The 244,074-nt window shown below is 30.8% G+C and overlaps 3 protein-coding genes across 3 annotated transcripts in view; all 3 read left to right on the forward strand.

The window, feature by feature from the left end:
* The window catches only part of LOC143240263 (protein O-mannosyl-transferase TMTC1-like), a 103,843-nt gene extending 100,397 nt beyond the window's left edge, over positions 1 to 3,446 (forward strand). Inside the window, exon 9 of the mRNA XM_076482427.1 lies at positions 3,251 to 3,446. Coding sequence (XP_076338542.1) covers positions 3,251 to 3,446 — 196 coding nt within the window. The remainder of the gene's footprint in view (positions 1 to 3,250) is intronic.
* Positions 3,447 to 56,950: 53,504 nt separating this feature from the next.
* Positions 56,951 to 127,985, forward strand: LOC143240271 (protein O-mannosyl-transferase TMTC1-like). The gene is made up of 11 exons (XM_076482449.1): positions 56,951 to 57,141; positions 75,758 to 75,916; positions 79,054 to 79,123; positions 81,832 to 81,935; positions 86,484 to 86,673; positions 89,076 to 89,197; positions 118,481 to 118,645; positions 124,043 to 124,156; positions 126,068 to 126,211; positions 127,010 to 127,220; positions 127,896 to 127,985. The coding sequence occupies exons 1-11, from the start codon at positions 56,951 to 56,953 to the stop codon at positions 127,902 to 127,904; spliced, it is 1,479 nt and encodes a 492-aa protein (XP_076338564.1). The 3' UTR covers positions 127,905 to 127,985.
* An 8-nt stretch (positions 127,986 to 127,993) lies between these two features.
* Positions 127,994 to 154,624, forward strand: LOC143237742 (protein O-mannosyl-transferase TMTC1-like). Its single transcript, XM_076477295.1, has 6 exons — positions 127,994 to 128,030; positions 133,142 to 133,286; positions 133,757 to 133,894; positions 140,794 to 140,916; positions 147,661 to 147,738; positions 154,028 to 154,624. Exons 2-6 carry the CDS (start codon positions 133,173 to 133,175, stop codon positions 154,184 to 154,186), a joined length of 612 nt encoding a protein of 203 aa, XP_076333410.1. The 5' UTR covers positions 127,994 to 128,030; positions 133,142 to 133,172; the 3' UTR covers positions 154,187 to 154,624.
* The last annotated feature ends 89,450 nt before the right edge of the window (positions 154,625 to 244,074 follow it).

The following is a 244,074-nucleotide window of genomic DNA, read 5'->3' on the forward strand; positions in this document are numbered from 1 at the left end:
CCACAATGCATATCGTGAGATCACAGAATATTTTCAATGTTCTGATATCTTGAAAAAAATATATATTTCTCGATGCTATATACTTGTTTTATTATTTTAATATGAAACCTTTGCACATTTTACGTGATAGATCAAATTCATAACTTCCCTCGGTTGGACAGAGATATATGTTTACAGACTTAAAACACTAAATTCATATGTTTGATTCCGCTTGGTTGGCACGGAAAACAGTCAGATGTGACTTGCTATTAAAACAAAAAAAAAAAACAACAAACAGAAACGAAAAATAAACAAATCCATAGTAAGATAACAAATGTAGGTTGATTTAATAAATTTCAATTTGACATAGTGTATTTCACTCATTAAACTTTGATTGAATTTTGCAATGGATTGTTGTTAACGTTGTTTGAAGTTTGGCACAAAACTACACAAATGGCTATCTTTGATTTGCCCACCAAAGATATCGAAACCCGATTTCTAGTGTTGTGAGTCCGCATACATACCGTTGTGTAATTAGAAATATTAAAGTGGACGTTGTGGGTAAACAAGTATCAGGTTAATCAGGAAACAAATCACACATGTGTTGCTGAAACAAACCAATGTTTACTAGACATCCTGTCTTTGTAGTTACTATTTCATAACTTTTTTACTTTGTTTAAATGAAAAGTTTTATGTCTCACATTATCAAAAGACAGTTTTCGACACATTTTATAGACTTAAACAGCCGTATGGATTCATCCGATTCCATCCGTTCTATTTTAAAATGAAAGATTCGCTTTCTTTGTTTTAAAAGACTAAAACAAAAGAATATTCAATCAAAGTCTACTAACATATTCAAATTTATTTTTCTCTAGCTTATTTCTAACTAATTTCCAAATATATTTTTTTTTATTTATATTATACTTACCGTTTATTAATACTAGGAAAACTGACAATATACTATTGTATTTGTGTTGTACGAATGCATTTTTTGTGATTCACAATGAACTAAACTTTAGATAAATACATACAAACACGTCTTTGAACATTTGTGTTATTTTTCCTCTTGACATTTAGTAAATACAAGATACCATAAATCTAACTTACTGAATAATGTTTCCAAAACTTGATATTAATACTAAGAATCCTGGTAAGTTTTACATTGTATTACAATTTTTGAAATGTTTAAAGTTTAGAACTATATCATATGTTGTGACTAAATTAGCAACCACTTCTCGAGAAATTTATGCATCTGTTTGTTGTTAAGCTCAAAGGTATCAAAATCCGATTTTAGCAGCAAGTACCCCTCAGTCTTACCGCTGAACCCCCCTAGGAGCAGAAATTTAAGTAAAACTTCCATTTTTACATATGCATTTTGAAAAAGATACATTTTATTAAAGGATGGATTAGATCTTATGAATATCGTATTTATAATCTGCTACTTGAACAGTTCCTCTGAGCCTTAGATTAAAACATTTCATCAAAACAATTTCTTTGTTTTGAAGTTAAGCACACAGCTACACAACGGTTTATTGGTGCTCTGCCCATTACGGGTATCTAAACCCGGTTTTTAACTTTGTAAGTTCGTAGAGAAGCCATCGAAACAGTTAACGAATAATAGAATTTGTAAGTTATTTATTTGAAGTGGCCTTTGAATCGATGTAAAATAGAGTAAATTTCTAAATTAAGTAAAAAGCACTTGACACGAACTTATAAGTATTAATACTCGTAATAGAAATGTAGTGTTTACTAAATTAATATAGTACTGTTAATCATAACGTATGCTCTACGTTTGTCACTAGATTTAGATATTTACAAGTTTATTAATATAACATTTATTAAATTATTTAATTATTAATTTGTTTTGGTTAACATGCTAAGCTCTTCAATTATAATTGTCTTGTTTATTGGATTGCTAAGTCTATTAATTACGATTTAAAATTCTAAGCTTTAGTTTTGAGACGTCATGTTTTGAATTTTTGAATATATGTTAAATTTGAACTCGATATTTGATACATTGATTTAAGTAATTTCAATCTACAAAATATTATTTGGTCACCTCCTTTAGACAGACGCTCATCCTTGATATATATATGTTTCCCCACCTTGAAGATATGACCAGGTGGTTAAGGCACTCGACTCGTAATCTGAGGGTCGTGGGTTCAAATCCTGTTACCAAATATGCTTGCAATTTCAGAAATGAGGCGTTATAATGTTACAGTCAATCCCACTATTCGTCAGTAAAAGAATAGCCCAAGAGTTGGCGGTGGGTGGTGATGACTACCTGCCTTTACTCTAGTCTTACACTGCTAAATTACGGACGGCTAGCACAGATGGCCCTCGTGTAGCTTTGTGCGAAATTCAAACCACTTCAAAGACCTCTTAATTGTATATACTTCAATTATACTGTTGTATTTTTTACAGACGATAAGATGCAGTCATAGCTGTCAAGATTATTGAAAAAATAAGAAAAATTCTCTTTGTCGGTCACTGCGAAATTTGTTTTATAATTAATAATCTCATGCTATGTTTTTAAATGCCCCCAACAATTCAGTCTAGATCGGGGATTACGTTCAATTAATAACAGCTTTTGCGATACCAGCCAATATTTTGTTTAATAAGCGTCCCACAATTTTGTTAAAACACTTGTATATAATATAGTTTGTTTTTAACACGTTGCTATAGAAGAAAATACGATTGATTGACTGTATAAGTTATACAATTTTCTATCATGTATCTCTCTTTCGCGTACTCTTGATCTGAGCCTTAGAAAAGAAACGTGCTTGAACATATTTTCATATTAAATGACATTTCGCTTAACTTTGTTGAAAAGAATTTTCAAGCACTTCATAACAAAATGAAAAACCGGAATGAGAAGTCCATACTTGAAGATTTACGTAAATTTGTGAAAGAAAAAAATATTCTTATCGGTTTTATACGCGTGTTTTAGGTATAGCAATTTAAACATATGTTTAAATATTTCTTAAATTAATCAACCAGTCCATTAGAATTAGAACTGGTATCACGTTTCGCACTTCGCGTCCCCTGTTGGAGATATAGAACATTAAGAATAAAAGTCTTTAGTGATAGATGAGACCTGTCAGTTGAGATGAACATCTTAGTTGTAAGATAACGTATTCTCGACTTTTTTTTTTTTCAAAACAGTAGGGAATCAAGAATTTCGACCTTTGAAGGCTGTTCGAACATGGGGCCTATCCTTGGCTTATTACCTTTTGGTGATTGTTTCACGTCAAATTCATGCGTTGAGCAGGCCCTACTCGCAGCTTGTACTGGAAGGGTTTTGGCAGGCAAACTTGATTAGCATTCTTGCTACAGGGCTCGAGCCTGCCCGTAACCTAGAGCATTTTTGCTCTTTTGACACTTCATACCCATTTTGGTCGCCAAGAACTCGACTTCCTGGCGCCGAGCACGTCAGACTCGACGTGAACATACCACATGAATTATGAGGCATTTATCATTAGCTCATTTGCTCAGGACTTGTGAAGTTCTCATTTTTGTGCGCTTACGTTACGTCTTAGAAAGGTCAATAGTTGCAAACAAAGAAAACAGCGACTGAAGTAGATAGTGGACGGACAGAATGATAAATTGATGAAGAAGGGAACTAGTTTCTTGATTTCTTACTTTTGACTAGATACTGAAGTTCAATAGCTTTCCTTCTAACATTCTAGAAATTTTAATAAGATAATTTATAATCAACAAAAAGACAAATGTGATTTTCTGAAGTTAGACAAATATGATATAATTCTAAAAAGCATGACCCCTGAAAATTGTTTTAAAAATAGCACAAAAGTGCAGGAGATTGTTAATAGCTTTTCCATGTCCCTCATATACTGCGTTTTAAAATGAATATAAATGAATGTATAATTTCTCAAGGGTAATTTTTATATTAATATAATAAAATATGTGGGTTTTACAGAGAGTCGGGGTAATGATTACAGGCTAGTGAGTATAAAAATGTTCTTTTTTTAAAGTATCGATCTAACAATATTTCTAAGCCTGAATACGTTTAGTTTGGAAATTTGACTTATGTTTTTTTCATTATTACTTTTAGATTGATTTTACTTTGCTAAATCTACATTATTATTAATTATGAATCTTCACTAGGTTCATTTTCTTCTTCTAAAGTTATAAAGCAATAAGTCATCAGTTTTTTTCTACCATGATTTTAATTCTATAAATAGATATTTTAATACTTTATTGACTGTTGTCAGGTTAAATTTATTTGTCTAAAGTTGACTCTTTAAACGTTATGAAACGTTGTTAATTTTCTACAAGTTTTTACACATTAATGATAATTATTCACTTTGTGCGTGTTTATTTTACTCTGCTAAAGTCCCCTTTTAACATGCTGTTAATGTTTATGTGTGACGATCCATTTTATTTAACTGAAGCACACTTTCTATACACTTTTGATTATAAATGATTTTTGTACAGATTGATTACATTCTGCCAAAATGACCATTTTATATATCATTGATTATTATAGATGTTTACAGATCCACTGTATTCTGCTAAGTCCTCTTTTTTAAACGTTGTTCATTAACACTCATTTGATTTTAAAACTAATGTCAACTTTTTATATATTAATATTGTTCCAAACATTTATTTTATTGTGCTAAAGGTATATTTTTGAACACTATTTATTATTAGGTAAAACTTTCATGGTGTGAGCTTGTCTTACTTGTAAACCAGGAAACAGCTTTTTCTAGTTAAATATGAAATGAAGTTGCTAATGAGTATGGCAGGTTACTTGTAATCCTGTTCCAAATAGTTATTTTTATCTGTATATAGCAGTTTGGGTCACTCCCTGATAATGCATGCTCTACAAGGTATATTGGATGTCAAGCTGATTTCCTGGTTTGGCTGTTCTTAAGCTCAAGTCTACACAAGTTCTTGTTTGTTACTGAGTACAAGTCTACACAATGAATTATCTCATCTGTTCACCACGAGTATCGAATACCGATTTTTACCTTTACCTATGAGCAACTGGGGACTAGATGACTAGATAACTTTGATCTTCAAAATATCGAGTATCTTTGCCAAATTGAAATTGCAAAAAGATAATAGTCTGAATTAATTACCGTATGAAACTACTATGATACTGCAAAATCTATAGTATGACTCAACTAATTAAATGTTGCCAGTTATTGTATTTTAATGTGATTAGTGGCCACGCGACGCCTAGCCTAATGGTCAGTGTACGGAATTGCGTATCACATTATCAAAGATTTAAAGATAGTTGTCGATAAATATTATTCGCACCTTAACTTCTCTATGTGTTAAAAAAGTGCCAAACAATCCCAAGAATAGAGTATTTTGGTTTTCTGGTATTTCTGTGGAAAAAAAAAATGTGTTGGATTCGGTTTTCATGTATTTTCTAAGTCGATACATGTGTAACTTTGAACAAAAATTTACGGTATAAAATAATAGTAAGATATATTTATAAAATATAAAACTCTAATCCTGTATCTATAGTGCAAATGAACATTTAAACAAAAATGTAAGTGATATATTTTTATTAGTTTTGTTTTCTTCTTTCTCTTATGTCTATAAAAATTAACTGAAATAAAGACCGTTATTTTACATTTGTTTAGCTACATAGATTTATCATTCTTTTTGTTATTTGTAGATGGCGCCATAAACCTAAACAAAATAATCGTTGTCAAGATTTCTATCTTTTCGTTCTATTTCTCTCCGGTTTTTTTTTAGGTGTTTAAAACATAAATCAATCAGAGTTCTTGGTTAATAATTATACGAAAGTACTTTGCAATCAGCAAAAAGCAAATAATCATTAGGACTTTTAATTTCGCACTTACTTTAATAATACGACTGTTCACTTTGAAGCTCTTATACAACGACAACCTCTTTCATTGGTAACGATTTTCGATGAGAAGTGCACAATGCTTAAGTTGCCTCAAACACAAAGAAGAAAAGAAATACGTAAATCGATTGAAATAATTAATTCACACACAAAACAACGACTACTCATTAATAATTGATTACATTCTATATACGTGTACATTAGTGAAAGTATAGCAGTAAAACCTTTAAGGTGGTTAATTTTAAAGAGTCGGTACATTTAGTATAGATTTGGAAAGTTTTATTATTTTAGTACGCATTGGTGATCATGTCTTGAAAGTGAGAAAATGGATATTTTTATGAACTTAAGATGCAAATAATCATACATTGTGAAAGTAACAGTTTTGTAAAAAAACATAGTGAAAGATATGTTGTGACTTCTATTTAGTAAATGACTAATTAGAATCGATGTTATTGTTTCAATGTACTGAATTTGTATAAGAGGTGGTTGTGTGATATTATTGGGCTCGTCTCTTTTAACTATGTCCTCATTTTGTTGGTCTGGATCTGACCTAACGTTTAGTGTTTAGGGATCCAAAAAATCGCTTCGAGACATGGCGTTAACAATCACGTTTCGCACTTTCAGATGTGGGTGCATTACAAGAGTAACCTTCAATCCCACTATTGTTTTCATATTTTGCTTTTTTTGGTGAATTCCGCACAAAGCTAGTCGAGGGTCGTCTGCGCCAGCCGTTCATAGTTTTAAAGTAATAGAAAACAGAGGTCAACACCACCCACAGTCACCACTTGTCCACTCTTTGACAAAACTAATGGGATTGATAACTACATCATAATGGCCCCATGGCTGATAAGGCAAGCATATTCGGCGACGTATTTTGATCCCGTGTTATGTATTATAATTTATCCTAGACTCGTCTCGATTTATTATGTTAGGTACGCCACGTATTAAGATTTCATATAACCGGAAATTTGAATTTAGAAATTAATTGAATGTCGATATGTATTCAATTTATGATATTTGCCAAAAAGATTTATACATCCAGTTTTCTTTCTTAAAACAAATATATTTTCATATACAAACAACAATACAATTCATAATAACTTTTACTAGAAATAATGATTTATACACAAAATTTTACAAATTCAGAAACAATATCCAGTCTTGTTTCTGGTCTGAAACTGAAAATTTTAACGACAGTCCAGACCCACGAGGAGTTAATTACTTGGTATTTTTACACTTTTTTTGAGCTAGCCAGCTAGCTATTCTTGGCTGGCTTCATGCCGCTTACAAGCTAACTTTCTATCCACGAAGATATTTAATATCCTGGTAGAAATGCTAACGTCCGAAGCTAATTCATTGAAGTTAAAGGGCTTGTAATGTTTGTAAATTACAAACGTTCCTGGTCAAATATCTGCTGTTTTTCGATTAATAAGTGTTTATCACAATTGTAGATTCCAAGATTTATAGTATACTGAATGTTGTGACCCAACAATATAAACTGTTTCCCCGCATGTTGCAATGGCTACTTTTATACTCATTAAGTGAGATTCCAGAAAGTTCAGTTGGCCCAACAATACTGGTATATACATACGTATATACATTGTTGATTCTTACGCTCGACGTTTTTCTACTAATTTAGAAAAAAAGCGGGACTTTCGCAGTACACATATAGCAGTATACGTTACATGCATTAAACTGGAACAAACATAGATATTAAAACAAATCTATAATAGTAAATTTGTTGCACCTGCGGTGCACAACTTGGAAATCAAATATCGTAACCGCCAACCTATTCCAGACCAACTTCAGCGTAACCCTTGCAAGTAGTGATTGCTGGCAATTGTTTTTCATCGCTTGGTATGCAGGTTCTGTGTTGTTATATTGCTTGTGTAACTTAATCCTATCTTCAACTTGTCAGACAGTTGGGTGATACCAAGGAAGGTTAGGAAAATCCCTTTTTTAATGATAACTTTACTGAGTCATTTTTACTCTTGTTTTTATCTTACAGAAAACACCCTTGTCTCTGCACTTTTACATCTTTGCAATAATATAACTCATTTATTATATATATATATCTTATGACTCTTCGATACAGAAATGGACACCACCACAAACCCATTATTTTGTCATTCTGTTGTAGATTTCATGGTCATGGGTTGAAAAGGCCGTGAAAAAAATTGTATTTTTCAAAATATATGCCAATTTTTCTTTACTTGCGCCTTTTGTACACATCAAATGCTGCTAAGGCCAACAGATCAGATATTTTAATAACTCAGTTCAATTTCTTTTGACCAAATACTCAATGCCTAATTGCCTAGAAAACTTTCTTAACGCCTGAAGATACAGTCGCTCGTTTAGTATTACCTAGTAGTCTTTTTTGTTTTGTTTTTGAATTTCGCACAAAGCTACGCGAGGGCTATCTGTGCTAGCCATCCCTAATTTAGTAGTGTAAGACTAGATGGAAAGCAGCTAGTCATCACCACCCACCGCCAACTCTTGGGCTACTCTTTTACCAACGAATAGTGGGATTGATCGTCACATTATAACGCCCCCACGGCTGGGAGGGCGAGCATGTTTGGCGCGACGGCGATGCGAACCCGCGAACCTCGGATTACGAGTCGCACACCTTAACGCGCTAGGCCATGCCAGGCATTATTAAATAGAAGGCGACTTGTTTTTGAACACTGAATACATATTTTCAGGGTGTGTGTTTATGTGATCACTTTAATGATTAAATGAATAAAATAATAAATATATCAGTTAATAGGAAGCATACCTACAGAGCCTGGGGCGTAGATCCTGGGGAGATAGGGGGTATACATCCGCCCTTCATTTTAGGTGGGGAGTATGGCGCACACAATCATCCCCCCATACAGCTGAAAGAGCGAGCATGTTTGGCGCGACGGGATGCGAACCCGCGACCCTCAGATTACAAGTCGCACGCCTTAACACGCTTGGCCATGCCGGGCCGACCAGTAGTCAGTGAACACGATTCACCACAATTTCTGGTTTGAAGTGACTTATTTGTACGGTCCATTAACATAAAAGGTGGTAACTCTTACTTCAAGAAATAGTAAGACTTTGTCTACCCCTCCCCTACAGTTATCGCTGTGATTGTTTTAAAAACCTCTCTTCTGGTTATACCTCTTGCATAAGTTGAGTTATCAGCGATTTTAAAATTTTGTGTTCTAAGATTACTTTAAGTTCTCCACTGACTAACAAACCACAACACGTGGTAAGTACACGTGCACTTCAACTTTAGCAAGTGGAAACATGGATGGTACCAGAGTCATACCATGGAGCACCAGACAGAACACTGCTTCTTTTGTACAACTACTTTTTCTAACATATCTAAAATCATAATTCATTTCATCAGTTATGGTCTAATAGAGCCAACTGATGTTTAACACATTACCTTGAAAATATTCCTATGTATGTTTCTACTTATGGAATATCATAAAATGAATTAACAGCTACATTATCAACGTCAACAAACTATCTTGGGCCTTAAAACGTCAAATTAACTCTAAAATATTTGATGTCATGACTCAAATTCTTGGTCACCTAGAAAGTTGACAATCCTTCATTTACAACACAGTCAAACAGTGCTCGATTAAATCTCAAAACGGCTGGTATGGATATTGACACTTTTACTGATAAGGAGAGAACAACGTTTCGACCTTCCTAGGTCATTTTCAGGTTAAGAAAGATTTCTCGTCACCAAGAAGTACTCTCTTAGCATGTTTCACTCCTCACTTCTGTAGCTGACATGACAAATCACACTTGATCTTCAGATTCCTTTGAGGTATGGTAATAATTTATAACAATAATATCCTTGTCTATTCGACATTTTAAGAACCTAGTTACTGTTATAACATATATTGTTTCACCAGGTAGTACAGCAGTTCATCAACATTTCAATAATGTCTACCAGATCTGTTTTGAAAATACGTCATCCATTTGCTACATGGTGGTCTATAAGAACACTAAAAGTTAACATTGGATTTTCTGTCATAATTCTGAGTTCCTCATGAGAAGATATTGCGCATTCGAAATCAAGACATCGATAGAGAGACTTAACATTGTACAGATTACTTGAGCTTTATGGTAAAGTGTATAAACTGTAGTTTCATTCAACCTTTTCCTCACCTCCATTTATTGATTTTTATTTGTGAGAATTAAAACTTACACGGGAGGAAGTTATTTGAATAGAGCATGGTAAGTATCCAGGCCAACTGAGGTCCTAGTGACTCCAATGTTAGAACATGATCTTTTTCACACAGATCCTTAGCAAGGCATATCAGCTTTTAAGGACATGGTAACGAACTTCTTACTGGCATATTTTCCTCTTGGTGGCATTATTCTACACAAGTGTTGTGTTTAAAGCTAAGTGGTTCATGGTTAAACTCCTTAATCATTTAAATGTGATCATGTAATTTATCATGCAAGATCGGTGAGTGAATTCACCAGTTAAAAGAACAGATCTATCCCTTAGTCAAAGCTTGAGCAGTACCAGTAATCCATATGTGTTTGCACCTTATTGATTCAAAAGAAAAGTTGATAAAGTCTAAAGAGTTTTTTTTTTTCTAGTTCATCCTTCAACTTTAACATATAGTAAATTGTTGCATAAGTAACTTGATTGAGCAAGTGCCATTGTAGCTGGTGCTTTCTTACACTTCATCTTACCACGAGTTTCAATTCCATAAAGGTAAATTAAGACAGTGCATTGACCAAGGACAAAAATCCCTAATGTTCATGAGATGCTCAAAACCCTTACTTGTTAGTCCTTCCAGGAACATCTTAATTAGGATGTTTTTCTCGTCATTAAAAGAACTCTTAGGTAAGTTTTTGGCATGAAAGTGTCAAGATAAACCATGTAAATTGTCAAGTTGTCATCGTTACCCCCTCTCCTAAGTGTGTTTTGTTGGCATCTATGACTATCTGCTGAATGTCTGACCTACTGCCAACAATTTATTTAAGCAAAAGAAGATTATTCAAATATTCGTATGTTTATTTAGGCATGATTCCTTCGATCTGTTCAAAACTATAATAGAACTATTTGCTAATTCCAGTCAGTGGTAGGCTTGAGCACCTACAGCAGCCAGTGCAGGTGCAGGTATCCAAAACTGTTCCGTAGCCTCGTGCCATCCACATACTATGAGGAAGACTGTACTTGCACATCAACTTGGTGTTATCACCTAAAAATGGGCTTTATACTTTAAATACTACAAGATAGTATTTTTGGACATAGTAGGCTTCAATTCTGACTACTAGGAAAACTGTTTTCAGTCAAGGATGTTGGTAGCACAGTCTTAGCATCTGGAGCGAATAACATGTACTCATGGTAACTGTTTTAATAATTGTGATATGAATGCTCAAGTCCACATCTATTACTGGAATTTGAGTTTTATTTTGAGGAGGATACTGCATAATCCTCTCTTACTCTCTGTCTTCTCTTGGAATCCTATCCTTATAAAGAATGTGTGTCCTGGCTTGAATATACAGCAGTGCATGAGCCTATCAAATGGTTATTATACGCTCCGTAAATAATTTATTCACAATTATTTCTTTCAGGTTACTTTCATCAATGTTATTGGTTAGAATGTTTAATATATATACATATTAGTTTTTTATTTTATTGTAGACATACTTTTATATTTTTAGCTAACTATGTGGAATTAATTCTAACTCAAATCTCCTAAACAGTATCATAAAATATTATTGGCTTTACGGCCGAAAATATCGTTAACAATAAGAGTACTTAAATGATGAAGCGATGCATTTTTACCTTTATAAACATATCTAATTAGGTGTACTCACTGCCAGGTTGGTTTTTAGTTTTGATCTAAGCAGATAAGTTGCTCTGCTTTATAATACAGGGGAGACCTTCCCCCTGTTGGCTGGCAATATCTTTTTTATTTAGTTGTAAGTTAGATGGTTACTGGAAGCAGCGATAGCCTTTTCTTTGGAATTTCGCACAAAGCTACTCGAGGGCTATCTGTGCTAGCCGTCCCTAATTTAGCTAACTCTTGGGCTACTCTTTTACCAACGAAAAGTGGGATTGACCGTCACATTATAACGCCCCCACGGCTGGGAGGGCGAGCATGTTTGGCGCGACTCGGGCGCGAACCCGCGACCCTCAGATTACGAAGCGCACGCCTTAACGCGCTAGGCCATGCCAGGCCCTAGCGATAGCCAATCTCATTCAATTTGCTTGGTTGATTATATGTTTGTATAACTATATCATGCTTTTTTTCCTTACTTCTCTTTATGTTTGTATCTTTGTTTTCTGTAAAAGGTATTCTCAGGAGAACCTACGAAATCCGAAGTAAAAAGAGCAACAACACCAAAACACCAAATATTTATCACAACAAAAACTATCTTCAACGAAACGTGAACCAAGGGAAACTGTATTCTCAAGATGGCTGGTGTGGGTATTAGACCTTTAATTAAAATAAAATACAGAACAACGTTTCGAATTTCTTAGATCAAAACGTTGTTCTTTATTTTAATTAAACTGCTAACACCCCCAGTGAGAATACATTTTTACTTTAAGCGGGTTTCTCGTCATCACGAGTAAACCACGGGAATTTGGCCTGATCTAATAGACAAAATAAACCTAATATATTTATATTTCTATATTTGTAAGTGATAACAAAAGCGATGGAAGTGAAGTTATTTAATCAGTTTATGTTGTATTAAGTAATACACAGAATCAACCGTCTATGTGCTTAAGCAACAATAATAATACCATTTACAAACTAATGTGACTAACACTAAAACTGAAAATAAAAAGCCCCCTTGAATAACTAATTACAAAATCATCTTCGGGACAAATAATTATATTAAAATATATAATTTAAAACCATTTATCAATACGTTTTTAACTCTTACAACCTTTCTGGCATAAAGAAATACATTTTTCATTATGCTAATAGTAACCCAGATCTGGCTAGAATTTTTATCCTCAACCTAAGGTTGCCAAAGATCATCACCTACTAACAAGCTCTGAAATAAACTTAACGGAACGTTTTACCACCAAGGGCTAGCCTATGGGCAAAGTAAAACTATTAATCACTATGGAAATAACAATATTAAAAGACCCAAAACTTTGAAATACATATATATATATATATTTGGGTGAATAAAAACATTCTGGCTCTTAGCATGTAGAAAATAACAGAAGACCAGTAACATAAGATTCCGCTTTTAAATTCTTTTCCTCATATATGTTCTTAGGTAACTGACTTTGTCATATAAATACAACTCACTCAAGACATACTGTTATTGGATACAGTATTTAATACTTTTTAATAGACGTAAATCTAAGTGATGGTTATCTAATGAAATTCGCTTGAGGCTTTGCTGCTTGAGAAAAGCTAAAGTTAATTGCTTAATGCAATGTTTTTTCACTCTTGCATGAATCAGACACACTAGTGACTATTAAAATAAATCAATTAAATATATATCCATATCACTTTTGAGCTAACTGAAATAAATATTTTTATCTATATGATGATTTCTTTGTTAAGTGATTAAATTCGTTTGGTCATTGGTAAATGCAGCCACCAATGTCCTATTTGATATGAAAAAAACTTAAGTTGGGGATATAGTATGAGTGTTGTATGCTGAGAGTCTTAAGAAAATACTACAGACGATAAATAAAATAACGCATTATACAGTTAATATAAGATGTGCTAGTCACTTTATGGCGTTTTAAAATGTTTAACAAGTCTTCTTTACCTTAAGGTAGAATCACACTGTATTTTTGTGTTTTTTTAATTTTGCGCAAAGCTACACAGGGGCTATCTTCGCTAGCCGTCTCTAATTTAGCAGTGTAAGACTAGAGGGACGGAAACTAGTCATCACCACCCACCGCCATCTCTTGGGCTACTCTTTTACCAACGAATGGTGGGATTGACCATCGCATTATAACGTTCTCACGGCTGAAAGAACGAGCATGTTTTATGTGTTGGAAATGCGAACCCGCGACCCTCTGATTACGAGTCCAGTGCCTTAACCACTGGATGTGCCAGGCAAATCGCACTGTAACGAAAAACGTGTGTTTCAAGAGGGAAAACAAAATCGTTTCCTTCATTAGTTTTAGTCGTTAATATAATAGAATTGTAAACTTAGCTTGTATTAAAATAAATCAATTTGTTGGTTAAGTTTCCTTGAAGGCCCAGCATGGCCAGGTGGTTAAGGCACTCGACTCGTAATTCGCAGGTTTGAATCTCCGTCACACCAAACATGCTCGTCCTTTCAGCCGTGAGGACCTTATAATGTGACGGTAAATCCCACTATTAGTTGGTAAAAGAGTAGCCCAAGAGTTGGCGGTGGGTAGTGATCACTAGCTGCCTTCTCTCTAGTCTTACACTGCTAAATTAGGAATAGCTAGCACAGATAGCCCTCGTGTAGCTTTGCACGAAATTAAAACAAACAAACAAACAAACAAGTTTCATTGAAAATACTGTAAATACTGTTTAAAACGTTTTTATTAGATGGGTTTATAAAATAAAAAGTAAAAGTAAAAACTTATATTTTTGTAAAAATCAGTTACGTCAGCTTTTGTTTCGTGACAATAATTACTCCAAATGTCTCTGTAAAAGCAGGATATTCAAGATAATTTTTAGTTATTTTGTGTAATAAAGATTGCAAAAGGTCGTTAATGTAGCAAAATACAATATGAGTTCGTGTAATTATAAAAAATATATACTTTACTTTCGATGGTTGTATTTAAGGTCACTCAACTTACCTTCGTGGTTTATTTGCTATTTTTACTTCCCACTTACTGACATTGCGCAGAACTATTCAACCAATGAGCAAAGAGTAGCGAAAATTAGATTTCAGGAATGCACACTATTTGTTTTGCTTAATATAAGTTTCACAGTTAGTGTAGCTATCAGATAATTTATCCTGAACTTAACTGAAACTGTGATGATGAAATAACAACTAAAGAGAATTTTTATCTCAACTACTTTCTCACTTAATACTTGTTCAACTCAGTAAGTTATGTTGTCTTAGAAAGCATGACAAATTAGATAAGCACAATATAATTTGATTATAAAGAAAAACTGAAATACAGTACTGTGCAAAAATGTTAGGACAAAGTCAAAGATTAGATTTCATAATACTTTTAAAGAACAGTGGAAGGTAAATCACAGGTGAAACATTAAAATTAGTTATCTTCATATTTAGTAAAACAAAAACTCAGTGGAAGTATTCGAGTTCAGTAAACAATTAATATTTTCTGTATGTCCGTTTTGTTTTGGTAACTGCAGACGGTCTTTCAGTCATTGTTGCAACATATTTAATCAAAATATACTTTGGTATTTTACTCCAAATGTCATTTACCCTACCATAAAGTTTCTTTGGAAGTAACGTTTTATTTGTCAAGTTTTTGATTTGTCAGATCTCAGATCTGCTCAATAGGGTTGAGATCGGGGCTCTGTGGGGGTCATTGCATCCTTTGAATGACGCAGTATCTTCTTTATTAGTTAAGTAATTTCTGTATTGGTTAGATGAACGGTTGGGGTCATTATCTTTTCGGCAGTAGAATTGTTTATAAATAATACGGAAACTACTGGATATACAATGATGGATCAGTATCTAATGGTACTTTCGCTGGTCCATTATTCCATCTATTTGCAAATATCTCCTGTCGTCTCAACAGAAAACATCCCCACACCATCACACTTCCTCCCCATACTTCAAGGTAGGTGCAACGTATTGAATTATCTTTCAGCTTTCATCCACTGAACGTACAACCTATGCTTTGAATCATATATTTCAAACTTGGATTCATCCATCCATAACACCTTTTTCCAATCGTCAACAGTCCAGGTTTTGTGCTTTTTAGCAAATGTCAATCTTTCGACAATACTTGGAGATCGAAGTAAAGCTTTTCGACAGGTAAATGACCAAATATTCCATTCTTGTTAATAATGTAGATCTGGACACTTTTTTTTCATTAGGTACGTGGTTGTTTATCTCATGCTTCAGATAAGTGGCAGACTTCCTTCTGTCCCAAAAGCTGCATAAAACAAGATATTAATATCAGTATCATTGAGTTTAGGTGTTCTGCCTCTTCCTTTCCTACCTTCAAATTTACTTGTCTCGGTCTCACGATCTAGGGTGTACTATATATTGTTTAGGGAGCATTTCAAGTCTGCAGCAGTTTGTCGGAGAGTCAAACCACCATCACGTACAGTTTTATGTGAACCCTTTGTTGTACTGACAATTCTCTACGCTTATGAGGCCGTGGCATGAAACTGAAGCTTAATATATAGTATTAAGCACTGTTTTTATCAAAGTTTATTTGTAGAGTACCATTAAATTGATTTATTCTACCGTATACCGATACCATATGCTAGCTCCTTGCTAACTTCTTTCTATTTAGCTAAGGCACTGCATGGAGTGCCATGGTAGGTATTTCAGACCCTAAGTTTTACCAGTATGTTTATTCAACAGAAACCTTATGGCATACCCTTGGTGCATATATTTGGGAATTCTAAAGAATAATAAGTATTTTTGCCTTGGTGAACCCGGCATAGGCAGGTGGTTAGGGGGCTCAGTTTGTAATTTGAAGGTCACGAGCTCGAATCCCCGTCACACCATACATGCTCGCTATTTCAGCCGTGGGGGCGTATCAGGTGATTATCAATCCTACTTTTTGTTGGTAAAAAAATAGCCCAAGAATTGGTGGTGGGCGGTGCTGAGTAGCTGCCTTCCCTCTAGTCTCACGCTGTTAAATTAGGAACGCTTATCACAGATGGCTATTATGTAGCTTTGCGCGAAATTCAAAACAAACAAACTCACCCTAAATCATTAAACTGTCAACAGAGATCAATGAAGCATTACCATGGTGTTAAAATTTACATTCTGTAATAGTATGGAAGAATTAACCCCAGAAAATGGGAAGAATGGCAAAATATTCTCTTGTCCCAATATTTTTGCACAATACTTTCAGCAACTTAATTTACTTGATAACGGTGACAACACAGTGCACCTGGGAAAAGCTATTTCGTAGATCACGACAGTTTAAAGGATAAGTCTGTTTTACAGGGGTAGTGAGAATACGGTTGTTTTTTATTGATTGTTTATTTGGTTCGTTTTTTTTTACTACCACATTTACACTGCGTTTATTACATCAAGGGCGTTTGTATTTTTTTAGCTGTAACGTACACTATAATTATGTTGGTAATAAAAATACAGTTATATTTGTGATTATTTTTGCCAATACATCAGTATTTGCGGTGTTGGAATTCAATTGCTGATATACCAATTAACGCTACGTTTCATAGTAATTAATAAAAGAAACACTGGTTACCTTCGAGTGTATTGAATGCACATAGCTGTATTTCATAACACAAATAAAGGAAAGTGACATGATTTATTCCATGAATTTCCCAATTTTCCTGTTGGTTTTAATTAAGCATAAAGCTATACAATCTGTGCTTTGCCCACCACAGTTATCGAGAGCCGGTTTATAGCGTTGTAAGTCTACAGACATATCGCTGTACCACTGGGGGGTACTCTGATTTAAAAACAACAGCTATAGCTCTATAATAGCAGCAGTGATTTAAAGGTACTTGTAACAGAGAGAATTTGATTATTATTTACTATATGTTTTCGAATACTCTTTTTTTTTCAGAAAAATGTTAAAGAACAAACATGCTAACACAAAGAATATGTTACAGGTTGAATTAACTTTATATAACATTGACAACATTACTTCGTCAGAGTTTTTAGCGCACCAGCGACCAGAAAACCAGACCAATTACTGTTAATGAACTGCACTAAAACACGTGAAACAAAGGTAAGAAGTTTTGAAAGAACTTAGTTAAACTATTGTGTTTTATACCACTTAGCTATATCTAGCAATACCAAAGCTACTACTTATACAAACAGCTGGTTTTAAACAAACATTTATAGATATGATTACTTTTGTTTATAAATAATAATGTATAATATTTGTAGCTTATACTTTTAAAATATATTTTTTATATATTTTGTTCCTCCTATATCGACATCAAAACTTGGCACCTGAAGTTTTAAATATTCTAAACAGTGAATAACAATTTACAAGGATATGTATAATCTAATAATGAAATAACTTGTATAATACTATTTAATAACTGTAAACAGTAGGTCTGTAGTATCCTTTGATAATCAATGGACTAAATACTGAAGAAAACTAACAAATAAAAACAATAAAAGGAATGCCCTTAATCCATTAGTGAAACGTGATTTTTTTTTCATTTTTTAAACAGTTGGCAAAGCGACATGAACGTTAAGTAAATTGTTGTGGCACTTAGAAATCTCTGATATAAACTCTGTTAAAACGTTAATTTTAGCACTTGTATGTTCCAAAAGTCTAAGGGAGCTCGTCCATTCTCTATCACTTAAAGGCAGATGACTGTGTGTAAATCATTCTCCTTCACTCTGTCTCTCTTATCTCGTTTTCGCTACTTGGGGAATTTGTTATTTTAGGCTGAACTAGCCAGGAGATGTTAAAACATAAATACCAACAGCCTTGAAGTTTAAATCAAAACGACATACTTTGAATTACAGAAAAGTGTAGATGTCACATAGGTAGGTCGAAAATGTAGCAAGTCCAGAAAATAAAAAACGTGCCAAGAAATTCAAATGTTTTGGGTTTGACGTCTTGACATTGTACTAAATGATGGCACTGAAAAACTCATTATAGAAGGAAATAAGATGTATGTTTTAAGATAAGCACCCTGGTGGTAAACAGTGATAGAGTATTTTTATATGCAAAAACGGCTCGTTTGGGTTGAGAAAATATTTTACATAGAAGAGCCGTTTTTGCATATAAATTTCTCAACAAGTGGGTTTCTCGACATCACTGAGTGATAGAGTATTGTCTTTTCTTTCGTCGTTAAGTTTTGGCTAAAGTGTAAAAAGTTTCTTTAAAAAATAAAATGCTTTCTTAGTAAATAAAGAGTAGACACTTGGGTTCAAGAACATTTAATTCTATCCTAATTCTAGGAACTAAACTGAGTAAGTAGAGAGGAATGTATATCAATCTATCACATACACTATATCCGCTGTATTTGGTACCCGGTGGTACAGCAGTAAGTCTACGGACTTACACTTTCAAAATCTGGGGTTTGATTCCCCACTTTGAACACAGTAGATAGCAAAATGTGACAAAACAAACAAATGAAAGCCGCTGTATTTAGTGCCGAAACGCTCAGTACCAGGTCACTAGGCTGGCTGCGACTTAGCAGACACATTATTTATTAAGATATTAGTTATATCATCAAAGCTTGCATGAACAACAACTGTAATGGTGTGAACTAGATTATTCTGGTAAAGTATAAGTATTGTTAATTTGATACGTATAATTTACAAACCATAATGGTGGTAAGGAGTTGTAATGTAATATTTTTCATTTCATTTTAATAGTTATTATTTATTTATTATTATTCATTAATTTTAGTTATTATTTATTTATTATTATTCATTAATTTTAGTTATTATTTATTTATTATTATTATTCATTAATTTTAGTTATTATTTATTTATTATTATTCATTAATTAATTTATTATTTATTTATTATTATTCATTAATTTTAGTTATTATTTATTTATTATTATTCATTAATTTTAGTTATTATTTATTTATTATTATTCATTAATTTTAGTTATTTTTATTATTTATTTATTATTATTCATTAATTTTAGTTATTATTTATTTATTATTATTATTAATTTTAGTTTTATTATTTTTATTTATTATTATTCATTAATTTTAGTTATTTTTATTATTCATTAATTTTAGTTATTTTTATTATTCATTAATTTTAGTTATTTTTATTATTCATTAATTTTAGTTATTTTTATTATTCATTAATTTTAGTTATTTATTATTATTAATTTGTTTTATTTATTTTTATTTGAATTAATTTAATATAGCGGGTGAGGCTACCACAGCGTCAACGGTGCAATACCACATTAGCAATTCAAAGAAGTTGAGTGGTGTGCAGAGCACAGATAGCCCGTTGTGTAACTTTGTGATTACTTCTAAACACAAACAAAGAGGTTGAGATATGTAGTAAAGAAGAATACACAGCAATATCTCAAATACGCTATATCTAGCACATTCAGTACCAACGAAGCCTTTCGCCTAGTACCAGAGCTCATTAGATCGGTTGGGATACGACAGGCAAAGAAGTGGTTAAGACGTTATTTATGTTATGAAGAAGTGTATAATCATTAACTTTAATGGTTTGAAATACATTGAGTTGGTAAATTTTAATTATTATCAAATTTATAAAAGTCATTTAGAACTCAAAATTAGAGTAATAGTTAATATTTCCAAATTTTTCCTCTAAAATCTTAATTAAGACCCCAGGTCATGAAAAACCAATCACTTTAGGCGTCGCACCAAATTTTATAATATTACGTCACATACGACGCTGATTGGTAGAAATAAACTACTTGACTCTACTACTCAGAACCTTTATATTTTCAGGTATAAAATCCTTGAAGTACAAGAAAAGATACAGCTGTATATAGCAGTAATGGTTTTAGAGGTTTCAGCGTTTTCATATTCTCAGTATCAATATCCTTGTTTTCTTCTAATCTGATTCCACTTTGACCTCTCAGGTCACTTGTTCTTCTCATTACTCATCACTTTCAACATCACTTCATAGCTTCCACTTAATATCATTTATTTTATTCGAGCATGAATCCAAAGGTATAGCAGCATCTACAAACGCCACAGGTGTTCCAGTCTCCTTTCTTTTTATGTCTATGTTACTGACAAAGCATTTTACAGATTTCACTTATGAATGTATGTTTTCATCAGAAGAAGCTTTGGCAGAATGTGTTATGGGATTACGGTTACATAGTCTGACGCCCCCAATCTGTTTTACGGCTCTGAGGTTTTTTTCCCTAAATTTGGGTGGGTTTTTTGCGACCAAGGTTCTTGAATATATGTATATGTGCATACATAAAATACTGAATCGTAAGACCTTCGTGGATACTGCTACACAAAATTCACGTTTCAATTTCAGAACTGTTTGCATCTTTTCAGTGGCTAAATAATTAAACATTCATAATTATGTTTTATACTTTGTTTTCACAAATGATTAACAGGACAGGGCGATACAACTCATAGCTCATTCAACAGGTTTTACAAACTAAAAATAGCAATTGTGAATACTTAAAAATATGTATTTTTATATACTTGTGTATCATAGGTACTATTTCCCCTGACGATGAACTAATGGCAAAGTTACACATATGTATGTCCCCTGTTGGGACTGCGGTAAGTTTTCGGATTTGCAACGCTAAAATCAGGGGTCGATTCCCTCGGTGGACATAGCAGGTAGCCCAATGTGCTTCTGCTATAAGTAAAGCACATACACACATATATATTTTCTCGTTGATTTAAAGTAAAAGTTCATTTTCATAAGTTAGTCGCCAAGGTGGTTTTTAGAAAGTGTCATATGAGTGTGGAAAACGCACTTAAAAATTATTGGAATACATTTCTTACAATACATTATCATTGTAAAAAATTCTACTATTCCACAGGTATTATTTATTAAACTAAATGTTCGAGGTAGGCTTAATCAGATAAAATCGATGTCACGAGATTGCAACTTGATGCATCGTCTGAAGCAAACTTTGTCACAAGAGTCTGTTTTAAGAGAAATTCAATAAAACTCTAAACAAAATATTATGTTACCGTAATTCTTATTCAGGGGCAAACTGGGAACATTGATACAAAATCATAAAACCCTATAACTTCAGCACTTTATTCTTTTTTAGGGGCAAACTGAAAATCTTGACACAATATGATAAAAACTCTATAACCCGAGCGCTTAGGAAAGGAGGACCTTTCTCCTTCATGGGCAAACTGGGAACCTGATACAGAGTGACAAAGAATAAGTCCTTTAACTCGAGCACATTCGAAAGGTGGATAGTTTATCTTTTTCTCCAGGGGCAAACTAAGAATGTTGACATAAAAAAACCTATAACTTCAACACTTTTAAAAGGTGGATCTTTCTTATTTAGGGGCAAACTGACAACATGAATGTAATTACTATTGGATTCTCAACCGCATCCAAAGCAGGAAGAAAAGTGTGAAATAACTGATAATGATCATAGGATACTAACGTGGCGGTTTGAGAAAACAGGTTCTGCTCAGATGTCAAAGGTTAAGATAATTACTCTGTTACTTTGTATATTGTATTTATTATCTACTGTTTTTTACTGATATTTGTAACATAGTGAAGTATATTTTCGACTTGTAAAAAGTAATTTTGTTGCTGAAATGTAATTAAAGGCGGAATGATGTAGTACAACAATAAGAGATCAGTAACAAGTATTAACTTGAGCTTTAAATACTTATAATGGTGTCATTTTTATATGATACTTTAGACAATAAAAAAGTACATAGGGAGGTGTGTGTGTATATATTCTAAGAACTGCATTTTTATTGACTCTTTGGTAATAAGTATGTGCCATCCGTTCTAAGAGGTGTGTTTTTATTGACTTTTTGGCAACGATTAATATTTTATGTCAATGATATAAGCAGAGGCACTCTAATCTATGGAGTGCGATTTTGAGGTTATGTTTTCACTTCTGAGCATGTGTTTACGTTTGTGTATACGAGTGTGTGTGTGTATTCGTCAGCAAGGTTTTTTGAAAACTCCTGAATAATTTTGGAAGAAAGTTGATATACATTTAGATTATGAGCCAACTTAGAAGTGATTAGTTTTTGAAAGGTCAAGGTCACAAAAATCTTTATATATTACCATGGGGACCAATTTTTCGCATTAATTTTGTTCCATAACTCAGTCAAAAATAGTCAGGTATTGTTGAAACTCGGTGGACATACGTAGAATGTTATTCCTCATTGGTTTCCAGAAAATGATTCGTATTCGTTGATACATGGACTTACGAAGTGATTTCTGTAGTTTCTGAGAACGAATATTATCAATGCTGTGTGACGGAGGTATATTCTCCACTGAGTTGCCATTCTAGTTTTAACTGTTATCTTAACAATTATAAATATGGTGACGAAAACATATATGACTGCAATTGCCTTGTCATTTCATTCATACGTTACAAAAGAAACTATTAATAACATAAAATCCATTGTAATAAAACAATGACATGATGGTTAGAGTATAAATATCCTGTTAATTATTTCGTAATACTGTTTGCGAGTTGGTGGAACTCTTTGAAGCTTTAAGTAAACATTTTAAAACATAATTATGATGCCAACAGTTACTGACAAGATGTGTATGTTAATAACAAAATCAATGTAATATAAATTGCTTTTCTAAACAAGCTAAGATCCATTATTTTTTATTGTTATAAGACCTCAGAATCACTGCTAAATCACCAATAAATTAATACAATAGTGTGAAAGAATATAAACACTTCTAATTGTCTGAGGAATTATTATATATGTGTGTGTGTGTTTTGTAAACGCCTAACCAACTAAAGTGTACAAGTATAAACATCTAAGTTATAATATCTGAGAAAATGTTAGTTTTGCATGTAGTGACAGAAATGTACACATTAAAACATTTAACTATTCATTTTATAAATCTGAAGGGAAAAGGCGCTGGTTAAGTGTCACGCCATACCAGTTTAATAGGCTGGAGAGCACGTGAGTTTATATTACCATAAGCTGTTGTTTTTTTTTCCTCTTATGCGACGTCTTGGAAGAGAAAGTAAATTGGCAATTAACAGCGCCGAACCTCGTTATGTAGTCATTTATTCGTTAAGAAATGATAAGAGAAATCAGAAAGAAACATCCTTTTATAAGATATCTCAATTAGGGTGAGATTACATGACGACGCTTCTGATGAATTCCACACTCTTGACCCGAGAAATTCTTCGCTTGTTTTCTAGAAGTCTGTTAGATTTGTGCGACTGTTCTTTTCCATCAGGCTTTCAACACAAAGGTTGTTTTAAACTCCACAGGTGGCCATCAACCACATCTAATTCTGTAGATAGAACTTGGCTTACTCAGTCATTCTTTAAATTCCTGAGTTATGTGTCAGCCTTAGCTTAGCTTTCTCCTTTTTATGCCAAATTTAGGTTGCGACTTTATTTAGAAATACATTAATTCTATCAGCACTTATCAATGCATATATATAGATAGACACATGCGTGTGAGTTACCATAGTAACTAGTAGTTTCCATTGACGAAGGGCAGTGACCTTTCATCAATTTGAACTAAATGCATACGTTTCAAGGTAATTTAAAGTTTTCGAACAGTTACAATTTCCTGACTTGAAATATGCCTAAAGTATAATGGTGTATTAAAATTTTATAAAATATTGAAAAAAATGTGAACTTTCTTGCTAGAACCTAATGGGAAATTAACGACGTGAAACGTTGAATATCATATATGTAATATGAGTTAAAATCACGTTGTACACGCAAATAAACCTCATAAGTCATACAGCTTTTGCTTCAAAGACAGATAATAAAGACCAGGTATCGACAAATCTGCAGTTAGTGTTTCAATAAGTCGTATTTCTGTTATTAAACTTATCATTTTCTATAGTGTAAGGTTATATGATGCAATTATATTTAAAGATAAACACAGATATAACAGAAGTTGTAAGGCACAAAAATATTAGATAACAAGTCAGTATTTATTGGTGTAATAGTTAATAAAAATGTTTCATACACTGTAGACCTTAGTTTACAGTATTATGACTTGAAGACTTTTAATCAGTTTTATGTATTTCTTGTAAATTTTCTCCAAGATAAACTGAAACATACAGATAGCGCGAAGCAGAGAAATACCATTTCTTTGGAGGCAAATAACAGGGTTAAGTGTGTCAACGTTATTAAGAGTAAGGAAATAGATACAATATATAAAATTTGATGTTCCAATATTATGAATACCTTCTTGTGTAGTATATCTTAAATCTAGTTCTACTGAATAGTTTAAAATAACTTTGATAAATATTATCAAAACAAAGAAGGAGGTAGTTCTGTCCAAGAATAAATAGTGGTAAGTAAGTTTATTCGAGTTTAAAATAACTAAAGAAGAAGTTTTTAAATTAATTATAAATTTTAAAATATTCGGATGATTAAAGTCGAAAAGGTGTTTGTTACCTATAGAATCTATAAACATTCCACTTTAGTTTCTCGAGTATAATTGGGCTGGCATCGACAGATAATTAAGGTGCTCCCCTCGTACTCTGAAGTTCGTGGGTTCATCTACCAGTTACACCACTTTACCACTGTTTGTAGAATTACCAGAAACTACTTTTAGAATAATATATAGTTTTAATTGTCATCATCAAGATGTGCTTGTGGCTTAAAAGAATGTAACACTTATTTTTTTTACTTAAGACTAATGTGGCATAAAAGTATTTGGTATTTTCAACTTTATTGGAACATTATACGAGCCTTGGGCTAACCTTCTCACGATGCAAGCAAAGGACAACTATGCCAGTAGTATTCGCCGCCTACGCACTATTCTTAACGGAATGGAGGGATTGATTGCTACTTCTATAACACGTCCAGTTATAAGTGTAGATCGAATGCAGCAATATACAGTAACCTCGAACCTTGGACTTTTCCGACCCTCCACCCATTATGGTAACCACTAATGTGGTTTCGATCTCATAAATAATTGCACTTAACACTGAATGTTCAATAATCAGTAATATAAGAGCTGAACAAACATTCACAAAAATACATAAAATTCGTGTTACTTGTGTAACAGTTCTGTGCAGTTTTTGAAACATGTTAATAATCTCTTATGAAAATCCCTAGAAAGCCAACGTGTATCCAAAAATGCCTGTAAGGTTGATTTGCAAAGGTACATTCTCCTGTTTCAGGATTAGAGGATGACGAACTCTTTAAACAAATTAATACCATATCCTAAAAAGATATTGGGCCCATGGTATCTAACCGTTTTTCCTAACTTCTTTTGATAACCTTCCTATTTTTATGCAGTCTGAACAAAAGTCAGTAGATCTTTTAGGAGAATAGGTGTCCTATTCAGCATCGGCTCCTTCGAATTCTGTTCATGTTAAGAGGGTGATAACTTCCTACAATTTTTCTGACAGCTATTCGTTTCTTTCGTTATTTACATGTACGTAATGTATATATAAAAGTATTTGATTTTATTTAGTGGGCGGTGGGTGGTGATGACTAGCTGCTTTCCCTCTAGGCTTACACTGCTAAATTAGGGACGGTTAGAAACTCGTCTAGTGAGTGTAAAGTAAGGCATCGCAACACGCGGGAAGACAAATTAATATTGTTGGTTTACTACAGTCAGTATACTACAAACTTCGAAAGCTGTAATTGTGATAAACGCTCCTTGATCGGAAAATTGCAGATTTTGACCAGGAACATTTATATATTTTGAAAATCACAAACCGTTTAACTTCAAAGAATTAACTTCGGTCGTTAGTTTTTCTAGGAAGATATTAGACATCTTCGTCAGAGAAAAATCAGCTTGTAAACGGCATGAGGCTTGCCATTAAACAAAGTGTAACAATATCAACATAGAAGTCGCTTATCGTGAACCGTCGATAAAATATTCTGTTCCGGACCAAATAGAAGACTCAATATTGTTTGTAACTTTGTAAACATCTTGTATATGAATTATTATTTGTAATAACCGTTATTATAAATTGTATTGTTGTTTTTACATTAAAATATATTTATATTAAGAAGGATAATTGTTGGTGTCAATCTTGTTGGCAAATATAATAAATTTGATATATATCGATATTAAATTAACTTCTAAATTTAAACTCAGATTTCTAGCTATTTGTAATCGTAATACTTAATATAATTGTGTGTGTGTGTCTTTCTTATAGCAAAGCCACAAAGGGCTATCTGCTCAGCCCACCGAGGGGAATCGAACCCCTGATTTTAGCGTTGTAAATCTGGAGACATACCGGTGTACTAGCGGGGGGCTCTTAATATAATAAATCGGAGTCTCGTCCGAAATTAATTGTAATACGTTACACTATGTTTAAAGCCTTCACCATGAGTCATGACAGCGACATTAACTACATACTCTGGAACCTCGGGACTTATAGAGCGTGAATATCAAAAGCATTATCTCATCCTAATTTGATTATCCTTGTCACATGTGAACCACAATATTTGTTTTTCTCTCTTCAAGTTTTTCATTCCACGAGAACTATATACTTCAACCTTGATGGATATTTTTCAGTCCTTGTAACTGAAATGCAATCACTTCCTTGATCCGAGGATTCCCGTATGATTCACAGACTTTTTTTCTTTCTAGTCTTTGATCGCATGTAATTACTTTGTAAAATCACATCTGAATCGTGAGCTCATTGCAGTCCTTACGACTTTTACACCTGTTTATATCTTTATTCAAGATAACAATTTCCCTTCCCTTATTTGTCACCTCCGTAACAAAGTGTTCTGAGCATTCCTTATTTTGAAACCTTCATTATGGTTTAAACGCTTTTTGTAAATATTTCTGCTTTTGTCAAAAATATTCAAGATCATAGAAAACGTTGTCTCTACAAATAATACTGAAAACCAAAATACTTCTAATATTCAAGATCATAGAAAACGTTGTCTCTACAAATAATACTGAAAGCCAAAATACTTCTAATTTTCGAAGTCAAACAAAGTACTCTGGCTCTACGTAATGAGTGAATAATTTAATATGGTTCACCAATCTATATTACCAATGTTTTACTTTTGAGACAAGTTAATAAAACTTATCATTTACCAAACCATTAAAGGTATACGAATAAAAACGAAGTCTTATGTTTCATTTAAACGCTACATGGAATTTTAAAATGACATTCAACAGTCTTAAAGAATTTTGTCGAATATCGAAGATATGCTCGTAACGACTACAAACTTTTGTTTTGTAAATATAAGTCAGTAATCAGAATTAGCGAGAAAGAAAAAACATTGCGTAATATAAACAAATTCCTTTTTTCTTTTCGTTAACTTATCTATCTACCTATCACGCAATGAAAAATAAAGTGACAAATACAAGAACGAAAAAAGAAATGTAAGCAGATTTAAGCGCAAAAATATAAAAAAATAAAACGCATATATATGCATTTAAATTGAAAAAAAGAAATACATAAGTATATATATCAACACAATAAACTGTGTGCTAGCACTCGTTCAACACAAACTGCGTATACACGGAAAAATAATTTATAATGACACTGAAGAATTTTCAATACAAGGCCACGTTTTGGCTGCGTGCCACATTCCACAGCACAAGGTCTTCATCTTGCCATACCAAGTTTTGAATCACTGTAGAAAATCACACAACGTCTTAACCTAGCCATACCAAGTCTTGAATCACTGTCGAAATTCACACAAGGTCTTGATCTAGTCATACCAAGTCTTGAATCACTGTCGAAATTCACACAAGGTCTTGATCTAGTCATACCAAGACTTGAATCACTGTCGAAACTCACACAAGGTCTTGATCTAGTCATACCAAGACTTGAATCACTGTCGAAACTCACACAAGGTCTTGATCTAGTCATACCAAGTCTTGAATCACTGTCGAAACTCACACAAGGTCTCGATCTAGTCATACCAAGTCTTGAATCACTGTCGAAAATCAACTTGACTTAAGCCTTAAATTGCCAGTGGTTTTGTAGATTTTACGTTTGTTTGTTTGTTTGTTTTGAATTTCGCGCGAAGTTACACGAGGGTTATCTGCGCTATCCGTTCCTAATTTAGCAGTGTAAAACTAGAATCCCCGTCATACAAAACATGCTTGCCCTTCCAGCCGTGGGGGAGTTATAATGAGACGATCAATTCCACTATTCGTTGGTGAAGAGTAGCCCAAGAGTTAGCGGTGGGGTGGTGATGATTAGCTGCCTTCCCTCTAGTCTTACTATGCTACATTAGAGACGGTTAGCGTAGATAGCTCTCGTGTAGCTTTGCGCGAAATTCAAAACAAACCAAAAAAATCAGTGCTCGATACTTTTAATAACATTGCAGTAATCCCAACAGGAACTTGTAATCTACGTTAGTCTAAAACCTTGAGAAGTTGATTATTTCTTTGAAAAATCTCAGAATTGAAAATTAGAAACCTTCGTACAATGAAAAAGTTAAAACAAATTCAAAGTGTTTATTCGCAATTGACGATGAATTTAAAATTTTTCAAAAACTTTGTCAGGTTTCTTTCTGTGAATTATGATCACGTTTTTTTTCTTCTTTTTCTCTCGAATATTTTACATCCATCAAAAACATTTTCATATTTGAAAAATTGCTGATAAATCTTGATTTGGAGAAGCTGCAGACCTCAGCACTGAGTCCGACAAATCAAATAATGTGTTAGGCCTTTTAGTCACGAATATTTTTAATTTTACCTTTGACGGAAAAAGTTTGTAATATAATCATTATACAGTTGGTCCACTGTATAATACCGAATAATAAATCAAGCGCAATGCCATAATATATTCACACATCTAAATTAACTGGAAAATTAAAAAGGACTCATGAACTCCGTAATATATACTGCTGACAGTTGCTTACAGTTATGTGTCCGTACACGGTTTGTACCAGGATTACAATTATTATATATTTTAATAATAACACGCATTGGTTAATATCTATAAACGTAAACATAGATGTGACGGTCCGTGAGCAATTACCATTAAACTTTATAAACATTTCTAATACTGCCTGTTATGTTAAATAATGTATATATTAAAATGATATATTACTGATTGAAAGAGCCTTGAAGCTAAAGTATATTAAAATATTGTATGTCGTGACATTTAACAGATCACCATGTAAGATATCTTATCAGAAAACAGATCCCTTATTTGGCAGATTATCCCGCATTCATAAACACGACTTTTATGCTTCATGTTTTACCTGTAAAAAATTACAAAAACCTTGGACATTATTTTCAAGTAATAATAACCAATGATACCATATATATATATATATACATAATTAATATAATGAATTATTCAACTTGAAAAATGTTTTTCAATTAGCACTCCCTGCACATTTTGATGTGACACGTATTCTCTTTCTCTATTACACATTGAAGTTCCTTACAAATATTCAATTATAATAAAGATAGATGTGTCTGTTCATGTGCAATAAAAATGCTCAACGTTAATAAACTTATACGGATGCGACTAAACCAATATTAAACTAATTGTATATGTAAATAGTAGCGTGTTTCCAAATGTTTATTTTTACTATCATTATCATATCTTCGGAATATAACCCACTATATACGTGGGTTACGTATATAGTTTACGTTGTATAAGTTTACAATATAAGTATAAAGTTTACGTTGAGCATAGCAAATGCAAAAATTCATGGCTGTTAGTTGATATACTGTATGTATGATTTTTAGCTGAGATCGTGCCAGAGTCTTGACATTTGCGTCCCGGGAGTCGCGTGGCAGGCGCCCGAAATCTGTTTGTTATACAAAACCGTGCGGTCAGCACGGACGGAAGAAGCCCCCTGGTGGTCAGGGTGACAGGTCATCAATCGGTTGTGAGTGGGTAAGAAGCCAGGCCTAATTCCTGGCTTAATCTTACCTATACGCTTAAAGATACGGAGGTGCTTTAAATCACGTGCTGCTTCGAAACTAGTGACATCCAGTGATAGCTATGCACTAAGAAATAAGTAATAACTTGTTTTCCATCGTAAAAAAAAGAGAGAGAGGAAAGAAAAAAGAAAGATATGATGATGCACTACCAGCGAACGCCCTCTGTTAATAGTTAGTTAGGCCTCTTGTTTATTTTTCGCTTTAGTACCGAATTCCACGCCCCGCGTTTAGTTTAATATTTACTAATCAAAGAAAACATAAAGAAACTGAAGACCACGCACAAGAATGGCACGCTAGAGGCTGCATTTTTATTTACTGGGTGCAGGAATTACGACAACACAAAGTCTGTACAAGCTCAATGCATGGATTTGGATAATAAAAGCAAATAGCTTTGATTAACGACAGCTTCGTGCATCGTCAAGCAAAGAATTAAACCGAAGTTCTTTTTCCATCTACTTTTATGTAGCCTCTGATATGCATAACACATTTTTATGATTACATCGACTCTGCTAGCGTGCGATTCGAGACTAACGACAGTCGCCTTTCAAGGTTGGCAATAAATCGTTTATGATCGTTTTGATATCAGGTGGAAAGGTAAAAAGACGATTTCTGGAGCAGTTACCTGGTGAGAGAGGGTCACATTGTGAGTGGAATGACACATCGATCTTGTTACCTTCTGAGAACTTAAACAAAAATAAATCAATGCATCTAAAGTTATTCAAAATAAAATTTCAAGTAGGAAATGTTAAACTCTTAGACATAGGTCGATGATCTTATGAGTTCATTTAAAAAAAAAAAACTTCCGGAAAAAACGGAAAAAGTGAAAAAAAAGAACAAAATTGCCAAAGATCTTTAAGTGTAATAGACGCAAAAAACGAAAAACAATAAAAAGGGACATAACACTTCTAACAAACTGTTCAAAACCGAAATATTAAATCTTTTAATTAGCTTCTTTTACCAAACACCTTTTGTTTGTTTGGTTTGACGCAGAACTACACATTGGGCTATCTGCGCTTTGTCAGTGGCCAGGAGTGTGTGTGTGTGTCTCTCATAGCAAAGGCACATCAGCTCTCTACTGCATCCACCGAAAGAAATCGAACCTCTGATTTCAACAGTGTAAACCTGCAGCCTTATCTTTGACCCCTTGGGGCGCCAAAACAATGAACGAGAGTAGAAGACTTGTATAAAATGACGTAGACTGACAAAAAGAGACCAGTTTTGATGCTAAAAATCAAATGTTATTCTTACGAAAGTTTTAAGTGTGGTGCAATTTCAATAATTTCTGAACAACCATGTATTTTTTGGTATTGCTTTTAACAAAACTGCCTCTATGATACGACTGAATGCTGGCTAGATAACTATTCAAATTTAGGTCTTGCGATTTTCATCAATTTTCACTGTTTGTGTGTGTAACTAACTCTTTCTTTTTTGTATGTAGCTAATACTCTTCAGTAGGATCGCCACAGCAAGATGATTAGGGCGTTTGACTCCACCAACCCACTATTCTTTGGTAAAAGGTAGTTAAGGATTACAGATGGGTAGTGGTGATCTTCCTCTGATCTTTTACTGAAAATTATGGACTGCTAGCATAGATAACCCACGTGCAGCTTTGCACAAAATTCAAATCAAACTTTTTTGTTTGTAAGTAAATTCTGTTTTTTCTATTTTATCAAATAATAGTATATAACAAGTTTTTCGAATATTATTTCATATATTATTACTATAGCCATCGAAACCTAGTCATCTGTACTTCTTTTCGCAGTTTCTAGTGAATGGCTAAATTTAACCGTGAAGGAAACAAAACCAAAAAACAGGTTTTTACATGAACGACCTCTTCGGAGTCATTTCGCCAATTATTATTTGAAAGTCCAATAAGATCAAAGACCGAAGTTATTTACGAGTATCTGTTTAACTGCTTTAGTTTGGCAATGACATCAAATTTATCCATGCATCTATGATGTTGTTCGGCCTCATATTTCGTGAACGTATGTTTCACTTCCTCTTTTTTTATTGCAACATAAACACAGATTTTGTGTAAAATGTGAAGCTTAACAAGTCTGATATAATCATTCAGTCAATACTGCGTGTTCAATATTAACTTACAGCTTGTTCTGTTGTTATTGTTTCAGATGAAAGTGTGACCTAAAAATAAAAAATAGTATTTATAATCACACGGTATAACTTTAGCAGCTTACCATCAATTCCCATATTCACTAACCTTAAGGTTTCATTTATAGCTCACAAACGATCAATTGTCTCTTATGATTATGATTATGGAAAGCAAACAAAACTGTTTTCTCAGCAAAGCGGCTTACAATTTTTGCCACATAGTGGTATTCTTGGAGGATTTCATACTCTTATATTCTATTAAAATTGTGTTATTTTACAGACAGTTCATTGAAAATGAATCTTATGCTTTTTACATTTTATTTTCTCTACCAAATATTAACTTGTTTTAATTACTCTCGGTAGGTGGCAGTAATCAGATATCAGTCATTGTCATATTTATTAGACTGCAATTATCCAGCCAAAGTTTACTACTCACTTATATTGTTGTTGTTTTTATTAAGTGCTGATTAGCAACTAATTTATAAGCGAAGTTTCAACTGCTAACCTACTACAGTCTTCAGAAAAACATTGAGAAGGCAAGAGATGAATTTGGGATCTTGGTCTTCACCTAATTCCAAAGACAACAGTGGATTCCACACCAAATGTGAGAAATAAGCTAACTACTAATTAATGAAATAGATATAGCAGTTTCTTAAACTGAAGTGATGGAATATCAACCAGGTCGACTTACTGGTTTCCACCGATAATCTTATTTTATATATTCAAATGTTAATCAAACATCCCGTCATTTTCAGTAAAATATCCTTGTTACCTGAATATATATTATATATTTGTATACAAACAAAACAAATATTGCTGTTAAGAACTTGAGAAGCACACTAAGATACTAAGATATTTAGTTGTATAATTTTTCAGTGCTAAAAAATGAAATAAATAATCAAAACACAAAGGTAACCTATACATAATTAAATACATTTATTGAAGCCATAAATGGCCTTCATCAAAAAAAACAAACAAAAAACAAATTGCACAACCTATTCCGACGTTATTTCGTCGTCTTTGAGCCAACCGTGGCCTGATGGTTAGTGAGTTAGACTGTGGACCAAAGATTTCGTGTTACCGTTCAAATAAGAAACACTAATAAAATAATTATCCTTACTTTGGGACTATGGATGCGTTATAAGAGTTACATTCATATCCACAGTTGAATTATGGCAGCTTACGAGCTAGTGGTGGTGATTATTTGCTTTCTTTCTAATCGCTCCAAAATTAGAACGGCTAGTGCAGGTAGTACTCGAGCAGCTTTGCGTGAAGTTCAAGAAATCCGCAACAGCAGTCAGTGCACTATACATTTGTTACAGGTCATGTGGTATAATGCTTTCTTCTCTCTATATAACTTGACAACTACCAATTCAATGACTATAAGGAACTTCGTCTCTGTTTGACTCAATTGTTTCCTTTTCTACTATATTTTATTATTCATAACAATTCACAAATGATTTTAGCAGTCAAAGTGTTAGGATTATGGTTTCGTCCCAAAACATTGCGAGTTGCATTGTTATTACGTGTCCTTCAACTTTATCATTTCTTACATATACTTTCTGATTGTACTCCGCTGGTAGATTTACAACCCTAGAATCAGGGAGTTCGAATCCCTCGGTGAATTCAGCTGATGTGGCTTTACCATGAGACAATACACCAACCTTATGATTTTGTAATCTGTATTTTCAGTTAATTTTTGTTTATCCCTATAAATACTGCTACCTTTACATTCTATTTTGCGAGTCCCAATTTTTATCCAATGGAATCGATTTTGTCTTTGATATCGCCTAATTTTGATTAATCTTATTTATAGGTTGAGATATATTAATTTTTTCGTTCTTGTTTCTTAAAACATAAAATATGTATGTTGTACTAAACAGCAATGAATCCCCCCCCCTCACCGTTGCTCAACAGCAAATGTAGCGGCATATAACGCTAAGCACCAGATTTCGATACCCATTGTGTATCTTTGTACTCAACAAGAAACAAACAGGCACAGATTAAGGTCCAATTAGTCATTACGGCATGACCTTCGAAGGGTCAGTCAGCAAGTTACGTAATACCACATGGACTTAACAAATGTATATACAAAGTTTTGGACTTGCAATTTTTTTCCGAACATTAAAGGTTTGTTTGTTTTGAATTTCGCGCAAAGCTACTCGAGAGCTGTCTGCACAGGCCGTTCCTAATTTAGCAGTGTAAGACTAAAGGGAATGCAGCTAATCGTAACCACCCACCGCCAATTCTTGGGCTACTGTTTTACTAACAAATAGTGGGATTGATCCTAACATTATAACACCCCCAAGGCTGCAAAAAGTAATCATGTTTCGTGTGATGGGGATTCGAACCTACGACCCTCAGATTACGAGTCGAATGTCTTAACCACCTGGCTATACCAGGGTCGACATTAGAAGTAACGTTCGCTTTGAATGTTGGTTGTTGACAGTTTTTATTTATATATTTTATTTTGGCTTTCACACAATTTTCACAACATTACGAGTCTTTTATTTCCTGAGATAATTTGTGGAATAGTATAAGAACATGTAACTAGATAATTTATTCACAACAATGTTATGTATACCTCATTTTAAGATTGTTTTTTGATTAGTTGATTGAACAATTTGACTGATGTTAGACAAAAAATACCCGAGGTTCTAAAGTTAGCTGTAATGACTTCTGATCACGTGTGTTTCCAACAGGTGTAATGAGTCGTTGTTATAAATGCGAAGTTGTTATTTATTCAAATAAAGTTTTAAGTAAATGTAAATACAATGCTATGTGCTTGGATTCAACACGTTTGCCTTAAAAGCATAAGGCTGCACCACTGTCACTTTCATGCATTTCTAAAAACTATTATCATAAGAATAGTATGTTTTTCTAACGTTGTTTACTTTACGGAAGAGTATAGGATGAATGATTCATACTGTTAAGAACACCTTTTGTTCTCAGATGAGAATAACCAAGGTTTCCCGGAACATGCGTGATCGATAACGAGTTATCAGATATCTGTAAATGTATTGTCGTATGTACAAAACTGCATTGTCTTCCTGTGTATTCTAACATTCGTGGACAGCTTTTCACTATGAATATTACATTAGGTTTAATAAATAGGTGGAAAAGTTGAATGTCTCTTAGTTGCCTTCATGTATTTTCCAATGTTTGTGCAGAACTTCTCATTATAAATATTAGATTACTTTTAACAAACTGGTGGAAAGATTGAATCTCTCTCAGCTATATTCATGTATTTCTAATGTCCATAAACAATTTTGCGTTATAGATATTACATTGGGTCTAATAAGTTGATGGAAAGATTGAATGTCTCTCATTTATGTTTATATATATATATTTTAATGTTTGTGAATACCTATTCTGTTAATATTACATTAGTTTTAATAAACTAATGGGAAGTTTTGAATGTTTCACAATTATTTTTGCTTTGCGCCATAAAACACCACCATCACAATTATTTTTATGTATTTTCCAATGTTTGTGGACAGATTTTTCACTATACTGTATTTAATAACTTAAGCGTTTGCAAAAGTCTGGCTGGAATGTTATTCCAAGTGGTGAAGATGGTTTCACGAAGATCATGCACTGTTTAAAATGGACGTCCATTTCTATAGACTTCCCATGTCATCCAGCCCCAAACATTTTCAATGGGTTTCAGTTCGGGCGAACACACTTGATGGTCCAAAAGAATCACGCTATTCGCCATGAAAAAGTCCCTTGTCCTGCGGGCATCGTAGATTTCAGCGTTGTCCTGCTGAAAGATCCAGTCATTTTCACACAAGCGAGGTCCTTCAGCCAATAAGGATGCTCTCTCCAACATGCCAATGTACCCAGCTGCTGTTTGACACCCCTGTATAACCTGATTATCCATTGTTCCACGGAAGGAGAAAGCACCCCAGATCATGATGGAACCTCCTCCACTGTATCGTGTAGAAAATGTCTCTGATGGGATGTCTTTATCGTGCCAGTAACGTTGGAAGCCATCTGGACCATCTAGGTTACATTTTTCTAATCAGAGAACAAAACCTTCTTCCACTTTTCTACGTCTCATGTTTGATGCTTCTCAGCAAAGTGTAACCGAGCTGTTTCGTGGTGTGGAAGGAGGCGTGGCCTTTGAAGACGTTTACGATTTTTAAAGCCTTTCTCTCGTAGATGCCGTCTTATTGTTCTTGAGCTGCATTTTGCATCCGTAAGGACCTTAATCTGGTTCGACTATCAGCTGGTGTCTTGCCGGACAACCCGTTGAATCCTCTTGCTCAACGCCGGCGAAATGTTCTTGGGCCATCCACTTGAAATTCTCGTTCCTTATCCATCACGGTCTTTTAAGAAATTTGTAACACCAGTTTTACTGCCCCCAATCTCACCAGCGATAGTTGAGAGAGACCTTGCTTTTGCAACTCGACAATTCTGCCACGTTCAAACTCTGTCAACTTTTTATCCTTTGCCATGTTTTTACTCAATGTAACACAGGAGTTGTCAGTGGAAGATATTTACAACGCTAATGCTTGAACAAAAATGACTAAATTTCGTTAAGTGTTCTCCGATTAATGCTTCGTTTCAGTGTGGTCTTAAACCTTTGACCAGCTAGTATTTAGACTAATTTCACAGTGTTCACATTTTCCCCATTAAATGCTGAAAAAAAGATTTTAATTTTTATTTTCCCTTTTCTTATTTTCATCTTTCGAAGCTCTACTCAAATAAGTGGTTTAGTATAACAACGCAAAATTCATATTTTTATTTATATTCTTTGGCCTTAAGATTTTGGCCAGCAGTGTATTTTATGAATTTTGGCAGCAGTGTATTTTATGAATTTTGGCCAGCAGTGTATGTTATGAATTTTGACAGCAGTGTATTTTATGAATTTTGACAGCAGTGTATTTTATGAATTTTGGCCAGCAGTGTATGTTATGAATTTTGGCAGCAGTGTATTTTATGAATTTTGGCAGCAGTGTAGTTTATGCATTTTGGCCAGCAGTGTATTTATCAGTCCATTTTTGATAACACATTTTAACGGCATAGGTTAATAACGGAACCATTGGTTCGAATCTGGTTTATTTGGTTTATTTTTCTTGCTGACGTTTGGAAAATGACGTGAATTTTTGAAAACAGAACAAAAAACAAAAACGGTTTCGTTGTTGACACTAATGGAGAAAAAAATCGTACATTTCAGACACATGCCCTAAAGTAAAAGAAACACCCCTATAATATATAGTGAGATCTCCCAGTGAAACATATGTTGTTTAACTTTTTCTGTTCTAAAGGTTTTTAAAAAGTAATTCCATCGAATACACGTTTCGTATTTTACTACAAATAGCAGGACCTTTCTATCTTCATATGTTTACCATGTGATTGTACCCACTGTAAACCTCGGATCGATTTCGTATTTGTTCCATTAGGTTTATGTTTGTAATAAAACCTGTTAAAAATAGTTGTATTTATATTTGTGCTAAACTATTTTTTATTAACATTGTTAACTTTATGATATCGATCAAAGTGCAAACAAATAAACGTTGTAGAAGCAGCCAGACATGTGTTTTATGATATTTTATACGATACAAGAAATTAGGTTAAATTTGTTTGTTGATTTTAGAGTGAAACTACATTAGGTTATCTGGTGTGTACAGTGAGGGAATGTGTGCCCTGGATTTTCGTTAAGATAAATAAATATTCATATTATAGTTTCTCAAGTAACATAATAAAGTCTAGTCTATCATTATTTTATTTATAGCAGTTTATAAAACATTATTATTTTACTTAGCTTGTGTGGTATGTTTGAAATTGGTACGAACGTAGGATACACTTGATAGATTAGTCAAATTTTAATGTACTTAGCCTTATAAACGGAATAAACTCGCATTATCCATATATACACTGCATTTAAAACAATAAATAAATGTATGGTAATCCCGGAACAATTAAGATTTATTATTCAATAAAGATTAGCACTAGCTGTTGTTTATGTTTGATTAACGGTAGAAGGTTTTATGTTAAAGCTTGCATTGTTTCAGTGTTACTTCCAGGTTATTTTGTAGTTCCAACATTTATGTAGCTGATGCGTGTCTTGAGCTTTCAGGAGTACTTGTAGTGGTGTTTGGATTAACACTTGGCAAGTTGCGTACCACGTGACTAGAAATGATTATATACATACCAAGTCCCGTGTCACGTGACTTCAAGCGTAGCTTGTAGAGATAGCTTAAAATTTCCATAGTAAGAAATTATGAGAATTTATGTCCTTAACGTGTCCTCAACGATAAAGTACGGTCAACGTTATTTATAGTATATTACCGAAGGTAATTCTGTAACTGATTTCCGCCATTTAAAGTGACAAACGAATGACACTTTGACAATAAATCAGGTTCTGTTCACATCTAATTAGAAAAGTCAAACTGTTCTGTCATAAATTACAGATTCCTCAATCGATAAATCATCAAATGTTCGCTAGAGGCGAGTTGATAGCAGAATTGAGATGGTTCCAAACATCGTTTCAACTCAATTTGCCTCTGAGTGAACCAGCTACCCCTCACAGACGATCGCAAGAAGTACCTGATCAATATTCGAAAGATACCTGATCAATATTTATAAATGCTAAACTAGAAAATTGGCTGGAAGGCAAGAAAAGTCGACCGTCTTTCCCTTCGTTATGGTATACACGTTTGTAAAGATATGGGCTACTCTTTATTAGATGTTGCCCACACGATATTGTTGGACTTTTTAATTTTGTAAATGTGTATTTAAAAATGTAATAAGTAGAGTTTTATTTAATTTGTAGAAATACAGAAATACAAAATGCCGCTAAATCGACTATTCGAAAATAATAAAACAGTAAGGTTCAGGTTATAAACAACAAATAAGAAGGTCACAATAATCAGATATTTATTGCAACACATGTTCAAACGATTCCTACTGTACCGTGCGGACAAGGAATCGTGGCAAGCCTTATTCTATTTAACGAAGAAGACTCATTGACGTGGATACAAGGTTACACACAGTAAACCACTGTAGAAATGTATAAGAGGACGAAACAGGTAAATTGATATTATAGATATCTCACAACATGAGGTAAAAGTTAATTGAACACAGCAACACGGAATTGGTAAAAATGATATCCTTTAACATCTGTTATACTTTAAGGTTTAACAGTCCAAGACCAATAGATGGCATAACTACAGTCCCGAAGAAAGAGCAACAGTTGGTATGACTCTAGTTCTAAGGAATGACCAATAACTGTAATTAATATACTTTTAAAAATTGACCAATATTTGGCATGATTCTAGATTTCAAGGATGACCAATATTTGAAACGTCTAAATAATAACCCACATTTGGCATCTTTAAGGGTGACCAAAAGTTGGCGACATTCTTATTACGAATGATTGGCTGGTGAAATTCGAGAGTGTGTAAAGATAACAATGTAACCAGGTGCTAATTAACCATCAGTCAAGGTAATAACACATATTCTCATCACAACATATAACACTCATAGGACTGTTCACTAGAGGAAGAAATCCCAAGTATCTCACAAACAGAGCACTTTGGTCGTTGGCTGTAGATAGGATTTATTGCTACCTTGAATATTAGAACTTTAACAAACACCGATCACCACTATCTGTGATAGGAACATCGTTCACTGGTGACTGATGTTATTACAAGAAGCTGTTAAAGTGTCAATAAAATTAAACAATGAGCTTGCTGGTAAACTTCACTTGGGGAGTCGTTGACCCTATGGAACTGTATACACATTCATTGTTTCCTACTCGTAACGCCAGGAGGTATGATAGAGAAAATTGTGTGAGAGTTTGCTTATAAGACATTTATTTTTATTATTTCCGAACGTGCTACAACCTATAACTAATCAACTCAATTAAAGTATGAAACCTATACAATTCGTATAAAACCTACTCAACTGGTGTTTAACCTGCACAAATGGAATAAAACTTGCAAAACTGGTGTAAAACCTACACAACTGAGACAAAACTTACACAACTGGTACAAAACCTACACAATCGGTATGAAATCTACAGAACTGCAGTAAAACCTACACAGCTGATGTAAAACTTATACAACTGCTGTAAAACCTACATAACTGGTGCAAAACATGCACAACTGGTTTATACTCTACACAGCTGGTATGAACTTACACAACTGTTGTAAAACCTGCACAACTGATATAAAACTTATACAACTGCTGTAAAACCTGCATAACTGGTATAAAACTTGCACAGCTGGTGTAAAACCTGCACAACTGGTATGAAAAACATTATGATGTGCTATGTAGAAATATTGAATATCGGTACGTTGCTGTCTTTTGGTAACAAATACAGCGAAATAAACTTGTATCAGCAATCATCTGGCATAAGTTTATATCCACGTCTGTGCCTCACGACACCTTCACACGTAGCTGCAACACAGATGTTTGTTCATAGCTTACAGATATTACATCAAAACGGGTTTCGTTATCTATCGTTTTCATTTTTGTATTTAAATAATCCCTAAGAAGATGTAAAGAGACGCATTATTAATATTGATGATCCAGGATAGTTTTCACTTTTATCAGAGATATGTACAGTAATACCTTTAGACTTGCAGCTGTTGTACAACCTCGATTCAACAACCTATTTCAACTTTTCACTTGTTCGTGAAATGAGATTTATTTGGTCAATAGATAGATCGGTCACAGGTTTAATTATATCAGGTTGTTCATGTTGACGAGACTTGGTTCGTTGAACATCATGTTTACTGAAGGTCTCTGTATAATAAGTAGCTTTACAGTCGTATTCGGGTGTATAATCATCTCCCTAATACACCCCTGTGCAAATTAATTGAAACAAATGGTCATTTTATAATATTTTCAGCATGGCGGCTGGTGTAGGTTCGCTGGACCCGCTGATTTCCTTTAATAGTCATTTCTTCACACAGACGGCGTCATTAGCTGTGTTTTGCAGTATGGCTGATCTATTTTTGGGATATATGACGAAATTTGGCGGAATATTACCTGGCTTAGCCAGGTGGTTAGAGCGTCTGATTCGTAATCTGAGGATTGCAAATTCGAATCCCCAGAAAAACCATACTTTTCGTTCTTTCAGCCATGCGACGCTATTAAATACGGTCAATCCCACTATTCGTTTGTTAAAGAGTAGCTTAAGAGTTGACGGTGGGTGGTGGTGACTAGCTGTTTCCCTGTAGTCTTATCACTGCAAAATTAAAGATGGTTAGCGCAGATAGCTCTCGTGTTGCTTAATGCGAAACTAAAAAACAAACAAACAAACTTTTCAAAAGCGACTAGAATAAATGGCTCACGCGACCATCTTTGTTGTTTTAAAATACGATTTGTGACTTTTTAACAAATCCATACAAACATAACCGTTTAAAACACGGAATGACAATTCTATTTAACTTTTATGTTCTCTGTGTCCTTCATTTTATTTAATATTTATGTTCTCGGTGTCATGAATTCTATTTAATTTTTTATGTTCTCTGTGTCCCAAATTCTATTTAATATTTGTTTTCTTTGTTCTTAATTTTATATAATATTTATGTTATCTGTGTTCCCAATTCTCTTTAATATTTGTTTTCTGTGTCCTAAATTCTATTTAACATTTGTGTTCTCCATGTCTATAATTCTATTAACATTTGTGTTCTCTGTGTCCTAAATTTTATTGTTTATTTTCTCTGTGTCCTTAATTCTGTTTAATATTTATGTTCTCTGTGTTCCTAATTCTCTTTAGGGTATTTGTGTTCTCTATGTCCTTAATTTACATTAGGATATTTGTGTTCTCTATGTCCTTAATTTACAATAGGATATTTGTGTTCTGAATGTCCCTAATTTACTTTAGGATATTTGTGTTCTCTACGTTCCTTAGTTACTTTAGTATATTTGTGTTCTCTATGTCCGTCTCTGTAAAATACATCTTTATTTTCATTCTGTGTTACCACCATACAAATTTTTTACTGACATTTGGGTTATTACAAAATCTCTCTGTATAAACTACCGTTTTTATCTATGCTGTGGAACTAGAGGTATCCAAACCCAGTTTCTAGTAGTACACGATTTGAAACTTCCACTGAGCTCCTAGGAAGATCTATTTCACAGAGAATAATCATTTAATGTCTTTAGTAATGATGTTGATGTCAACTAATGTCTTAAACTCAACAACTGTGTTTATTTTAATTATTGTATTAAACTCATCAACTGTGTTTATTTTAATTATTGTATTAAACTCATCAACTGTGTTTATTTTAATTATTGTATTAAACTCATCAACAGTGTTTATTTTAATTATTGTATTAAACTCAACTCAACAACTGTGTTTATTTTAATTATTGTATTAAACTCAACAACTGTGTTTATTTTAATTATTGTATTAATCTCATCAACTGTGTTTATTTTAATTATTGTATTAAACTCAACAACTGTGTTTATTTTAATTATTGTATTAAACTCAACAACTGTGTTTATTTTAATTATTGTATTAAACTCATCAACTGTGTTTATTTTAATTATTGTATTAAACTCAACAACTGTGTTTATTTTAATTATTTTTTTAAACTCAACAACTGTGTTTATTTTAATTATTGTATTAAACTCATCAACTGTGTTTATTTTAATTATTGTATTAAACTCATCAACTGTGTTTATTTTAATTATTGTATTAAACTCATCAACAGTGTTGATATTAATTATTGTATTAAACTCATCAACTGTGTTTATTTTAATTATTGTATTAAACTCATCAACTGTGTTTATTTTAATTATTGTATTAAACTCATCAACTGTGTTTATTTTAATTATTGTATTAAACTCATCAACAGTGTTGATATGAATTTGAATTGTTGTATTGTTAAATTCGATTCCCCATGATAAACACTTCGTATCACGTAAAAGAAACAAACAAAGTCTGCTGGTAATTAATTCACAAATATCACATTTAAGAAAAATAAAATGAAAATGTCGCCGTAGGAAGTTTCGCGCTTATTTTTATTTTTGTAGCTGATAAAAACACTGTCACAAAGGGTTAACTTTTAATTGACAAAAGAAAAACTTTGACAACCAGAAAAATAACAAGAAACCAGATATTTCTCATATAAAGCGATTTGACATATCGTTATGCACTGTGATAAATAACACATCATTAAAACTAGCTTATCTGGATCCTTAATTCACGGAATTTTCTCCAGTGTATACTGGAAGGAAGATTGACTTTGATATATATTTCGTTTTTTTTTTCTACCAATGAAGGCGCTGTAATCACGAATGTCAACAAACTATTACATGGACGGTGTTTTGAATGTATAATATTTTTCCTTTTTTTTTCTCATTAAATTTCACCAAACATTTGTTTTTATAAAGAAATATTTTTATTAGTTTTAGAATACTGTTTTCTGGTATTGATTTGAAGTTTCCATTCGTTACATTAAAAGGAAGAGTAAAAAGAAATGTATTTGATTATTTTACGTAATATTACTTGATTTGTTTTGTTTGTTTTTCGCACAAAGCTACTCGAGTGCTATCTGCGCTAGCCGTCCCTAATTTAGCAGTGTAACATTAGAGGGAAGGCAGCTAGTCATCACCACCCACCGCCAACTCTTGGGCTACTCTTTTACCAAAGAATAGTGGGATGGACCTTTACATTATAAGGCCACCACGACTGAAAGGGCGAGCATGCTTTGTGCGACCGGGATTCGAACCCGCGACCCTCGGATTACGAGTCGAACGCCTTAACACGCTTGGCCATGCTGGGTCAAGAATAAAGGATATTTAAAAAGTGATTCTCTGACCTTCGATCTATGGCTGTTTGATAAGAATGCAGGTCAAGTCCCATGATCTGTTTTCATGAAAAAGTTATATTCTTTCAGGTCTATAGCCTTAAAATTAGGGACAGCTAGCGCCGCTATATGTTGCCTTTGAATTGCTTTGTAGCCTTCTTGTATGTCCGAAAAGAAAGATCCCGTGTTTCGAGAAGGCTCGGTAAAACAAGTAACCAATAAGAGCTTTGGTAAACAGACCTGTCGTTGTTGTTGTTTTTTTCTTAGTTACAAACTGGACTGTTTTAATCTCTGATATGCTGCAGCAAGAAATATTACAGTACTATCCTAAACTGTATTATACATCTTACTAAACCATCCACGTATTCTTGGAATTTAAATAAGTCCCAACAGACTTTACGGTGTTAGAACAGAAACAAAAGACGATCCGGAAGGATGGTATTTGTCTCAAAGATTCTCATGGATTTCCGTACTGCCGTGTAAGTAGTTTAAAAGTCGTGGAGTTTAACAAAAACCGATTCGAATTTGAATCCTTAAAACAACTACAAATGGTCGAAATTTCGAATTAAATAATTAAAGTAAATCGTCTTGTTAAAAGTTTGAAGTTTTAAGGTTAATGATGTTAATGCCTGAGCTAAATTCTAAAACCAAAAGTTGATTTTATATCCTTGTCTGAAAAGGTCTTCACAAATATGTATATCAATGTATAAGAACACACTATTCCTCACTAAGTGTTTCACGTTGTTCTACACATTTATACTGGTATGCATCTGTTTGTATGGTATTTATATGATTTCTCTGTACGTTACACAAAATAAATAGATAAATGGGATAGCTTTATACATTGTTCTCATGTGAAACATACTAAACTCATAACTATGGACGTACGTAGCATGAAATATCCACCAGTGTGACTCTGTGTGACTCTGTGTGATGTAGTAAAACAGGCTATACTTAGATATGACTGAAACGTCATCTCTACACGTTTTCTCTTCACTGCAACGTCATTGGAATTACGCACGAAGCTAAACAATGGGCTATCTGTGCTCTATCCACTACAGGTATCGAAACCCGATTTCTGGTGTTGTGAGTCCGCAGACATACTGTTGTGCCACGAGAGGTAACTACGAGATATAAAACAAAACACACTCCATACAACATTCTGTTAATACACAGTGCAAATTCAGACACTGAGGTAACTACAACACAGAGACTACAAAGGTAAACTTTAAATGGTTGAAGAAGTATCAAGAAAAAGACATTACAATCTTGTTCATCCTTAACTTTTACTATTAAACGGTTACTAATAAAACATTGCTTGCAGATTCTGTATTCTCACCATATGTTTTCATCTAACTGAAAGGTTAAACACCCGGTATTGGTATTACATTCAGTTGGCCCGGCATGGCCAGGTACTCGACTCGTACTCCAAGGGTTCCGGGTTCGAATCCCCGTCACACCACACATACTCGCTCTTTCAGCCGTGGGAGCATTATATGTTACAGTCAATCCCACTATTCTTTGGTAAAAGAGTAGCTCAAGAGTTGGCGGTTGGTGGTGATGACTAGCTGCCTTTTCTCTAGTCTTACACTGCTAAATTAGGGACGGCTAGCGCAGATAGCCATCGTGTAGCTTTGCGCAAAATTCAAAAACAATATCTTTTTTTAATTTAATTATGAAACTACAAAAACTAAATTTTGTATGAAATCATTTACGTGCTCGCGTTAATTCGTTCTTTTTAACATCATTGAAACTATATTTTAATTAAAACATTGAGTATTAGCTATACTAAACTTTTTGAAACTATATTTTAATTAAAACATTGAGTATTAGCTATACTAAACTTTATGAAACTATATTTTAATTAAAACATTGAGTATTAGCTATACTAAACTTTATGAAACTATATTTTAATTAAAACATTGAGTATTAGCTATACTAAACTTTATGAAACTATATTTTAATTAAAACATTGAGTATTAGCTATACTAAACTTTATGAAAGTTCAATTTTATAAAATTATAATTTCTTTTCTTTCTTGAAAATCATCATAAATGATTGAAAGCAGAATAAGTCGAACATTCCGGTAAATAATGGTCTCTATTAAAATAAAGTTAAAAACTCTTTAAAAGTGGCATAACTTGAGAAAGTTAAGATGTACTTAGTTTGGTACACAGCAAATATCACAATCCACCTTCAGTTATTGTCTAACCCAACTAATAACACCACCCGCTTCCAGTTATTGTCTAACCCAATGAATATAACACTGTTTAAAGAGTTGAGACTGTTCAGAAGATTGTGACTTGGCTTAATAGTCACAGGAATAAAAGCCAAAACTATTCAACAATCATATCTATAAACCACTATTTCCATAGAAAAATACCTCATCCCCGACATTTAATCTGATAAAAATACAACCATTCGACAGAAATGCCGTACAAATACAACCATTCGACAGAAATGCCTTACAAATACAACCATTCCACAGAAATGTTACAAATACAACCACTCAGCGTAAATGTCTTAAATAACACACCCACTCAAGAGAAATATAATAATTACCATATCCAATCCATTAATTTTCACAAATTCTAAGCCATCTTCGCATAAATGTCGAAGTTACCACAACAAGTGGTATCGAAGTTGATACCACTATAGCCACTCTACAGAAATGTCTAGGTATTACATTGTATCCACAGAAGTGTCGTTTATATCACTGTCAATCCAAAAATATAAAATGTCATTAACCACACGCACACAACAGATAAATTACAGATGTGGAGAGTTTTCTTGTTTTAACTGTTAAAGATTTGAGATTGTTTGACCAGATATACACTTTAAGTTTATGTTTCTGGAGTCGCGATATATTCATTCGATTGTGAAGAATAATTTTCAGATCTTTTTACTTCTAGGTTGCCAACATTGTAGGTCGAGCGGAACTACTCAGCGCTTTCTTTTCTTCGTATCATTTGTGAGTTTTCACAGGTAAGATGATGAGATATTATCCATTAGTGTCTGTAAACTTTAGTTAAACCACAAGTGAAAAGAAAGGCTAGTTAGAGCTTCAAAGTATAGAAAACTTGAAAAACAAATACTGAGAGAAGAAATCCACTAAACTCTATCAGCTTACGATCAAAACGTGTTATTCATTGTTTAGATATTTCATGACATAATCCATTAGTTTAGGGCAAAACTTCTGTGACTGATCAAAGAATGGTTCACACTAAGAAAGGAAACCGTATGAATATAAAATGGTCAATCGAAGACATCATGCCAGACTGCCCATTGGTGACATTATGACCTATATATTGTCGCTATGAAACAATTTTTGGAACACATAAAACAAAGGTAGACCATATGAAACAAAAGTGTAGGTAAGAACATCTACACATAAGAATCCATGAAGACATTCAACAATTCTATTTAACTGTAGGGAAGCCCAGTACCAAATATACATTTCAAGGCGGAATAAATACAAAGATGAAAATATGAATATTCGTACGCGATCATTAGATTTTACTGAAGACAAAGTTAAATATCAATTTAAAATATCCTTCTTTGTATTTTATATTCAAAGATACAGATGATTGTTGTCATATCTAAACATGAAACTATTCATGATTACATCATACACACTTGTTAAAGTTTCATAACACAAGTTTACTAATGGCAGAAGTAGGGAAATGGTATCAGAAAACAGTGTGTGTAACATAACATGAAGTTTGTTATGAAAACTTATGTTCATTCAGTATGACCACTGGTTCTCACTTAACCTTCATCAGGGTAGATAAATCACCTTGTCTGTGTTGGTTACTTCAGCTGGCCAACCTTAACCAGAGTAGATAAACCACCTTGTCTGTACTCTTCACTTTAACTTGCCAATTTTAACCAGAGTAGATAAACCACCTAGTCTGTATTGTTTACTTTATCTGGCCAACCTTAACCAGAGTAGATGAACCATCTTTTCTGTATTAGTTACTTCAGCTGACCAACCTTCATCACGGTAGATAAACCACCTTGTCGGTGTTGGTTACTTTAGCTGAGCAACCTTAACCGGAGTAGATAAACAACCTTGTCTGTACTGTTTACTTTAGCTGGCCAACCTTAACCAGAGTAGATAAACAAACTCGTCTGTACTGTTTACTTCAGATGGCCAACCTTAACCAAAATTTTGTATAAAAGAATAACTGTTTTTGTTTTTAATTTCGCGCAAAGCTACACGAGAGCTATCTGCGCTAACCGTCCCTAATTTAGCAGTGTAAGACTAGAGGGAAGGCAGCTAGTCATCACCACCCGCCGCCAACTCTTGGGCTACTCTTTTACCAACGAATAGTGGGATTGACCGTAACAATATAACGCCCCCATGGCTTAAAGGGCGAGCATGTTTGGCTCGACGGAGATGCGAACCCGCGATCCTCAGATTACGAGTCGCACGCCTTAACGCGTTTGGACATGCGGGGGCCGCTTCTGCTGATAGACTTGGGCTAGTAAAAGGATCATTTTCAAACTGGACATAAATAGATCTAAAAACAAGACGAAAAAGGCCACACTGTGGGAAATGTGGACGAACTGAAAACTTTCCCAACATATATTTGTATATTTGTAGAATAATGCAGCTAAAAGCCGGGTTAATAATAGCTTTGGTTGGGTACAGACAGCTCATTGCGTTCAGTAACAAACAACAACAATGCAACTTATTAGCATGAGTCCAAAGGAGAGAAACTTAATTATAGAATGAGACATCCTGAACAGTTGAAATGGATATCCTTTATTGTGTATGTTAAAGATTTTACTCATAATATATTACACTATTGATAAAGATGGATATGGTTTTTATTGTGTATAAGTTCATTACAATATTTCAACGTTGTTTTTCTTTTTATAAATAAAGACAAGAGTTTAATTAATTTATTTAAAAATATTATTAACGAGACTAACTGCTTTCATGAGTCTTAATGCTTATAACTGTAAGAATCGGGTTTTGATACCCGTGATGGACACAGGAAAGGTAGCCCATTATGAAGCTATGCCCCAAACAACAAACAATCAGACTCGATATGTGTTTACACCACTGAAACAGAGCAAAATTACTTCAACTAGAACTAGCAGTAGTGACAGTGCTTAAGAAGTGGTTGTTTTTCACAAATTACCAGTACTAAGAGGTCTTTTATATATAGGTGAAAACGGCTGGTATGGGTAGAGAAAGCTTTATGTAGAGGAGCGAACAACGTTTCGACCTTCTACATATCAGCCGTTTTACATATATATTTTCTCTACCAGTGGATCTTTTCGTCATCACTAATTAAGAGGTTATATATTTCTGTAATATGATTGGAGGTAATTTCACGAGATTGTTACTTCCAACAATGTAGTGGTAGCAAAGGGACTATACGTGTACTCTTACAACAAATATGCCCATTAATTATTTGACAGCTTTCTGAAAGTGACAGCTCCGATTAGATGAATGGATTAATTAGCTTTAGGTACACTTTTAAATTTTGGAGAAATAAATCAAAACAGACAACAAATAAAAAATGAAACGTTGTTAACACATTAAATTTAGGGTGATAACAGTTATACATTAAATTTAGGGTGATAAGAGTATTACATTAAATTTAGGGTGAATAGAGTTATACATTAAATTTAGGGTGATAAGATTTATACATTAAATTCAGGGTGATAAGAGTTATATATTAAATTCAGAGTGATAAGAGTTATACATTAAATTTAGAGTGATAATAGTTATTGAACTTTTTCCCGTTTTGTTTATAACAGTTCATACCAAATATAAGTTAAATATATGATAAACACGATTCAACAACTAGTTTTAGACCAGAAGGTTTTCAATTCAGGTTTAATACTTTAGGTGATCATAGATAAGCTCTACTGATCTACTCTGGGTCGAGAAATATAAAAAAAACAACAGAAAACCTATTTCTCTATAAAACTAGTCTCGTGTTTTTTCATGATCCATAACTCACTAGAGTGTATGTTATTTGTTCTCTGAGCATAGTTTAAGTTGTTTCATGTACCAAATTTTTTATGGGAGAAGTACACTGAAGACAGATCAGAGTTGATATTCAAAAACTATAAACATCTGTATGTTGAAGAGCATATTTAATAAATTAATTCCATTATTTGATACCAATATAACAGTTATTACGTTCTAACCAATAACATTTGAAATGGAAACTTTAACTGTGGTTTGCTTATCTGTTCTTTCAGCGTTGTCTCTGAGGATGTAAAATTCTAGCATCCGGGTCTCGATACCTGTAGTGGTCAAATCACACTTAGCCTATTGTGCTGTTTTGTGCTTAACTTACCAGAAACAAACAAAACTCAAATACAAATCAAACTGTCATTTATCTAGACCAACAAACTTAGTATTATAAGGGTCCTTCTAACATCCACAGTGTTACCAGTGATCTTGTAACATCCACACTATTACCAGTGATCTTGTAACATCCACAGTATTACCAGTGATCTTGTAACATCCACACTATTACCAGTGATCTTGTAACATCCACAGTATTACCAGTGATCTTGTAACATCCACAGTATTACCAATGATCTTGTAACATCTACACTATTACCAGTGATCTTGTAACATCCACAGTGTTACCAGTGATCTTGTAACATCCACAGTATTACCAGTGATCTTGTAACATCCACAGTATTATCATGGATCTTGTAACATTCACAGTTCTACCAGTGTCCTTGTAGCATCCGCAGTATTACCATGTACCTTGTAACATCCACAAGTCTACCAGTGACCTTGTAACATCCACAATATTACCAGTGATCTTGTAACATCCACAGTATTACCAGTGATCTTGTAACATCCACAGTATTACCAGTGATCTTGTAACATCCACACTATTACCAGTGATCTTGTAACATCCACAGTATTACCAGTGATCTTGTAACATCCACAGTATTACCAGTGATCTTGTAACATCCACACTATTACCAGTGACCTTGTAACATCCACAGTATTACCAGTGATCTTGTAACATCCACAGTATTACCAGTGATCTTGTAACATCCACAGTATTACCAGTGATCTTGTAACATCCACACTATTACCAGTGATCTTGTAACATCCACAGTATTACCAGTGATCTTGTAACATCCACAGTATTACCAGTGATCTTGTAACATCCACAGTATTACCAGTGATCTTGTAACATCCACACTATTACCAGTGATCTTGTAACATCCACAGTATTACCAGTGATCTTGTAACATCCACAGTATTACCAGTGATCTTGTAACATCCACAGTATTACCAGTGATCTTGTAACATCCACACTATTACCAGTGACCTTGTAACATCCACAGTATTACCAGTGATCTTGTAACATCCACAGTATTACCAGTGATCTTGTAACATCCACAGTATTACCAGTGATCTTGTAACATCCACACTATTACCAGTGATCTTGTAACATCCACAGTATTACCAGTGATCTTGTAACATCCACAGTATTACCAGTGATCTTGTAACATCCACAGTATTACCAGTGATCTTGTAACATCCACACTATTACCAGTGATCTTGTAACATCCACAGTATTACCAGTGATCTTGTAACATCCACAGTATTACCAGTGATCTTGTAACATCCACAGTATTACCAGTGATCTTGTAACATCTACAGTATTACCAGTGATCTTGTAACATCCACAGTATTACCAGTGATCTTGTAACATCCACAGTATTACCAGTGATCTTGTAACATCCACAGTATTACCAGTGATCTTGTAACATCTACAGTGTTACCAGTGATCTTGTAACATCCACAGTATTACCAGTGATCTTGTAACATCCACAGTATTATCATGGATCTTGTAACATTCACAGTTCTACCAGTGTCCTTGTAGCATCCGCAGTATTACCATGTACCTTGTAACATCCACAAGTCTACCAGTGACCTTGTAACATCCACAATATTACCAGTGATCTTGTAACATCCACAGTGTTACCAATGATCTTGTAACATCTACAGTATTACCAGTGATCTTGTAACATCCACAGTATTATCATGGATCTTGTAACATTCACAGTTCTACCAGTGTCCTTGTAGCATCCGCAGTATTACCATGTACCTTGTAACATCCGTAGTATTACCAGTGATCTTGTAACATTCAGAATATTACCATCGATCTTAAAACATTCAAAGTACTAATAGTGACCTTGTAACATCCACAGTTTTATCATTATCTTGTACCATCCACAAGTCTGCTAATGACCTTGTAACATCCACAAGTCTACCAGTGACCTTGTAACATCCACAATATTACCATGTATCATGTAACATCCACAAGTCTACCAGTAACTTTATAAAAATATCCATATCTGAAGTTGTTGAAAATGTTTATGGCTATTCTATAAAAAGAAATATATCATGCTGAAATTTTGTAGAATGGACAGCAACTACCTGTTGTGGACACACAAGTGTAGAGGAAGACTTTCGAAACGTCGTTTGTCTCTCCACAACAGGCAGTTGCTGTTCATTCTACAATGTTTCATCATGAATACTTTGCCTAAACAATCTATCAAAGAATAGAAATAATGCTGTTTTTGGAAGATGAATAGATTTATAGACATTTAATTTAATATATTAAATATGCTTACCCTAGCTGTGACAGTTTGGTTGGTTCGTTACTTGACGTTTATTGAGGCAAAATAAGAAGGCTATCAGCGCCAAACAACCGATAAAAGTGTAAATATAAAATGGGTATAAAAAATAAAAATGTAGGTCATCTTCAGGTTAAATAAGACATTTACAAACTCTCTTTGTTAACTTGATGACGACCTAAGAAGTTCGAAACGTTGTTCTTTATTTTCATTAAAATTTTAATACACAAAACAGCTGTGAAAATACATTTTTACTTGAAGTGGATATCTCGTCATCATGAGTTCCAGATGAAAAGAAACGACTAGTTAAAAAACTGTAACCAGTGTGTAGCCTAATAAGGACAACTTTCTCCTTCCGAGCTTTATGGAAACAAGATGCACGAAGTCAGTCCAATAAAAGTTTGATCTGGAGAAGCTTATTATCACGTTGTTCATTCCAATTCGACTGGACTGCCAGTAGGCACGGAGGTGAGCCTTGAAAACAGAACCGTAGTCCACTTACGGGATACGCATGGCAGTGATTGGCACCACAGTAGACGGACTTTGCTGCGGTGTTAACGAATTTGTTCCCGCGAATACCCACGTGACCTGGTAATCTAGTACGAGAAGATAAAGAAACGGGGCAGTTATTTTTAATATTGAAGATAACACAGAGAAAACTAACGCTAAGCGACTCTAGGGTAGGTAGAGACGTAACACAGACAGTCAGTATTAATAGTACAATTGGTGTGCTACATAGCATCTACGTGATCGAGGGTAAGATAAATTGTGTACACAGAAACTGTAGAGATCCTACAAGCAACCACTGCACCACAAAAAAACTATGGCAGAGACCATAGAGTCTCTTGATTTGGAACCATCTGTATAAACAGGAATATAAGAGTGGTTCAAAAGATGTTCGACAAATAGAAGACGGTACTTCCAGTCGGAAGTTTCCATGTTTCTCAGATGGTTCAAAGAAAGGTCAAAGGTGGAGATAGTTATAAGCCCTGATGGGATGGGCTGACCTGTAGAGACAGCAACGTCATCCAATAACAGACCCAATTCAGTCGGTGGTGCCTGGACACAAAGTCCAACAGGAAGAGTGGTAGACCATCTATTCTGAAAGAACACTTTGAAAGTAACATACAACGTCAAGTGGGATGCTGGAGTAAAGACTGAAGCTTGATAGCATGCCACAGAGAAAGTAACAAATGGTGCAGGTGAAGAGGTTTGTGAGACTCAGTGTACAAACTCTGGACTTGAGAAGTGTGGAAAAGTCCCGTGCAGAGTCGAATCCCCAAATAGTAATGGGGTCCAATATCTTCAAGGCTGAGGTTCTGGAAAAATCACAGGCTGGTGACCCACAGTCCATATTGGAGTGCATGAGGGCACGAAAGTTTATGAGCATAGAACATTAATCCACTCTCCAAGAGGTAGAAGAGGAAGCATGTTCAGTGTGCATTCGACACAATGCTACTTGACGTGAAAATTGAAAGTCAGCTTAAAGTGAAAGATTGGTCCAGTAACTTTCCCATGGGAACAACAACATCACTCAGATGGAGCTCGGGATCAGGATGAATATCCTGTTTACAGCAAAAGATAGGCCCATTAACTTTCCTACGGGAAGAACAACATCACTTAGATGGAGCTATGGATCAGGATGTATATCCTGTTTACAGTAAAAGTGCGTGCGAACGGTTTTGGAGATTGGAGAGAGAAAACCGTTTGCTGTGCTCCACTTCAACAAGCGATTGAGGACAGACTTAAGCTTCCCCTTAATAAACCTTACGCTCACGACCAATACAAGATGTGGAAGTAATTGACATAGAGCTCATTTACAACCGGAGGAGGAAGTTGTGTGGTAATAACATTAAGCTTGAATCTGAAAAGTGTGACACTCAAGACACAGTGCTGATGGATTTCATGTTCCTGTGGAAAAGAACAAAAAAGTGTAGAACATACACAGAACTGAAAACGCCTTTCCAGTTAAAAGTTCTAAATAAAAATGGGCAAATAGTTATGTAACCAATAGGAGTAGAGGTCTCGCAAAATGTCGTACCTCTTTTTGTGTCATAAGTCTTCTCAAGGTCAAAAACAAAGAAACAAAGTGTTTTCTATTGAGGAAGGTTTCTCTGATTGGCTTTACATGTCGAATCAGGTGGTAAATGGCGAAGCACGGTTGACATAACCCACAGTGGGTGGGCGAGAGTAGGTTGTTTGATTCGAGGAACCACAGAAGATAAGCATTACATTAACAACCCTCTTTAAGACTACAACAATTAGACGATAGTTAGAAAGAATCCTAAGATCTTCCTAAGCTTAGAAAAAGGGATGAAACAGACCGTCACCAAACATCAGTAAAAACATCTTCCTGTCAGATTATGAAAGTATATGATTTTAGAAATTATGGTAGAAGAGATGCTAGTTGTGAACTTGATCCAAGATTTCTTTTGATTTTAATGTCTAACCTGTCTTGCAAAGTCCCTCTGGAAAGCAGTATAGTTCGAAAGAGTGGGATACTTCTGAAAGGTATCTGAGGCCTGTTTATAGCATGCTATGCCTCCTGGCAGGGAGGACTCCACTATGGACAAAGAAACCAAACGTGTTGAGGTCTTAGGAGTAGATTCAACAGCTGCCTGGATGATACAGTCAGTCACTGCTACCTCACAGTCATTTATTGATAGCAAACAAATGACGGTAGAATCAGTTTCTAAGTGAAAGAGGGTCAGTTGGCTTAGTCCAACTTACACAGAGGCACACGGGTCGTGTAGTATCGACCACAGCCAATGTCTCTTAAAACGATGGGAAAATGAACATTACCTCGTAGAACACTGTTAACCCTCCAAGAAAAACAAGATAAAAGTGAAGGGAAATATATAGAAAGACCATTGGTAGTAAAAGGCTCACTAAGTACGTGAAAAATAAATAAGTATAAGAACTAGTATTGAAGAGGGAAAGCATTTACTGCACAGAATGACCACTCCCATCTATATCAGCATCATCCCAGAGGATATCATGTCCATAAAGTCACACAGGATTAAAGAAAAGGAGAAGATAACTGTTCAATGAGACCATCAAGGTGTGATTGATCATAGGTGTCTCCAGGAGAAAGGTAGAGAGAACAAACCCAAGGAAACACGGATGGCCATGGGCTCCAAAGGTTTATCGAGTGGCAAATACAGGGTGGGAACATGCTATTCGACCAGAAGTGCCAGCCTTCAGTGCAGTTATCCATCACACAATGTTTCATTTTGGTATAAAGAAAACTGCCGAAAGGTGACTCTGTTGACAGGCTTGAGAAATGTTTCCTTTGAGGAAAGACACATGGGATGAGAGCAATCAGCCAAGGCTTTAATATGATCCAGATGAGAATGGAAACTTCGACAGTTCCATTGTATCAAAGAGGCCATTTTTAGTTAGGTGGAGGAGAACGGTGTGGAGAACTCTTCGGTTTACGATCACCTCGTATTTTGTTATAAAAGGTCTGCCCTTCTCCATGGATACTACGTTTGGTGGACTGAGGATAACTCTGAGTAGACGGAGATGCCAGTGACTGAAGTTGTGAACGAATAATCTCAGGGCTGAAGAAAGTGGGCCTGGCAGTTAATGGAAGGAATAATTGGTAGAGAGACAAGAGCAGACTCTGACTTGTCAACTCACTTATCCATAGAGTGAAAAAGCTTCTTCACATTGGATGAGAATGACTCTGTTGGTGGCACAGAAAGATCTGTCCATTATTAAGATTGTGACAATAGTTTCAGAGCTTCGGGATGGGAAATACGGTTCACAGTTTTTAAATGTTGTATCTCTTTCTTCTCCACCCGTATAGGGCAAGAATGAAAATAAAAGGGTGAGACAACTGCAATTAATACAATAAGGTTCCAATTTGCACCTGTAAACGCCATTGTTTCTGCCAGCACAAGGAACACACGTCAAAAAACCACGAAAAGGTGTCTTCGATTGACTAAACTTTTGACATTGGAAACATTGGAGAGGATTATGAATATATGGCCATACCTTACAGTTCAAGTAACTTACTTTGATGGCGGCAGCTGTACGTGACAATGCAACCTCAAAGTAAGAATATATGTAGACAGCATAATTCCGTCCTTACGAGTGGAGAAACTGTGCAAAGTAGAAACGCCTTGGCTGGAGAAATCTGCGAAGATTTCCAACTTGGCAATGCTCTTCAAATACCTCTGAATGATCACTCCTCTCCAGAAATTCAGTATAGCATGGGGAGTAGTTTCGATGGGTATAACCTCAATAGCCTTAAAGTTCAGGAGAAGTTCACTGTGCTTTGGGTGGATGTTTTCCCAAGCTGTCCATAGAATGTTGCTTCTTGACAGACTTTGGTGAATGAGTGTTAGAAATAAACACAAACCTACACAATAAGATCTCTGTGCTCTACCCACCATGGGCATCGAAACCTGCACTGGGAGTTTGCAGACATACCATTGTGGAACTAAAGGGAGACGAACTTGGAAGAGCCAACAAACCCTTTTAGTCCTTTCTGAATGAAAAAGGAAGACATTTGCCTAAAGGATTTGTTAGACACAGGATAAAGGATTAAAATTCAAGGTACAGGATATCATGGTGTTGATGACTGGTAACAGAGTCGTCTATATTCACCTATAAGATGTTTCACTATTTTAGATTTTTTTCAAGGATTGAATAATCCATAATGAATAGAGAAAGATTCAGTGCCCATTGACCCCACCCGTCATGGAACCCCACGAGAGGACACACTACAATTCTAAACAAGAACAATGCGGTAACGTCAGGATTTAGTGAGTACACACTACAATTCTAAACAAGAACAGTGCAGTAATGTCAGGATTTAGTGAGGACACACTACAATTCTAAACAAAAACAGTGCAGTAATGTCAGGATTTAGTGAGGACACACTACAATTGTAAACAATAACACTGCAGTAACGTCAGGATTTAGTGAGTACACACTACAACTATAAACAAGAACATTGCAGTAACGTTAGGATTTAGTGAAAACACACTAAAGGGTAAACAATAACACTGCAGTAACGTCAGGATTTAGTGAGTACACACTACAACTCTAAACAAGAATACTGCAGTAACGTCAGGATTTAGTGAGTACACACTACAACTGTAAACAAGAACAGTGCAGTAATGTCAAGATTTAGTGAGGACACACTATAATTCTAAACATGAACACAGCAGTAACGTCAGGATTTAGTGAGAACACACTACAACTCTAAACAAGAACGCTGCAGTAACGTCAGGATTTAGTGAGTACACACTACAACTATAAACAAGAACGCTGCAGTAACGTCAGGATTTAGTGAGTACACACTACAACTGTAAACAAGAATACTGCAGTAACGTCAGGATTTAGTGAGTACACACTACAACTATAAACAAGAAAACTGCAGTAACGTCAGGATTTAATGAGGACACACTACAATTCTAAACAAGAACAGTGCAGTAATGTCAGGATTTAGTGAGGACACACTATAATTCTAAACATGAACACAGCAGTAACGTCAGGATTTAGTGAGTACACACTACAACTATAAACAAGAACACTGCACTAACGTTAGGATTTAGTGAGGACACACTAAAGGGTAAACAATAACACTGCAGTAACGTCAGGAATTAGTGAGTACACACTACAACTCTAAACAAGAATACTGCAGTAACGTCAGGATTTAGTGAGTACACACTACAATTGTAAACAATAACACTGCAGTAACGTCAGGATTTAGTGAGTACACACTACAACTATAAACAAGAACACTGCAGTAACGTTAGGATTTAGTGAAAACACACTAAAGGGTAAACAATAACACTGAAGTAACGTCAGGATTTAGTGAGTACACACTACAACTCTAAACAAGAATACTGCAGTAACGTCAGGATTTAGTGAGTACACACTACAACTGTAAACAAGAACAGTGCAGTAATGTCAGGATTTAGTGAGGACACACTATAATTCTAAACATGAACACAGCAGTAACGTCAGGATTTAGTGAGTACACACTACAACTCTAAACAAGAACGCTGCAGTAACGTCAGGATTTAGTGAGTACACACTACAACTGTAAACAAGAATACTGCAGTAACGTCAGGATTTAGTGAGTACACACTACAACTATAAACAAGAAAACTGCAGTAACGTCAGGATTTAATGAGGACACACTACAATTCTAAACATGAACACAGCAGTAACGTCAGGATTTAGTGAGTACACACTACAACTATAAACAAGAACACTGCACTAACGTTAGGATTTAGTGAGGACACACTAAAGGGTAAACAATAACACTGCAGTAACGTCAGGAATTAGTGAGTACACACTACAACTCTAAACAAGAATACTGCAGTAACGTCAGGATTTAGTGAGTACACACTACAACTATAAACAAGAACGCTGCAGTAACGTTAGGATTTAGTTAGTACACTACAACTCTAAACAAGAACGCTGCAGTAACGTCAGGATTTAGTGAGGACACACTACAATTCTAAACAAGAACAGTGCAGTAATGTCAGGATTTAGTGAGGACACACTACAATTCTAAACAAGAACAGTGCAGTAATGTCAGGATTTAGTGAGGACACACTATAATTCCAAACATGAACACAGCAGTAACGTTAGGATTTAGTGAGGACACACTACAACTGTAAACAATAACACTGCAGTAACGTCAGGATTTAGTGAGTACACACTACAACTGTAAACAAGAATACTGCAGTAACGTCAGGATTTAGTGAGTACACACTACAACTATAAACAAGAACACTGCAGTAACGTCATAATTTAGTGAGGACACACTACAATTCTAAACAAGAACAGTGCAGTAATGTCAGGGTTTAGCGAGGACACACTACAACTGTAAACAATAACACTGCAGTAACGTCAGGATTTAGTGAGTACACACTACAACTAGAAACAAGAACACTGCAGTAACGTTAGGATTTAGTGAGGACACACTAAAGGGTAAACAATAACACTGCAGTAACGTCAGGATTTAGTGAGTACACACTACAACTCTAAACAAGAATACTGCAGTAACGTCAGGATTTAGTGAGTACACACTACAACTGTAAACAAGAACAGTGCAGTAATGTCAGGATTTAGTGAGGAGACACTATAATTCTAAACATGAACACAGCAGTAACGTCAGGATTTAGTGAGTACACACTACAACTGTAAACAATAACACTGCAGTAACGTCAGGATTTAGTGAGTACACACTACAAATATAAACAAGAACGCTGCAGTAACGTTAGGATTTAGTGAGTACACACTACAACTCTAAACAAGAACGCTGGAGTAACGTCAGGATTTAGTGAGTACACACTACAACTATAAACAAGAACACTGCAGTAACGTCATAATTTAGTGAGGACACACTACAATTCTAAACAAGAACAGTGCAGTAATGTCAGGATTTAGTGAGGACACACTACAACTGTAAACAATAACACTGCAGTAACGTCAGGATTTAGTGAGTACACACTACAACTAGAAACAAAAACACTGCAGTAACGTTAGGATTTAGTGAGGACACACTAAAGGGTAAACAATAACACTGCAGTAACGTCAGGATTTAGTGAGTACACACTACAACTCTAAACAAGAATACTGCAGTAACGTCAGGATTTAGTGAGTACACACCACAACTGTAAACAAGAACAGTGCAGTAATGTCAGGATTTAGTGAGGAGACACTATAATTCTAAACATGAACACAGCAGTAACGTCAGGATTTAGTGAGTACACACTACAACTATAAACAAGAACGCTGCAGTAACGTCAGGATTTAGTGAGTACACACTACAACTCTAAACAAGAACGCTGCAGTAACGTCAGGATTTAGTGAGTACACACTACAACTCTAAACAAGAACACTGCAGTAACGTCAGGATTTAGTGAGTACACACTACAACTGTAAACAAGAATACTGCAGTAACGTCAAGATTTAGTGAGTACACACTACAACTATAAACAAGAACATTGCAGTAACGTCATAATTTAGTGAGGACACACTACAATTCTAAACAAGAACAGTGCAGTAATGTCAGGATTTAGTGAGGACACACTACAACTGTAAACAATAACACTGCAGTAATGTCAGGGTTTAGTGAGGACACACTACAACTGTAAACAATAACACTGCAGTAACGTCAGGATTTAGTGAGTACACACTACAACTTGAAACAAGAACACTGCAGTAACGTTAGGATTTAGTGAGGACACACTAAAGGGTAAACAATAACACTGCAGTAACGTCAGGATTTAGTGAGTACACACTACAACTCTAAACAAGAATACTGCAGTAACGTCAGGATTTAGTGAGTACACACTACAACTGTAAACAAGAACAGTGCAGTAATGTCAGGATTTAGTGAGGAGACACTATAATTCTAAACATGAACACAGCAGTAACGTCAGGATTTAGTGAGTACACACTACAACTGTAAACAATAACACTGCAGTAACGTCAGGATTTAGTGAGTACACACTACAACTATAAACAAGAACGCTGCAGTAACGTCAGGATTTAGTGAGTACACACTACAACTCTAAACAAGAACGCTGCAGTAACGTCAGGATTTAGTGAGTACACACTACAACTATAAACAAGAACGCTGCAGTAACGTTAGGATTTAGTTAGTACACTACAACTCTAAACAAGAACGCTGCAGTAACGTCAGGATTTAGTGAGTACACACTACAACTTGAAACAAGAACACTGCAGTAACGTTAGGATTTAGTGAGGACACACTAAAGGGTAAACAATAACACTGCAGTAACGTCAGGATTTAGTGAGTACACACTACAACTCTAAACAAGAATACTGCAGTAACGTCAGGATTTAGTGAGTACACACTACAACTGTAAACAAGAACAGTGCAGTAATGTCAGGATTTAGTGAGGAGACACTATAATTCTAAACATGAACACAGCAGTAACGTCAGGATTTAGTGAGTACACACTACAACTGTAAACAATAACACTGCAGTAACGTCAGGATTTAGTGAGTACACACTACAACTATAAACAAGAACGCTGCAGTAACGTTAGGATTTAGTGAGTACACACTACAACTCTAAACAAGAACGCTGCAGTAACGTCAGGATTTAGTGAGTACACACTACAACTATAAACAAGAACGCTGCAGTAACGTTAGGATTTAGTTAGTACACTACAACTCTAAACAAGAACGCTGCAGTAACGTCAGGATTTAGTGAGGACACACTACAATTCTAAACAAGAACAGTGCAGTAATGTCAGGATTTAGTGAAGACACACTATAATTCCAAACAAGAACGCTGCAGTAAAGTTAGGATTTAGTGAGTACACACTACAACTATAAACAAGAACGCTGTAATAACGTCAGGATTTAGTGAGTACACACTACAACTCTAAACAAGAACACTTCAGTAACGTCAGGATTTAGTGAGTACACACTACAACTCTAAACAAGAACGCTGCAGTAACGTCAGGATTTAGAGAGTACACACTACAACTCTAAACAAGAACACTGCAGTAACGTTAGGATTTAGTGAGTACACACTACAACTATAAACAAGAACACTGCAGTAACGTCAGGATTTAGTGAGGACACACCACAATTCTAAACAAGAACGCTGCAGTAACGTCAGGATTTAGTGAGTACACACTACAACTCTAAACAAGAACGCTGCAGTAACGTCAGGATTTAGTGAGTCCACACTACAACTCTAAACAAGAACACTGCAGTATCGTCAGGATTTAGTGAGTACACACTACAACTATAAACAAGAACACTGCAGTAACGTCAGGATTTAGTGAAGATACACTACAATTCTAAACAAGAACAGTGCAGCAATGTCAGGATTTAGTGTGGACACACTATAATTCTAAACATGAACACAGCACTAACGTCAGGATTTAGTGAGTACACACTACAACTATAAACAAGAACACTGCAGTAACGTTAGGATTTAGTGAGGACACACTACATCTGTAAACAATAACACTGCAGTAACGTCAGGATTTAGTGAGTACACACTACAACTATAAACAAGAACACTGTATTAACGTAAGGATTTAATGAGTACACACTACAACTCTAAACAAGAACACTGCAGTGACGTCAGGATTTAGTCAGTACTAAACCCAAACACCAGTACCATAAACAATGTCCATAATACCCGTTGAAAACACCCAACATTGGTACTTGGTTAACCCTAGCCCAACAAAGCAACCAATTACCCTGGGGAGAGGTACTCGATGACCACCCATCTGCGGAAATTCGAAACCACGTTGGTGTGTTTGGATTAAACCAAAATACTCTCCACTTCACGGGTCGCCATGAAAGGCAAATACATGGGTGGATATGTTTAGATCCCAGAGCAGGTAAACTGAAAGTACAGAACCTTAAGTGGGAGATCCCTTCATCACCTACCGGGAATGACATTGTTTAAAATGCTTGTACAGAGTTGGTGTGAGTGTTAGACGTTAGAGTAAGTTTATATTGAAGGAAGAAAATAAATTAGAATGATAGGAGGCTCGTATTAACACTTATAGAATTGAAAAACAAGAACAATATCGTAATATAAAACGTTATGTAGTCAGTCTCTTGTGTGAGTACAATGAACAATATCATAATATAAAACGTTATGTAGTCAGTCTCTTGTGTGAGTACAATGAACAATATCATAATATAAAACGTTATGTAGTCAGTCTCTTGTGTGAGTACAATGGGTATTCTTGTGAAAAGAACGAAAACTGTGCTAACGGATGGTTGGAAGAACTGTTACACAAAACATTATTGTGTAATCCACAAAGTAATACCAAGTATAATCATTACTATTGTATTATTCCTTGTTGAGATACCATACAATGTATAAACAAGGTGTACAAGACAATAGGTGGAGAAGATACAGTGCATAAAACAAGGTGTACAAGACAATAGATGGAGAAGAAAGGTCAATGTAAGAATAGATCTCACGTAATATATGAGATATTATTATTGAATTACTTGTAATATATCAGATATTATTATCCTATTGCCTACATTGGATTATTAGACTTAAAAGCATAAAACATGTTACTGTAATAAAATTTGGTACGTGCAAGGAAGTGAAATTATCAGCCAATTTGTTGATGGTTGAAAATTCAGTTGTTAACTATTGAAAACTGTTTGTGAGTTCAGATACGATATCAAGTAGGAATGGGTTAAAACCAACAACACAAACTTTATGGCTTAGATTTACCTTCAATTGAGTTTAGATAGTAACGTGTTCAGACATCTTTATTATCTTTATCCTTCATATAATTAAGAAAGACAATTTCTAACTGTGTATCACAGTTCTCGATACCTTACATTATTAAACATAAAAGTTTTATCTTATAAAATTTAAACTAACTGCTGAATACCTGAGCTCAGATTTGTTGAGTCTTTAGAACCCGTGAAACTTATGGCAAACCATATATACATGAAAAAACTCTGAATACATTTAACATTTGTTTGACTTTTAACTTTTTTCATAAAAGATCGCCCTTAAATATTTGTATATAAAAATCTAAAACACTTTTTTTATGTCTTACATGTCTAATTTTAACCTTATTAGTCTAAAAACATAATTTTAATAGAACAAAGGTTTTCGTATATAACTTTTCTAGTAACATAAAATTATACGAAATTGGTGAATATTTTTATATGTTTATTGGGTTACGTGAAGTAACGACCTTTTAACAAACTATGACAGAAATGTGTAAACATATATTGTTTATTTGTTACTGATGGCAAATAATATTGTTTACAGCCAAATACATTTCACTTGCTCTATGACGAAACGTGAACGAATTGATAGACAACTTTATTAAAATTAATTCTCATATTCAACAAAGTGAAGAAATATTGATTTGGACAAAACTCCCTCTGGATTTAGCGAATTTGGTTTTTCTTTCGGTAATTACTGGCGTCACATGTAATGTGTGTTCCAATGAAGAATGAATAGTGGAGTTCGATAACCCGTTAATAACTTCACTGCGATAAATCATATTCTCTATTATTTCAATAATTTTAACATTCACGCAAAAATCTATTCTGACCGATTGATAACAGTTTATCATACTAGGTCATTGTGCAACTTAATAGAGATAACGCTAAATATTTTACTCAATTCTTGCTCTAAACAAATAGCATTTCTGTAGATTTTCAAGGGAATTGATGAAAATACACAAATAAAGGATCAGTAACAAGATGAACGTTCCAAGATACTTTAAATAAACTTACGTATTCATTATCTGGAAACATATAGTGTTTACTATTAAAGTGTAGCGTTACCGAATTACTTCGTTCAAATACATAAAACTTGAAGCATTCAGTTACAAATAATTTGCATACTGTTTAAGTCGTTTTGAAGGTACTTTTCATTGGTCTCATCATGTATTTTTGACAAACTTAAGATACATGTTCATCTACCAAAACTTTGTGATTTCATCCAATAAGATCGATGCTATTTTTGAAACTTAAGAAATATGTCATTTTATTTATAACCTCTGTAGTTTATTGGCATACATCAATATAAGCCATAAAGGCAACCTAAATAATTGATTGTTACAGCTACACACAGAATTGTTTGTGTTGCACTTACCTTGGGTATCGAAACCCAATTTTTAGCTTTATAAGCACTTAGACATCAGGCGTCATAAGAATAGTAACATATGATACTGTCACTTGCATGACAGATTTTTCAGTTCTAGCTGTAAAATGGACCAACAAATATGTATGAATTATGTACATTACTTCGTGGTCCAACCTATTACAGTAAAACATAATAGTGCTTTGAATATTGACATGCAGATTTGAAGTTAGGGCTATGTAAGGTCAACCCGAGACGAAAGGCCTATTTCAGATGTTTTATTCATTATCTTGACACCCGAGACCAGGCCTGAATGAAAAACGACAATCCTTAGATGAGACAATTTAAACTACAGCGGCATGATTTCGAAGATAAATCTGTTATTGTTATATGATCCCGAAGATTTTACTTTCTCCATTATGATAGACTTTTGGTAACTTAGAATATGTTTTTTTTTTTAATAAGGCCTTTTGTCTTATAAGAATTATCGGGAACGAAGAGTTAATGATGAAGTATATATTAGTGTAAGAATAAGACAGACAACTTATAACGGTTCTGAACCTTCATGTCATGGACCACATGCAGTGTTTGTTGTTCACAAAATTTACTATATTTTAAAAATTAAATAAACGTTTATTTATGGAACAAAAACCGACTGAGAGAGCGAAAAAAATAAAATGGAAGTGTTATTAAACACAATGGAAACAAACTGAGATAATTGCTCTGGTTAATTAGGAAAATATAAATTAGATTCACGAGAGAGATGAAGTTTTATTAAAATAACAAACAATTGAAATGTACGAGATAAAGATAAAATGTATAGAACTTGGGAAACAAATGCTAAGAGGAGAAATCCACTGATATCTATCAGCTAACGATTAAAACATGTTATTCATTTCTTACGTATTTCATGGTATAATTCACTAGTTTATGTGTAAACTTCTGTGACAAATGTATGAATATCCAATCAAAGAATGGTTCGCACTAAGAAGGGAAACCGTTTAATTATAAAAAGGTCAGTCGAAGACATCATGCGAGACTGCCCATAGGTGACAATATGACCCATATATTGTCGCTATGAAACGATTTTTAGTACACATAAAACAAAGGGAGACTATATGAAACAAAAGTGTAGGTAAAAACATCTACACATAAGAATCCATGCAGACATTCAACAATTATATGGAACTGTAGGGAAGCCCAGTACCAAATATACATTTCAAGGCGGATAAATACAAAGATGAAAATATGAATATTCGTACGCGATCATTAGATTTTACTGAAGACAAAGTTAAATATCAATTTAAAATATCCTTCTTTGTATTTTATATTCAAAGATACAGATGATTGTTGTCATATCTAAACATGAAACTATTCATGATTACATCATACACACTTGTTAAAGTTTCATAACACAAGTTTACTAATGGCAGAAGTAGGGAAATGGTATCAGAAAACAGTGTGTGTAACATAACATGAAGTTTGTTATGAAAACTTATGTTCATTCAGTATGACCACTGGTTCTCACTTAACCAACAGGCCAATAGCATCATTACGTCATATGTGGAGGAGATCTTGGTTTCTTTCAGATTGTGTTGAAGACACCAAAGTTATTACTCTCAGATCTGTACTGAGATTCTGATGAAGAGGTACCAACATTAACCAGGGAAGATAAACCACCTTGTCTGTGTTAGTTACTTTAGCTGACCAACCTTAATCAAGGAAAAAAACACCTTATCTGTGTTGGTTACTTTAGCTGACCAACTTTAACCAGAGTAAATAAACCACCTTGTCTGTGCTGTTTACTTCAGCTGACTAACCTTAACGAGGGTAGATAAACCACCTTGTCTGTGCTGTTTACTTCAGCTGACTAACCTTAACGAGGGAAGATAAACCACTTTGTCTGTAGTGTTTACTTCAGCTGACTAACCTTAACGAGGGAAGATAAACCACCTTGTCTCTGCTGTTTACTTCAGCTGACTAACCTTAACGAGGGAAGATAAACCACCTTGTCTGTGCTGTTTACTTCGGCTGACTAACCTTAACGAAGGAAGATAAACCACCTTGTCTGTGCTGTTTACTTCAGCTGACTAACCTTAACGAGGGTAGATAAACCACCTTGTCTGTTTTGTTTACTTCAGCTGACTAACCTTAACGAGGGAAGATAAACCACTTTGTCTGTAGTGTTTACTTCAGCTGACTAACCTTAACGAGGGAAGATAAACCACCTTGTCTGTGCTGTTTACTTCAGCTGACTAACCTTAACGAGGGAAGATAAACGACCTTGTCTGTACTGTTTACTTCAGCTGACTAACCTTAACGAGGGAAGATAAACCTCCTTGTCTCTGCTGTTTACTTCAGCTGACTAACCTTAACCAGGGAAGATAAACCACCTTGTATGTACTGTTTACTTCAGCTGACTAACCTTAACGAGGGAAGATAAACCACCTTGTACGTATTGGTTACTTTAGTTAACCAACCTTAACCACTTTGTCTGTACTGTTTACTTCAGCTGACTAACCTTAACGAGGGAAGATAAACCACCTTGTCTGTACTGTTTACTTCAGCTGACTAACCTTAACGAGGGAAGATAAACCAATTTGTCTGTACTGTTTATTTCAACTGACTAACCTTAACGAGGGAAGTTAAACCTCCTTGTCTCTGCTGTTTACTTCAGCTGACTAACCTTAACCAGGGAAGATAAACCATCTTGTCTGTACTGGTCACTTCAACTCACCAACCTTAACCAAGGAAGATAAACTACCTTGTATGTATTGGTTACTTTAGTTGACCCACATTAACCACTTGACAACTCACCATGATGTTTTGAAGAAGTTCCTACACACCTTTGTTAGAGTAATAACGCTGAACCAGACCTAGAGTAAAATAGAGTGAGAAACAATGACATGAAATATTGTAGTATATATAACTATCACTGTTCATACAACGATGAAGAACTGTGTATATACAACTGGATCATTCACTGTGACGATAAACAATGTCTGGTAGGAAACTCATTGATGTTTTACCTCAAAACATTCGCTTTGAAGCTAGTTTGAAAATGACTGTCGATTATGTTCCAATTGCTCTGTTAGTCGAGTCTCTGAAACGGGAAAAACTTTGAACGAGTTGGTTCACAGATTTATTATACCAGCCTATTTCTTGTGCAGTACACACGCAGCTGTTGGCGAAAGTTCCAGCTATAAGCTCTTACTAACATTTTTGACCATATCTCAGCCGTGACTACTGGGACAAAGTGAAACACTTCAGACAAAGATGTTCTGTCTAAATAGTAAAAATCTGAAAATATCTTAGTTGTGAGAACTTTGACAACTACAACGAACGTTTATGAGTACATACAAATGATAATTTACTTGTGGTGTTAAGACTAACTGTTGTAGTGTTATTATTAGAATAACACTGGTTTTTCTTGTGTGTTTAGTTGCGTCTCAGTATTTTGTGAAGTTTGTTTTAAATCAGTAGTATTATTGTGTCTGGTTGAGGTGCAATGAAGAAAGGAAAGTTTCGGTATTCCTGATGTTTCTAAAATTATGTTACTTGTTGGTATACATTGTTTATTTTATTGTTCAGCTATTTTAGAGTTTCAGGAATTTTCTCCCTTTGTACGTATTCTCTAAACACAAGATAACACTTGCCCTGTTGTTCGTGTTAACTAAACATAGGATAACATTTTCCCAGTTGTTAGTATTAACTAAACATCAAGTAACACTTATCTTGTTGTTAGTGTTATAGGATATAACACTGAATATAGGATAACACCCAGTTCTTAGTGTTAACTACACATAAGATAAAACTTACCCAGCTAGTTACTAAACATAAGGTAACACATCTCTGGTTATTAGTGTCAACCAAACATAATATAACATTTACCTAGTTGTTATTGTGAACTAAACACAACACAACACCCTGTTTTTTGTTTTAACTAGACCTAAGATAAAACTTACCCAGTTGTTGGCGTTAACTGAACACAAAATAACACTTACTCTGTTGGTAGTGTAAACTAAAATCAACATAACACGTACCCAGTTGTTATTGAGTTAAATATCTCTAGAAACTGTTGACTGCAGCTTTGTTTCCCTGGTTTATTTATACAATAATTTATTGTATTATTTCAATCACTGCAAATTATCGACCTCATTTACGTCTTTCTGAAGCTGCAAAATAGAAAGATAGTTTCACATCAACGAAGTTTCTGATGAGAAATTAAATAAGCTTACACAATCAAGCGAATGTGGCTGTCATGTTTTTGAGAACATGTTCAGTGTGACTTAAATTCAGTATAGGATTTTCTATTGTAACTCTTGAACATAATGTTCAGTATACTGACTTAATGATCAATGACTTTACTAGATAGAATATAATGAGTTAACAGTCAATGATTTTGACAGCATATACTGACTTGATAATGAACAATTTTCAAAAATGTATACTGATTTAATGATGAAAGATTAGTACAGAACATAGTGACTTAATGATAAAATATTTGTACAGAATATACTGATTCAATGATGAAAGATTTCTAGAGGATATACTGACTTAATGATGAAAGATTAGTACAGTATATCATGTACAAATAACACAAATAACAATAACACTACTGACGTAATGATGAAAGATTAGTACAGAATATACTGGCTTAATGATGAAAGATTTGTACATGATATACTGACTTAATAATGAAAGATTAGTACAGAATATACTGACTTAATGGTAAAAGATTTGTACAGAGTACACTGACTTCATGATGAAAAAAATTCAGATGATTTAAAACCAAAACGTAATTAGCATTAATAAATCTGTTGTCAGCTGTTGCCTGTCAGACATTTCAAGTTTTCTATTTTTCAAATTTATAATCAGTGGGAGAAAAGCCTTATAATTTCTCCATGGTTCAAGAAATTAACGTTTACGTACAGAAAACGCCAGATATTAATAATGGCTGATATAAGATGTGATAATAAAATGGCTGATATAAAATGTGATAATAAAATGGCTGATATAAAATGTGATAATAAAATGGCTGATATCACAAGTATATGTAATAATATAACAACTGATTTAATAAGTATATCTAATAATATAACTGATATCACAAGTATATTTCATAATGTAATAACAGTTATCATAAACATATCTAATATTGTAACAACACATATCACAAGTATATCTAATAATAAAATAACAGATATCACAAACATATTTAATAGTGTAACAACTGATATCACAAGAATATTTAGTAATGTAATAACATATATCACAAACATATCTAATAATGAAAAATTGATATCACAAGAATATTTAATAATATAACAACAGATATCACTCACATACCTAATAACATAACAACTGATATCCCAAGTATATCTAATAATGTAATAGCTGATATCACATATATATTTAATAATATAATAAGAGATATCACAAACATATTAAATAATGTAACAACTCATACCACAAGTATGTCTAATAATATAATAAGAGACATCACAAACATAATGTTAAAATTGATATCACAAGTACATTTAATAATGTAGTAACAGATATCACAGGTATATCTAATAATATAACAGCTGATTTCCCAGGTTATCTAATAATTTAACAACTGATGTCACAAGTATATGTAATGAGGAAACAACAGATATCACAGATATATCTAATAATGTAACAGCTGATATCACAAAAATATCTAATAATGTAACAAACTTATACCACAAGTGTATCTAATAATATAATAAAATATATTATAAACATACCTAATAATGTAACAACTGATATATTAACAATATTTAATAATGTAACAACAGATATCACAAATATTATGTAAAAATTGATATCACAAGTATATTTAATAATGTAGTAACAGATATCACAAGTATATCTAATAATATAACAGCAGATTTCCCAAGTATATCTAATAATGTATCAACTGATATCACAATTATATGTAATAAGGAAACAACAGATATTACAAGTATATGTAATAATGAAACAACAGATATCACAGGTATATCTAATAACGTAACGCCTGATATCACAAACTTATCTAATAATATAACCTACTGATACCACAAGTATATCTAATGTAACAACTGATATAATAAGTATATATAACGGTATAGTAGCAGATATCCCAAACGTATCTAACAATGTAATAACTAATATCAGAAGTATATCTATTAATATAATAAAATATATTTCAAACATACCTAATAACGTAACAACTGATATCCCAAGAATATTTAATAATCTAATAACAGATATCACAAACATATCTAATAAAGTAACGGCTGATATCACAAGTATATTTAATAATATAATAAGAGATATCACAAACATAATTTAAAAATGGATATCACAAAAATATTTAGTAATATAATAACAGATATCACAAACAATACAAAAATTGATATCACAAGTACATTTAATAATGTAGTAACAGATATCACAGGTATATCTAATAATATAACAGCTGATTTCCCAGGTTATCTAATAATTTAACAACTGATATCACAGCTATATCTAATAATGTAACGGCTGATATCACAAACATGTCTACTTATGTAATAAACTGATACCACAAGTATATCTAATAATATAATAAAATATATCACAATCATACCTAATAATGTAACAACTGATATATTAAGAATATTTAACAATGTAATAACAGATATCACAAATATTATGTAAAAATTGATATCACAAGTACATTTAATAATGTAGTAACAGATATCTCAGGTATATCTGATAATATAACAGCTCATTTCCCAAGTATATCTAATACTGTAACAATTGATATCACAAGTGTATGTAATAAGGAAACAACAGATATCCAAGGTATATCTGATAATGTAACGGCTGATATCACAAACATATCTAATAATGTAACCAACTTATACCACAAGTATATCTAATGTAACAATTGATATAATAAGTATATATAACGGTATAGTAGCAAATATCCCAAACATATCTAATAATGTTATAACTGATATCACAAGTATATCTAATAATATAATAAAATATATTACAAACATACCTAATAATGTAACAACTGATATTCCAAGAATATTTAACAATCTAATAACGCATATCGCAAACATATCTAATAATGTAACCAACTTATACCACAAGTATATCTAATGTAACAATTGATATAATAAGTATATATAACGGTATAGTAGCAAATATCCCAAACATATCTAATAATGTTATAACTGATATCACAAGTATATCTAATAATATAATAAAATATATTACAAACATACCTAATAATGTAACAACTGATATCCCAAGAATATTTAACAATCTAATAACGGATATCGCAAACATATCTAATAATGTAACCAACTTATACCACAAGTATATCTAATGTAACAATTGATATAATAAGTATATATAACGGTATAGTAGCAAATATCCCAAACATATCTAATAATGTTATAACTGATATCACAAGTATATCTAATAATATAATAAAATATATTAAAAACATTCCTAATAATGTAACAACTTATATCCCAAGAATATTTAATAATCTAATAACAGATATCAATAACATATCTAATAATTTAATAACTGATATCTCAAGTATATCTAATAATGAAACGGCTGATATCAGAAGTATATTTAATAATATAGTAAGATATATTAAAAACATACCTAATAATGTAACAACTGATATCTCAAGTATATCTAATAATGTAACGGCTGATATCAGAAGTATATTTAATAATATAATAAGATATCACAAACATATCTAATAATGTAACAACTCATACCACAGGAATATCTAATAATATAATAAGAGATATCACAAACATAATATAAAAATTGGTACCACAAGAATATTTAGTAATATAATAACAGATATCACAAACAATGTAAAAATTAATATTACAAGTATATTTAATAATGTAGTAACATATATAACAGGTATATCTAATAATATAACAGCTGATTTCCCAAGTATATCTAATAATTTAACACTTGATATCACAAGTACATGTAATAAGGAAACAACAGATATCACAAATATATCTAATAATGTAATGGCTGATATTACAAACATATCTAATAATGTAACCAACTGATACCACAAGTATATCTAATAATATATTAAAATATATTATAAACATACCTAATAATGTAACAACTGATATCCCAAGAATATTTAATAATCTAATAACAGATATCACACCGTATCTAATAATGTAACAACTCATATCGCAAGTATATCTAATAATATAATAACATATACCACCAACATATCTAATAATGTAACAACTGCTATTACAAGTATATCTAATAATGTAACGGCTGATATCACAAACATATCTAATGTAACAACTGATATAATAAGTATATATGATAATATAATAACAGATATCACAAACTTATCTAATGTAACTATTGATAGCACAAGTATATCTTATCATATAATAACAGATATCACAAACGTATTTAATAATGTAACAAGTGATATCACAAGTATATCTAATAACGTAACAATTGATATTACAATTATATTTAATAATGTAATAACATATATCACAAACATTGATAATGTAACAGTTGATATCACAAGCATATATCATAATGTAACAACTGATACACAAGTATATCTAATAATGTTGCAGCTGATATGATTAGTATATCTATGTAAGAACTGATATCACAAGCATATATAATAATGTAACAACTGGTAAAAAAGTATATATAATAATATAATAATCGATATCACAATGATATATTACTTTCTCTGTTCTACAGGTTTCACTATTCTACAAGTTATTCTGAAAATTAAACCATTATCTTTTCTTGAATCGGTTTGAAGTGTGTTTTATAATATTATTTGTTTATGGATGTTTTGTTTAAAAAATCTTCTATTATCGAGCCATCAACTATTTTGACCTCATTATCAGTCAAGGAAGTAACTTTATACCCAAGTTAGTAAATAAGAATCTGAAGATACTATAAAGATTTAGGTAAATCTCACCATATATAAGTCACGACATCTTGCGGAAAGAGCAGTGTATATCTTGAAACCTTCATTTAAAATCTAGTTCTTTAAATCCATAAATTTGTCTCATCACGTGTTGCTGTGATCCACGTTTATCAATAAATTAATAAAACAAATCTTCTAAACACCGGGATTAATAGAACATAGAAATTTTGTTGAAACCAAAATTCTCGTCAAGAATTGAGGTTTTAGACATTTCCAGGTTCCTAGGAGATCCTTGAGGTCTACACTGGATATTCAGAAACTGTGGTTTCTCTTCTGTCAACATGAGAAAGTTTATAATACTTTCAAAGATAGACTGAGATAATCTCTCAGGCTGGTGACTGACGTGTGTTAATAAGTTACTGTTGTCAAAATGTATATTTCAAACTTGGTAAATCATTAAGAAATTCCACATCACCTTGGCGTTTAAACTATAACTCTTAAAATCACTACTGAACATTGCAGGACATAGGCCTTTTAAGTTTAACTCTCAAAATTCCTGCTGAACAATCAAAAATCAGGTCTTTAAACTTTAAATCTCAAAGTTCTTACTTGGCATTCCAAAACATTTAAAACTTTTACACATAAAACAGGAAAACATATGTGATTATATATATATATATCAGAATTATATATCTCAGTATAAATATTTTTACATAGAGCTTTAATATTTTAAAAAGGTGTCAGTAAAGTAGTTCATAAGAATATACCAAGAGCATCAAGGATCACGAACACGTTTTCTACATATTATTTGTTTTAATTTCAAAAACTGAAATGGAAAACTAAGAAATTTTCTAAAATTGGTATAAAAGTAAAGAAGGTATTTTATAGTGTATTTAAGGACTGAACTATCGGGTAATTTTACATATTATGTCTGGACAATCATAATGAGATAAGTTGATACCTTTTATTTGTCTGAATAATCATAAGATGAATTGACACTTTATATTAGTTTGAATAATCATAATAAGATAATTTGACATCTTTGATTTGTCTGAACAATCGTAATAAGGTAAGTTGACAATTTGTATTGGTTTGGACTATTATAATAAGATAAGTTAACATCTTTCATTTGTCTGAACAATCACAATAAGGTAAGTTGACAATTTGTATTGGTCTGAACAATGATAATAAGATAAGTTACTTTTATTTGTCTGGACAATCGTGGTAAGATAAGTTAATATCTTTTATTTTTCGTCAATTTACTTATAACTTGGTATTCTTTTCTTCCAGATGGAGGTCAGCCCGTCATGAGTCAAAGCGTATTTTGTCTGTTTTAACCTTTGGTTCGGCCTTCTTTGCTCTTCTTGCTAAGGAACAGGGTATAACTGTTGTAGCAGTCAATTTAGGTTATCATTTAGCAACACTGACCAAACAGAAATTAGAAATCAGGTAATATAGTGTTGCAACCTAACTATTTATCTTGTATGTAATATTATTTGTTTGTGTTTTTCTCTGTAGAATACAAGACATCATACAGACCAGACAACAAGAGTTTATTTGGTCACTCAAAGCTGTCTTTGCATACATACCCTTGAAGAAAGTAAAACATAAAACTCATTTTTTATTTTTCTGTGATCTCAAAACCCTGTAAATTTTTAGGCTCTATTGTTGCTGTTAGAATTAATTTCTTAAGTCAATTCCGACATACTGTAAAAATTAAATTATATTAAATAGTATATAACCTGTCTTTTTCAAAACAATTAAAACTTCCTACCATTGAAATCCACAATTGTGACTAATACAGATTCAACTTTTTACAAACATTTTTAAGCTTTCATTCCGAAATATAAACAAGAAATCTTCAAGCAATATTGTATCAATCTTTTATTCAATAAGAAATATTCAAGCAATATTATATCAATCTGTTTATTCAATAAGAAATATTCAAGCAATATTATATCAATCTGTTTATTCAATAAGAAATATTCAAGCATTATTGCATCAATCTGTTTATTCAATAAGAAATCTTCAAGCAATATTGTATCGATCTCTTTATTCAATAAGAAATCTTCAAGCAATATTGTATCGATCTGTTTATTCAATAAGAAATCTTCAAGCAATATTGTATCAATCTGTTTATTCAATAAGAAATCTTCAAACAATATTGTATCGATCTGTTTATTCAATAAGAAATCTTCAAACAATATTGTATCGATCTGTTTATTCAATAAGAAATTTTGAAGAAATATTATATCAATCAGTTTATTCAATAAGAAATTTTAAAGTAATATTCTACCTATCTGTCTATTGAATAAGAAATCTTGAAATAATATTCTATCTATCCGTCTATTGAAGAAGAAATATTGAAATAATATTCTATCTATCCGTCTATTGAATAAGAAATCTTGAAGTATTATTCTATCTATCTGTCTATTGAAGAAGAAATCTTGAAATAATATTCTATCTATCCGTCTATTGAATAAGAAATCTTGAAATAATATTCTATCTATCCGTTTATTGAATAAGAAATCTTGAAATAATATCCTATCTATCCGTCTATTGAATAAGAAATCTTGAAATAATATTCTATCTATCCGTCTATTGAAGAAGAAATATTGAAATAATATTCTATCTATCCGTCTATTGAATAAGAAATCTTGAAGTAATATTCTATCTATCCGTCTATTGAATAAGAAATCTTGAAATAATATTCTATCTATCCGTCTATTGAATAAGAAATCTTGAAATAATATCCTATCTATCCGTCTATTGAATAAGAAATCTTGAAATAATATTCTATCTATCCGTCTATTGAACAATTAATCTTGAAATAATATTCTATCTAGCTGTCTATTCAGTAAGAAATTTTTATCTAATATTCTGAGTGTAATTATGTATCTAAATATCAGTTTAATCTTAACAATAAAGTTTTCTGAAAAATTAATAATATCACTGACTGTACTCAGATATTTAAATACTAGTTTCAGTCTTAAAAATAAAGCTTTTTTTCTCAACAATTAATAATATTACGGATTGTAAAAAGATATTTAAATACTAGTTTCAGTCTTAACAGTGAAATGTTTGGAAAGCTTTATAAACAAGGACAAGAGTAAAGAGCATTATCATAATATTGACTATATTAATACATTATTGACTATATTAATACATTATTGACTATATTAACACATTATTGACTATATTAATACATGTATTTTATAAGAACATTTCTGATAGTAAATTGTGGAATTTTTTATGATGTTAGAAAAATAGAAAATTGACTTAAATTTATGAACACGTGAACAATATGAACTTGTAAAAGAAAATCAAATTGAGAGTAGGAAACACTTTTACCATGTTCTGTTATTATTTTATTACTTGCGTAAAGATTTTAAAAACCATTGTGTGCTAACCCTAATTCTACACAGTTGTGGATGATCATGTTTTACTTTGTTGCCTTTTTTGTACTTTTCAAAAGTGTTTCTGAAAGATAGTTATGTTAGGATGCTGTGTATTTTATCAATATGTATTAGTAAGATTAGACCAATTTCTTTTTTCTCGATAACTAATACACTACTTGTATAAATGTGTAACCAATTCATGGATTAGTGTTAACAAAATTCAGTCGCCCCTTACCCTGTGTTATAAAGATGTAACCTGTTTATGCGATAGGGTTAACAACCTGCAGCCACTTTGTAGACTAGTGTTATTAAATTCTAACCAGTTCATGGGCTTGTGTTCTCAAACTGTAGTAATTTCCTAGTTTTATCAAGATAGAACCAATTTATGAATTTGTGTTAACAAATTGCAGTTACTCCATAGGCTAATAAAGATATAAGCAGTTAATAGGCTAGTGTTAGCAAACTGCAGTTGTTTCATAGAACAGTGTTATAAGTATTGAATCAAGTTCAAGAGTTAATGTTAATAAGCTGCAGTTGTTTCCTAGATTAGTATTATAAACCAGTTCGTGGGTTAGTGTTAGAAACATTCAAGTACATCCTAGATTAGAGTATGTATTGATGGAACAATAACGTATTGGTTTCATGGCATTGTTTTAAAAATTAATATCAGACCACAATCTGAAATATGTAATACAGAGTTTTATTTAATTTAAGTTTGAGTTTAAAGTATTGTCTACTTTCATAATTTAGAAGACCAATCAGTAGTCCTGTGCTTCAGAAACAATACATATTACATAGTTGCAATCGTTACGTGAAGTAAAAAAACTTAGTAGTGATGGGATTGAGTTTGTAAAACCACGAACAATAACAACTCAAACTGGGTATATTCTCTGTGTGGCTTTAAATGAAATTCAGATTTCATGATATTGTTCAACTGCTACGTGTTTCATGTGTATTCCTGATAAAAAGTTATCTAATAATTTTGTGAAGTATGAATCAGTTAACAATAAAACTGAAATAATATAAATAACTAATTATTTTACTTGTGCTCTCTTTTTAATGTAATGCAGAGAGAGACGAAAATAAATGTTGGTCTGTTCTAATAATCCACAAACCTTGAAATATTTGTTTGGTTTTGAAAAGTGTGAGTTTAAATCTTCTGACTTGTCAATAATTTTCTTCTTTCAGATATATGAAAGAAAGAAATAGATCGAAACAAGTTTGGCTGGACAGATACACCTTCTCACTGTTCTTTGGGGTAAGCAGAAGATCTCCATCTATCGCACTAAAGACTGGATTGATACTCGTTAAATTGTTCTTGTCCTCAAAGTGTTTGTGGGAGCGAGGTACAACCAAAACGATAACATAAACAAATTGCATCTTAAAGAACAGAGGCATAGATTTTAAAAACACAACCTGACCCTGTAAAGTATCATACAAAGGTTTTAAAACACAAATTGTTCTTATGAGAATCATAGAATAGCGGTTAAAACACGAATGGTTCTTGTGAAGTATCATACAAAGGTTTTTAAAACACAACCAGTCCTTGTGAAAAATCATACAAAGGTTTTAAAGTACAAATTGTCCTTGTGAGAATCATAGAATAGCGGTTAAAACACGAATGGTTCTTGTGAAGTATCATACAAAGGTTTTTTAAAACACAGCTTGTCCCTGTGAAGTATCATACAAAGGTTTTAAAACACAGCTTGTCCCTGTGAAGTATCATACAAAGGTTTTAAAACACAAATTGTCCTTGTGAGAATCATAGAATAGCGGTTAAAACACGATTGATTCTTGTGAAGTATCATACAAAGGTTTTAAAACACAACCAGTCCTTGTAAAGTATCATACAAAGGTTTTTAAAACACAACCAGTCCTTGTAAAGTATCATACAAAGGTTTTTAAAACACAGCCTGTCCCTGTGAAGTATCATACAAAGGTTTTAAAACACAAATTGTCCTTGTGAGAATCATAGAATAGCGGTTAAAACACGATTGGTTCTTGTGAAGTATCATACAAAGGTTTTAAAACACAACCAGTCCTTGTAAAGTATCATACAAAGGTTTTTGAAACACAACCAGTCCTTGTGAAGTATCATACAAAGGTTTTTTAAAACACAGCCTGTCCCTGTGAAGTATCATACAAAGGTGTTTAAAACACAGCCAGTCCTTGTAAAGTATCATACAAAGGTTTTTAGAACACAACCAGTCCTTGTAAAGTATCATACAAAGGTTTTAAAACACAACCAGTCCTTGTAAAGTATCATACAAAGGTTTTAAAACACAACCAGTTCTTGTAAAGTATCATACAAAGGTTTTTAGAACACAACCAGTCCTTGTAAAGTATCATACAAAGGTTTTAAAACACAACCAGTTCTTGTAAAGTATCATACAAAGGTTTTTAAAACACAACCAGTTCTTGTAAAGTATCATACAGAGGTTTTTAAAACACAACCAGTTCTTGTAAAGTATCATACAAAGGTTTTTAAAACAGGACTTGGTACAGAATAATAATTCTTTTTGTTTCCATTAGTATCCATAAGTGTTTGTATTTCCATAGTAAAGTATCATACAAAGGTTTTTAAAACACAACCAGTTCTTGTAAAGTATCATACAAAGGTTTTTAAAACACAACCAGTTCTTGTAAAGTATCATACAAAGGTTTTTAAAACACAACCAGTTCTTGTAAAGTATCATACAAAGGTTTTTAAAACACAACCAGTTCTTGTAAAGTATCATACAGAGGTTTTTAAAACACAACCAGTTCTTGTAAAGTATCATACAAAGGTTTTTAAAACAGGACTTGGTACAGAATAATAATTCTTTTTGTTTCCATTAGTATCCATAAGTGTTTGTATTTCCATAGAGAAAAAACTTTAAGTTTTCAAAATAAAATATCTCAATATTTATATCTCTGTTCGCCAACTCTGTTTTTTTTTTAAGTTCTTTTGATGACATCACGTTAAAGCCGATATCGGAGTAGACACGTGAGGCTCGTAGCGCTGTCCTGAGAGAAATTATGGGAAGTTTTTCTTATTAGTATTTCAGAATAGTTCCCATGTAGAAACTTTAAGCATTCATTTGAAAATTTAGCAAAGTGACGTCAGTACCTTTCAGAACACGTCTTTAGGTAAAAGAAGAGAATGAGTCCCTTAGCTCAATGAGTAATATTGTTTGAGTCAACCAAATCAGATATATTATTGTATTTAAATTAACCATAGTTACAAAAATCAATGAGTAATATTGTTTGAGTCAACCAAATCAGATATATTATTGTATTTAAATTAACCATAGTTACAAAAATCTGATAATTAATCCAAAACGGAAGAATTATATAATAGAGTGTCCACTAGATTTAGAAAGGAAAATTAGGATAATCTGAGGGTCGCAGGTTCAAATCCCCATCACAAGGAACATACTCGCCCTTTGAGCCGTGGGGGCATTATAACGTTACGATCAATCCCGCTATTTGTTGGTAAAAGAGTTGCCCAAGAGATGGCGGTGGGTGATGATGACTAGCTGCTTTACCTCTAGTCTTACAATTCTATAGTAGGGACGGCTAACGCACATAGCCCTTGTGTAGCTTTGCGCGAAATTCAAAGCAAAGCAAACTATGTAAAGAAATATTGTTAAAAATATTAAACAGTTTGGTTTAATTATGTGAAATAAAACTCCAAAGTTTGATTTTATTTTTAGTTCACCATGTCCAGTTTCTTACTTTAAAATATTGTGTTTCCAATTTTAGAATGTTCAGTTTCTCTTTTCGGTGTGTCATGTTTTTCACATCACTTCACAGTATCCTGTTTCTAACTTCAACTTGTCCAGTTTCTTAATTTTCCATATTCACTTTATTACTGCTCGGTCGAACTAATGAAATATGTACGTTAGTTTAAACTAGTAAAATAAGATTACACACCTAATGTGCTACAGTTGGAAACTAAGATAAGTTATTATGACTTTTTAACAGCTTGTTGCTCTTTTGGGGTTCCGTACATTGATGCTACATGGTTCTCTACCAACGTTTACTGTGCAAGACAATCCAGCCGCCTTTTCACCTTCTGTACTCACCAGGTAGGTGTAGCACATGATACGTTTCTGTTAGAACACCTATACTCACCAGGTAGGTGTAGCACATGATACGTTTCTGTTAGAACACCTGTACTCACCAGGTAGGTGTAGCACATGATACGTTTCTGTTAGAACACCTGCACTCACCAGGTAGGTGTAGCACATGATACGTTTCTGTTAGAACACCTGTACTCACCAGGTAGGTGTAGCACGTGATACGTTTCTGTTAGAACACCTATACTCACCAGGTAGGTGTAGCACGTGATACGTTTCTGTTAGAACACCTGTACTCACCAGGTAGGTGTAGCACGTGATACGTTTCTGTTAGAACACCTGTACTCACCAGGTAGGTGTAGCACGTGATACGTTTCTGTTAGAACACCTGTACTCACCAGGTAGGTGTAGTACGTGATACGTTTCTGTTAGAACACCTATACACACCAGGCAGGTGTAGCACGTGATACGTTTCTGTTAGAACACCTATACTCACCAGGTAGGTGTAGCACGTGATACGTTTCTGTTAGAACATCTATACTCACCAGGTAGGTGTAGCACTTGATACGTTTCTGTTAGAACACCTATACTCACCAGGTAGGTGTAGCACGTGATACGTTTCTGTTAGAACACCTATACTCACCAGGTAGGTGTAGCACGTGATACGTTTCTGTTAGAACACCTATACTCACCAGGTAGGTGTAGCACGTGATACGTTTCTGTTAGAACACCTGTACTCACCAGGTAGGTGTAGCACGTGATACGTTTCTGTTAGAACACCTGTACTCACCAGGTAGGTGTAGCACGTGATACGTTTCTGTTAGAACACCTGTACTCACCAGGTAGGTGTAGTACGTGATACGTTTCTGTTAGAACACCTATACTCACCAGGTAGGTGTAGCACGTGATACGTTTCTGTTAGAACATCTATACTCACCAGGTAGGTGTAGCACTTGATACGTTTCTGTTAGAACACCTATACTCACCAGGTAGGTGTAGCACGTGATACGTTTCTGTTAGAACACCCATTCACCTTTATTCAGTTAATTTTAGTTTTTGTTTGTTTTCTATTGTACTGTGACAACTGCGGGTATTCAAACCGGAATTTTAAGGTTGTGAGCTGTTGCTGTTACCACTGATCCACAAGAGGGCCTAAAATACACTTATTATTTATACACTTGTTTCTTGTTTTTAAGCACAAATCTACACAACAGGCTGTGCTCTGCCCACAGCAAGTATCGAAACCGATATTTTAGTGACATAAGTCTCCAGACTTACTTTATAGCAAGAGACTGGGGGTTAATTACATATGTAATTAATCTACGTTTTGTTTAATTAGCTAGAAATACTGATGTGTATTGTCGACCATAAGTAGCATTCGCTGTATAAGAGAAACATTATGTACAGAAACTTATAGTTAGTCAAACCATACAGATGTGTGTTTACACTGGATGTATTTACTTTTGTTCAATAAAGAAATAAACGAGATCAGCAAACCCTTAGTGACAAACAACACTTAGTAACAAACAACACTTAGTGACAAACAACCCTTAGTGACAAACAACACTAGTGACAAACAACACTTAGTGACAAACGACCCTTAGTGACAAACAACACTTAGTAATAAACAACACTTAGTGACAAACAACCCTTAGTGACAAACAACACTTAGTGACAAACAACCCTTAGTGACAAACAACACTTAGTGACAAACAATCCTGAAGAAACCTATTTCTGCCGTTACTTAGATATAGATAAAACATTGTGAACTTTTTAAAACATATTTTCATTATATCTTAAAATAATTTATTTCATAATATTTTGAAACAATAGCCGAACTGGAAAATTATTGAATAAACACACAGAGACATACATTATGTACAGTCTCATGCATTTTTTACATTTTATTTATTGATACGGAGCTGTACCACCACGAGCAGAAATACAACAGCAATACGGTGTTACATTGATGAGACAGGGTGTTGTGCTAGAAACAACACCTGTCGTCGATCAAAACATTTTTAATTGCTGAATATATAAAGTTTTGTAAACGCTTTTCGAAGCTTAATTTAAAATACTCAGGTAGAAGATAGGTTGAAGATAAGAACACATATTCGGTGTATCAGTAGTTAACAATTTCGTCACTGGTACATTGTCTTAAAAAAAACACACGCAACATTTACCTGGTTTACAATATGTATCAAGCTTGGTGTTACTTTATCTTCCAATCAGATCATAGGGTCTAAACTACCCGAGGTAAAAGTTGTTCATAAATCTTCACTATTCTTAAATAACGACACAAAACATCAACGATTGTCAATTGCTTTCGGTTTCTGTCACCAAGAAACGCGTCAATGTGTGGAAGGAGTGAATTTTGTCACAAACAACATTCGTTCTCCGATCATTGGTACAATTACTTATTTTCAACATCTTTTCTCTCGTGTGTGTTTTATGTTCCTACATGATAAACTATCTCCTCCAGTCCTCTCCTGCGTATCTTATGTGTATTAAGTAACAGCTAAGGATTAAAAAAATATCAAAATTAAGTTAAATTATAGAACCCTGAAAGTGGTCAAATCAGATTAAGTTAAATTATAGAACCCTGAAAGTGGTCAAATCAGGTTAAGTTAAATTATAGAACCCTAAAAGTGGTCAAATCAGATTAAGTTAAATTATAGACCTCTAAAAGTGGTCAAATCAGATTAAGTTAAATTATAGACCTCTAAAAGTGGTCAAATCAGATTAAGTTAAATTGTAGAACCCTGAAAGTGGTCAAATCAGATTAAGTTAAATTATAGAACCCTGAAAGTGGTCAAATCAGATTAAGTTAAATTATAGAACCCTGAAAGTGGTCAAATCAGGTTAAGTTAAATTATAGAACCCTAAAAGTGGTCAAATCAGATTAAGTTAAATTATAGACCTCTAAAAGTGGTCAAATCAGATTAAGTTAAATTATAGACCTCTAAAAGTGGTCAAATCAGATTAAGTTAAATTGTAGAACCCTGAAAGTGGTCAAATCAGATTAAGTTAAATTATAGAACCCTGAAAGTGGTCAAATCAGATTAAGTTAAATTATAGAACCCTGAAAGTGGTCAAATCAGATTAAGTTAAATTATAGAACCCTGAAAGTGGTCAAATCAGATTAAGTTAAATTATAGAACCCTGAAAGTGGTCAAATCAGATTAAGTTAAATTATAGAACCCTGAAAGTGGTCAAATCAGGTTAAGTTAAATTATAGAACCTTAAAAGTGGTCAAATCAGATTAAGTTAAATTATAGACCTCTAAAAGTGGTCAAATCAGATTAAGTTAAATTATAGAACCCTGAAAGTGGTCAAATCAGATTAAGTTAAATTATAGAACCCTGAAAGTGATCAAATCAGATTAAGTTAAATTATAGAACCCTGAAAGTGGTCAAATCAGATTAAGTTAAATTATACAACCCTGAAAGTGGTCAAATCAGATTAAGTTAAATTATACAACCCTAAAAGTGGTCAAATGAGATTAAGTTATACTATAGAACCCTGAAAGTGGTCAGATCAGATTAAGTTAAATTATAGACCCCTGAAAGAGGTCAAATCAGAAACACGAAACCTGTTTGATTATTTTACTTGTTACTCCTTCTTGGAAACATAAAACATGTTTATTTGTTTCTCTTATCACTTACTAAGTTTATAAGTGTTTGTGTTTTAAGTGAAATTCTGAGCAGACGAGACAGGGATGATTATAGAGTTTTAATGGACTCTAGATACCTGTAGAAATGATAGATCCATCAAACTCAACATATGATTACACTGACAATAACTACCTACAACGTGTAGGATATCGTTGTTTCTGCTTTTATCAGTGCAACTTTACGCAATGGGATTTATGCAGGAATCGAACCCTGGATTATTTATTTGTAATTCCGTAAACTACCAATCATCTTCCAAGTGAAGAGGAACTATTATTCACACGATATAAACAATAAAAATATCGTAATTTAAACCTTTCCTTAAGACATCCGGGTATTATCAAGCTTTCAGTGTTATTTATGTCAAAATAAAAAAAAATATTGTTTCTAAAAAACGTGGTTCACTGAACACTTCTTTATATTAGCAGTACTCATGTGGTTCGCTCAACACTTCTTTATATTAGTGGTACTCATGTGGTTCGCTGAACACTTCATTATAGTAGTGGTACTCAGTTGGCTCACTGAACACTTCATTATAGTAGTGGTACTTAGTTGGCTCACCGAACACTTCTCTATGGTAGCGGCTCTCACGTGGTTCACTGAACACTTTATAGTAGCGATTCTCACGTGGTTCACTGACATGCCGTACTGACATGATTGACTGATCACTTCTCTATGGTAGCGGGACTTACTTGGTTCACTAAACACTTGTTTATAGGAACGGTACTCACGTGGTTCACTGAACATTTCTTTATAGTACCGGTACTATGACATATGTATTAAAACGAGCGATTCTACCTATTAGACAAATAGGTATGTTTAATGTTTCTGTATGTAAATTTGTTTTTCAGACTTTCTTAGGTTTCTCACTTTTCCTTTGCTTTAGGTTTCTTACTAAAACCTACTTGGTTACGTTCAATGCTTGGCTAATGCTGTGTCCTTCTAACTTGTCCTATGACTGGCAAATGGGTAGCATCCCTTTGGTGGAAACCATTTGGCATAGAGGCAATCTGGGCTCGGTTTTTCTGTTTAGTGGAATGGGAGCCATTTTTATGTGCAACAGAAAAACTGGCAAGGTAAGAAGAGGTAGGTGTTAGTAATAAAACACCTAACAATTTACAGATAACACTGGAATTACTGGTATACAATATTATTGTAACGCTGGAACTACCGGTATACAATATTATTGTAACGCTGGAATTACTGGTATACAATATTATTGTAACACTGGAACTACCGGTATACAATATTATTGTAACGCTGGAATTACTGGTATACAATATTATTGTAACACTGGAACTACCGGTATACAATATTATTGTAACGCTGGAATTACTGGTATACAATATTATTGCAACACTGGAACTACCGGTATACAATATTATTGTAACGCTGGAATTACTGGTATACAATATTATTGTAACACTAGAACTACCGGTATATAATATTATTGTAACGCTGGAATTACTGGTATGCACTATTATTGTAACACTAGAACTACCGGTATATAATATTATTGTAACGCTGGAATTACTGGTATGCACTATTATTGTAAACATTACTAGTATACAGTATTATTGTACAAATAATCAGTATTCAATATCGCTGTACAAATTACGAGTACGTAACATAATTGTACAAATTTTCTTGCTGGTAAGCTCTGTGTTATTTTTGAACTCATTAAAAAGTTTGTTCACCACATAGTATTATCAGGGTAAACCAAGTGTTAAAACAAAACGAAAACAAGAAGGAATAAATAAATGAAATTTAATGAGAGAAAAACTTTATTATGAGCTGGATGAAGAGGTTAACTGACAGCACCTATCGATAATAAACGAAATATAAAACAAACAAAAACATTTACTTATTATTAGACTACACGTAGTATGCAGATGAACCTTAAACAAGATATTATCAGACAAAATCTGATATTCACTAAGAGAAAGTAGATGAAGTTCATGTTCTATGGACAAACTCTAATTGTAAAAGATAAATAACGAAGCCCTATAATGAAGTAGAAACTACTGCTAACAAGTAGAACCCGATATGAAACATGTTTTAATGATATGGAAACTACGTGTGATGAAATTTAATGTAAGGAGGCGAAATGCAGTTTTGAAAGACGCCACTTGGTGGCAGAAAAAGTAAAAAAAAAACACATTTATCATGAACGAGTAACACCTGATTTTGACAGTTCCACTCGAGTAATAGAATATGTAGCTCAGTAATACTTCATAATTCGAGGTATTTCACACCAGAGGTAAACTATCCGTCACTGTGTCAGCTATTGAAAGTTTTTCAAGTTCCAAGCTAAAAATAAATTTATCTCAGGAAAATTATCAATCTATCAATCAAATAATAAATGGTGTTCCGACCAGTTTACATACATTTCTAAAGGTGAGAATAAACATTATTAATGGGGATATTAGGATTAAAAGATACAACTATTGATCATATCATAACATCGATTTACTTCTGTTTTTTTATTCTTGTATAGCTAATCTTTTCTATATTGGTTATATTTCCGTTGCAGGTGCAAGAGAAGATTGTGTTATCAGTGGCGCTGGTAATTCTTATGGTTATATTTCCGTTGCAGGTGCAAGAGAAGATTGTGTTATCAGTGGCGCTGGTAATTCTTATGGTTATATTTCCGTTGCAGGTGCAAGAGAAGATTGTGTTATCAGTGGCGCTGGTAATTCTTATGGTTATATTTCCGTTGCAGGTGCAAGAGAAGATTGTGTTATCAGTGGCGCTGGTAATTCTTATGGTTATATTTCCGTTGCAGGTGCAAGAGAAGATTGTGTTATCAGTGGCGCTGGTAATTCTTATGGTTATATTTCCGTTGCAGGTGCAAGAGAAGATTGTGTTATCAGTGGCGCTGGTAATTCTTATGGTTATATTTCCGTTGCAGGTGCAAGAGAAGATTGTGTTATCAGTGGCGCTGGTAATTCTTATGGTTATATTTCCGTTGCAGGTGCAAGAGAAGATTGTGTTATCAGTGGCGCTGGTAATTCTTATGGTTATATTTCCGTTGCAGGTGCAAGAGAAGATTGTGTTATCAGTGGCGCTGGTAATTCTTATGGTTATATTTCCGTTGCAGGTGCAAGAGAAGATTGTGTTATCAGTGGCGCTGGTAATTCTTATGGTTATATTTCCGTTGCAGGTGCAAGAGAAGATTGTGTTATCAGTGGCGCTGGTAATTCTTATGGTTATATTTCCGTTGCAGGTGCAAGAGAAGATTGTGTTATCAGTGGCGCTGGTAATTCTTATGGTTATATTTCCGTTGCAGGTGCAAGAGAAGATTGTGTTATCAGTGGCGCTGGTAATTCTTATGGTTATATTTCCGTTGCAGGTGCAAGAGAAGATTGTGTTATCAGTGGCGCTGGTAATTCTTATGGTTATATTTCCGTTGCAGGTGCAAGAGAAGATTGTGTTATCAGTGGCGCTGGTAATTCTTATGGTTATATTTCCGTTGCAGGTGCAAGAGAAGATTGTGTTATCAGTGGCGCTGGTAATTCTTATCGTACCTTTTCTACCAGCATCTAATTTGTTGGTGACAGTAGGATTTGTGGTAGCAGAGCGAATCCTTTATATTCCCAGGTGAGTGATGCCACAACAGTGATTATTTAATAACAAAGTAGTTCTCTCACTACTAATAAATCCAACTCAAAATACTCACGTGAGTAATGCAACAACACTGATAATTTAATAAGTAGTTCTATCATTACTGATAAATCAAAATCAACCTTCTAAGGTGAATGATGGTACAACAGTGATTATTTAATAAGAAAGTAGTTCTCTCACTACTAACAAATCCAAATCAACATTCTGAGGTGAGTGATATTACAACAGTGATTATTTAATAAGAAAGTAGTTTTCTCTTTAAAGATAAATCCAAGTGAGCATTTTCAAGTGAGTGATGGTACAACAATGATTATTTAATGAGAATTTAGTTCTCTCACTACAGGTTAATCGAAATCAACAATCTCAGGTCAGTAATGGAACAGTCATTATTTTACAAGAAAGTAGATCTCTCACTACAGATAAATTCAAATCAACATTTTCAGGTAAGTTATGGTACAAAAGTGATTATTTTATAAGAAAGAAGTTATCTAACTAGTGATGGATCCAAATCAACATTCTCAGTTGAGTGATGGTACAACAGTGATTATTTAATAAGAAAGAACTTCTCTCACTACTGACAAATCCAAATCAACATTCTCAAGTCAGTGATGCTACAACTGTGATTATTTAATAAGAAAGTAGTTCTCTCACTTCAGATAAATCCAAATCAACACACTCAGATAAGTGATGGTAGAACGGTGATTATTTAATAAGAAAGTAGTTCTCTCACTACAGATAAATCCAAATCAACACACTCAGGTGAGTGATGGTACAACGGTGATTATTTAATAAGAAAGTAGTTCTCTCACTACAGATACATCCAAATAAACATTCTCAGATTAATCATGGTACAACAGTGATTTTTTAAAAAGAAAGTTGTTCTCTCACTACTGATAAATGCAAGTCAACATTTTCAAGTGAGTGATGGTACAACAGTGATTAATTAATAAGAAAGTAGTTCTCTCACTACTCACAAATCGAAATCAATATTCTCAGATGAGTGATGCTACAACAGTGATTATTTTACAAGAAAGTAGATCTCTCACTACAGATATACCCAAATCAACATTCTCAGGTGAGTGATGGTACAATAGTGATTATTTAAGAAGATAGTAGTTTTCGCACTATTGATAAATTCAAATTAATATGCTCATGTGAGTGATGGTACAACGGTGATTCTTTAATAAGAAAGTAGCTGGCTCTCTCAGCAGTTATAAATCCATATCAAATTCTCAGGTGAGTGATGGTACAACAGAGATTATTTAATAAAAAAGTAGTTTTCTCACTACTGTAAATCCAAATCAAAATACTCATGTCAGTGACGAAACAACAGTGATTACTTAATAAGAAAGTTGTTCTCTAACTACTGATAAATCCAAATCATTATTCTCAGAAGAGTAATGGTACAACATAGATTACTTGATAAGAATATAATTCTCTCACTACTGATAACTACAAATCAACATTTTCAGGTGAATGATGTTACAACACTTATTTTTAATAAGACATTAGTTCCCCTCCTACGGATACATCAAAATCAATATTTTAGATGAGTGATGGTACAACATTAATTATTTAATAAAAAAGTAGTTTTCTCACTACTGGTAAATTCAAATCAACATCCTCAAGTGAGTGATGGTAAAACAGTGATTACTTAATAACAAAGTAGCTCTCTAACTACTGATAAATCCAAATCAACATTCACAGGTGAGTGCGGTACAACAGTGATTATTTAATAAGTAAGTAGTTTTCTCAGTGCTGATAAATCCAGATCAACATTCTGATGTGAGTGACGGTACAACAGAGATTTTTTAATAAGAAATTAGTTCTCTCATTGTTGATAAATCCAAATCAACATTTTCAGGTGAATGATATTACAACAGTGATGATTTAATAAGAAAGTAGTTTTCTCTTTAAAGATAAATCCAAGTGAGCATTTCCAAGTGAGTGCTGGTACAACAATGATTATTTAATGAGAATGTATTTCTCTCACTACTACCAATCCCAATCAATATTCTCAGGCGAGTGATTCTAGAACAGTCATTATTTTACAAGAAAGTAGTTTTCTCTCTACTGACAAATTCAAATAAACATTCTCAGGTGAGAAATGGTACAACAGTGATTATTTAATAAGAAAGTAGTTCTCTCAATACTGACAAATCCAAATCAACATTCTGAGGTGAGTGATGCTAGAACAGTGATTATTTAATAAGAAAGTAGTTCTCTCACTTCAGATAAATCCAAATCAACACTCTCAGGTGAGTGATGGTACATCACTGATAATTTAATAAGTAGTTGTTTTACTGTTGATAAATCCAAATCAATATTCTCAGGTTAATGATGGTACAACAGTGATTATTTTATAAGAAACTAGTTTTTTCATAACAGATACATCCAAATCAACATTCTCAGGTGAATGATGGTACTACAGTCATTATTTAATAAGAAAGTACTTCTGTCACTACGGATAAATCAAAATCAACATTCTTAGGTGAGTGATGGTGCAACAGTGATTATTTAATAAGAAATTAGTTCTCTCACTACAGATAAATCCAAATCAACATTCCCAGGTGAATATGGTACAACAGTGGTTATTGAATAAGAAAGTAGTTTTCTCTTTAAAGATAAATCCAATGGAGCATTTTCAAGTGAGTGTTGGTACAACAATGATTATTTAATGAGAATTTAGTTCTCTCACTACAGATAAATCCAAATCAACATTCACAGGTGAGTGTGGTACAACAGTGATCATATAATATAAAAGTAGTGATCTCACTACAGATAAATCCAAATCAACATTCCCTGGTGAGTGTGGTACAACAGTGATTATATAATAAAAAGTAGTTCTCTCACTACTAATAAATCCAAATCAACATTCGCAGGTGAGTGATGCTACAATAGTGATTATTTAATAACAAAGTAGTTCTCTCACTACAGATAAATCCAAATCGATATTTCAGATAAGTGATGGTAAAACAATGATTATTTGAAAAGAAAATAGCTCTCTAACTACTGATAAATCCAAATCAACATTCTCAGGTGAGTGATAGTACAACAGTGAATTTTTAATAAGAAAGTAGTTTTCTCAGTGCTGATAAATCCAAATCAACATCCTCAAGTGAGTGATGCTACAACAGAAACTTTTTAATAAGAAAGTAGTTCTCTCACTGCTGATAAATCCAAAACATCATTATCAGGTGAATGATATTACAACAGTGATTATTTAATAAGAAAGAAGTTTTCTCTTTAAAGATAAATCCAAGTGAGCATTGTCAAGTGAGTGATGGTACAACAATGATTATTTAATGAGAATGTAGTTCTCTCACTATAGATAAATCGAAATCAATATTCTCAGGTGAGTGATTCTAGAACACTCATTATTTTACAAGAAAGTAGATCTCTCACTACAGGTAAATTCAAATCAACATTTTCAGGTAAGTTATGGTACAAAAGTGATTATTTTATAAGAAAGTAGTTCTATCACGACTGATGAATTTAAATCAACATTCTCAGGTGAGTGATGGTACAACAGTGATTATTTAATAACAAAGTAGTTCTCTAACTACAGATAAATCCAAATCAAAATACGCACGTGAGTGATGAAACAACAGTGATTACTTAATAACAAAGTACTTCTCTCACTACTAATAAATCCAAATTAACATTCTCAGGTAAATGATGGTACAAAAGTGATTATTTAATAAGAAATTAGTTCTCTCACTACAGATAAATCCAAATCAACATTCCCTGGTGAGTGTGGTACAACAATGATTATTTAAAAAGAAAATAGCTCTCTAACTACTGATAAATCCAAATCAACATTCTCAGGTGAGTGATGGTACAACACTGATAATTTAATAAATAGGTCTTTCATTATTGATAAATCCAAATGAATATTCTCAGGTTAATGATGGTACAACAGTGATTATTTTATAAGAAACTAGTTTTTTCATAACAGATACATCCAAATCAACATTCTCAGGTGAATGATGGTACTACAGTGATTTTTTAATAAGAAAGTAGTTCTCTCACTACTGATAAATCCAAATCAACATTCTCAGGTGAACGATGGTACAACAGTCATTATTTAATAAGCAAGTAGTTCTGTTACGACTGATAAATTTGAATCAACATTCTCAGGTGAGTGATGGTACAACAGTCATTATTTAATAAAAAAGTAGTTCTCTAACTACAGATAAATCCAAATCAAAATACTCAGGTTAGTGACGAAACAACAGTGATTACTTAATAACAAAGTATTTCTCACACTACTGATCAATCGAAATCAACATTCTCAGGTGAGTGATGATACAACAGTGATTATTTAATAAGAAAGTAGTTCTCTCACTACTGATAAATCCAAATCAACATACTCAAGTGAGTGATGGTACAACAGTGATAATTTTATAAGAAAGTAGTTTTGTCACAGCAGAAACATCCAAATCAAAATTCTGAGGTGAATGATGGTACAACAGTGATTTTTTTAATAAGAATGTAGTTCTCTCACTACTGATAAATCCATTTCAACAATCTCAGGTGAGCGATGGTACAACAGTCATTATTTAATAAGCAAGTAGTTCTCTCAATGACTGATAAATTTAAATCAATATTCCCAGGTGAGTGTGGGACAACAGCGATCATATAATAAAAAGTAGTTCTCTCACTACAGATAAATCCAAATCGATATTTCAGATAAGTAATGGTACAACAATGATTATTTAAAAAGAAAATAGCTCTCTCACTACTGATAAATCCAAATCAACATTCTGAGATGAGTGATGCTACAACAGTGATTATTCAATAAGAAAGTAGTTTTATCACTACTGATAAATCAAAATCAACATCTTCAAGTGAGTGATAGTACAACAGTGATTATTTAACAAGAAAATAGTTTTCTCATTGCTGGTAAATTCAAATCAACATTTTCAGGTGAGTGATGCTACAACAGTGATTATTTAATAAGAAAGAAGTTTTCTCTTTAAAGATCAATCCAAGGGAGCATTGTCAGGTGAGTGATGGTAGAACAATAATTATTTAATGAGAATGTAGTTCTCTCACTACAGGTAAATCGAAATCAATATTCTCAGGTGAGTGATTCTAGAACAGTCATTATTTTACAAGAAAGTAGATCTCTCACTATAGATAAATTCAAATCAACATTTTCAGGTAAGTTATGGTACAAAAGTGATTATTTTATAAGAAAGAAGTTATCTTACTACTGATGAATCCAATTCAACATTCTCAGTTGAGTGATGGTACAATAATGATTATTTAATAAGAAAGTAGTTTTCTCACTACTGACGAATTCAAATCAACATTCTCAGGTGAGATATTGTACAACAGTGATTATTTAATAATAAAATAATTCTCTCACTACTGACAAAACCAAATCAAGGTTCTGAGGTGAGTGATGCTATAACACTGATTATTTAATAAGAAAGTAGTTCTCTCACTTCAGATAAATCCAAATCAACACACTCAGGTGATTGATGGTACAACAGTGATTATTTAATAAGAAAGTAGTTCTCTCACTACAGATAAATCCAAATCAATATTCTCAGGTGAGTGATGTTACATCACTGATAATTTAATAAATAGTTATTTCACTATTGATAAATCCAAATCAATATTCTCAGGTGAATGATGGTACAACAGTCATTATTTAATAAGAAAGTAGTTCTCTCATTACTGATAAATCCAAATCAACATTCTCAGGTGAGCGATGGTACAACAGTCATTATTTTATAAGAAAGTAGATTTTTCACAACAGAAACATCCAAATCAAAATTCTCAGGTGATTGATGGTAGAACAGTGATTTTTTAATAAGCGAGTAGTTCTCTTACGACTGATAAATTTAAGTCAACATTCTCAGTTGAGTGATGGTACAACAGTGATTATTTAATAAAAAAGTAGTTCTCTAACTACAGATAAATCCAAATCAAAATACTCAGGTGAGTGACGAAACAACAGTGATTACTTAATAACAAAGTATTTCTCACACTACTGGTAAATCCAAATCAACATTCTCAGGTGAGCGATGGTACAACAGTCATTATTTAATAAGCAAGTAGTTCTGTCACTACTGATAAATCCATTTCAACATTCTCAGGTGAGCGATGGTACAACAGTCATTATTTAATAAGCAAGTAGTTCTCTCACGACTGATAAATTTAAATCAACATTCCCAGGTGAGTGTGGTACAACAGCGATCATATAATAAAAAAGTAGTTCTCTCACTACAGATAAATCGAAATCAACATTCTCAGGTGAGTGATGCTACAACAGTGATTATTTAATAACAAAGTAGTTCTCTCACTACGGATAAATCCAAATCGATATTTCAGATGAGTGATGGTACAACAATGATTATTTAAAAAGAAAATAGCTCTATCACTACTGATAAATCCAAATCAACATTCTTAGGTGAGTGATAGTACAACGGTGATTATTTAACAAGAAAATAGTTTTCTTATTGCTGGTAAATTCAAATCAACATTTTCAGGTGAGAAATTCTACAACAGAGATTTTTAATAAAAAAGTAGTTCTCTCACTACTTATAAATCCAAATCAACATTCTCAGGTGAGTGATGGTACAACAGTGATTATTTAATAAGCAAGTAGTTTTCTCTTTAAAGATCAATCCAAGGGAGCATTGTCAGGTGAGTGATGGTAGAACAATAATTATTTAATGAGAATGTAGTTCTCTCACTACAGGTAAATCGAAATCAATATTCTTAGGTGAGTGATTCTAGAACAGTCATTATTTTACAAGAAAGTAGATCTCTCACTATAGATAAATTCAAATCAACATTTTCAGGTACGTTATGGTAGAAAAGTGATTATTTTATAAGATAACTTCTTTCTTATAAAGAACTGATGAATCCAAATCAACATTCTCAGTTGAGTGATGGTCCAATAATGATTATTTAATAAGAAAGTAGTTTTCTCACTACTGACGAATTCAAATCAACATTCTCAGGTGAGATATAGTAGAACAGTGATTATTTAATAAAAAAAATAATTCTCTCACTACTGACAAACCCAAATGAAGATTCTGAGGTGAGTGATGCTACAACACTGATTATTTAATAAGAAAGTAGTTCTCTCACTACTGATAAATCCAAATCAACATTCTCAGGTGAGCGATGGTACAACAGTCATTATTTAATAAGCAAGTAGTTCTCTCACTACTGACAAATCGAAATCAACACTCTCAGGTGAGTGAGGGTACAACGGTGATTATTTAATAAGAAAGTAGTTCTCTCACTATGGATAAATCCAAGTCAACATTCTCAGGTGAGTAATAGTACAACAGTGAATATTTAATAAGAAAGTAGATTTCTCAATATTGACGACTTCAAATCAACATTCTCAGGTGAGTGATGGTAAAACTGTGATTATTTAATAAGAAAGTAGTTCTCTCATTATGGATAAATCCAAATCAACATTCTCAGGTGAGTGTGGTACAACAGTGATTATATAATAACAAAGTAGTTCTCTCACTACAGATAAATCGAAATCAACATTCTCAGGTGAGTAATGGTACAACAGTGAATATTTAATAAGAAAGTAGATTTCTCAATACTGACGGTTTCAAATCAACATTCTCAAATGAGTGATGGTACAATAGTGATTATTTAATAAGAAAGTAGTTCTCTCACTACTGACAAATCCAAATCAACATTCTGAGGTGAGTGATATTACAACAGTGATTATTTAATAAGAAAGTAGTTTTATCACTACTGATAAATCAAAATCAACATCTTCAAGTGAGTGATAGTACAACAGTGATTATTTAACAAGAAAATAGTTTTCTCATTGCTGGTAAATTCAAATCAACATTTTCAGGTGAGTGATGCTACAACAGTGATTATTTAATAAGAAAGAAGTTTTCTCTTTAAAGATCAATCCAAGGGAGCATTGTCAGGTGAGTGATGGTAGAACAATAATTATTTAATGAGAATGTAGTTCTCTCACTGCAGATGAATCCAAATCAAAATTCTCAGTTGAGTGATGGTACAACGGTGACTATTTTACAAGAAACTAGTTTTTTCTTTGCAGATAAATCCAAATGAACATCTTCAAGTGAGTAATGGTACAATAGCGATTATTTAATAAGAAAGTAGTTCTCTCACTTCAGATAAATCCAAATCAACACTCTCAGGTGAGTGATGGTACATCACTGATAATTTAATAAGTAGTTGTTTTACTGTTGATAAATCCAAATCAATATTCTCAGGTTAATGATGGTACAACAGTGATTATTTTATAAGAAACTAGTTTTTTCATAACAGATACATCCAAATCAACATTCTCAGGTGAATGATGGTACTACAGTCATTATTTAATAAGAAAGTACTTCTGTCACTACGGATAAATCAAAATCAACATTCTTAGGTGAGTGATGGTGCAACAGTGATTATTTAATAAGAAATTAGTTCTCTCACTACAGATAAATCCAAATCAACATTCCCAGGTAAATATGGTACAACAGTGGTTATTGAATAAGAAAGTAGTTTTCTCTTTAAAGATAAATCCAATGGAGCATTTTCAAGTGAGTGTTGGTACAACAATGATTATTTAATGAGAATTTAGTTCTCTCACTACAGATAAATCCAAATCAACATTCACAGGTGAGTGTGGTACAACAGTGATCATATAATATAAAAGTAGTGATCTCACTACAGATAAATCCAAATCAACATTCCCTGGTGAGTGTGGTACAACAGTGATTATATAATAAAAAGTAGTTCTCTCACTACTAATAAATCCAAATCAACATTCGCAGGTGAGTGATGCTACAATAGTGATTATTTAATAACAAAGTAGTTCTCTCACTACAGATAAATCCAAATCGATATTTCAGATAAGTGATGGTAAAACAATGATTATTTGAAAAGAAAATAGCTCTCTAACTACTGATAAATCCAAATCAACATTCTCAGGTGAGTGATAGTACAACAGTGAATTTTAATAAGAAAGTAGTTTTCAGTGCTGATAAATCCAAATCAACATCCTCAAGTGAGTGATGCTACAACAGAAACTTTTAATAAGAAAGTAGTTCTCTCACTGCTGATAAATCCAAAACATCATTATCAGGTGAATGATATTACAACAGTGATTATTTAATAAGAAAGAAGTTTTCTCTTTAAAGATAAATCCAAGTGAGCATTGTCAAGTGAGTGATGGTACAACAATGATTATTTAATGAGAATGTAGTTCTCTCACTATAGATAAATCGAAATCAATATTCTCAGGTGAGTGATTCTAGAACACTCATTATTTTACAAGAAAGTAGATCTCTCACTACAGGTAAATTCAAATCAACATTTTCAGGTAAGTTATGGTACAAAAGTGATTATTTTATAAGAAAGTAGTTCTATCACGACTGATGAATTTAAATCAACATTCTCAGGTGAGTGATGGTACAACAGTGATTATTTAATAACAAAGTAGTTCTCTAACTACAGATAAATCCAAATCAAAATACATGCGTGAGTGATGAAACAACAGTGATTACTTAATAACAAAGTACTTCTCTCACTACTAATAAATCCAAATTAACATTCTCAGGTAAATGATGGTACAAAAGTGATTATTTAATAAGAAATTAGTTCTCTCACTACAGATAAATCCAAATCAACATTCCCTGGTGAGTGTGGTACAACAATGATTATTTAAAAAGAAAATAGCTCTCTAACTACTGATAAATCCAAATCAACATTCTCAGGTGAGTGATGGTACAACACTGATAATTTAATAAATAGGTCTTTCATTATTGATAAATCCAAATGAATATTCTCAGGTTAATGATGGTACAACAGTGATTATTTTATAAGAAACTAGTTTTTCATAACAGATACATCCAAATCAACATTCTCAGGTGAATGATGGTACTACAGTGATTTTTTAATAAGAAAGTAGTTCTCTCACTACTGATAAATCCAAATCAACATTCTCAGGTGAACGATGGTACAACAGTCATTATTTAATAAGCAAGTAGTTCTGTTACGACTGATAAATTTGAATCAACATTCTCAGGTGAGTGATGGTACAACAGTCATTATTTAATAAAAAAGTAGTTCTCTAACTACAGATAAATCCAAATCAAAATACTCAGGTTAGTGACGAAACAACAGTGATTACTTAATAACAAAGTATTTCTCACACTACTGATCAATCGAAATCAACATTCTCAGGTGAGTGATGATACAACAGTGATTATTTAATAAGAAAGTAGTTCTCTCACTACTGATAAATCCAAATCAACATACTCAAGTGAGTGATGGTACAACAGTGATAATTTTATAAGAAAGTAGTTTTGTCACAGCAGAAACATCCAAATCAAAATTATGAGGTGAATGATGGTACAACAGTGATTTTTTTAATAAGAATGTAGTTCTCTCACTACTGATAAATCCATTTCAACAATCTCAGGTGAGCGATGGTACAACAGTCATTATTTAATAAGCAAGTAGTTCTCTCACGACTGATAAATTTAAATCAATATTCCCAGGTGAGTGTGGGACAACAGCGATCATATAATAAAAAGTAGTTCTCTCACTACAGATAAATCCAAATCGATATTTCAGATAAGTAATGGTACAACAATGATTATTTAAAAAGAAAATAGCTCTCTCACTACTGATAAATCCAAATCAACATTCTGAGATGAGTGATGCTACAACAGTGATTATTCAATAAGAAAGTAGTTTTATCACTACTGATAAATCAAAATCAACATCTTCAAGTGAGTGATAGTACAACAGTGATTATTTAACAAGAAAATAGTTTTCTCATTGCTGGTAAATTCAAATCAACATTTTCAGGTGAGTGATGCTACAACAGTGATTATTTAATAAGAAAGAAGTTTTCTCTTTAAAGATCAATCCAAGGGAGCATTGTCAGGTGAGTGATGGTAGAACAATAATTATTTAATGAGAATGTAGTTCTCTCACTACAGGTAAATCGAAATCAATATTCTCAGGTGAGTGATTCTAGAACAGTCATTATTTTACAAGAAAGTAGATCTCTCACTATAGATAAATTCAAATCAACATTTTCAGGTAAGTTATGGTACAAAAGTGATTATTTTATAAGAAAGAAGTTATCTTACTACTGATGAATCCAATTCAACATTCTCAGTTGAGTGATGGTACAATAATGATTATTTAATAAGAAAGTAGTTTTCTCACTACTGACGAATTCAAATCAACATTCTCAGGTGAGATATTGTACAACAGTGATTATTTAATAATAAAATAATTCTCTCACTACTGACAAAACCAAATCAAGGTTCTGAGGTGAGTGATGCTATAACACTGATTATTTAATAAGAAAGTAGTTCTCTCACTTCAGATAAATCCAAATCAACACACTCAGGTGATTGATGGTACAACAGTGATTATTTAATAAGAAAGTAGTTCTCTCACTTAAGATAAATCCAAATCAATATTCTCAGGTGAGTGATGGTACATCACTGATAATTTAATAAATAGTTATTTCACTATTGATAAATCCAAATCAATATTCTCAGGTGAATGATGGTACAACAGTCATTATTTAATAAGAAAGTAGTTCTCTCATTACTGATAAATCCAAATCAACATTCTCAGGTGAGCGATGGTACAACAGTCATTATTTTATAAGAAAGTAGATTTTTCACAACAGAAACATCCAAATCAAAATTCTCAGGTGATTGATGGTAGAACAGTGATTTTTTAATAAGCGAGTAGTTCTCTTACGACTGATAAATTTAAGTCAACATTCTCAGTTGAGTGATGGTACAACAGTGATTATTTAATAAAAAAGTAGTTCTCTAACTACAGATAAATCCAAATCAAAATACTCAGGTGAGTGACGAAACAACAGTGATTACTTAATAACAAAGTATTTCTCACACTACTGGTAAATCCAAATCAACATTCTCAGGTGAGCGATGGTACAACAGTCATTATTTAATAAGCAAGTAGTTCTGTCACTACTGATAAATCCATTTCAACATTCTCAGGTGAGCGATGGTACAACAGTCATTATTTAATAAGCAAGTAGTTCTCTCACGACTGATAAATTTAAATCAACATTCCCAGGTGAGTGTGGTACAACAGCGATCATATAATAAAAAGTAGTTCTCTCACTACAGATAAATCGAAATCAACATTCTCAGGTGAGTGATGCTACAACAGTGATTATTTAATAACAAAGTAGTTCTCTCACTACGGATAAATCCAAATCGATATTTCAGATGAGTGATGGTACAACAATGATTATTTAAAAAGAAAATAGCTCTCTCACTACTGATAAATCCAAATCAACATTCTTAGGTGAGTGATAGTACAACAGTGATTATTTAACAAGAAAATAGTTTTCTTATTGCTGGTAAATTCAAATCAACATTTTCAGGTGAGAAATTCTACAACAGAGATTTTTTAATAAAAAAGTAGTTCTCTCACTACTTATAAATCCAAATCAACATTCTCAGGTGAGTGATGGTACAACAGTGATTATTTAATAAGCAAGTAGTTTTCTCTTTAAAGATCAATCCAAGGGAGCATTGTCAGGTGAGTGATGGTAGAACAATAATTATTTAATGAGAATGTAGTTCTCTCACTACAGGTAAATCGAAATCAATATTCTTAGGTGAGTGATTCTAGAACAGTCATTATTTTACAAGAAAGTAGATCTCTCACTATAGATAAATTCAAATCAACATTTTCAGGTACGTTATGGTAGAAAAGTGATTATTTTATAAGATAACTTCTTTCTTATAAAGAACTGATGAATCCAAATCAACATTCTCAGTTGAGTGATGGTCCAATAATGATTATTTAATAAGAAAGTAGTTTTCTCACTACTGACGAATTCAAATCAACATTCTCAGGTGAGATATAGTAGAACAGTGATTATTTAATAAAAAAAATAATTCTCTCACTACTGACAAACCCAAATGAAGATTCTGAGGTGAGTGATGCTACAACACTGATTATTTAATAAGAAAGTAGTTCTCTCACTACTGATAAATCCAAATCAACATTCTCAGGTGAGCGATGGTACAACAGTCATTATTTAATAAGCAAGTAGTTCTCTCACTACTGACAAATCGAAATCAACACTCTCAGGTGAGTGAGGGTACAACGGTGATTATTTAATAAGAAAGTAGTTCTCTCACTATGGATAAATCCAAGTCAACATTCTCAGGTGAGTAATAGTACAACAGTGAATATTTAATAAGAAAGTAGATTTCTCAATATTGACGACTTCAAATCAACATTCTCAGGTGAGTGATGGTAAAACTGTGATTATTTAATAAGAAAGTAGTTCTCTCATTATGGATAAATCCAAATCAACATTCTCAGGTGAGTGTGGTACAACAGTGATTATATAATAACAAAGTAGTTCTCTCACTACAGATAAATCGAAATCAACATTCTCAGGTGAGTAATGGTACAACAGTGAATATTTAATAAGAAAGTAGATTTCTCAATACTGACGGTTTCAAATCAACATTCTCAAATGAGTGATGGTACAATAGTGATTATTTAATAAGAAAGTAGTTCTCTCACTACTGACAAATCCAAATCAACATTCTGAGGTGAGTGATATTACAACAGTGATTATTTAATAAGAAAGTAGTTTTCTCTTTAAAGATAAATCCAAGTGAGCATTTTCAAGTGAGTGATGGTACAACAATGATTATTTAATGAGAATTTAGTTCTGTCACTACAGGTTAATCGAAATTAACATTCTCAGGTCAGTAATGGAACAACAGTGAATATTTAATAAAAAGTAGTTCTCTCTCTAATGATAAATCCAAATCAACATTCTCAGGTGGGTGATGATAGAACAGTGATTATTTGATGAAAAAGTCGTTCTCTCACTGCAGATGAATCCAAATCAAAATTCTCAGTTGAGTGATGGTACAACGGTGACTATTTTACAAGAAACTAGTTTTTTCTTTGCAGATAAATCCAAATGAACATCTTCAAGTGAGTAATGGTACAATAGCGATTATTTAATAAGAAAGTAGTTCTATCACTTCTGATAAATCCAAATGAACATTTTCAGGCGAATGATTGTACAACAATAATTATTTAAACAGAAAGTAGTTATTTCACTACGGATACATGAAAATCTACATTCTCAGGCGAGTGATGGTACAACGGTGATTCTTTAATAAGAAAGTAGCTGGCTCTCTCAGTAGTGATAAATCCAAATCAACTTTCTCAGGTGAGTGATGGTACAACGGTGATTCTTTAATAAGAAAAGTAGTTTTCTCACTGCTGTAAATCCAAATCAACACTCTCAGGAGAGTGATGGTATAACACTGATAATTTAATAAGTACTTTTTTTTTACTATTGTTAAATCCAAATCAACATTCTCAGTTGAGTGATGGTATAACAGTTTTCATTTCAAAAAAAGTAGTTTTCTCACTACAGAAAAGTCCAAATCAACATTCTCAGGTGAATGATTGTGCAACAGTGAATATTTAATAAGAAAGTAGTTCTCTCACTACGGATAAATCCAGGTGAACATTCTCAGGTGAAGGATGGTAGAACAGTGATTATTTAATAACAAAGTAGTTTTCTCACTACAGAAAAGTGCAAATTAACATTCTCAGGTGAGTGATGGTACAACAGAGATTATTTGATAAGAATGTAATTCTCTCACTACTGATAACTCCAAATCAACATTTTCAGGTGAATGATGGTACAATACTTATTTTAATAAGAAAGTAGTTCCCTCACTACGGATAAATCCAATTTAACATTCTCAGGTGAGTGATGATACAACAGTGATTATTCAATAAGAAACTAGTTCTCTGACAACACATAAATCCAAATCAATATTTCAGATATGTGATGGTACAACAATGATTATTTAATAAGAAAGTAGTTCTCTGACAACAGATAAATCCAAATCAATATTTCAGATATGTGCTGGTACAACAATGATTATTTAAAAAGAATGTAGCTCTATCACTACCGATAAATCCAAATTAACATTCTTAAGTGAATGATGATACAACATTAATTATTTAATAAAAAAGTAGTTTCCTCACTACTGGTAAATTGAAATCAACATCCTCTAGTGAGTGATGGTAAAACAGTGATTACTTAATAACAAAGTAGTTCTCTCTCTATTCATAAATCGAAATTAACATTCTCAGGAGATTGATGATAAAACAGTGATTATTTAATGAGAAAGTAGTTCTCTCACTACAGATTAATCGAAATCAACATTGTCAGGTGAGTGATAGCACGACAGTGAGTATTTAATAAGAAAGTAGTTTTCTTATCTAAATCGAAATCAACATTCGCAGGAGATTGATGATAGAACAGTGATTATTTAATGAGAAAGTAGTTCTCTCACTACAGATTAATCGAAATCAACATTGTCAGGTGAGTGATAGCACGACAGTGAGTATTTAATAAGAAAGTAGTTCTCACACTACAGATAAATCCAAATCAACATTCTCAGGTGAGTGATAGCACAACAGTGATTATTTAAGAAGAAAGTAGTTCTCTCACAACAGATAAATCCAAATCAATATTTCAGATGAGTGATGATACAGCAATGATTATTTAAAAAGAAAGTAGCTCTCTCAGTAGTGATAAATCCAAATTAACATTCTCAGGTGAGTGATAGTACAACAGAGATTATTTAATAAAAAGTAGGTTTCTCACTACTGATAAATCCAAATTAACATTCTTAAGTGAATGATGATACAACATTAATTATTTAATAAAAAAGTAGTTTTCTCACTGCTGTTTAATCCATATCAACATTCCGATATGAGTGATGGTACAACAGAGATTTTTTAATAAGAAAGTAGTTTTCTTTTTAGAAATAAATCCAAGTGAGTATTGTCTAGTTAGTGATGGTACAACAATGATTATTTAATGAGAATGTAGTTCTCTCACTACAGATAAATCGAAATCAACATTCTCAAGGGAGTAATGGTACAACAGTGAATATTTAATAAAAAAAGTAGTTCTCTCACTACTGCCAATCCCAATCAATATTGTCAGGTGTGTGATTCTAGAACAGTCATTATTTTACAAGAAAGTAGATCTCTCACTACAGATAAATTCAAATCAACATTTTCAGGTACGTTATGGTACAAAAGTGATTTTATAAGAAAGAAGTTATCTAACTAGTGATGGATTCAAATCAACATTCTCAGTTGAGTGATGGTATAACAGTGTTTATTTAATAAGAAAGAACTTCTCTCACTACTGACAAATCCAAATCAACATTCTGAGGTCAGTGATGCTACAACAGTGATTATTTAATAAAAAAGTAGTTCTCTCACTTCAGATAAATCCAAATCAACACACTCAGTTGAGAGATTGTACAACAGTGATTATTTAATAAGAAAGTAGTTCTCTCAAAACTGATAAATCCAAATCAACATTCTCAGATGAATGATGGTGCAACAGTGATTATTTGATAAGAAAGTAGTTTTCTCTTTAAAGATACATCCAAGTCAGAATTCTCAGGTGAGTGTGGCTACAACAGTGATTATTGTAGAAGAAAGTAGTTCACTCACTACAGATAAACCCAAATCAACACTCTCAGGTGAGTGATGGTACAACAGTGATTATTTAATATGAAAGTAGTACTCTATGTACTGATAAATCAAAATCAACATTCTGAAATGAGTAATGGTACAACAATGATTATTTAAAAACAAAATAGTTCTCTCAATATAGATAAATCCAAATCAATATTCTCAGGTGAATGATGCTACAACATTCATTATTTCATAAGAAAGTATTTCTCTAAGTACTGATGAATCCAAATCAACACACTCAGGTGAGTGATGGTACAACGGTGATTATTTAATAAGAAAGTAGTTCTCTCACTACAGATACATCCAAATCAACATTCTCAGGTTAATGATGGTACAACAGTGATTATTTAATAAGAAAGTAGTTCTCTCACTACTGACAAATCGAAATCAATATTCTCAAATGAGTGATGCTACAACAGTGATTATTTTACAAGAAAGTAGATCTCTCACTACAGATATACCCAAATCAACATTCTCAGGTGAGTAATGATACAACAGTGATTATTTAATAAGAAAGTAGTTCTCTCACAACAGATAAATACAAATCAACATCCTCAAATGAGTGATGGTACAATAGTGATTATTTAAGAAGATAGTAGTTTTCGCACTATTCATAAATTCAAATTAATATTCTCATGTGAGTGATGGTACAACGGTGATTCTTTAATAAGAAAGTAGCTGGCTTTCTCAGCAGTGATAAATCCATATCAACTTCTCATGTGAGTGATGGTACAACAGTGATTATAAAATAATAAAATAGTTCTCTATCTACTGATAAATCCATATCCACATTCTCAGGTGAATGATGGTACTAAAGTGATTATTTAATAAGCAAGTAGGTTTCTCTTTAAAGATAAATCCAAGTCAGTATTCTCGAGTGAGTGATGGTCAAACAATGATTATTTAATGAGAAAGTAGTTCTCTCATTAGAAATAAATCGAAATCAATATTCTTAAGTGAATAATGGTACAACAGTGATTATTCAATAAGAAAGTAGTTTTCTAACTACTTATGAATCCAAATCAACATTCTCAGGTGAGTAATTTGTATAACAGTGATTATTTAATAAGAAAGTAGTTCCCTCACCACTGATAAATCCAAATTAACATTCTCAAGTGAATGATGATACAACTTTGATTATTTAATAGAAAGTAGTTTTCTCACTACTGGTAAATTCAAATCAACATCCTCAAGTGAGTGATGGTACAACAGTGATTACTTAATAAAAAAGTAGTTATTTCTCTAATGATAAATCCAAATCAACATTCTCAGGTAAGTTCTGATAGAACAGTGATTATTTAATGAGAAAGTAGTTCTCTCACTATAGATAAATCTAAATCAACATTCACAGGTAAGTGATGGTACAACAGTGATTATTTAATAAGAAAGTAGTTCTTTAACTACTGATGAATCCAAATCAAAATTCTTAGTTGAGTAATAGTACAACAGTGATTATTTTACAAGATAGTAGTTATCTCACTACGGATATATGAAAATCTACATTCTCAGGCGAGTGATTTGTATAACAGCGATTATTTAAAAAGAAAGTAGTTCTCTCACTACGATACATCAAAATCAACATTCTCAGGTGAGTGATGGTACAACGGTGAGTCTTTAATAAGAAACTAGCTAGCTCTCTACGTAGTGATAAATCCAAATCAACATTCTCAGATGAATGATGGTACAATAGGGATTATTTAATAAGAATGTAGTTCTCTCACTACTGATAAATCAAAATTAACATTTTCAGGTGAATGATGGTACAACACTTATTTTTAATAAGAAAATAGTTCTCTCACTACGGATACATCAAAATCAACATTCTCAGGTGAATGTTTTACCACATTGATTATTTAATAAGCAAGTAGTTTTCTCTTTAAAGACAAATACAACTCAGTATTTTCGAGTGAGTGATGGTAAAACAATGATTATATAATGATAAAGTAGTTCTCTCACTACATATAAATCGAAATCAACATTCTCAGGTTAGAAATGGTACATTGTTATTATTTAATAAGGAAGTAGTTCTATCGCTACTGATGAATCAAAATCAATATTCTCAGGTGATTCAGGGTACAACAGAGATTATTTATTAAAATGTAGTTCTCTCACTACTGATAAATCCAACTCAACATTTTCAGGTGAATGATGTACAAGATTGATTATTGAATGAGAAAGTAGTTCTCTCACAACAAATAAATCGAAATCAACATTCTCATGCGAGTAATGTAAAACAGTGATTATTCAATAAGAAAGTAGTTTTCTCTCTACTGATAAATCCAAATCAACATTATCAGGTAAGTTACGATAGAACAGTGATTATTTAATGAGAAAGTAGTTCTCTCACTACAGACAAATCCAAATCAAAATTCTCAGTTGAGGGTTGGTACAACACTGATTATTTTACAAGAAAGTAGTTTTCTCCCTGCAGATAAATCCAAAAGAACATTTTGAAGTGAGTGATGGTACACCATGGACTATTTAATAAGAAAGTAGTTTTCTCACTACTGATAAATCCAAATCAACATTCTCAGATAAATGATTGTACAACAATAAATATTTAATCAGAAAGTAGTTATCTCACTACGGATACATGAATATGTACATTCTTAGTTGAGTGATTTCTATAACAGTGATTATTTAATAAAAAAGTAGTTTTCTCACTACTGTTAAATTCAAATCAACATTCTCATGTGAGTGAGGGTAGAACAGTGATTATTGAATATCAATATAGTTTTCTCACTACTGATGAATCCAAATCAACATTTTCATGTGAATGATCGTACAACGATAAATATTTAATAGGAAAGTATTTCTCTCACTAAGGATACTTGAAAATCAACATTCTCAGGTGAGTGATTTGTACAACAGTGATTATTTGATAAGAAAGTAGTTCTCTAACTACTGATAAATCCAAATCAACATTCTTATGTGAATGATGGTACAACAATGATTATTTCATAAGAAAGTATTTCTCTAAGTACTATTAAATCCAAATCAACATTCTCAGGTGAGTGATGGTACAACAGAGATTTTTTTAATAAGAAAGTAGTTCTCTCACTACTGATAAATCCAAATCAACATTCTCAGTTGAGTGATGGTACAATAGTGATTATTTAATAAGAAAGTAGTTTTCTCACTACTGACGAATTCAAATCAACATTCTCAGTTGAGAGATTGTACAACAGTGATTATTTAATAAGAAAGTAGTTCTCTCAAAACTGATAAATCCAAATCAACATTCTCAGATGAATGATGGTGCAACAGTGATTATTTGATAAGAAAGTAGTTTTCTCTTTAAAGATACATCCAAGTCAGAATTCTCAGGTGAGTGTGGCTACAACAGTGATTATTGTAGAAGAAAGTAGTTCACTCACTACAGATAAACCCAAATCAACACTCTCAGGTGAGTGATGGTACAACAGTGATTATTTAATATGAAAGTAGTACTCTATGTACTGATAAATCAAAATCAACATTCTGAAATGAGTAATGGTACAACAATGATTATTTAAAAACAAAATAGTTCTCTCAATATAGATAAATCCAAATCAATATTCTCAGGTGAATGATGCTACAACATTCATTATTTCATAAGAAAGTATTTCTCTAAGTACTGATGAATCCAAATCAACATTCTCAGATGAGTTGTGGTACAACAGTGATTGTTTAATAAGAAACTAGGGTTCTCACTGCAGATAAATCCAAATCAACATTCTCATGAAAGTGATGGTACAAAAGTGATTTTTTAACAAGAAAGTAGTTCTTTCACTTCTGTCAAATCCAAATCAACATTCTCAGGTTAATGATGGTACCACAGTGTATATTTAATAAGCAAGTAGTTTTCTCTTTAAAGAAAAATCCAAGTCACTATTCTCGAGTGAGTGATGGTAAAACAATGATTATTTAATGAGATAGTAGTTCTCTCACTACCTATAAATCGAAATCAATATTCTCAGGTGAGTGTGGTACAACAGTGATTATTTAATAAGAAAGTACTTCTGTCACTACTGATAAATTCAAATCAACATTCTCAGGTATGTGATTGTAAAACAGCGATTATTTAATAAGAAAGTAGTTCTATTACTACTGATGAATCAAAATCAATATTCACAGGTGATTGAGGGTACAACAGTGATTATATATTAATAATGTAATTCTCTCACTACTGAGAAATCCAAATCAAAATTTTCAGGTGAATAATGGTATAACAATAAATATTTAATCAGAAAGTAGTTCTATCTGTACGGATACATTAAATTCAACATTCTCAAGCGAATCATTTGTATAACAGTGATTATTTAATAAGAAAGAAGTTCTCTCACTACAGAACAATCCAAATCAACATTCTCAGGTGGGTTATTGTACAACAGTGATTATTTAATAAGAAAGTAGTTTTCTCACTGCTGATAAATTTAAATCAACTTTCTTATGCGAATGATCGTACAACAGTGATTATTACATAAGAAAGTAGATTTCTCGTTACTGATAAAACCAAATCAACATTCTCAGATGAATGATGGTGCAACAGTGATTATTTGATAAGAAAGTAGTTTTCTCTTTAAAGATACATCCAAGTCTGAATTCTCAGGTGAGTGAGGCTACAACAGTGATTATTGTATAAAAAAGTAGTTCTCTCACTACAGATAAACCCAAATCAACATTCTCAGGTGAGTGATTGTACAACAGTGATTATTTAATATGAAAGTAGCGAGCTCTCTCACCAGTGATTAATCCAAATTAATATTCTCAGGAAAGTGAGGGTACAACAGTGATTATTTAATAACAATATAGTTCTTTCACTAAGTATAAATCCAATTTAACATTTTCAGGTAAATGATTGTACAACAGTAATAATTTAATGAGATAGTAGTTCTCTTATTACGGAAACATCAAAATTAACATTCTCAGGTGAGCGATGCTACAACAGTTATTATTTAATAAGAAAGTAGTTCTTTCACTACTGATCAATCCAAATCAACATTCTCAGGTGAATGATGGTACCACAGTGATTATTTAATAAGCAAGTAGTTTTCTCTTTAAATATAAATCAAAGTCAGTATTCTCGAATGAGTGATGGTAAAACCATGATTATTTAATGAGAAAGTAGTTATCTCACTACCTATAAATCGAAATCAACATTCTCAGTTTAGTAATGGTACAACAGTGAATATTTAATAATAAAGTAGTTCTCTCACTACAGGAAAATCCAAATCAACATTCTCAGGTGAGTGATGGTACAACAGTAATAATTTAATAAGAAAGTAGTTCTATCACTACTGAAGAATCAAAATCAATATTCTCAGGAAAGTGAGGGTACAACAGTGATTATTTAATAACAATGTAGTTCTTTCACTACTTATAAATCCAAATCAACATTTTCAGGTGAATGATTGAAGAACAATAATTATTTAATAAGAAAGCTGTTCTCTCACTACGGATACATGAAAATCAACATTCTCAGGAGAGTGATTTGTATAACAGTGATTATTTAATAATAAAGTAGTACTCTACGTACTGATAAATCCAAATCAACATTCTGAAATTAGTAATGGTACAACACTGAATATTTAATAAGAAATTAGTTCTCTCACTACAGATAAATCCAAATCAACATTTTCATGTGAGTAATGGTACAACAGTAAATATTCAATAAGAAAGTAGTTTTCTCACTACTGATAAATTCAAATCAACATTCACATGTGAGTGAGGATAGAACAGTGATTATTGAATATGAATGTAGTTCTCTCTCTACTGATAAATCCAAATCAACATTCTCAGGTGACTGATGGTACAAAAGTGATTATTTAATAAGAATGTAGTTCTCCCACTACTGATAAATCCAAATCAACATTTCCAGGTGAATGATAGTGCAACAATAATAATTTTATAAGAAAGTAGTTCTATCGCTAATGAAGAATCAAAATCAATAATCTCAGGAAAGTGAGGGTACAACAGTGATTATTTAATAACAATGTAGTTCTTTCACTACTTATAAACCCAAATCAACATTTTCAGGAGAATGATTGTACAACAAAAAATTTTAATAAGAAAGCTGTTCTCTCACTACGGATAAATGAAAATCAACATTCTCAGGAGAGTGATTTGTGTAACAGTGATTATTTAATAATAAAGTAGTACTCTATGTACTGATAAATCCAAATCAACATTCTGAAATGAGTAATGGTACAACAGTTAATATTTAATAATAAAGTAGTACTCTATGTACTGATAAATCCAAATCAACATTCTGAAATGAGTAATGGTACAACAGTTGATATTTAATAAAAAATTAGTTCTCTTACTACTGATAAATCCAAATCAACATTCTGAGATGAGTCATGTTACAACATTGATTATTTCATAAGAAAGTATTTCTCTAAGTACTGAAGAATGCAAATCAACATTCTCAGGTGAGTGATGGTACAACATTGATTATTTAATAGGAAAGTAGATCTCTAAGTACTGATAAATCCAAATCAACATTATCAGATGAGTAATGGTAGAACAGTGATTCTTTAATAAGAATGTAGTTCTCACACTACTGATAAATCCAAATCAACATTTACAGGTGAATGATGGTACAACAGTAATAATTTAATAAGAAAGAATTTCTCTTACTACGGAAACATCAAAATCAACATTCTCAGGTGAGTGATGCTACAACAGTGATTATTTAATAACAAAGTATTTCTCACACTACTGATAAATCGAAATCAACATTCTCAGGTGAGTGATGATACAACAGTGATTATTTAATAAGAAAGTAGTTCTCTCACTACTGACAAATCCAAATCAACATTCTCAGGTGAGTGATGGTACAACAGTGATTATTGAATAAGAATGTAGTTCTCTCACTACTGATAAATCCGATCAACATTTTCAAATGAATGATGGGACAAGAATAAATAATTAATGAGAAAGTAGATCTCTCAATACAGATAAATCAAAATCAACATTCTCAGGTGAGTAATGGTACAACAGTGAATATTTAATAAGAAAGTAGTACTCTCACTACTGATAAATCCAAATCAATATTCTCAAGTGAGTGATGCTACAACAGTGATTATTTAATAAGAAAGTTGTTCTCTGACTACTGATAAATCCAACTCAACATTCTGAGGTGAGTGATGGTACAAAAATGATTATTCCAAAACAAAATAGTTCTCTCAATATAGATAAATCCAAATCAACGTTCTCAAGTGAGTGATAGTACAACAGTGATTAGTTAATAAGAAAGTAGTTCTCTAACTACTGATGAATCTAAATCAACATTCTCAGTTGAGTGATGGTACAACAGTGATTACTTAATAAGAAAGTAGTACTCTATGTACTGATAAATCCAAATCAACATTCTGAGATGAGTAATGGTACAACAGTGAATATTTAATAAGAACGTAGTTCTCTCACTACAGATAAATCCAAATCAACATTCTCAAATGAGTGATGGTACAAAAATGATTATTCAAAAACAAAATAATTCTCTGAATATAGATAAATCCAAATCAACGTTCTCAAGTGAGTGATAGTATAACAGTGATTAGTTAATAAGAAAGTAGTTCTCTAACTACTGATGAATCGAAATCAACATTCTCAGTTGAGTGATGGTACAACAGTGATTACTTAATAAGAAAGTAGTTTTCTCACCACAGATAAATCCAAATCAACATTCTCAAGTGATGGTACAACAGTGATTACGTAATAAGAAAGTAGTTCTCTGACACCTGATAAATCCAACTCAACATTCTGAGATGTGTGATGGTACAACAATGATTATTTAAAAACAAAATAGTTCTCTCAATATGGATAAATCCAAATCAATATTCTCAGGTGAATGATGCTACAACAGTGATTATTTAATAAGAAAGTATTTCTCTCACTACTGATAAATCCAAGTCAGAATTTTCAAGTCAGTGATGGTACAACAGTGATTATTTAATAAGAAAGTAGTTCTATCACTACTGATGAATCCAAATCAATATTCTCAGGTGAGTGAGGTTAAAACAGTGATTATTTAATAAGAATGTAGTTTTCTCATCACTGACAAATCCAAATCAAGATTTTCAAGTGAATGATGGGACAACAATAATTATTTAATAAGAAAGTAGTTCTCTTACTACGGATACATGTAAATCAACATCCTAAGGTGAGTGATGGTACAACATTGATTATTTAATAAGAAAGTAGTTCTATCATTACTGATAAATCCAAATCAACATTCTCAGGTGAGTGAGGGTACAACAGTGATTATTTAATAAGAATAAAGTTCTCTCACTACAGAGAAATCGAAAGAACATTTTCTGGTGAGTGATGGTACAATATTGATTATTTAATAAGAAAGTGGTTCTCTAACTACTGATAAATCCAAATCAACATTCTGAGATGAGTCATGGTAGAACAGTGATTACTTATTAAGAAAGTATTTTTCTCACTACTGATAAATCCAAATAAACATTCTCAGGTGAGTGATGGCAGAACAGTGAGTATTCAGAAATAAAATAATTCTCTCTACTGATAAATCCAAGTCAAAATTCTCAGGTGAGTGATGCTACAAAAGTGATTATTTAATAAGAAAGTGGTTCTCTAACTAGTGATAAATCCAAATCAACATTCTGAGATGAGTCATGGTACAACATTGATTATTTAATAAGAAAATAGTTCTACCACTACTGATGAATCCAAATCAACATTGTCAAGTGAGTGATGGTAGAAAAGTGATTACTTTATAAGAAAGTAGTTCTTTCTCTACTGATAAATCCAAGTCAGATTCCTTCCATTTCCTGTGTGTAATCTTTATGTGCTCATGATGTTTATAAATTTTCTTTAATTTATATTTCTATATTTTACCCAAGTTGATCATCACCATATTCTAATGTTTCTAACATCAGTATGTTTCGCACTTTGTCCATAATATTTCATATTGTCTTAATTTTTCTTTCTTTATCCTGTATACCTGTAATTTACTTATTTTTTATTTTATGTTAAACAGATTCTATTGTCTCAGTATAAGTCTAACTATTTTTAATCTTTGATTTGGTTTAGAGAAAATCCTAATGAAGTTATCAATATTTTTCTTATGTGTTTGTGATTGGTTAGCTTTAGTGTTAACTTCTGTGTTTGTGATTGGTAGCTTTAGTATTAACTTCTGTGTTCGTGATTGTGTGGCTTTAGTGTTAACTTCTGTGTTTGTGATGGGTTAGCTTTAGTGTTAACTTCTGTATTTGTGATTGTATAGCTTTAGTATTAACTTCTGTGTTTGTGATTGGTTAGCTTTAGTGTTAACTTCTGTGTTTGTGATTGGTAGCTTTAGTATTAACTTCTGTGTTTGTGATTGGTTAGCTTTAGTATTAACTTCTGTTTTTGTGATTGGTAGGTTTAGTATTAACTTCTGTGTTTGTGATTGGTAGCTTTAGTATTAACTTCTGTGTTTGTGATTGGTTAGCTTTAGTGTTAACTTCTGTGTTTGTGATTGGTAGCTTTAGTATTAACTTCTGTGTTTGTGATTGGGTAGCTTTAGTATTAACTTCTGTGTTTGTGATTGGGTAGCTTTAGTATTAACTTCTGTTTTTGTGATTGGTAGGTTTAGTATTAACTTCTGTGTTTGTGATTGTATAGCTTTAGTATTAACTTCTGTGTTTGTGATTGGTTAGCTTTAGTGTTAACTTCTGTGTTTGTGATTGGTAGCTTTAGTATTAACTTCTGTGTTTGTGATTGGGTAGCTTTAGTATTAACTTCTGTGTTTGTGATTGGGTAGCTTTAGTATTAACTTCTGTTTTTGTGATTGGTAGGTTTAGTATTAACTTCTGTGTTTGTGATTGTATAGCTTTAGTATTAACTTCTGTTTGTGACTAGTTAGCTTTAGTATTAACTTCTGTGTTTGTGATTGGTAGCTTTAGTATTAACTTCTGTGTTTGTGACTGGTTAGCTTTAGTATTAACTTCTGTGTTTGTGATTGGTAGCTTTAGTATTAACTTCTGTGTTTGTGACTGGTTAGCTTTAGTGTTAACTTCTGTGTTTGTGATTGGTAGCTTTAGTATTAACTTCTGTGTTTGTGACTGGTTAGCTTTAGTATTAACTTCTGTGTTTGTGATTGGTAGCTTTAGTATTAACTTCTGTGTTTGTGACTGGTTAGCTTTAGTATTAACTTCTGTGTTTGTGATTGGTAGCTTTAGTATTAACTTCTGTGTTTGTGATTGGTAGCTTTAGTATTAACTTCTGTGTTTGTGATTGTATAGCTTTAGTTTTAACTTTTATCAGTAAACACCTGTTTTGTACACCTTTATACGTTTCACAGAAATTGCGTCCATTATTATTTGTGATTTATAATTGATTGCTAAACAGCCGTAACAGGTGCTATAAACTTTGTTATTGTTATATTTGACGATAGAGTATTTCAACATTAATATGTACATTTTTCTTTGTATTTCTGCGATACTTCTAGCTAACAATTAAATATAATAAAACCAAAAGAGCTTGTCGTAATAGAACTCCACTAGAAACAAAACAGATGTAGGATTAAATAACACTACGTAAGAAGAGGTGTGTTTATATATCGTTTAATCTCATGACAAGACTACATAAGAAAGGGTGTGTTTACACATCGTTTAAACTTATGACAAGAGTACATAAGAAAAGGTATGGTTATACCTTGTTTAATCTTATGACAATATATGAAGGGGTGTGTCTATACATCGTTTAATCTCAAGACAAGACTACATAAGAAGAAGTGTGTTTATACATTCGTTTTATCACATGATAATTCAAGTATCTCTTTAGCTTGAAATACTAAAAACAAGTTTAAATTATGCTATAAATGCAAACATTTTTAGTTTAGCCTTATTCTAGGGGAATTTCGAAGTCTACCAACAGGTGGCGTAAAATCCTATTTTTTTTTCGTCTATCATATTAGTACTTGTCTATTCGTCTTAGCTTGCTACTGTTATGAAGTATATGTTCTATGCTGACAGATGTTTTTAATTAGTTGTTAACACTAACGTTTGTGGAACGTACTTCAAGTATCCAGAAGCGAAACGTTAACACAAGTACATTTAGGTTTTGTGTGCGATACAGAATGAATGTGTGATAAATTATATTAACGCTAGTTTCTCATGTTTCAAAACTAACATGTAAGACAAAGTTACAAGTCATTATGATTCTATGAAATTAATCCTTAACCGGATAGTCGGTAACACAGAAGTTACGATCTGTTAAGTATCTATAAGTTATTAGGTTTCTATAAGTTATAATCTGTTAAGAGTCTATGTTTCTATAAGTTATAATCTGTTAAGAGTCTATGTTTCTATAAGTTATAATCTGTTAAGAGTCTATGTTTCTATAAGTTATAATCTGTTAAGAGTCTATGTTTCTATAAGTTATAATCTATTAAGTGTCTGTAAGTCATTAGGTTTCTGTAAGTCATTAGGTTTCTGTAAGTTATAATCTAAGTATTTATAAGTCATTAGGTTTCTGTAAGTCATAATCTGTTAAGTTTCTATAAGTTATAATATTTTAAGTGTCTGTAAGTTTCACAACATACTGGTACCAAAACACAATGTTTCCTACGTAAACAGAGAAACATTTTGTTTGTGTTCGTTAAACCTCACGTTTTTGGGTAACCAGAAAAAGTACGAAAATATCTTTATTAACACCAACAGTAAAAGTTTCAAGCTGTATGTAACTAAATATTGTATTGTTTCAATACCGTATTAAATATAAGTATCCTCACTGTAGTTATAAGAATAAAACATATACTTTAATGCTAATATTATATTATTTTTACAGAGCATATTCCTAGAGACAAGTACATAATAGAAGTATGTTTGTTGGGTATTAATTTAACTATTTATTTATAGAGTTGCTATAATCAGTGATGACGAGAAAACCCACTTGTAGAGAAAAATATATATGTAAAAACGGCTCGTTTGGGTTGAGAACATTTTTGTGAACCTGACGATGACCGAAGAAGGTCGAAACGTTGTTCGCTCCTCTGGATAAAAAAATTTATAAACGCACACCAGCCGTTTTTTTTACATATATAGAGTTGCTATAAATCTGATAAGTTATATTTTCGTCAGTTGATGGTTTTACACTCATTGTTCAATGGCAAACTGATTTTAGAATGCTATGGATAAACATGACTGGTTCTACTTTAAAATGCTATAATTTAAAAGGATAAACATAATTGACTACCTTAAAATTCTGTATTCAAAACAATAAACATAATTGGCTGTTTTAAAATGATATATGTAAAAGGATAAACATTATTGGCTGTTTCAAAATGCAATGTTCAAAACAACAAACATGAGCGGATACTTGAAATGCTGTATTCAATAGGATAAACATGATTGATTCGACTTCAAAAATTATACACAAAAGGATAAAAATAATTAGCTCGATATTAAAATGCTTTATTCATAAGGTGAAGCATGATTGGCTCAAAGTATTACATGAAACAATATTCACATAATTAAAAAAATATATATTCAATGCGTTTATGCATAAAGTTATTTCCTAAAAGTGTTTCTCAAAGATAACACACAAAAAAGTTTAATATAATGAAAATGCATTAGTTAATAAAATAATTATTTTGAGCATTTTTGGGTTAGTTGTGACATCTTTTTGTGTTAGACTTGAAAAATATTTCAGAAGTTTCTTGTTTGTTTTCCTGACTTTGCCGGAATACAGTGCAGGTCTATATATACTTGTTACACATGGATTACAAAAGTTAAGAGACTGGAGTCCTAAAGCAACATGGATTTGTCGGAGTAGCTCGTTCATCTTGATTACTGTCTTCATGTTGTGGACGCTGCGACGTAACACAGTGTGGCAATCCAGAGAAACTATCTTCAAGTAAGACCTTACCAAAATGTCTTATTTCTTAACAAAATCATTCTAAATCATCTTCAAGTAAGACCTTACCAAAATGTCTTATTTCTTAACAAAATCATTCTAAACTATCTTCAAGTAAGACCTTACAAAAATGTCTTATTTCTTAACAAAATCATTCTAAACTATCTTCAAGTAAGATCTTACTAAAATGTCTTATTTCTTAACAAAATCATTCTAAACTATCTTCAAGTAAGATCTTACCAAAATGTCTTATTTCTTAACAAAATCATTCTAAACTATCTTCAAGTAAGACCTTACCAAAATGTCTTATTTATTAACAAAATCATTCTGAACTATCTTCAAGTAAGACCTTACCAAAATGTCTTATTTCTTAACAAAATCATTCTGAACTATCTTCAACTAAGATCTTACTAAAATGTCGTATTTCTTAACAAAATCATTCTAAACTATCTTCAAGTAAGACCTTACCAAAATGTCTTATTTCTTAACAAAATCATTCTAAACTATCTTCAAGTAAGACCTTACCAAAATGTCTTATTTCTTAACAAAATCATTCTAAACTATTTTCAAGTAAGATCTTACTAAAATGTCTTATTTCTTAACAAAATCATTCTAAACTATCTTCAAGTAAGACCTAACCAAAATGTCTTATTTCTTAACAAAATCATTCTAAACTATCTTCAAGTAAGACCTTACCAAAATGTCTTATTTCTTAACAAAATCATTCTAAACTATCTTCAAGTAAGACCTTACCAAAATGTCTTATTTCTTAACAAAATCATTCTGAACTATCTTCAAGTAAGACCTTACCAAAATGTCTTATTTCTTAACAAAATCATTCTGAACTATCTTCAACTAAGATCTTACTAAAATGTCGTATTTCTTAACAAAATCATTCTAAACTATCTTCAAGTAAGACATTACCAAAATGTCTTATTTCTTAACAAAATCATTTTAAACTATCTTCAAGTAAGACCTTACCAAAATGTCTTATTACTTAACAAAACCATTCTGAACTATCTTCAAGTAAGACCTTACCAAAATGTCTTATTTCTTAACAAAATCATTCTAAACTATCTTCAAGTAAGACCTTACCAAAATGTCTTATTTCTTAACAAAATCATTCTGAACTATCTTCAAGTAAGACCTTACCAAAATGTCTTATTTCTTAACAAAATCATTCTAAACTATTTTCAAGTAAGATCTTACTAAAATGTCTTATTTCTTAACAAAATCATTCTAAACTATCTTCAAGTAAGACCTTACCAAAATGTCTTATTTCTTAACAAAATCATTCTAAACTATCTTCAAGTAAGACCTTACCAAAATGTCTTATTTCTTAACAAAATCATTCTAAACTATCTTCAAGTAAGACCTTACCAAAATGTCTTATTTCTTAACAAAATCATTCTAAACTATTTTCAAGTAAGATCTTACTAAAATGTCTTATTTCTTAACAAAATCATTCTAAACTATCTTCAAGTAAGACCTAACCAAAATGTCTTATTTCTTAACAAAATCATTCTAAACTATCTTCAAGTAAGACCTTACCAAAATGTCTTATTTCTTAACAAAATCATTCTGAACTATCTTCAAGTAAGACCTTACCAAAATGTCTTATTTCTTAACAAAATCATTCTAAACTATCTTCAAGTAAGACCTTACCAAAATGTCTTATTTCTTAACAAAATCATTCTGAACTATCTTCAAGTAAGACCTTACCAAAATGTCTTATTTCTTAACAAAATCATTCTAAACTATCTTCAAGTAAGACCTTACCAAAATGTCTTATTTCTTAACAAAATCATTCTAAACTATTTTCAAGTAAGATCTTACTAAAATGTCTTATTTCTTAACAAAATCATTCTAAACTATCTTCAAGTAAGACCTAACCAAAATGTCTTATTTCTTAACAAAATCATTCTAAACTATCTTCAAGTAAGACCTTACCAAAATGTCTTATTTCTTAACAAAATCATTCTAAACTATCTTCAAGTAAGATCTTATCATTATATCGTATTACAGAAACGTCTTATTTCTTATCCAAATTATTTTAAACTATCTTCAAGTAAGACCTTACCGAAACATCGTATTTTTTTTTATCAACATTAATTAACCTAAACTTATTAAAACAGGATTCAGCTTGTCTCAAAAATTAAGACTAATTCTCTTAGTGTTGTCTGTGAGACCGTAATTTTGGTGAAAATTCAGAAAAGGAATACATGTCGTGACACACAGTTTAGGTTATGTGGAAAAATTCAGTTAATATTGGTTTAATATGTATTCATTTATTATATCCAATAATAAATGCACAATTATTAATAACATAAAACTGTATCCATCTAGATATAAAAAGATACAAAATATTCTTATATCTAAAGAAAAAATTAACCCTCGAATTATTGACACATGTTTATACTGTTCAGTACCGATAGGGTCTAATATTGTATAATTACTGACACGCGTTTATTTTGTCCAGTTCTGATAGAGTCTAACATTGTATAATTACTCGCATGTGTTTATACTATTCAGTACCGATATGGTCTGACATTGTATAATTACTGGCACTTGTTTATACTATTCAGTACCGATATGGTCTAACATTGTATAATTACTGGCACTTGTTTATACTGTTCAGTACCGATATGGTCTGACATTGTATAATTACTAGCACGTATTTATACTATTCAGTACCGATAGAGTCTAACATTATATAATTACTGGCACTTGTTTATACTGTTCAGTACCGATATGGTCTAACATTGTATAATTACTGGCACGTGTTTATACTATTCAGTATCGATAGGGTCTAACATTGTATAATTACTAGCACGTGTTTATACTATTCAGTATCGATAGAGTCTAACATTGTATAATTACTGGCACTTGTTTATACTGTTCAGTACCGATATGGTCTAACATTGTATAATTACTAGCACGTGTTTATACTGTTCAGTACCGATAGAGTCTAACATTGTATAATTACTGGCACGTGTTTATACTATTCAGTACCGATAGGGTCTAACATTGTATAATTACTAGCACGTGTTTATACTATTCAGTACCGATAGAGTCTAACATTGTATAATTACTGGCACTTGTTTATACTGTTCAGTACCGATATGGTCTAACATTGTATAATTACTGGCACGTGTTTATACTATTCAGTACCGATATGGTCTAACATTGTATAATTACTGGCACTTGTTTATACTGTTCAGTTGTGGTAGGTCTGAGATTGTACAATACTAAGTAATTTTATTTTTGTCAATTCAGTACAAATAACTGAGTAATACAGAGTGTGAAATTACTGTTTTCTCTGTAAAATACACAGTAATAATTACTTTTACTTATTACAATAACAATTATTTTATATTTTTGAGAGACTTATGTATTATCAAAGACCCAACAGAATCTTGAAAGCATAAAAAGCAATTACTTTTTGGGCCAGCGATAAGTCTATGAAATTACAGCGTTAAAATCAACTGATTAACATATTGAGCTCTAGTTCAGTGTAAAATGTTTTTCGTTCCTTGACCATTTTGAGAAAGTTTGTGCTTGATATATGGTTTCTGCATCATAGATTATAAACAACACCTTTTATCAATAATATCTCTTCCAAGCTCCGAGTGAATAACTCTAGAAAACACGCACGCTTAACGAAGGAAGTGTTTTATCACACGGGCTCTCAAGCGTTGGTTTCATTTATTATGTAAGTTTTCAATAAGATTTGGTTCGCATTAAAAACTAAGACGGATAACTGGTCTTAAGGCTGTCCATTGACAACAATTTTATAGTCTCTTCTTATTTCGATGAATTAGACATTGTAGTTCAGGAGCCGTTGTTCTATACGGTGCACGGTTATTTTAACAGATTATGGCGTTCAATCAAACAATACCGGAAACAACCGAGATACGGAGATGACATTATCAGCTTTGATAGCCTGAATAATTAAACTAATATCATCTGTTGTGACCTATATATTTGAAAAGTTATAATGGTATCATCTATTTGTAACCTGAATACTTGAAAAGTTATAATGGTATCATCTATTTGTAACCTGAATATTTGAAAAGTTATAATGATATCATCTATTTGTAACCTGAATATTTGAAAAGTTATAATGATATCATCTATTTGTAACCTGAATATTTGAAAGTTATAATGGTATCATCTATTTGTAACCTGAATATTTAAACAGTTATAATGGTATCATCTATTTGTAACCTGAATATTTGAAGTTATAAGGATATCATCCATTTGTAACCTGAATATTTGAAGTTATAATGATATCATCTATTTGTAACCTGAATATTTGAAAAGTTATAATGGTATCAACTACTTGTAACCTGAATATTTAAACAGTTATAATGGTATCATCTATTGTAACCTGAATATTTAAACAGTTATAATGGTATCATCTATTGTAACCTGAATATTTAAACAGTTATAATGGTATCATCTATTGTAACCTGAATATTTAAGCAGTTATAATGGTATCATCTATTTGTAACCTGAATATTTGAAGTTATAATGATATCATCTATTTGTAACCTGAATATTTGAATTTATAATGATACCATCTATTTGTAACCTGAATATTTAAACAGTTATAAGGATATCGTCTATTTGTAATTTTAATATCTAGACATTATGTAGTGAAAGTAGTTATTAAGAGATAAATGAACAGTTATAATATGTTGTACATGTAGTGAACTATGAATAGTGTAATAAATGTCAGTTACAGTAAAAATCAATCGGTGTGATGACTACATAATAAACTTTTTAATCAATAATTGATTAAGTGTTTTATAGTTTCCAATATTTTACCGATAAGTTTAATGTTTACTGGAATTCCTAATCACCTAAGAATAATCAGAATAAGAAACATCAACATTTTCACTGTAATATTAATATAAGATAAAACATAAAATATATCGCACTTTGAAATGCACCATCGAACGACTGGTAATATAATGTTAACATTATTATATGTTTATTTAAGAGTTCTTATCGTGGGTCATGCAAAATTCTTATAAAATGAATTTAACCGTCATAGTGTTACTTAACTCATTTTATCCGACATGTCTAAATCCTTTTTATTTTTTAACTTTTAATGTTTCCTATAAATAAATGTAATTCCTATAATTTAGTATCCTTCGATATGTGACATGATGCCAGCTATTGGTTGGTATACAGCCATATTGAAGAATTGTATTTATGTGTGTTTATAAGGCACTAAGTGTGTATCTCAGTGTACGAACTTTTTCTATTGAATCTCTCCTGATTGTGGTAAGGACTTTATTTTCTTAACGCGTTACATGATACCACTGGTTCTTAAGAGCGCTATGGATGAACTTTTACACATGTTTTAAAATAAATGTTTTTCGTGAGTAGATCGGGGCTCGAAAGCGTTCCTCAGAATGCCAAGGTCCACTACAACTACGCCAACTTACAGAAGGACCTGGGAAACACGGAGCTGGCCATTAAACACTACAGGATTGCTCTCAGGTATTCTGTTTTTGTTTTAGACCTATTTTCAAATTAATCTACAACACCCACCGCCAACTGATGGACTACTTTCGTGTAACTTGACAATGGAATTCCACACTCAGTATAATAAAGTAATCACGACTTTAAAGGGTGGAATGTGATTTTGCGGTAACCGAACGTAACACATGAACTCGAATTAAGATACATAGTACACTATCCATTAGGGCACGTTCTGCTGCACAGAAAGGTTTATAGCTCTTGTACTATACATATTACAGGCATGGCCCGGTGGTTAAAGCAGTCGACTTGTAATCCAAACATGTGTCACACCAAACATGCTCGATCTATCAACCGTGTGGTGGTTATAATGTTAGTGTCAATCCCATTATTCATTGGTAAAAGAGTAGCCTAAGAGTTCGCGGTGGGTGGTGATGACTAGCTCTCCTCCCTCTAGTCTTACGTTGCTAAATTAGAGATGGCTAGCGCGTACAGCCCTCATGTAGCTTTGCACGAATTTAAAAACAGAGAAATAATATTACATATACTTTTATTGTTATTATTAACCATAATCTATTACAAGCCACATTCTTATACTTTCTACACTGGATGTAATATTCATTATTTCATTGAGAGAAATGTAGTAACCATCATTAGAGATATGCATGAATTTCGCAGATTATAACGTTTTATGAATAAGTACAACGACCATAAGTTTCAGAGAACTTTTCATGTTGTTTTATTTGCTCGCCTTTATATACTCCCGGTGAAGACGTAAACCCGGAACAAAGGTATTGATGAAAGGGGAAACTCGAAACAATGGTACTGATGAAGACGTAAACCCTGTCAATGGTACTGATGAAGGTGGAAACCCGAAACAATGATACTTATGAAGGTGGAAACCCAGAACAATGGTACTGATGAAGTTGGAAACCCAGAACAATGGTACTGATGAAGGTGAATACCAGAAACAATAGTACTGATGAAGACAAAAATCCGAAACAATGATATTGATGAAGACGTAAATCCAGAAAAATGGTTCTGATGAAGGTGGATACCAGAAACAATAGTACTGATAAAGACAAAAATCAGAAACAATAGTACTCATGAAGACTAAAATCAGAAACAATGGTATTGATGAAAGAGGCAAACTTGGAACAATGGTATTAAAGAAGGTGGATATCAGAAACAATAGTACTGATGAAGACAAAAATCAGAAACAATGGTATTGATGAAAGAGGTAAACTTAGAACAATGGTATTGATGAAAGAGGTAAACTTGGAACAATGGTATTGATGAAAGAGTAAACTTGGAACAATGGTATTGATGAAAGAGGTAAACTTGGAACAATGGTATTGATGAAAGAGGTAAACTTGGAACAATGGTATTGATGAAAGAGGTAAACCCAGAACAATGGTATTAAAGAAGGTGGAAAGCCAAACCTTCGATCAAATGCAACATTACTTGAAAACTTTACTGGAGTTCACGAACGTTTTATTTATTTCTAGTTAAGTGCACCGTGTTCCAGTCCACCTTTTAATAATGTACTTTATCATAAATAATTTCCAACTGTAAACGAGGCTTAAGTTAGTAATCCACAACTCTTTTATGTAGTCTAAAATGTAGTCTCGACTCACTTAGAGGAAGTGTCTTTATGACAGAATAACGTCGTATATTAAAGTCCTTGTGGACACGAGTCTTGTTAAACATGTGTTTTTATTTGTTCCTGAGAGGAGCGACTAATACTAAAGACTTCAATGAAAGTCAAGTTTTGTTATTTCCCTATATAATAAAGGTACTGTTTTATATACGTCACATTGTCTATTAAATAATTACATTTATTAGAAGTAAATATTCAGGTTTTTATGGAGAAAACTATCAGACCAAAGATTTAAAGGGCTGTTGATAAATTCTTGTTTCAAACGTTTCCAGTTTGTGGCCTGACTACGCCAGTGCTCACAACAACCTGGGGACACTTCTAACCGATCCCAGAGAAGCAGAGCACCATTTTCAAGTCACCATTTCTGTTAACCCTCTTCACGCTAGAGCCTACTTTAATCTTGGCAACTTATACAGGTACGATGTTAATATATAACAGAACAACTAACCATAAACAAAGACGGCTGGTATGGGTATTAAAACTTTAATTAAAATAAAGTACATAACAACGTTTCGACCTTCTTAGGTCATCTTCAGGTTAACAAGTGGGTTTCTTGAAATAAGCAAAAGGTAATTAAAAAATTAAGTGGTGCATATAATTAATTAATATAATTAATAGTAACAAAACTACCTTGAATTACAGTACAATATACAGCCACGACCTTACATTGAGTTATGAATACAGAACATTACATTGCGTTACAAGTACACAATCTTACATTGGGTTACGAATACACAACATTACATTGCGTTACAAATACACAATCTTGCACGGCGTTACGAAATTACTCAAGAGATTATCACGTTTACCTGGTATTTTAAGTGTTTCATAGATTATATTTAGGAAAGTTTTAGCAGTGTTATGGATTATATTTAGGAAATTATAGCAACAGCATTGATTACATTTACAGAAGTTTGAATAGTTTCGTGGCTTATAATTAGGAAATTTTAAGCAGTGTTATAGATTATATTTAGGGAAGTTTTAAGTGTCATAGACTATACTTTGATAAGTTTTAGCGTTTTAGTGGATTATATCTATAAAAGTTTTAGCAGTGTCATTGAAGAAATAAACCTATGTGATTTGTTTTACATGTAAATAATTCGTAAATCAGTTAAGACAGTTAGAAAGAGGTTTTAATATTGTAACAACTTTTGTCAAGAGAAAGTTTTAATTAATCGAACTTGAAGTTTTATTATCGTCCGTTTTGATTTCAGCAAACAGGATAAGAAAGAAACAGCAGAAATATTTTTAAAAGAGCTATTGACATCGATCCAGGCTTTGCAGAGGCATATTCGGCTCTTGCTTCTCTATATGCTGTCTTTGGTTACGTTAATGAAGCGGAAAAGCTCCATCTGGTGGCGCTCAGTCTCAGTCCTGACAATGTTGACGCTCTTAATAATTATGGTGTATTTATTCAGAATCTGGGTAAGGACATTCTAGGATTTGTTTGTTTGTTACTTAGGAGATATTTTAATCCATAAGTAAGAAGCTCACGTCTATTTTTGCATAATTACACAACAAAGAGTAGAAGGAAACCCACCCAATAATTTGATTACTGATAACTAGGTAAAGAACTACTTTTATCAAATGGTATGTGCTATAAATCAGAGTTTTACTGACATATTTAAAACCTCTTCCGATAATATACGAGGTATTAATTTACTCAGTCCGTAATATTTGGGGCTGGTAGGCCAGCTTCAAAGGGTAAGTTTTCAACTTTATTATCGCTCTCCTAATTTCTGTTTATATTTCAATTTATAATGTATAATTCTGTATCTATTGCTATTCTTTATTTCTTATGTGAGACTTGCGAATGGAGGTTAAAACTGATAGACGGTGTATCTCCACCGCTATGTGGGCTCTGCTTTTTTCAGCCACCTACAAAACTTAGAGTACATTTTATAATCCCACATTGTAGCTTGTACCTTGGGATCTTTTCAATTGAAGCAGCATTTCTGTTTAAGTTATTTTTGTTTTGACTTGTTTGTGAGTTAAAATCGTATATATATATATATATGTATGTATATTGATATTAGTTGATAACCTAGTCTGGTTATTTTATATATATGTTTGAATTACTATATAAACAATTATTTTCAGGGCGTGTAAACGAAGCAGTGGAGTTCTATCGACGTGCTGTTCAGATTCATCCTAACCACACGGTAGCGCTGCTTAACGCTGCAAGAACACCCGTTCTCTAAAGTTTATTGAAGATGCTGAGAAATTATACAAAAGGTTTGATATATGTTTTATTCTTTTTGTTGACTTCTCCATTGAACCTAACATTTATTAGATTAAATATTGACTTAAAGATAAGCAAAATAATTTGTTAATATTAAAACATTCATTCTTAGTTAAACATTTTCATAAGTTTATTTCCTAAAACACAATGGACATAATTACATATTGTTTAAGCCCATACTTTATTATTTACGCTGCACTGAGTCAAAGTACTATGGTAGTTTTAAAGACATTAGCAGTCTTTCGCTCTCCAAGAAATCTGTGATATTATAAAGCTTGCGAGATTATCGAACTAACAGTAAAAGGAGCAGGCTTTTTACTGAATTAGCTTTTAACATTAAATTTCACTATTTTTCTTGTATTTTTCTCTTTTGGTTTTGACCATAAGCGCTAATTTGTGTTTAATGACAGTTTTACCTTGGAGCGCCATCTAGATTGAGTATGTAAAATATATCAAATCAAATCAAGTTTGCAACTAGCATTATTCATCAATCATAACAATAAATTAACAAGTGGTTGTATGACTGTTTGTTCTTACATAAACTGATTTCAAGGTATAGATGTATATTAGCAAAATAGCTCTGAAGTTAAGCCTCACGACTGACGTGAAACCTGATAAAAAAAAATTTAATCGAAACGTCACTTCACACGAGTATAATAATTCTGGCTTTTCAAAGTTGTACGTAATTTTTCATAATGCCAATATACTGAAGAAAAAAGTCATTACGTTTGTTTTGGAATTTCGCACAAAGCTACTCGAGGGCTATCTGTGCCAGCCGTCCCTAATTTAGCAGTGTAAGACTAGAGGGAAGGCAGCTAGTCATCACCACCCACCGCCAACTCTTGGGCTACTCTTTTACCAATGAATAGTGGGATTGACCGTCACATTATACGCCCCCACGGCTGGGAGGGCGAGCATGTTTAGCGCGACGCGGGCGCGAACCCGCGGATTACGAGTCGCACGCCTTACGCGCTGGGCCATGCCAGGCCCAAGTCATTACGTTTTAAAAAGAAATCACATTATTGTAGAAGTACGTTTATGAGCGCTGGATTTTGAAGGAAATGTTGTAAATAAAACCTGTAAGATGTTTTTAAGTATAAGATTTCTTCAATAAAATAGAATACTGAATTCATTTTTACGCTTTTAACATAATTGGGTAAGAGGAATTCGTAAAAGAAAAAGAGAAGTAACGCCCTCTTTTATTTGTGGAAGCTAATTAAAATATTCTGCATGATAGAATTTCGACTGCTAACATTTAGAATTAGATTAGACGTGTGCGTTACTAACTGTGCAAGAAGACAAAACTCATAATCTTAGAGATGATTTATGGTAGTCTTAGTTTACCCTACTTGAAAAAAAAAATGTTTATAAAAGCTATATTCGAAGATGACCTAGTTATCGCTCAACTAATTATTCACGGTCAAATACACACTTCATCAAAACACTACACCTTGAACCTAATAAACGTGTTTTAAAGTAAAGAAAAGCTCTTCAGTATTGGAAACTGCGCACGTAAGATTTTGGTTCGCTAATTTTCATCTATAACATCACTATAATAATACTACAGCCGCAAAATCTGTTGTTACATATTGTTTTAAAATTAGTTTTAATGTTAATTAAAAGTTACGATTTAGTGAACAGAAACATCAGTATTCAGGCTTAACTTAGCTACTAAACAATTTCATTGTTTAAATAAACTAGGGTTAACAATTTAAATGTTTATCTGAACTTAACTGTAAAAAAAATTCACACTTTAAATCGGTGTTGTTTTTTTTTCTCAGCTACATTTAGTAGCTGTCGTTTAGAGTTAGAATGTTGTAAGTTAAGTTTTGTTTGTTGGAGTTAGAATGGCGTAAATTAAGTTTTATTTCTTGGAACTAGAATAGTGTAAACCAACTTTTGTTTTATAGGTTTAAAATGTGGAATAAAATATATTATTTCTAACGTTATTATCGTACAAGATATTTAATTAACCTAGGGAAATAGGAATTGACGTTTGAAAGAGCAAAGTTATTACTCTGAAACATTTGAGGGTAGGTTTGAGTTTTATGTCGCAAAGTCTAGGCTATCTGCGCATAAAACATTAAAAAAATACAAGTTAATTATACATGTTTAATTATACAACTCTGTTTTCCAACGAAACAAAAACAATGGTAACAAGAAAAGCATTTGAAGATCCTCTATGGATTGCTTTAAATACAAGAAATTATATATTATAAAATTGTACAAAATATTGATAATATTGTACAAATAGTATTTTTTAGAATTAAATTAATTGGTGTTCTTCTATTAAAATGTTGCATTTTTATTTATTACTAAATACACACGATAATGTTCACAATTGTACCGTATAGATTTTTAACAACTTATATTTTTCTAGTCTTGATTCGAAATTACTATGCACCTGGACTGCAAGTACTTCTAAAAAAAATCATTAGCCTAAACCCGATTTACTGATGTTTCTCTTAACGTAGCCTTAATATATATTCCAAAGTTTTAAGGGAGAAACGTTTGCATCGTTTCATTTGTACGTGTCACGAGTCTGTGTGTTAGATCGTCTCCATCATTAGCAATATTTCATTTCCCTGAATCAATACTCCAGCGACTTATATATTTTTACTAGTAATTTCCTGACGCTTATGAAAGCTTATAAAAAAAACAGTAAAACCGACACGCGCTGCACCAATGAATCTATTTTAATGTACAGCAATTTATCAAACACATCGCCCAGGAGAAAGACAGAAAAATACAAATTTTGCATATAGAAAAGAAAACCTGTACCATAGGAGAGGTTTATTACTAGGAGTTTTCTTTGCTAAATTCGTGGTCTTCTGTTGTAATTAAGCTGTTTGAATGTCATTTTCTGAGCAATTTATGTTTTCAAATTAACAGAAGGAAACGTTTCACACAATGAAAATAAATTACTTTAAAAATAACACTACATCGAGTTGTTACACCGATGTTTAGCTTATTCATATTTTAGGTTAAATTATACAAGGAATGACAAAATTACTCTGTTGTGCAGATTTCTGAGAAATACGTCTACTAGTACTTCTCACCCAACAGTGCATATAAATAAGACATGTAGTCCCCATATGGAACTACAGATGATTTACTTTAAAACGTCTAACATACTCAAATTAGCGCTATATTCTAAAGAAAACAAAGAAAAATATTTAAGTTAAACATCTTTAATCGCACAATGCGGTAGAAACAAAGAAATACACATTGTGTAAAACACTGTAATATATTTAGTTTTCTGAAGGTAGCCATGTCGATATTATCTAAATAAATCATTCTCTCTCCACTTTATTGTTTTAAAATATAAACATGCATGTCAATAATGTCTTATAACTAGAATAATTGTAATAGGCCTAACACTAATGCCTTATGATTAGCATAATGGTAATAGGCTTAACACTAATATTTTATGACTATTATTAATTGTAATAGGCCTAACACTAATTACTTATAACAGTGTAATTGTATTCTTTCTTTGCCAGCTTATAAAGGCTTTACACATCATAACAAATATATCTAATCTTACTACAGGGTGGCCCGTAAGTCCCTACCCATTCATATATCTTATGTATCCAGTGTATGTGTGTGCTGTCCCTCATTCTCGCTGCATAATATTATGCGACGCCATGTTCTGTCAGACATTTTCTTCAACATAGCAGGGTTTATTGTTCCAAATGCCGCGGTAACAGCTGCCTTCAACTCATCATTAGTATTATAACGTTGTTTAGACACAATATATGGATGGGTAGAAACTTACGGGCCACCCTGTACATTACACTCAACTTAACGTTTCATTTATTTACCATCATTCTGTTGTCGTTTCCTGTTCTGTGTCTTTGTCTTCCTCTACATTTGTTCAAACCAGTCTTTACGTTGCATTACGTCTTGCCACATCACGTTTCATTATTGTACTTGATATATAACTTTTATTATATTGTTAATTTCTGGAATGAATTGAATTAATTTAATCAAAAACTCTACACATGAGGAGATTACCATACCAAACGAACGCATATAAACTGAAATAAAGACACATCGTCACTCTAGCCACCTACCTAAATTATCCTAGGCCAAAGTCAGTTATTTGTGTCTCGTTTAAATGTGTAAAATGATAAATTACAAGAAACAGCTTGTAAGTGGTTTAACTATAAGCTAACATTAAAATATTACAATGTTTGTGACATGAGTGTTGGAATTTTAAAACCAACCTTTTTAGTTTCAGAACCAATAATTTCGTTTCTCATGGCTAATGATCACGCTACCAGTTTATCAGTTCTGTTGAACAGACCAATTATCACAGATCGAATTGTTTGAAATATTAGTTTATTATTAGCTGCAGAGTTTATAGAATAAAGAAGTCGGTTTGTTGTTCACAACAATAACTGGAACGAAACAATAGTAACTAAAGTGAACAAGTTTTTAATATTTCCAGCTGCATCTGGATAGTAAGGAATAAATGAATTACATCAACTTAGGCTCTCCAGATCTGGAGAGTACTAACTAAATTACTCCAGAATTAGAACACTCTAATAAACCCAATATTAGGCTAGACAACTCCATTCAAATCTGGCACTATTAGTACAGTGTTCCTAAATTTTCTAATACAAATGAAAAGAGTGGTCAGATATTGTCACGTTAATGTTTTATCGGTAACTAATCAAGGACAACCTCCTGGTCACCAAGATTCACTTACGAGGGAGATTAAATACATCGAGTGACTGAAATGATTGAAATGTGAACACAGCTTAGGTGAGTAGGTAACGTTGGACTTGTAACATGCAAATTTGTGGAAATAAGAATACTTATAAAGAAAATTAACCCCAAATATCACAGCTACAATAATAAAAAAGTAGACAATTGCTTATATTGCTTTGTATTTAATTTAATACAAACGTTTAAACTCAATAGTTTCAACCAATTTTAAATATATTGTAAAACAAAACTATAAGCTTAGCTATTAGCGTGTTGTCTTTTAAATATTTTTTTATCTATCGTAACATTGACTAGTTATTAATGTGAGAGATTGGTTTTGTTTTTGTTTATAATCTGAAAAGATTATATCAAATATTCATAACTCTGTCAGGGTTTTAGATATAGAAGACGATCCTCAAGTTATGGACAACCTGGGGACTCTGTACATAAAGTCTGGACGTTTCGAAGAAGCACACAAGTTGTACACAAATCTACTTAATAACCATAAAAGTTACTTGGAGGGAAAAGTACATTATGTAAGTACATATAAAGTGTGATTTAGATGTATATTTACTTTCGGAACACTTGAGGTTTTGCAACATCAGTGATTTTAATAAGTCGTTTTTCTTTTCTGGTAAATTATTAATCTTTCCCAACAGTTCTAATCGGTATTTTGAGATTAATCAAATTCGATTTTAATCTGTGAGATTCGATACATTTTATTCAGTAATCTTTAAGAATAAACATATTACTCTAAATTACGTTTTACTAAGATTACTGGCTAAATTACTAATTAAAAGATTAAGCAATTAATTAGTAAATTTATTACATGTTTTTTGAAAGTAGTGAAAACTAATAAAAAAAAACGAAATGTTAGTGAATATCCTTTAGTTTATGGAAAACAACGAAAAACATTTTATAGGCTTTTACAAAATCAGTTAAATGTTTATTCGTAAATTATTCAAGAGGGCGTGTGTAATTCTTGACATTACCTTTCTTTAAACAGGCACAGCTAATGATACTCGAACGAAGTTTTCATAAAGCCGAAGCCTTATTAAAGTCGATAATTGACACTAATACCACATACCGAGATGCTTACCACCAGCTGGGGGTTCTCCTTATTGAAACAAACAGAACTTCAGAGGTAAAATGTTTTATAATCTGATAACCCTTGATCTTTGTGTTCATATTTATCATGAATTTGTGAAGTCGAGAGTTTTCCAAACAAACCCACAGACAACGCTTCCATCCTGACAGAACATATCGTAACTAAAATAACTAGGATTAAAGAATAAATGTATTACGGATGAATTAACTCGATGTATTATTTTAGCTGTAACGAGACTAACAAAACAGAAGTAAATATACAGTAAAGTAACAAATAACTAGAGTCAACTAAACTACTAGAAGTAAATATAGAGTAAAGTAACAAATAACGAGGGTCAACTAAACTACTAGAAGTAAATATAGAGTAAAGTAACAAATAACGAGGGTCAACTAAACTACTAGAAGTAAATATAGAGTAAAGTAACAAATAACGAGGGTCAACTAAAGTACTAGAAGTAAATATACAGTAAAGTAACAAATAACTAGAGTCAACTAAAGTACTAGTAGTAAATATACAGTAAAGTAACAAATAACTAGAGTCAAATAAAGTACTAGAAGTAAATATAGAGTAAAGTAACAAATAACTAGAGTCAAATAAACTACTAGAAGTAAATATAGAGTAAAGTAACAAATAACGAGGGTCAACTAAACTACTAGAAGTAAATATAGAGTAAAGTAACAAATAACGAGGGTCAACTAAACTACTAGAAGTAAATATAGAGTAAAGTAACAAATAACGAGGGTCAACTAAAGTACTAGAAGTAAATATACAGTAAAGTAACAAATAACTAGAGTCAACTAAAGTACTAGTAGTAAATATACAGTAAAGTAACAAATAACTAGAGTCAACTAAAGTACTAGAAGTAAATATACAGTAAAGTAACAAATAACTAGAGTCAACTAAACTACTAGAAGTAAATATACAGTAAAGTAACAAATAACGACAGTCAACTAAAGTTCTAGAAGTACATACACAGTAAAGTAACAAATAACTAGAGTCAACTAAAGTACTAGAAGTAAATATAGAGTAAAGTAACAAATAACTAGAGTCAACTAAAGTACTAGAAGTAAATATAGAGTAAAGTAACAAATAACTAGAGTCAACTAAACTACTAGAACTAAACATACAGTAAAGTAACAAATAACTAGAGTCAACTAAAGTACTAGAAGTAAATATAGAGTAAAGTAACAAATAACGACAGTCAAATAAAGTACTCGAAGTAAATATACAGTAAAGTAACAAATAACTAGAGTCAACTGAAGTACTAGAAGTAAATATACAGTAAAGTAACAAATAACGACAGTCAACTAAAGTACTCGAAGTAAATATAGAGTAAAGTAACAAATAACTAGAGTCAACTAAACTACTAGAAGTAAATATAGAGTAAAGTAACAAATAACTAGAGTCAACTAAACTACTAGAAGTAAATATAGAGTAAAGTAACAAATAACGAGGGTCAACTAAAGTACTAGAAGTAAATATACAGTAAAGTAACAAATAACTAGAGTCAACTAAAGTACTAGTAGTAAATATACAGTAAAGTAACAAATAACTAGAGTCAACTAAAGTACTAGAAGTAAATATACAGTAAAGTAACAAATAACTAGAGTCAACTAAACTACTAGAAGTAAATATACAGTAAAGTAACAAATAACGACAGTCAACTAAAGTTCTAGAAGTACATACACAGTAAAGTAACAAATAACGAGGGTCAACTAAAGTACTAGTAGTAAATATACAGTAAAGTAACAAATAACGACAGTCAAATAAAGTACTCGAAGTAAATATACAGTAAAGTAACAAATAACTAGAGTCAACTAAAGTACTCGAAGTAAATATACAGTAAAGTAACAAATAACTAGAGTCAACTGAAGTACTAGAAGTAAATATACAGTAAAGTAACAAATAACGACAGTCAACTAAAGTACTCGAAGTAAATATAGAGTAAAGTAACAAATAACTAGAGTCAACTAAACTACTAGAAGTAAATATAGAGTAAAGTAACAAATAACTAGAGTCAACTAAACTACTAGAAGTAAATATAGAGTAAAGTAACAAATAACGAGGGTCAACTAAAGTACTAGAAGTAAATATACAGTAAAGTAACAAATAACTAGAGTCAACTAAAGTACTAGTAGTAAATATACAGTAAAGTAACAAATAACTAGAGTCAACTAAACTACTAGAAGTAAATATACAGTAAAGTAACAAATAACGACAGTCAACTAAAGTTCTAGAAGTAAATATAAAGTAAAGTAACAAATAACTAGAGTCAACTAAACTACTAGAAGTAAATATACAGTAAAGTAACAAATAACGACAGTCAACTAAAGTTCTAGAAGTACATACACAGTAAAGTAACAAATAACTAGAGTCAACTAAACTACTAGAAGTAAATATAGAGTAAAGTAACAAATAACGACAGTCAACTAAAGTACTAGAAGTAAATATAGAGTAAAGTAACAAATAACTAGAGTCAACTAAAGTACTAGTAGTAAATATACAGTAAAGTAACAAATAACTAGAGTCAACTAAAGTACTAGAAGTAAATATAGAGTAAAGTAACAAATAACGACAGTCAACTAAAGTACTAGAAGTAAATATAGAGTAAAGTAACAAATAACTAGAGTCAACTAAAGTACTAGTAGTAAATATACAGTAAAGTAACAAATAACTAGAGTCAACTAAAGTACTAGAAGTAAATATACAGTAAAGTAACAAATAACGACAGTCAACTAAAGTTCTAGAAGTAAATATAGAGTAAAGTAACAAATAACTAGAGTCAACTAAAGTACTAGAAGTAAATATAGAGTAAAGTAACAAATAACGACAGTCAACTAAAGTACTAGAAGTAAATATAGAGTAAAGTAACAAATAACTAGAGTCAACTAAAGTACTAGAAGTAAATATAGAGTAAAGTAACAAATAACGAGAGTCAAATAAAGTACTAGAAGTAAATATAGAGTAAAGTAACAAATAACTAGAGTCAACTAAAGTACTAGAAGTAAATATACAGTAAAGTAACAAATAACGAGGGTCAACTAAAGTACTAGAAGTAAACATACAGTAAAGTAACAAATAACTAGAGTCAACTAAACTACTAGAAGTAAATATACAGTAAAGTAACAAATAACGAGGGTCAACTAAAGTACTAGAAGTAAACATACAGTAAAGTAACAAATAACTAGAGTCAAATAAAGTACTCGAAGTAAATATACAGTAAAGTAACAAATAACGACAGTCAAATAAAGTACTCGAAGTAAATATACAGTAAAGTAACAAATAACGAGGGTCAACTAAAGTACTAGAAGTAAACATACAGTAAAGTAACAAATAACTAGAGTCAAATAAAGTACTCGAAGTAAATATACAGTAAAGTAACAAATAACGACAGTCAAATAAAGTACTAGAACTAAACATACAGTAAAGTAACAAATAACTAGAGTCAAATAAAATACTCGAAGTAAATATACAGTAAAGTAACAAATAACGACAGTCAAATAAAGTACTCGAAGTAAACATACAGTAAAGTAACAAATAACTAGAGTCAACTAAAGTACTAGAAGTAAACATACAGTAAAGTAACAAATAACGAGAGTCAAATAAAGTACTCGAAGTAAATATACAGTAAAGTAACAAATAACGAGAGTCAAATAAAGTACTAGAAGTAAATATAGAGTAAAGTAACAAATAACTAGAGTCAAATAAAGTACTAGAAGTAAATATACAGTAAAGTAACAAATAACTAGAGTTAAATAAAGTACTAGAAGTAAATATACAGTAAAGTAACAAATAACATCTCAATCGGAAGTGAAAAACTCGTGGTTCAACGTGTCACTTCTGAATTTTGAGCCGTTTTACAACGATCGTTCTTTGTTCTCCACAAAGTCGCATGTGTTTCGTTCCAATTCTGGGTTTACTTGTAAACATCGTAATTTAGAGCATGTAAGCGAAGTAAAGGTATGGAAATAAAAATATACAGTTTGAAACTTTGTAACTAGGATAGAGTTTTGTTGTAAATCATAGAATTTGTTTGTTTACTGTCTGAGCTAGATAAGATCTGTATTATCAAGAATGTTGTTTGTTTACTGTCTGAACTAGATAAGATCTGTATTATCAAGAATGCTGTTTGTTTACTGTCTGAACTAGATAAGATCTGTATTATCAAGAATGTTTGTTTGTTTACTGTCTGAACTAGATAAGGTCTGTATTATCAAGAATACTGTTTGTTTACTGTCTGAACAAGATAAGATCTGTATTATCAAGAATGCTGTTTGTTTACTCTCTGAACTAGATAAGGTCTGTATTATCAAGAATACTGTTTGTTTACTGTCTGAACAAGATAAGATCTGTATTATCAAGAATGCTGTTTGTTTACTGTCTGAACTAGATGAGGTCTGTATTATCAAGAATGTTGTTTGTTTACTGTCTGAACTAGATAAGATCTGTATTATCAAGAATGCTGTTTGTTTACTGTCTGAACTAGATGAGGTCTTTATTATGAAGAATGCTGTTTGTTTACTGTCTGAACAAGATAAGATCTCTATTATCAAGAATGCTGTTTGTTTACTGTCTGAACTAGATGAGGCCTGTATTATCAAGAATACTGTTTGTTTACTGTCTGAACAAGATAAGATCTGTGTTATCAAGAATGCTGTTTGTTTACTCTCTGAACTAGATAAGGTCTTTATTATGAAGAATGCTGTTTGTTTACTGACTGAACTAGATGAGGTCTGTATTGTCAAGAATGTTGTTTGTTTACTGTCTGAGCTTGGTGAGATCTGTGTTGACAGGATGGAAATTGGTAACAACAATCCAGTCAGTAAGTTACTAAAACGGTTATAAAAAGGGATGATTTTAAACTCTTCTTCTAAGCATTATGATACATTAAATCACACGAGATCACCTTTAACATAATACTTTTGTCAAGTATAACCATTCGAAACTTGTATGTACACATACTGAAGTTAATATGATTTTTATGTAACATATTTTCTTTAAAACTACCTTCCTCCCTCAAAGCAACCAACAACAAATCCTGACTTTCGTTTCTTTGTTATTTGTGAGTGTTACACCCGTGTGTATGTTCTGTATACTCATGTGGCAGTAATAATAGGGACAGTAAGTGTTACTCTACGTGTGTATATTCGGTATACTCACGTATTACTAGGAACCGTAAGTGTTACTCTACGTGTGTATATTCACGTATTACTAGGTACCGTAAGTGTTACTCTACGTGTGTATATTCTGTAAACCCACGTATTTACTCACGTAATACTAGGGACCGTAAGTGTTACTCGACGTGTATATTCTGTATACTCACGTATTACTAGGTACCGTAAGTGTTACTCTACGTGTGTATATTCTGTATGAACTGAATTATTGATCTATCACAAAGGCTCGTTTCTTTTTATTTTGTATTCAGTGACAGAGAATATCCAAACACCAGTGGATTTTCTAAAGCATATAAAATTCAGTTCTATACATTTTAATATTAAAATCTTTCTGGGATTTATTGCGTTTGATCCTTGTGTCACGTGTACAACCCGAAGCATTAAGCTCAAAAACTTACAAGACATACGGGGTAGAAACATTAAAATTCAGCTTATTTGTATATTCGCTATGCTGACGTAAGCTGTGCGATTGTGATTCAAGCTTCAATATATAAACCTACAGTGAACGCGAGTGCAAGAACAAAAATTTTTTTTTCGGTTTTACCCTGGAGCAGCACTACAGAGTTTAAGGATTATTTTAATATGTAAACTCTGTTACTGCCACTAATTGTTTTTACTGGTTCCTTTTAAATTCATGTTCATTGATTTACAGTTTTCATTCATGTGAAAAACTACTACGTTTATTATAATTGTACAGAACAGCTTTCCAATTCCATTCATTGCTCAAGGTTCGCTGCTTTGTTTATTCAACCTGGTACGGATTTTTCCAAAAAATATAAATATCCCAAAACAAAGCTATGAAGGACTTCCTTTGTTCAAAATTAAATGAAAATCAGTAAATTAATAGACTCAACGAATATAAAGTTCTCACAGAGTTCTTTAATGCAACATTCATAGTAAAACCTTTAAGCATTTCACGTTCATTCCAGATTTCTGTTGAAATGTGTTGTGCGCATGTCTCTGACGTTACAAACCCACTAACTTTCAGTTGTGTTTGGCAGCATGATTAGAAGTTTGAGTGGCATTATTCATACCCTATTACGGTTGAATTTGTTCGTATATGACTTCAGGTGTACATTGTAGGATAGAAAGTGATACATATATAGTTCTGTTTCCGATAGTGTCCACTTGCTTTGTGTAAGTTAAATATTATATTCAATGACTTGTTCTCTGAGTGGTTATATTATTTTACATGGCAGTAAAATAATTTCTAACTTATTGCATTTGATTCCTTGTATGTGAGCACAAATATACACATTGGACTTATGTGATTTGCTAACCACTAGTAGAGAAACCTGATTTCAGGGTTATATGGCCGCAAACTGACCACTGTGCCACTCGTGTGTGTATGTATGGTGGGGTTTCCGCTTGGCATGTTTGATCAAACTACCTACAATATTGTAATTCAGCTGTTTTTTAATTTCTGAAACACAACAGCAAAAGTATTTCTACCGATGTGGATTAGATCCTGAATCAACGAACCTTCATAACAAGTTCTAAGTTAACGAAGCTTCATAAACTTGTAAACAGTTAAATGTTCTAATTGAAGTAGTTTGAGAGTTAGACGTATGTTTAATGATAAACTAAACCTTAAATAGCAAACTATTTTATATCATGAGGGTTTATTTTCAAAAACATAAACTTCTAAACGACAGGGCGTAGGACTCGTACCAAGTTCATTATATACAAATAAATAAATATAGATAGCTGCTCCATGTGCAGAATGAAACCTAAAGAAACTGTTTTCTCATTCTTTGTCAGGGACTCGAGAATATTCTCCAAACAATTCATCTCTGCCACGTGGCTGATACCTCTCGTGCACAGTTTTATGTCTACCATGGAGACCTTATGAAAGACATGGGTGACTTAGAAACGGCAGCTCAGGTGGGAATTATTCTTAGGATTTTCCCATTTACAAACAAAAAAGATGTGTTCTTTAAAAAATATTATGGGTGAGTTAGGAAATGCATTTGTAAATTATATACTATATAAATGGATTTCCATAAACCAAAGATAGTTATAGGTCTCCAGAAACGCCCATATATATTTTAAGGATTTCTTACGTGGCTGTTTCTAGGAAAGACTATAACACTTCTCTTTAGTCTGCTCTGTGAAGTGTTGTGATCTGCTGACAGTTTAGCTGTTTAACAAACGTTCAAATCGAATAAAATAATAATTAGTTTGCTTGCTACCATGAAGTTCATACTGAGTACAGGTAGTGTACTGGAGTGTCTAAACATGAAGTTCATACTGAGTACAAGTAGTATACTGGAGAGTCTAAACATGAAGTTCATACTGAGTACAGGTAGTGTACTGGAGTGTCTAAACATGAAGTTCATACTGAGTACAGGTAGTGTACTGGAGAGTCTAAACATGAAATTCATACTGAGTACAGGTAGTGTACTGGAGTGTCTAAACATGAAGTTCATACTGAGTACAGGTAGTGTACTGGAGTGTCTAAACATGAAGTTCATACTGAGTAGAGGTAGTATACTGGAGAGTCTAAACATGAAGTTCATACTGAGTACAGGTAGTGTACTGGAGAGTCTAAACATGAAGTTCATACTGAGTACAGGTAGTGTACTGGAGAGTCTAAACATGAAGTTCATACTGAGTACAGGTAGTGTACTGGAGAGTCTAAACATGAAGTTCATACTGAGTACAGGTAGTGTACTGGAGAGTCTAAACATGAAATTCACACTGAGTACAAGTAGTGTACTGGAGAGTCTAAACATGAAGTTCATACTGAGTACAGGTAGTGTACTGGAGAGTCTAAACATGAAATTCATACTGAGTACAGGTAGTGTACTGGAGTGTCTAAACATGAAGTTCACACTGAGTACAAGTAGTGTACTGGGGAGTCTAAACATGAAGTTCATACTGAGTACAGGTAGTGTACTGGAGGGTCTAAACATGAAGTTCATACTCAGTACAAGTAGTGTACTGGAGTGTCTAAACATGAAGTTCATACTGAGTACAGGTAGTGTACTGGAGAGTCTAAACATGAAGTTCATACTGAGTACAGGTTGTTTACTGGAGTGTCTAAACTTGAAGTTCATACTGAGTACAGGTAGTGTACTGGAGAGTCTAAACATGAAATTCATACTGAGTACAGGTAGTGTACTGGAGTGTCTAAACATGAAGTTCACACTGAGTACAAGTAGTGTATTGGAGAGTCTAAACATGAAGTTCATACTGAGTACAGGTAGTGTACTGGAGAGTCTAAACATGAAGTTCATACTCAGTACAAGTAGTGTACTGGAGGGTCTAAACATGAAGTTCATACTGAGTACAGGTAGTGTACTGGAGAGTCTAAACATGAAGTTCATACTGAGTACAGGTAGTGTACTGGAGAGTCTAAACATGAAGTTCATACTGAGTACAAGTAGTGTACTGGAGAGTCTAAACATGAAGTTCATACTGAGTGCAAGTAGTGTACTGGAGAGTCTAAACATGAAGTTCATACTGAGTACAGGTAGTGTACTGGAGAGTCTAAACATGAAGTTCATACTGAGTGCAAGTAGTGTACTGGAGAGTCTAAACATGAAGTTCATACTGAGTGCAAGTAGTGTACTGGAGAGTCTAAACATGAAGTTCATACTGAGTACAGGTAGTGTACTGGAGAGTCTAAACATGAAGTTCATACTGAGTACAGGTAGTGTACTGGAGAGTCTAAACATGAAGTTCATACTGAGTACAGGTAGTGTACTGGAGAGTCTAAACATGAAGTTCATACTGAGTACAGGTAGTGTACTGGAGAGTCTAAACATGAAGTTCATACTGAGTACAGGTAGTGTACTGGAGAGTCTTATAATTTATATTGTTAGAAAGCGGTGATTGAAAGACACTTTTAACTTCTTACGACCTTTTAAATTTTATTTAATTAATGTACCGGTAATGTAACTGTGTCCACAACTCTCCCACTCGATGTACGAAAATAATGTTTAACATGTCCCTCTGTTTGTAATGTTTAACATGCCCCTCTGTTTAACATGTCACTGTGTTTGTCCAGTGTTTGAACAGTGTCATCTTTACTTTCATTAATATTTCTGAAACTGTATCTACTAGATAAAACATTAACTTAACAAAAAAGTTAACTTTTATACAAACACAAATTCTGTGTTTCGGTTCTAATCATAGCCAAGAAACGTGTACAGGACTATAGTAGTGTCAATTATAATCATAACCAAGAAACGTGTACAGGACTATAGTAGTGTCAATTACAATCATAACCAAGAAACGTGTACAGGACTATAGTAGTGTCTATTCTAATCATAACCAAGAAACGTGTACAGGACTATAGTAGTGTCAATTACAATCATAACTAAGAAACGTGTACAGAACTATAGTAGTGTCTATTATAATCATAACCAAGAAACGTGTACAGGACTATAGTAGTGTCAATTACAATCATAACCAAGAAACGTGTACAGAACTATAGTAGTGTCAATTATAATCATAACCAAGAAACGTGTACAGAACTATAGTAATATGAGTTATAACCATAGCCAAGAAACGTGTACAGGACTGTAGTAATGTCAGTTATGATCATACCCACTTTTATTAAATGTTGGTACACGTGTAAGTTTTGTGATTGTCTATTACGTAGTTTAACAATTAAATCAAATAGTAATTAATACCAGTTTACTGCAAAGCCAGTTTCTCTTTGTTAATTAGTGATTTTACCCAACAAAACTCTCTTCGTTCTGCAAAATATTCATGAATTTTCGAGTAACAACTGAGTCTTGTTTCATAATTTACTTGGAACCATTGTGTCTCCGTTGGTTACTGGATTCCTCTACACGTCTGTCGTATAAATTAAGCCAACTTACTTAATTTCTGGTTGAAGTTAAGCATAAACTACACAACTGATAACCACGACTGCAGTATTAAGTCCACAGAAATAGAGCTGATAACCACGACTGCAGTATCAAGTCCACAGAAATAGAGCTGATAACCACGACTGCAGTATCAAGTCCACAGAAATAGAGCTGATAACCACGACTGCAGTATTAAGTCCACAGAAATAGAGCTGATAACCACGACTGCAGTATTAAGTCCACAGAAATAGAGCTGTACCACTTGGAGTTCAGTTCAGTTCTGTTCGTTACGTGAAGAATATTGAGTGGAAAGTTTAACAGACTTCACGTCATGATTTTGTTTTACACCAGATTTTAGTTGTAAATCGAATTACATCAACAGCTGAACATAGAGCTCTGCTGTTCTAAATCCGCAAAGTTTAAAACCTTAGTTACTTCGGAATCATGCTGACGTGTTGAAAGTGACCACAAAGAATATCCCTCCCTGTTTCAAGCCATGCATTGAGCTTAAAATTAAAGACGTTGATATATTCTGAGATACGCTGGAAGTTAGCCGAAGCTTTGGATTTATGAATTGAGTAATAATAATAATAAACAGTTATAGGATATTTAATCTTAAATCAAATATGACGTTCAGTGCTGAGTGTTTATTGCTTCGAAAGACCGATAGAACTAATTTGTAGGTGATAAAATGTTGTATGAATCGATGATTGGTGGAAATTACAATTTGATAAGTTAGTAATTTGAACCAAGAATGTATAGTTCGTGTGTTATTGAACTATCATGCGCTTCAATATAAACTCCAATAAGATATTGGTGTGCTAAACTGGACTGAGTTAATAATAGCATCTCTCTCAAGAAAATTACAGTGACAAATTTTAACAATCGATTTTTTGGAAAATGATGAAGAAAACAGTTGTTGTGTTAATACACTTCCAGAACTCTAGCAGGAGAAGAAGAGTAAGGATTGTTACCTCAGGTAAATCTTTATATATTGTCCTTTATGAACGATTTCTTCATTCAGCAGAGATACAAGTAATGCAACATTTTATGTTGTTGTTCTACCAGTAAAGTAACTGAAGGATAATATGACAGCTGAAAATAAGTGTAAATTCATTAAGTGTGTTTGAAGAGAGAGATGACGTAAGAACCGACCCAGCATGGCCAGGTGGTTAAGGCACTCGACTCGTAATCTGAGGGTCGCGGGTTTGAATCTCCATCACACCAGACATGTTCGCCTTTTCAGCCGTGGGGGCGTTATAATGTGACGGACAATCCCACTATTCGCCAAGAGTTGGCAGTGGGTGGTGATGACTAGTTGCCTTCCCTCTAGTCTTACACTGCTAAATTAGGGACGGCTACCACAGATAGCCCTCGAGTAGCTTTGCGCGAAATTCGAAAACAAACAGAAGTAAGAATTTCACTTTGGAACATAAATAAATTTCGGATGACAGAGGACTTGCATTTTACGTTATCGATTTTGGTGGAGCTATTACAGGACAAGAAAGAGTCAGGCTAAGGTCAAATATCAAAGGTCAAATATGACCTTTTACTTGAATTGGTTGAACTTAGCCTGACTCTTTCTTGTCTCCTCCGATTTCCTCGCTATCATAGCAACAGATGAGATGTCGTATCTACTTCTACTCTCTCATTTTATCTGTCTTATTAGTAAAAGTAAAATGGCTTCTAAACATGGTGTATTTAAAAAAGTAGCACATTCTGTTAGAAAATAGCTTCCACGTCATCTGTCGGTTTATTTTTCTTCAAAGCTGTTTTTTTTTTTCACAAAGCTCTATAAAAACTTGAGAGAAAAGTAGCAGGAAAATAGCACTTACCGCCAACTTTTCGGCTTCACTTGTCTGAAAACGTAGTGAAATTGAACCACCACTTTGATGTGTGGAGTGTGTTTTACACAAAGTGAAGTGTAGATTCAGAGTTTCTTATTCTCAACACAAACCTGTTGTCGAACTTATTTCTTTTTAACTATGTGTGTGGTTATGAAAGTAGAATAAAATTAACTAAACATTCCTGTAAACAATATGATTGACCGTCACATTCTAATGCACTTAGGGCTGAAAGAAAAATGTGTTGTTTGAATGATTCGAACCCCCAGCCTTCAGCCAGCAGACCACGCCACTCCTTAATCAATTACATATACTACGGTTTTAATCCAAATTTGTACAGAGGTTTTCCAATTATTTATTATTTATAAATATAGTAAACATAATTAAAATAAGGTAATGATTACATTTAAATTTATTACGAAATACTTTACTGAAAAAAATGAATCATATTACTGTTTTACAACGTTATGTATACTAGTGTTCTCCAATGTAAAGTATACCAGGACCCTACAACGTTAAGTATACTAGTGTTCTACAACGTTAAGTATATCAAGGTTCTACAACGTTAAGTATACTAGTGTTCTACAACGTTAAGTATACTAGTGTTCTACAACGTTAAGTATACTAATGTTCTACAACGTTAAGTATACTAGTATTCTACAACGTTAAGTATACTAGTATTCTATAACGTTAAGTATACTAGTGTCCTACAACGATAAGTATGCTAGTGTTCTACAACGTTAAGTATACTAGTATTCTACAACGCTAAGTATATTGGTATTCTACAACGCTAAGTATATTGGTATTCTACAACGTTAAGTATACTAGTGTTCTACAACTTTAAGTATACTAGTATTCTACAACGTTAAGTATACTAGTATTCTACAACTTTAAGTATACTAGTATTCTACAACGTTAAGTATACTAGTATTCTACAACGTTAAGTATACGTCGAGAGAGTACCACACATTACTCTGAGATATCCATTATATTATCCATACATTAATATACTGACAGTATACTTTGAAATGATGAATTATCTTACACTGGGTTAGGATATTCGTAGAAGTTCTTCATTGCTACATGAGGTACGTTACGGAAGTGCATGAACATATATCTCACGTAGCAGCAGTTCCGTTAAACAATTGTTGAAGTTTTTATTGATCTATAAGTAAACGTTTAGTACCTTTTTCATCTTATTAACCAGTTATATATATTGTATCTAAAACAGCTTTAGAAAACTACAGCTAGAAAACTAAACTTTATTACCTTAAGATGACATCGTACCAATTCCTTCACGTTGTCAATTTCTATATGAAACTTACAAGATTATTGAAAACACATCTTATCATTGTTTTTAGATTATTGAATAAATTATTGTAAACACATCTTGTTATTCTGTTTTCTTTAGATTACAGATTATTGTAAACACATCTTGTTATTCTGTTTTCTTTGGATTACAGATTATTGTAAACACATCTTATTATTCTGTTTTCTTTAGATTACAGATTATTGTAAACACATCTTGTCATTGTGTTTTCTTTAGATTACAGATTATTGTAAACACATCTTGTCATTGTGTTTTCTTTAGATAATAAATTATTGTAAACACATTTTGTCATTGTGTTTTCTTTAGATTACAGATTATTGTAAACACATCTTGTCATTGTGTTTAGTTAAGATAGTAGATTATTGTAAACACATTTTGTTATTCTGTTTTCTTTAGATTACAGATTATTGTAAATACATACTGCCATTCTCTTTGCTCGAGACACCAGATTATTATAAGCAGATACTGTCTTTTTGTTTTCGTTATAGAATGGATAATTGTTAAGACATGTGTTATTTTTTTATATTTATAAAAGAAGTGGTCCTGAGCATGCATGCTCTACAACTCTGTTTTCTTTGGAGAACAGATGATCTAATTTTCTGATTCAGTTTTCTAACGTTCCTGTCATTTGCAGAGTTACGAAATGGCCATTCGTCTTGATTCGGGTATCAGCCACGCCCACCTAAACCTTGGAGTAGTTCATCATCTGGAGGTGAGGTTTTTGTTTAATCCGAATACCTCATCAGTCATTGCAAGTAAAAATAGATCAACAATTTATATTGAGGTATCAGTACACGGTACGCCCAGGTGGAGTTAAAATGTATGATACAATTAACTTTGTAATAATAGTTAATGTATTAAAAAGTTTGCTTTTCTGAATTTTGATTCATTCTTTATATTGTTTGTTGTTGTCATATTTTACCGGTAAAGGAACAGTGTTAAGTTAAAGTAAGATTTCAGTTAAACAGTGGAACATTACTTATTCTGACTGGATATACTATGTTTTGATTTCATTAAATAAAGATCTAACTAGATTTTATTATTAACAGGTTTGTGTTTATGAATCTTCACATTTACAAATGTTTTATATTTTCTCTATACATACATTCGTTTCTTCTCGTTGTTTGTAATAATGTCTAACATATTTACAAATGTTTTATATTTTCTCTATAGCTACATTCGTTTCTTCTCGTTGTTTGTAATAATGTCTAACATATTTCTATATTTCCTTTACTTATTTAATATCGTACATTTAGCAGAACTTCATAAATTGTCGTGAAATATTTGTTAACAACGGAAATATATAACTAACGATTCAGTGTAGTAGTGTTCTGGTGTATTGATTTCATGAGATAGATATTCATAATAACTATTCAGTGTAGTAGTGTTCTGGTGTATTGATTTCATGAGACAGATATTCATACTAACGATTCAGTGTAGTAGTGTTCTGGTGTATTGATTTCATGAGATAGATATTCATAATAACTATTCAGTGTAGTAGTGTTCTGGTGTATTGATTTCATGAGATAGATATTCTTACTAACTATTCAGTGTAGTAGTGTTCTGGTATATTGATTTCATGAGATAGATATTCATAATAACTATTCAGTGTAGTAGTGTTCTGGTCTATTGATTTCATGAGACAGATATTCATACTGACGATTCAGTGTAGTAGTGTTCTGGTGTATTGATTTCATGAGATAGATATTCTTACTAACTATTCAGTGTAGTAGTGTTCTGGTGTATTGATTTCATGAGATAGATATTCATAATAACAATTCAGTGTAGTAGTGTTCTGGTGTATTGATTTCATGAGATAGATATTCTTACTAACTATTCAGTGTAGTAGTGTTCTGGTATATTGATTTCATGAGATAGATATTCATAATAACTATTCAGTGTAGTAGTGTTCTGGTCTATTGATTTCATGAGATAGATATTCATAATAACTATTCAGTGTAGTAGTGTTCTGGTCTATTGATTTCATGAGATAGATATTCATAATAACTATTCAGTGTAGTAGTGTTCTGGTGTATTGATTTCATGAGATAGATATTCATACTAACTATTCAGTGTAGTAGTGTTCTGGTCTATTGATTTCATGAGATAGATATTCATAATAACTATTCAGTGTAGTAGTCTTCTGGTGTATTGATTTCATGAGATAGATATTCATAATAACTATTCAGTGTAGTAGTGTTCTGGTGTATTGATTTCATGAGATAGATATTCATAATAACTATTCAGTGTAGTAGTGTTCTGGTGTATTGATTTCATGAGATAGATATTCATAATAACTATTCAGTGTAGTAGTGTTCTGGTCTATTGATTTCATGAGACAGATATTCATACTGACGATTCAGTGTAGTAGTGTTCTGGTGTATTGATTTCATGAGATAGATATTCTTACTAACTATTCAGTGTAGTAGTGTTCTGGTGTATTGATTTCATGAGATAGATATTCATAATAACAATTCAGTGTAGTAGTGTTCTGGTGTATTGATTTCATGAGATAGATATTCTTACTAACTATTCAGTGTAGTAGTGTTCTGGTATATTGATTTCATGAGATAGATATTCATAATAACTATTCAGTGTAGTAGTGTTCTGGTCTATTGATTTCATGAGACAGATATTCATACTGACGATTCAGTGTAGTAGTGTTCTGGTCTATTGATTTCATGAGATAGATATTCATAATAACTATTCAGTGTAGTAGTGTTCTGGTCTATTGATTTCATGAGATAGATATTCATAATAACTATTCAGTGTAGTAGTGTTCTGGTGTATTGATTTCATGAGATAGATATTCATACTAACTATTCAGTGTAGTAGTGTTCTGGTCTATTGATTTCATGAGATAGATATTCATAATAACTATTCAGTGTAGTAGTCTTCTGGTCTATTGATTTCATGAGATAGATATTCATAATAACTATTCAGTGTAGTAGTGTTCTGGTGTATTGATTTCATGAGATAGATATTCATAATAACTATTCAGTGTAGTAGTGTTCTGGTGTATTGATTTCATGAGATAGATATTCATAATAACTATTCAGTGTAGTAGTGTTCTGGTCTATTGATTTCATGAGACAGATATTCATACTGACGATTCAGTGTAGTAGTGTTCTGGTGTATTGATTTCATGAGATAGATATTCATAATAACTATTCAGTGTAGTAGTGTTCTGGTGTATTGATTTCATGAGATAGATATTCATAATAACTATTCAGTGTAGTAGTGTTCTGGTGTATTGATTTCATGAGATAGATATTCATAATAACTATTCAGTGTAGTAGTGTTCTGGTCTATTGATTTCATGAGACAGATATTCATACTGACGATTCAGTGTAGTAGTGTTCTGGTGTATTGATTTCATGAGATAGATATTCATAATAACTATTCAGTGTAGTAGTGTTCTGGTGTATTGATTTCATGAGATAGATATTCATAATAACTATTCAGTGTAGTAGTGTTCTGGTGTATTGATTTCATGAGATAGATATTCATAATAACTATTCAGTGTAGTAGTGTTCTGGTCTATTGATTTCATGAGACAGATATTCATACTGACGATTCAGTGTAGTAGTGTTCTGGTGTATTGATTTCATGAGATAGATATTCATAATAACTATTCAGTGTAGTAGTGTTCTGGTGTATTGATTTCATGAGATAGATATTCATAATAACTATTCAGTGTAGTAGTGTTCTGGTGTATTGATTTCATGAGATAGATATTCATAATAACTATTCAGTGTAGTAGTGTTCTGGTCTATTGATTTCATGAGACAGATATTCATAATAACTATTCAGTGTAGTAGTGTTCTGGTGTATTGATTTCATGAGATAGATATTCATAATAACTATTCAGTGTAGTAGTGTTCTGGTGTATTGATTTCATGAGATAGATATTCATAATAACTATTCAGTGTAGTAGTGTTCTGGTGTATTGATTTCATGAGATAGATATTCATATTAACTATTCAGTGTAGTAGTGTTCTGGTGTATTGATTTCATGAGATAGATATTCATAATAACTATTCAGTGTAGTAGTGTTCTGGTGTATTGATTTTATGAGACAGATATTCATAATAACTATTCAGTGTAGTAGTGTTCTGGTGTATTGATTTCATGAGATAGATATTCATACTAACTATTCAGTGTAGTAGTGTTCTGGTGTATTGATTTCATGAGATAGATATTCATACTGACGATTCAGTGTAGTAGTGTTCTGGTGTATTGATTTCATGAGATAGATATTCATACTGACGATTCAGTGTAGTAGTGTTCTGGTATATTGATATCATGAGATAGATATTCATACTAACTATTCAGTGTAGTAGTGTTCTGGTGTATTGATTTCATGAGACAGATATTCATACTAACTATTCAGTGTAGTAGTGTTCTAGTATATTGATTTCATGAGACAGATATTCATACTGACGATTCAGTGTAGTACTGTTCTGGTGTATTGATTTCATGAGACAGATATTCATACTGACGATTCAGTGTAGTAGTGTTCTGGTGTATTGATTTCATGAGATAGATATTCATACTGACGATTCAGTGTAGTAGTGTTCTGGTGTATTGATTTCATGAGATAGATATTCATACTGACGATTCAGTGTAGTAGTGTTCTGGTGTATTGATTTCATGAGATAGATATTCATAATAACTATTCAGTGTAGTAGTGTTCTGGTGTATTGATTTCATGAGATAGATATTCATAATAACTATTCAGTGTAGTAGTGTTCTGGTCTATTGATTTCATGAGACAGATATTCATACTGACGATTCAGTGTAGTAGTGTTCTGGTCTATTGATTTCATGAGACAGATATTCATAATAACTATTCAGTGTAGTAGTGTTCTGGTGTATTGATTTCATGAGATAGATATTCATAATAACTACTCAGTGTAGTAGTGTTCTGGTGTATTGATTTCATGAGATAGATATTCATATTAACTATTCAGTGTAGTAGTGTTCTGGTGTATTGATTTCATGAGATAGATATTCATAATAACTATTCAGTGTAGTAGTGTTCTGGTGTATTGATTTGATGAGACAGATATTCATAATAACTATTCAGTGTAGTAGTGTTCTGGTGTATTGATTTCATGAGATAGATATTCATACTAACTATTCAGTGTAGTAGTGTTCTGGTGTATTGATTTCATGAGATAGATATTCATATTAACTATTCAGTGTAGTAGTGTTCTGGTGTATTGATTTCATGAGATAGATATTCATATTAACTATTCAGTGTAGTAGTGTTCTGGTGTATTGATTTCATGAGATAGATATTCATAATAACTATTCAGTGTAGTAGTGTTCTGGTGTATTGATTTTATGAGACAGATATTCATAATAACTATTCAGTGTAGTAGTGTTCTGGTGTATTGATTTCATGAGATAGATATTCATACTAACTATTCAGTGTAGTAGTGTTCTGGTGTATTGATTTCATGAGATAGATATTCATACTGACGATTCAGTGTAGTAGTGTTCTGGTGTATTGATTTCATGAGATAGATATTCATACTGACGATTCAGTGTAGTAGTGTTCTGGTATATTGATTTCATGAGATAGATATTCATACTAACTATTCAGTGTAGTAGTGTTCTGGTGTATTGATTTCATGAGACAGATATTCATACTAACTATTCAGTGTAGTAGTGTTCTGGTATATTGATTTCATGAGACAGATATTCATACTGACGATTCAGTGTAGTACTGTTCTGGTGTATTGATTTCATGAGACAGATATTCATACTGACGATTCAGTGTAGTAGTGTTCTGGTGTATTGATTTCATGAGATAGATATTCATACTGACGATTCAGTGTAGTAGTGTTCTGGTGTATTGATTTCATGAGATAGATATTCATACTGACGATTCAGTGTAGTAGTGTTCTGGTGTATTGATTTCATGAGACAGATATTCATACTGACGATTCAGTGTAGTACTGTTCTGGTGTATTGATTTCATGAGACAGATATTCATACTGACGATTCAGTGTAGTAGTGTTCTGGTGTATTGATTTCATGAGATAGATATTCATAATAACTATTCAGTGTAGTAGTGTTCTGGTGTATTGATTTCATGAGATAGATATTTATACTAACTATTCAGTGTAGTAGTGTACTGGTGTATTGATTTCATGAGATAGATATTCATACTGACGATTCAGTGTAGTAGTGTTCTGGTGTATTGATTTCATGAGATAGATATTCATACTGACGATTCAGTGTAGTAGTGTTCTGGTGTATTGATTTCATGAGATAGATATTCATACTGACGATTCAGTGTAGTAGTGTTCTGGTGTATTGATTTCATGAGACAGATATTCATACTGACGATTCAGTGTAGTAGTATTCTGGTGTATTGATTTCATGAGACAGATATTCATACTAACGATTCAGTGTAGTAGTGTTCTGGTGTATTGATTTACAATATAAATTATTTGTAATAATATTGTTCTAATAGTTTCTTTTAATATACCCATGTTCTTAACTTATTTCAATTCTAGCTTCATTAGCTTGTTGTTCACTCCTTCGCTAGTACAGCGGTAAGTTTAAGTATTTACAACGCTAAAATCAGGGGTTCGATTCTCCTCGGTGAGCTCAGCAGGTAGCTCGATGTGGCTTTGCTATAAGAAAATACTCATTAGTTTGTTTAAACTTTTATTTCCATGTATGAATTTAGATTTACATCAATAGAATGTCGTATTTCCCGTTTAGTCTCTTTTAAATGTCTTACGGTGACTTAAATAAAAGTCTTTGAAGTTATGCGCTAGAATACGAATTTCGATACCCATATCGTAGCGTTTCGCTTAGCAAGAGAAATATAGAATAGAAAGAACAGAAACAGGTTTCTTACCTTATTATATAAAACTATTTTTTAAATTATCTGTTTTAACACACGTGTGAGAACGTGTTACTAAATAAACGGCTATTTATTTTTCGCTCGTGTAACGAAATAACCTTTGTTTTACATACAGGGTAGGTACTTACAAGCACTTAAACACTACAAGTTGGCCCAGTCTTTGGATCCACACAACTCAGTTGTTATGGAAAACCTGGATAAACTGATGAGGAACTCGCGGAACATGTCGGTGCTCGAGTGCAGTAAGGAAAGTGAGTTTTGTAGAACTTGGTGAATAAAACGTTTGTGTCGTTTTAAATTTCTCAAAACATAGTGTGAATTACTTTGGAAAAATCGAGGGACCGAATTTCTACGATAAATAATTCGCTAGGAACCTGTTTCGTGGTTATTTTCTTTTTGGTTGATGAATATATATATATATATAGATGAGACTATAAAAAATGGAGTGTTTGTTTCTTCAATAAAGGACATAAATTGTTATTAAGTAATATCGGATCTTTTTCTGTACATTTAAATATGTGTGTGTGCTCACAAGACACCAGAAGGGTTTAATTCACTGACTCACGGAGATAATTATGCTTATTATGGAAAAATTCACACGATGGTGGAAAACCTCCGTTAGTTAAATAATAGACGGATCATCTATGCAACATTAGATTCCGCATGACGCGTGTATTGTTTGTACGTTTGATGTTTAATAAACGATCATTAAATAAACTCAGTTCTGTTATTTAAAAGTAAATATGTGTTTGTAGTTGGTTTATTTTCTATTGCATGTTCACAACTTTCTAAAAACTAGTTAGTTGAGGCGCTGTTGAAGTACAAGTCTCTTACTTTCCTTTATCAACATTTCAGTTTAAAGTTTACAAAAACCAAAGACCAGAGTTAAGTGTTAATTTTAGATTATTTATGAAACTGAAACGAAGTGACATTTGACAGAAAAAAACATGATTTTCAAACTTGTACATTCCACCTACAGTCAAGAGACAATACCCAGTCGGTATGAAGATACATTTGTTAAGTTTGTACATTCCACCTACAGTCAAGAGACAATAGCCAGTCGGTATGAAGATACATTTGTTAAGTTTGTACATTCCACCTACAGTCAAGAGACAATAGCCAGTCGGTATGAAGGTACATTCGTTAAGTTTGTACATTCCACCTACAGTCAAGAGACAATAGCCAGTCGGTATGAAGGAAGATACATTTGTTAAGTTTGTACATTCCACCTACAGTCAAGAGACAATACCCAGTCGGTATGAAGGTACATTCGTTAAGTTTGTACATTCCACCTACAGTCAAGAGACAATACCCAGTCGGTATGAAGATACATTCGTTAAGTTTGTACATTCCACCTACAGTCAAGAGACAATAGCCAGTCGGTATGAAGATACATTTGTTAAGTTTGTACATTCCACCTACAGTCAAGAGACAATAGCCAGTCGGTATGAAGGTACATTCGTTAAGTTTGTACATTCCACCTACAGTCAAGAGACAATAGCCAGTCGGTATGAAGATACATTCGTTAAGTTTGTACATTCCACCTACAGTCAAGAGACAATAGCCAGTCGGTATGAAGATACATTCGTTAAGTTTGTACATTCCACCTACAGTCAAGAGACAATAGCCAGTCGGTATGAAGATACATTTGTTAAGTTTGTACATTCCACCTACAGTCAAGAGACAATAGCCAGTCGGTATGAAGATACATTCGTTAAGTTTGTACATTCCACCTACAGTCAAGAGACAATAGCCAGTCGGTATGAAGGAAGATACATTCGTTAAGTTTGTACATTCCACCTACAGTCAAGAGACAATAGCCAGTCGGTATGAAGGTACATTCGTTAAGTTTGTACATTCCACCTACAGTCAAGAGACAATAGCCAGTCGGTATGAAGATACATTTGTTAAGTTTGTACATTCCACCTACAGTCAAGAGACAATAGCCAGTCGGTATGAAGGTACATTCGTTAAGTTTGTACATTCCACCTACAGTCAAGAGACAATAGCCAGTCGGTATGAAGGTACATTCGTTAAGTTTGTACATTCCACCTACAGTCAAGAGACAATAGCCAGTCGGTATGAAGATACATTTGTTAAGTTTGTACATTCCACCTACAGTCAAGAGACAATAGCCAGTCGGTATGAAGGTACATTCGTTAAGTTTGTACATTGCACCTACAGTCAAGAGACAATAGCCAGTCGGTATGAAGGTACATTCGTTAAGTTTGTACATTCCACCTACAGTCAAGAGACAATAGCCAGTCGGTATGAAGATACATTTGTTAAGTTTGCACATTCCACCTACAGTCAAGAGACAATAGCCAGTCGGTATGAAGGTACATTCGTTAAGTTTGTACATTCCACCTACAGTCAAGAGACAATAGCCAGTCGGTATGAAGGAAGATACATTTGTTAAGTTTGTACATTCCACCTACAGTCAAGAGACAATAGCCAGTCGGTATGAAGATACATTCGTTAAGTTTGTACATTCCACCTACAGTCAAGAGACAATAGCCAGTCGGTATGAAGATACATTCGTTAAGTTTGTACATTCCACCTACAGTCAAGAGACAATAGCCAGTCGGTATGAAGATACATTCGTTAAGTTTGTACATTCCACCTACAGTCAAGAGACAATAGCCAGTCGGTATGAAGATACATTTGTTTAGTTTGTACATTCCACCTACAGTCAAGAGACAATAGCCAGTCGGTATGAAGATACATTCGTTAAGTTTGTACATTCCACCTACAGTCAAGAGACAATAGCCAGTCGGTATGAAGATACATTTGTTAAGTTTGTACATTCCACCTACAGTCAAGAGACAATAGCCAGTCGGTATGAAGGTACATTCGTTAAGTTTGTACATTCCACCTACAGTCAAGAGACAATAGCCAGTCGGTATGAAGATACATTTGTTAAGTTTGTACATTCCACCTACAGTCAAGAGACAATAGCCAGTCGGTATGAAGATACATTTGTTAAGTTTGTACATTCCACCTACAGTCAAGAGACAATAGCCAGTCGGTATGAAGATACATTCGTTAAGTTTGTACATTCCACCTACAGTCAAGAGACAATAGCCAGTCGGTATGAAGATACATTCGTTAAGTTTGTACATTCCACCTACAGTCAAGAGACAATAGCCAGTCGGTATGAAGATACATTTGTTAAGTTTGTACATTCCACCTACAGTCAAGAGACAATAGCCAGTCGGTATGAAGATACATTCGTTAAGTTTGTACATTCCACCTACAGTCAAGAGACAATAGCCAGTCGGTATGAAGATACATTTGTTAAGTTTGTACATTCCACCTACAGTCAAGAGACAATAGCCAGTCGGTATGAAGATACATTCGTTAAGTTTGTACATTCCACCTACAGTCAAGAGACAATAGCCAGTCGGTATGAAGATACATTTGTTAAGTTTGTACATTCCACCTACAGTCAAGAGACAATAGCCAGTCGGTATGAAGGTACATTCGTTAAGTTTGTACATTCCACCTACAGTCAAGAGACAATAGCCAGTCGGTATGAAGATACATTTGTTAAGTTTGTACATTCCACCTACAGTCAAGAGACAATAGCCAGTCGGTATGAAGATACATTTGTTAAGTTTGTACATTCCACCTACAGTCAAGAGACAATAGCCAGTCGGTATGAAGATACATTCGTTAAGTTTGTACATTCCACCTACAGTCAAGAGACAATAGCCAGTCGGTATGAAGGAAGATACATTCGTTAAGTTTGTACATTCCACCTACAGTCAAGAGACAATAGCCAGTCGGTATGAAGATACATTCGTTAAGTTTGTACATTCCACCTACAGTCAAGAGACAATACCCAGTCGGTATGAAGATACATTTGTTAAGTTTGTACATTCCACCTACAGTCAAGAGACAATAGCCAGTCGGTATGAAGATACATTTGTTAAGTTTGTACATTCCACCTACAGTCAAGAGACAATAGCCAGTCGGTATGAAGATACATTTGTTAAGTTTGTACATTCCACCTACAGTCAAGAGACAATAGCCAGTCGGTATGAAGATACATTCGTTAAGTTTGTACATTCCACCTACAGTCAAGAGACAATAGCCAGTCGGTATGAAGATACATTCGTTAAGTTTGTACATTCCACCTACAGTCAAGAGACAATAGCCAGTCGGTATGAAGGAAGATACATTCGTTAAGTTTGTACATTCCACCTACAGTCAAGAGACAATAGCCAGTCGGTATGAAGATACATTTGTTAAGTTTGTACATTCCACCTACAGTCAAGAGACAATAGCCAGTCGGTATGAAGATACATTTGTTAAGTTTGTACATTCCACCTACAGTCAAGAGACAATACCCAGTCGGTATGAAGATACATTCGTTAAGTTTGTACATTCCACCTACAGTCAAGAGACAATAGCCAGTCGGTATGAAGATACATTCGTTAAGTTTGTACATTCCACCTACAGTCAAGAGACAATAGCCAGTCGGTATGAAGATACATTCGTTAAGTTTGTACATTCCACCTACAGTCAAGAGACAATAGCCAGTCGGTATGAAGGAAGATACATTCGTTAAGTTTGTACATTCCACCTACAGTCAAGAGACAATAGCCAGTCGGTATGAAGGAAGATACATTCGTTAAGTTTGTACATTCCACCTACAGTCAAGAGACAATACCCAGTCGGTATGAAGATACATTCGTTGCGTTCGATTGACGCATATAAAACAACACGTTAAACAAGGTATATTTTTAATCTGCGATTGAAGGATTCTACTTTTCAGGATTGACTGAGATAAAGAAAGAATATTTTTTTTTATTTTATCTCGGACCTTTCACACAAAAATATGTTAAAATATAAGATTATTTGTTATTATTTGAGTGCGAGCTAGCCTGGAGTCTAAAATAACACATTCTGGTTACAGAAACGATAGAGTTAGTGTTTTTATTCATTTTAACACATAAATATTAAAACTCTGAAATAATCTATTTTCTCAACCGTTCCCTTTATTTTAAAGTTTATCAAAACTCTCTCTAAATAGTGAAAAATTCTTTTCACAAATGTTAGAACAAAACCTGGTAATGAAACTCAAAGTAAGTCCAATTAACAAAACCTGGTAATGAAACTCAGAATCACATAAAGATATATACAGAAATTCACGATGGAAGTATTACATTCGTGTGTATTAAGGAAGTGAACAAAAGGTGAAACTCTGGTTTCAAACAGGTCCTTCTTTTCTATTATTAAGATAACTATAACAAAAGGTGAAACTCTGGTTTCCAACAGGACCTTGTATTCAATTATTAAGATAACTATAACAAAAGGTAAAACTGTGGTTTCAAACAGGTTATTGTATGCAATTATTAAGACAACAATAAAAAATGTGAGACTGGTGTGAAACAAGTCCTTGTTTTCTATTATTGAGATACCTACAACACAAAGTGTGATTATTCTGTGAAATGGGTCCTTGATTTCTATTATTAAGATAACTGTAACAAAAAGTTAGACTCTGGTGTGAAACAGGTCCTTGTTTTCTATTATTAAGATAACTATAACAAAATGTGAGACTTGTGTGAAACAGGTACTTGTATTCTATTATTAAATTAACCCTAACAAAAAATAAAAATATGGCGAGAAAGAGTTCCTTGTTTTCTATTATTAAGAAAACTATAAGAAAATGTGAGACTCTGGTGTGAAACAGGTCCTTGTTTTCTATTATTAAGACAATTATAACAAAATGTGAGACTATTGTGTGAAATGGGTTCCTGTTTTCTATTATTAAGATAACTATAACAAAATATGAAACTGGTATAAAACAGGTCCTTATTTTTTATTACTAAGATAACTATAACAAAATGCGAGACTCTGGTGTGAAAGAGGTCATTGTTTTGTATTATTAAAATGAACATTACAAACAGTGAAACTCTAGCGTGAAACAGGTCCTTGTTTTCTATTATTAACATAACTATAACGAGAGATAAGGTTCCGGTGTGAAACAGGTCCTTGTTGTTTTTTCTATTATTAAAATAACCATAACAAAATCGGAGATAATGGTGTGAAAGAGGTCCTTGTTTTCTATTATTAAGATTACTATAACTAAAGGTGAGATTGATGTGAAGGAGGTTTTTTTTTCCTTTTATTAAGATAACTATAACAAGAGATCAGGTTCTGGTTTGAAACAGGTCCTTGTTTTCTATTATTAAAATAATCATAACAAAAAGTGAGGTAATGGTGTGAAACATGTCCTTGTTTTCTATCGTAAGAAAATTGCAACACAAATGATATTATAGAGTGAAATAGGTCTTTATTTTCTATTATAAAAACAACTATAACAAAAAGTGAGACACTTGAGTGAAACAGATCCTTGTTTTCTGTTATTACGATAACTATAACAAAATCTGAGACTTTGTAGTGAAAAAGGTCCTTGTTTTCTTTTTTTAAGATAACTGTAATAAAAAGGGAGACTGGTGTGAAACTGGTACTTGTTTTGTATTATTAAAATGAACATAACAAAAAGTGAAACTCTAGCGTGAAACATGTCCTTGTTTTCTATTATTAAGACAACTATAACAAAAGATAAGGTAATAGTGTGAAACATGTCCTTGTTTCTATTATTAAGATAAAGATAACATAAAGTGAAACTGATGTGAAACATATTTTTATTTACTACTATTAAGATAACTATAACAAAATGTGACACTTGTCTGAAAGAGGTCCTTTTTTATTATTAAGAAAACTGTAACAAGAGATGAGGTTGTGATATGAAATAGGTCCTTGTTCTCTATAATTAAAATAACTATTACTAAAGGTGAGACTCTGGTGTGAAACAAGTCTTTGTTTCCTATTATTAAGATAAGTATAACAAAAAGTGATATTCGGGTGTGAAACAGGACCTTGTTTTCTATCATTAAGATAACTGTAACAAGAGATAAGGTTCTGGTTTGAAACATGTCCTTCTTTTCGATTATAAGACAATTGCAACAAAAAGTGATATTATGGTGTTTAAGAGGTCCTTATTTTCTATTATTAAAATAACTATAACAAAATGTGAGACTCTGGAGTGGAACAAGTCCTTCTTTTCTATTATTAAAATAAGTATAACAAAAAGTGAGATTCGGGTGTGAAACAGCTCCATGTTTTCTATCATTAAGATAATTATAACAAGCGATTAGGTTCTGCTGTGAAAGAGGTCATTGTTACCTATTATTAAGATAAGTATAACAAAAAGTGAGATAGTGATGTGAGAAAGGTCCTTGTTTTCTATTATTAAGACAACTACAACAAAATGTTTGACTCTGCTGTGTAATAGGTCCCCATTATCTATAATTAAAATAACTATAACAATAAGTGAGACTCTGGAGTGAAACATGTCATTGCTTTCTATTTTTAAGATAAGTATAACAAAAGGTGAGACAGATGTGAAGGAGGTTTTTCCTATGATTAAGATAAGTATAACAAGAGATAATGTTCTGGTTTGAAACAGGTCCTTGCTTTCTATTATTAAAATAATCATATCAAAAATTGAAGTAATGGTGTGAAACATGTCCTTATTTTCTTTTATAAGACAATTGCAACAAGAAGTGATATTATGGTGTGAAATAGGTCCTTATTTTCTATTATAAAAATAACTATAACAAAAAGTGAGGCTCTGGTGTGAAACAGGTTGTTGTTTTCTGTTATTACGATAACTATAACAAAATGTGAGACTTTAGTGTGAAAGAGGTCCTTATTTTCTATTACTAAGATATCTATAACAAAATGCGAGACTCTGGTGTGAAATGGGTCCTTGTTTTCATTTATAAAGATAACTATAACAAAAAATGAAACTGGTGCAAAACAGGTCCTTATTTTCTATTATTAAGATAATGATAACAAAATACGAGACTCTGGTTGTGAAAGAGGTCATTGTATTGTATTATTAAAATGAACATAACAAAAAGATAAACTCTAGCGTGAAACAGGTCCTCGTTTTCTATTATTAAGTTAACTATAAGAAGAGGTGAGACTCTGGTGTGAAAGAAGTCCTTGTTATCTATTATAAAAATATGTATAACAAAAAGTGTGAAAATGAAGTGAAATAGGTTATTTGTTTTCTATTATTAAGACAACTATAACAAAATGTGAAACTCTGGTGTGACACAGGTCCTTATTTTCTATAATTAAGATAACTATAACGGAAAGAGAGATTCTGGTGTGAAGGAAGTTTTTTTTCTATTATTAACATAACTATAACAAGAGATAAGGTTCCGGTGTGAAACAGGTCCTGGTTTTTTCTATTATTAAAATAACCATAACAAAATCGGAGATGATGGTGTGAAGAGGTCCTTGTTTTCTTTTATTAAGACAACTGCAACAAAAAGTGAGAATATGGTGTAAAAAAAGTCCTTGTTTTCTATTATTAAGATAACTATAACTAAAGGTGAAACTAGTGTGAAGAAGGTTCATGTTTCCTATTATTAAGATAAAGATAACTATAACAAAAGGTGAGGCGCTGGTGTGAAATGGGACCTTGTTTTTTATTATTAAGATAACTATAACATAAAGTGAAACTTATGTTAAACAGATCCTTATTTACTACTATTAAGATAACTATAACAAAAGATGAGACTGATGTGAAGGATGTTTTTTTTTCCTATTAGTAAGATAACTATAACAAAATCTGAGACTTTGGTGTGAAACAGGTCCTTATTTTCTATTTTTAAGATATCTATAACAAACTGTGAGACTTGCGTGAAAGAGGCCCTTGTTTCCTATTATTAAAATAACCATAACAAAAGTGAAACTCTGGCGAAAAGCAGGTCCTTGTTTTTTATTGTTATGATACCTATAACAAAAGGTGAGTCTCTGGTGTGAAAGAGGTCTATGTTTTGTATTATTAATACACCTATAACAAAATGCGAGACTCTGGTGTGAAAGTGGTCCTTCTTTTCTACTGTTAAGATAACTATAATAGAAAGTTAGATTTTTGTGTTAAATGGGTCCTTGTTTCCTATTATTAAGATAACTATAACATAAAGTTAAACTGGTGTGAAGGAGGTTATGGTTTTCTATTGTTAAGATAACTGTACAACAAAGTGAGATAATTGTGTGAAATGGGTCCTTGTTTTCTATTATTAAGATAACTATAACATAAAGTGAAACTGGTGTGAAACAGTTTCTTGTATTCTGTTATTAAGAGAACTGTAACAATATGTGAAACTGGTGTGAAGGGGTCCATGTTTTCTATCATTAAGATATCCATAACAAGAGATGAGGTTCTGGTGTGAAACAGGTTCTTCTTCTCTATAATTAAAATAACCAAACAAAATCAGAGATTATGGTGTGAAATAGGTTCTAGTTTTCTATTATTAAAGTAACTTTAACAAAAGGGGAGATTCTGGTGAAGAACATGACCTTGTTTTGTATTACTAAAACAAGTACATGAATATGTGAGACCCGGAAGATTGAAAGTTCCGGCATAGCCCTTATTCTTATTTGTTCGGGTTAACGAGAGAGGGAGTGGTAAATAAAACGAAAAGTATAATAGGGAACTAGTTGCTGGTTTCCATAGTAATTGAACTAGAATATAACAAGAGATGAAACATGTACCCTTTCTTCAAACAGGGAATCCATTCCTGGGGTAACTGTAAAAGTAATTTGGAGTAATGTGGCAGTTTTATCCTTATGGGAGACTTCGAACTCAGTAGCACAGCGGAGACATTTCATTTTAAATCGTTACAACTGACGACAGGCCATAACTATCAAAGATAATATAAAAGTTGGATGAAAACCGGATCAAGTATCAGCTTATCTCACTTAATGTTGTCCGTAAACTGAATCGATATCATTAAATGTTAGCTAAAACAACAACATTAACTAAGTTTGAGTAACTTTATTTCAACTGTGTCTTAACTTTTATGTCATTTTATGACAGCTGTGTACCAAACTAAACCTAAAATGACAACGAAAACAGACCACACCTCTGGAAATATAGATTCTCAGTCATTTAACTACAAAGTTACAAATTGTTAGTGTTTATTACTTGGAGCTAAATATTAGTGTCTGCTACTTGTACCTGTATACAAAACTAAATGTTAGTGTCTGTTACGTCTAGCGGTATACAGAACTAAATATTAGTGTCTGTCACTTGTAGCTGTATACAGAGCTAAATATTAATGTCTCTCACTTGTACCTGTATTCAGAACTAAATATCAGCGTTTGTTATTTGTAGCTATATACAGAACTAAACACTGATGTCTGTCACAAAATATTAGTGTATGATACTTGTAGTTGTATCCAGATCTAAATATTAATGTCTGTTACTTGTAGCTGTATACAGAGGTACATATTAGTGTATCTTACTTGAAGTTATATACAGAACTAAATATTAGTGTCTGTTACTTGTATCTATATAAAGAGCTAAATATTAATGTTTATTACTTATATCTCAATAGACAGGTACTAAACAATTCAAACCTTCACTATTCTTACTAATTAACAGATACTAAACAAATCAAACCTTCTCTATTGTTACTATTAACAGATACTAAACAAATCAAGCCTTCACTATTGTTACTAATTAATAGGTGCTAAACAAATGAAACCTTCACTGTTGTTACTATCAACAGATACTAAACAAAACAGACCTCCACTATTGTTGAGAATGAATATACACTAAACAAAACAGACCTCCACTATTGTTGAGAATGAACATACACTAAACAAATCAAACCTTCAATATTTTTACAACTTAACAGGTGCTAAACAAATCAATCCTTCACTATTTTTACTATTGAACAGATAGTAAAGAAATCAAACCTTCACTATTGTTACTAATTAACAGGTGCTAAACAAATCAATCCTTCACTATTTTTACTATTGAACAGATAGTAAAGAAATCAAACCTTCACTATTGTCACTAATTAACAGGTGCTAAACAAATAAAACCTTCACTATTTTTACAAATTAACAGGTGCTAAACAAATCAAACCTTCACTATTGTTACTAAGGGACAGATACTGAATAAATAAAGTAATTACAAGGTGCTAAACAAAGCAAGCCTACACTATTCTTACTATCGAAGAGATAGTAAATAAATGAAACATTCACTATAGTTGCTACTGAACAGACACTACACAAATAAAACATTCACCATTGTTACTATTAACAAATATTAAACAAATCAGTCCTATACTACAGTTACTATCCAACAGATAATAAACAAATCAAACTTTCACTATTGTTACCAATTAATAAGTGTTAAACAAATCAAACCTTCATTATTATTACTAATTAATAGGTGTTAAACAAATCAAACCTTCACTATTGTTACTAACGTACAGATACTAAACAAATCAAACCTTCACCTTTGTTACTAATTAACAGCCGCTAAACAAACCAAACCTTCACTATTGTTAGTAATTACCAGGTGCTAAACAAATCAAGCCGACACTATTCTTACTATCGAAGAAATAGTAAATAAACTAAACATTCACTATAGTTGCTACTGAACAGACACTACACAAGTAAAACCTTCACTATTGCTACTATTAACAAATACTAAACATATCAAACATTCACTATTGTAATTATTGAACAGATATTAACTACTTAACAGTTCATAAAGAAATTGAGCTTTCGCTATTGTTACTACTGATAAGACACTAATCAAGTCAAACCTTCGCTATTGTTAATAATTAACAGATACTTAACAACTGTGATGACGAGAAACCCACTTGTTGAGAAATTTATATGCAAAAACGGCTCGTTTGGGCTGAGTAAACGAGTCGTTTTTGCATATAAAGATACTTAACAACTCAAACTTTCACAACTGTTAGTGACAGACATAATACTAAACAAATCAAACCTTCACTGTTGTTACTAACGGACAGATACTAAACAAATTAATCCCTCACCGTTGTTCCTAAATAACAGGTACAAAAGAAATTTAGCCTTCACTACTGCTACTACCGAAGAGATACTAAACAAATCAAATATTCACAATTGTTAGTAATTAACTAGTTCTAAACAAATAAACGTTCACTGTTTTTACTATTAAACAGACACCAAACCAATCAAACCATTACAACTGTTACTATTAAACAGATACTAAACAAAGAAAACATTCACGATTTTACTAATGGGCAGATACTAAATACATCAAACCTTCACTGTTGTTACTAATGGGCAGATACTAAATACATCAAACCTTCACTGTTGTTACTAATGGACAGATACTTAACAAATACAACTATCACCCTACTAACGGCGAGATACTAAACAAATACAACTCACACTATTGTTACTAATTAACATGTACTAAACAAATCAAGCCTTCACTATTGTTGCTAACCGAAAAATACTAAAGAAATCAAACGTTCACTGTTGTTACTCTAGGACAGATATTAAACAAATCAAAACTTCACTGTTGTTGTTAATTAACTAGAGCTATACAGACCAAACCTTCACTTTTCTTACTAACAGATAGATACCAAACAAATCAATTCTTCACTATTAATACTAACGAACATATAGTAAAGAAGTCAAACTTTCACTATTGTTACTGATAAAAGATAACAAACAAATCAAGCCTTCATTATTGTTAGTAACGGACAGATACTAAAGAAATAAAACCATCGCTATTATTTCTAATTAAGAGGTGCTAAACAGTTCAAGCCTTTACTATTGTTACTAACGGACAGATTCTTAACAAATACAACCATCACTACTCTTACTAACAGATAATAAATAAATCAAACATTCAGTATTGTTACTATTGAACAGACACTAAACAAATCAAACCTTCATTATTGCTAATAATTACCAGGTGCTAATATAATCAAGCTTTCACTATCTTTACTAACCGAGAAATAGTAAAGAAATCAAACATTCACTATTGTTACCCTTGGACAGATACTAAATAAATAAAACCTTCGCTGTTCTTGCCTTAGAACAGATACTAAACAAATATTGTTACTAATTGACAGATACTAAAGATATGAAACCTTCGCTATTGTTAGTAATTAACAGGTGCTAAACAAATCAAGCCTTCACTATCGTTAGTAACAGACGGACAGATACTAAATAAAACATACCTTCACTAGTGTTACTAATTACCAGGTGATGAACAAGTAAATCCTTCAATATTGTTACTACTGAACAGATATTAAACAAATCAGAAGTTAGTGATGTCGAGAAAACCCACTTGGAACGAAATATATATGTAAAAACAGCTCGTTTGGGTTGAGAAAATATTTTATGTAGAGGAGCGAACAACGTTTCGACCTTCTTCGGTCATCGTCAGGTTCATGTGAGGTTTTGTGAACGATGACCGAAGAAGGTCGAAACGTTGTTCGCTCCTCTACGTAAAATATTTCCTCAACCCAAACGAGCCGTTTTTACGTATACAAATCAGAATGTAACTATTGTTACTATTGAACTGATAAAAAATCAAAAATCCATTGTTGTTGCTATTGAAACGATACTAAACAAATATATCATTCACTATTTTTCCTAACGGACAGATTCTAAACAAATCGAACTTTCACTATTGTTACTGTTGAACAGATACTACAAAAATCTAACTTTTACTACTGTTACTAATTAACAGGAGATAAACAAATAAAGTTTTCTCTATTATTACTAACGAGCAGACATTACACAAAAACATTCAATACTGTTACTATTAACACATACTAAAGAAATATAGTCTTCACTGTTGTTCAGAACGAACATATACTAAACAAGTCAAACCTTCACTATTGTTAGTTATTAACTGGTGTTAAACAAATAAAACCTTCACTGTTCTTACCAGCGAACGGATTCCAAACAAGTCAAACAAACCTTAACTATTGTTGCTAACGGGCAGATACTAACCAAATCAAATCTTCAATATTGTTACTAATTAAAAGTTGCTAAAGAAATTAAACCTTCACTATATTTACTGAAGAGCAAACACTAAACAAATCAAATCTTTACTATTGTAACAATTAACGGATACTAAACAAATCAAACCTAAACTATTGTAAGTAATGAACAGATACTAAACAAATAAACTTTCTCAATTGTTGTTAACGAGCATATACTAAACAAATCAAACCTTCGCTATTTTTACTAATGGATAGATACTAAATGAGTTAAATCTTCACTGTTGTTACTAATTAAAATTTACTGATCTAATCAAGCCTTCACTGTCGTAGCTATCAAACCGAAACTAAACAAATTAAACTTTCACGACTGTTATTCATTAACAGGTACTAAGAAAAGCAACCCTTCACTATTGTTACTAACGGATAGATACTCAAAAATCAAATCTTCACTATTATTATTATTTAACAGGTACTAAATGAATTAATCCTTCACTGTTGTTGCTATTGAACAGATACTAAACAAATGAAGCATTCACTATTGTTACTATTAACGCATACTAAATATATTAAGCCTTCACTATTGTTACTAATTAACATGTGTTAAACAAAACAATCCTTTACTATTGTTACTAACTGAGAGATACTAAACAAATAAAACCTCTACTATTGTTACTAACGGACAGATACTAAAAAAATCAAACTTCACTATTGTTACTAAAGGACAGATACTAAACAAATAAAACCTCGTTAATGTTTCTAATTAACATGTACTAAACAAATCAAATTTTCACTATTGTTGCTAATTAACAGTTAGTCAACAATTAAGTCTTCATTATTGTTACTAACGGACAGATACTAATCAAGTCAAACCTTTACTATTGTTATTATTTAACACATAGGAAACAAATCAAACCTTCACTGTTGTTACTATTGAACAGAAACTGAACAAATAAAACTTTTATATTTGTAAGTAATGGACTTAATACTAAACAAAACGAGTCTTCACTATTCTTTAGTATTTGTTAATATTGTTACTATTGACATATATTAAGAAATTTTGCCTTCACTATTGTTGAGAACGAACATATACTAAACAACTCAAACCTTTACTATTGTTAGTAAATAACAGGGGATAAACAAATCATACTTTCACTATTCTTACTAACGGATAGATTCCAAACAATCAAACCTTCGCTATTAGTACTAATGGGCAGATACTAAACAAATCAAACGTTCACTATTATTACTAACTAACAAGTGCTGAACAAATCAAACATTCACTGTTGTTTGTAGTAAAGTACAGATACTAAACAAACCGAGCCTTCACTATTCTTACTAACGGATAGATAGAAAACAAATCAAATCTTCACTCTAGTTACTAATTAACATTTATTAAACCAATCAAGTTTTCACTGTTGTTGCTAAAGAACAGATACAAAACAAATCAAACCTTTACTATTGTTACTTATTAAAATGTGTTAAACAAAACAAGCTTTCACTATTGTTACTAACGGACAGATACTAAATAAATCAAACCATCACTAGTGTTACTAATTTTAGGGGTAAACAAATCAAGCATTTACTATTTTACCAAAGAGACAGATATTAAACAAATGAACCCTTCACTATTGTTATTAATTACTATGTGCTAAAAAAATCAAACTTTCACTGTTGTTATTAATTACGAGGTGCTAAACAAATCAAGACTACACTTTTCTTACTTACCGAGATATACTAAAGAAATGTAACTTTCATTTTTGTTACAAACAGACAGATACTAAAGAAATGAAATTTTCACTACTATTAATAACAGACAGATGCTAGACAAATGAAACCTTCACTTCTATTAATAACGGACAGATACAGTGGAGCGCCGTTAAGCCGCGGTATTTGGGGGGTCAACCTGCTAAACCGCGGCTTAAACCTTTGTGACTGAAAAACCGAAATCGCCAACAGCTCCGCCGAGAAGCCTCATCCGGGCCATTGCGTGAACATTATATCGGATTATCGAATTAAAAATAATACTTTAATTATTTATCACTTTTTTCACGGATTTACGGCGGATTAACTTCAATCTATTGAGAGGTGTGATTCGGTAACAATGGCAGCCTCCATAAAGCTGACATAGAGAGCGAATAAGGTAGATTAACGGTCGATTTCTATTGTAATATATTTTATTTATTTCCTAAATTAAAGCAAATCCTTTTTAAATATCTCCTTGAAGTTATAAAGCCAGGATTAAATTCATAAGCCGCGTTTTTACACTTTCTTAAATTAGCGGTGACCCGCGATAATCCTCGCTCACATCGCTCACAAGACTTGCTACAGCGGCTTAAGCGATTTCGCGGTTTACTGGTCCGAGGCTTAATGGCGCTCCACTGTACTAGACAAATGAAACCTTCACTTCTATTAATAACGGGCAAATACTAAAAAATTTAAACTTTCAATATTGTTGCTATTGAACAGATACTAAACAAATCAAAACTTCTCTATTATTACTAATGAGTAGGTGCCAAACAAATAAAGCGTTCACTATTGTTACTGTTAAAGAGATATTAAACAAATTGAACCTTTACTATTGTTACCAATTAACAGGTGCTAAAAAATCAAGCCTTCACTATTGTTACTATTGAACAGATACTAAAAAAATAAAACTTTCACAATTGTAAGTAACGGACTTAATACGAAACAGATCGAACCTTTACTATTCTTACTAACGGAGATATACTAAACAAATCAAACCTTCATTATTGTTACTAACGAACACATACTAAACAAATAAAATCTTCACTGTTGTTAGTTATTAACAGGCGATAATCAAATCAGACTTTCACTATTTTTACTAACAGATTCGAAACAAGTCAAACCATCACTATTGTTACTAACGGGCAGATACTAAACAAATCAAACGTTCATTATTGTTACTATTGGACATGCACTAATTAAATCAAACTTTGATTACTGTTACTAATTGACAGTTGCTGAAGAAATCAAACATTCACTATTGTTTGTAAAGTACAGATACTAAACAAATCAATCCTTCACTATTGTTTCTAACAGATAGAGACTAAAGAAATCAAATGTTCACTGTTGTTACTAATTAACATTTACTAAACCAATAAAGCCTTCGCTGTTGTTGCTAATGAACAGATACTAAACAATCAAACTTTCGTTATTGTTAACATTGAATCTATGCTAAACAAGTTAATCTTTTGCTCTTGTTGCTATTGAACATATACTAAACAAATAAAGCATTCACTGTTGTTACTGTTAACAGATACTATACAAATTAAGCTTTCACTGTTGTTACTAATTAACATGCATTAAACAAAACAAGCCTTCACTATTGTTACTAACGGTCAGATACTAAATAAATCAAACCTCCACTACTTTTGCTAATGAACAAATACTAAATATGTCAAACATTCACTATTGTAACTAAAGAATATATACTAAACAAATCAAACCTTCGCTACTCTTAGAAACGGACATAATACTAAACAAATCACTCCTTCTTTGTTTTTGCTAACGGGCAGATACTAAACAAATCAAAAGTTCACTATTGTTTCTATTGAATATAAACTAAACAAATCAAAACTTCGCTATTGTTGCTAATTGACAGGTGTTAAACATATCAAACCTTCACTGTTCTTAGTAACTGACAAATACTAAAGAAATCAAACATTCACTATCTTACTCATTTATTAGTTCTGAACAAATCAAGCATTCACTAATGCAACTATAGGACAGATACTAAACAAATCAAACCTTCCCTATTGTTACTAATTAACAGGTGGTAAACATATGAAATTCATTATTGTTACTAAGGCACAGATATTAAAGAAAACAAACGTTCATTATCGTTACTCATGAACATATACTAAACAAATGAAACCTCTCTACTGTTAATATTAAATAGATACTGAAGATATCATACCCTTACTGTTGTTACTAACGGACAAATGTAAAACAAATCAAACTATCAGTATTGTTGCTAATTGTAATTGTTTATTTTTTCTCATTTCATGAACACTATGATGTCTATGTTTATTTTGAAGTATGTTTTCATGAATTACAGATTACAAGATTGTATTATTACATTTGTTCTAAATAGAGAATTAGTTCTTTCGTTGTATTTATATGGCTAACCCTTCTATTAGTATTTTTTCCTAAGAGATGTATAAGTTATTACACCTTTTAACAGTATCAGTGACTAAAAGGTGTATTTAGAATTATACTTTTAGTAGTAGCATTTAATAATTTTTTATACTTTATTAAAGCTTTCATGTCCTTTATAAACATGTTTATCTTAAAGGAGGTCTATATTTATTATTGTTAACGGCCTTTCATTACCAATGTGTTAATTTGTTTATCTTAAAAATAAACATTCAACAATTAAATTTAGTACCAAATTGTCATACAATAATATTATTGAATAATAATCCCCGTATTAATACTGGAATAGCTGTCTGATAAAATAATGTAAAGAGAGCTATATTGCAATTTAAAATTTCATGAAGTTGAAAGAAGCAGTTATGCTCTGAATCGAACATTAATTGTTGTAATAAAATCATAGCTGTAATCATATATAATATCCCTCTGGTGTCACATAATATTAACTACTCTCCACTAATATTGTTTAACGTAATATCAATAGCGAATCAAATTTAATTATTGTAAACGGTTGTATGTTTATCCAGACATCTCCTGTTGACATATGAAGTCAGTTGAATATCCTTTCTGAGCTCCTCTTACGTAATTTATCGTTAGTTGTCTACCTCCGTCTGTGTGTGTGACAGTTATCTATTAGTTCAGGTTTTGGTAATGATACTGATGAATCTACTAGTGAAATGTTAGTTGAATACCGAATCTGACTCCTGTAAGGTCGCGTAATGGAAGTATTACATTACTAACACTAATATATCTCCCAATCCAACTAAGTTGTATACGTCAGTGTTTGTTGTAACAAAGCCGTTGAATGTATATAGACATAAATATGTCGTTTAGATTATCAAACGATCCCGTGTTTAATATTTTATAACGTCTAATTGTTAGAAAGCAATGAAAGATCAAATAACAAATTACCTTTTACGTGAAAACAGAGAAACGTTAAAAATAAAAACACTTGAGCGTGGCCCTGAGCTGACCAAGAACAAAACATCAACAGATATAATTCTGTCTATAGTTTTCTACGATGAAATTAATTTTTCTATTGTTTACTATGTTGAGTTTAAGTTTTCTATTGTTTACTACGATGAGTTTAATTTTTCTATTGTTTACTACGCTGAGTTTAATTTTTCTATTGTTTACTACGATGAGTTTAATTTTTCTATTGTTTACTACGATGAGTTTAATTTTTCTATTGTTTACTATGTTGAGTTTAAGTTTTCTATTGTTTACTACGATGAGTTTAATTTTTCTATTGTTTACTACGCTGAGTTTAATTTTTCTATTGTTTACTACGATGAGTTTAATTTTTCTATTGTTTACTACGATGAGTTTAATTTTTCTATTGTTTACTATGTTGAGTTTAAGTTTTCTATTGTTTACTGTGTTGTGTTTAGTTTTTCTATAGTTTACAACGTGATTTTAATTTTTCTATTGCTTATCACTTTGATTTAAATTTTTCTGTTGTTTACTACGATGAGTTTAATTTTTCTAATGTTGAATACATTGAGTTTAATTTTCCTATTGTTTACTACGTTGAGTTTAATTTTCTATTGTTTACTATGCTGAGTTTATTTTTCTATTGTTTACTACGTTGTGTTTAATTTTCTATTGTTTACTACGTTGCGTTTAATTTTTTATTGTTTACTACGTTGTGTTTAATTTTTGTTTTGTTTACTATGTTGTGTTTAATTTTTTTATTGTTTACTACGTTGTGTTTACTTTTCGTATTGTTTACTACGTTGTATTTACTTTTTCTGTTGCTTATTACATTGTAATGTAAGGAATTTTATTTTTGAACGAGACCACTGAACCATTTAAATTATACATCTTTTCAGTTGGTTTCTTTTTCTTTATTTAACTCTAACTGTTTATACGATTTATAGATTTTGCGAAATAACTTCTTTAAATTCCTTTTCGGTAAAGAGTTAATTGGATTGTTTTCTAGAGCCCCCTTTTGGAATCTTTGAGACTTCTTAAGATTTTAGTACTTACAATTAAAAAGGTAAACAAATGTTGTTAACTGATAGCTAACAGAGTAACACGGTTTGAAATTTAACGAAGCGCAACACGAAACATTCCCACAAGATATCAAATTAATAATAGAATAAAATAATTTCTTATAATTTTGAAATTTTAAGAATAATTCTGCTTCTTAAAAATTCAACCTCAAAATATGTACACGAAAATTAACAGTGAGTTGGAAGATTCAATTACAACTTTCCATATTTGTTTGAAGTTTTATGCAGCTGAAAGTATAATAATTCGATAGAAGTAACCTCAAATGATATTTATGAAGAATCATATATTTAATTGACATGATTAGAGAGTATAAATAGTTATCATATTGGAATTACTTTTTATATTTGATTTTCTACTATATTATATTGCGTCAGTGAAAAGATCCAATGAAAAAATATATCTTTATTTTTAGTATGTAATCTCTTAGCCTCAACAGTTTCATTGAAAACACGTTAAATGTTCACTTGAAGTTCTCAATATATTAGTGGGTAAATAAACTGTCAGATGATTGTTTCATTTGATGTTGATATGTCAAAGATTGGCTCGGGATGGCCAGGTGGTCCAAGTGCCCAACTCGTAATCTGAGGGTCGAGGGTTTATTTCCTGTCACATCAAACATGCTCGCCCTTTCAGCTCTGGGGCAATATAATATGACGGTCAATCCCACTGTTCGTTGGTGAAAACAGTAGCCCAAGAGTGGACGATGGGTAGTGATGACTCGCTGATTTCACTCTCGTCTTCCACTGCTACATTAGGGACAGCTAGCACAGATAATCCTTGTGTACCTTACGCGAAATTTAAAATCAAACAATGTCAAAACTTAATTGCGCTTAAGATTACAAGTGGCAGAATATGTTTGATACATCAGTAACCTGATGTATGAACTAGGAACTATTATTGTAAATAACGTAGACATTTATGTGCTTTTAGTGTTTGTTTTGCATTATTTTAAAATCAGAATTTATTTCGAACACTTTGACAAGTCTAATCATGGCAATTGACATACTTGTTGTCTTTAATAATTTTGTGTTCTTCATTCTTTTTTAGCTTATTTTATGAAATCAGATCAGTGCATTATTTCCAAAGCCCATTTACGTGTACATATAAAACACTTTCAATTCAACGAAACTCGTTATTAGCAGTTTACTTTTAAAGTAACTACATAACCTCTTATAAAACATGTCATTACCTTGTAATTAGTCGAAGAAATTGAAAGTATACAAAGAAGTTTAGACATTGAACACCGGCGTTTAATCACAAGTGTTATTGATTTCTGTATTGAACTGGAGCTCGTGACTGACGTCGTAACATTCATTGATTGCACATGATAGAACAAGAAGTTCGTAGTTACTGAGACAAAAAAATCATCAACTGTGTCACTGATTTATTGATGAACCCAGAGAAAATGTATTACCTAAAAGGTGACGAAAAACAGCTACTTATACTCATCCACCATATAAATAATAATAATAATAATAATTACTGATTTATTGATGAAGCCAGAGAAAATGTATTACCTAAAAGGTGACGAAAACAGCTACTTATACTCATCCACCATACAAATAATAATAATAATAATTACTGATTTATTGATGAAGCCAGAGAAAGTGTATTACCTAAAAGGTGACGAAAAACAGCTACTTATACTCATCCACCATACAAATAATAATAATAATAATTACTGATTTATTGATGAAGCCAGAGAAAATGTATTACCTAAAAGGTGACGAAAAACAGCTACTTATACTCATCCACCATACAAATAATAATAATAATAATTACTGATTTATTGATGAAGCCAGAGAAAATGTATTACCTAAAAGGTGACGAAAACAGCTACTTATACTCATCCACCATACAAATAATAATAATAATAATTACTGATTTATTGTCATGTGTTTATACTCATCCACCATACAAATAATAATAATAATAATTACTGATTTATTGATGAAGCCAGTTCTTGACAATCTCATCCACCATACCAAAACACAGTCTGAAGAATAGCGTGCAGGAAGGCTATGAAAAAGTAGTTAGGACATCAGATCTGCATGAACATTCTATGTTATTATTATACAGTCGGTGATCCTACATCCATGTTATCAGAATAATGGTAGTGACAGAGTACTGGGTGACTAAACAGGAGGAGTCACCTATCTCAGACATGTTGGTATAAAAATGGTAGTGACAGGGTACAACTAGATTAAACAGAAGGAGTTACCTAGGTCTGACATTCAACCAAAACAATAGTAGGGACAGTGCACAACTAGATTAAACAGAAGGAGTTACCTAGGTCTGACATTCAACCAAAACAGTGGTAGGGACAGTGCACAACTAGATTAAACAGAAGGAGTCACCTAGGTTTGATATGTTACCATAAGAATGGTAGTGACAGGGTACAACTAGACTAAACAGAAAGAGTCACCTAGGCTGATATATTACCATAAGAATGGTAGTGACAGGATACAACTAGACTAAACAGAAGGAGTTACCTAGGTCTGATATGTTACCATAAGAATGGTAGTGACAGAGTACAACTAAACTAAACAGAAGGAGTCACCTAGGTTTGATATGTTACCATAAGAATGGTAGTGACAGGGTACAACTAGACTAAACAGAAAGAGTCACCTAGGCCTGATATATTACCATGAGAATGGTAGTGACAGGATACAACTAGACTAAACAGAAGGAGTTACCTAGGTCTGATATGTTACCTTAAGAATGGTAGTGACAGAGTACAACTAAACTAAACAGAAGGAGTCACCTAGGTTTGATATGTTACCATAAGAATGGTAGTGACAGGGTACAACTGACTAAACAGAAGGAGTCACTTAGGTTTGATATGTTACCATAAGAATGGTAGTGACAGGATACAACTAGACTAAACAGAAGGAGTTACCTAGGTTTGATATGTTACCATAAGAATGGTAGTGACAGGGTACAACTGGACTAAACAGAAGGAGTCACCTAGGTTTGATATGTTACCATAAGAATGGTAGTGACAGGGTACAACTAGACTAAACAGAAAGAGTCACCTAGGCCTGATATATTACCATGAGAATGGTAGTGACAGGATACAACTAGACTAAACAGAAGGAGTTACCTAGGTCTGATATGTTACCATAAGAATGGTAGTGACAGAGTACAACTAAACTAAACAGAAGGAGTCACCTAGGTTTGATATGTTACCATAAGAATGGTAGTGACAGGGTACAACTGGACTAAACAGAAGGAGTCACTTAGGTTTGATATGTTACCATAAGAATGGTAGTGACAGGATACAACTAGACTAAACAGAAGGAGTTACCTAGGTTTGATATGTTACCATAAGAATGGTAGTGACAGGGTACAACTGGACTAAACAGAAGGAGTCACTTAGGTTTGATATGTTACCATGAGAATGGTAGTGACAGGGTACAACTAGACTAAACATAAAGGGTCTCCTGGGTCTAATATGTAAGAAGAAGAAATGTAGTGACTGTGTAGAACTAGAATAAACAGTTGGAGTCACGTAGATCTGACATGTTACCAGAAGAAATGTAGTGACAATGTACAAGTAGATTAAACAGAGGAGTCACCTAGGTCCTACATGTTATGACAGGAATGGTATTGATAATGTAGAACTAAACTAAACAGGCGGAGTCATCTAGTTCCTTCATGTTACCAGAGGAATCGTAGTGACAGTGTGCAATTTGACTAAACATGAGGAGTTACACAGATCTGATATATTACCAGAACAATGGTAGTGATAGTGTACCACTAGAATCAACAGGAGAAGTCACCTATCTCTGACATGTTACTATAAAAATAGTAGTATCAAGGTACAAGTAGACTAAAGAAAAGGAGTCACTTAGATATGATATATTACCATAAAAATGGTATTGGCAGGGTACAATTTATTTAAGAGTCAATAGTGTTTGTCATCGTTTAGTATATTTACAGGCATTAGTGCCTCTTATCATTTAACTTATTTACAGAGTCATTAGTGTCTGTTATTATTTAGCTTATTTACAGAGCTAGTAGTGTCTATTATCATTAAGTTTGTTTCATAGAGTCAGCAGTGTGTGTTATCATTTAGTTTATTTGAGAGAGTCAGTAGTGTCTGTTTTCATTCAGTTTATTTCCTGTGTCAGTGGTGCATGCTGTCATTTAGTATATTTCACAGAGTCAGTGGTGTATGTTAGTATTTACTTTATTTACAGAGACATTAGTGTCATATTATATAAGTCATGTAGTCAGTAGTGTATGTTATCGTTTAGTTAATTACAGAGTCAGTACTGTCTATTATCATTTAGTTTATTTTACAGAGTCGGTAGTGAGTGTTATCATTTAGTTTGCTTACAAAGCTATTATTGTCATTTAATATATTTCATAGGGTCAGTAGTGTCTGTTACTATTTAGTTTATGAACAGAGTCATTAGGGTCTGAAGTCACTAACTTAATCGCTCACAGTCAGAAGAGACTCTTATTATTTAATTTATTAACAGAATCAATAGTGTCTGTTATCATTTATATTTTTTACAGAGTAATTTGTATCTTTTATCATTAATTTATTTCATTTGTTTATTTCATAAAATCTTTAGTGTCTCTTATCATTTTGTTAATTTTTACAGAGTCATTAGTGTCTGTTATAATTTAGCTTTTTTACATAGTAAGTAGTTTCTGTTATTTACTGGGTCATTTATGTTATTTAATACATTTTATATAGTCAGCAATGTTTGTTATCCTTTAGTACACTTCACAGAATTCTTAATGTCTCTTATCATTCAATATACTTCATAGAATCAGTAGTGTCTGTTCTCATTTAGTTATTTACAGAATGTGTAGTGTCTATTATCATTAAGTTTATTTCATATATATCATATATATTTCATATATTTTTGATATCACACAGTGAGTACTGTGTTTTCATTTAGTTTATTTACAGAATCATTAGTGTGTGTTATCATTTAATTTTTTACAGCGTCAGTTGTGCCTGTTAGTATTTACTTTATTTACAGAGTCCTTAGTGTTATTTAGTATATTTCATAGAGTAAGTAGTATCTCTTATCATTCACTTTATTTCACAGAGTCAGTAGTGTCTGTTATGGTTTAGTTTTTTTACAGAATCTGTAATGTCAATTATCATTTAATATGTTTTATAGAGGCTGTTGTGTATGTTATCATTTAGTGTACTTCATATAGTCAGTAGTGTCTGTTATGATTTAGTTTTTCGCCCAGAGTCGGTACTGTATGTTATCATTTACTTTATTTTCAGAGTCATTAGTGTCATTTATAATATTTATTAGAGTCAGTAGTGTCTCTTATCAGCTAGTTTATTCACTGATTCATTAGTGTCCCTTATTATTTACTTTATTTTACAGAATCACTAGTGTCTGTTATAATTTAGTTTATTTACAGAGTCAGTAGTGTCTGTTATCATCTATATTATTTACAAAGTGATTATTATTTTTTTTCATTTAGTTTATTTACAGAGTCAATAGTGTCTGTTATCATATAGTTTACCTCACAGAGTCGGTAGTGTTGTTATCGTTTAGTATTTAAAGAGTCATTAGTTTCTGCTATCATTTAGCTTATTTACAGAATCGTTAATGTTATTTAATATATTTTATAGAGCCAGTAATGTCTGTTATCATTTAGTTTATTTGCAGGGTCATTAGGGTCTGTTACCTTTTACTTTATCTCACAGAGTCAGTAGCGTGCCTTATCATTTAGTTTACTTATAGAGTCAGTAGCGTGCCTTATCATTTAGTTTACTTATAGAGTCACTAGTGTCTGTTGTCAGTTAGGTTATTTAAAGAGGGACTAGTACCTTTCATCAGTTAGTTTATTTACAGAGTCATTAGTGTCTATTATCATTTAGTTTCTTTGATAGAGTGAGTAGTTTCTGCTATCACTTAGTTTATTTACAGCGTTTAGTAGTTTGATTATTATGTTTTATTTATCATTTATTTATATACAGATTCATTAGTGTCTGTTATCATTTACTTTATTTCTCGAGTCAGTAGTATCTGTTATCATTTAGTTTATTACAGAGTTATTGGCGTTTGTTATAATTTAGCTTATTTACAGAGTCTGTAGTGTATATTATTATTCACTTTATTTACGGAGTCATTAGTGTCATTAAATATATTTAATATAGCCAGTAATGTCTGTTATCATTTTGTTTATTTTACAGAGTCATTAAAGTTTGTTATCATTTACCTTTTTTACAGAGTTCGTAGTGTCTGCTATCATTTACTTTGTTTACAGAGTAATTAGTGTCTTTGAATATATTTTACAGATTCAGTAGTGTTTTTGATCATTGAGTATATTTCATAGAGTGAGTAGTTTCTTATATCATTTTGTTTATTTGCAGAGTCAGTAGTGTTTGATATCATTTAAAATATTTCACGGAGTCAACAGTATATGTTATCATTTAGTTTATTTACAGAGTTAGTAGTGTCTGTTTTAATTTAGTATATACCATAAAGTTAGTAGTGTCTCTTATCATTTAGCTTATTTATAGAGTTAGTGGTGTCTGTTATCATTTTGTTTATATAAAAAGTCAGTTGTGTCTGTTATAATTTAGTATATTTCGTAGTGTCAGTAGTGTCTGTTATCATTTTGATTATTTACAGAGTAATTAGTGACTGTTATCATTTAGTTAACTTATAGAGTTCATTCGTGTAATTTAGTGTATTTTATAGCGTCAGTAGTGTCTTTTATCATTTTGTATATTTCAGAGTAATTAGTTTGTCTTATTATTTTGTTTATTTACAGAGTCAGTTGTATATGTTATAATTTAGTATATTTCATATATTCATAAATGTCTGTTGTCATTTAGTTTATTTACAGAATGATTTGTACCTTTTATCATTTAGTTTATTTACAGAATGATTTGTACCTTTATCATTTAGTTTAGTTACAGCGTCATTAAAGTATGTTTTCATTTGGCGTACTCATAGTCATTTGTGTTATTTAACATATTTCGTAGAACAAGTAGTTTTTGTTATCATTTAGTATATTTACATATTCAGTAGTGTCTGTTATCATTTTGTTTATTTACATATTCAGTAGTGTCTGTTATCATTTTGTTTAGTTATATATTCAGTAGTGTCTGTTATCACTTAATTTATTTTATGGATTTAGTAGTGTCTGTTATCATTTAGTATATTTCATGTAGTCAGTAGTGTCTGTTATCATTTTGTTTATTTACATATTCAGTAGTGTCTGTTATCACTTAATTTATTTTATGGATTTAGTAGTGTCTGTTATCATTTAGTATATTTCATGTAGTCAGTAGTGTCTGTTGTCATTTTGTTTATTTACATATTCAGTAGTGTCTGTTATCACTTAATTTATTTTATGGATTCAGTAGTGTCTGTTATCATTTTGTTTATTTACATATTCAGTAGTGTCTGTTATCACTTAATTTATTTTATGGATTTAGTAGTGTCTGTTATCATTTAGTATATTTCATGTAGTCAGTAGTGTCTGTTATCATTTTGTGTATTTACATATTCAGTAGTGTCTGTTATCACTTAATTTATTTTATGGATTCAGTAGTGTCTGTTATCATTTAATATATTATATAGAGTCAATAGTGTCTGTCATTTAATATATTATATAGAGTCATAGTGTCTGTCATCATTTACTTTATTTACAGAGTCATTAGTGTCATATAATATATTTCATACAGTAATTATCGTCTGTTATTATTTTGTTTATTGATAGAATCAGTAGTGTTTTATAATATTTAGTTTATTTCATTGAGTCTGTAGTGCCTGTTATCATTTAGCTTATCTACAGAGTAAGTAATGTCCGTTACCATTTAGTTTATTTAAAGAGTCATTTGAATATGTTTTCATTTAGCTTATCTTTAGAGTCAGTAGTGTGTGTTATATTTTAATTTACTTATAGAATCAGTAGTGTTTGTTTCCATTTAGCTTATTTACAGAGTCATTAGTGTCATTTAGTAAATTTCATAGTGTCAGTAGTGTGTTGTAATTTTTATTATTTACAGAGTCATTAGTGTCATTTAGTTTATTTCATAGAGTCAGTAGTGTCTATAATCATATCGTTTATTACACAGAGTCAGTAGTGTCAATTTTCATTTAGTTTATTTAGAGAGTCATTGGTGTCTGCTATTATTTTTCTTATTTACAGAGTCAGTTGTGTCTCTTATCAGTTAGTTTATTTACAGAGTCATTAGTATTTGTTATCATTTAGTTTAGTTTATATAGTCTGTAAAATTAGGTTAGTAAACAATGGTTTATAAACGTGAGGAAGTTTTATTGACGGTGAATCAACTTATTACACGTTTATACGCAACATACGACGTGTGGTTTCTGCTGAAGTAATGCTGTATTCTTTTCGTGTGCTTTTCCTGTCGGATCTAAACTCCAGCAGTGATAACTCTGTTATTTGGTGTGAAAACACCTTTTGTATATTATAATATTGGGAGTGTTTGTAACCAGAAAGTCAACCTGATATGTGTTTTGATTAATATCAGAATTTATTTTGATTGATTGAACAAGTTCAGACTATTTGATGTTTACAATAATTCTGTAATTTGGTTGACTGAACAAGCTTAGACTGTTTGATGTTTACAATAATTCTGTAACTTGGTTGACTGAACAAGTTTAGACTATTTGACGTTTACAATAATTCTGTAACTTGGTTGACTGAACAAGTTTAGACTGTTTGATGTTTACAATAATTCTGTAACTTGGTTGACTGAACAAGTTTAGACTATTTGACGTTTACAATAATTCTGTAACTTGGTTGACTGAACAAGTTTAGACTATTTGATGTTTACAATAATTCCGTAACTTGGTTGACTGAACAAGTTTAGACTGTTTGATGTTTACAATAATTCTGTGACTTGGTTGACTGAACAAGTTTAGACTATTTGATGTTTACAATAATTCTGTAACTTGGTTGACTGAACAAGTTTAGACTGTTTAATGTTTACAATAATTCTGTAACTTGGTTGACTGAACAAGTTTAGACTATTTGACGTTTACAATAATTCTGTAACTTGGTTGACTGAACAAGTTTAGACTGTTTGATGTTCACAATAATTCTGTAACTTGGTTGACTGAACAAGTTTAGACTGTTTGATGTTTACAATAATTCTGTAACTTGGTTGACTGAACAAGTTCAGACTATTTGACGTTTATAATAATTCTGTAACTTGGTTGACTGAACAAGTTTAGACTGTTTGATGTTTACAAAAATTCTGTGACTTGGTTGACTGAACAAGTTTAGACTATTTGATGTTTACAATAATTCTGTGACTTGGTTGACTGAACAAGTTTAGACTATTTGACGTTTACAATAATTCTGTGACTTGGTTGACTGAACAAGTTTAGACTATTTGATGTTTACAATAATTCTGTAACTTTTGACTGAACAAGTTTAGACCGTTTGATGTTTACAATAATTCTGTAACTTGGTTGATTGAACAAATTTAGACTATTTGACGTTTACAATAATTCTGTAACTTGGTTGACTGAACAAATTTAGACTATTTGACGTTTACAATAATTCTGTAACTTGGTTGACTGAACAAGTTTAGACTGTTTGATGTTTACAATAATTTTGTAACTTGGTTGACTGAACAAGTTTAGACTGTTTGATGTTCACAATAATTCTGTAACTTGGTTGACTGAACAAGTTTAGACTATTTGATGTTTACAATAATTCCGTAACTTGGTTGACTGAACAAATTTAGACTGTTTGATGTTTACAATAATTCTGTAATTTGATTGACTGAACAAGTTTAGACTATTTGCTGTTTACAATAATTCTGTGACTTGGTTGACTGAACAAGTTTAGACTACTTGACGTTTACAATAATTCTGTGACTTGGTTGACTAAACAAGTTTAGACTATTTGATGTTTACAATAATTCTGTAACTTGGTTGACTGAACAAGTTTAGACTGTTTAATGTTTACAATAATTCTGTAACTTGGTTGACTGAACAAGTTTAGACTATTTGACGTTTACAATAATTCTGTAACTTGGTTGACTGAACAAGTGTAGACTGTTTGACGTTTACAATAATTCTGTGACTTGGTTGACTGAACAAGTTTAGACTATTTGACGTTTACAATAATTCTGTAACTTGGTTGACTGAACAAGTTTAGACTATTTGATGTTTACAATAATTCTGTAACTTGGTTGACTGAACAAGTTTAGACTGTTTAATGTTTACAATAATTCTGTAACTTGGTTGACTGAACAAGTTTAGACTGTTTACTGTTTACAATAATTCTGTGACTTAGTTGACTGAACAAGTTTAGACTACTTGACGTTTCCAATAATTCTGTAACTTGGTTGACTGAACAAGTTTAGACTATTTGACGTTTACAATAATTCTGTAACTTGGTTGACTGAACAAGTTTAGACTGTTTGATGTTTACAATAATTCTGTAACTTTTTGACTGAACAAGTTTAGACTGTTTGATGTTTACAATAATTCTGTAACTTGGTTGACTGAACAAATTTAGACTATTTGACGTTTACAATAATTCTGTAACTTGGTTGTTTGAACAAATTTAGACTCTTTGATGTTTACAATAATTCTGTAACTTGGTTGACTGAACAAGTTTAGACTGTTTAATGTTTACAATAATTCTGTAACTTGGTTGACTGAACAAGTTTAGACTATTTGATGTTTACAATAATTCTGTGACTTGGTTAACTGAACAAGTTTAGACTATTTGACGTTTACAATAATTCTGTGACTTGGTTGACTGAACAAGTTTAGACTGTTTAATGTTTACAATAATTCTGTAACTTGGTTGACTGAACAAGTTTAGACTGTTTAATGTTTACAATAATTCTGTGACTTGGTTGACTGAACAAGTTTAGACTACTTGACGTTTCCTATAATTCCGTAATTTGGTTGACTGAACAAGTTTAGACTATTTAATGTTTACAATAATTCTGTAATTTTGTATGCACACCTCAATTAAATAGTGAATGGCACACTTATCAAACTATAAATACTATCTTTATTGAATACATACACCCCAATTAAAGTGTGAAATGTTCATTCATGCAAATTTATCAAACGCTTTCATGCCACACTGTACTTTGTTTCATACCATATAATGGATAGTTATGATATAAAAGTAATTCCCATTAGTTATAATATATTAAATCGGTGAGTATTGTACGCTTTTGATGTAAACGTGAGGCCTAAATCTTTTCTTAAATAGTGAAAATAGGGAATGATCCAATACACAATAATGTTAGCCATTAATCATTCTCGAGAGCTTTATAGCTGATCCCCGTGATTAAGGCTGTATCAGTGTACAGGGAGCACAGCTTCAGTTGCTTGATTTAAGATTGTCTTAGAGTAAGTTCCGATTCACTTTTCTCGGTTTTCCTCTGAAAATCCTGATTTACAATCATTTAATCTTAGCAATATATACTTCACTTTTACGTCATTTAATTATTTATAAAAGTCATTTCCCTGCATAAGTGTCTATTTTTATGAGTTAGGTTTACTGTAAAAATAAAACTGTTTCAAATACTTTAAGAATTCAAATTGTGCTTCGCGAATCCGTAATTATAGCTACTTTGGTTGAAAGACAGTTTTTAATATTTATGAATAGATAGGACAAAGTGTTAGACTCTATTAAACAGAATATTCTACCTGTTTAGTAAGTAATAAAAATGTACGTTTGATAACACAGATCAACAAAATCATATAATGCTGAAATTCAAATGTTTTAAGTTAATTATGAAACTGTTTGTTTCTAGATCCTTCCTTTAATTACAACATTCATATTATTTATTTAATAAGTCTGATTTTGTCAATTCGAAAACAAGCTCTATCAACTTATCTTTTAAAACATTTTCATCAAACACCTAGAAAGGAATTATATTGCACCTACTCAACACGGTATGTTGCACACTCTACATAACACGAAACAAAAGGTGTAGAAGACAGGAAGTACATTTGAGTTCATATAGTGAGCACGTGCCTACATAAACACACAGACACTTTTTTGTACAGGCAAGGATATAACACGCATTTTTAGTTCAACGACACCTAGAAAGGTTTGTAATGATGTAAACTATTATCCGCGTAATTTAAAACGTAGCTCGTGCAAACAGAGCACACGTTAAATGTACAAAGACGATTAAGGACTGTGAGAATATTTCAAAGTCATTAAAATTTTTAGCTAAGTTTCATCTTGCTCATGACGTGCACAGGTTATCAGTGCTTTAAACGGTCATCTGAGTTGCGCATTAACTTAGGCCTAATTTGCCTGTCTCATCTATCTGAACTTTAAATTTAGTACGTAACCGTTGTGATTAGACGATTCCAGTCTAACATATAATAATATATATGTATTAATATCAAATATGATTTACTATCTATTGGTACTAAAGATACTTTATCATTTTCCTGATATTTAACGGAGGTTCATGCAGTATTTACCAACTTATATAAATAGCATCAAATAAAGACGTGATAATGAACTGAAAGTTACAAACAATTTGTTGTATAATAACATTAATTACTCAGTAAAATAAGTTTATCGCATTATTCGTTTCTAAAACAACAACAGATTTGACGATTTCGATAAAATTAACATTAGAACATGAAAATAAACGGAAATGACGTATATGAACATCACAATTAATAGATGAGTTTATCTTGTGTATCTAACATCAAGTTTGAGGTAAAATTAACATTAGGAGTTCACCTGGTATGAATAGCGTTGGGATAAAATTAACATTAGAACAAGAAAACCCTTGGAAATGACGTATAAAACATCACAATTAATTCATGAGTTCATCTTGAGTGTTTAACATTATGTTTGAGATAAAATTAACACTATGACAAGAAAACACTTGGTAAAAACGTATAAGAACATCAAAATGAATTGATGACTTTACCCTGTGCGTTTATCATAAAGTATGGGACAGAAATAACATTAGAACAAGTGAACACTTGGAAATGATGTATAAAGAGTTCTCCTTTTTGCGTTTGACATGAAGTTTGTTATAAAATTAATATTAGGACAAGAAAACTCTTTGAAATAATTTGTAAGAACATTAGAATCAATTGTTGAGTTCAACGTAGCTGTTTAGCATTAACTTTGTGACAAAATTCACATTAGGACAAGAAAACACATAGAAATAACGTATAAGAACATCACAATTAATTGATGAATTCATCGTGTGTTTATAGTAAAGTATGGGATAAAATTTACATAAGAAAAGAAATCCCTTGAAATGGGTGAATAAAAAATCACAATACATTGATGAGTTTCTCTTGGGTGTTTAATATTAAGTTTGGACAAAGTTAACATCATGACAAATGAACACATGAATATAATGATCTTTTGCGTTGTTCTTTTTAAGTTAGAAATAAATTTAATATTAGAACAAGTAAACGCTTTGAAATGAAGTATAAGAATATCACAATTAATTGATGAGTTCACCTTGTGAGATTACCATTATGTTTGGAATACAATTAAAATTAGGACAAGAATATCCTTGAAAATGACAAATAAGAACATCACAATTAATTGATGAGTTCACATTGTGAGATTACCATTATGTTTGGAATACAATTAAAATTAGGACAAGAATATCCTTGAAAATGACGAATAAGAACATCACAATTAATTGATGAGTTCATCTTGTGAGATTACCATTATGTTTGGAATACAATTAAAATTAGGACAAGAATATCCTTGAAAATGACGAATAAGAACATCACAATTAATTGATGAGTTCACCGTGTGAGATTACCATTATGTTTGGAATACAATTAAAATTAGGACAAGAATATCCTTGAAAATGACGAATAAAAACATCACAATTAATTGATGAGTTCACCTTGTGAGATTACCATTATGTTTGGAATACAATTAAAATTAGGACAAGAATATCCTTGAAAATGACGAATAAGAACATCACAATTAATTGATGAGTTCACCTTGTGAGATTACCATTATGTTTGGAATACAATTAAAATTAGGACAAGAAAATCCTTGAAAATGACAAATTAGAACATCACAATTAATTGATGAGATCACCTTGTGAGATTACCATTATGGTTGGAATACAATTAAAATTGGGACAAGAATATCCTTGAAAATGACGAATAAGAACATCACAGTTAATTGATGAGTTCACCTTGTGAGATTACCATTATGTTTGGAATACAATTAAAATTAGGACAAGAATATCCTTGAAAATGACGAATAAGAACATCACAATTAATTGATGAGTTCACCTTGTGAGATTACCATTATGTTTGGAATACAATTAAAATTGGGACAAGAATATCCTTGAAAATGACAAATAAGAACATCACAATTAATTGATGAGTTCACCTTGTGAGATTACCATTATGTTTGGAATACAATTAAAATTAGGACAAGAATATCCTTGAAAATGACGAATTAGAACATCACAATTAATTGATGAGTTCACCTTGTGAGATTACCATTATGTTTGGAATACAATTAAAATTAGGACAAGAATATCCTTGAAAATGACGAATAAGAACATCACAATTAATTGATGAGTTCACCTTGTGAGATTACCATTATGTTTGGAATACAATTAAAATTAGGACAAGAATATCCTTGAAAATGACGAATAAGAACATCACAATTAATTGATGAGTTCACCTTGTGAGATTACCATTATGTTTGGAATACAATTAAAATTAGGACAAGAATATCCTTGAAAATGACGAATAAGAACATCACAATTAATTGATGAGTTCACCTTGTGAGATTACCATTATGTTTGGAATACAATTAAAATTAGGACAAGAATATCCTTGAAAATGACGAATAAGAACATCACAATTAATTGATGAGTTCACCTTGTGAGATTACCATTATGTTTGGAATACAATTAAAATTAGGACAAGAATATCCTTGAAAATGACGAATTAGAACATCACAATTAATTGATGAGTTCACCTTGTGAGATTACCATTATGTTTGGAATACAATTAAAATTAGGACAAGAATATCCTTGAAAATGACGAATAAGAACATCACAATTAATTGATGAGTTCACCTTGTGAGATTACCATTATGTTTGGAATACAATTAAAATTAGGACAAGAATATCCTTGAAAATGACGAATAAGAACATCACAATTAATTGATGAGTTCACCTTGTGAGATTACCATTATGTTTGGAATACAATTAAAATTAGGACAAGAATATCCTTGAAAATGACGAATAAGAACATCACAATTAATTGATGAGTTCACCTTGTGAGATTACCATTATGTTTGGAATACAATTAAAATTAGGACAAGAATATCCTTGAAAATGACGAATAAGAACATCACAATTAATTGATGAGTTCACCTTGTGAGATTACCATTATGTTTGGAATACAATTAAAATTAGGACAAGAATATCCTTGAAAATGACGAATAAGAACATCACAATTAATTGATGAGTTCACCTTGTGAGATTACCATTATGTTTGGAATAAAATTAAAATTAGGACAAGAATATCCTTGAAAATGACGAATAAGAACATCACAATTAATTGATGAGTTCACCTTGTGAGATTACCATTATGTTTGGAATACAATTAAAATTAGGACAAGAATATCCTTGAAAATGACGAATAAGAACATCACAATTAATTGATGAGTTCACCTTGTGAGATTACCATTATGTTTGGAATACAATTAAAATTAGGACAAGAATATCCTTGAAAATGACGAATAAGAACATCACAATTAATTGATGAGTTCACCTTGTGAGATTACCATTATGTTTGGAATACAATTAAAATTAGGACAAGAATATCCTTGAAAATGACGAATAAGAACATCACAATTAATTGATGAGTTCACCTTGTGAGATTACCATTATGTTTGGAATACAATTAAAATTAGGACAAGAATATCCTTGAAAATGACGAATAAGAACATCACAATTAATTGATGAGTTCACCTTGTGAGATTACCATTATGTTTGGAATACAATTAAAATTAGGACAAGAATATCCTTGAAAATGACGAATAAGAACATCACAATTAATTGATGAGTTCACCTTGTGAGATTACCATTATGTTTGGAATACAATTAAAATTAGGACAAGAATATCCTTGAAAATGACGAATAAGAACATCACAATTAATTGATGAGTTCACCTTGTGAGATTACCATTATGTTTGGAATACAATTAAAATTAGGACAAGAATATCCTTGAAAATGACGAATAAGAACATCACAATTAATTGATGAGTTCACCTTGTGAGATTACCATTATGTTTGGAATACAATTAAAATTAGGACAAGAATATCCTTGAAAATGACGAATAAGAACATCACAATTAATTGATGAGTTCACCTTGTGAGATTACCATTATGTTTGGAATACAATTAAAATTAGGACAAGAATATCCTTGAAAATGACGAATAAGAACATCACAATTAATTGATGAGTTCACCTTGTGAGATTACCATTATGTTTGGAATACAATTAAAATTAGGACAAGAATATCCTTGAAAATGACGAATAAGAACATCACAATTAATTGATGAGTTCACCTTGTGAGATTACCATTATGTTTGGAATACAATTAAAATTAGGACAAGAATATCCTTGAAAATGACGAATAAGAACATCACAATTAATTGATGAGTTCACCTTGTGAGATTACCATTATGTTTGGAATACAATTAAAATTAGGACAAGAATATCCTTGAAAATGACGAATAAGAACATCACAATTAATTGATGAGTTCACCTTGTGTTACCATTAAGTTTAATAACATTAAGTTTGGAACAAGAACATAAACACCTTTGACAATTAAAATCAAAATTAATTTACAAGAATATCCTTGTAAATGACGAATAAGAAAATCAATAAGAACATCACAATTAATTGATGAGTTCACCTTGTGAGATTACCATTATGTTTGGAATACAATTAAAATTAGGACAAGAATATCCTTGAAAATGACGAATAAGAACATCACAATTAATTGATGAGTTCACCTTGTGAGATTACCATTATGTTTGGAATACAATTAAAATTAGGACAAGAATATCCTTGAAAATGACGAATAAGAACATCACAATTAATTGATGAGTTCACCTTGTGAGATTACCATTATGTTTGGAATACAATTAAAATTAGGACAAGAATATCCTTGAAAATGACGAATAAGAACATCACAATTAATTGATGAGTTCACCTTGTGAGATTACCATTATGTTTGGAATACAATTAAAATTAGGACAAGAATATCCTTGAAAATGACGAATAAGAACATCACAATTAATTGATGAGTTCACCTTGTGAGATTACCATTATGTTTGGAATACAATTAAAATTAGGACAAGAATATCCTTGAAAATGACGAATAAGAACATCACAATTAATTGATGAGTTCACCTTGTGAGATTACCATTATGTTTGGAATACAATTAAAATTAGGACAAGAATATCCTTGAAAATGACGAATAAGAACATCACAATTAATTGATGAGTTCACCTTGTGAGATTACCATTATGTTTGGAATACAATTAAAATTAGGACAAGAATATCCTTGAAAATGACGAATAAGAACATCACAATTAATTGATGAGTTCACCTTGTGAGATTACCATTATGTTTGGAATACAATTAAAATTAGGACAAGAATATCCTTGAAAATGACGAATAAGAACATCACAATTAATTGATGAGTTCACCTTGTGAGATTACCATTATGTTTGGAATACAATTAAAATTAGGACAAGAATATCCTTGAAAATGACGAATAAGAACATCACAATTAATTGATGAGTTCACCTTGTGAGATTACCATTATGTTTGGAATACAATTAAAATTAGGACAAGAATATCCTTGAAAATGACGAATAAGAACATCACAATTAATTGATGAGTTCACCTTGTGAGATTACCATTATGTTTGGAATACAATTAAAATTAGGACAAGAATATCCTTGAAAATGACGAATAAGAACATCACAATTAATTGATGAGTTCACCTTGTGAGATTACCATTATGTTTGGAATACAATTAAAATTAGGACAAGAATATCCTTGAAAATGACGAATAAGAACATCACAATTAATTGATGAGTTCACCTTGTGAGATTACCATTATGTTTGGAATACAATTAAAATTAGGACAAGAATATCCTTGAAAATGACGAATAAGAACATCACAATTAATTGATGAGTTCACCTTGTGAGATTACCATTATGTTTGGAATACAATTAAAATTAGGACAAGAATATCCTTGAAAATGACGAATAAGAACATCACAATTAATTGATGAGTTCACCTTGTGAGATTACCATTATGTTTGGAATACAATTAAAATTAGGACAAGAATATCCTTGAAAATGACGAATAAGAACATCACAATTAATTGATGAGTTCACCTTGTGAGATTACCATTATGTTTGGAATACAATTAAAATTAGGACAAGAATATCCTTGAAAATGACGAATAAGAACATCACAATTAATTGATGAGTTCACCTTGTGAGATTACCATTATGTTTGGAATACAATTAAAATTAGGACAAGAATATCCTTGAAAATGACGAATAAGAACATCACAATTAATTGATGAGTTCACCTTGTGAGATTACCATTATGTTTGGAATACAATTAAAATTAGGACAAGAATATCCTTGAAAATGACGAATAAGAACATCACAATTAATTGATGAGTTCACCTTGTGAGATTACCATTATGTTTGGAATACAATTAAAATTAGGACAAGAATATCCTTGAAAATGACGAATAAGAACATCACAATTAATTGATGAGTTCACCTTGTGAGATTACCATTATGTTTGGAATACAATTAAAATTAGGACAAGAATATCCTTGAAAATGACGAATAAGAACATCACAATTAATTGATGAGTTCACCTTGTGAGATTACCATTATGTTTGGAATACAATTAAAATTAGGACAAGAATATCCTTGAAAATGACGAATAAGAACATCACAATTAATTGATGAGTTCACCTTGTGAGATTACCATTATGTTTGGAATACAATTAAAATTAGGACAAGAATATCCTTGAAAATGACGAATAAGAACATCACAATTAATTGATGAGTTCACCTTGTGAGATTACCATTATGTTTGGAATACAATTAAAATTAGGACAAGAATATCCTTGAAAATGACGAATAAGAACATCACAATTAATTGATGAGTTCACCTTGTGAGATTACCATTATGTTTGGAATACAATTAAAATTAGGACAAGAATATCCTTGAAAATGACGAATAAGAACATCACAATTAATTGATGAGTTCACCTTGTGAGATTACCATTATGTTTGGAATACAATTAAAATTAGGACAAGAATATCCTTGAAAATGACGAATAAGAACATCACAATTAATTGATGAGTTCACCTTGTGAGATTACCATTATGTTTGGAATACAATTAAAATTAGGACAAGAATATCCTTGAAAATGACGAATAAGAACATCACAATTAATTGATGAGTTCACCTTGTGAGATTACCATTATGTTTGGAATACAATTAAAATTAGGACAAGAATATCCTTGAAAATGACGAATAAGAACATCACAATTAATTGATGAGTTCACCTTGTGAGATTACCATTATGTTTGGAATACAATTAAAATTAGGACAAGAATATCCTTGAAAATGACGAATAAGAACATCACAATTAATTGATGAGTTCACCTTGTGAGATTACCATTATGTTTGGAATACAATTAAAATTAGGACAAGAATATCCTTGAAAATGACGAATAAGAACATCACAATTAATTGATGAGTTCACCTTGTGAGATTACCATTATGTTTGGAATACAATTAAAATTAGGACAAGAATATCCTTGAAAATGACGAATAAGAACATCACAATTAATTGATGAGTTCACCTTGTGAGATTACCATTATGTTTGGAATACAATTAAAATTAGGACAAGAATATCCTTGAAAATGACGAATAAGAACATCACAATTAATTGATGAGTTCACCTTGTGAGATTACCATTATGTTTGGAATACAATTAAAATTAGGACAAGAATATCCTTGAAAATGACGAATAAGAACATCACAATTAATTGATGAGTTCACCTTGTGAGATTACCATTATGTTTGGAATACAATTAAAATTAGGACAAGAATATCCTTGAAAATGACGAATAAGAACATCACAATTAATTGATGAGTTCACCTTGTGAGATTACCATTATGTTTGGAATACAATTAAAATTAGGACAAGAATATCCTTGAAAATGACGAATAAGAACATCACAATTAATTGATGAGTTCACCTTGTGAGATTACCATTATGTTTGGAATACAATTAAAATTAGGACAAGAATATCCTTGAAAATGACGAATAAGAACATCACAATTAATTGATGAGTTCACCTTGTGAGATTACCATTATGTTTGGAATACAATTAAAATTAGGACAAGAATATCCTTGAAAATGACGAATAAGAACATCACAATTAATTGATGAGTTCACCTTGTGAGATTACCATTATGTTTGGAATACAATTAAAATTAGGACAAGAATATCCTTGAAAATGACGAATAAGAACATCACAATTAATTGATGAGTTCACCTTGTGAGATTACCATTATGTTTGGAATACAATTAAAATTAGGACAAGAATATCCTGACGAATGAAAATGATGAGTTCACCTTGAAGATTACCATTATGTTTGGAATACATCAAGAATATCCTTGAAAATGACGAATAAGAACATCACAATTAATTGATGAGTTCACCTTGTGAGATTACCATTATGTTTGGAATACAATTAAAATTAGGACAAGAATATCCTTGAAAATGACGAATAAGAACATCACAATTAATTGATGAGTTCACCTTGTGAGATTACCATTATGTTTGGAATACAATTAAAATTAGGACAAGAATATCCTTGAAAATGACGAATAAGAACATCACAATTAATTGATGAGTTCACCTTGTGAGATTACCATTATGTTTGGAATACAATTAAAATTAGGACAAGAATATCCTTGAAAATGACGAATAAGAACATCACAATTAATTGATGAGTTCACCTTGTGAGATTACCATTATGTTTGGAATACAATGGACAAGAATATCCTTGAAAATGACGAATAAGAACATCACAATTAATTGATGAGTTCACCTTGTGAGATTACCATTATGTTTGGAATACAATTAAAATTAGGACAAGAATATCCTTGAAAATGACGAATAAGAACATCACAATTAATTGATGAGTTCACCTTGTGAGATTACCATTATGTTTGGAATACAATTAAAATTAGGACAAGAATATCCTTGAAAATGACGAATAAGAACATCACAATTAATTGATGAGTTCACCTTGTGAGATTACCATTATGTTTGGAATACAATTAAAATTAGGACAAGAATATCCTTGAAAATGACGAATAAGAACATCACAATTAATTGATGAGTTCACCTTGTGAGATTACCATTATGTTTGGAATACAATTAAAATTAGGACAAGAATATCCTTGAAAATGACGAATAAGAACATCACAATTAATTGATGAGTTCACCTTGTGAGATTACCATTATGTTTGGAATAAGGTTAAAATTAGGACAAGAAACTATTTGTAATGACGTATAAGAATATCAAAATCAAATTAAGAGCTCATCTTTTGTATTTAACAATAAGTTTGGAATTAACATAAGGACAATTAAAGTTCACCTTGTGAGATTACCATTATGCTTAGAATAAAAGTAAAATTTCTAAAAGAAAACCTGTGAAAATTACGTACAAGAATCTCGAAATTAATTTATGAGTTCACCTTGTCAGATTACCATTATGTTTGGAATACAATTAAAATTAGGACAAGAATATTCTTGAAAATGACGAATAAGAACATCACAATTAATTGATGAGTTCACCTTGTGAGATTACCATTATGTTTGGAATACAATTAAAATTAGGACAAGAATATCCTTGAAAATGACGAATAAGAACATCACAATTAATTGATGAGTTCACCTTGTGAGATTACCATTATGTTTGGAATACAATTAAAATTAGGACAAGAATATCCTTGAAAATGACGAATTAGAACATCACAATTAATTGATGAGTTCACCTTGTGAGATTACCATTATGTTTGGAATACAATTAAAATTAGGACAAGAATATCCTTGAAAATGACGAATAAGAACATCACAGTTAATTGATGAGTTCACCTTGTGAGATTACCATTATGTATGGAATACAATTAAAATTAGGACAAGAATATCCTTGAAAATGACGAATAAGAACATCACAATTAATTGATGAGTTCACCTTGTGAGATTACCATTATGTTTGGAATACAATTAAAATTAGGACAAGAATATCCTTGAAAATGACGAATAAGAACATCACAATTAATTGATGAGTTCACCTTGTGAGATTACCATTATGTTTGGAATACAATTAAAATTAGGACAAGAATATCCTTGAAAATGACGAATTAAAATATCACAATTAATTGATGAATTCACCTTGTGAGATTACCATTATGTTTGGAATACAATTAAAATTAAGACAAGAATATCCTTGAAAATGACGAATAAGAACATCACAATTAATTGATGAGTTCACCTTGTGAGATTACCATTATGTTTGGAATACAATTAAAATTAGGACAAAAATATCCTTGAAAATGACGAATAAGAACATCACAATTAATTGATGAGTTCACCTTGTGAGATTACCATTATGTTTGGAATACAATTAAAATTAGGACAAGAATATCCTTGAAAATGACGAATAAGAACATCACAATTAATTGATGAGTTCACCTTGTGAGATTACCATTATGTTTGGAATACAATTAAAATTAGGACAAGAATATCCTTGAAAATGACGAATAAGAACATCACAATTAATTGATGACATCACATTGTGAGATTACCATTATGTTTGGAATACAATTAAAATTAGGACAAGAATATCCTTGAAAATGACGAATAAGAACATCACAATTAATTGATGAGTTCACCTTGTGAGATTACCATTATGTTTGGAATACAATTAAAATTAGGACAAGAATATCCTTGAAAATGACGAATAAGAACATCACAATTAATTGATGAGTTCACCTTGTGAGATTACCATTATGTTTGGAATACAATTAAAATTAGGACAAGAATATCCTTGAAAATGACGAATAAAAACATCACAATTAATTGATGAGTTCACCTTGTGAGATTACCATTATGTTTGGAATAGAACTAAAATTAGGACAAGAATATCCTTGAAAATGACGAATAAGAACATTACAATTAATTGATGAGTTCACCTTGTGAGATTACCATTATGTTTGGAATACAATTAAAATTAGGACAAGAATATCCTTGAAAATGACGAATAAGAACATCACAATTAATTGATGAGTTCACCTTGTGAGATTACCATTATGTTTGGAATACAATTAAAATTAGGACAAGAATATCCTTGAAAATGACGAATAAGAACATCACAATTAATTGATGAGTTCACCTTGTGAGATTACCATTATGTTTGGAATACAATTAAAATTAGGACAAGAATATCCTTGAAAATGACGAATTAGAACATCACAATTAATTGATGAGTTCACCTTGTGAGATTACCATTATGTTTGGAATACAATTAAAATTAGGACAAGAATATCCTTGAAAATGACGAATAAGAACATCACAGTTAATTGATGAGTTCATCTTGTGTGTTTAACATTAAGTTTAGGATGAAGGTTACTTTCCGACAAGTAAACTATTTGTAATGACGTATAAGAATATCAAAATTAATTGATGAGCTCATCTTTTGTATTTAACAATAAGTTTGGAATTAACATAAGGACAATTAAAGTTCACCTTGTGAGATTACCATTATGCTTAGAATAAAAGTAAAATTTCTAAAAGAAAACCTGTGAAAATTACGTACAAGAATCTCGAAATTAATTTATGAGTACAACTTATTTTTTATCATAAAGTATGAGAAAAATTAATATGAGTACAAGCAAATTCTTTGAATGACTTATAAAGACATCACAATTAATTGATGAGTTCACCTTGTATATTTAACATTAAGTTTGTAATAAAGTTAACATTAGGACACGAAAATTCATGAAAATGACGTATAACATCATCAAAATTATTAGATGAGTTTACCTTGTGTGTTTATCATTAAGTATTGGGCAAAATTTATATTAGGACAAGAAAACAAAAACGAATGGCGTATAAAGACATTACAAATAATTTATTAGTTTATCTTGTGAGTTTATCATTATGTTTGGAATAACAGTAACGTTAGAACAAGAAAATATTTGAAAACTACGTATAAGAGCCTCAAAATTTATTGTTGAGTTCACCTTGTCTCTTTATCATAAAGTATGGGATATAATTAACATTAGGACAAGTAAATCTTGGAAATGACGTATAAAAATATTACAATTAATTGATGAATTTACCTTTTGTATTTAGCATTAAGTTTGGAATAAAAGTAACATTAGGGTAATAAAATCCTTGAAAATGACGTACAAAACCATCACAAAGAATATTACTTTCTGTTTTTATCTTTAAATTTAAAAAAAAAAATTAACACTAGGCCAAGTAAATCATTGGAAATGAGATATAAGATCATTACAAGTAATTGATGAGGTTTTGGACAAAATTAGCATTCGAACCATAAATTACCTGGAAATGACGTATAAAAATATCAAAATTAATTTATGGGTTCATCTTGTGTGCTTAACATTATGCTTGGAAAAAAATTAACATTAAAACAAGTAAACCCTTTGAAATGAAGTATAAAAGCATCACAAATAATTGATGAGTTTGCTTTGTTTTTAACTTTAAGTTTGGAATAAAAGTAACAAGAAAATCTTTGAAAATGGCGTATTATGAAGATCAAAATTAATTGATGGGTTCACTCTGTGTGTTTATCGTTAAGTGTGTTACAAAATTAACATTAGGACAAGAAAATTATTGAAAATTAAGTAACATAAGACCACAATTATTGATAAGTTTACCTAGTGTGTTTATCGTTATATTTGGAATAAAAGAAACATAAAAACAAGAAAATCTTGGAAAATGACACATACAAATATCAAAATTAATTGATTAGTTCACCTATTGTGTTTATCATTAAGTTTGGGATAAAATTATCATTAATATAAAAAAACAAAAGGAAATGATATATATATAGACACACAAATAATTGATGAGTTCACCTTATGTATTTATTATTATATTTGAATAAAAATAGCATAGTAAGAAGAAAATCCAATAAAATGACGTATAAGAACATCAAAATTAATTAATGAATTTAAATTGTGTGTTTGTCATTACCTTTAGGGATAAAATTAACGTTAGTAGGAGAGAACTCTTTTTAAATGACGTATAAGAATATCACAATTAACTGATGACTTTACATTATGTGTTTATCATTAAGTTTGTGATAAAATTTACATTACGACAACAAAACCCTTAAAAATGAAGTATAAGAACATCACAATTAATTTATGAGTTCTCATTGTTTGTTTATCATTAAGTTTAGGATAAATGTAACATTAGTACAAGAAAACCTATATTAATGACGAATAAGTATTTTACAAATAATTGATGAGTTTACCTTATGTTTATCATAAAGTATCGGATAAAATTAACTTTAGGACAGATAAATCCTTGGAAATGATGTGTAAAAATATCTTAATTAATTGATGAACTTAACTTGTGTGGTTATCATTAACTTTGAAAAAAATAATATAATATTAGGGCAAGAAAATCATTAAAAATGACTTACAAGAACATTACAATTCATGGAGGAGTTCAACTTCTATGTTTATCTTAAAGTATGGGATAAAATTAATGTTAAAGGTTTGAAATGATGTACAAAGACATCACAATTAATTGATAAGTTCACCTTGTGTGTTTAACATTAAGTTTAGGATGAAGGTTACTTTCGGACAAGTAAACTATTTGTAATGACGTATAAGAATATCAAAATCAATTGATGAGCTCATCTTTTGTATTTAACAATAAGTTTGGAATTAACATAAGGACAATTAAACATCTTGGACATGAGGTTTAAAGTAATCACAAATAATTCATGAGTCTAACTTGTGTGTTTATCATTATGGTTGGTTTTGTTGTTGTTGTTTTAAATGAAGCACAAAGCTACACAATAGGCTATCTGTGCTTTGCCCACCACGGGTATCGAAATCCGGATTTTAGCGTTGTAAGCACGCATACATACCCATGAGCCACTGGAGGGCATTATGTTTGGAACAAAATAAACATTAAAAGAAGAAAATCCTGGAAAATGAGGCATAAGAACATCAAAATTAACTCATGAGTTCATCTTGTGTTTTTATCATTAAGTTTGGAATAAAATTAACATAAGAACAACAACATCGTTAACATGACATACATGAACATCAAAATTAACTCATGAGTTCATCTTGTGTTTTTATCATTAAGTTTAGGGTAAAATTAACATTAGGACAAGGAAATCCTTTAAAATGAAGTAAAAGTACTCCACAATAAATTATTGAGTTTATCTTATTTGTTATGAATAACTTTTGTGATAAATATTAAGATTAGAACAAGAAAATCCTAGAAAATCACGTATAAAGACATCGCAATTAAAACATGAGTTCACCTTGTGTGTTTGTCATTAAATTTGAGAAAAAATTACATTAGAACAAGAAAAACTTGAAATGACGTATAAAAACATCACAATTAATTGACGAGTTCACCTTGTGTGTTTAGCGTAAAGTTTGTGGTAAAATTAAGATTACAATCGGAAAATTATTCAAAATTACGTATAAAACATCACAATTAATTGATGAGACCACATTGTTTGTTTATCATAAAGAATGAGATAAAATTAACATTAGGACAAGTAAATCCTTGGAAATGATGTATAAAAATATCACAATTAATTGATGAACTTACCTTGTGTGTTTAACATTAAGTTTGAAATAAAATTAACATTAGGGCAAAAAAATCCTTGAAAATGACGTATGATGAACACAAAAAATAATTCATGAGTTTAACTTGTGCGTTTAACATAAAATTAACATTAGAACAAGAAAATCGTTAAAAATGACGTATGAGAACATTAAAATTAATTCCTGAGTTCACCTTGTGTGTTTATCATTAAGTTCGGGATAAAATTAACATTAGTAGAAGAAACCATTTGTAATTCACGTATCATAACATCACAATATATTGTTGAATTTATCTTGTGTGTTTGTCGTTAAGTTTGGGATAAAATTAACATTAGTAGAAAAAACCATTTGTAATTCACGTATCAGAACATCACAATATATTGTTGAATTTATCTTGTGTGTTTATCATTAAGTTTGGAATAAAATTAACATTAGTAGAAGAAATCATTTGTAATTCACGTGTCAGAACATCACAATATATTGTTGAATTTATCTTGTGTGTTTGTCATTAAGTTTGGGATAAAACTTAAATTACTACAACAAAAGAAATACAAATGACATACAAGAACATCACAATTAAATAATGAATTTACTTTATGTTTTTATCATTAAGTTTGGGGTAAAATTAAGATTATGACAACAAAATCTTTGAAAACGAAGTAAAAGTACACCAAAATTAATTAATTGGTTTACCTTATTTGTCTATGAGTAAATGTTGTGATAAAATTAAGATTAAGACAAGAAAACCCTCGGAAATCATGTATAAAAACATCGCAATTAAAACCTGCGTTCACCTTGTGTGTTTGTCATTAAATTTAAGAAAAAAAACACATTTGGACAAGAAAAACTTGGAAATGGGGTGTAAGAAAAAAACAACAACAATTAATTGACGAGTTCACCCTGTGTGTTCAGCATAAAGCTTGTGGTAAAATTAACATTATGATCGGAAAATTCTTCAATGTGAAGTATAATAACATCACAATTAATTAACGAGGTTATCATGTGTGTTTAGAATAAACTTTGGGGTAAAATTAATTTTTGGACAAGAAAATCCCTGATAATGACCGAAAATACATCAGAATTAATGGATGTGCTCACATTGTGTGTTTATCAAAAAGTACAGAATAAAATTAACATTTGGACAAGTAAGCTCTTGGAAATGAAGTATAAAATAGAAAGTTAGAATAACTAAAGTAGAAAGTTAATTATGTTCTACACACTTTCATTTTCTGAACAACTTGTAATTAAGAGATGAAATATCATAAAAAGAAGCTAAAAAATAGACTAAAATAGATTATTCTAAAAATAGTGAAAAATGAATGAAAGGGAAATATATTACATAGAAAACTTATAGGATATTAAAATGAGTTATCCTGGCAAGCTGACCAAAAGTAGATTAAGGTAGATTAATGTACAAAGTTGCATGAAAACGGATTAAGCGGAATTATGTTGCAAACAAGAGTTTAAATGGATTAAGATGGACGATCTTACAAAAAATCATGAAAATGGATTAGCATAGATTTTCTTATAAGAAGTATGAAAATGGATTGAGAGGGATTATCTTACCAAGAATCATGAAAATGGATTAACATGGGTTTTCCCACAAGGAAGTATGAAAATGGATTAAGAGGGCTTATCCTATCAACAAGAGCAAAATTGGATTAAGATGGATTATCTTACAAATATTCAAAAAAAAATGAATTAACGTAGATTTTCCTACTAAGAAGTACGAAAATGGATTAAGAGTATTATCCTACAAAGAAACGTGGATTAGAGTTAAGTTATCAGAGAGAACCTAGCTGATTCTCTTCTATATTACGTGGGCTCTGTGTTTTGGCATGGAAAAACTGGGGTTTATAATGGTTACAAGAAAAATGTGAGTCATAAATAACCATTTATATCTACGTACTCATAGAAGTTATAAGTTATTTTGTATAAAACCAGCACAATATCGTTAGCCTCTAAATTCCACTGTAATTTTGATAATTATTTCCTTTCTTTAGTTGATAAAATTAGAATGAAATCAAGAATATGAAACCAGAACACAACAGGTTCCACTTCAATATTTTATATGACAATTAAAGTTGGCTCGTTTCTAAAGATCCTCAAAGTTAGTCAAGTATTAACCACAAAGAGACACTGGAATAGTATTTGTTGTTGTTATTTTCAGTTCAGTGCTATTTTACAAAGCCAAAACTCGTCCACGTTTACTCTCAGTACAAGTTTGGATCGAACAGGTGAACATGACTACCATTTATTCTTGAATCTAAACAGATGAGAATATATCTTTAATGATGATGCTTCATAGAAGGTGGAAATTACTCTCAGTACAAGTTTGGATCGAACAGGTGAACATGACTACCATTTATTCTTGAATCTAAACAGATGAGAATATATCTTTAATGATGATGCTTCATAGAAGGTGGAAATTACTCTCAGTACAAGTTTGGATCGAACAGGTGAACATGACTACCATTTATTCTTGAATCTAAACAGATGAGAATATATCTTTAATGATGATGTTTCATAGAAGGTGGAAATTATACAAATATTGAAGAAAAATAGTGAATACAAACAATTCTCTGATGTGCAAGAATTCATTTATAAGAAAACTCATGTTCATTTTAAGCCTAGACTTATAGCCATTATTTGTGTGCTTACAAATAGAACAGTTTCAAGAACTAGGATGAAATTTCTTCCTAAATATATTCGTATTAATATTACGCTTTTCTATGAATTTTCCTCTTGGTATTAAAAACCCTGTTTTTAAGCGAGTTGTGGTTCTTAAAGCACATCTTGAAGGTATGTTGGACAAACTACCCACTACTTTATACCATCAATTACCTACCACATATTAAGCCACACCTCAAATAAAAACATTTTGTCAGTAGTATGATGCTGGAAGAAGCTGGTGACCAACATCGGAAGGAGACAGTTGGAGTTCCTTAGACACGTTTAAGGAAAGAGAGAATTGAAAGTCTGGTGATAATAGTAAATATTGAAGGAAGAAGAGACAAAGGTTGACTTGCATTAAGAGTCTATCTGAATGGATGAAGGTATCGATATTAGAAATTATTTGTGTTTCAAGAATAAGATATCTGTGGAGGACAATGATAACCAACGTTATTGTTTACATGTGGTACATAAAGAGAGATATGCATGTATATCTGTGGAAGACAATGGTAACAAACGTTATTATTTAAATATGGTACATAGAGAGTGATATCTGTGGAAGACAATGAAAACCGACGTTAGTGTTCAGGTTTGGTACCCAGAGAGAGAGATCTGTTGAAAAGAATGGTAACCTACGTCCTGTTTCAGTATTCTATATAGAGAGAGATCTGTTGAAAACAATGGTAGCCTACGTCTTGTTTCTGTATTCTATATAGAGAGAGATATGTAGAAGATATAGACCGACAACGTCCTGCTAGTATATATATATAGAGATATTTGTGAAAGACCATGGTCACAAAGTTGTGTGTGTGTGAATAATTTTGTGTAAATGTTCATTTTTGTATCTGGACATCACTGGTTTGGATAAATAGTCCTCTTTCGTGTCTATGAATATTCGTTTATTGGTAAGGTTGCCAGCTCACTAACACTTAATTGTGAAAAAATTAAACATTACAGCACGTGATTAGAAACCCACTTGTCTAACCAAATACTAGTAGTGTACATGAAAATAAATAAAGTGGTTAGTGTTTATCTCATCAATAATATTTTGTTTGATTGGAGTTAAGCACAAAGCTACATAATGGACTATCTGTGCTTTACCCATCACGGGTATCTAAATCCGGTTTTTATCGGTGTGAGTCGGCAGGTATACCGCTGTGCCACTGGGAGGTCTCATCAATAAAACACTATACAGATGTATGAATCTTCTGTAATACAAAAACAAGGAGGTTACGATATCCAATGTAGAGCTTGTAAAAGATACTCTAGTAAGAGGAGTACGATTGTGGGACTATTGTAACGGTAGGACTAAACCATGTGTAGATACACAGTCTTAATGTACATAATACGTGAAATGAGAAACAGATTTATGATGACTCCCATATTCTTACATTTACTTGTGTTCTGCGAGGGGATTAATACAGACCTTTACAGAGAGGAACATGAAACGGTTATGGAACAAAGTCATCAGTTCAACTCAGAAACTTGCAAAAACTAATGAAGTAAAACATAATCTCTTTCTTAATATAAACCCAATATGAACCGCTTACCACATTCTAAACTCGTCACTGTACAGAAAACAACCTGCTTTTATATGCCTGTCTTACTTATTTAAACGTATATGTGTAGGTTGGTTTCTGTTTGAACATATTACTTCTCTTATTACAATAATCAAAGACCAACTAAGACACTTACAGATGATTTTGTGTTTAAGATCGAAGTCTGTATCACATCTTTCCGAGCACCGACTTTAGAGAAACACGTGTGCACCACACCCACAATTACATCATATAAATCATTGATGATGTTTCAGTCGTTTATCATGCTCATATCTAAATCCCAACTTGCAGAGGAACCTTAACTACAAGTTAAATATTAAAAAATTCAGTGATTTCTATATTTAATACTTTTCAACTCCATATTATCTCAAATTCTATTGATCACTAAATATCGAAACCGCATTTTAAACACTTATAGACTAATCAATCGATACTTTGATAGGTACTTCTCTTTATTCCAAATTTTAACTTACGCTTGTTTATACTTTATGTCTAATTATTCAGTAAAACTAACAGCTAAGATATTAATCTACACAATAATATATCGCTGACTGATGTAAAACACACTCCAAATATTCCAACAAAAGCACTTCCTTGGAATTCGTTTAGACTTTATACTAATGTACAAACTGCACAACTAAAGTAAGGCTGAGGGAAAATAAACTTAAGGAAACAACCTTGATTAAGTATTTTTTATATTATTACCTACTATAGAATGATATAAAATATCAAGTATTTCTTGTACTATTAATTATCATAGAATACTAAAGTATGATATGAAATACACTATCAAGTATTTCTTGTACTATTAATTATCATAGAATACTAAAGTATGGTATGATATAAATTATCAGGTATTTCTTGTGCTATTAATTACTATAGAATACTAAAGTATGATATGAAATACACTATCAAGTATTTCTTGTACTATTAATTATCATAGAATACTAAAGTATGGTATGATATAAATTATCAAGTATTTCTTATGCTATTAATTACTATAGAATACTAAAGTGGTGTATGAAACAAATTATGAAATATTTCTTGAACTAGTAATTACTATAGAATACCAAAGTTTGATATGATAAAAATTATCAAGTATTTCATGCAATATTAATTATCATAGAATACTAAAGTGTGGTGTAATATAAATTATCAAGTATTTCTTTTACTATTAATTACAATAAAATACTAAAGTGTAGTATAAAAGAAATTATCAAGTATTTTTGTAATACTAATTAACATAGAATACTAAAGTGTCGTATGAAAGAATTTAAGAAGTATTTCTTCTTGTGTTTATTACCATAAAATACTGAACTGTAGTATGATATAAATTATCATGTATTTCTCGTGTTATTAATTTTTATAGAATACCAAATTATAATATGATATAAATTACTCATATTTCTTTTACTATTTATTACTATACAACACTAAATTGTGGTATGAAAGAAATTATAAAGTATTTGTTGTACTATTATTCATTTCAGAATACTAAAGTGTGATTGGAAAGAAAATTTTAAGAGTTTCTTCTACTATTAATCATTTTAGAATACTAAAGAGTGGAATGATATAAATTATGAAACATTTTTTGTTTTATTAACTACTACAGAATACTAAATGGTGGTGTGGAGAAAATTATGAAGTATTTCCTGCACTATTAATTACTATAGAATATTAAAGTGTGCAATGATATAACTTAATCAAGTATTTCTTGTTTTATTAATTACTATATAATACTAATCTGTGGTATGAAAGAAATTATCAAGTATTTCTTGTACTGTTAAGTACTGTAGATTATTAACTTGTGATATGTTATAAATTATCTAGTATTTTTTGTATTATTTATAACTATAGAGTACTGTATTGTGGTATAAGAGAAATAATCAGGTATTTCTTGTACTATTAATTAGTATAGAATACTAAAGTGTGGTATGTTTTAAATTATCAAGTATTTCTTTTACTACTAATTACTATAGAATACCAAAGTGTGGTATGATTTAAATTATCAAGTATTTCTTGTATTATTGACTAATATAGAATATTAAAGTGTGATACGATATAAGTTATCAAGTATTTCTCTACTATTAACTGTTATAGAATACTAAAGTGTGGTATGATTTAAATTATCAAGTGTTTTTTGTACTATTAACTACTACATAATAGTAAAGTGTGGTATCATATAAAATGTGGTGAGAAAACATTTGATTATTAAAGTATGATAATTAATGTTTTGATGAAATAAATATGGAAAATATGTGTTTGAGGAAGATATCTGATTATCAACATATATTGTTTAATGTTTTGATTAAATAAATATAGGAAATATGTGTTTGAGGAAGATATCTGATTATCAACATATATTGTTCAATGTTTTGATATGAAATAATATAGAAAATATGTGTTTGAGGAAGATATCTGATTATCAACATATATTGTTTAATGTTTTGATGAAATAAATATAGAAAATATGTGTTTGAGGAAGATATCTGATTATCAACATATATTGTTTAATGTTTTGATGAAATAAATATAGAAAATATGTGTTTGAGGAAGATATCTGATTATCAACATATATTGTTTAATGTTTTGATGAAATAAATATAGAAAATATGTGTTTGAGGAAGATATCTGATTATCAACATATATTGTTTAATGTTTTGATATGAAATAAATATAGAAAATATGTGTTTGAGGAAGATATCTGATTATCAACATATATTGTTTAATGTTTTGATATGAAATAAATATAGAAAATATGTGTTTGAGGAAGATATGTGATTATCAACATATATTGTTTAATGTTTTGATGAAATAAATATGGAAAATATGTGTTTGAGGAAGATATCTGATTATCAACATATATTGTTTAATGTTTTGATGAAATAAATATAGAAAATATGTGTTTGAGGAAGATATCTGATTATCAACATATATTGTTTAATGTTTTGATGAAATAAATATAGGAAATATGTGTTTGAGGAAGATATCTGATTATCAACATATATTGTTTAATGTTTTGATATGAAATAAATATAGAAAATATGTGTTTGAGGAAGATATCTGATTATCAACATATATTGTTTAATGTTTTGATGAAATAAATATAGAAAATATGTGTTTGAGGAAGATATGTGATTATCAACATATATTGTTTAATGTTTTGATGAAATAAATATGGAAAATATGTGTTTGAGGAAGATATCTGATTATCAACATATATTGTTTAATGTTTTGATGAAATAAATATAGAAAATATGTGTTTGAGGAAGATATCTGATTATCAACATATATTGTTTAATGTTTTGATTAAATAAATATAGGAAATATGTGTTTGAGGAAGATATCTGATTATCAACATATATTGTTTAATGTTTTGATGAAATAAATATAGGAAATATGTGTTTAAGGAAGTTATCTGATTATCAACATATATTGTTTAATGTTTTGATGAAATAAAAACGATATTTTCTCCATATTTTAACGAAATTATTTTAGTTTAAAAAATCACTAAATTATTCATATCGTTGGCTACGTGAAATTCTACTCCATCAGTAGCGTCTTGTTTCAGTCGCCTTCTTTAAGTCGAACACGTCTGTGTAAGTTTAGCATAATATAACATACTTCATGTTGGATGTGGTTAACGCTTTGATTCCATACAAAATTATTTATTTCCTTGATAAGAAAACATGTTTTCTTGTTTTCCAAATAGGTCTTTATTTTATTTCATTTTACCACTGAGACTTGAACATGTTAAACTGAGAAACTGGAAATAGAGTACTGCGCAAAAGTGTTAGGACAAAGTCAGAAGTTAGATTTCAGGTTAGTTTTAAAGAAGAATGCAAGGTAAATCACAGTAAAAAACCATCAAAACTCTATTAACCTTCGTATTCATTACAACAGTGGAAGTGCTTGATTTAAACAAACTGTTAATATTTTGTTTGTCCCCTATAATAACTGCAGACTCTCTTTCAGACATTGTTGTAACACATTTAATCAAAGTGTCATTTATAATTTTACTTCAAATGTCTGTAATAAAATTTCATAAAATTTCTTTGGAAGCAGTTTTTGATCTATCATACCCCAGGTCTGCTACTTATAGTGAAAAATGTATTTGTTTTCTATCCAATTTTCTTGCATTTGGGAAATATTTTGAGATTTATAGATAGTTTCACCTCCTGTTACAATAATACATTCTGTCTAAAGGCCAATGAATAAAATATGAATCGTTACGTTTGCAACTGGAATGTCTAATAAAACGCAATGCTAATATGTTTGTACTTAGTCCTAAGATTAGATAAACTATAAAAACGTCAGTAGAAAACCAAGTTTCCTTCAACCCCAGCCTCTACATACACACACTATAAACAGAAAGTGTGATATAGGTGTTTCCAGAAATAAAACATTTCACAGGGAAATTAAAGGCTTTACACAAGCATGTATATAAATATAATAGTTAATCATTCGTGATAAATACTATTAAATCTCTGTTCATGTGTTTGATATGTATGTAATATATATTCATCTATAAAAGAGTAGCTTAATTTGTAACGGTTTGATACTGGCCCAGTATATGTCTGCGGACTTGTACCTAAAGAAACTGGGTTTCTATACCCGTGACAAGCAAAACACAAGGTTGTGTAGCTTTGTGTTTCATGACAATGTTTCTAACGTTGAAATAAACTCTGACAGAAACCAGTTTCTTAATGAAAATAATTAATTATTTGTAGATAACATTGTACACATTGAACAAATGTTTAAATATCGAACAAACTGTTTTCAGGCAGTAAAACCTAGGCACAAAAATATTCATTTTTAACCATTAATAAAACGTGTATCTTTATATATATTTGCATGTATTAAACATATACGCTCATATTGTTTTGGAGGTAAAATATGATATGATATTAGTTCATCTTCACATTAATGTGAACGATGAGTATTCATGATTACAGTAAGGTGTTAAAGTGTTAAAATAAGAGAATGTTTAGTCATTCTAACATTTTATTAGACTAATTCTTCCATGTCATTAAAGAATGTAAATTTGAACCTTATGGTAATACTTCACTGATTCCTGATAATAAGTGAATGAACCAGGATAACAATACTTATCATTATTTAGAATTCCCACATATTTCACCTCATTTTATTTTACTTCAGGTAATTATTGCCTTCTTCGTGGATTCGTTTATATATATTACAGTGTAGGCCAGACAGTCTTCTTGAAAAAGGCAAACAAAAACATTACTGTCTTACTTCACTTCATATCATATTTGATCAACGGAAAAATAACATGGATTCATATCTAGGATGTCAGGTGTCCACCCAACTTCCTCATTCTACAAGTCACTAATTAAATGTCGCACCACCAGAAGTGGTAGTAAACCAAATTCATTTGACAAGTCACAGATGGAATGTCGTACCATGATTATTGGTAGTAAGCCAGCTTTTTGTGACCAGTCACAGAGAGAATTTCGTGTCGATAGTAGTAATGCCAGTAAACCAGTTTCATGTGATCAGTAACAGATGGAAATTCGTACAACTAGTCGTGGTAGCAAACCAGCTTCATGTGATAACAGATGGAATGTCGTACAACTAGTAGTGGTAGTAAACCAGCTTCATGTGATCACAGATAGAATGTCGTACAACTAGTAGTAGTAGTAAACCAGCTTCATGTGATCACAGATGGAATGTCGTACAACTAGTAGTGGTAGTAAACCAGCTTCATGTTATCACAGAGAGAATGTTGTACAACTAGTAGCAGTAGTAAACCAGCTTCATGTGATCACAGATGGAATGTCGTACAAATAGTAGTGGTAGTAAACCAGCTTCATGTGATCACAGATAGAATGTCGTACAACTAGTAGTGGTAGTAAACCAGCTTCATGTGATAACAGATAGAATGTCGTACAACTAGTTGTGGTAGTAAACCAGCTTCATGTGATCACGGATGGAATGTCGTACAACTAGTTGTGGTAGTAAACCAGCTTCATGTGATCACGGATGGAATGTCGTACAACTAGTAGTGGTAGTAAGCCAGCTTCATGTGATCACGGATGGAATGTCGTACAACTAGTAGTGGTAGTAAACCAGCTTCATGTGATCACGGATGGAATGTCGTACAACTAGTTGTGGTAGTAAACCAGCTTCATGTGATCACGGATGGAATGTCGTACAACTAGTAGTGGTAGTAAACCAGCTTCATGTTATCACAGATAGAATGTTGTACAACTAGTAGTGGTAGTAAACCAGCTTCATGTGATCACAGATGGAATGTCGTACAAATAGTAGTGGTAGTAAACCAGCTTCATGTGATCACAGATAGAATGTCGTACAACTAGTAGTAGTAGTAAACCAGCTTCATGTGATCACAGATAGAATGTTGTACAACTAGTAGTGGTAGTAAACCAGCTTCATGTGATCACAGATGGAATGTCGTACAACTAGTAGTAGTAGTAAACCAGCTTCATGTGATCACAGATAGAATGTTGTACAGTAGTAGTGGTATTAAACCAGCTTCATGTGATCACAGATGGAATGTCGTACAACTTGTAGTAGTAGTAAGCCAGCTTCATGTGATCACAGATAGAATGTCGTACAACTAGTAGTGGTAGTAAACCAGCTTCATGTGATCACAGATAGAATGTCGTACAACTAGTAGTGGTAGTAAACCAGCTTCATGTGATCACAGATAGAATGTCGTACAACTAGTAGTGGTAGTAAACCAGCTTCATGTGATAACAGATAAAATGTCGTACAACTAGTAGTGGTAGTAAGCCAGCTTCATGTGATCACAGATAGAATGTCGTACAACTAGTAGTGGTAGTAAACCAGCTTCATGTGATCACAGATAGAATGTCGTACAACTAGTAGTGGTAGTAAACCAGCTTCATGTGATCACAGATGGAATGTCGTACAACTTGTAGTAGTAGTAAGCCAGCTTCATGTGATCACAGATAGAATGTTGTACAGTAGTAGTGGTAGTAAACCAGCTTCATGTGATAACAGATAGAATGTTGTACAGTAGTAGTGGTAGTAAACCAGCTTCATGTGATAACAGATAGAATGTCGTACAACTAGTAGTGGTAGTAAACCAGCTTCATGTGATCACAGATAGAATGTTGTACAGTAGTAGTGGTAGTAAACCAGCTTCATGTGATAACAGATAGAATGTCGTACAACTAGTAGTGGTAGTAAACCAGCTTCATGTGATCACAGATAGGATGTCGTACAACTAGTAGTGGGAGTAAACCAGCTTCATGTGATCACAGATAGAATGTCGTACAACTAGTTGTGGTAGTAAACCAGCTTCATGTGATCACAGATAGAATGTCGTACAACTAGTAGTGGTAGTAAACCAGCTTCATGTGATCACAGATGGAATGTCGTACAACTTGTAGTAGTAGTAAGCCAGCTTCATGTGATCACAGATAGAATGTTGTACAGTAGTAGTGGTAGTAAACCAGCTTCATGTGATAACAGATAGAATGTTGTACAGTAGTAGTGGTAGTAAACCAGCTTCATGTGATAACAGATAGAATTTTGTACAGTAGTAGTGGTAGTAAACCAGCTTCATGTGATAACAGATAGAATGTCGTACAACTAGTAGTGGTAGTAAACCAGCTTCATGTGATCACAGATAGAATGTCGTACAACTAGTAGTGGTAGTAAACCAGCTTCATGTGATAACAGATAGAATGTCGTACAACTAGTAGTGGTAGTAAACCAGCTTCATGTGATCACAGATAGGATGTCGTACAACTAGTAGTGGTAGTAAACCAGCTTCATGTGATCACAGATAGAATGTCGTACAACTAGTTGTGGTAGTAAACCAGCTTCATATGATCACGGATGGAATGTCGTACAACTAGTAGTGGTAGTAAACCAGCTTCATGTGATCACAGATAGAATGTCGTACAACTAGTTGTGGTAGTAAACCAGCTTCATGTGATCACGGATGGAATGTCGTACAACTAGTTGTGGTAGTAAACCAGCTTCATGTGATCACGGATGGAATGTCGTACAACTAGTAGTGGTAGTAAGCCAGCTTCATGTGATCACGGATGGAATGTCGTACAACTAGTAGTGGTAGTAAACCAGCTTCATGTGATCACGGATGGAATGTCGTACAACTAGTTGTGGTAGTAAACCAGCTTCATGTGATCACGGATGGAATGTCGTACAACTAGTAGTGGTAGTAAGCCAGCTTCATGTGATAACAGATGGAATGTCGTACAACTAGTAGTGGTAGTAAACCAGCTTCATGTGATCACAGATAGAATGTCGTACAACTAGTTGTGGTAGTAAACCAGCTTCATATGATCACGGATGGAATGTCGTACAACTAGTAGTGGTAGTAAACCAGCTTCATGTGATCACAGATAGAATGTCGTACAACTAGTTGTGGTAGTAAACCAGCTTCATGTGATCACGGATGGAATGTCGTACAACTAGTTGTGGTAGTAAACCAGCTTCATGTGATCACGGATGGAATGTCGTACAACTAGTAGTGGTAGTAAGCCAGCTTCATGTGATAACAGATAGAATGTCGTACAACTAGTAGTGGTAGTAAACCAGCTTCATGTGATCACAGATAGAATGTCGTACAACTAGTAGTGGTAGTAAACCAGCTTCATGTGATCACAGATAGAATGTTGTACAGTAGTAGTGGTAGTAAACCAGCTTCATGTGATAACAGATAGAATGTCGTACAACTAGTAGTGGTAGTAAACCAGCTTCATGTGATCACAGATAGAATGTCGTACAACTAGTAGTGGTAGTAAGCCAGCTTCATGTGATCACGGATGGAATGTCGTAGAACTAGTAGTGGTAGTAAACCAGCTTTATGTGATCACGGATGGAATGTCGTACAACTAGTTGTGGTAGTAAACCAGCTTCATGTGATCACGGATGGAATGTCGTACAACTAGTAGTGGTAGTAAACCAGCTTCATGTGATCACAGATAGAATGTCGTACAACTAGTAGTGGTAGTAAACCAGCTTCATGTGATCACAGATAGAATGTTGTACAGTAGTAGTGGTAGTAAACCAGCTTCATGTGATAACAGATAGAATGTCGTACAACTAGTAGTGGTAGTAAACCAGCTTCATGTGATCACAGATAGGATGTCGTACAACTAGTAGTGGTAGTAAACCAGCTTCATGTGATCACAGATAGAATGTCGTACAACTAGTTGTGGTAGTAAACCAGCTTCATATGATCACGGATGGAATGTCGTACAACTAGTAGTGGTAGTAAACCAGCTTCATGTGATCACAGATAGAATGTCGTACAACTAGTTGTGGTAGTAAACCAGCTTCATGTGATCACGGATGGAATGTCGTACAACTAGTTGTGGTAGTAAACCAACTTCATGTGATCACGGATGGAATGTCGTACAACTAGTAGTGGAAGTAAGCCAGCTTCATGTGATCACAGATGGAATGTCGTACAACTAGTAGTGGTAGTAAACCAGCTTCATGTGATCACGGATGGAATGTCGTACAACTAGTTGTGGTAGTAAACCAGCTTCATGTGATCACGGATGGAATGTCGTACAACTAGTAGTAGTAGTAAACCATCTTCATGTGATCACAGATAGAATGTTGTACAACTAGTAGTGGTAGTAAACCAGCTTCATGTGATCACAGATGGAATGTCGTACAACTTGTAGTAGTAGTAATCCAGCTTCATGTGATCACAGATAGAATGTTGTACAACTAGTAGTGGTAGTAAACCAGCTTCATGCGATCACAAATGGAATGTCGTACAACTACTAGTAGTAGTAAACCAGCTTCATGTGATCACAGATAGAATGTCGTACAACTAGTTGTGGTAGTAAACCAGCTTCATGTGATCACGGATAAAATGTCGTACAATTAGTTGTGGTAGTAAACCAGCTTCATGTGATCACGGATGGAATGTCGTACAACTAGTAGTGGTAGTAAGCCAGCTTCATGTGATCACGGATGGAATGTCGTAGAACTAGTAGTGGTAGTAAACCAGCTTCATGTGATCACGGATGGAATGTCGTACAACTAGTTGTGGTAGTAAACCAGCTTCATGTGATCACGGATGGAATGTCGTACAACTTGTAGTAGTAGTAAACCAGCTTCATGTGATCACAGATAGAATGTTGTACAACTAGTAGTGGTAGTAAACCAGCTTCATGTGATCACAGATGGAATGTCGTACAACTTGTAGTAGTAGTAAGCCAGCTTCATGTGATCACAGATAGAATGTCGTACAACTAGTAGTGGTAGTAAACCAGCTTCATGTGATCACAGATAGAATGTCGTACAACTAGTAGTGGTAGTAAACCAGCTTCATGTGATCACAGATAGAATGTCGTACAACTAGTAGTGGTAGTAAACCAGCTTCATGTGATAACAGATAAAATGTCGTACAACTAGTAGTGGTAGTAAGCCAGCTTCATGTGATCACAGATGGAATGTCGTACAACTAGTAGTAGTAGTAAACCAGCTTCATGTGATCACGGATGGAATGTCGTACAATTAGTTGTGGTAGTAAACCAGCTTCATGTGATCACGGATGGAATGTCGTACAACTAGTAGTGGTAGTAAGCCAGCTTCATGTGATCACGGATGGAATGTCGTAGAACTAGTAGTGGTAGTAAACCAGCTTCATGTGATCACGGATGGAATGTCGTACAACTAGTTGTGGTAGTAAACCAGCTTCATGTGATCACGGATGGAATGTCGTACAACTTGTAGTAGTAGTAAACCAGCTTCATGTGATCACAGATAGAATGTTGTACAACTAGTAGTGGTAGTAAACCAGCTTCATGTGATCACAGATGGAATGTCGTACAACTTGTAGTAGTAGTAAGCCAGCTTCATGTGATACAGATAGAAAGTCGTACAACTAGTAGTGGTAGTAAACCAGCTTCATGTGATCACAGATAGAATGTCGTACAACTAGTTGTGGTAGTAAACCAGCTTCATGTGATCACAGATAGAATGTCGTACAACTAGTAGTGGTAGTAAACCAGCTTCATGTGATAACAGATAAAATGTCGTACAACTAGTAGTGGTAGTAAGCCAGCTTCATGTGATCACAGATACAATGTCGTACAACTAGTAGTGGTAGTAAACCAGCTTCATGTGATCACAGATAGAATGTCGTACAACTAGTAGTGGTAGTAAACCAGCTTCATGTGATCACAGATGGAATGTCGTACAACTTGTAGTAGTAGTAAGCCAGCTTCATGTGATCACAGATAGAATGTTGTACAGTAGTAGTGGTAGTAAACCAGCTTCATGTGATAACAGATAGAATGTTGTACAGTAGTAGTGGTAGTAAACCAGCTTCATGTGATAACAAATAGAATGTCGTACAACTAGTAGTGGTAGTAAACCTGCTTCATGTGATCACAGATAGAATGTCGTACAACTAGTAGTGGTAGTAAACCAGCTTCATGTGATCACAGATAGAATGTTGTACAGTAGTAGTGGTAGTAAACCAGCTTCATGTGATAACAGATAGAATGTCGTACAACTAGTAGTGGTAGTAAACCAGCTTCATGTGATCACAGATAGGATGTCGTACAACTAGTAGTGGTAGTAAACCAGCTTTATGTGATCACAGATAGAATGTCGTACAACTAGTTGTGGTAGTAAACCAGCTTCATGTGATCACAGATAGAATGTCGTACAACTAGTTGTGGTAGTAAACCAGCTTCATGTGATCACGGATGGAATGTCGTACAACTAGTTGTGGTAGTAAACCAGCTTCATGTGATCACGGATGGAATGTCGTACAACTAGTAGTGGTAGTAAGCCAGCTTCATGTGATCACAGATGGAATGTCGTACAACTAGTAGTGGTAGTAAACCAGCTTCATGTGATCACGGATGGAATGTCGTACAACTAGTTGTGGTAGTAAACCAGCTTCATGTGATCACGGATGGAATGTCGTACAACTAGTAGTGGTAGTAAGCCAGCTTCATGTGATCACGGATGGAATGTCGTACAACTAGTAGTGGTAGTTAAAATGTGATTATGTTTTTATCTTTTCGTTATAACTTCTTATAAAAAAGTAAATGTTTTTGTCAGCCTTTCTTCAACTTCTTCACAAAGTTGTCTATCCGGGTGTGAAATGTCCAATAACACAATTTGGTGTACCAGCAAATGATTCTCTTCCTATCTAGTGATGTCTTACCTTTTGAAAGATAAATTCTGGCACCATCTACGTCATTTAACAATACCCGGCAACATAGAAACCAGTAACAATACCTGGCAACTTAGAAACCATTTAACAATACCCGACAACTTAGAAACCATTTAACAATACCCGACAACTTAGAAACCATTTAACAATACCCGGCAACATAGAAACCATTAACAATACTCGGCAACTTAGAAACCATTTAACAATACCCGGCATCTTAGAGACCATTTCAGCCCGGCATGGCCAAGCGTGTTAAGGCGTGCGACTCGTAATCTGAAAGTCGCGGGTTCGCATCCCGGTCGCGCCAAACATGCTCGCCCTTTCAGCCGTGGGGGCGTTATAATGTGACGGTCAATCCCACTGTTGGTTGGTAAAAGAGTAGCCCAAGAGTTGGCGGTGGGTGGTGATGACTAGATGCCTTCCCTCTAGTCTTACACTGCTAAATTAGGGACGGCTAGCACAAATAGCCCTCGAGTAGCTTTGTGCGAAATTCCAAAACAAAACAAACAAACAATAGAAGCCATTTAACTATAACCGGCAACTTAGAAATCATTTAACAATACCCGGCATCTTTGAAACCATTTAACAATACTATACAATTCGTCATCATAACATGTTGAGAAAATTTCATTGGTACAACATTATTGAGTTTAGCGATCTAACGAAGTGGTTTTCAATGATGGCTGTATCTAAACAGGTTTAGTGTCTGACAGATAGAAGTAGAACTGCAGTATAAATAACTGGGGTCATAGAATCAGTGACCATGTTGTAATTGTATATTTACGATAATGTTTGTTTGCATTGTGTTGGTAAAAGTTTATATTTTGACAAAGCGGCCATGTTAATTAGTTCTAGACTGTTATCAATAATAAATTTGTCACTTAGGTATAACTGTGTCAGTGATACAATTATCTTTACTACTCAGAAAGTAAAATTTACATTTCTGTACATTTTATAAAAATAAATATGTAATCTATAATTTAATCCGAAATGAACAGATAAGTTTTCATGGAGCCATCTTTAAATAGCTAGTCACATTCAACTCTTTCTATACAAAAATATTTTTTATCAAATCAGTTTTGATACCAAGCCAAGAGAATAAAACCCGTGAACTCCTGAGACTGGTCTTATTATTGAAAGAAAAATATCTCTTCTCCAACATCAACCGTGAAAATCCCCAGCTGGCTGCACGAAACATCCGGAAGTGGAGGCTAAAGGATATTGGGATTTCAGTCTTTTATTTGTTTCATCTGTTGTCAGCTAGAGCTCCCCGACGATATCTTCAAGTGTTTTTGCACAAGTTAACTTATTCTTGTTTTGTTTTGTGTTTTTTAAATTTCGCATAAAGCTACTCGATGGCTATCTGTGCCAGCCGTCCCTAATTTAGTAGTGTAAGACTAGAGGGAAAGCAGCTAGTCATCATCACCCACCGCCAACTCTTGGGCTGCTTTTTTACCAACGAATAGTGGCATTGACCGTAACATTATAACGCCCCTACGGCTGAAAGAGCGAGCATGTTTGGCGCGACGGGAATGCGATAACTTATTCTTAGTGTAGTTATAACATGCTGTTGTATAGTTCATTCTGTCAAAAATATGTCTGTATAATAACACCTATATATAGAACAACACAGGGGAAACACTTCAATTAATTTATTAGTCAAAAATATGTCTGTATATTTACGCGTATATATTATAGAATAACACACAGAAAACGCAGTGAATTGAATTGTCAAAACTATGTCTGTATAGCACATAGAAAACACATTTGAATTTAACTGTCAGTCAAATATATCTCTGTATAGTAACATGTATATATATATATAGAATAACACATAGGAAACACTTGAATTCAATTGTCAGTCAAAAATATGTCTGTATAATAACACGTATATGAAAAATAATACCAAGAAAACACATTTGAATTGGATTGTCAATGAAAAATAATACCAAGAAAACACATTTGAATTGGATTGTCAATGAAAAATAATACCAAGAAAACACATTTGAATTGAATTGTCAATGAAAACTATGTGTGTGTAATAACATGTATACAAAGAACAACACATAGAAAACACACTTGAATTGAATGATATATTTAAAATGGCTGGTATGGATAGAGAAAGCACTAGTAGAGAAGCGAACAATGTTTCGACCTTCTTCGGTCATCGTCAGGTTCACAAAGAAAGAAAAGGTCACTGACCGTTAGCTGACCACATGTTTGAAGGCGGTTGTGTGAGTTTTGTCGTCATCACGGACACTTGAACTGAATTGTCAGTCAATCAGTCAAACAAATGTCTGTATAATAATACGTGTATATATATAGAATAACACATACAAAACACACCACGTATATATATATAGAATAACACATACAAAACACACTTCTTAAATTTATAATTAAGAACGATTGCGAAAAGTCAGCGTAATTAAAAGAACACGTAATTTCTGACTGATATACAAATATTATATATAAAACTTTCATGTCTTACCTAAGGTTATGACATATCACAACAACCTTTATTTGAACTCGACACCATCTAGACATTCATGTCTTACCTAAGGTTATGACATATCACGACAACCTTTATTTGAACTCGACACCATCTAGACATTGATGTCTTACCTAAGGTTATGACATATCACGACAACCTTTATTTAAACTCGACACCATCTAGACATTCATGTCTTACCTAAGGTTATGACATATCACGACAACCTTTATTTGAACTCGACACCATCTAGACATTCATGTCTTACCTAAGGTTATGACATATCACGACAACCTTTATTTGAACTCGACACCATCTAGACATTGATGTCTTACCTGAGGTTATGACATATCACGACAACCTTTATTTAAACTCGACACCATCTAGACATTCATGTCTTACCTAAGGTTATGACATATCACGACAACCTTTATTTGAACTCGACACCATCTAGACATTCATGTCTTACCTAAGGTTATGACATATCACGACAACCTTTATTTGAACTCGATACCATCTAGACATTCATGTCTTACCTAAGGTTATGACATATCACGACAACCTTTATTTGAACTCGACACCATCTAGACATTGATGTCTTACCTAAGGTTATGACATATCACGACAACCTTTATTTAAACTCGACACCATCTAGACATTCATGTCTTACCTAAGGTTATGACATATCACGACAACCTTTATTTGAACTCGACACCATCTAGACATTCATGTCTTACCTAAGGTTATGACATATCACGACAACCTTTATTTGAACTCGACACCATCTAGACATTGATGTCTTACCTAAGGTTATGACATATCACGACAACCTTTATTTAAACTCGACACCATCTAGACATTCATGTCTTACCTAAGGTTATGACATATCACGACAACCTTTATTTGAACTCGACACCATCTAGACATTCATGTCTTACCTAAGGTTATGACATATCACGACAACCTTTATTTGAACTCGACACCATCTAGACATTCATGTCTTACCTAAGGTTATGACATATCACGACAACCTTTATTTGAACTCGATACCATCTAGACATTCATGTCTTACCTAAGGTTATGACATATCACGACAACCTTTATTTGAACTCGACACCATCTAGACATTCATGTCTTACCTAAGGTTATGACATATCACGACAACCTTTATTTGAACTCGACACCATCTAGTTTAAATAATATTTAAAATTATTTATATCGTTTACTTTTAGTATTTAATTGTCATCACGTAACTACATGTTGGTACAATACATTTTATTTGATATAGATTTCACGTTAAATAATTATTTATGATATTGAGTGGTTTTCGTTATGTTGAGATTTCGTAGCAAATTTTTATGTTCTGATTAAATGTTTGATCAGTCGTTTTCAATAATTATTATTTATTTTCTACAGGTTTCTCAGCGTTCATTCTCAAAGGTTTGTAAGTCGAGTGACCGGTTTACATACTCATGAGAGCTGGACAACATTAGCCTATTTTGTGGTTTTTCAACAAATACAGATGTTTCGAAATATAAATGTTTGTTAATCTTATTGTAATGGAATGTTCGTTTAACTGTTGAAAAGCCTAATTCAGAAAACAATTTTTTTTTTAAATAAGTTTTTATATTCTTCGTTGTAAATGGCCCGGCATGACCAAGTAGATTAAGGCGTTCGATTCGAAATCTGAGGGTCGTGGGTTCGAATCCCTGTCGCACCAAACATGCTCGCCATTTCATCCGTGAGGGCATTATAATATGACGGTCAATGCCACTATTCGTTGGTAAAGGAGTAACCCAATTATTAGCGGTGGGTGATAATGACTAGCTGCCTTCCCTCTAGTCTTACAGCGCTAAATTAGGGACGGCTAGCGCAGATAGCCCTTTTGTAGCTTTGGGCGAAATTCGGAAACAAACAAAACAAACAGTCGTTGTAAACTGATATATAATAACACATCACTTAGGAACTATAGCCAATGTAAAAGTCGTTCGGAATTGCACCAGAACTAATTTTCTGCATTGTTTAGCGTTCATAGGATGTGCGAAATCACCGAAACTTGGTCCCATTTTAGAAAGTTCTGTATAAGCATTTTACTAGACAAAACATGTGTTTAGATCAAGATTAAAATACCCAATACGAAGATATTTCTTGTACTTAATCATATTGAAAAACAAACAGTATGGATCAATTTGGTGTAAAGAGATCATTTAGAAAGAGACTTGCAACAAGTCTTGTCTTAACTGATTTAAGCAATGTGAGGCGGATCGTAACAAATATAGGTCAACGAAATATAAGTCAATAATAAAAGCTACCTACGTACTTCTGGCTGAAACAAACAACATTATGAATAAGGATATAAATCAGGGAAAGAGGCTAACATGATATAAGCTTCCAAAGATAAGGTTTCCAGTCAAGTCTCAAGCAACTAAAGAATGAAACGGATGTTCTTGATATAGCATACTGAACAAGTTGCCGGACCTATGTACCTGTGGACTTCTGTGAGATGAGACAGTCGAAACACACTTTGGATATCCATTGTTTTCTCACTCTAGATGGATTATTGAAACACTTTAGGGAAATGTGATGAGCTTTGGACATGATAGCTTTCAGGCATATCATATTCAATAGAAACTATGCTGCAGGGTTATTGCCAAGTTACAAAACCCCCAAGTACAACATGATTAAAGGTATCGACGTACGAAGTTTTGAAAACTATATCAGCTGTTACTAGTAATAACATTCATAACGATTAAGTTAAGTTTCTTTTCATTGCGTACTGTTTTCTTTCTTTACTAGTGAAAACGTCAGAATATTCTGGTTCCTACTCTGAATGACGTCAGCGCATATTAGCTTTATTTGAAAACCTTGTATATGTGCTTAAAATACATTTTATTTGAAAAATACTATGAGTTAATATCTAATATAAAAATATAAGTTAGAGGAAGGTTTATATACCAGTCTCTGGATGGTATAATAAATATCGACACTCCTGCTTCCAAAACTGTCTCAAACTGTTAATATTGTTGTGGAAACGTGAATCATAAGTCACTCGATTCAAACAAAGCTCAAAGTGCGAACTATATCCCGCTTCACAACCAACTTATCTATTAAAATTATTCATATATTCTCACCATATATCATAGTTTCGTCGCTAAAAAAAAACATTCGTTCGACGAATGTACGTATAACAAAAACGAATGGCTTTTATCCAACCGCCGCCATGTTTGTTCTCATTCTACACTTGTTCTTGTTTCTCTTGTCAATTTCTTCCTTCCACGCCATATTCCACGTCAGTTTTTTGGTGTGTAACAGCTGTATCCACTCTGCTACAAACAAACGAAAATAACAAGAAACTTCTAGGCTCTATATTATAACCCTAAAGAATATAACTTACTAAATAATCAATAGTTTAAAGAATATAACTTACTAAATAATCAATAGTTTAAAGAATATAACTTACTAAATAATCAATAGTTAAAAGAATATAACTTACTAAATAATCAATAGTTTAAAGAATATAACTTACTAAATAATCAATAGTTTAAAGAATATAACTTACTAAATAATCAATAGTTTAAAGAATATAACTTACTAAGCAACTAATATTTAAAAGAATATATCTTACTAAATAATCAAGAGTTTAAAGACTATAACTTACTAAAGAATCAATAGATTAAAGAATATAACTTACTAAATAATCAAGAGTTTGAAAAAATAACTTACTAAAGAATCAATAGTGAAAAGAGTATAACTTACTCAATAATCAATAGTTTAAAGAATATAACTTACTAAATAATCAATAGTTTAAAGAATATAACTTACTAAATAATCAATAGTTTAAAGAATATAACTTACTAAATAATCAATAGTTTAAAGAATATAACTTACTAAATAATCAATCATTAAAAGAATATAATTTTCTCAATAATCAATAGTTTAAAGTATATAACTTACTAAAGAATCAATAGTTTAAAGAATATAACTTACTTAGTAATCAATAGTGAAAAGAATATAACTTACTAAATAATCAATAGTTTAAAGAATATAACTTACTAAATAATCAATAGTTTAAAGAATATAACTTACTAAATAATCAATCATTTAAAGAATATAATTTTCTCAATAATCAAGAGTTTAAAGTATATAACGTACTATAGAATCAATAGTTTAAAGAATATAAATTACTAAATAATCAATAGTTTAAAGAATATAACTTACTAAATAATCAATAGTTTAAAGAATATAACTTACTAAATAATCAATAGTTTAAAGAATATAACTTACTAAATAATCAATAGTTTAAAGAATATAACTTACTAAATAATCAATCATTTAAAGAATATAATTTTCTCAATAATCAAGAGTTTAAAGTATATAACGTACTATAGAATCAATAATTTAAAGAATATAAACTACTTAATAATCAATAGTTTAAAGAATATAACTTACTAAACAATTAATAGTTAAAAGAATATATCTTACTAAATAATCAAGAGTTTAAAGAATATAACTTACTAAACAATCAATAGTTAAAAGAATATAACTTACTTAATAATCAATAGTTTAAAGAATATAACTTACTAAATAATCAATTGTTTAAAGAATATAACTTACTAAATAATCAATAGTTTAAAGAATATAACTTACTAAATAATCAATAGTTTAAAGAATATAACTTACTAAATAATCAATAGTTTAAAGAATATAACTTACTAAATAATCAATAATTAAAAGAATATAACTTACTAAACAATCAATAGTTTAAAGAATATAACTTACTAAATAATCAAGAGTTTAAAGACTATAACTTACTATAGAATCAATAGATTAAAGAATATACCTTACTAAATAATCAAGAGTTTAAAGAAAATAACTTACTAAAGAATCAATAGTGAAAAGAGTATAACTTACTTAATAATCAATAGTTTAAAGAATATAACTTACTAAATAATCAAGTGTTTTAAGAATATAACTTACTAAATAATCAATAGTTTAAAGAATATAACTTACTAAATAAGCAATCATTTAAAGAATATAATTTTACTCAATAATCAAGAGTTTAAAGTATATAACTTACTAAAGAATCAATAGTTTAAAGAAAATAACTTACTAAAGAATCAATAGTTTAAAGAATATAACTTACTAAATAATCAATAGTTTAAAGAATATAACTTACTAAATAATCAAGTTTAAAGAATATAACTTACTAAATAATCAATAGTTTAAAGAATATAACTTACTAAATAAACAATCATTTAAAGAATATAATTTTCTCAATAATCAAGAGTTTAAAGTATATAACGTACTATAGAATCAATAATTTAAAGAATATAACTTACTTAATAATCAATAGTTTAAAGAATATAACTTACTAAACAATCAATATTTAAAAGAATATATCTTACTAAATAATCAAGAGTTTAAAAACTATAACTTACTAAAGAATCAATAGATTAAAAAATATACCTTACTAAATAATCAAGAGTTTGAAAAAAATAACTTACTAAAGAATCAATAGTGAAAAGAGTATAACTTACTAAATAATCAAGTGTTTGAAGAATATAACTTACTAACTAATCAATAGTTTAAAGAATATAACTTACTAAATAATCAATCATTTAAAGAATATAACTTACTAAATAATCAATAGTTTAAAGAATATAACTTACTTAATAATCAATAGTTTAAAGAATATAACTTACTAAATAATCAATAGTTTAAAGAATATAACTTACTAAATAATCAATAGTTTAAAGAATATAACTTACTAAATAATCAATAGTTTAAAGAATATAACTTACTAAATAATCAATAGTTTAAAGAATATAATTTACTAAATAATCAATAGTTTAAAGAATATAACTTACTAAATAATCAATAGTTTAAAGAATATAACTTACTAAATAATCAATAGTTTAAAGAATATAACTTACTAAATAATCAATAGTTTAAAGAATATAACTTACTAAATAATCAATCATTTAAAGAATATAATTTTCTCAATAATCAAGAGTTTAAAGTATATAACTTACTATAGAATCAATAGTTTAAAGAATATAACTTACTTAATAATCAATAGTTTAAAGAATATAACTTACTAAACAATCAATAGTTAAAAGAATATATCTTACTAAATAATCAAGAGTTTAAAGAATATAACTTACTAAAGAATCAATAGTTTAAAGAGTATAACTTACTTAATAATCAATAGTTTAAAGAATATAACTTACTAAATAATGAAGTGTTTTGAGAATATAACTTACTAAATAATCAATAGTTTAAAGAATATAACTTACTAAATAAACAATCATTTAAAGAATATAATTTTCTCAATAATCAAGAGTTTAAAGTATATAACTTACTATACAATCAATAATTTAAAGAATATAAACTACTTAATAATCAATAGTTTAAAGAATATAACTTACTAAACAATTAATAGTTAAAAGAATATATCTTACTAAATAATCAAGAGTTTAAAGAATATAACTTACTAAACAATCAATAGTTAAAAGAATATAACTTACTTAATAATCAATAGTTTAAAGAATATAATTTACTAAATAATCAATTGTTTCAAAGAATATAACTTACTAAATAATCAATAGTTTAAAGAATATAACTTACTAAATAATCAATCATTTAAAGAATATAATTTTCTCAATAATCAAGAGTTTAAAGTATATAACGTACTAAAGAATCAATAGTTTAAAGAATATAACTTACTAAATAATCAATAGTTTAAAGAATATAACTTACTAAAAGAATATAACTAATCAATAGTTAAAAGAATATATCTTACTAAATAATCAAGAGTTTAAAGACTATAACTTACTAAAGAATCAATAGTTTAAAGAATATAACTTACTAAATAATCAATAGTTTGAAGAATATAACTTACTAAATAATCAATAGTTTAAAGAATATAACTTACTAAATAATCAATAGTTTAAAGAATATAACTTACTAAATAATCAATAGTTAAAAGAATATAACTTACTAAATAATCAATAGTTTAAAGAATATAACTTACTAAATAATCAATAGTTTAAAGAATATAACTTACTAAATAATCAATAGTTTAAAGAATATAACTTACTAAATAATCAATAGTTTAAAGAATATAACTTACTAATTAATCAATAGTTTAAAGAATATAACTTACTAAATAATCAATAGTTTAAAGAATATAACTTACTAAATAATCAATAGTTTAAAGAATATAACTTACTAAATAATCAATATTTAAAAGAATATAACTTACTAAATAATCAATAGTTTAAAGAATATAACTTACTAAATAATCAATAGTTTAAAGAATATAACTTACTAAATAATCAATAGTTTAAAAAATATAACTTACTAAATAATCAATAGTTTAAAGAATATAACTTACTAAATAATCAATAGTTTAAAGAATATAACTTACTAAATAATCAATAGTTTAAAGAATATAACTTACTAAATAATCAATAGTTTAAAGAATATAACTTACTAAATAATCAATCAATAGTTTAAAGAATATAACTTACTAAATAATCAATAGTTTAAAGAATATAACTTACTAAATAATCAATAGTTTAAAGAATATAACTTACTAAATAATCAATAGTTTAAAGAATATAACTTACTAAATAATCAATAGTTTAAAGAATATAACTTACTAAATAATCAATAGTTAAAGAATATAACTTACTAAATAATCAATAGTTTAAAGAATATAACTTACTAAATAATCAATAGTTTAAAGAATATAACTTACTAAATAATCAATAGTTTAAAGAATATAACTTACTAAAGAATCAATAGTATAACTTACTTAAAAGAATATAACTTACTAAATAATCAATAGTTTAAAGAATATAACTTACTAAATAATCAAGAGTTTAAAGAATATAACTTACTAAATAATCAATAGTTTAAAGAATATAACTTACTAAATAATCAATAGTTTAAAGAATATAACTTACTAAATAATCAATCATTTAAAGAATATAATTTTCTCAATAATCAAGAGTTTAAAGTATATAAAGTACTATAGAATCAATAGTTTAAAGAATATAACTTACTTAATAATCAATAGTTTAAAGAATATAACTTACTAAATAATCAATAGTTTAAAGAATATAACTTACTAAATAATCAATAGTTTAAAGAATATAACTTACTAAATAATCAATAGTTTAAAGAATATAACTTACTAAATAATCAATAGTTTAAAGAATATAACTTACTAAATAATCAATAGTTTAAAGAATATAACTTACTAAATAATCAATAGTTTAAAGAATATAACTTACTAAATAATCAATAGTTTAAAGAATATAACTTACTAAATAATCAATAGTTTAAAGAATATAACTTACTAAATAATCAATAGTTTAAAGAATATAACTTACTAAATAATCAATAGTTTAAAGAATATAACTTACTAAATAATCAATAGTTTAAAGAATATAACTTACTAAATAATCAATCATTAAAAGAATATAATTTTCTCAATAATCAAGAGTTTGAAGAAAATAACTTACTAAAGAATCAATAGTGAAAAGAGTATAACTTACTTAATAATCAATAGTTTAAAGAATATAACTTACTAAAATATAACACTAAATAATCAATAGTTTAAAGAATATAACTTACTAAATAATCAAGAGTTTAAAGAATATAACTTACTAAATAATCAATAGTTTAAAGAATATAACTTACTAAATAATCAATAGTTTAAAGAATATAACTTACTAAATAATCAATAGTTTAAAGAATATAACTTACTAAATAATCAATAGTTTAAAGAATATAACTTACTAAATAATCAATCATTTAAAGAATATAACTTACTCAATAATCAATAGTTTAAAGAATATAACGTACTAATAATCAATAGTTTAAAGAATATAAACTACTTAATAATCAATAGTTTAAAGAATATAACTTACTAAACAATCAATAGTTAAAAGAATATATCTTACTAAATAATCAAGAGTTTAAAGAATATAACTTACTAAACAATCAATAGTTAAAAGAGTATAACTTACTTAATAATCAATAGTTTAAAGAATATTTAAAGAATATTACTAAATAATCAATAGTTTAAAGAATATAACTTACTTAAAGAATATAACTTACTAAATAATCAATAGTTTAAAGAATATAACTTACTAAATAATCAATCATTTAAAGAATATAATTTTCTAAATAATCAATAGTTTAAAGTATATAACTTACTAAAGAATCAATAGTTTAAAGAATATAACTTACTAAATAATCAATAGTTTAAAGAATATAACTTACTAAATAATCAATAGTTAAGAAATATAACTTACTAAATAATCAATAGTTTAAAGAATATAACTTACTAAATAATCAATAGTTTAAAGAATATAACTTACTAAATAATCAATAGTTTAAAGAATATAACTTACTAAATAATCAATAGTTTAAAGAATATAACTTACTAAATAATCAATAGTTTAAAGAATATAACTTACTAAATAATCAATAGTTTAAAGAATATAACTTACTAAATAATCAATAGTTTAAAGAATATAACTTACTAAATAATCAATAGTTTAAAGAATATAACTTACTAAATAATCAATAGTTTAAAGAATATAACTTACTAAATAATCAATAGTTTAAAGAATATAACTTACTAAATAATCAATAGTTTAAAGAATATAACTTACTAAATAATCAATAGTTTAAAGAATATAACTTACTAAATAATCAATAGTTTAAAGAATATAACTTACTAAATAATCAATAGTTTAAAGAATATAACTTACTAAATAATCAATAGTTTAAAGAATATAACTTACTAAATAATCAAGAGTTTAAAGAATATAACTTACTAAATAATCAATAGTTTAAAGAATATAACTTACTAAATAATCAATAGTTTAAAAATATAACTTACTAAATAATCAATAGTTTAAAGAATATAACTTACTAAATAATCAATAGTTTAAAGAATATAACTTACTAAATAATCAATAGTTTAAAGAATATAATTTACTAAATAATCAATAGTTTAAAGAATATAACTTACTAAATAATCAATAGTTTAAAGAATATAACTTACTAAATAATCAATAGTTTAAAGAATATAACTTACTAAATAATCAATAGTTTAAAGAATATAACTTACTAAATAATCAATAGTTTAAAGAATATAACTTACTAAATAATCAATAGTTTAAAGAATATAACTTACTAAATAATCAATAGTTTAAAGAATATAACTTACTAAATAATCAATAGTTTAAAGAATATAACTTACTAAATAATCAATAGTTTAAAGAATATAACTTACTAAATAATCAATAGTTTAAAGAATATAACTTACTAAATAATCAATAGTTTAAAGAATATAACTTACTAAATAATCAATAGTTTAAAGAATATAACTTACTAAATAATCAATAGTTTAAAGAATATAACTTACTAAATAATCAATAGTTTAAAGAATATAACTTACTAAATAATCAATAGTTTAAAGAATATAACTTACTAAATAATCAATCATTTAAAGAATATAATTTTCTCAATAATCAAGAGTTTAAAGTATATAACGTACTATAGAATCAATAATTTAAAGAATATAAACTACTTAATAATCAATAGTTTAAAGAATATAACTTACTAAACAATCAATAGTTAAAAGAATATATCTTACTAAATAATCAAGAGTTTAAAGAATATAACTTACTAAACAATCAATAGTTAAAAGAATATAACTTACTTAATAATCAATAGTTTAAAGAATATAACTTACTAAATAATCAATAGTTTAAAGAATATAACTTACTAAATAATCAATAGTTTAAAGAATATAACTTACTAAATAATCAATAGTTTAAAGAATATAACTTACTAAATAATCAATAGTTTAAAGAATATAACTTACTAAATAATCAATAGTTTAAAGAATATAACTTACTAATCAATAGTTTAATCAACTTACTAAATTTAAAAGAATATAACTTACTAAATAATCAATAGTTTAAAGAATATAACTTACTAAATAATCAATAGTTTAAAGAATATAACTTACTAAATAATCAAGAGTTTAAAGACTATAACTTACTAAAGAATCAATAGATTAAAGAATATAACTTACTTAATAATCAATAGTTTAAAGAATATAACTTACTAAATAATCAATGTTTAAAGAATATAACTTACTAAATAATCAATAGTTTAAAGAATATAACTTACTAAATAATCAATCATTTAAAGAATATAATTTTCTAAATAATCAATAGTTTAAAGAATATAACTTACTAAAGAATCAATAGTTTAAAGAATATAACTTACTAAATAATCAATAGTTTAAAGAATATAACTTACTAAATAATCAATAGTTTAAAGAATATAACTTACTAAATAATCAATAGTTTAAAGAATATAACTTACTAAATAATCAATAGTTTAAAGAATATAACTTACTAAATAATCAATCATTTAAAGAATATAATTTTCTCAATAATCAAGAGTTTAAAGTATATAACTTACTAAAGAATCAATAGTTTAAAGAATATAACTTACTTAATAATCAATAGTTTAAAGAATATAACTTACTAAACAATCAATATTTAAAGAATATATCTTACTAAATAATCAAGAGTTTAAAGAATATAACTTACTAAAGAATCAATAGTTTAAAGAATATAACTTACTAAATAATCAATAGTTTAAAGAATATAACTTACTAAATAATCAATAGTTTAAAGAATATAACTTACTAAATAATCAATAGTTTAAAGAATATAACTTACTAAATAATCAATAGTTTAAAGAATATAACTTACTAAATAATCAATAGTTTAAAGAATATAACTTACTAAATAATCAATAGTTTAAAGAATATAACTTACTAAATAATCAATAGTTTAAAGAATATAACTTACTAAATAATCAATAGTTTAAAGAATATAACTTACTAAATAATCAATAGTTTAAAGAATATAACTTACTAAATAATCAATAGTTTAAAAGAATATAACTTACTAAATAATCAATAGTTTAAAGAATATAACTTACTAAATAATCAATAGTTTAAAGAATATAACTTACTAAATAATCAATAGTTTAAAGAATATAACTTACTAAATAATCAATAGTTTAAAGAATATAACTTACTAAATAATCAATAGTTTAAAGAATATAACTTACTAAATAATCAATAGTTTAAAGAATATAACTTACTAAATAATCAATAGTTTAAAGAATATAACTTACTAAATAATCAATAGTTTAAAGAATATAACTTACTAAATAATCAATAGTTTAAAGAATATAACTTACTAAATAATCAATAGTTTAAAGAATATAACTTACTAAATAATCAATAGTTTAAAGAATATAACTTACTAAATAATCAATAGTTTAAAGAATATAACTTACTAAAGAATCAATAGATTAAAGAATATAACTTACTAAATAATCAATAGTTTAAAGAATATAACTTACTAAATAATCAATCATTTAAAGAATATAATTTTCTCAATAATCAAGAGTTTAAAGTATATAACGTACTAAAGAATCAATAGTTTAAAGAATATAACTACTTAATAATCAATAGTTTAAAGAATATAACTTACTAAACAATCAATAGTTAAAAGAATATATCTTACTAAATAATCAAGAGTTTAAAGAATATAACTTACTAAATAATCAATAGTTTAAAGAATATAACTTACTAAATAATCAATTGTTTCAAGAATATAACTTACTAAATAATCAATAGTTTAAAGAATATAACTTACTAAATAATCAATAGTTTAAAGAATATAACTTACTAAATAATCAATAGTTTAAAGAATATAACTTACTAAATAATCAATAGTTTAAAGAATATAACTTACTAAATAATCAATAGTTTAAAGAATATAACTTACTAAATAATCAATAGTTTAAAGAATATAACTTACTAAATAATCAATAGTTTAAAGAATATAACTTACTAAATAATCAATAGTTTAAAGAATATAACTTACTAAATAATCAATAGTTTAAAGAATTTAAAGAAGAATATAACTTACTAAATAATCAATAGTTTAAAAGAATATAACTTACTAAATAATCAATAGTTTAAAGAATATAACTTACTAAATAATCAATAGTTTAAAGAATATAACTTACTAAATAATCAATAGTTTAAAGAATATAACTTACTAAATAATCAATCATTTAAAGAATATAATTTTCTCAATAATCAAGAGTTTAAAGTATATAACTTACTAAATAATCAATAGTTTAAAGAATATAACTTACTAAATAATCAATAGTTTAAAGAATATAACTTACTAAATAATCAATAGTTTAAAGAATATAACTTACTAAATAATCAATAGTTTAAAGAATATAACTTACTAAATAATCAATAGTTTAAAGAATATAACTTACTAAATAATCAATAGTTTAAAGAATATAACTTACTAAATAATCAATAGTTTAAAGAATATAACTTACTAAATAATCAATAGTTTAAAGAATATAACTTACTAAATAATCAATCAATAGTTTAAAGAATATAACTTACTAAATAATCAATAGTTTAAAGAATATAACTTACTAAATAATCAATAGTTTAAAAGAATATAACTTACTAAATAATCAATAGTTTAAAGAATATAACTTACTAAATAATCAATAGTTTAAAGAATATAACTTACTAAATAATCAATAGTTTAAAGAATATAACTTACTAAATAATCAATAGTTTAAAGAATATAACTTACTAAATAATCAATAGTTTAAAGAATATAACTTACTAAATAATCAATAGTTTAAAGAATATAACTTACTAAATAATCAATAGTTTAAAGAATATAACTTACTAAATAATCAATAGTTTAAAGAATATAACTTACTAAATAATCAATAGTTTAAAGAATATAACTTACTAAATAATCAATAGTTTAAAGAATATAACTTACTAAATAATCAATAGTTTAAAGAATATAACTTACTAAATAATCAATAGTTTAAAGAATATAACTTACTAAATAATCAATAGTTTAAAGAATATAACTTACTAAATAATCAATAGTTTAAAGAATATAACTTACTAAATAATCAATAGTTTAAAGAATATAACTTACTAAATAATCAATAGTTTAAAGAATATAACTTACTAAATAATCAATAGTTTAAAATCAATAATATAACTTACTACTATAAATCAATAGTTTAAAGAATATAACTTACTAAATAATCAATAGTTTAAAGAATATAACTTACTAAATAATCAATAGTTTAAAGAATATAACTTACTAAATAATCAATAGTTTAAAGAATATAACTTACTAAATAATCAATAGTTTAAAGAATATAACTTACTAAATAATCAATAGTTTAAAGAATATAACTTACTAAATAATCAATAGTTTAAAGAATATAACTTACTAAACAATCAATAGTTTAAAGAATATAACTTACTAAATAATCAAGAGTTTAAAGAATATAACTTACTATAGAATCAATAGATTAAAGAATATAACTTACTAAATAATCAATAGTTTAAAGAATATAACTTACTAAATAATCAATAGTTTAAAGAATATAACTTACTAAATAATCAATAGTTTAAAGAATATAACTTACTAAATAATCAATCATTAAAAGAATATAATTTTCTCAATAATCAAGAGTTTGAAGAAAATAACTTACTAAAGAATCAATAGTGAAAAGAGTATAACTTACTTAATAATCAATAGTTTGAAGAATATAACTTACTAAAGTTTAGTTAAAAGAATATAACTTACTAAATAATCAAGAGTTTAAAGAATATAACTTACTAAATAATCAATAGTTTAAAGAATATAACTTACTAAATAATCAATAGTTTAAAGAATATAACTTACTAAATAATCAATAGTTTAAAGAATATAACTTACTAAATAATCAATAGTTTAAAGAATATAACTTACTAAATAATCAATAGTTTAAAGAATATAACTTACTAAATAATCAATAGTTTAAAGAATATAACTTACTAAATAATCAATAGTTTAAAGAATATAACTTACTAAATAATCAATAGTTTAAAGAATATAACTTACTAAATAATCAATAGTTTAAAGAATATAACTTACTAAATAAATCAATAGTTTAAAGAATATAACTTACTAAATAATCAATAGTTTAAAGAATATAACTTACTAAATAATCAATAGTTTAAAGAATATAACTTACTAAATAATCAATAGTTTAAAGAATATAACTTACTAAATAATCAATCATTTAAAGAATATAATTTTCTAAATAATCAAGAGTTTAAAGTATATAACTTACTAAAGAATCAATAGTTTAAAGAATATAACAATTAAGAATATAACTTACTAAATAATCAATAGTTTAAAGAATATAACTTACTAAATTATCAATAGTTAAGGAATATAACTTACTAAATAATCAATAGTTTAAAGAATATAACTTACTAAATAATCAATAGTTTAAAGAATATAACTTACTAAATTATCAATAGTTAAGAAATATAACTTACTAAATAATCAATAGTTTAAAACTTATATAACTTACTAAAATATAATCAATAGTTTAAAGAATATAACTTACTAAATAATCAATAGTTTAAAGAATATAACTAAAGAATATAACTTACTAAATAATCAATAGTTTAAAGAATATAACTTACTAAATAATCAATAGTTTAAAGAATATAACTTACTAAATAATCAATAGTTTAAAGAATATAACTTACTAAATAATCAATAGTTTAAAGAATATAACTTACTAAATAATCAATAGTTTAAAGAATATAACTTACTAAATAATCAATAGTTTAAAGAATATAACTTACTAAATAATCAATAGTTTAAAGAATATAACTTACTAAATAATCAATAGTTTAAAGAATATAACTTACTAAATAATCAATAGTTTAAAGAATATAACTTACTAAATAATCAATAGTTTAAAGAATATAACTTACTAAATAATCAATAGTTTAAAGAATATAACTTACTAAATAATCAATAGTTTAAAGAATATAACTTACTAAATAATCAATAGTTTAAAGAATATAACTTACTAAATAATCAATAGTTTAAAGAATATAACTTACTAAATAATCAATAGTTTAAAGAATATAACTTACTAAATAATCAATAGTTTAAAGAATATAACTTACTAAATAATCAATAGTTTAAAGAATATAACTTACTAAATAATCAATAGTTTAAAGAATATAACTTACTATAACTTACTTAAATAATCAATAGTTTAAAGAATATAACTTACTAAATAATCAATAGTTTAAAGAATATAACTTACTAACTAATCAATAGTTTAAAGAATATAACTTACTAAATAATCAATCATTTACAGAATATAATTTTCTCAATAATCAATAGTTTAAAGAATATAACTTACTAAATAATCAATAGTTTAAAGAATATAACTTACTACTTAATAATCAATAGTTTAAAGAATATAACTTACTAAACAATTAATAGTTAAAAGAATATATCTTACTAAATAATCAAGAGTTTAAAGAATATAACTTACTAAACAATCAATAGTTAAAAGAGTATAACTTACTTAATAATCAATAGTTTAAAGAATATAACTTACTAAATAATCAATAGTTTAAAGAATATAACTTACTAAATAATCAATAGTTTAAAGAATATAACTTACTAAATAATCAATCATTTAAAGAATATAATTTTCTCAATAATCAAGAGTTTAAAGTATATAACGTACTAAAGAATAAATAGTTTAAAGAATATAACTTACTAAATAATCAATAGTTTAAAGAATATAACTTACTAAGCAACTAATATTTAAAAGAATATATCTTACTAAATAATCAAGAGTTTAAAGACTATAACTTACTAAAGAATCAATAGTTTAAAGAATATAATTTACTAAATAATCAATTGTTTGAAGAATATAACTTACTAAATAATCAATAGTTTAAAGAATATAACTTACTAAATAATCAATAGTTTAAAAGAATATAACTTACTAAATAATCAATAGTTTAAAGAATATAACTTACTAAATAATCAATAGTTTAAAGAATATAACTTACTAAATAATCAATCATTTAAAGAATATAATTTTCTCAATAATCAAGAGTTTAAAGTATATAACTTACTAAAGAATCAATAGTTTAAAGAATATAACTTACTTAATAATCAATAGTTTAAAGAATATAACTTACTAAACAATCAATAGTTTAAAGAATATAACTTACTAAATAATCAAGAGTTTAAAGAATATAACTTACTAAATAATCAATAGTTTAAAGAATATAACTTACTAAATAATCAATAGTTTAAAGAATATAACTTACTAAATAATCAATAGTTTAAAGAATATAACTTACTAAATAATCAATAGTTTAAAGAATATAACTTACTAAATAATCAATAGTTTAAAGAATATAACTTACTAAATAATCAATAGTTTAAGGAATATAACTTACTAAATAATCAATAGTTTAAAGAATATAACTTACTAAATAATCAATAGTTTAAAGAATATAACTTACTAAAGAATAAATAGTTTAAAGAATATAACTTACTAAATAATCAATAGTTTAAAGAATATAACTTACTAAATAATCAATAGTTTAAAGAATATAACTTACTAAATAATCAATAGTTTAAAGAATATAACTTACTAAATAATCAATAGTTTAAAGAATATAACTTACTAAATAATCAATAGTTTAAAGAATATAACTTACTAAAATAATCAATAGTTTTAAAGAATATAACTTACTAAATAATCAATAGTTTAAAGAATATAACTTACTAAATAATCAATAGTTTAAAGAATATAACTTACTAAATAATCAATAGTTTAAAGAATATAACTTACTAAATAATCAATAGTTTAAAGAATATAACTTACTAAATAATCAATAGTTTAAAGAATATAACTTACTAAATAATCAATAGTTTAAAGAATATAACTTACTAAATAATCAATAGTTTAAAGAATATAACTTACTAAATAATCAATAGTTTAAAGAATATAACTTACTAAATAATCAATAGTTTAAAGAATATAACTTACTAAATAATCAATAGTTAAAAGAATATAACTTACTAAATAATCAATAGTTTAAAGAATATAACTTACTAACTAATCAATAGTTTAAAGAATTTAAAGAATATAACTTACTAACTAATAGGAGTTTAAAGAATATAACTTAATAGTTTAAAGAATATAACTTACTAAATAATCAATAGTTTAAAGAATATAACTTACTAAATAATCAATAGTTTAAAGAATATAACTTACTAAATAATCAATAGTTTAAAGAATATAACTTACTAAATAATCAATAGTTTAAAGAATATAACTTACTAAATAATCAATAGTTTAAAGAATATAACTTACTAAATAATCAATCGTTTAAAGAATATAATTTACTAAATAATCAATAGTTTAAAGAATATAACTTACTAAATAATCAATAGTTTAAAGAATATAACTTACTAAATAATCAATAGTTTAAAGAATATAACTTACTAAATAATCAATAGTTTAAAGAATATAACTTACTAAATAATCAATAGTTTAAAGAATATAACTTACTAAATAATCAATAGTTTAAAGAATATAACTTACTAAATAATCAATAGTTTAAAGAATATAACTTACTAAATAATCAATAGTTTAAAGAATATAACTTACTAAATAATCAATAGTTTAAAGAATATAACTTACTAAATAATCAATAGTTTAAAGAATATAACTTACTAAATAATCAATAGTTTAAAGAATATAACTTACTAAATAATCAATAGTTTAAAGAATATAACTTACTAAATAATCAATCATTTAAAGAATATAATTTTCTCAATAATCAAGAGTTTAAAGAATATAACTTACTAAAGAATCAATAGTTAAAAGAATATAACTTACTAAATAATCAAGAGTTTAAAGAATATAACTTACTAAATAATCAATAGTTAAAGAATATAACTTACTAAATAATCAAGAGTTTAAAGAATATAACTTACTAAATAATCAATAGTTTAAAGAATATAACTTACTAAATAATCAATTGTTTGAAGAATATAACTTACTAAATAATCAATAGTTTAAAGAATATAACTTACTAAATAATCAATAGTTTAAAGAATATAACTTACTAAATAATCAATAGTTTAAAGAATATAACTTACTAAATAATCAATAGTTTAAAGAATATAACTTACTAAATAATCAATAGTTTAAAGAATATAACTTACTAAATAATCAATAGTTTAAAGAATATAACTTACTAAATAATCAATAGTTTAAAGTATAACTTACTAAATAATCAATAGTTTAAAGAATATAACTTACTAAATAATCAATAGTTTAAAGAATATAACTTACTAAATAATCAATAGTTTAAAGAATATAACTTACTAAATAATCAATAGTTTAAAGAATATAACTTACTAAATAATCAATAGTTTAAAGAATATAACTTACTAAATAATCAATAGTTTAAAGAATATAACTTACTAAATAATCAATAGTTTAAAGAATATAACTTACTAAATAATCAATAGTTTAAAGAATATAACTTACTAAATAATCAATAGTTTAAAGAATATAACTTACTAAATAATCAATAGTTTAAAGAATATAACTTACTAAATAATCAATAGTTTAAAGAATATAACTTACTAAATAATCAATAGTTTAAAGAATATAACTTACTAAATAATCAATAGTTTAAAGAATATAACTTACTAAATAATCAATAGTTTAAAGAATATAACTTACTAAATAATCAATAGTTTAAAGAATATAACTTACTTAATAATCAATAAAAGAATATAACTTACTAAATAATCAATATTTAAAGAATATAACTTACTAAATAATCAATAGTTTAAAGAATATAACTTACTAAATAATCAATAGTTTAAAGAATATAACTTACTAAATAATCAATAGTTTAAAGAATATAACTTACTAAATAATCAATAGTTTAAAGAATATAACTTACTAAATAATCAATAGTTTAAAGAATATAACTTACTAAATAATCAATAGTTTAAAGAATATAACTTACTAAATAATCAATAGTTTAAAGAATATAACTTACTAAAGAATCAATAGTTTAAAGAATAACTAACTTACTAAATAATCAATAGTTTAAAGAATATAACTTACTAAATAATCAATAGTTTAAAGAATATAACTTACTAAATAATCAATAGTTTAAAGAATATAACTTACTAAATAATCAATAGTTTAAAGAATATAACAATAGTTTAAAGAATATAACTTACTAAATAATCAATAGTTTAAAGAATATAACTTACTAAATAATCAATAGTTTAAAGAATATAACTTACTAAATAATCAATAGTTTAAAGAATATAACTTACTAAATAATCAATAGTTTAAAGAATATAACTTACTAAATAATCAATAGTTTAAAGAATATAACTTACTAAATAATCAATAGTTTAAAGAATATAACTTACTAAATAATCAATAGTTTAAAGAATATAACTTACTAAATAATCAATAGTTTAAAGAATATAACTTACTAAATAATCAATAGTTTAAAGAATATAACTTACTAAATAATCAATAGTTTAAAGAATATAACTTACTAAATAATCAATAGTTTAAAGAATATAACTTACTAAATAATCAATAGTTTAAAGAATATAACTTACTAAATAATCAATAGTTTAAAGAATATAACTTACTAAATAATCAATAGTTTAAAGAATATAACTTACTAAATAATCAATAGTTTAAAGAATATAACTTACTAAATAATCAATAGTTTAAAGAATATAACTTACTAAATAATCAATAGTTTAAAGAATATAACTTACTAAATAATCAATAGTTTAAAGAATATAACTTACTAAATAATCAATAGTTTAAAGAATATAACTTACTAAATAATCAATAGTTTAAAGAATATAACTTACTAAATAATCAATAGTTTAAAGAATATAACTTACTAAATAATCAAGAGTTTAAAGACTATAACGTACTAAAGAATCAATAGATTAAAGAGTATAACTTACTAAATAATCAATAGTTTAAAGAATATAACTTACTAAATAAACAATCATTTAAAGAATATAATTTTCTCAATAATCAAGAGTTTAAAGTATATAACTTATTATAGAATCAATAATTTAAAGAATATAAACTACTAAATAATCAATAGTTTAAAGAATATAACTTACTAAACAATCAATAGTTAAAAGAATATATCTACTAAATAATCAAGAGTTTAAAGAATATAACTTACTAAACAATCAATTGTTTCAAGAATATAACTTACTATATAATCAATAGTTTAAAGAATATAACTTACTAAATAATCAAGTGTTTGAAGAATATAACTTACTAACTAATCAATAGTTTAAAGAATATAACTTACTAAAAGAATATATCAATAATCAATAGTTTAAAGAATATAACTTACTAAATAATCAATAGTTTAAAGAATATAACTTACTAAATAATCAATAGTTTAAAGAATATAACTTACTAAATAATCAATAGTTTAAAGAATATAACTTACTAAATAATCAATAGTTTAAAGAATATAACTTACTAAATAATCAATAGTTTAAAGAATATAACTTACTAAAGAATCAATAGTTAAAAGAATATAACTTACTAAATAATCAATAGTTTAAAGAAATAATATAACTTACTAAAGAATAATCAATAGTTTAAAGAATATAACTTACTAAATAATCAATAGTTTAAAGAATATAACTTACTTACTAAATAATCAATAGTTTAAAGAATATAACTTACTAAATAATCAATAGTTTAAAGAATATAACTTACTAAATAATCAATAATTTAAAGAATATAACTTACTAAATAATCAATAGTTTAAGGAATATTATTTACTAAATAATAAATTGTTTCAAGAATATAACTTACTAAATAATCAATAGTTTAAAGTATATAACACTAAAGTCAATAGTTTAAAGAATATAACTTACTAAATAATCAATAGTTTAAAGAATATAACTTACTAAATAATCAATAGTTTAAAGAATATAACTTACTAAATAATCAATAGTTTAAAGAATATAACTTACTAAATAATCAATAGTTTAAAGAATATAACTTACTAAATAATCAATAGTTTAAAGAATATAACTTACTAAATAATCAATAGTTTAAAGAATATAACTTACTAAATAATCAATCATTTAAAGAATATAATTTTCTCAATAATCAAGAGTTTAAAGAATATAACTTACTAAATAATCAATAGTTAAAAGAATATAACTTACTAAATAATCAATAGTTTAAAGAATATAACTTACTAAATAATCAAATATTTAAAAGAATATAACTTACTAAATAATCAAGAGTTTAAAGACTATAACGTACTAAAGAATCAATAGATTAAAGAATATAACTTACTAAATAATCAATAGTTTAAAGAATATAACTTACTAAATAATCAATAGTTTAAAGAATATAACTTACTAAATAATCAATAGTTTAAAGAATATAACTTACTAAATAATCAATAGTTTAAAGAATATAACTTACTAAATAATCAATAGTTTAAAGAATATAACTTACTAAATAATCAATAGTTTAAAGAATATAACTTACTAAATAATCAATAGTTTAAAGAATATAACTTACTAAATAATCAATAGTTTAAAGAATATAACTTACTAAATAATCAATAGTTTAAAGAATATAACTTACTAAATAATCAATAGTTTAAAGAATATAACTTACTAAATAATCAATAGTTTAAAGAATATAACTTACTAAATAATCAATAGTTTAAAGAATATAACTTACTAAATAATCAATAGTTTAAAGAATATAACTTACTAAATAATCAATAGTTTAAAGAATATAACTTACTAAATAATCAATAGTTTAAAGAATATAACTTACTAAATAATCAATCATTTAAAGAATATAACTTACTAAATAATCAATAGTTTAAAGAATATAACTTACTAAATAATCAATAGTTTAAAGAATATAACTTACTAAATAATCAATAGTTTAAAGAATATAACTTACTAAATAATCAATAGTTTAAAGAATATAACTTACTAAATAATCAATAGTTTAAAGAATATAACTTACTAAATAATCAATAGTTTAAAGAATATAACTTACTAAATAATCAATAGTTTAAAGAATATAACTTACTAAATAATCAATAGTTTAAAGAATATAACTTACTAAATAATCAATAGTTTAAAGAATATAACTTACTAAATAATCAATAGTTTAAAGAATATAACTTACTAAATAATCAATAGTTTAAAGAATATAACTTACTAAATAATCAATAGTTTAAAGAATATAACTTACTAAATAATCAATAGTTTAAAGAATATAACTTACTAAATAATCAATAGTTTAAAGAATATAACTTACTAAATAATCAATAGTTTAAAGAATATAACTTACTAAATAATCAATAGTTTAAAGAATATAACTTACTAAATAATCAATAGTTTAAAGAATATAACTTACTAAATAATCAATAGTTTAAAGAATATAACTTACTAAATAATCAATAGTTTAAAGAATATAACTTACTAAATAATCAATAGTTTAAAGAATATAACTTACTAAATAATCAATAGTTTAAAGAATATAACTTACTAAATAATCAATAGTTTAAAGAATATAACTTACTTAATAATCAATAGTTTAAAGAATATAATTTACTAAATAATCAATTGTTTAAAGAATATAACTTACTAAATAATCAATAGTTTAAAGAATATAACTTACTAAATAATCAATAGTTTAAAGAATATAACTTACTAAATAATCAATAGTTTAAAGAATATAACTTACTAAATAATCAATAGTTTAAAGAATATAACTTACTAAATAATCAATAGTTTAAAGAATATAACTTACTAAATAATCAATAGTTTAAAGAATATAACTTACTAAATAATCAATAGTTTAAAGAATATAACTTACTAAATAATCAATAGTTTAAAGAATATAACTTACTAAATAATCAATAGTTTAAAGAATATAACTTACTAAATAATCAATAGTTTAAAGAATATAACTTACTAAATAATCAATAGTTTAAAGAATATAACTTACTAAACAATCAATAGTTTAAAGAATATATCTTACTAAATAATCAATAGTTTAAAGAATATAACTTACTAAAGAATCAATAGTTTAAAAGAATATAACTTACTAAATAATCAATAGTTTAAAGAATATAACTTACTAAATAATCAATAGTTTAAAGAATATAACTTACTAAATAATCAATA

The sequence above is a fragment of the Tachypleus tridentatus genome, chromosome 13 (genome assembly GCF_004210375.1).
Source record: "Tachypleus tridentatus isolate NWPU-2018 chromosome 13, ASM421037v1, whole genome shotgun sequence".
NCBI lineage: Eukaryota > Metazoa > Arthropoda > Merostomata > Xiphosura > Limulidae > Tachypleus > Tachypleus tridentatus.

What these genes read in the sequence shown, in the direction of transcription:
- LOC143237742 (XM_076477295.1), top strand. Translation starts at nt 133,173, where the DNA reads ATGGACAACCTGGGGACTCTGTACATAAAGTCTGGACGTTTCGAAGAA. An exon ending in TGGAGGGAAAAGTACATTAT is followed by an intron (nt 133,287 to 133,756) that starts GTAAGTACATAT and finishes TTCTTTAAACAG; the next exon opens with GCACAGCTAATGATACTCGA. An exon ending in AAACAAACAGAACTTCAGAG is followed by an intron (nt 133,895 to 140,793) that starts GTAAAATGTTTT and finishes ATTCTTTGTCAG; the next exon opens with GGACTCGAGAATATTCTCCA.
- LOC143240271 (XM_076482449.1), top strand. Translation starts at nt 56,951, where the DNA reads ATGCAACCTCAAAGTAAGAATATATGTAGACAGCATAATTCCGTCCTT. An exon ending in GCAACAGAAAAACTGGCAAG is followed by an intron (nt 86,674 to 89,075) that starts GTAAGAAGAGGT and finishes TTTCCGTTGCAG; the next exon opens with GTGCAAGAGAAGATTGTGTT. An exon ending in CGAATCCTTTATATTCCCAG is followed by an intron (nt 89,198 to 118,480) that starts GTGAGTGATGCC and finishes GCCGGAATACAG; the next exon opens with TGCAGGTCTATATATACTTG.